The sequence below is a fragment of the Pristiophorus japonicus genome, chromosome 10 (genome assembly GCF_044704955.1).
Source record: "Pristiophorus japonicus isolate sPriJap1 chromosome 10, sPriJap1.hap1, whole genome shotgun sequence".
Classification (NCBI taxonomy): domain Eukaryota; kingdom Metazoa; phylum Chordata; class Chondrichthyes; family Pristiophoridae; genus Pristiophorus; species Pristiophorus japonicus.
In genome coordinates, this window is record NC_091986.1 from 183,391,701 (window position 1) to 183,680,058 (window position 288,358).

The 288,358-nt window shown below is 44.6% G+C and overlaps 1 protein-coding gene across 1 annotated transcript; it reads right to left on the reverse strand.

Moving 5' to 3' along the window:
• Positions 1–112,946: 112,946 nt before the first annotated feature.
• On the reverse strand, positions 112,947–228,807 carry foxo1a (forkhead box O1 a). Its single transcript, XM_070892387.1, has 3 exons — positions 227,902–228,807; positions 121,310–122,645; positions 112,947–118,600 (listed from the first exon to the last, which is right to left on the reverse strand). The coding sequence occupies exons 1-2, from the start codon at positions 228,466–228,468 to the stop codon at positions 121,323–121,325; spliced, it is 1,890 nt and encodes a 629-aa protein (XP_070748488.1). The 5' UTR covers positions 228,469–228,807; the 3' UTR covers positions 112,947–118,600; positions 121,310–121,322.
• Between the last annotated feature and the right edge of the window lie 59,551 nt (positions 228,808–288,358).

A 288,358-nucleotide genomic window follows, 5' to 3' on the forward strand; every position in this document is an offset into this window, starting at 1 on the left:
CATTTCATATTTTCTTCCTAATTGCCTTTTTTAAACCTTTTTCTGAAGCTAATAGCACTTGATGGAGTCGAGCCAGATCTGATGGTGGAAGGCTAAACTAGTCGTGCACCAGGTGCGCTCACGTCTGTATCCCTTGGACTTGACAGAGTGCAGGTGGGGGCCATACCAAGCCTTTGTCATCTTCTTCTTTATTGATTATTCAAATAGCAATGTCTATTTTTATAAGGTTATTGCAATTATTCAGAAAATCAAAAAAGCTGATCCATGGGAGCAATTCTTTAACCACTAAATTTGTACTTGAGTTCTTGTTACTCAATATAGGCAAGCTCATTGGCTTTTTAAATGGTATTCCTGCTACCAATATCTACATTAATTGGGGTCCCTTGGTACTTAACCTATCAGTACTGCGTGAACACATAAAAAGCAGAATAATGCAGAACCTGCATAGGGAAATGTAATCGTCACGCCACTAGTATAGTGGAAAGGTCAATTCTCCCAGATGAAGCGATTTATGATAGGTTTAATTGAGAGTCAAAATTTTAAAATATCAAATTTAGATTACAGTAACACAATTCCACAGAATTGCCAAGATATGCCAGCTATTAAGGAGTTTAGCACAAAATCCTTTGCTCTTAACTTCCATGGTCACGATCATAGACAAGGCCATTTCTGAACACTTCCTTGTATCCCTCACTACCCACATTCCCCTACCCCATTCCAAACAGACTTCCTTCAGTGTCCACCCCAGTAAAACTCTATCCCAAGGCACTTATAATTGCATTTTCAAACTCCCAATCGTCTTGCCTTTGGCTTTCCATTTTCCATGATAATTCTGCAGCCGCGAATCTGCTCAACTACTCCTTCACCTCCACTTTTGATGGCCTTGTCCCCAGTAAAACCTTTACTCTCTCCCCTTGGTCAGTCCCTTTGGTATGGCCCCAACCTGTACTCCGTCAAGTCCAAGGGGCACAGACCTGAGCGGCTAGTTTAGCCTTCTGGCTGTACCGCATCAAGTGATGTGCTATCAGGCTTCACTCCCCTCTTCCAAAACGAATCACTACTCTTGGAGAGCAAATATAATCCCTGGATTTTTTTTCCCCACTCATGGACTTCTTTGTCACTAAGAGTGAGAGCATCTGTATAGTGTGCAGCTGACCTTACTGTTTCCCACTCTTCGCCATACCTACCAAGTCAATCTTCCCCTAGGCTTCTTTGTGCCCTAGTCCTGACCCAGCTTCTTTCTCTAGTTTCTCTCCTATCTCCTCACCTTATGCCCGCTCTGAGGTCATCTCATCCATGAGACCTACCTCCTGCTCCCTTGACCCCATTCCCACTAAACTGCTGATCATCCAACTTCCGTTCCTGTCCCATGCTAACTGACATTGTAAATGGTTTTCTTTCCTCAGACACTATCTCCCTCACTTTTGAAACCACCTTAATGACCCCCCTCCTCAAAAATCCACCCTCCACCCCTCTGTCCTCGAAAACTACTTTTCATCACTCCACCTTCAACCTCCCTTTCCTCTCCAAAGACCTGGAACCTGTTGTCATCTCCCAAATCCGTGACCATCTTTCCTGCAACTCCATGTTTCAATCTCTCTAATCAGGTTTCTGTCCTACCACAGCACAGAAACAATTGTAATCAAAGTCAGCAATGATATACTCTGTGACTGTGACCATGGTATATTTTTACTCTTTGTCCTGCTCGACCTCTTGGCAACTTTTGAAGAAGTTGATCGTACTATCCTCCTCCAACGCCGTTCCTCCATTATCCAGCTCAATGGTACTTCCCTTGCTTTGTTAACTCTTACGTATCAAATTGCAGCAAAATCATCTCCAGCAATGGCTTCTCTTTCTAGCCCTGCACTATTACTTCAAGGATCTATCTATCCATGGCTTCCTCCTTTTTATCAATTACTTGCTGCTTATTAGCAACATCATTCGTAGACATGGGGTCAGCTTCCATATGCATGCTGATGACACCCAGCTCTAACTTTCCACACCCTCTCTCATCACCTCCACTGCTTCTCTGCTGTCAGATTAATTATCCGGCATCCAATCTTGGATGAGATGCAATTTCTTCCAATTAAATATTGGGAAGTCCAAAGTCATCATGTTCGGCCCCATCACAAACCCACCACCCTTGGCACAAGTTCCATTCCCTTCCCCAGCCAGATTGAACAAGTCTGTTCGCAACCTCAGTGTCCTATTCAATCCTGACCTCAGTTTCCAATCCCATATCCTCTCCATCAAGAAGTCTGGTGCTCCATAACATCACCTGCCAAAAGCAAGTTGCTGTTGCCCTGCCTCAGCCCATCTGCTGCGCAAACACTCGTCCAAGCTTTTGTCATCTCCAGACTCAATTACTGCCCCCTCGCTTCCTTCACCTCTCTGTAACATAAGTACATAAGAAATAGGAGCAGGAGTAGGCCATACGGCCCCTCCAGCCTGCTCTGCCATTTAATACGATCATGGCTGATCTGATCATGGACTCAGCTCCACTTCCCCGGCCCCTCCCCATAACCCCTTATCCCCTTATCGGTTAAGAAACTGTCTATCTCTGTCTTAAATTTATTCAATGTCCCAGCTTCCACAGCTCTCTGAGGCAGCGAATTCCACAGATTTACAACCGTCTGAGAGAAGAGATTCCTCCTCATCTCAGTTTTAAATGGGCGGCCCCTTATTCTAAGATCATGCCCCCTAGTTCTAGTCCCCCCCATCAGTGGAAACATCCTCTCTGCATACAACTTGTCAATCCCCCTCATAATCTTATATGTTTTGATAAGATCACCTCTCATTCTTCTGAATTCCAATGAGTAGAGGCCCAACCTACTCAATCTTTCCTCAAGTCAACCCCCTCAACTCTGGAATCAACCTAGTGAACCTTCTCTGAACTATCTCGAAAGCAAGTATAATCTTTCTTAAATATGGAAACCAAAATTGTATGCAGTATTCCAGGTGTGGTCTCACCAATACCCTGTATAACTGTAGCAAGACTTCGCTGCTTTTATACTCCATCCCCTTTGCAATAAAGGCTAAGATTCCATTGGCCTTCCTGATCACATGCTGTACCTGCATACTAACCTTTTGTGTTTCATGCACCAGGATCCCAGGTCCCTCTGTACTGCAGCACTTTGCAATTTTTCTCCATTTAACTAATAACTTGCTCTTTGATTTGTTTTTCTGCCAAAGTGCATAACCTCACACTTTCCAACATTATACTCCATCTGCCAAATTTTTGCCCACTCACTTAGCCTGTCTATGTCATTTTGCAGGTTTTTTGTGTCCTCACACATTGCTTTTGCTCCCATCTTTGTATCGTCAGCGAAATTGGCTACATTACACTTGGTCCCTTTATCCAAGTCGTTAATAGAGATTGTAAATAGTTGGGGTCCCAGCACTGATCCCTGCGGCACCCCACTAGTTACTGATTGCCAACCCGAGAATGAACCATTTATCCCGACTCTCTGTTTTCTGTTAGTTAGCCAATCCTCTACCCATGCTAATATATTACCCCCAAACCCGTGAACTTTTATCTTGTGCAGTAACCTTTTATATGGCACCTTGTCAAATGCCTACTGGATGTCCAGATACACTACATCCACTGGTTCCCCTTTATCCTCCCTGTTCGTTACATCCTCAAAGAATTTCAGCAAATTTGTCAAACATGACTTCTCCTTCATAAATTCATGCTGACTCTGCCTGACTGAATTATGCTTTTCCAAATATCCTGCTACTGCTTCTTTAATAATGGACTCCAACATTTTCCCAACCACAGATGTTAGGCTAACTGGTCTATAGTTTCCTGCTTTTTGTCTGCCTCCTTTTTTAAATAGGGGCATTACATTTGCAGTTTCCCAATCTGCTGGGACCTCCCCAGAATTTTGGTAAATTACAACCAATACATCCACTATCCCTGCCGCTACTTCTCTTAAAACCCTAAGATGCAATCCAGCAAGTCCAAGGGATTTATCCATCTTTAGTCCCATTATCTTACTGAGTACCACCGCCTTAGTGATTGTGATTGTGTTAAGTTCCTCTGTCCCCTATAGCCCCTTGACTATCCACTGTTGGGATATTTTTAGTGTCTTCTATCATAAAGACTGATACAAAATATTTGTTCAGAGTTTCTGCCATCTCCATGTTCCCCACTAATTCCCCGGTCTCATCCTCTAAGGAACCAACATTTACTTTAGCCACTCTTTTTCTTTTTATATACCTGTAGAAACTCTTGCTATCTAGTTTTATATTTTGTGCTCGTTTACTTTCATAGTCTATCTTCCCTTTCTTAATCATTTTTGTAGTCATTCTATGCTGGCATTTAAAAGCTTCCCAATCAGCTGTCCTCCCACTAGTTTTGGCCACTTTGTACGCCCTTGTTTTTAATTGGATACCATCCTTTATTTCTTTAGTTAGCCATGGATGGCTATCTTTTCTTTTACACCCTTTCCTCCTCACTGGAATATATTTTTCTTGAGAGTTGTGAAACATATCCTTAAATGTACACCACTGTTCATCAACTGTCCTACACTTTAATCTATTTTCCCAGTCCACTTTAGCCAACTCTGCCCTCATACCTTTGTAGTCTCCTTTATTTAAGCTTAGAACGCTGGTTTGAGATCCAACTTTCTCGTCCTCCATCTGAATTTGAAATTCAACCATGCTGTGATCACTTTGCAATGAGGGTGGTTAAATTAGAAATCTCAAAAACCTGCAGGGCAAATGTGCAACAGTGCAAGCTTTGGACCATGTTGACATATTCTAGCCAAAAAAATCACATCGGCTATTAAAGAGGGAGGCGAGGCCAACATTTGATAGTGGCATATTATATGCATGCCAAAATGATCATTGTCAAATAATTTCCGACATTATGCTCCCAAAATACTTCAAAAGAACCCAGTATAATTGTCACTTGTTAAGAAGTTACTTACAAATTTACAAAAGGTCTTCAACGAGTACTGTGGCACGGAGCATTGGAACCATACAGTGGTTCAACACGAGTTCACATCTACATCTACAAACAACCACATTCCGGAGATTCCAATCAGCATCTCTTATGGGACAGTGGCCAGCAGAATTCAGAAATCAATGGAAATGTGAAGGGGGGGCGGTTTCTATAATGGGCATTTCTATTACAGTGAGGGTTGTGGGGTATATCCACAACGCCAGTTTTACATTCGGGCAGCAAATTCAAAATCTACCCCCTAGCGTGCCAGTAATATCACAAATACAAAATAATGATGATAGATGGATCCAGGGATCTCAGTTTGAAAAGCTACAGATTGGAGAAAGCCTTACTCAGCTGAGTATTGCAGTATTTGGGTTGAAATTACTTGACGCTCAGACTAGGTGCTTAAAGTAAGAAAGTTCTGTGGCTGAGCACTGACATCCCTCACACTGATCAGCATAAAATCATCCCAAACTTTTTCAAAGGCAGCAATTTTTAGCATGTTGTGGAAGGTTAGAGTGAAACTCGCTTTACACGCTGTACAAAAGGGAAATAATTCATTCCCAGAAATGCAAATCACTCACTGCTAAGACAAGCTACAAGTCTGAATAGCAGACGTATGGAATAAGTAAGAACAAAACTCTCCACATGGAACTGTACTGACTCGGAGCCAGTTAAAACAAAGAACAGCTCTTAAGAGTTACATTCTTGGAGAAAAGACATCTGACTCCAAACAAGTAGACCAAAGTTCACATCTGCAATGGTAATGCAATGTGAGCGCACAGCATCTTTTGACTAGTCATAGATTTGAAAATAAGATTAAAACTGAAATGATTTGAGTACCGTATGATTAGCACCATTGATTTCCATTTTTATCACATTGGATTACGGGATTTTTGACAACATTTTTGGGAACCAGGGCTTGATATTAACTCCCCCTGTTTGACAGAAACCAGACGGGAGTGTAGTTAAAATGGAGCAGGTGACCTCTTTTTCATTCCAATCTGGCCGACTGCGATTATAAATTGCAGGTGGGAAGGACACCCATCCCAAGCCAGCAGGGTCCTCTTTAAATATGATGTCATCGAGGCCCGATCTGCCATTTTAACCTGAGGCCTGAGTCATCATAGGCAGTCCCTCGGAATCGAGGAAGACTTGCTTCCACTCCTAAAGTGAGTTCTTTGGTGGCTGAACAGTCCACTACGAGAGCCACAGACCCTGTCACAGGTGGGACAGACCTTCGTCGGGGGAAGGGTGTGGGGGTGTGGGACTGATTTGCCGCACGCTCCTTCCGCTGCCTGCGCCTGACTTCTTCATGCTCACGCCGTTGAGATTCGAAGAGCTCAACGCTCTCCCGGATGCATTTTCTCCACCTAGGGCAGTCCTCGGCCAGGGACTCCCACATGTCAGTGATGATGTCGCACTTTTCCAGAGAGGCTTTGAGGGCGTCTTTCTAACATTTCCGTTGCCCACCTTTGGCTCATTTGCCGTGAAGGAGCTCCGCATAGAGCAATTGCTTAGGGAGTCTCGTGTCTGGCATGCGAACTATGTGGCCTGTCCAGCAAAGCTGATGGAGTGTGGTCAGTGCTTCAATGCTGGGGATGTTAGCCTGGGCAAGGACACTGATGTTGATGTGCCTGTCCTCCAAGGGGATTTGCAGGATCTTACGGAGATATCGTTGGTGATGTATTTCCAGCGACTTGAGGTGTCTTCTGTACATCGTCCATGCCTCTGATCCATACAGGAGGGTGGGTATTACTACAGCTTTGTAGACCATGAGCTTGGTGGTAGATTTGAGGGCCTGGTCTTCGAGCACTCTTTTCCTCAGGCGGCCGAAAGCTGCACTGGCGCACTGGAGGCGATGTTGAATCTCCACATCAACGTCAGCCTTTGTTGATAAGAGGCTCCCGAGATATGGAAAGTGGTCCACGTTGTCGAGGGCTGCGCCGTGAATCTTGGTTCACGGGGGACAGTGCTGTGCGGCGAGGACAGGCTGGTGGAGGACCTTTGTCTTACGGATGTTAAGCATAAGGCCTATGCTTTCATATGCCTCAGTGAATACATCGACTATATCCTAGATTTCAGCCTCAGAATGTGCGCAGACGCAGGCATCGTCCGCGTACTGTAGCTCAACGGCAGAGGTTGGGGTGATCTTGGACCTAGCCTGGAGGCAGCTTAGGTTAAACAGCTTCCCACTGGTTCTGTAGTTTAGTTCCACTCCAGCGGGGAGATTGTTGACTGTGAGGTGGAGCATGGCAGTGAGGAAGATTGAAAAGAGGGTTGGAGCAATGACGCAGCTCTTTTTGACCCAGATGTGGATTAGGTCTGTAATGGATCCGCTGGCAAGGATCACGGCCTGCATGTCATCGTGGATGTTGACAAACTTTTGGGGGCATACAACATGGAGGAGGAAGCTCCTTAAGCCCTCACGATTGACAGTGTCGAAGGCCTTTGTAAGATTGAAAAAGGCCATGTATAAGGGCTGGCGCTGCTCCCTGCATTTTTCCTGCAGCTGTCGCGCTGCAAAGATCATGTCCGTTGTGCCGCCTAGGAGGCAAAATCCACATTGCGATTACGGGAGGAGCTCCTCAGTCACAGGGAGGAGACGGTTGAGGAGGACTCTAGCGACAACCTTTCCCAGTGGCTGATAGCAGGAAGATTCCTCTGTAGTTGCCGCAGTCGGACATGTCCCCCTTTTTAAAGATTGTCATGGTCACTGCATCTCTGAGATCTCCCGGCATGATCTCCTCCCGCCAAATGAGAGAGATAGGGTCATGTAGCCACGCCAACAGCGCCTCTCCGCCATACTTTAGTGCCTCAGCAGGGATTCCATCCGCACCCATAGCTTTGTTATTCTTGAGCTGTTTTATGGCTTTGCCTACCTCGTGCAGCGTTAGGGTTTCACTGAGGTGATGGCGGGTCGCATACTGCGGGATGGAGTTGAGAACACTCGAGTCAAAGGCAGAGTCTCAATTCAGGAGATCTTCAAAGTGCTCCTTCCATTGGGCCCTGACAGCCTCGGTGTCCTTGATTAGTGTTTGCCCGTTCTTGGCCAGGAGTGAGGTGGGGTCTTGGAAGTTTGGACCGTAGGTGGCCTTGACTGCAATGAAGCATCCTCGCATATTGTGGCTGGTGGCTACTTGTTGTATCTCCTGTGCTTTCTCCATCCACCACCTGTTCTTTAGGTCCCGGGTTATTTGTTAGACCTCAGCCTTGAGCCGTCTGTACCGTTGCTTTTCAGCACCCGAGTTGGGTTGTTGCTTGAGGCTCAGAAATGCTCTGCGCTTACGATCTATTAGTTCTTGGATCTCCTGATCATTTTCATCAAACCAGTCCTGGTGTTTTCTGGTTGAGTAAACAAGTGTCTCTTCACAGGCACTGGTTATACAGGCCTGGAGGGAGGACCAAGCACTGTGGGTATTCAGCATCTCAGGGTCATCAAGGCACATCAGATTAGCTGTGAGGCACTGACTGTATAGGGCTCTCTTAACTGGGTCTTTTAGTGCCCCGGCATTAACTTTTTTGCAGCACTGCTTCTGCTGTCCCCTCTGCTTTGGGGCTATGTTAATATCGATGATGGATCGGATTAGGCGGTGGTCCATCCAGCAGTCGTCTGCTCCTGTAATGGCGCGGGTGATGCGCACATCCTTGCGATCCCTAGCTCGGATGATGACATAGTCGAGCAGGTGCCAGTGTTTGGAGCGAGGGTGTTGCCACGATGTCTTATATTTGTCCCTCTGGCGGAACAGGGTGTTGGTGATGAGGTGTTTGCGTTCTAGACATTTTATCAGGAGTAGGGTACTGCTGGAGTTGGCTTTTGCTACCCCCTCTCTGCCAATCACGCCTCCCCAGAGGGCTGTGTCTTTGCCGACCCTGGCATTAAAGTGACCTAGGAGGATCAATTTGTCGCCCGTGAGGACGCGGGACAGGGATGTCTCGAGGTTGGAAATAAAAACCCTCTTTATCCTCATCCGTTGCATCGAATGTTGGGGCGTATGCACTGATGACTGTGGTGCTTTGGTTCTGGGAATAGGGTGAGTCAAAGAGTCATGAGGCGTTCATTAACCCCACAGCGGGAGTCTTTGAGGTGGTCGACCAGTTCATTTTTGACGGCGAAGCCGACTCCATGAAGGCGGCATTCTTCCTCTGGTTTTCCTTTCCAGAAAAAGGTGTAACCTCCCCCATGTTCCTTGAGCTGGCATTCCCCTACCCTCCGGGTCTCGCTTAGGGCGGCGATGTCGATGTCAAAACGTCTAAGTTCCCAGGCAACTATGGCAGTGCGGCGATCCGGCCTGTTGCTGTTGGAATTGTCCATGAGGGTCCTGACACTCCAGGTCCCGAACTTCATATTAACAAAGTGGAAGATGCCTGTGCGTGAGTTCTTTTAACGTGGGGTGGCCGCTGCACACCAGGATCAGTAGGGGCCTCACTTCTAGTCAAAACCTGCCAGGAATAAGAGCCAGGGCTAGAAGAGGCTAAGGGAAGTTTTTAAATGTTTGTTTAGTTTCCTTGTGGACCAAGACGAGCAGGAGTGCCCTGCCCTGGGCTTCCCATTCCTCGCCTGATGAGGATTTCCCTCCCAGAGCACTTATCTTGTGCTGGAGATCGTACCCCTAGGTTTCCAGCGGCGGCCTCCGGCCATCTGATATTAACGGCCGGGCAGCGTGCTTCCCACCAACTTCCCAGCCATTTTGGTCATATAGTAAGCAAGTGACATACTAATGGAGCCCAGCTGTTACAAGCAGCCGAGTCCGCCTGCTGTCGCTCGCTTTGCCACATTCCCATCCCAGAGTTAAAATCGAGTCTCACATTTCACCATTCCCTGCATTTTTCCAAGAAAGCCCTAAATCAGTGGCCATGATTCCCAATTATAACCGTTCATAATTAGCGCCACTAGTCAATGATGACTTTCAAGTTCAGTTTTTATTATAGGATTTTCCAAGAATTTTACCAGGGATTACATTAAGTATATAAGAATATAAGAATGTAAGAAATAGGAGAAGGAGTAGGCCATGCTGCCCATCGAGCCTGCTCTACCATTCAATAAGATCATCGCTAATCATCGACCTCAATTCTACTTTCCCGCCCAATCTCCATATCCCTTGATTCCCCTAGTCTCCAAAATCTATTTATCTCAGCTTTGAATATATTGAGAGACTCAGCATCCACAGCCCTCTGGGGCAGAGAATTCAAAGATTCACAACCCTGTGAGTGAGGAAATTTCTCCTCATCTCTGTCTTAAATGGCCTTCCCCTTATCCTGAGACTGACCCCTAGTTCTAGATACTTCAGGCAGGGGAAACAACCTCTCAGCATCTACCCTGTCAATCCCCTTCAGAATCTTGTATGTTTCAATGAGCATCTCTCATTCTTCTAAACTCCAGAGAGTATAGACCCATTCTACACAATCTATCATCATAAGAGCCCTCTCATCCCAGGAATCAATCTAGTGAACCTCCATTGTATCCTTCCTTAGATAAGGAGACCAAAACTATGCACAGTACTCCAGGTGTGGTCTCATCAAGACCCTTTACAACTATAGCAAGACTTCCTTACTCATACTCCATCCCCCTTGCAATAAAGGACAACATGCCCTTTGCCTTCCTTATTGCTTGCGGTACCTGCATACTAGCTTTCTGTGTTTCTTGCACAAGGTCACCCAAATCTCTCTGAACAACATTTAAAAGTTTCTCCCCATTTAAAAAATATTCTGTTTTTCTATTCTTTTTACCAAAGTGAATAACCTCACATTTCCCTACATTGTACTCCATCTGCCACCTTACTGCCCACTCACTTCGTCTATCTATATCCCTTTGCAGACTCTTTGTGTTCTGCTCACAGCTTACTGTTCCACCTAGCTTTGCATTGTCAGCAAACTTGGATACATTACACTTGGTCCTTTCATCAAGGTCATTAATATAGACTCATCATAGGCAGTCCTTCGGAATCGAGGAAGACTTGATGATTTGGGAGAAGTTTTGAGGGCCTGGTCTTCAAACACTCTTTTCCTCAGGCGGCGGAAGGCTGCACTGGCGCACTGGAGGAGGTGTTGAATCTCGTCATCAATGCCTGCTCTTGTTGATAAGAGGTGTCCTCCTGTATGGCTCAGAGACATGGACCATATACAGCAGACACCTCAAGTCGCTGGAGCGATACCACCAATGATGTCTCCGCAAGATCCTACAAATCCCCTGGGAGGACAGACACACCAACATCAGTGTCCTCGGCCAACATCCCCAGCATTGAAGCACTGACCACACTTGATCAGCTCCGCTGGGCAGGCCACATAGTTTGCATGCCTGACACAAGACTCCCAAAGCAAGCGGTCTACTTGGAACTTGCAAATGAGCCAAAGGTGGGCAGAGGAAACATTACAAGGACACCCTCAAAGCCTCCCTAATAAAGTGCAACATCCGCACTGACACCTGGGATTCCCTGGCCAAATACCGCCCTAAGTGGAGGAAGTGCATCCGGGAGAGCGTTGAGCGCCTCGAGTCTCAACGGCGAGAGCATGCAGAAATCAAGCGCAGGCAGTGGAAAGAGCATGCGGTAAACTAATCCCACCCACCCCTTCCCTCAACGACTATCTGTCCCACCTGTGACAGAGACTGTGGTTGTTGTATTGGACTGTTCAGCCACCAAAGAACTAATTTTAAGAGTGGAAGCAATTCTTCCTCAATTCCAAGGGATTGCCTATGATGATGATGGTAATAATATAGATTGTAAATAGCTGAGGCCCCAGCACTGACCCTTGCAGCACCCACTAGTTACAGCCTACCAAACTGAAAAACCACTTATCCCAATTCTCTGTTTTCTGTATTCTGTCACTGCATCACGGCAAACCAGTTCCTTGTGAGATTGTTCTTCAGTTCTACCACAACTGTTCAAAACTAGAGTAAATTTGCTATTATTGTACGTAAATAAAATTGCCACGTTTGTTGAAAGTTAAATAATGCACCCAAAAAGTTTAATGTGAACAAGACTGTGTCTGTTAGATGACAGCCTTCCCTTAATTTGATACTAATATTGATGGCTCATTAGTATGAGATCTCACTCTATAAGATGACAATTTATACAATCATAAAATATTAACGCTTAACTTTCTGAATAAACTGGAACTCCATTAGCTCCTGAAACATGTGATTAACCAATTAAAATTATCACAGCTAGAGACTGATGTACTTTATAAATAGTGTGGACAGTATTTTTCTAATAGCTTTCTAACTGAATACGTGTTAGGAGACTGAGCTGTGCCTAGACTCTACAATACCAAATATGAATAAAAATGAATAGCTTGGTCACGATAGGAAAGCTAACTTTAGTTTAGTTTGAAGGCACCACTATTAATGTAATGCTGTGTGTGGCTTCAGTTAACATCAGTGTGAGGTGTACTGCTCTCAGAATGGCTTCTTTCTGTCAATCCGTGTAAGTGGTACATTTCCATTTCCCAGCCTTGACTTGTCCCCTTTAACCACTGTTGTTCACGTGGCGTTATCGCACAATTTGTACTTGTTGACTTAAAAAGATAAGGGAGCTGGGTGGGTTAATAAGCTAACAGTAGCAACTTGTAGAAGTGTGAAAGGTCAGACATTGTTAAACAAAGCAAATATCATTTAGCAGTGCGGTAAGAAAAAATCAAAAGGAACTGTAATTAACAGCTGGTTTCTTTTACCCTGCTCGTTCTCAATAAGATCTCTGTGAATTAAAATGGACTATTGCCATGGGATCAAACAAAACTGAAAATGCAACTTGCATTTTAGAGTGAGGTTAAAAGTCGTCGTCTGGGAGACTAATTCATCATTGTCACTTCACTTTTACATAGAGTACCTACAATCAGCTTCTGTCTAATATCTCTTCCTTGGCAGACAGCCTAAGTCTCATAAATTCTACAGGAATGCTCTGGCTTGGGATACAGTTCTCCAGTGTCCAAGAAAAAACCCTTAATCTCCTGAAACAAGCCTTTTTAAACATCACTCTGTCTCCCAGAATGCAGGTGAAGAATGCTACACAAGCAAATGAAATGATACATGTGCCAACCCAGCAGTAAATAAAGCCATTCTACCAAAGCACCCCCTGCAGTTGGCTCCCACATTTCAAATGATCTGGCTGCTTGCTTTTGGCTCCTGAAGATGGTGTTGTGTGCCAGACCAACAACATTCGTTTCTGCACCACCAAAACTGGTCAGAATGATTTTTTTAATACTTTGTGACGTGAAGTGAATAGGTTCTTGCCTAATATCTTATTGCTAATATTCTCTGGGCCTATATTCTCAAGTTTAAAAGAATGAGAGGTGATCTCATTAAAACATACAAACTTCTTACAGGGTTTGACAGGGTAGTTGCGGGGAGGATGTTTCCCCTGGCTGAGGAGTCTAGAACCAGGAGTCACAGACTCAGAATAAGAAGTTGGCCATTTCGGACTGAGATGAGGAGAAACTTCTTCACTCAGCGGGTGGTGAATCTCTGGAATTCTCTACCCCAGAGGGCTGTGGAGGCTCAGTCGTTGAGTATATTCAAGACAGAGATCGATAGAGTTTGGGATATAAAGGGAATCAAGGGATATGGGGATAGTGCAGGAAAGTGGAGTTGAGGTAGAAGATCAGCCATGATATTGAATAGTGGAGCAGGCTCAAGGGGCCAAATGGCCCACATCTGCTCCTAATTCTTATGTTCTTAAACACCTTGGGATGGACTAGGAAGAGATTGAGGAATAGGCCAGTTTCTTCGGGGGACAAAAGAGAATATTGGTTGGTTGTGTAGACTAAGATTTCAACTGTTATGCAAGAATTCTGTTTCCTCTCATTGAATTTCTAGATACCACAGGAATTCCTGTGTCCACAGTACACTGGAAAAGCCTGGGGAGGGGAACTGAGAGGGGGCAACAGCCACAATCAGGCCCTCCAGCAACTACTCCCCCAACCCCACCCATATAATCCAGCAGAGTCTTGCTTCGGCAAGAACTGTAACTCAAGAAGGAATGGACTGTGCATGGTGGTGTTTTCTTTCCAGTGTAATTTAACCGTGAATAAGCCCAGTGAGGGGAGCCGGGATGAAGAGAGGAGCGAGATCAGTACCCGCCACTGACATCGCCCGCCTCACTCTTGCCTTGGGAGGCGAAATCATGGCCAACGTTCCCATACCTTTATTAGGGTGTATTTAATGTTGCACAGTGGACAGGAAAAGGACAAAGGAGGATGTTTAAAGACATAAAAAAACAACCTGGTAAAGGACTAAACAAAAACTAGAGCTGCTATGCTCTATATAATAAAGGATGAAGCTGAATACTGTGTACAATGAGCAACTGTGAACTTAGCTCCTTTAATAAGTCTCCAGAATGCAGGTACTTCGTGGGTGGCCTGCTTGTATACTGTGCTCCCAAGGGATGCTGGGATCCCTTGGGACTCCAACAGGTAGGCCCTCTGGTGGTAGTGTAATACAGGTTACAAGGGGTTAAATACATAACAAGAGCCATGCCTCTATATAGCAAACGTGTTTACAGAACTCATCAGAGTTCAAGGATATAAAGCTAAGTATGTGTCTGCAAGATTGTTACAAAATCAAACATAAACTATTGCGAAAATGTGTTGTGGATTGTTGAGGATTTAGAACAGATTATCTGGTCATTTGCCTCATTGTTGTTTGTGGGAGGTTGCTGTGCTGTGTTTCCCTACATGACAACAGTGACTACACTTCAAAAGTACTCAATTGTCTGTGAATCGCTTTAGAACATCCTGAGGTAGTGACAGGCGCTATATAAATGAACGTTCTTCTTTCATTTCTGTGGTGGGCCTGGTAGCCCATATAACTAAATGAGTGGATCACACTCTACACAATCTTGGCTGGAATGATTCCAGCCATTCTGTAACCATCCTGTAGAAAGTGTTCAAGAATACCCTACGGGGAGGCTTCCTCGGACTTATTGGCCCGGATTTTGCAGTGGTTAATGACGGGGAACTATCAGAGTTCGTAGTCATTGCCTCTCTGAAACTGTCCGTAACTTCAGGATTTAGAGCATGCGCATCTAAACGCGGAAATCCTGAAGTTGCGGTCAGTCATTCATTGCTTCGATAATGCCTGAGCTGTGGACCATCTTCGCTCCACCCCCACCGCCCCCGCCAACATAGCCGGCAATCAGTGAAATCAGGAGAATTGAACAAAACTTGAGGTTTTTCATGCTAATATTGCTGTTAAATACCCCATTAAATGTTAAGCTTTGTTGGAATAGGTGTAACGGGGGTTTAACAGCGTATTTACTGGTAAGCAACCATTCCGGCCCTGTAAAACTAATTTTTATATTTGTGGAATGTCAAATTTCTCCATTGTTATAAAAATTAGTTCATTGATTTCAATTTCTACCTTAACCCATGTGTATGTCCCAAATCTTATTTCACTCTCTGTAATGTTCTTAAAAAGTACAGATAATCAGTACTTTTCATTTTCTGGTTTGCTGTCTGTGAGAATTTTTCAATGCTTAAGATAGCTTCATGACGACACGTCTGCATCGCACTAGGAATCCCCTATTGACACAATCGCGCCAATCAATTACATGTCAAGAAACCTAACGTTTTCACCACAGAGATCGCAATATCTCTGTGGGCAGTTTTCTTCGAGGTCAGCGTCAATCGCTGTCACGCCATCACATCGCCGCTGACCGCAAATTAAGGACCAATTTCTTGGCCTTTGTGAAGCAACATTCCCACAATGATATAACTGAGACCAGGAACCTATACCACTTGTAGGGAATTATGGGCATAAAACTGTGTTAATATAAGAACATAAGAATTAGGAGCAGGAGTAGGCCATGCGGCCCCTCGAGCCTGCACCACCATTCAATAGGATCATGGCTGATCATTGTCCTCAACTCCACTTTCCTGCCCGATTTCCGTATCCCTGGGTTCCCCTAGAGTCCAAAAATCTATCTATCTCAGCCTTGAATATATTCAAAGACTCAGCATCCATAGCCCTCTGGGACAGTGAATTTCAAAGATTCACAACCCTCTGAGTGTAGAAATTCCTTCTCATCTCGATCTTAAATAACATACCCCTTATCCTGGGACTATGCCCCCTACTTCTACACACCCCATCCAAGGGAAACAACCTCTCAGCATCAACCTGTCAATCCCCTTCAGAATCTTGTATGTTTCAATATCATCTCTCATAGAAACATAGAAACATAGAAAATAGGTGCAGGAGTAGGCCATTCGGCCCTTCGAGCCTGCACCGCCATTCAATAAGATCATGGCTGATCATGCAACTTCACTCTCATTTTCTAAACTCCAGAGAGTATAGGCCCATTCTACACAATCTCTCCTCGTAGGACAGCCCTCTCATCTGAGGAATCAATCTAGTGAACCTTCGTTGCACATTTCCAAGGCAAGTATATCCTTCCTTAGATAATGAGTCCAACACTGTGCACAGTACTCCACTTGTGGTCTCACCAAGGCCCTGTACAATCATAGCAACACATCCTTACTCTTATACTCCAACCCCTTTGCAATAAAGGTCAACATGCCATTTGCCTTCCTTATTGCTTGCTGCACCTGCATGCTCGCTTTCTGCGTTTCTTGCACAAGGACACCCAAATCTCTCTGAACACCAACATTTAAAAGTTTCTCACCATTTAAAAAATATTCTGATTTTCTATTCTTCCTACCAAAGTGAATAACTTCACATTTCCTTACATTATACTCCATCTGCCACCTTACTGCCCACTCATTAGTCTATCCAGACCCCCTTGTAGGATCTTTGCGTTAGAAACATAGAAACATGTAAATCTACAGAGCCGAGGGAGCCCATTTCGGCCCATCGTGTCCGCGCCAGCCGACAAAGAGCCGCACTGCCCTCGGTCAGCAGCACTGAAGGTTACATATAAACCTGTGAAAAATGAACAATGGCAGAAAGGTAAAGAGCATCCGGCCCAACCAGCCGCCCTACACAAGGTTAGTAAAGACAAACGTAGGTCCCCTGCAGTCAGAATCAGGGGAAGTCATAACGGGGAACAAAGAAATGGCAGACCAATTGAACAAGTACTTTGGTTCGGTATTCACGAAGAAGGACACAAACAACCTTCCGGATATAAAAGGGGTCAGAGGGTCTAATAAGGAGGAGGAACTGAAGGAAATCCTTATTAGTCGGGAAATTGTGTTGGGGAAATTGATGGGATTGAAGGCCGATAAATCCCCAGGGCCTGATGGACTGCATCCCAGAGTACTTAAGGAGGTGGCCTTGGAAATAGCGGATGCACTGACAGTCATTTTACAACATTCCATAGACTCTGGATCAGTTCCTATGGAGTGGAGGGTAGCCAATGTAACCCCACTTTTTAAAAATGGAGGGAGAGAGAAAACCGGGAATTATAGACCAGTCAGCCTGACATCGGCAGTGGGTAAAATGATGGAATCAATTATTAAGGATGTCATAGCAACGCATTTGGAAAGAGGTGACATGATCGGTCCAAGTCAGCATGGATTTGTGAAAGGGAAACCATGCTTGGCAAATCTTCTGGAATTTTTTGAGGATGTTTCCAGTAGAGTGGACAAGGGAGAACCAGTTGATGTGGTGTATTTGGACTTTCAGAAGGCTTTCGACAAGGTCCCACACAAGAGATTAATGTGCAAAGTTAAAGCACATGGGATTGGGGGTAGTGTGCTGACGTGGATTGAGAACTGGTTAGCAGACAGGAAGCAAAGAGTAGGAGTAAATGGGTACTTTTCAGAATGGCAGGCAGTGACTAGTGGGGTACCGCAAGGTACTGTGCTGGGGCCCCTGCTGTTTACATTGCACATTAATGATTTAGACGAGGGGATTAAATGTAGTATCTCCAAATTTGCGGATGACACTAAGTTGGGTGGCAGTGTGAGCTGCGAGGAGGATGCTATGAGGCTGCAGAGTGACTTGGATAGGTTAGGTGAGTGGGCAAATGCATGGCAGATGAAGTATAATGTGGATAAATGTGAGGTTATCCACTTTGGTGGTAAAAACAGAGAGACAGACTATTATCTGAATGGTGACAGATTCGGAAAAGGGGAGGTGCAACGAGACTTGGGTGTCATGGTACATCAGTCATTGAAGGTTGACATGCAGGTACAGCAGGCGGTTAAGAAAGCAAATGGCATGTTGGCCTTCATAGCAAGGGGATTTGAGTACAGGGCAGGGAGGTGTTACTCCAGTTGTACAGAGCCTTGGTGAGGCCACACCTGGAGTATTGTGTACAGTTTTGGTCTCCTAACTTGAGGAAGGACATTCTTGCTATTGAGGAAGTGCAGCGAAGGTTCACCAGACTGATTCCCAGGATGGCAGGACTGACCTATCAAGAAAGACTGGATCAACTGGGCTTGTATTCACTGGAGTTCAGAAGAATGAGAGGGGATCTCATAGAAACGTTTAAAATTCTGACGGGTTTAGACAGGTTGGATGCAGGAAGAATGTTCCCAATGTTGGGGAAGTCCAGAACCAGGGGTCACAGTCGAAGGATCAGGGTTAAGCCATTTAGGACCGAGATGAGGAGAAACTTCTTCACCCAGAGAGTGGTGAACCTGTGGAATTCTCTACCACAGAAGGTTGTTGAGGCCAATTCACTAAATATATTCAAAAAGGAGTTAGATGTAGTCCTTACTACTAGGGGGATCAAGGGGTATGGCGAGAAAGCAGGAATGGGGTACTGAAGTTGCATGTTCAGCCATGAACTCATTGAATGGTGGTGCAGGCTCGAAGGGCCGAATGGCCTACTCCTGCACCTATTTTCTAAGTTTCTATGTCTAACTGCGACACCCCTTGCACCGCAACATTCTATACTCCACCCCAAACGGAGCCATGCGATCTCCTAGGAGAGGCAAAAAAACAGATAAAAACTCAGGCTAATTGAGGGAAAAAATCTGGGAAAATTCCTCTCCGACCCATCCAGGCAATCGAAACTAGTCCAGGAGATCACCCTGGACGTATTTGATTCCCTGCAGTACTTACCATCGTATCTGCGCCAGCCAACAAGAGGTTATCCAGTCTAATCCCATTTACCAGCTCTAGGTCCGTAACACTGCAGGTTATTGCATTTCAAAGTGCCCATTCCAAGCACCTTTTAAATGTGGTGAGGGTTTCTGCATCCATCACCCTTCCAGGCAGTGAGTTCCAGACCCCCACACCCCTCTGCATGAAGAAGCTTCCCCTCAAATCCCCTCTGAACCTTCCATCAACCATCTTAAAACTATGCCCCCTCGTAATTGACACCACCACCAAGGGAAATAGGCCCTTGCTATCCACTATATCCAGGCCCCTCAAAATGTTATAGACCTCAATGAGGTCTCCGCTCAGCCTCCTCTGTTCCAATGAGAACAAACCCAGCCTATCCAATCTATCCTCATAGCTAAGATTCTCCATTCCAGGCAGCATTCTAGTAAGTCTCCTCTGCACCCTCTCTAGTGCAATCATGTCCTTCCTATAATACGGCGACCAGAACTGCACGCAGTATTCTAGCTGTAGCCTAACCAGAGTATTATATAATTTAAGCATAACCTCCCTGCTCTTGTATTCTATGCCTCGGCCAATAAAGGCAAGCATTCCATATGCCTTCTTAACCATCTTATCCACCTGGCCTGCAACTTTCAGAGATCTGTGGACAAGCACTCCAAGGTCCCTTTGTTCATCTACACTGCTAAGTGGCCTACCGTTTAATGTGTAGTATACCCTTTCCTTATTAGCCCTCCCCAAGTGCATTACCTCACACTTCTCCAAATTAAATTCCATTTGCCATTGTTCTTCCCACCTGACCAGTAGATTGATATCCTCCTGCAGTCCATGACTTTCCTCTTCATTATCAACCACACAGCCAATTTTAGTGTCATCTGCAAACTTCTTAATCATACTCCCTATATTCAAATCTAGATCATTGCTATATATCACAAATAGCAAGAAACCCAGTACTAAGCCCTGCGGAACCCCACTGGAAACATCTTTGCTTCCTTACTCTAAGCCAATTTTGGATCCAACTTGTCACTTTGCCCTGGATCCCATGGACTTTAACCTTCATGACCAGTCTGCCATGCGCAACCTTATCAAAAATTTTGTTAAAGTCCATATACACTACATTGTATGCACTACCCTTATCAACTCTCCTGGTTACCTCCTTGAAAAATTCAATCAGTTTAGTCAAACACGATCTTCCCTTAACAAATCCATGCTGACTGTCCCTAATTAATCCTTGCCTTTTTAAATGTAGATTTATCCTGTCCTTCAGGATTTTTTCCAATAATTTTCCCACCACTGAGGTTAGGCTGACAGGCCTGTAATTACTCGGCCTATCCCTTTCTCCCTTCTTAAACAAGGGTACTACATTAGCAGTCCTCCAACACCATGCCCAGATCCAAAGAGGACTGGAAAATGATGGTCAAGGCCTCTGCTATTTCCTCTTTTACTTCCTCACAACTTACTGTCCCACCTCAACATCATCATAGGCAGTCCCTCGGAATCGAGGAAGACTTGCTTCCACTCTTAAAATGAGTCCTTAGGTGGGACAGATAGGCGTTAAGGGAAAGGGTGGATAGGACAGGTTTGCCGCACGCTCTTTCCGCTGCCTGCGCTTGATTTCTGCATGCTCTTAGCGATGAGACTTGAGGTGCTCAGCGCCCTCCCGGATGCACTTCCTCCACTTAGGGCGATCTTTGGCCCTGTCCCACCTAGCCTCGCATCATTAACAAACTTGGATACATTACATTCAGTCCCTTCATCTAGGTCATTAATATAGATTGTAAATAGCTGAGGCCCCAGCACAGATCCTTGCAGCACTCCACTAGTTACAGCCTGCCAACCTGAAAATGACCCGTTTATCCCTACTCTCTGTTTTCTGTCCATTAACTAATCCTCTATCCCTGTTAATACATTACCTCCAATCCCATGTGCCCCTATTCTTGTATAGTAACCTTTTATGTGGCACCTTGTTGAATGCCTTTTGGAAATCCAAATATACTACATCCAGTGGTTCCCCTTTATCTACCCTGCGAGTTACATCCTCAAAAAACTCTAATAAATTTGTCAAACACAATTTCCCTTTCATAAAACCATGTTGACTCTGCCTAATCATGTTATGATTTTCCAAGTTCCCTGATACCATTTCCTTAACAATGGTGTCCAGTATTTTCCCGATGACTGATGTCAGGCTAACTGGCCTGTAGATCCCCGTTTTCTCTCTCCCTCCTTTCTTGAATAGCGGTGCTACATTTGCTTCCTTCCAATCCACTGGGAATGTTCTAGAATCTAGGGAATTTTTGGAAGATCAAATCTAATGCATCCACTATCTCTGCAGCCACCTCTTTTAGAACTCTAGGATGTAGGATGTCAGGTTCATGGGATTTGTCAGTTTTTAGTTCCATTAGTTTCTCTAGTACTTTTTCTCTACTTCTATTAATTATGTTAAGTTCCTCAGCCTCATTAGACCCTTGGTTCCCCACCATTTATGATATGCATTTTGTGTCTTCTACTGTGAAGACAGATACAAAATATTTGTTTAATGTTTCTGCCATTTCCTTATTCCCCCATATTAATTTCTCCTGCCTCAGCCTCTAAGGGACCAACATTTACTTTTGCTACTTTCTTCCTTTTTACAAACTTGTAGAAACTCTTACAATTTGTTTCTGTATTTCTTGCTAGTTTTCTATCATATTCTATTTTTTTTCTTTTTATCAATTTTTTGGTTATCCTTTGCTGGTTTCCGAAACTGTTCCAATCCTCAGGCTTACTACTATACTTTGCAAAATGATAAGCTTCTTCTTTCAATCTAATGCTATCCTTAACTTCTTTAGTTAGCCACGGATGGATCACTTTTCCCGTGGAGTTTTTGTTTCTCAATGGAATGGAATTTTGTTGAGAATTATGAAATATTTCTTTAAATGCTATCCACTGCTTATCTACCGCCACACCTTTTAATCTATTTTTCTAATCTACCTTTGCCAACTCACCCTTTATACCCATGTAATTGGTTTATTTAAGTTTAAGTCTCTAGTTTCGGACTTAGGCAAGTCACTCTCAAACTTAATGTGAAATTCTATCATCATCATCATAGGCAGTCCCTCGGAATCGAGGAGGACTTGCTTCCACTCCCAAAGTGAGTTCTTTGATGGCTGAACAGTCCAATACGAGAGCCTGACAGACCCTGTTACAGGTGGGACAGACATTCATCGAGGGAAGGGGTCGGTAGGGCTGGTTTGCCATGCGTTCCTTCCACTGCCTGTGCCTGGCCTCTTCATGCTCCTTGCATCGAGACTCAAAGAGCTCAACGCCCATCCGGATGGACTTTCTCCACCTCGGGCGGTCTGCGGCCAGGGTCTCCCAGGTGTCAGTGGTGATGTCGCACTTTACCAGGGAGGCTTTGAGGATGCCCTTATAATGTTTCCGCTGACCTCCTTTGGCTCGTTTATCATGAAGGAGCTCCGCATAAAGCATTTGCTTAGGGAGTCTCGTATCTGGCATGTGAACTATGTGGCCTGCCCAGCGAAGCTGATCGAGTGTGGTTAGTGCTTCAATCCTGGGGATGTTAGTCTAGTCGAGGACACTGATGTTGGTGCGCCTGTCCTCCCAGGGGATTTGCAGGATCTTGGAGAGACATCGTTGGTGATATATCTCCAGCGACTTGAGGTGCCTTCTGTACATTGTCCATGCCTCAGACCCATACAGAAGGGCGGGTATTACTACAGCCCTGTAGACCATGAGTTTGGTGGTAGATTTGAGGGCCTGATCTTCAAACACTCTTTTCCGCAGGCGGCCGAAGGCCACGCTGGCACACTGGAGGCGATGCTGAATCTCCGCATCAATGGCTCCCGAGATATGGGAAATGGCCCACATTGTCCAGGGCCACACCATGGATCTTGATGATTGGAGGGCAGTGCTGTGCGGCGATGACAGGCTGGTGAAGGACCTTTGTCTTATGGATGTTAAGCATAAGGTCCATGCTTTCATATGTCTCAGTGAATACTTTGACTATATCCTGGAGTTCAGCCTCTGAATGTGCACAGACGCAGGCATTGTCCGCATACGGCAGCTCAATGACTGAGGTTGGGGTGATCTTGGACCTGGCCTGGAGGCAGCCTAGGTTAAACAGCTTCCCACTGGTTCTGTAGTTTAATTCCACTCCAGCAGGGAGCTTGCTGATTGTGAGGTGGAGCACGGCGACAAGGAAGATTGAGAAGAGGGTTGGAGCGATGACGCAGCCCTGTTTGACCCCGGTCCGGACGTGGATTGGGTCTGTAATGGATCCGTTGATAAGGACCGCGGCCTGCATGTCATTGTGAAGCAGGCAAAGGACGTTGACAAACTTTTGGGGGCATCCGAAACAGAGGAGGATGCTCCATAGACCCTCACGGTTGACAGTGTCAAAGGCCTTTGTAAGGTCAAAAAAGGCCATGTATAAGGGCTGGCGCTGCTCCCTGCATTTTTCCTACAGCTGTCGCGCTGCAAAGATCATGTCTGTTGTGCCCCGTAGGGGACGAAATCTGCATTGTGATTCTGGGAGGAGCTCCTCAGCCACAGGGAGAAGACGATTGAGGAGAACTCGAGCGACAACTTTCCCAGTGGCTGAAAGCAGGGAGATTCCCCTGTAGTTGCCGTAGTCGGTCACTCTGCCCTAGAGGACCCTATACTATGAGATTGATAATTAATCCTGTCTCATTACACAATACAATATTTAAAATAGCCTGTTCCCTGATTGGTTCCATGATATATTGACCCAGGAACCTGTCCCGAATACATTCCATGAACTCGTTCTCCAGACTACCTTCGGCAATTTGATTTGATTAAACTACCCCATGATTATTGCATTATCTTTGTTACAAGCTCCTACTATTTCTTGATTATTATTCTGCCCAATGGTATAGCTACTGTTAGGTGTTCTATCTACTAATCCCACCAGTGATTTCTGCCTTGTTATTCCTTATCTCCACCCATACTGATTCTACCTTCCGATCTTCTAAGCCGAGATCCTTTCGCTCTAATGTCCTTATGTCATCCTTTATTATCAGGGCTCCCTCCCCCCTCCCCTCCCCTCCCCCTCCCATTCTTTTCCATTCTGCCTGACTTTTCAAAACATTAAGTACCTGGAACATTTAGTTCCCAACCTTGGTCACCTTGCAACCATGTCACTGTAATGGCTATTAGATCAAACACACTTATCTCTATTTGTGCCGTTTTTTCATCTATCTTGTTATGAATGCATCGTGCATTGAGATACCTTTAATTTAAGATTTTTACCATTATTCCCTACTTTGATCTTATTCCCTGTGGCACTGCTACCGTTAAACTCTCTGTCCCTCCTGTCACACTACTTATTTTTACCCAAATCGCTAAACTGCTCTATTGCCTTGACCTTTCTCTTTAGATTTCTAAATTTCCCCTCACTTGACCCCTCCTCCCACTTTTTTTAGTTTAAAGCCCTACCTACAGCCCTTGTTATTTGATTCGCCAGGATGTTGGTCCCAGTCCGGTTTAAGTGGCGCCCGTCCCATCGGAACAGTTCCCTGTTTCCCCAGTACTGTTGCCAGCGCTCCATGAACTGGAACCCCTTCCTCTCACACCACTCTTTGAGCCACGCATTTAAACTATTAATCTGTTTTTCCCTATGCCAATTTGCATGTGGCTCAGGTAACAATCCAGAGATTATTACCTTTGAGGTTCCGCTTTTTAATTTCGATCCTAGCTCCTCAAACTCCCTCAGCAGAATCTCATTCCTGGTTCTACCTATGTCATTGGTTCCTACGTGGACCATGACAATTGGATCCTACGCCTCTCACTCCAAGTTCTTCTCCAGCCGCAAGGAGATATCGTGAACCCTGACACTGGGCAACACAGCCTTTGGAACTCCCTGTTGCGGCTGCAGAGAACAGTATCCCCCTGACTATACTGTTGCCTGCTACTATCACATTCCTTTTTACTCCCCCCACTTGAATGGCCTCCTGTGCCATGGTGCCGTGGTCAGTTTTCCCATCCTTCCTGCAGTCCTTTTCCTCATCCATACAGGCAACAAGTACCTCGTACCTCTTGGAGAGCATCAAGGGCTGAGGCTCCTCCATCACTATATCTTGGGTCCTCATACCTTCCTGACTCACAGTCACACCCTCCTGTCCCTGAATATTGACAAACCCTAAAGTACTACTTAACCTAAGGGGTGTGACTGCCTCCTGGAACAAAGTGTACAGGTAACTCTCCCTCTCCCTGATGCCCCGCAATGTCTGCACCTCGTACTCCAGCTCAACAACTATGAGACGAATTTCCTCGAGTTGTAGATACATACCACAGGTGTGGTTGCTTGGGATTTCACTGGTCTCCACAAATTCCGACATGCTGCAGTTATGGCACACACCTGCCCTGCCATGCCTATCTAACCTTCTTTATTTATTTGATTAGTGAATTAATGTTTTTTTAATCACTCCCAGCCCCAAGCCAGCCAGCCCCGATATCCCCTTGCTCAGTACCTGTACCATCCAATTAACGTGACCATCCCTTGTCCAGAAAAATCTCTTATCCAGAACGGCCAGGTCCCGAGGGTTCTGGATAAGGGAGGTTCAACCTGTATCTAATTTAGTCACTAATTTAACAAATTAAAGTTAAAGCAATTTACAGTTTCTTAGCAAGCTTAGAGACTAAGAAAAATGGTAGTACTCAGCAACCGATCACCTACCTGCTGCCCAGTAATGTCGCTCCTTAATCTTTCTGTTTGAAGGATCTCTCTATCACCGCTGATCCTGTTCCCCTCGCTCTCTATCACCGCTGATCCCATTCCCCTCGCTCTCCATCACCGCTGATCCCATTCCCCTCGCTCTCTATCACCACTGATCCTGTTCCCCTCGCTCTCTATCACCGCTGATCCCATTCCCCTCGCTCTCTATCACCGCTGATCCTGTTCCCCTCACTCTCTATCACCGCTGATCCTGTTCCCCTCGCTCTCCATCACCGCTGATCCTGTTCCCTCGCTCTCTATCACCGATGATCCTGTTCCCCTTGCTCTCTATCACCGATGATCCTGCTCCTCCCTCGCTCTCTATCACCGCTGATCCCGCTTTTCTCGCGCTCTTTGTTCGACCACTCAATGGCACAGCACAGGGACGCCATTGTAATCCATCATAGGAACAGCATTTATATTCACTGTACTGTTTGTACAGAGTTAGAATATGCTAATTGGTATCAGTGGTTTTATTTGTTTGTACCAGGTCCTTTGTACAGGCACCTTCTGGCACAGTTAGAGTACTTTTATTTAGAATAGTAATGATTACAGGGCCCTTATCATTCGTGCATCTGAATTCCTTTACTTTGAGGCTGGTGAATGAGATTTCACAATGGAGAGTTGTGATCTGCAATGAGGAAAGATTTCTGTCTAAAGTTCCATTGTTATAAGCAGTACTTTTTCTATTCTAACCAAAGCACTTTAACCTATAAAGTAGCCAGAGTGCTGATTGTGATTGATTAGATAACTATCTAATTAGATGGTTGTATTTTTAATACACCCACTACCAGGTTACGAAGAAAAGTAAAGAGTCTTGTAACATATGCAGTGCAGTAAAAGTGGTAGAATTGCTAACAGATCAATGTCTACCACTGTCACATTCATTAGTTTCAAATTATTTTTCCAAAGCTTTAGTTTGCATTCAGAATTTTTTTCTTTCCCTCCAATTTTCTCCCCTCCACCCGTGAAGACTCTGACTAATATTGATGTGCCAGTAACCCTCTCATACTTTATCCAAATGTTCATTTTTTAGATATAAGCCGAGGCAAGAGGGGGCAGGAGTGTATATAGCGCAGGCAAACCTGATGGAGTCCTCACCTGATATTCACACACACTCACTTTCCAGAAGTAGTGAACGGATATTGATCAGGGGGCAGGAGCCCTGATTTTGACTCCACACCACCCCATTCGTCAGCCACCCCACACTACTGAGCCCTGGGAGCTGAGGGGAGTTGTAGCAGTCAGGTTGTCACAACAAGTGAGATAAGTAATTCAGCAGAGACCAGGGCGGCGAAATTAAGTAGCGCCCCTTTTGGGGGCAGTAACTGAGGCGAGGCTGGACTTCCTTCGCCCGGCGTGGAGGTCCCGCCCGGCTGCGAAATTGCGGTTACCGCACCTGAGATGAAGTGGAGCACAATGTCGGGCGCTCCACTCCCTCTTTAGGGCAGGATCGGGGTGGTAAGCACGTGAATTTTCCAGCGCTACATGGTCTCTCTGCATAGCACTGGCGCAAGCACAGGACCTCCCCTTCTGTTAAAGGGGAGGGCATGCTGTGAGCTCTGCAGTGGGGAGAGGGGCCTCCACTAGGCCACTGGGGATGCAGGGTGCCATGGCCGCAGTCCGGCACAGAAGCACCTCCCCTTTAATTTTCGCCCCGCGAGCGGAGTGCGGCCCGGTTCACGACCCGCGAGGCTGGTATTGACATCGCCTGTGGTGGCCTCACGGGGTGCTGCCAATTTCCACTCTAGGGTGAAAACGGGTTGCTAACTGCCGCACAATTTCGCAGGAGGCGGTAGCGACCCCACCCACCCTGGGGGCACTAACGGGAGGAGCAAACTATGCAAATTTCTCCCCCCAGGATCAAACATGGGACCCTCCTGGTCGGCATAGCTCAGTACCACCAGTGGGTACTTGGTTATCAGCTGAGCCACCAAGGGACATCTTCTACATTCTTCTTCTAAAAAGTGTAACCGTTTCCTAACTTAAGATACAGCATCATTTGGAAAAAGTGAAAGTCTTTGTATATTTTCCACTAAGCATATTATTTATGCCCTAAATATCAACTTAAGTCAGCCCCAAATGAATCACTCAGGCTTGAAATTCAATGATGACCTGAACATAGTTCCAAACTCCAGTGACCAAAAATAGCAGCCTAATGGATACTTTACTGTAAAATTTCTCTCTGCCAACTAAACCACCACCCTACAGTTGGGATCACAGTTTAACCAGAGTGTAATTGTGCGTGAAGTCAGCAGCATCTGTGAAGCAGTTAATTAGGCACAGTGAGCCAAAATTTGCTGCAAAGGACCAGCTGTCATCAACATTTTGTTCGTAGCACTCTTGCACACCTGTGGCTCACTGGGTCAGCATAAACCTATTTGAATAAATCCGTTTTGGAAAGTAAAAGCAAAAAGTTGGGATTGCACAGTTCTGTGTGTGTATTCCCTGTTTTGATTTTGTCAGTTTCAGCATAATTGTGTCATGTCACTCTCAGAATTCACTCAAAATGAACCTAGCTCACCAAGGCCTCCATGAAGCTGAGACAATTTTAAAACAACACAATGCAACATGCTTTACTGCAGCTACTTTTTGTTGTGTATCTGTAAAGCATGCACTCCCATGTTCCGCCACCAGGGAGCTCATCCCCTGAAGTCAAAAGGGATCCCAGCATTCCTTGGGAGCACTGTATATAAGCCGGCCCCTAAGGCCTGTTCCTCACTCTGGAATGTCTTATTAAAGACTGAGGTCACTGTTACTTTAACCTCCCTGTGTGCAGTCTCACATGTGTTAGGAACACAATAACTGGCGACGAGAATACGAATCCAACGCAAAGATGCAGCAAACTGTGGGCATCCTGGAGAAGTTCTCGGAGGGTGAGGACTGGGAAGCCTATGTCGAACGGTTAGACCAGTACTTTGTAGCCAACGAGCTGGACGGAGAAGGAAGCGCTGCAAAAAGGAGAGCAGTCCTCCTCATGGTCTGCGGGGCACCGACCTACAGCCTCATGAAGAATTTTCTGGCTCGGGTGAAACCCACAGATAAGTCATATGAGGAGCTGTGTACACTGGTTCGGGAGCATCTTAACCCGAGGGAGAGCGTGCTGATGGCGAGGTATCGGTTCTACACGTGCCAGCGATCTGAAGGTCAGGAAGTGGCGAGCTACGTCGCCGAGCTAAGGCGACTTGCAGGACAATGTGAGTTTGATGACTACCAAATGCTCAGAGACTTTTCCGTACTGGACATTGGCCACGAGACCATCCTACGAAAACTTTCGACTGTAGAGACACCAACCCTCAGTAAGGCCATTGCGATATCAAAGGCGTTTATGTCCACCAGTGATAACACCAAATAAATCTCTCAGCACACAAGTGCTAGCAATGTTCATAAATTAACTGGAACTGTGTTTGCGAGCAGAAATGTACCAGGCAGAACCCATGAGTCTGTAACTGCCAGTAGGCCTCAGGTGACCCAGATGACTCAGAGTCCTCAACAAAGGATGAATGCAAGGCATTTCACACCTTGTTGGCGTTGTGGAGGCTTCCATTCAGCCTATTCATGCCGCTTCAAAGGGTATGTTTGCAAGAGCTGTGGAACAATGGGGCACCTCCAACGAGCTTGCAAATGAGCTGCAAGCTCTGCAAAACCTGCTAACCACCACGTGGCAGAGGAAGATCAGTCCATGGTGGATCAAAGCAATTTCAAGCCTCAGAGAGAGGAGGCAGATGCTGAAGTGCACGGGATGCACATATTTTCGACGAAATGTCCACCTATAATGCTAAACGTAAAATTGAATGGCTTACCCGTAGCCATGGAACTGGACACTGGCGCTAGCCAATCCATCATGAATAAAAAGATGTGTGAGAGACTGTGGTGCAACAAGGCACTCAGACCAGCCTTGAGCCCCATCCACACGAAACTGAGAACATACACCAAAGAGCTTATCACTGTCCTGGGCAGCGCCATGGTCAAGGTCACCTAAAAGGGCACGGTGCACGAACTGCCACTCTGGATTGTCCCGGGCGATGGCCCCACACTGCTTGGAAGGAGCTGGCTTGGCAAAATCCGCTGGCATTGCGATGACATCCGAGCGCTATCACATGTCGATGAGGCCTCATGAACCCAGGTTCTTAACAAATTTCCTTCCCTTTTTGAGCCAGGCATTGGAAAGATTTCCGGGACGAAGGTGCGGATCCACTTGATCCCAGAGGCACGACCCATTCACCACAAGTCGCGAGCGGTACCTCACATGATGAGGGAGAGAGTGGAAAGCGAACTGGACTGGCTGCAACTCGAGGGCATCATCTCCCCAGTGGAATTCAGTGAGTGGGCCAGCCCGATTGTTCCAGTACTCAAAAGTGATGGCACGGTCAGGATTTGCGGCGATTATAAAGTAACTATTAATCGTTTCTCGCTACAGGACCAATACCCGCTACCGAAGGCAGACGACCTATTTGCGACGCTGGCAGGAGGCAGGACGGTCACCAAGCTCAACCTGACTTCGGCCTACATGACACAGGAGCTGGAGGAATCTTCGAAATGCCTCACCTGCATCAACAAAAAGGGCCATTGTACAGCAAAATTCTAAAAGGACAGAGGGTGTTAAAAAAACAAGCCTAAAGGCTTTGTATCTTAATGCAAGGAGTATCCGCAATAAGGTGGATGAATTAACTGTGCAAATAGATGTTAACAAATATGATGTGATTGGGATTACGGAGACGTGGCTCCAGGATGAGCAGGGCTGGGAACTCAACATCCAGGGGTATTCAACATTCAGGAAGGATAGAATAAAAGGAAAAGGAGGTGGGGTAGCATTGCTGGTTAAGGAGGAGATCAAGGCAATAGTTAGGAAGGACATTAGCTTGGATGATGTGGAATCTATATGGGTAGAGCTGCAGAACACCAAAGGGCAAAAAACGTTAGTGGGAGTTGTGTACAGACCTCCAAACAGTAGTAGTGATGTTGGGGAGGGCATCAAACAGGAAATAAGGGGTGCGTGCAATAAAGGTGCAGCAGTTATAATGGGTGACTTTAATATGCACATAGATTGGGCTAACCAAACTGGAAGCAATACGGTGGAGGAGGATTTTCTGGAGTGCATAAGGGATGGTTTTTTAGACCAATATGTCGAGGAACCAACTAGGGGGGAGGCCATCTTAGACTGGGTGTTATGTAATGAGAAAGGATTAATTAGCAATCTCGTTGTGCGAGGCCCCTTGGGGAAGAGTGACCATAATATGGTGGAATTCTGTATTAGGATGGAGAATGAAACAGTTAATTCAGAGACCATGGTCCAGAACTTAAAGAAGGCTAACTTTGAAGGTATGAGGCGTGAATTGGCTGAGATGGATTGGCGAATGATACTTAAGGGGTTGACTGTGGATGGGCAATGGCAGACATTTAGAGACCGCATGGATGAACTACAACAATTGTACATTCCTGTCTGGCATAGAAATAAAAAAGGGAAGGTGGCTCAACCGTGGCTATCAAGGGAAATCAGGGATAGTATTAAAGCCAAGGAAGTGGCATACAAATTGGCCAGAAATAGCAGCGAACCTGGGGACTGGGAGAAATTTAGAACTCAGCAGAGGAGGACAAAGGGTTTGATTAGGGCAGGGAAAATGGAGTATGAGAAGAAGCTTGCAGGGAACATTAAGACGGATTGCAAAAGTTTCTATAGATATGTAAAGAGAAAAAGGTTAGTAAAGACAAATGTAGGTCCCCTGCAGTCAGAATCAGGGGAAGTCATAACGGGGAACAAAGAAATGGCGGACCAATTGAACAAGTACTTTGGTTCGGTATTCACGAAGGAGGACACGAACAACCTTCCGGTTATAAAAGGGGTCGGGGGGTCTAGTAAGGAGGAGGAACTGAGGGAAATCCTTATTAGCCGGGAAATTGTGTTGGGGAAATTGATGGGATTGAAGGCCGATAAATCCCCAGGGCCTGATGGACTGCATCCCAGAGTACTTAAGGAGGTGGCCTTGGAAATAGTGGATGCGTTGACAGTCATTTTCCAACATTCCATTGACTCTGGATCAGTTCCTATGGAGTGGAGGGTAGCCAATGTAACCCCACTTTTTAAAAAAGGAGGGAGAGAGAAAACAGGGAATTATAGACCGGTCAGCCTGACATCGGTAGTGGGTAAAATGATGGAATCAATTATTAAGGATGTCATAGCAGTGCATTTGGAAAGAGGTGACATGATAGGTCCAAGTCAGCATGGATTTGTGAAAGGGAAATCATGCTTGACAAATCTTCTGGAATTTTTTGAGGATGTTTCCAGTAGAGTGGATAAGGGAGAACCAGTTGATGTGGTATATTTGGACTTTCAGAAGGCGTTCGACAAGGTCCCACACAAGAGATTGATGTGCAAAGTTAGAGCACATGGGATTGGGGGTAGTGTACTGACATGGATTGAGAACTGGTTGTCAGACAGGAAGCAAAGAGTAGGAGTAAATGGGTACTTTTCAGAATGGCAGGCAGTGACTAGTGGGGTACCGCAAGGTTCTGTGCTGGGGCCCCAGCTGTTTACACTGTACATTAATGATTTAGATGAGGGGATTAAATGTAGTATCTCCAAATTTGCGGATGACACTAAGTTGGGTGGCAGTGTGAGCTGCGAGGAGGATGCTGTGAAGCTGCAGAGCGACTTGGATAGGTGAGGTGAGTGGGCAAATGCATGGCAGATGAAGTATAATGTGGATAAATGTGAGGTTATCCACTTTGGTGGTAAAAACAGAGAGACAGACTATTATCTGAATGGTGACAGATTAGGAAAAGGGGAGGTGCAAAGAGACCTGGGTGTCATGGTACATCAGTCATTGAAGGTTGGCATGCAGGTGCAGCAGGCGGTTAAGAAAGCAAATGGCATGTTGGCCTTCATAGCAAGGGGATTTGAGTACAGGGGCAGGGAGGTGTTGCTACAGTTGTACAGGGCATTGGTGAGGCCACACCTGGAGTATTGTGTACAGTTTTGGTCTCCTAACTTGAGGAAGGACATTCTTGCTATTGAGGGAGTGCAGCGAAGGTTCACCAGACTGATTCCCGGGATGGCGGGACTGACCTATCAAGAAAGACTGGATCAACTGGGCTTGTATTCACTGGAGTTCAGAAGAATGAGAGGGGACCTCATAGAAACATATAAAATTCTGACGGGGTTAGACAGGTTAGATGCAGGAAGAATGTTCCCAATGTTGGGGAAGTCCAGAACCAGGGGTCACAGTCTAAGGATAAGGGGTAAGCCATTTAGGACCGAGATGCGGAGGAACTTCTTCACCCAGAGAGTGGTGAACCTGTGGAATTCTCTACCACAGAAAGTTGTTGAGGCCAATTCACTAAATATATTCAAAAAGGAGTTAGATGAGGTCCTTACTGCTAGGGGGATCAAGGGGTATGGCGAGAAAGCAGGAATGGGGTACTGAAGTTGAATGTTCAGCCATGAACTCATTGAATGGCGGTGCAGGCTAGAAGGGCCGAATGGCCTACTCCTGCACCTATTTTCTATGTTTCTATGTTTCTATGTAACACGCACAAGGGACTGTTCATCTACAACAGATGCCCGTTTGGAATTCGGTCGGCTGCAGTGATCTTCCAGAGAAACATGGAGAGCCTACTCAAGTCGGTACCATGCATGGTGGTCTTTTAGGATGACATATTGGTCACGGGTTGGGACACCGCCGAGCACCTACAAAACCTGGAGGAGGTCCTCCAGCGACTGGATAACGTAGGGCTGTGGCTGAAGAGGTTGAAATGCGTCTTCATGGCAACAGAAGTGGAGTTTTTGGGGAGAAAAATCACAGCCGACGGCATTCGGCCCACAGACGCCAAGACAGAGGCTATCAGGAACGCGCCCAGGCCACAGAACGTCATGGAGCTGCGGTCGTTCCTGGGACTCCTCAACTATTTTGATAACTTCCTACTGGGGTTAAGCACCCTCTTAGAGCCCCTACATGTGTTATTGCGTAAAGGTGAGAACTGCATATGGGGAAAAAACCAAGTAATTGCTTTTGAGAAAGCCAGAAACATTTTATGCTCCAACAGGCTGCTTGTATTGTATAACCCGTGCAAAAGACTTGTGCTAGCATGTGACGCGTTGTCGTATGGCTAACTTTGCGGAGAAGTTGCAACCAGTCGCCTATGCCTCCAGGAGCTTGTCTAAAGCTGAGAGGGCCTACAGCATGATTGAGAAAGAGGCATTAGGATGTGTGTTCGGGGTAAAGAAAATGTATCAGTACCTGTTTGGCCTCAAATTTGAGCTGGAAACCGATCACAAGCCCCTCATATCCCTGTTCGCTGAAAACAAGGGGATAAATACTAATGCCTCAGCCCACATACAAAGGTGGGCACTCACGCTATCAGCGTATACCTCTCCATGCACCACAGGCCAGGCACCGAGAACTGTGCGGATGCTCTCAGTCGGCTACCATTGCCCACCACAGCGGTGGAAATAGCGCAGCCTGCAAACTTGTTGATGGTGGCGCAGCTCGCAGACTTGTTGATGGTCATGGAAGCGATTGAAAATGATAAATCACCTGTCACGGCCCGCCAGATTAGGACTTGGACCAGCCAAGGTCCTCTGCTGTCCCTAGTAAACAACTGTGTACTGCATGGGAGCTGGGTCAGCATCCCCATTGAAATGCAAGAGCTAATCAAGCCGTTCGAGCAGCGAAAGGACGAGCTGTCCATTCAGGCAGACTGCCTGTTGTGGGATAACCGCATAGTGCTACCAAAAAAGCGCAGGGAGACATTCATCTCGGATCTCCACAGCACACACCCGGGTACAGTAATGATGAAAGCGATAGCCAGATTCCACGTCTGGTGGCCCGATATCAATTCTGACTTAGAGTCCTGTGTACGGCAATGCAGCATGTATGCTCAGTTGAGCAACGCGCCCAGAGAGGCACCACTAAGTTTGTCATCCTGGCCCTCCAGACCACATCACCATGTCGATCCATGTCGACTATGATGGCCCGTTTCTCAGTAAAATGTTCCTGGTGGTGGTGGATGCTTTTTCAAAATGGATTGAATGTGAAATAATATCGGGAAGCACCGCCACCGCCATCATTGAAAGTCTGAAGGCCATGTTTGCCACCCACGGCCTGCCTGACATACTGGTCAGTGACAACGGGCCATGTTTCACCAGTGCCGAATTTAAAGAATTCATGACCCGCAATGGGATCAAACATGTCACCTCGACCCTGTTTAAACCAGCCTCCAATGGGCAGGCAGAGCGGGCAGTACAAACCATCAAACAGAGCCTTAAATGAGTCACAGAAGGCTCACTCCAAACCCGCCTGTCCCGAGTACTGCTCAGCTACTGCACGAGACCCCACTCGCTCACAGGGGTACCCCCGGCTGAGTTACTCATGAAAAGGACACTTAAAACCAGACTCTCGCTGGTTCACCCCAACCTGCATGATCAGGTAGAGAGCATGCGGCAGCAACTAAATGTAAACGATGGTCGCGCCACTGTGTCACGGGAAATTGATCTGAATGACCCTGTGTATGTGCTAAACTATGGACATGGTCCCAAGTGGATCACGGGCACTGTGATAGCTAAAGAAAGGAATAGGGTGTTTGTAGTCAAACCAGACAATGGACCAATTTGCAGAAAGCACCTGGACCAAACGAGGCTGTGGTTCACAGACTGCCCTGAACAACCCACAGCAGACATCACCTTTTTCGAGCCCACAACACACACCCAAAGGATCAACGACACCACGCCGGACCAGGAAATCAAACCCATCACGCCCAACAGCCCAGCAAGGCCAGGCTCACCCAGCAGCTCTGCAGGGCCAACAACACGCCAGCTCAGCGAGGGCGCAGCCAACACACCAGAACAGACATTTGTACCGAGGCAGTCCACCAGGGAAAGAAAGGCTCTCGACCGCTTCACCTTGTAAATAGTTTTCACTTTGACTTTGGCGGGGAGTGATGTTGTGTATCCGTAAAGCATGCACTCCCATGTTCCGCCACCAGGGAGTGCATACCCTGAAGTCCCAAGGGATCCCAGCATCCCTTTGGAGCACTGTATAAAAGCCGACCCCTAAGGTCTGTTCCTCACTCTGGAGTGTCTTATTAAAGACTGAGGTCACTGTTACTTTAACCTCCCTGTGTGCAGCCTCATCTGTGTTAGGAACACAATACTTTTGTTCTCTAATTGCTGTTTTTTCAAGTGCATGTTATACAATTCTCCGACTAGATATTGGACCTAAAGAAAACAAGATATTTTAAAGGTGAATTCACCGCTACGTAACAGATAGTACAATTTCAATATTTTACTCAAAAAGACCTCTGTCAGATGCTGCAAACCATTTATTGTGGAGAAATCCAACTTGTAATATTATACCTGAGGAATACCAGTGTTTTCCTTTACCCATTGTACTCTGAATAATACCAGTATTCAATAATATTAGGGTTTGAACTAAAAAGTCATTTTGATACTCAATGTTCTGCAGAATTTTGGCTCAAAATATGCATAGCATTTCTTTAAATAAAGCCAGTTATTAGACACTAACTTCATGAAGACTTCATGAAGTATTCAAGTTTATTGAAATTTTGTGTGTCAAAAATTATGCTTTTTTTAAATTAAGTTTCTTCTTGACATTGACTTCTCTCATCTTTTATCTCATTCAGTTTGTGAGACATTTTTGTGCACTAATTGGTTGTCGCATTTGTCTACATAACAATTACTTCAAAAGTAATTCATTGGCTGTGCAGAATTTTGTGGTGTCCAAGGGATGTGACAAGGTGCTTCATAAATGCAAGTTATTTCTTTTAATTTAAAATTTCAGTATTTACTTGCATTTTTAAGGAAACTGCCTTTTTTCTCTTTTGTGTTGGAATGTTCTGTGATTCCCTTCCTAAACCCCACCGCCACTCCATCTCCCTCGCCTCCTTTAAGACCCACCTTAAAACCCACCTCTTGGGTCTATACTCATTGGAGTTTAGAAGAATGAGAGGTGATCTTATTGAAACATATAAGATTCTGAGGGGGCTTGACAAGGTAGATGCTGAGAGGATGTTTCCCCTCGTGGGGGAATCTAAAACTAGGGGACATAGTTTTAGAATAAGGGTTCGCCCATTTAAGATGGAGTTGCGGAGGAATTTCTTCTCTCAGAGGGTCGTGAATCTGTGGAATTCTCTACCCCAGAGAGCTGTGGAGTTTGGTCATTGAATACATTCAAGGCTGAGATAGATAAATCTTTGAACTATAAGGGAGTCAAAGGTTATGGGGAACAGGCAGGAAAGTGGAATTGAGGCCAAGATCAGATCAGCCTTGATCTTATTGAATGGCGGAGCAGGCTCGAGGGGCTGTATAGCCTACTCCTGCTCCTATTCCTTATTTTCTTATGTTCTCTTCGACTAAGCTTTTGGCATACCTCCCAATATCTCCTTCTTGGCTCAGCCGCCTTTTTTGTTACCACCCTTCCCTGAAGTGCTTTGGGATAGTTTTCTACCTTAAAGGCACTATATAAATCTAACTTGTCGTTGAAAACATTTTCTGACGTGTAAACCTATAATTAGAGTCAATTAAATTTGGTGAGGTTACAAGTGGTCTCCAAACTATTTCAGGGATATTTTTCATTTATATCAGTCCTATTGCAGAAGGACTGTATACCTTTATTTCAAATCTAAAAAGAAAAAACATTTGGATAGTTTATTAAGAAATGTATAAGTATTTTCTTAAACATCACCTCAATAGTATACATATGCGATAAACAGATTACAAATATCTATACTTCTCAAAGTTAACACTTTAGGGAATGTTTCTTTATATTTGGGGCTTACCTAGACATATTTTGTAAATTTTAAATACATAATTTTGAACAACTTATATTTATCTGCTTCAGTATAAAGCTTGCCTTTACCAATGATCTTCTATTCTATATTATAACTCATGTAGCAATATAGATAATTATGATTGTTTAATTTTTACCATGATCATATAATTGTTTCACATTATAAGATTCCTATCCCTGACTGCGAAACAGTGTGATTAGCCCTACTATAAAGAAGAAAATAAAAAGATTCACATTATTATAGAACCTTATCACTTCTTTCGGTAAAATCTCAAAGCACTTGACATGCAATGAACTACTTTGAAGGGCAGTTGTTGGTGTTATGTAGGCAACTGCAGCAGACAAAAGGGGTTGATTGCAACCCTACTCGCTCAGCAGAAACCTGGCGGGTGGGCAATTAAAATTGTTTTGGCTCTGAGCTTTCCAAAAGCCACCATGATTGCAACATCTGCAATTGTAATCTGCTCTCCTGTGCAGGCAGCAAGGACACATGCTCGGAACCACAGGGTCCTTCTTTCCACATGCACGTTGCATTCCAATGACATAATTGAGACCCAACTGTAATTTTAACTCAGGCCTGAGCGGGGAATCCACTTGGAGTTAAAATTGGGGCCAAATTGAGCACATCAAGTTCCCACAAAGAGCAAGAAGACCAATGACAAGTTCATCTGTTTTTTTGTGGCATAGAGTAAAGGAGGAACATTGGCCAAGACACAGTGAAAACTTCCTGCTCTACTTCAAATAGTGCCGTGAGATCGTTAATGTCCACATGAGTGACTAGGACAGGCATCTAGGGCCTCAGTTCACTGTTCCATCATAAGTATGGCCCTTTTTGCCATGTAGTACTGCACTGAAGTGACTGTTTAGATTATGAGCCCAAACTTGTCATTATATTCAGCTCCAGCCTGGTTACAAAATCAAACTTCAAAGAAGTTGGATGTGTTGCTTTTACTAAACAAATAATAACTTAGAGCTGGATGTTACGAACCTTGGCGGGTCTGTGAAGGGCGGCGTTGGTGGTGGGCCCTGGCATCACTGCCAGCTCCAGCCCGGCTGTGTAGACTGATTTTACCATGATTGGGCTTGTTAAGCCCGCCCAGCGAGTTTCCCGGCCAATTGAAGGAAGTGGGCCTGATGACTTCATTTAATGACGCGCCATCAGCCGGTTTCCTTAAAGGGACCATGGGCACAATGGTTTTGACAGTTGCGCTATCAGTGTTCTACAGCATTGAGCTGTTGCAAACACTGACAAACATTGCACAAAGGTGCAGGGCTGCATCCAGGCTCTCCCATGACTCCCTCCATATGATTATGGAGGGAGTCACAGTATGTTCTCTTCCCTTCCAATGGGCAGAAGAGACCTCCCCAGGACACCAACGCAGCCTGGTTGTACATTGCACAGGAGGGTACAAGCAGGGATATCGTCAGGAGGACCTGGCTGCTGTGGCGTAAATCTTTCAATGATCTTGGTGTGCCACTCATCACATCCCCATCACTCTGCCTTCCCTATTCTACTTCTGCACATCCTTATTAATACCAACTTACCTTGTACCTCCACCCATCCCTCTCAATCTACATTATCACATCCCTATTACACACTCACCCTCATCCTAGTCCAAACATATGAATTAACAACACACAAGGGTAAGCACTTGTGTGTTTTAGCCATTGTTCATGTAAAGTTTCTGTTAATGTAGTGTCAAACATTGAAATCTTTATTTTCAACACTTTGGGCTAGAATTTCCCCTGGGAGCGCTGCCACCGGATTCTTAGTGGTATTCCAGCAGTCGTGTATTTTGAACCGCCACAATACCAATGCTACACGCTCCCACAATTTTCGGTGGTTGAGTCTCAGCGGTGGCGATGCGTTGCGGTAGCGGGCCGGAGCGGGCGGTGGCGAAGGGCCTAAAAGTCGCCGATCTTGCTTGATGACTAAAGGCAAGCAGCACCCCTGGAAAATGCGCGTTTTTTTCTTCTGTGCACATGCGCGGGCATTCTTCTGTGATTTCGGGGTCAAAGGTGACCCTGCGCATGCGCAGGAAACATAAAGAGTGCTGAACATTTTCAAAGTGCAGAGGTGGGTCAATCTGAGAGAGAGAGAAGTTGTTGAATCAGATCTGTGTATAGAGGGGAGTGCATGGTAGTAACTCATCTTTATTAGGGGAAGATTTTTAAAATGGAATAAAATTTAGTCAGCCGAACCCTTGCAAATTCGGGGGAAGTATTTTGAAGCAATAACATTTTACTGATTGAGACACTAATGTTATCTGAATTGTGAGTGAATGGCAACAGTTGGGAACCTGCAAAAGCAAGGGAGGGTTTCTGTACGATTTCAAGGTAATAATACTTGTTTGAAAGCACTGCAAAATAAAACAAGAGACAGAAAACAATTTGACAAAGCCAGAAATTTAAACCTCAGTTTCAATATATTCTATGAGACCTCGAGATTGCTGGGCTGACTGATTGTTTGTTTCTCATCAAATGCTCCTGTTTCTTCTTGTCCTCCTTCAGTATACATTGGGAGTGAAAGATAAACTAAAAATGCAAACACAAAAGCAAAATACCGCGCATACTGGAATCTGGAATAAAAACAGATTTCCAGCATTTTCTGTTTTTAAACTAAAAATGAAGCCGTTTCCCCACAGAGAAAGAAAAAACAAAATGGAGGCATAATGCTGGGCCCAAATAAGGCAAGTACCTAAAAAAAATAGGCGGTTTCGATCCTGAGCGATAACGGGCGGTAGCGGGCGGTAAAAAGAATATTTTTGTGGAAATTTGCGCTGCAGGGGAATTTTGATCGATTTTTGGGCAAGAAACATGGGCGGGCAATACCATCGCTGGTAGGCCCAAATTGCCGCCGATGCTAATCAGGAGGTGAAACGGGCGAGACCAGGCGGTATTTTCCATTTTTCTCCAAAACGGGCAGTAACTAGGCGGTAACTGGGCAATGTGAGAGGAAATTCTAGCCCTTTGTGTTCTTGGACAGATGTGTGTGCACCTTTGGAAGTGGCTTAGTGAGTTGCAGTGAGTGGTAAGACATAACGGTACCCTCCACAATGGTGATAAGTGTGAAAGGAATGGCATTGTAGGGATGCTTTATGGTGCTGGTGTGGGGTGGTGCCAACCTGGCGCATCATGTGGCAGCCAGGGTGTCAAGTGAAGAAAATCTGGCCATGGTGAGGCCAACCCTGGTATCCCGGGCAGCAATGTGGTCATGCTGATGCCCTCTGTCCTGTACAGCAACAGTTGATTGCGGAGGAGGTTGGTGTTGTTGTGGTGCTGGTATGCCTGTTGCTGCTGGTGTGCCTGTTGATGCTGGTGTTAGGGCTGATTGTGTTGGGAATCTGAGGACAAAGGTGAAAGAGTATAAAGTGCACCGGTGTTGATGGAATAGATGGCAGACGAAGTGGAGATGACAGAAGCGATCTGTCAATGGTGGGAGAGGTAATGTCAGACTGGATGGAGACTTGTGTAAAGACTTGCAGCATTCTGAATCTGTAGTGGAAATGCAGTTTAGAGGAGCTAATGGCTAAGGGAACATTTCTTAATCAGTTGGGAGCTTTGACTTGACATTTGAAGCTGTCAACTCATCAGCTGAAACAATGGCCAATGACCTCCCACTTCAGCTTCACAGACGAGGTCTCGGCACAGCAGGAAACCAGTGGGTGACCTGTCAAATTCAAAAAGCCAAGGAAAAGGCAGTGTAAAATAGAATCATAGAAACATAGGGGCCGAAATTGGTGACCTTAGCGCCCATTGCCGCTGGCTGCCACCGAGTTTTTTTGCTGCTCTCCCCTCGGTAACAGATTCCTCCAGGTCTGTATCCGGCAGGAGGGGCGTACCGTCAGGAACCGCCCGCTGATGCCCGCTGACGGCCAAGTCACGTAAGTGACCTCCCGCCCACCATGCTGGCATATCGGTGCGGGCAGGAGTTGGCAGGAGTCGGCGGCAGCAGGAGGAAGGACCGTCGCGGGGAGGCAGGTCTAACCCCGGCGGTAAGTAAGAAGACCTGCAAAAAAAGGTTAGTGATCATTTTTTAATTTTATTTTTTTCAGCGTTTCACCTGTATGGGGTTCCCTGATGGTGTTATGTTGTTTTTTTGTGTGAATATTTTTATTTTTCAGTGTTCCCCTCTCCCTGGGCCCGACTCAATCCTCGGCGGCACTTTGCGGGGATTGCATTTGCCGCCGGGATTGAGAGCTTCCGCCCGCTGCTGCCCAGCTTGACGGCATAAACCATTATTTGGCCACCAGACGGTACTACCATCTCTTTTAGAGGGATCTTTCTGGAAGAGTACCACCCGGTCTCTCGGCGGCCATCGGATGTTGTTTGGGCGGCACTTGGGTGGGCCTTGGCTCCCACCAAGTTCGGGCCCTTAGAAGCATAGAACAATTACGACACAGAAGGAGGCCATTCGGCCCATCGAGTCTGTGCTGGTCGAAAGAGCTAAGCAGCCTAATCCCACCTTCCAGCACTCAGTCCATAGCCCTGTAGGTTACGGCTCTTTACGTGCACATCCAAGTACCTTTTAAATGCGATGAGGGTTTCTGCCTCTACCACCCTTTCAGGCCGTGAGTTCCAGACTCCCACCACCCTCCGGGTGAAGAAAGGTTTCCTCATCTCCCCTCTAATCCTTCTACCAACTACTTTAAATCTCTGCCCCCTGGTTATTGACCCCCTCTGCTAAGGGAAATAGATTCTTCCTATCCACTCTATCTAGGCCCCTCCTAATTTTATACACCTCATTTAAATCTCCCTTCAGCCTCCTCTGTTCCAAGGAAAACTGTTGTGTATTTAACCCTTTTATAACCTGCATGACACCTGGCCAACAGAGGGCCCACCTGTTGGAGTCCCAAGTGATCCCAGCATCCCTTGGGAGCACAGTATATAAGCAGGCCACTCACGAGGTACCTGCACTCTGGAATCTTATTAAAGCTCACATTTGCTCATTGCACACAGTACTCAGTCTCACCCTTTATTATGAGTGTAATAGTTGGCGACGAGGTAACGAACAACCGCGCGAAAATGCAAAGAACAGTTGGCATCCTGGAGAAGTTCTCAGAAGAGGACGATTGGGCGATCCTCCTAAATGTCTGTGGGGCAATAACCTATGACCTCATGAAGAATTTTCTGGCCCCGGCAAAACCAACAGAGAAATCTTACGAAGCATTGTGTAGGCGGGTCCAGGAGCACCTAAATCCTAAGGAAAGCGTGTTGATGGCGAGATATCGGTTCTACACGTGTCAACAATTGGAGGGCCAGGAAGTGGCGAGCTACGTCGCCGAACTAAGGCGCCTCGCAGGACATTGTGAGTTTGAGGGATTCCTAGAACAAATGCTCAGAGACTTTTTTGTATTGGGCATTAGACATGAAACAATCCTTCGCAAACTGTTGACTGTAAAAACTCCGAATCTAAGTAAAGCCAAAACGATAGCCCAGGCATTTATGTCCACCAGCGACAACACCAAGCAGATTTCGCAGAACAAAGAAATTTCGGCTAGTTCTATGCATAAAGTAACGTCGGTATTGAGCAGAAATGTACATGGCAGAACATACACGCCGGCTGCTGTGGCCCGATCTCAATTGACCCAGAGTCCACCATTAATCATTAATGCGAGGCAGTTAACACCTTGTTGGCGCTGCGAAGGAGATCATCGGCCCCATCAATGCCGCTTTAAGCACTATGCATGCAATGGTTGCAGAACAATGGGACACCTTCAACGAATGTGCAGGCGAGCTGCAAACCCTGCAAACCACCACTTTGCAGAGGAAGATCGATCTACAGAGGATAACGCTGAATTGGAGACTCGTACTGAGAAGGCAGAAGTGTACGGGGTACACAGGTTCACTACAAAATGTCGACCAATAATGTTGAAAGTTGAACTGAACGACATTCCAGTATCTATGGAGCTAGACACGGGGGCAAGTCAGTCCATAATGAGTAAAAAGGCCTTCGACATGCTGTGGGGTAAAAAGGCACACTGGCCCAAGCTCAGCCCCATTCACACCAAACTAAGGACTTACACCAAGGAACTAATCCCTGTAATTGGTAGTGCAGAAGTCAAAGTCTCCTACGACGGAGAAGTACACGAACTCCCACTGTGGATTGTACCAGGGGATGGCCCCATGTTGTTTGGCAGAAGCTGGCTGTGAAAAATATGCTGGAACTGGAACGACATCCGAGCGCTTTCATCCGTCAACGACACCTCATGTACCCAGGTTCTAAGCAAGTTCCCATCGTTGCTCAAGCCAGGCATTGGGAGCTTCTCGGGGGTGAAAGTGCAGATCCATTTGGTTCCCAGTATGCGACCCATCCACTACAAGGCTCAGGCGATGCCGTACATGATGCGTGAAAAAGTGGAAATTGAGTTGGACAGGCTGCAATGTGAAGGCATCATCGCGCCGGTGGAATTCAACAACTGGGCCAGTCCGATTGTTCTGGTATTCAAAGAGTGTGGCACGGTTGGAATTTGTGGGGACTATAAAGTAATGATTAACCGTTTTTCGCTGCAGGACCAGTACCCGCTACCCAAGGCAGACGACCTATTTGCAACCCTGGCTGGAGGGAAGACATTCACCAAGCTGGACCTGACCTCGGCCTACATGACGCAGGAGCTGGAGGAGTCTTCGAAAGACCTCACCTGCATCAACACGCACAAAGGTCTGTTTATCTACAACCGGTGGCTGTTCGGGATTCGGTCGGCCGCGGCAATCTTCCAGCGGGACATGGAGAGCCTGCTAAAGTCAGTTCCTTGTACAGTGATCTTCCAGGACGAAACTCGGGACACCATGGAGCACTTGAAGAATCTGGAAGAGGTTCTTAGTCGGTTGGATCACGTGGGGCTCAGGTTGAAACGCTCGAAGTGTGTTTTCCTGGCGCAGGAGGTCGAATTCTTGGGAAAAAGAATCGCAGCAGACCCACCGCCGCCAAGATGGAGGCCATCAAGAACGCACCGCAACCACAGAACTATTTCGGTAATTTCTTACCTGGGTTAAGCAGCCTGCTTGAACCCCTACATGTGCTACTGCGCAAGGGAGACGACTGGGTATGGGGGAATTCACAAGAGGCTGCCTTTAAGAAAGCCAGAAATCTGTTGTGTTCTAACAAACTGCTTGTCCTGTATAACCCTTGTAAACGATTAGTGTTAGCTTGCGATGTGTCTTCATACGGGTCGGGTGTGTGTTACAATAGGCTAATGAATCGGGGATTTTGCAACCGGTCGCCTATGCGTCCAGGAGTTTATTCAAGACTGAAAGGGCCTACAGCATGATTGAAAAAGAGGCTCTGGCGTGTGTTTACGGGGTAAAAAAAATGCACCAGTACTTATTTGGCTTCAAGTTTGAGCTTGAAACTGACCACAAGCCGCTCATGCTGAGAGCATCTGCGCTGTTCTCTGAGAGCAAAGGGATTAATACCAATGCCTCTGCCCGCATCCAAAGATGGGCGCTCACGCTGTCGGCATACAACTATGTAATCTGCCACAGACCGGGCACAGAGAACTGCGCAGATGCTCTCAGTCGGCTGCCTTTGCCCACCACCAGGGTGGAAATGACACAGCCAGCGGACTTGCTCATGGTCATGGAGGCATTTGAGAATGAGAAGTCCCCCATTACGGCCCACCAGATCAGGACCTGGACCAGCCAGGATCCTTTACTGTCCTTGGTAAAAAAACTGTGTCCTCCATGGGAGCTGGTCCGGTGTCCCAGTGGAGATGCAGGAGGCGATTAAACCATTACACAGACGCAAAGAAAAGTTGTCCCTGCAGGCGGACTGTCCATTGTGGGGCGATTGCGTGGTCTTGCCCAAGAAAGGCAGAGACACATTCATATGTGAACTACACAGCACCCACCCAGGCATTGTAATGATGAAAGCCATAGCCAGATCCCATGTGTGGTGGCCCGGCATCGACTCAGATTTAGAGTCATGCATGCGCCAGTGCAACACTTGCTTTCAGCTGAGCAATGCACCCACAGAAGCACTGCTAAGTTTGTGGTCGTGGCCCTCCAAACCGTGATCGAGGATCCATGTAGACTATGCGGGCCCATTTCTAGGCAAAATGTTTTTGGTTGTCGTGGATGCTTACTCAAAATGGATTGAATGTGGAATAATGTCTGTAAGCACGTCCACGGCCACCATTGAAAACCTACGAGCCACGTTTGCCACGCATGGCCATCCTGATGTCCTAGTCAGCGACAATGGGCCGTGCTTCACCAGTGCTGAATTCAAGGAATTCATGACCCGCAACGGGATTAAACATGTCACATCTGCCCCGTTCAAGCCCGCATCCAACGACCAGGCAGAACAGGCAGTTCAGACTATTAAGCTAAGCTTGAAACGTGTGTCGGAAGGCTCCCTGCGGACCCGGTTGCCCCGAGTCCTGTTCAGCTATGCACCAGACCCCACTCACTCACTGGGGATCCCCCAGCCGAGCTGCTCATGAAAAGGGCGCTTAAAACAAGGCTCTTTCTTGTCCACCCTGATCTCCATGGTCACATTGAGGGCAAGCAGCATCAACAAAATGTGTACCATGACCGCGCAAATTTGTCACGCGATATTGAGATCAATGATCCTGTGTTGTGCTCAATTGCCCTCAATGTGACCATGGAGATCAGGGTGGACAAGAAAGAGCCTTGTTTTAAGCGCCCTTTTCATGAGCAGCTCAGCTGGGGGATCCCCAGTGAGTGAGTGGGGTCATGGTCCCAAATGGCTCGCTGGCATGATCACCGCCAAAGAGGGGAATAGGGTGTTTCAGGTCAATTTGGCCAATGGACAAATGCACAGAAAACTTTTGGACCAAATCAAATTGCGGTTCACCAACAGTTACGAACAACCCGAAGAAGACACCACCAATTTTGACCCTCCAATACACACACAAGTGGCAACTGACATCATGGTTGACCACGAAGCCGAACTCACCATCCTCAGCAGCCCGGCAAGGCCAGCTGCCCAGCAGCCCAGTGAAGAACGAACCAACTCACCCACACCCGCATTTGTACCTGGACAATCGACAAGGGAGCGTAAAGCTCCAGATCGTCTCATCTTGTAAATAAGTGTACTGTTGACTTCACAAGGGAGTGATGTTCTGTATTTAACCCTTTGTAACCTGCATGACACCTGACCACCAGAGGGCCCACCTGTTGGAGTCCCAAGGGATCCCAGCATCCCTTGGGAGCACAGTATATAAGCAGGCCACCCACGAGGTACCTGCACTCGGGAATCTTGTTAAAGGAGCTAAGGTCACACTTGCTCATTACACACAGTACTCAGTTTCACCCTTTATTATGAGTGTAATAAAAACAACCCCAGCATATCCAATCTTTCCTCATAGCTAAAGTTTTCCACTCCTGGCAACATCCCCGTAAATCTCCTCTGCACCCTTTCTAGAGCAATCACATCCTTCCTGTAATGTGGTGATCAGAACTGCATGCAGTACTCAGGCTGTGGCCTAACTAATGTTTTATATAGTTCTAGCATAACTTCTTTGCTCTTATATTCTATGCTTCAGCTAATAAAGGAAAGCATTCCGTATGCCTTTTTAACTACTTTATCGACCTGTCCTGCTATCTTTAAGGATCCGTGGACATATACTCCCAAGGTCCCTCTGTTCCTCCACATCTCTCAGTACCCTCCCATTTATTGTGTATTCCTTTGCCTTGTTTCTCCTCCCCAAATGCATTACCTCACACTTTTCCGGATTGAATTCCATTTGCCACTTTTCTGCCCAACTGACCAGTTCATCGATAGCTTCCTGTAGTCTAGAGCTTTCCTGCTTACTATCAACTACATGGCCAATTTTTGTATTATCTGCAAATTTCTTTATCATGCCCCCTACATTCAAGTCTAAATCATTAATATATACAGTACTACAAAAAGTAAAGAACCAAGGCCCCGATATCGGTGGCCTTACTGCCCAATGCCGCTGACTGCCACCGGGTTTTGCCTCCGGTCTCCCCTCTTTGCCAGATTCCATTTGGGCTGGAGCGGGTTGGACGGAATACCACCGGGAACTGCCCACTGACGGCTGCTGATGGCCAAGTAGCGTAAGTGACCTCATGCCCGCTGAACTGCCAGATTTGTGCAGCATGAGTTGGCGGGCGTCAACACCAGCAGCGGGCAGGATCGCTGCGTGGAGGCTGGTCTAACCCCGCCGGTAAGTACGAAGACCTGCAATAACAGGTTAGTGAACATCTTTAAAAAACATCTTTTACAGCAACTTACCTGCATGGGGTCCCCGGTGTTTTTTTTCTTTGTAATGATTTTTATTTTCAGCTCTTCCACCCTCCCTGGGCCCAACTCCATCCTTAGCGGCACTTGGGTGGCAAGAGCCTTTGCCGCCTAGATTGAGAGCTCCCGCCCGCTGCCACCCAGACTGGCGACGTAAGCCGTTATTTTGCCGCCAGGCGGTACTGCCACCACTTTTAGTGGAATCTTCCTGGCAAAGTACCGCCCAGTCTCTTGGCGGCCATCAGCAGTCCTTTGGGCAGCACTTGGGTGGGTCTTGTTCGGGCCCTAAGTACTGAGTCCTGTGGAACCCCACCGGAAACAGCCTTCCAGTAACAAAAGCTCCCCTCAACCATTACCCTTTGCTTCCTGCCACTGAGCCAATTTTGGATCCAATTTGCTGTAAACAAGCCACTAATGATCTGAATTGCTTCCCCCCCAGCGTAGTGTGTCAGGTTTGCTCAATGACATTTCGTAAAGGCACGTGGTGGAAGATTGACAGTGGGGTCCTGACCTGCTGTAAAAAAAACCTCTTTCCCACCCAGCCCACCACCGTTAGCGCCTGCTGCCCACCTCCCGGGAAATTGCCTCCTTAATGTTTACTTGCAAAGTTTTTAGTATTAGTATTAAAAATAAGAGCAATGCACATATAATGATACATCCTCTTCCTTTCTTGAACAGATTTCACAGATCAATCACAACTGAAGTATTGATGTTGGGAGAATAAAGTGGTAAACACATTTCTACAGATTCTGGATGCAAATCTGGATTTTTTAAAAGAACACACAGACACACCCAACAACAGCAAATCCATTTTAATAATTCAACATACCGAGTCATTTTCCAGAGATTCTTCCAATTTTCCAGATGGCTGGTCAGCTGTATTTTATCACGGTTAAAGCAAATGTGCGTTAAATGCAACTTTTAATAACCATTAGCTATAATCAGGGGACTGCAGCAATCAGTATCATGAGCCATATGGCCATATTTTAAAATCAATGTATTTTAATCGTGCAACAACTTTGAGCAATGTACTGTTTCAGGAAAGAATTAGAAATGCGGGAGCCGAGAATATATAGAAAATGGTGTCAGTGATCTTGTTTAACTGGTAATAATGAGACACAGTCCCTTCTGTGAAGTCAAAAGATTCAGACTGTGAAAAATTCAGTAGACAATTTGAATTACTTGCACTAAGCTCACTGATTATCATAGCTCTGTTGCCCTCACTACACTGCATAAGCTGACACATGACAATCAGCAGGATGCAATTAGGAGGGTAATGAGGCCTTGCAGCTCCAATGTTCATCTTCATAGGGTTTTCAAGCTGAAAATGTCATTTCAAAGCTCCATTTCTATTTTATGTAAACCCAGTCTAATATCTTTCTGTCTTGAACCTGTTTCTCTGTCTCTCTGTTCCCATTCCCTCTGCCCAGTCCTCACTCCCCTGGCCCAATTTCACCCTGCAAATCCTAATTTAACTCAGTCCCAGACACAATTTTACTCCCCTTGTCTCCAGCCATCCGTTCTATTGACGCTTTGAAGCTTTTCTGTCTGGTGCCAGCTTTTAATCTTAAAGATTTAAAGAAATGAACCCCAATCGAATTGGCACACCAAGGCAGAACCATAAATATTGAGATTTAATTAATCAATTCACCCTATCATCATACGTCTTTTATCTTCATCTGCTATTTATAATTTCAATGAGCAAGGATGCAAAGTTTTCACACACATATAAATAAATAATGTTTATACCTTTGATTTATACCAACATCACAATTTTTAAATTGAACATTTTTTTTTTCAAATGTTAGTCTTTCACTTAAAAGTGGATTGTAAACAATGTTATACCAACATGCCTAACAACAGCAACCATTTAATTTTTATTATATTATGCCTGTCTCTCTTTCACTGCTACACTGACATCTGATTTCATTCTCTTTCCTTACAAAAAATCTGTGTCTCCAAATTTGGTACAAATTGCTGCTACATGCACTTTGATAATGGGAGGCCTGGGGGTAGAGTGTATGTAAAGTGCAGGTGTAGTGCAAGATGTTCTTTTGAGGTTAAGATTTTGCAGCACAGTCTTAAGCACAATCAGAGTATCTATGTGGGATATAGGGCCTTGTATATTTTTCAGCTGTGTTATACCTGACCTAGTTTGATTCTATCACAGTGTAAAGTTGAGGCATATTGCCCTCTTAAGCCCAGTCAGACCTCATTTTGATGGACATACATTTAAGTTCCTACATGTCTTGCGGCACACCCCATATTCTTAGTAAGAAATCCCATGCTATACATTACCACTGGATTTTCCACATAATCTCTCTCGCAGGGAAGTGGAGCTGAGTCCATGATCAGATCAGCCATGACCTTATTAAATGGCGGAGCAGGCTCAAGGGGCCAGGTGGTCTACTCCTGCTCCTATTTCTTATGTTCCTATGTTCTCAGCCAAGTTCTTTTTAAAGATTGTTATTTTTCAAAACTAGTGATAATCAATTAATCATTCTATTTTTTTTCATGCACGACCCTTTAAAGTGGTCACATATGCACAGTATCTTTACCAGCAGCAACAACTGGTGAACGGCTAGCACAGCACACCCAGATCGGCCATGCACCTTAGGGGAAATGTTGGTGGTGATAGTTTCTTCATTAAGTCATAATCGGTGTATTGACAGGCTTCAAAGAAAGGCAGGAGAGTTGGTAACTAGAAGACATATATTTAAGATAATTGGCAAAAGAACCAGAGGGACGGTGAGGAGAATTTTTTTTTAATACGCAGCAAGCTATTATGATCTGGAATTCGCTACCTGAAAGGGTGGTGGAAGCAGATTCAATAGTACCTTCCAAAAGGGAATTGGATATATATGTAAAAAGAAAATACTTGCAGGGCTATGGGTAAAGAGCAGGGAAGTGAGACTAATTGGATAGCTCTTTCAAAGAGCTGGCACAGGCACGTCTCTGCTGTATGATTCTATGAGAATACCTCTTTGGGGGGAGTTTCTTTCTTTTTCTGTCATCACATGCTATTGAGTTCCAGCAAAAAAAAAACCTTCATTTTACACACATTAACATCACAGTCAATCTGGACATCATGCGTTGTGAAAAATATGTGCTACATTGAATTACATAATGCACCAACCATAGTGTTTTAGTAGGCAATAAGACTGCACAACCACTGCAAATGTGGTGTCAGCATATTCATCCTTATCAGGTTATAGGGAGACGGTAGTGAGCAGCACAGAGAACTGTCCGCTGGCAAAGCTTCCTTCCAAATACTACAACGGTCTTGGTCACATGGAACCTAACTTCACCAAACCAATCAAAAAGAGTAGAAGATACCTAACTAACTAGCAACCAAGTGAGTGAACCATGGTGTTCACAAAATCTTGCACAGCTATTTCCCCCTGTTTGTCCAGAACAACGTGTGCCAAAAATAGCAGAAATCAGTAATCAAAGCCAGGCTCCAACTTAGATCTGGAGCCAGACACAAATCTATAGTGATTCAAATTGAGAAAAATCTAAGTATTTTAGAATGAATTTAAAATTTCTCAATTTGGGCTGCTTCCAGTTTTCAGTTTAGTTTGGATGAAATCCCTAGCATACAGTAGGTCTTCTTAGCAGGGATTGCAGCCTGTTTCCCATTAACTGTGATCTCTCTATCTATGGCTCTATTCCAGTATTCTCAGATACATTTGACTTCACTGACATTTAACAAGTCAGATGAAAGAGATGATACTGTGTTTATAGACCATGGCTGATAATTGTATCAACTGTCAGCTCAATCAGCCCTGTAAAGACATTATAGTTACTGCTGTGTGTTTGTATGCTTAATATTTAATATTTCTCCATCTCATTCATGCAATGTGGGTCAGGAGGATTTACTATTTTATTTCCTTGCGCAAATCACCACAGTACGAAGAGTTAGCCAGTGTTGCAATAAAGCCATTAGTCATTTAAAATCGCTATGGCTGTGTTCATATCACATTGTTGTACAATTTTACTTTAGAGGGAATTAGATTTGGAAAAGTAATGAAACATCCATACAAACATAGAAATTTACAACATGGAACGAGGCCATTTGGATCATCACATCTTGCCAGCTCTTTGCAAGAGCAATCCGACACTAACCTGACTGTCCTCTTGCCTTGTATCTTCCTCTGCTTCAAATACTTATCCAATTCCCTTTATAAGATGCAATAGTCTCTGCCTCAACCATTCACTATGGCAAAATGTTCCAAGCTACAACAAGCCTGTGTAAATAATTTCTTTCCTAAACTTCCTCCTCACTCCTCTAGTGATCATTTGAAATTGATGACCCCCTCATCAATTTCGAACTAGAGGAAATAGTCTTTCCCAATTTACTCTTATCAAAACCCTTCATAATTTTAAAAGCTTCGATTAAATCAGCTCTTAGCCTTCTCTGCTTCAATGGAAATAGTTCCAGTGTCTCAGGCCTCTACTCATAACTATAGTTTTCCATCCCTGGTACCATCCTGCTCAACCTATGTTGCACACTCCCTATGACTTTATTGCCTTTTCTATAATGGGGTACCCAAAACTCCAACAGTTAACAAACAAATGTTTTGTGTAAGTTCATCATTACTTCTTTACTCCTGTACTCTATGCCCCTATATATAAAACCCCAAATTCTATTCATTTTTTTATGGCTTTATCTACCTGTGTTCACACATTCAGGGAATTATGGAACTGAACTCCTATGTCTGTCTGTTCATCCACATCCCTTCATTACTTTTCCACAAAGTAAATACTTCCATTCTTTCTTTTTCTCTCAAACGGTATCACCTCGTGCTTATCCACCATAAACTGCATCTGTCGCCTGTTTGCCAAGCCTTCCTGAGATGTTTTACAGTTTTCATGATTGTTTGCCAAACCTCCTACTTCTGTTCCTTTTTTCATTGCAGGGTAAACTCCCCATTGCCTGGTATCCCAGAGCAATGCATCAAAGGCAGTTGAGAGGATGGACAGACTACCCGCTCTCAGCTGTTAGATGGTAACTGTGCTGTGATGCATTGCATTATCACCTGATTGCTGTCTTAATCTTGTTAAAATCAATGCAACCACCACGACTTGATTAAAAAAAAATGTTTTAAGTTATGTCACAAATAAGGCACATTTAGAACAGTGCAGAAATGATCATCTATTGTATTTTACAAAGCTTAATCACAATTCTGTAATTTTACTGAACATTTTAACATTCCTTGAACTTTCACAATGTCTTTATTAACACTTTGTATTACAGTTGTGTTTCTGGACAATGTGGTTTTTAATCAGAAGATTGAACCTTTACTGAGAAGCAGGGGAGGGAAGGCTTGAGAAATCTTGGGCTACAAGTGATGCAGGGCTAAGCAGAGAGCAAGAGAGATGGGAGTAGGAGTCTTACCTTAGCTTCTCTGGTCAATCAATTAATGTTTTCCTACATTGCAGCCAGGTCCTGGGCACAATGCTGCTTGCATTCACCTGTCAGCCACCTCTGCCCATTGTTACCAGGGTATTTGCCTTGGCACCTGTCTCCCATCAGCCAGAAACAGAACCGTCCTCCTGCTGATCTCCTTCACAAGGAATTCCACAGCACTGACCGGAAATCTTAGGGCTCTTGTAGTGCTCATTCTAACTGTATTCTCCACTTACAAGCACAAAAACATGCAGCACAAGCAAAGTGCACTTCCCCTTTAAGAGGTGCAAACTGCCTTTAAATGAAGTTACTGCTGCCCGAATTTCCACTTCCCCCCACCCCCATCCCATGGTGGAGCTGCCAATAACCAGCCAGTATCGCTGACAGCTCACCCATCAAAGTGAAATAAGGCAGGGGGGAGTGGGGGGGGTGCCCTGCCCCGGCCACTTTACACACGTTTAGGGTACAAGTTGAATTTCTCCCCCAGCACGTGAAAGTTCACTTTGTGCAAAATTTGAAACGTGTGTTTTATTTCTGCGCAATGTCCGTTCTGTCCTGCTCCCATATGCAACTTCTGAATGACTATTGTTAGATATTGGGTCCAGTTTACTCCTTCCCCAATATATATGTATAAAAGACAAATAAACACATGCAGTAGTTTCCCCTTCATTTTCCTGCGGATAATTCTCCATTGCACGCTATGTGAATCCCTGTAAGCAGTTAGGCCACAGAATAGCTGAGCAAATCACAGGAAGTGCTAAATTATCCAGGAGAAGACTAGAAGTTAATGAAGCATTTAGAGACCCAAAAGGAAAAGGGAGAGAGAGAGAGAGCTGGGGCGGATTTTCGGTTTGTTGCTGCCCCTGTTTTCACCCCGGAGGGGCGGTAATGGCAGCGGAAAGAATTTCCAGCGCCCCATCAGGACATGTGGTGCCGGGTTTACGGGGGTGTGGAGCAGTACCGCCCGGGAGAGGCGAGCCAGTGTGCAACATCCCTGTTTACGATACCAGCTCGAAATTTAAAACTCACACGATCCATAGCACCCCGCAGCGCGCCCTATTGGGACCGCCTGTGAAAGCTGATGGTTCCGCCTGTAGCGGCTGCATTGAGGGAAAGAATGTGTACCTGAGGGAAGTGTGATTGTTTTTCATTTTTTTATTTTTACGATTCATGTAAATATGGGGGAAAATAGAGTATGAGAGGAAGCTTGCTGGAAACATAAAAACTGACTGCAAAAGCTTCTATAGATATGTGAAGAGAAAAAGATTAGTGAAGACAAACGTAGGTCCTTTGCAGTCAGATTCAGGTGAATTTATAATGGGGAACAAAGAAATGGCGGACCAGTTAAACAAATACTTTGGTTCTGTTTTCACGAAGGAAGACACAAATAATCTTCCGGAAATAGTCAGGGACTGAGGGTCTAGTGAGAAGGAGGAACTGAAGGATACCCTTATAAAGCGGGAAATTATGTGGGAAAATTGATGGGATTGAAGGCCGATAAATTCCCGGGGCCTGATAGTCTGCATCCCAGAGTACTTAAGGAAGTGGCCATAGAAATAATGGATGCATTGGTGATCATTTTCCAACAGTCTATCGACTCTGGATCAGTTCCTATGGACTGGAGGGTAGCTAATGTAACACCACTGTTTAAAAAAGGAGGGAGAGAGAAAACGGGAAATTATAGACTGGTTAGCCTGATATCAGTAGTGGGGAGAATGTTGGAATCAATGATTAAAGATGAAATAGCAGCGCATTTGGAAAGCAATGACAGGATCGGTCCAAGTCAGCATGGATTTATGAAAGGGAAATCATGCTTGACAAATCTTCTGGAATTTGTTGAAGATGCAACTAGTAGAGTGGACAAGGGAGAACCAGTGGATGTGGTGTATTTGGACTTTCAAAAGGCTTTTGACAAGGTCCAACACAAGAGATTGGTGTGCAAAATCAAAGCACGTGGTATTGGGGGTAATGTACTGACGTGGATAGAGAGCTGGTTGGCAGACAGGAAGCAGAGAGTCGGGATAAATGGATCCTTTTAAGAATGGCAAGCAGTGACTAGTGGGGTGCCGCAGGGTTTAGTGCTGGGACCCTACCTCTTTCCAATATACATTAATGATTTAGATGAAGGAATTGAGTGTAATATCTCCAAGTTTGCAGATGACACTAAACTGGGTGGCAGTGAGGGCTGTGAGGAGGATGCTAAGAGGCTGCAGGGTGACTTGGACAGGTTAGATGAGTGGGCAAATGCATGGCAGATGCAGTATAATGTGGATAAATGTGAGGTTATCCACTTTGGGGGCAAAAACACGAAGGCAGAATATTATCTGAATGGCGGCAGATTAAGAAATGGGGAGGTGCAACGAGACCTGGGTGTCATGATTCATCAGTCATTGAAAGTTGGCATGCAGGTACAGCAGGCGGTGAAGAAGGCAAATGGTATGATGGCCTTCATAGCTAGGGGATTTAAGTATAGGAGCAGGGAGGTCTTACTGCAGTTGTACAGGGCCTTGGTGAGGCCTCACCTGGAATATTATGCTCAGTTTTGGTCTCCTAATCTGAGGAAGGACATTCTTGCTATTGAGGGAGTGCAGCGAAGGTTCACGAGACTGATTCCCCGGATGGCGAGACTGACATATGAGGAGAGACTGGATCAACTGGGCCTTTATACACTGGAGTTTAGAAGGATAAGAGGGGATCTCATAGAATCATATAAGAATCTGACGGGATTGGACAGGTTAGATGCGGGAAGAATGTTCCCGATGTTGGGGAAGTCCAGAACCAGGGGACACAGTCTTAGGATAAGGGGTAGACCATTTAGGACTGAGATGAGGTGAAACTTCTTCACTCAGAGAGTTGTTAACCTGTGGAATTCCCTACCGCAGAGAGTTGTTGATGCCAGTTCATTGGATATATTCAAAAGGGAGTTAGATATGGCCCTTACGGCTAAAGGGATCAAGGGGTATGGAGAGAAAGCAGGAAAGGGATACTGAGGGAATGATCAGCCATGATCTTATTGAATGGTGGTGCAGGCTGGAAGGGCCGAATGGCCTACTCCTGCATCTATTTTCTATGTTTCTATGTGTGGATGTGGCATCAGGAAAGTATTGGGAATGTCTTTGGTGTTTTTTTTTGCAGGTTTTTTTTTCACAGAAACCTCTCTTAGGGCGCGTGGAGGCCAGCTGTTTACCTCGGGATTTTCATTTGCTGAGCCGGCCTAGTGCCCTAAAGGAGGTGTGGAACGCTTCACTTAGCGTTCCGCTCCACACTCAGGACTGGTGAATTTTGTGGCTGGAGACGCAAACCTTTTCCCGGTGCAAAATTTACCGCTCCGCCCGGGTTAACGCCGCAACAGAGGCATGACCGGATTTCCACCCCAAAGAGTTTAATTATAACAAATGGTTTTTTTTAAAATTGTTTTTCATTTGCAATTATGAACACCGTGTCCCATTTATTGTGAAACTTGACTGGTAAAACTCCTTGGATTGAAATCATTCCGTGGATGGTTGTTGAACAAAAGTGCAAACTAGATGTATTCGATGTGAGCTACACTTGGAGCTGACTGGGTAGAGAAGAAGCATTGTGCAGGTGCAGTGTTACAGGGGAGATTGCTCCACAGTACAGCAGCACTAGGGTTGCCAACCCTCCAGGGTTTCCCTGGAGTCTCCATGGATTAAAAACTAATCTCCAGGACACTGCTGTGAGCAACCCTGGAGAAACATCGTAGGAGCATTCAAAATACCATGTTTTTTTTTTAAATTCCTTTGAACACTAGTTATTAGCAACAAAATTTCCTGAGATGGGAGGCAAAAAGGGCTGTTTGACAATCAAAAACCATCCAATCGGGTAGCAAAGAGCCTGTCCTCTTTACGATCGGTGTAGGAAGTTAGTGCGCCACATGTATGAACGTGTTGGGCGACCAATGCCGGGAGTGTGTGGGCGGGGTGGTTGGAAGCAGGGGGTCATGTGATGAAATCTCCAGGAACATGTCCAACCAGAGTTGGCAACCTTACTCAGAGCACTTGCCACAAGATTTTGTTTGGGATGGTACTTCTGGCAGTAAAAACAACAAAAAGGGCTTCCCTTTGAGGATTATATGATGTGAGGTAGACTGGAGAAACTGGGGTTGTTCTCCTTAGAGCAGAAGGTTGAGAAGAAATTTGATAGAGGTGTTCAAAATCATGAGGAGTACAGACAGAGTAGATAGAGAGAATCTGTTCCCATTGGCAGAAGGGTCGAAAACCAGAGGACACAGATTTAAGGTGATAGAAACATAGAAACATAGAAAATAGGTGCAGGAGCAGGCCATTCGGCCTTTCGAGCCTGCACCACCATTCAATATGATCGTGGCTGATCATACAACTTCAGTACCCCATTCCTGCTTTCTCTCCATACCCCTTGATCCCTTTAGCTGTAAGGGCCACATCTAACTCCCTTTTGAATATATCTAAAGAACTGGCCTCAACACACTTTCTGTGGTAGAGAATTCCATAGGTTCACAACTCTCTGAGTGAAGAAGTTTCTCCTCATCTCGGTCCTAAATGGCTTACCCCTTATCGTTAGACTGTGGCCCCTGGTTCTGGACTTCCCCAACATCGGGAACATTCTTCCTGCATCTAACCTGTCCAATCCCATCAGAATTTTATATGTTTCTATGAGATCCCCTCTCATTCTTCTAAATTCCAGTGAATATAAGCCTAGTCAATGGCAGAAAAAAACAAATGCGACATGAGGAAAAAAATGTTTACACAACGAGTGGTTAGGATCTGGAACGCACTGACTGAAAGGGTGGTGGAGGAAAATTCAATCGTGGCTTTCAAAAGGGAACTGGATAAATACCTGAAGGAAAAGAATTTGCAGGGCTACAGGGAAAGGGTGGGGGAATGGGACTTGCTGGTGCTTTTGCAGAGAACCGGCATGGGCTCAACGGGCCAAATGGCCTCCTCCTGTGCTGTAACCATTCTATGATTCTATGATTCGAAGAAGAAACTGATTTGACAGGTTGACTGCAATACATCGAGGAATAGTTTGCCGTAAGCAAGGCATCGGCCAACTTCTTTCTTGACAGGCAGTGGTTTTACAAAACCGTTGTCACAATGGCCAAACATTTGATTCCTACATATCACAGTGGCAAACTAATACTGTTAATGTTCATGTTAGTGCAGTTTGTATCTTCCTAATAACATCTGAAGTCTTCAATGAATATAAGCATAAACACTAGCCTGGGCCAGTTGGACCGAATGGCCTGTTTCTGAGCTGTAAATTCTATGTAATGACAATGACAGCATTCCACACCAAATTTGAAATGTATTTTTCAGTCTTTTTCAATCAATTCTTTTTAGAGAATAAACACTTTTATAATAATGTCGGCAACATTGCAAGCCAACCCGACCGTGTTTTTTGTTATTTTAAGATTTAACTGGTGTTATGAATGCTGTGCTGCTGTTTTGTGGAGAAATTCAACTTGTCATATTGTGCCTGAGGGATGCTATTACCAAGGGATAGCGTGCCCAGGATTCTCCAGAGGACGAGTTCCTCACTTCAGCTGGGCTATCTCAAGGTGATGAAGCGCACAGGTGAGGCAGATCCCCAAAGGGAAACAGGGAATACTTGAGGCTGACACGACTTGAGCTTTTCTCACGCACCTCTTACCAACCACTCACCGAGCAGCACAAGCAGAGTCCTGAGCACAGGCTGCGGGCCTGCCTCCTCAGCTGGAATACGTCAGATTGTGGGGGAGGGGGGAAGAGACAGCGAGAGGACGGGAGAGGGAAAAATGTAGCCTGCTTCTATATGTTTTTTCTGTTGAAAATGAACCCAACTCTTAATGTGTTTTGATGAATGGATCATTCATCTATCTCAGTTATCGCTGCAAAAATTATATATTCAACGCTATAGAACGTCCGCAGGTAATTCCCTCAGCCTATTTTATGGGGGACTTTCCTGCCTTGTCCATTTTTGCCTGCTACCTGGGAAGCGGCTTTGTCACTTGGAGTGAATGGTGAGACATAACTTAACCTTGAGCAATGGGGGTTTAGGTGGCAGGAATGGTTTGGTCATTGTAGGACTGCTTTGTGGTGTTGATGGCAGAGGAGGGAGGGGGGGGGTGTGGGGGTGGAAGTTGGTACAGCATCTGGGAACCATATGGGTGCACCGGTGCAAGTTAAGTAAAATCGGGCTATTATGAGGCTATTCCGTGCCTCCCGGGCAGCAACGTACACCGATGCTGGTGTCATCTCCACCTCAGGTTCTTCCTCCTCCTTTGAAGAGGCTGTGCGCCCTGTGCCTTGCTCCTCCTGCAGCCCCAATCCTCGCTGCTGTACTATGTTGTGCAGCGCGCAGCATACATTGATTCTGGAGACCCTGGCTGGTGCATACTGAAGGGCTCCTCCAGATGTCAAGGCATCTGAAGTGCATCTTCATCATGTCAATTGCTTGCTCTATGATACATCTAGTGGACATATGACTATCATTATAGTGCTCCTCAGCCTCATTGCTTGGATTTCTCAATGGTGTCATCAACCATGTCGTCAATGGATAGTACTGGTCTCTAAGCAGTCAGCTGGTAAGTGTGCTTGGAGGTGTGAAGAGCTGAGGGAACGTGGTCTGGCACAGCATGAAAAAGTCATGACAGCTGGCAGGGAATCTGGCGCACACATGCATGATAATCTTTTTATGGTTGCAGATGAGCTGTCCATTGAGGGAGTGGAAGCCCTTGCGGTTCACAAAAACTCCTGGATGATCTGGGGCTGCCTTCATGGCCACATGTGTGCAGTCGATGATGCCCTGCACCCGTGGGAAGCCAACCAGAGCCACAATGCTGAGCGCCCCGCTCAGTAACACTGGCTTCATCAGTGGCAAAGTTCACATAATTGGCTGACTTGTGAAACAGGGCATCGGTCATCTAGGTGACGCACCCATGGGCGGCCGACTGCGAGATCCTGCTGCCTGAGATGAAGAAGTTGAGGGCGGTGGTGACTTTGGCAGCTACTGGTAAGGTATGTCCAGCAGGACGTCGGTGCAGCAGGTTTGGTCCAGCAAGTTACAAATGTCTGTGATGACCTGGAGTGATAGTCTGAGCCTTCTCTGGCACTGCTGCTCAGTCATGCCCAGGAAGCTCATCCTCTGCCTGTATACCCTGTTGGGGTTATTGCCTCTGGCACAGTGCACCCCTGTGCTGATCCCCTCTCTCCTGTGGAGCATCATGTCATTGAGGGGAAGACTGGCGTTGTGGTTACTGCTGCTGCTCATGTTGTGGCTGGTGCTGTTGATGCTGGGGCTCATCTTGGTCCGATTCTGATCCAAGGTGAGACAGCTTAAGCAGCACCCATGCTGATCTAATAGATGCCAGGTAAAGTGGAGATCAGAGATGCAATCCTTCAATGTACTGAGAGTGGCTTCAGAGGTTGCAGAAATCACCTGCAAACTCCTGAAAGTGAAATCGCTGCACGAAATGGAGTCAGCAACAGCCTTTCCATTAGGAAAGGAAGCAGGTGTAATGTGGGAGTATTTATGTGTTTTTTCCAGCTGTCACTCGCACAATGGCCACTGAGGTTGCACCTCCTCATCACAGGCGAGGCTCCCAAGGTGCGTGAATCCCGTGCACAACCCTGATGTTGAAAAGGCAGTTAGGGATCTGTAAACAAACAGTTAAGTACCTCAATGAAGTCGCCCGCCTCTCACAAGCGGGCACGTGTCGCTCCTCGAAACGCGCCCCAGTGAAAGGCGGAAGTCGGCAGAATAACGGCGGGTTCCCGATGTGCTGTCAATTTCTGCAAATTCAGCCGCCAACCCATCCTCAAATTCACAGGCTCTCCAATGTGAAAATTCTGGCCAATGTTCAAATGCCGTCCTGTATGGTAAACTTCTACCATTCTGTGATTCTCCTGGATAAACTCAGTGCCAACTACATCATCTTAGTCCTTTGAATACTCAATGGCAAGCTATGTGTACTTCCTCCTTGTGTGAGTCATAAATAGAACTGGAATTTAACATTAACATTTTGGCAAATGTTCAAGTGCATACCCTTGTGCACCTAGGATTGTGTCTTTATTTTTTTCCGCGTGTTTCTACGAGGTGCAACCCCTGTGGCTTCAGCAGAGGTAGAGTCAGACGGCTCATCTCCCTGCTGCGACTGTGCAGACACTTTTGGCGGATGTCCTCTGGGTTTTGGAGCCTGTGAGGGCCCCGCCAAAGACTGCTCCTCCTGCAACTGTGCAGGGGCAGACTTGGCCATCGGGATCCAAGGCAGCATGTGGGGCTCTGACTGAGGGGAGGCAACAAGGGAGAAGTGAGAGCATTTTAGGCAGGGCACCCACTTCCATGTCCCCTCTCACCATCATCCCTCTCATGGGCCACCCTCACTTCCCTGCTAGGAAGAAGCTGGGGAGCACCTTACTGCACATCACTGGGGGCATGAATGCCCAAGTCGAAGTAGGTATCCCTCCTCAAGATGAGGTCAATGAGACTCTGCAATCTGTTGTTCATAGCTAGCATGTTCTCGTTCGATTGGCACATTTACTGCTCCATGCAGTGGCCACCCTTCCATGGAACAGCATATCATCGTCATCGCCTGTGAGATGCTGGTGCTCATGTTGGAGATGGACTCCTCCATTCTCTGTACATCGTGGCTGTAAAAGCTGCCAGAATCTCATGCAACTGTTGCTATTCCTCCAAGATCACCCTCTTTCTTGGTTCAGCCTTGGCATGCAGTTGAGCAGAGCTAGGAGCATCCTGTGCCCTCTGGCGAGGACTCTCCACTGTTGTCCCTGTCTCTACCATTTGCTCTTGCTCACTTGTGATTTGTGAAATACCAGGTAACAACACTACTCTATGCCTCGCTGGGTGCGCATGGATCTGGAGACGGTGCACTCTCAGAGAGTGAAGTTTCTCTGAGGAGTCCTCTTCCTCCTCCGGCTCGACAGTGGGGCAGGGGCACTTGGTGCACCTGTGAAAGAGTAAAGAAATGAATTAGAAGTCTTATGATAAGAATGTGTAACGTTTCCATGATGCACACGATGACATTTCACTGACTGCTGACATCAAGTCAACATGAGTGACTGTTGTATGACATGAAGCTGTATGATATTTACTTCTGTCACCAGGTTGCTGGGAGGTTTCCCTCTCTCTGTCTCCCATTGCCAGCAGTTCTGCAACTCCAGTGATTTGCAGAGCCTCCTCCTCTGCTAGAGTCAAGTTGGTGAACATTGGAGGGCCAGCAACAGTTCATTACCTCGCCCTGTTGTTCTGGGCTCTCTTCTCCTGCAAGGAGGTAAAGGAGAGACCTTTGAGTGAGAGTGATGGAATAAGTTTAAGGAATAGATGGGCTACTTCTGTAGAGGGCGACAATGAGGGAATGCTGCGACATTGCCAAATGGCCTCCTTCTGTGACATTACTTTCTATGTTTGCATTAGGATGAGGGCGAGTGCAAGTAGTGGTTAGTCAGATGGGGATGTGAGTAGGTGCATAGACAGAGAGGGATGGATGCACCTTGCAAGGTAGGTTGGTGTGAGGATTGATGTGCAGGAGTAGGCTTGGGAAGGCTGAGTGATGGGGTTGGGATGACAGGCACATCAGGATGTCATTGAATGTGGCAAAGCATTCACCTTTCTTGATCTCATGAGCTCATTCAATCTTTTCCAGCACTGGATCCAGGAGCGCCTTACTACACCTCTGCTGCTAATATCCTCTGCGATCTCCAGTCTCTGGTTTCATCAGACCAGCTCCATTTATTTGGGCCGGGAAATGCACACGACTGTTTCAATTGATGTAATTGAGTTAAACGTGCAGTGCAAACACGCTGTTAAAAATCTCGGGATGGTGACCCACTATGCAGCTCACATACACCCTTCCCGACCCTCAGGTAAAGATTTCAACCATTGTGTCTGTGCTGGCTCTTTGCAAAACTAATCTCAATGTTCCATTCTCTCCCCATAGCCTATATGCTCTTCTGCTTCAAATAGTTATCCACTTTTTCACTTAATACATGCAATGAATTTTGTTTCAACCACTCCATGTGGCAAAGAATTCCATACTCTAACAATCCTCTGCTTAAAGTCTTTTTTCCTAAACTCTCTCCTCATTCTCTTAGTGTCAATTTTAAAATGATCGCCCCTCATAACTGAATTCCCAAATACCCTTTCTCTATTCACTATCAAAATCCTTTAGAATTAAATCTCCTCTTAGCCTTTTCTGTTCCTATAGATATGGTCCCAGTACCTCAAGTTTCTCTTTACAACTGTAGTTTCCCATCCCTAGCATCATCCTGGTGAATGTACTCTGTACTCTCTCTATGGGCCCCAAGTTTCGTCCCGCGGTGAAAACGGCGCACCTCCAAGCTGGGCGCCTGTTTTTCGCGCCGAAAACTGCGCCTAAAAAAAAGTCCGATATTCTCGAGCTCCTTGGAGCTCGATGTCTGCTTGGCGCGGCGCGCTCTTCGCAGCAGGGGGGCGGAGCCTAACACTCGCGCCGATTTTCTAAGTAGCAGGGGGCGGGTACAATTTAAATTAGCCTTCGTGGTGCCGGCAACCCTGCGTGTGCGCGTTGGAGCGTGCGCGCACGCGCAGTCTCACACAAACATTGGCACTCGGCCATTTTTTAAAATACTGCAGAAAAAGTGAAGATTTGTTTCTTGGACCCCTGCAAAGGCTTGTAATTTAATTTTTTTTGATATTTCTGTGTGTGAGGGAGTGCTTTTAGCAGCACTGCTGAATAAATCACCTGCTGAAATCAGTGAGTTAAGCTTTTCACTGCTAAACTTGCAGAACCGGTGCTGCATTGGTGCATGCAAATTAAGGACTGTGTGTTTGGAGAAATAAGAGTGCCAATTCAACTTTGCAATGGATCAATGTCCACCAAGAACAAAGATGGCAAACCATTGCATAATACGTGGTGTTGACTGCAGCACCCATTCTGCAAATTTAAATATAAAACTGTCGATGTGGCTGCCTCTCCCTGTCCAAATGGCCTCAGTCCCCCTCACAGCTCGAAGGCTGCTGCTGTATCTTCGGCTGTCGTTGAGCTACTGACGCTGCCCCTAAAGCGTGGCCGAATGGCCTCAAGCACCATAAAGAGCTGCGTGTGTCAGATGTTGATTCTTCGGCTGCCGGCCAGCCACTGACGCCGCTGCTATCTCAGGGCCGAATGGCCTTGGGTCTGTCCAGTGCTGCTTCTTCGCAGCCAACCACGAAGAGAATGAAGGCCTCCCTCAAGCACTGCAGCTCAGCTCAAAGCTTGCTGCCGCTGCTGTCGAGACACTTGATGCCACACCCCTGCCTGTCTCCAACATGAAAGACCTGCCTGAAGCACAGCAGCTCGAAGGCTGATGCTATTTCACACAGGTAGGAACATGGTTTATTTAATCTTTTCTTTGCTTATAAATTTTTATTCAGTTTGGATTTATTTGTATAATATTTGTATAAGTATAACTAAGGATTGATTGTAGAATTTAATGACTTCCCTTCCACCCCCCCCCCCCCCCGCCACCTCGTTCCCTACGCCTAATTTGTAACCTACGCCTGATTTTCTAAAGTGTAGACAAGGTTTTTTCGAGCATACAAAAATCTTCACTTACTCCATTCTAAGTTAGTTTGGAGTAAGTTTTCACTCACGAAACTTTGAAATCAGGCGTAAGTGGCCGGACACGCCCCCTTTTGAAAAAAAATTCTGTTCCATAGTGAAACTGTTCTAACTGACTTGAACTGGAGCAAACTAAATGACGAGAATTCCGATTTCTAAGATACTCCGTTCTACACCAGTTGCTCCTAAAAATCAGGAGCAAATCATGTGGAAACTTGGGGCCTATGACTCTAGTGTTCTTTCTATAATGGAGTGTCCAAAATTGTGCACAGAACTCTAACCAGTGTTTTGTACAATTGTTTATAAATATCTCTTTGATGATCACTATAAGGGGCACTTTAACCCCCCAAAATGGTGGGTTTGGGTCAGGTGGGTTGTAAACATTTTTTAAATCTCAAACCCATACCCAAACCACCTCGAACGCACTGCTGATTTTAATGGAGGCGGAACTGGGGGCAGACAACCAACCTGCTCCCAGGAGGCAAAATGCTCATTTAAATATTTGAATGAGACTGCATGCCTCAGATTTTATCTCTCTTTTAGGTATTACTCTAGCTAGTTATGTTTCCTGGGCCTCAGGAAACGCAGCAGTTCAAGGGAGGTGAAGACGGCTGTGTGGAAGAGGTCAGTGTCTTTCCAGCACTGCTTGTGGGCCATGTGAAGCAGGAATGCTTCCTCCCAGCCACCCTAGCTAACCTGCTTCCCTCCCTGTGATCGGACAGCCTCCCATACAATCGGGCCCCCCCTCCCCGATCACCAACCCAATCCCCACACTCTGTCGCTGTAACCAACAACCATCCCCCCCCCCACTCCAGCCCCACAACCATGTCCTTGGATCCAGCCTCTTCTGCAGCATTCCTCACCCAACTGGGAGCCAAACCTGTCAATCATGCTGACTTCCAGATAGGGACCTGTTGGAAAAAAACACATGCCGCTAAAGCTCCACAGCATTTGGGGTAACCAGAACACCCCCCCCCCCCCAGATTGCAGTGTTCAGTTCCATTCGCAACTCCTCAGGTAACGCATGCAGCAAGATCTGGACAACATTGAGACTTGGGCTGATAGGTGGCAAGTAACATTCGCGCCACACAAGTGCCAGGCAATGACCATCTCCAACAAGAGAGAGTCTAATCACCTCCCCATGACATTCAATGGCATTACCATCGCCGAATCCCCCACCATCAACATCCTGGAGGTCACCACTGACCAGAAAAGTAACTGGACTAGCCACATAAATATTGTGGCTATAAGAGCAGGTCAGAGGCTGGGTATTCTGTGGCAAGTGACTCCCCAAAGTCTTTCCACCATCTACAAGCACAGGTTGGGAGTGTAATGTAATATTATCCACTTGCCTGGATGATTGGGATGAGTGCAATTCCAACAACACTCAAAAGGCTCAACAGAATCCAAGACAAAGCAGTCCGCTTGATTGGCATCCCATTCATCACCTTAAACATTCACCCTCTCCACCATCGGCGCACTGTGGCTGCAGTGTGTACCATCTACATGATGCACTGCAGCAACTCGTCAAGGCTTCTTTGACAGCACCTTCTAAACCCACAACCTCTACCACCTAGAAGGACAAGGGCAGCAGACACATGGGAACACCACCATCTGCAAGTTCCCCTCCAAGTCATACACCATTCAGACTTAGAAATATATCGCTGTTCCTTCATTGTCGCTAGGTCAAAATCCTGGAACTCCCTACCTAACAGCACTGTGGGAGTACCTTCACCACAAGGACTGCAGCGGTTCAAGAAGGTGGCTCACCACCACCTTCTCAAGGGCAATTAGGGATGGGCAATAAATGCTGGTCTAGCCAGCAACGCCCACATCCCATAAATGAATAAAAAATCCTCAAATAACACAGTGGTTTGAACCAGTTTATGAAGAAGCTCAACAGACAAACTAGTCAACTAAGGTACAATTTGGATCTCTGTGGACCGGCACCCTCAGGACCGGTGCCGAAACAGAGAATTTTCCGAACCACGGCAGGTCAGTAGTATTGTCATAGCGAATGCTCCCTCAGGGAAGTTTGAAATTATTTCAGAGTAGGAACAAGGTTAACAATCCTTGTTGCACAGTCATAAATAAAGATGTTGATAGAATAAATCTCCCCACGCACCAAATTCAGCTCCCGTCATTCAGAACGTACTATGACAGCACTCAATCCCCCCCGGACTCCAGATCAAGAAAGCACAGACGGCTCTCAGGAGTCGCAAAGAGCATAATGACAAAAGATGCCCACAAAATGCAATACAAGACATAGAAAAGAAGTAAGCTTGTGAGGACCCTGCATTTCACCAACAGTGCAGAAACCGGGATACCACCCACGCAAACTAATGCCGAACCACGGATGTTTCTGGACCAGAGATTCCTGGACCAGAGAGGTTCAACCTGTACTTTGAATATTTGAAAGATCTGCAAAGAAAGCCAAACAATGGGATAACACTTCCCGAAGGGATTTGCTGCACAATTCTTATTGGTTGCTACGGAGTAATATCTTGCCTCAATGTGTGTTGCTAATGCCAAGTCAAAACTGTACCAAACTAGTATGTCAACAAAGGTGTTGAAATTGGCTTTTGTCACGGTTGGGGGCGGTAACATCTCTGGGGCCAGACATTCTGCGCCTGGAGCAGATGTCCCGTCCCAGAAGCCCCTCCTAGGAAGTGGAGCGCAATGTTGCACGCTCCACTTCCTTTCGGGGCAGAATCGTGGGCACCACCTGGGCACGCTAAGGGGATGTGCATAACAGGGGCATTTCGGCCCCAAAGCATCCAATACCCCTCAAGCCCTTTGAAATATAGTCTGACATTTGAGAAGTCAATCTGAACTTTATTTGAACAATAAGCAGCCAGCTCCATAACACATAGACAAGGGCATGCCAATGGTCACCTTTGGTGCCAGACAAGTGCTTTCTATGCTGAGAACTATTCTAATTGTATACTGAAGTCTATATTATATAGTGAAAAAGACCAAATCTGGGAACAGAACATAGACCTTGCTTAAAATGTTGAATGATAATAGAGTTTCCAATTGTTGGGCTTTTAAAGGGGTGAAATACCATTGCAAGTGTTAATTAACCTGGAATTTCTGAATATAACCAGTGAAACTTTATAGTCATACCAAAAAACAAAAGCAATTATTCTATATTATTTGCAGTTTCCTGTGAGTAAAAAGCACGACGCAGTATACTACTGAGCTATACAAATTTGTCTCTACTGTCTAAGCTGAACTGAGCCAAGACACCAGTCGGAGTGTTTTTATTGGCCAGAGTATCCTGGGTTAGGGCGGGGGAAATAAATGAGCCAGGGGCCACATTGCTCATTGTTATCAGTGCTGGAAAGTGTATGTGTGCACATGTGTGTGAACAGTGAGTGAGAACAGGGTTAAATTTCACATCTCAGGAGTAAGGTACCAGACAGTTGCCATCAATGTTCCCTGCAGGCTGCACTATGTTCTGCATGGCCTGTTTCTTTCAATATGTGGACCCTTTAAATTTCTGTGCGTGTGTGGTATTTCCAACATAAAAACTTGCAGATTACTGCTTCGTCGCATACGCACGCAGCCTAGAGGAAATATTTGTTGCCACCGGCTATGAGAACTTAGCAAAAGTTTGGAGAGTAAAGGGATAAAATGGAGAAAAACGTACAATAAATCAGATCTACGTCCTGTACTACTGATAGAAAAGCAAAATAATGCAGATGCTGGAATCTGAAATAAAAACAGAAAATGCTGGAAATCTCAGCGGGTCAGGCAGCATCTGTGGAGAGAGAAACAGAGTTAACGTTTCAGGTCGATGACCCTTCGTCAGAACTAGCAATAGTTCGAAATGTAACAGATTCTTCTGGAAGTGCTGGGGCCCTGAAAGGGGAGCAGGTGAGGGGGGGGGGGGTGTGGAAAGAACAAAAGGGAAGGTCTGTGATAGGGTGGAAGGCAGAAGAGATTTGAGAGACCATGGGGATAATGGGCCGAATTGAGATGGTAATGGCACAAGTTAGGAAACAAAAGGTGAGTCTAGACAGGGTGTGAATGGCAGAATGATTACAAGCTGCCATGGGAAACAGAGAGAAACAAAATAAAAATAAAAAAGAATGGGGGAGTTGGTTCTTAAAAAAAAAGGCAAGGAATGGGAACAAAATGTGGGGAGAGATTATGGTCTGAAATTGTTGAATTCGATGTTGAGTCCTGTACTTCGATGCTGCGTGTTATTCTCTCTTCCCCTCCCTGACAATAGGAGAGATTATTCTACCTCCTTGGATCCTGTTCAATCTTTCTTTCACAAAGTCAGAAATAACACTGTATCACAAATGCAAGACACACATTAAGATGATTTCTTTATAATGCTGCTCCCAAACGAGATAGAAAAATGATTCCTGTTAGTGACTTTATATCGATAGTCACAAAGAGTTAACAGATACTAAACATATGGATCATTTGCGGTTTCCAAATGGAATCAAATCTGTTGACCTTGCAAAAGCTTCTTTTCACTCTGAGTGAAATAAGTGCTGTCACAGCCATTAATAACCAGCCATTACAAACTAATAACTCAGTCACACGCACCATGTGTGATTTTCGCAGTGCTTTAAATGGACACAGCAGTGGGTTTTCTATGAGCTGTCAAGTTTCAGTTATAAATAGTTCTGGAAATCTCTAAATGTTCCCAATTGCTAGATTAAGATGGATTATACAAATTGCAGATCAGCTGACTTCAGCTAACAATATGGACTCTTTTTTAATAGGTTACAGTTGCCTCTTGTCATTGTTCAATTTTAATGCACTGAAAACAAGAATTACAATTTAAAAGAAAATAGTTTCCATATCTTTCGATACACATACATGCATAGCTATTGTAACTCCAAGGGGGTTAGTATGTATTAAAGAACATATGTTGCATAGAAATAAATAAAACTGCTCGTAAAACCATTTGGCGTCACTATGGGCTTCTGCAGCATCTGCAGATTTATAACCGGTTATTGTGCAACAGAAGATCCTCGTCAACAAGATAGGTAGGCAGTGAAGTGAGATTTATCAACTGGTCAGACATTACATGGATTCGGTGATTAGTTCAGTATCCTGTTGTCAATGGAGGGCATGTTTTAACAGCCATTACACCATGCATGTGAATGATTCTGGCATTGATCTATGACAGATCCTGCTGGGACTATTTTATGTCAGATTATTGGCAAATAAAACATGGAATTTTGATTGACTGATATGCAGTGTATAAACTGTGCTCCCGCCACCACCCCCCAGTAAATACAACTTTTTTTCAGATCTGAAATCTTGTTATTCTCTTGCTGATTCAAAGAATCTCACATATCAACCAAAAACAATTGTGACATAGATAAAAAGAACACTAAATCCTGGAGATCTGAAACTAAAAACAAAACAATACTGGCAATGCACAGCAGGTCAGTTAGCACCTGAGACAGAAAGATAGGTTCATATTCTACATAGAATGTACTACACGGAAATAGGCCGTTCGGCCCAACTGGTTTATGCCAGTGTTTATGCTCCACACGAGCCTTCTGCCATTCCTCTTCATCTAATCCCATTGGCATAACCTTCTATTCCTTTCTCCCTCATATGCTTATTTAACTTACCCTTAAAGGCTTGTTGCCTCAAGTACTCCTTGTGGTAACAAGTACCATATTCTAACCATTCTCCGGGTCAAAATGTTTCTCCTGAATTCCCTATTGGATTTATTAGGGACTATCTTATATTTTTGGCCCCTAGTTTTAGTCTCCCCCACAGGTGGAAACCATTCTGGTGGAACTCTTTCAGATGTTAATTGGTCTTCCAGCATTTTTTGTTTTGATCATAAATAGTTACACTTGCTTTAAAATAGTTATACCTACTCGTGATCTAAGGGCAGTAATGAAGCCAGTGCATGTTCATCTGGACTTATTTTAAGAAACCAGTCCTGGGTGAGTGGCCAGACTTTCTCTACTGGTTTTGATACCTGCTGCTTCCATACTCAGTCCCCGTTGTTCCAGTGCTTATAGTATCAAGTCACAAAAGTTATGTCAGAGACAAAAAGTGCGACAAACGAAACATGATACTATAGGAAACAGATAAATTATCTGCGTACAGGAGTACTGTGTTCAGTTCTGGTCAGTGCACCTCAGGAAGGATATATTGGCCTTGGAGGGGGTGCAGTGCAGATTCACCAGAATGATAACAGGGCTTAGAGGTTTAAAATTACGAAGACAGGTTGCATAAAGTTGGCTTGTAGTCCCCTGAGTATAGGAGATCTAGGAGTGTTCTGATCGAGGTGTTAAAATGTCAAAAGCACATGATAGGGTAGATACGGAGAAACTATTTCATCTGGTGGAGAAATCTAGAACAAGGTGACATAATCTCAAAATGAGGGCTGAGCTATTCAGGAGCGAAATCAGGAAGCACTTTATCCACACAAAGGGTAGTGGAAATTTGGAACGCTCTCTCCTAAAATGCTGTGGGTGCTAGGATAATTGTAGATTTCAAGACTGAGATAAACAGATTTTTGTTAGGTATGTATATCAGGAGATATGGAGCAAAGGCGGGAAAGTGGAGATGAGGTGCAGACCAACCATGACCTAATTGAAAGGCGGAGCAGGATCAAGGAGCAGAATGCCCTACTCCTGTTCCTAATGTTCCTATGATCGAAACTTTATATTAAAACAATTAGGTTTCTGTGTACTAACTGTTTTTCCTCTCTTATGAGCCTTTTAAACAGTACATGGTGGATGTACTGAAGGTAGTGGAATGGTATGATCAAAGTGAAATGGTGATGAAAATGTTAGATCTAGAAATTCGGGCGTGCCCCGTTTGGGACCTGTAACACTCGCTAGGTGCAAGACTTTGCGGCAGGTGTACAAGTCTCGCCTCTCACGATAAATTAGGGTTACCGCCCCCGAAAGGAAGTGGAGCGCTAAATCAAGTGCTCCACTTCCTTTCTGGGGTAGTAGCGGGGCAGACGCCTCGGGAGCGGGACGCACGGCGTAGCAGCGCTATGCACTGGACCATGTAGCACTGCCACGTACGAGAGACACTTCCTTGAATTTAAGGGAAGGGTCCAAGCCACATACTCTGCAAAATAAAAGGGGTCCTACTTGGACCACCAGAGAGCGGGGATGCCATGCGATCAACCCGCCACTCAAGCAGAGTTCCGAAAAGCAAAGTAGACATTTATTTCATGAACAGCCGGCCATCTCCCCTTTAAATTTCACCCCGCTAGTGGCCGGCCGGCCAGTACAAGTCCCCTGAAGCTGTCGCGGTCGCTGTCATCGCCCAGCACAGCTACAGGAGGTGATACCCATGTTAGGGTCCGGGGTGCTAACCGGGTGCTGTGCATGGTGATGGCACACAATCTGCGGGCGCAGGAGATCAACGCATAACGCCATAGCGCCGCCGCTAAACTCCCACCGAATCTAGCGGGGGTCGTTAGTGGTGCTGCACCTGGTCGCAAAATCCTTTGCACCCATTAGCGACCCCTCACGGGAGATGCAAATGACCCCAATTTCGCCCCCTTAATGCTTTAAAAGGATATTCTCTAGTCAGATTAATCAGAAAACCAAGACTAAGCATACTATATACAACTGAATATAGAATAAGGGGTGTGGGGGTACCCATTAATCTGTCTGTGTTGCCCAGGTAAAACTTGATTTTAGAAATTTTGTTCTCAGAATAACAGACAATAGTGTTCACATCTTAATAGCTGAAAAGCTTTGTCTTTTTAAATGTCAGCAATATTCACCAGCACCACAAACCAATGGCTGAAGACTTGCGGGTTACTGAGAAAAACTTGCTCAATGCACTAAAAACCAAAATCAGCAAGGCTGCCTAAATGTAAAATGTCAGTGAAGGTACATTTGGCATTTCAAACGTGTCTGCATAAAACTGACATTTAAAGAATGAACTTGAGTTAGATGGGTTCTGTAAATACAGGAAAGCTTTCCAAAACGAGTCAATCTGCATGATGTTATAAGTAATGCTTTTAAAGGATTTTTAGAAGTCTTTGGAGACCATGCCAAATTGGCTTAAATTTTCCTCCATGTTTTGATATTCATTTTTAGAATTTGACATTTTCAAGTTTAAAAGACTTCTCAGAAAATGCTGAAAATATATAGCAGATCAGTCAGCTCGTGAAAGAGAACGTGACAGTTTAACATTTACAGTGAGACCATTTATTAAAATCCCATTTCTAATAAAGGGTCTCACCTGAAATATTCAGATGGTGGCAGATCTGCCTTGTGTTTCAGGCAATTTCTGTTTTTATTTCAGATTTCCAGCATTTGCAGTTTTTGTTTATAAATTAGAAATTAATGCTGCTATGTTAGTGGGCAGATGCTTAACATGTTTGCATGTTTGTATGACAGTCCATTGTTCACTATTCCAACAGAAAAGAACCAAAACTTGGTAAATGCTCTTGCAGTGGTCAGTTCAAAAAATTTAAGGATTGCCTAAAGATCGGTCTAAAAAAATGTGGCATCTCATTTACAGTAACATGAGAACCCAGAACCTGCATTAACTGAAGAGGAATCAAAGGCTGTCATCAGTGACAACAATGGACAAAGCCACCAGCATCTTCATTTCAACAAGACATTAACATCTCTGCTAAAATAACGGACATGAAATGTCTTTAAGCAGTTGTCTGCTAATATTACAGTAACTTCTATGTTGCATAAACCTGGCTTGTATTCCCTTGAGTATAGACGGATCTGCACCTGATGCATAAATGTATCTGCTCTTTCCGCAGATGCGGACTGACCTGTTATGTGTTTCCAGCATTTTTTGTTTTTGCTGTAACCTATGACTACATTTTAATGAACCAAATATCAACAATTCACAAGTGACTTGCAGACCTCTCGGTATCATTGTTAATTAGATACCTTTGACTGAGCAAACGCCCATCAGATTTTGCAAGAAATTGTAAAAATGTTAATAGGAAACACCCATCCATCTTAAAAAGCTTAAACTACAAGATCGAGTTCCCTCTGCTTTCCACATTCACAGCTGAAGCATTTTCCCGTGGAGCTGAAGAATTTGGAAGGGGGAGGAGATATGTATGGCTCATTAGTACAGTGAACGGAATCTCTACACATCTACGCATCAAAATTATAACTTCTAGTTAGCATTCTAAGTTGTTATTTAGCACACTCGATTGATGTGCTAGATTCTTATTCAAATACTTTTCATTTTAGCTCTTGTTACAAATTAAATAATTGATACTAATAATAACAAGAACTTGCATTTATAGACACTAGCGCATTCATATAGCGCTTTAAATGTAGTAAAACGTCCCAAGGCGCTTCACAGGACTGTTATAAGACCAAAGCAAATAAATTTGACACTGAGCCACACTTGGAAGAAATTACGGCAGATGACCAAAAAGCTTGGTCAAAGAGGTAGGTTTTAAGGAGTGTCTTAAAGGGGAGAAAGAGGTAGAGGGGTGGAGATGTTTAGGAAGGGAGTTCAAGAGCTTTAGGCCTAGGCAGTTGAAAGCATGGCCACCGATGATAAGAACCTTTATTGTGGAGAAGGTGATTTACGAAGGAGAAACCCATCCACACACACAAGTTTGGGAGGAGGATTGGGGAACTGCAGTTCAAAAGGTAGATTTTGAGGTGGCTTTTGAAAATGGGGTATGCCATGACTTTGGGATGGGAATTCCAGTTCAGGGTGTGATAACTGAAGACCCTGCACGAATAGTGGATCAGAAGGAATGGAGTTTGGGGGTTGGGGATGCACAGAAGGCAAAGGGTGTAATCCGGACATAGGGCTGGAGAAGGTTGCAGAGGTAAACTGAGGCAAAGACATGGAGGAATTTATAAATAGAAGTTTGAAATAAATGCACTAGTGGGTGGGAGCTATTGGAGGACAGAGATGATAGTGGAATGGAAGTGTGGGATGGGGTTCAGGTGATGGATTTCTGGATGAATTGAAGCTTTCGTTGGTTAACGCTTGAGCAGCTGGCAAGGAGAGCACTAGAGAAGTGGGGGTAATTTTTATGCGATAATGTAAAACTGGTGACTGTGAATCAGCAGCCTGTTTTACATCTCTCCCTATTTTTATTTCCATTGAAGTCATGAATGAGGTGCGAATGAAGATTTAAGCATTAAGGGCTGACGGTGGGAATTATTGTGGTAGTGGGAATGAGTGGTCAAGTTGATGGATCAGATGTGAGATTGGAAGCTCAGCTCAAGGTTGAACAGGACACGAAGGCTACACTCTGTCAGGTTCACCCTGAACAAGCAGCGGGACAGAGATGGATTCAGAGGCTAAGGAGAAATACGTCTGGCAAGGACCAAAATTAATTGGTGTGTTTTGCCAATGTTGAACTGGAGAAAGCTCGGGCTCATCCATAATTTAATGTTTGACAGGCAGTGCATCAAAAGTTGTGGAGTCATGGTTGGCAATGGAGAAGTTATCATGGATGGGTATCAACAGCGTACATTTAGAAGCTGCCCCCCCCCGCTTACAGGCAATGTTGCTGACAGGCAGCATATGTTCGTAGAACAGGAGGGTTCAAGGATGGGACCTTCAAGCACGGGAGGAGAAGTCATTGCAGAAGATGCGCTAGCTTAATTTGGATAGAAAAAATTAAACCACAATAGGGCAGTGCTACGGGTGTGAACCACAAAAGAGGCAATGGAGAAAAATTACAGAGTGAGCATCTATGATGAGGAAGATGAATAGCAATAAAGCACCACAGTCACAGTCTCACACAATGGGCTCAAGATTTGTTGGTACAACGCCTATGTTACAGTCCTAAATCGGACACCTAAGTACTTCACGCCCGGGTGTGTGTCGCCCACTATATTGAGAAAGGCTCCAGTCCAGGACCCACACCTGAAACAGGCGGTTAGCCCTTTACACGTTTAATAGGGGGCCTGAGGCCTGTTTTAGGGCTCCTTCATGAAATTGGGCTGCCATGAATGCAGCCAGCGCTGGGCCAGCTATATTCAGGATACCCAGGTCTACATGCGGCCTAACCAGCAGTCCATAAAGGGGCCACTGGAAGCTGCCACTAAAAAGGTAAGTTTTGTTAAAAAATATTTACTTTGCTGTGGAACCGGGAGAAGCACTCCTGCTCCTCCTGGATTCCGCTTCTTCTTCTTCTTCTTAGGTAGTCCCCCGGATTCGAGGATAACTTGCTTCCACACTAATATGAGTTCTAAGGTGACTGATGAGACCAATGTGGGATCTACAGTCTCTGTCACAGGTGGGGCAAATGGTGGTTGAAGGGACGGGTGGGTGGGGTGCTTGGGTTGTCGTACGCTCCTCCAGCTGTTTATGTTTGGCTTTCGCATGCTCCCGACAAAGAGACTCGAAGTGTTCGGCGCCTTCTCGGATGATTCTCCTCCACTTTGAACAGTCTTGGGCCAGGGATTCCCAAGAGTCAGTGGGGATGTTCCTTTTTTTCAACAAGGCTTTGAGGGTGTCCTTGAAGCATTTTCTCTGCCCTCCTGGGTCTCACTTGCCGTGACGGAGCTCAGAGTAGAGTGCTTATTTCGGGAGTCTAGCATCGGACGTGTGAACAATGTGGCCTGTCCATCGGAGCTGATTGAGCGTGGTCTATGTTTCGATGCTGGGGATTTTGGCCTGAGAGAGAACACTGATGTTGGTGCGCCTATCCTGCCAGTGGATTTGCATGATTTTGCGGAGGCAGCATTGGTGGTACCTCTCCAGTACTTTGAGGTGCCTACTGTACATAATCCATGTCTCTGAAGCATTTAGGAGGGCGGGTATCACTACTGCTCTGTAGACCATGAGCTAGGTGTCGGATTTGAGATCCTGGTTTTCGAAAACTCTTTTCCTCAGGCGACTAAAGGCTGCACTGGCACACTGAAGGCAGTGTTGGACTTCGTCATTGATGTCTGTTCTTGCTGATAGTAGGCTCCCGAGGTATGGAAAATCGTCCACATTGTCCAAGGTCTCGTCATGGATTTTGATAATCGGGGGGCAGTACTGTATGGCGGGGGCAGGTTGGTAGAGAACCTTTATCTTATGGATGTTTAAAGTAAGGCTCAGACTCTCGTATGCTTCGGTGAAGGTGTCAATGATGGTTTGGAGTTTGACCTCCTAGTGTGGACAAATGCAAGCATCGTCTGCATACTGTAATTCAATGACAGAGGTTGAATCAACCTTGGATCTGGACTGGAGGTGACGGAGGTTGAACAGTTTCCCCTTTGGCTAGTAGATTAGCTCCACTCCAGCAGGGAGCTTGTTAGAGGTGAGATGGAGCATTGTAGCGAGGGAGATTGAGAAGAGTGTTGGTGCGATAGAAACATAGAAACATAGAAAATAGGTGCAGGAGTAGGCCATTCGGCCCTTCTAGCCTGCACCGCCATTCAATGAGTTCATGGCTGAACATTCAACTTCAGTACCCCATTCCTGCTTTCTCGCCATACCCCTTGATCCCCCTAGTAGTAAGGACCTCATCTAACTCCTTTTTGAATATATTTAGTGAATTGGCCTCAACAACTTTCTGTGGTAGAGAATTCCACAGGTTCACCACTCTCTGGGTGAAGAAGTTCCTCCGCATCTCGGTCCTAAATGGCTTACCCCTTATCCTTAGACTGTGACCTCTGGTTCTGGACTTCCCCAACATTGGGAACATTCTTCCTGCATCTAACCTGCCTAACCCCGTCAGAATTTTAAATGTTTCTATGAGGTCCCCTCTCATTCTTCTGAACTCCAGTGAATACAAGCCCAGTTGATCCAGTCTTTCACATCCTTGCTTGACCCCGGTCTGCACTTGTACTGGGTCTGTGGTGGATCCGTTGGTTGGGATCATGGCTTGCATGTCGTCGTGAAACAGGCGGAGGATGGTAACAAATTTTTGAGGACAGCCTAATTTGAGAAGGACACTCCATAATCCCTCACAGTTGACAGAGTGAGGCCTTTCTCACAGCAGTATTGAAGGCAATTCTCTGCCTCTGGATCGTACCCTGTGCCCAATTCGTGGCAGCAGGCTGGCACAATCTAATTTCTCCCTCAATATCTTCAGTAAATTTAACAAAAGTAGTCATACCGCAGTGGGCACTTCAGAGCTGGGTTTGAAGCAAGGTGGTAATGACGTGTTCGGGAGCTGGAAGGTAGAGGTGGGGAAGTAGTTGAAGGTCCAGAGAGCACTTTTTAAGGAGGAAATGACAGCAGCAGTTTTATGGGGCAGAGGAGAATGCTCGAGGAGAAGGGCAGGTTAATGATGAAGACAAGCACTGGGCCAACAATAGGTAGTTGAATGACTAGGGACTTAGCTAGGAGGGGGACAAAAGAGCATCTGTTTGACAGATGGAGCTCTGCCAAGTGAGAGTTGGAAGTGGAACGTATCTATGTAAAATAATGGAATTGAGACAAAACTGGAAGACACACGCAGTATATGGGGTGTTTGGCTGTTTCCCCTTCAGTCACAATCCATTTAAGTCTGTAGCTTACACACACAACACTCTGGGGCTGTTTTCCCGCCATTCATTTGCGACTGCTTAGCCTTGCCATTACGTCCTAACCTTTGTCTCTTTGCCTATCTTCTAGATCCTCACATTGGGATTTCCAGCTGCGCAGACGGACAGGAGAGTCACCTTTCCGAAGATGTGCCATCTTATAATTTCCCAAGCACCAGCATAGAGATCGGCACCCCCCGATAGTATAGATAGTGAGTAGGGTGATTCACTCAGCACACATGTGAAAGGACAGCTCAGGAAACAAGCTCACATCCTAGCTCTGCTGAAGAGGACAGAGATCCAGATACTCCAGGGGCCTAGCCTTCAAAAGAACAATGCTTTCTGTGGACCAGTAATTGCTCAATGTATTGAACAGAATGCCAGAGAGATACCAGAACATGTCAGAGATGGGGAGGAAGCCTCTTCTAACTTTGTGCATGGCGTCGACACTCAACAGTCAATTATGAAGCAGGTGGATGCTGCAGCCGGGGTCTTTGGATGGTAGACGGTTAAAAATGCCCCCCCCCCCCTCTCCCCCCCATGCTTTATAAACTTTACAAGGTTGCATTCTTTCCACCTTTCCAAGTTTAGGGTCAGCACTTTAGGAAAAATGCTTTTATACTCACGTATAATGGAGCTTTCTTTTTTTCAGAAAAGATTACAAAATGTGAGATTGTCATACTTAGAGAAAATGCCCGAAACGGGGCGCACCTTTCGTCTTTTGAAGTTTTTCTCCGCCGCATGGGTCGCGACGGAGATGCCGTCGATATTCAGCACTGGGACGGTTTTATTTGCATGGGGCGGATGTAATCGCGGCTGAGGGGCAGAAGTGCCCTTGCAGCGGGTCGACCATCCCGATCACTCATCGGCACCGCGCTAATGACGCCAGCACGACGCGGGCATGCCACCACGCGCTGATGCATCACAACGTCCCTCCCCTTCAGTTAAAGGGGAGAGCCGCTGCGAGCTCTGCATATTTTTATGTTAGCTACGCTGGCCCACCAGGGAGGGTTTTGGCCGGGCCAGCAGCCTGGCATCCAAGCGTGGGTGCCAGGCTGCCTGTTGGTGGCCCAGCCAAACCCGGGGGCATAATTGTCGGGCCGACCTGGCAGTCAGCCAAAAATAAAACATAAAATGGTGTCGCCGGCAGCACCACCTCCCCTTTAAGGGCGGCCGCGCCATTGACCAACAAGGAGCGCACCGGCACAAAAAGCTGTCGAGGGCACCGGCCGTTGGCGGTGTCGCTCCCGCGGGGCAATTCCGCAAAAGGGATATTTCCCGCAGGGCAATTTCAAGAGGGGGTCACCGCCGGTCGGTAAGGGGTCGGCGTGTGAACGCCGCGGCGGTAAAACGGGTGGAGCGGTCCCCTACACCGCTCCGACCCTAAGGAAGTGCAATTTAAAAAATGGCGGCCCCTCCGAGGAGAGTCAGCGGCCATTCTGCGTTCCCCCCCCCCCACCCCCCTCCCCCCGGGGCCGCTGCTTTCAGGCGGCCATAGGCCTTATCAGGAGAGACAATATTTGATTGGTGCTGAGTTACCTGCTCTCAGCTGTGTTATCAGTGGAGTGCTGATGAGACTACCAAAAGTGCATGTATGTGAGGACATGATCAGTTGTAATTGTCCAATTTAGGTCATACTCTTTATCTTATCTACATAATAAGAGAAGGCACCTGGCAGAATATATGTTCATTCTCAGATTGAACAGGTACTGGAAAGAAAAGCAACAGCAGTTCTTGAGTCAGGTAAAACTCTGAGGCTAGTTTAACTCAGCATTCAGCACATGAGGAGGATGCATTAACTTAGAATATAAAGCAGCAGGATTTAGATCCCCCTTGGGACTAAGGGGAAATTATGGGAAGTAAACCTTACACACAAAACTGAAAGCCGAGAGCGGGAGTCCCGAATGCTGTGTTGCCTGCCCGGTGCCAGGGTGAAGGACATCTCCTCCGGGCTGGAGAGGAACTTGGAATTGGAGGGGCAAAATCCAGTTGTCGTGGTCCACGTGGATAGTGGATTACTACCTGAGCCATGAGCAAATTTGCATAGGCGAAATAAGATCAGAGAGTTAAACACGTGGCTCAAAGACTGGTGTGGGAGAAATGGGTTTTGGTTCGCGGGATACTGGCACCAGTACTGGGGTAAGAGGAACCTGTTCCACTGGGACAGGCTCCACTCAGACCGTGCTGGGACTAGGGTCCTGGCGAATCAAATAACTAGGGCTGTCGAGAGGGCTTTAAACTAATTAGTGGGGGGGGGAGGATTCAGGTGAGTGAAACTTTAAAAAGTCAAAGAATAAGGAGAAGGCAATAGAGCAGGGTAGCACTGGGGGAAATGAAAACTAGAGCATGCCAGGAAGGGACAGAATGTATAAACATAAAGGTGAAATAGAAAGTGGGGTCAAAACAGGAAAAAATGCTTAAAAAAACAAGTTTAAAAGCTCTTTATTTGAATGCACGTAACATTCGTAACAAAATAGATGAGTTGATGGCATATATAGATACAAATGGGTATGATCTGATAGCCATTATAGAGACGTGCAAGGTGACCAGGACTGAGAACTAAATATTCAGGGGTATTTGACAATTCGGAAGGACAGACAGAAAGGAAAAGGAGGTGGGGTAGCACCGTTAATAAAGGATGAGATCAGTGCGTTAGTGAAAAACGACTGACTCAGAAGATCAAGATGTTGAATCAGTTTGGGTGGAGATAAGAAATAATAAGGGGAAAAAGTCGCTGTTGGGCGTAGTCTATAGGCACCCTAACAGTAGCTACACTGTTGGACGGAGTATAAATCAAGAAATAATGGAGGCTTGTAATAAAGGAACGACAATAATCATGGGCGATTTTAACCTTCATATTGATTGGACAAAGCAAATTGGCCAGGGAAGTCTTGAGGAAGAGTTCATAGAGTGTATCTGGGATAGCTTCCTTGAACAGTACATTATGGAACAAACCAGGGAGCAGCCTATCTTAAATCTGGTACTGTGTAATGAGACAGGATTAATAAATAATCTCGTAGTAAAAGACCCTCTAGGAATGAGTGACCATAACATGGTTGAATTTCAAATTCAGTTGGAGGGTGAGAAGGGTGGATCTCAAACCAGTGTCCTAAGCTTAAATAAAGGAGACTACAAAGGTATGAGGGCAGAGTTGACTAAAGTGGACTGGGAAACTAGATTAAAGTGTGGGACGGTTGATGAGCAGTGGCAGACATTTAAGGAGATATTTCATAACTCGCAATAAAAATATATCACAATGAGAAGGAAAGACTATAAGAGAAAGGATAACCATCATGGCTAACTAGGGAAATAAGGGATGGTATTAATTGAAAACAAGGGCATACAATGTGGCCTAGACTAGTGGGAGGCCGTAGGATTGGGAAACTTTTAAAAGCCAGCAAAGAATGGCAAAAAAAAATGATAAAGAGAGGGAAGATAGATTATGAAAGTAAAAACAGATAGTAAGAGTTTCTACAGGTACATAAAAAGTAAAAGAGTGGCTAAAGTAAATGTTGGTCCCCTAGAGGATGAGACTGGGGAATTAATAATGGAGAACAGGGAACTGGCAGAGACGCCACAAGGCACTTTACAGCCTTCTGCACTCAACATCGTGTTCAACAATTTCAGACCATAACCTCTGCCCACATTTTGTTCCCTTCGCTCTCTTTATTTTTTTATAAAACCCCTCCCCCGACTTTTAATTTTTATTTTTTCTCTCTGTTTCCCATGGCAGCTGATAATTATTCCGCCATTCACACCCTATTTAGACTCATCTTGTGTCTCCTAACTTGTGCCATTACCATCTCAATTTGGTCCATCATCCCTTTTGTCTCTCAAATCTCTCCTGCCTTCCATCCTATCGCAGACCTTCCCTTTTGTTCTTTCCTCCCCTCCCCCTTTCAGTGGCCTTTGCATTACTTTAAGAATCTGTTACATTTTGACCTTTTGCCAGTTCTGATGAAGGGTCATCGACCTGAAATGATAACTCTGCTTCTCTCCACAGATGCTGCCTGACCCGCTGAGATTTCCAGCATTTTCTGATTTTATTTCAGATTCCAGCATCGGCAGTATTTTGCTTTTGCATCAAAGAGTCTTGGTCCCTATGACCAACATCTTTACTTCCCTTCCCAGTGAATACCACAGCTCTCTTGCCCAATGTTAACACATTGGTGCAATTCCCAAAGTAGAGAAGGTCACCAATTTCTCCTATGAATCCAGCTTGTGTATAGCAAGGGTTTCAATTGAACGTGATGAACTCGACTGAGCCTCACTGAGGTACAGGTATGTATGAGAGTGCAATAAAAGTGCTGTAAGGTTGCTTGAGTCTCCCACTTAGGGAGGGCGGTCAGGCTGCGACTTTTCATATTCAGTCCTTGCGGAGATAGCTGTACATTGAGGAACCTCCCAGATGGTGTGCGCTGGTGACCTATTTCTTCCACCAGCTACACGGCCTCAATTGCGACATGCAGCTCCTGCTTATAAAACTGGGGTGCAGGAGCTGCCTTTCTTTTACCAGGAACTGATCAGAATCTGAAACACGGTTGCCTCCCGCCGGAGTTTCCCCCCCGTCAGGAGTGGTGGATATCCTCCGAGAGCCGCTGCTCAGAAATCCGTACCTCCACAATCACAGTTTCAGGTGGCTGGCGGAGGGGTGGGCCGTGGCTGGCAAGGTGACCAGAGTCAGGGATGTACTGGATGGTGGAGGAGCGGGCTGGATGTCGCCAGAGGAGCTGGCGTAGCGCATGTCCTGGCAATGGCATCCAGTCCATGGCCAAAGCCATCAAGATGCTAAAAGAGGCACTCGGTCCGGACTCCACTAGGTGTGTTGAGGAGGCTCAAGCATGTGGAGCGATCCCATCCGAGCTGACCCCTGTTTGGACGGAATTTCTCATCGGTGTCAGGCCCTGAAACCTTCCTCGGGAGCCGGCGCCTCACTGCTTCAGCCATCTCTCAGAGATCCCTTCCGTGCCTTTCCACTCCGCATTGAGGGGTTTCCTCTATGGGCTGCTCTTGCACACCCTCCACATTGTCTTCCTCATCTGCCATCTGGGTGTGCCATCTTGCCATCCGGAGAGGCGGTGGTCCCCAGTGGAGGACTCCCTATGCGGGAGTCCTCCCTTTTCCTGCAATTGCTGCAGCCTGAAGGAATCCGTGTTCCATGTATACGTTGAGTGTGACCAAGGATCTGGAGCGTGGGATTGAAGTACAAAAATTGAGGAGCATCCCCTTCAAAAATTGGAAGAGTGACGCTCCGGTGCGGAGGAGAACAGGCAGATCGGAGGACCTCCTTGGTGGGCTGCTCCTGGGCTTGGCCAACGTAGCCATCAACAGGTCCAGGCAGCGGGTGCTCAAGGGGATTGTTCGGCCCGTATGCCTGCCTCTCTTCCGATGTCCTGTTTCGGTGCCCTGAATTGTCAAACAGGGCAGACCTCCACCTTATTCAGCAGAAGATCCATTTTGCCATCCATCAAACAGGATGTGGGGAGCCCTGCCTTTTGCTCACAGACTCGGTTGTGATATTGTGCTGTCTGTCCTTTTGATCTCGCTGAACAGTTCTCCCAACACCCATATTGCCTTTGCAAAAGCTAAAGTCCACTTTAACATTGTTGAACCTTCAAACAGCCTCCAACAATCTTTTCCCTATAGCAAGCCATTTACCTATAAGTGGGCACATCCTTTAATTTTGGGATTGAAGGGCATGTTCCAAATTCTTTCATAAACACTCCTTGTGCATGGTTCAAGCTGAGCAGGGAGCATATTTAAATAATTTAAATAATCTGACCTTGCTGCATCTGGTGAGATCAGCTCCGCACTCCACTAGCAAGAGTGCATTCAAGCAAGCAATAACCCTGTGACAGTTTTCTATGGGGTTGTGGAAACAGCCCTCGATGTAAATGTGGAAAACTATTTATGTCGACAAGAATTCCATTATAACCTTGCATTTTCTTGTACAAAAGTCAACCTTTTTTCACAGGAACCTTGAACATCCCGGAATTAAGATAAGCTTTTCCTCACTCTTGAGCTCTGCAGGCAGCATATTTTCTTTCAATCTACAAATTAACTCTAACACTCAGAAAACAGGACCCGCATTGTATTATAATGTGCAGGCAAATGGATTAAATTTTGCAGTCTCCACAAACATCATACATATGAACAACAGTAGTTGTATGGGTGCTGAAACACAAATGAATTCAAGTCTCTTCCAATGGGAACAGAAGAGTTTAATTTGTTTTTTGAAAGTTTGTGAAGCAAGAAGTTAACAGCTATTTGTTATGTGGTGTTTTAAATATCTTCCACAGTGCAGCTCTTGCATTCCAAGTCCACGTTCCAATCGTTCTTTGCCCTTTGAGCATTTATTCAAACTCTTGAAAATCCTGCAATTTCCCATTTTTGGTCCCTAGGTTTGAATTACAGAAATTGTCATAAACGATATATATATATGAGCCATTGTGAAAATATCATATTACTCACAATTTATAAAAAAAGTTTTGCATAATGGATAATTCATCCTCCGTGGGAGACAGAGGAAGGTAAGCACGGCCTCCTTGGGGTTGAAATGGCTCCAAGATGGCATGGCTGGCAATGGAAGTTCAGAACCAAGCCAAATCTCTTTGACAGTCTTGGCATTTTAGTGCCTGAGCCAGGCAGCTTTGGAGTACTCGAGGGCATTGTTGATGACTGGTCAGTCAACCTGGCTCACTAATGGAAGCTGAAGTCGATCGGTCACATGCCATGAAATAAAGCAGCTAATAAAGAATGTCTAGCCCCGTCTTACCAATTGTTTGCTTGGATCACCTTCAAAAAGATTGGAAAAGTGTACATGGGGGTATGTTACTGTATAGTTAGCTATTAAGTACAGGAACACCACCAGACGTTAGAGGGCTTACAGAAGTGACTAGCACCACTGTACCTAAGACAAAGGGCTGAATTTGCGGTCGGAGTACACCTCCGATCCAAAACAAAATACAAAAGTACTGTCTGGCTCCCGGACTTTGGAATCTTCAGGTCCTGGGCCTGCAGGCGCACTCCTGCATAAAGGCCCACGGATCCCAGGGACGCAGGTGGTTCGGAAGAGTCCCTGGGATCACGTGGGCCAGTTCAACCAGAATCCCCATAAGCTTATGAGAAATCCCCCAAATGAATAAATAATTAACACAACTGAAATAAAAATAACGTTCCCATGTTCAAAATTAATTAAAAGTCCCTTTAATTAAGCATTTAAAATAAAAATTACATTTTTTGAAAAATAATTTTAAGCATTTTAATCCAGGCCAAAATTTATATAAACTAATGTTAAATGTTTTTGTATGTTTTAACCATTTTAGAACTTTTAATTTAACATTTATTTTAACCCTTACGCTGGTTAAAAACAGGCCCTATGCCTGGTTTTACCAGGTGTAAGGGTTTCGTGGGCATGTGCTGGGCATAGTTGGGCAAATAGCCCAACTCTGCTCCAGCGAAAGTGTTTTTGGGGTGCATGTGGACGATCTGTCAAGGCGAACTTTGACAGACCGCAAGTTCCGGATTGTCGCGCCTGCGGAAACCAGAACATGCGGGCTCCATTCTAAGGGCTTACGATCGCATAGGTTGTGCATACACTGTCATTGGTCCCGCAAAATCTGGACCCTTATCTATGCTAAATTGGTAACAGTCAGGGAAAAAGGCATAGACTTGTTACGCAGGGTCTGTAGCCCTATACATTACCCCAGGGTTTCCAGGGCTGCAGAAGTTATTCCCCTCAGACTGAAGAGTCTGCAGCCTTTGGTATGCTGCTGACACGAGGGCAACTATTGCTTTTGTATTTAACAATCTCCGCACCAGATGTTTTCAAGTACTTCGGGCCAACTATAAAATTCCAAGGCTGGTGGCCAGGAATACATCTGGAAGCCTCTGAAGCTTGCAGCTGCTCTAGAGCTTCCTCCCCGAAGCCCTTGAAGGGATAGGCCTACACAGGGTTGTCCCCCACCCACTGCCCCCAGGCCAGGTTAATGGAGTGGGACGCAAATAGGGTGGGGGTGGGAGGACAATCAGCCCCCATTATCTCTTTCTTCTGTCTTTGGCTTGTAGTGCCAGCTGCGGCTCAGTGGGTAGCACACTCGCCTCGGAGTCAGAAGGTTGTAGGTTCAAGTCCCACTCCAGGAACATGAGCACAAAAATCCAAGCTAGCACTCCAGTGCAGTGCTGAGGGAGCACTGTACTGTCGGAAGTGCTGTCTTTCGGATGAGATGTTAAACTGAGGCCCCGTCTACTCTCTCAGGTGGATGTAAATAAAATTCCATGGCACTATTTCGAAGGCGAGCAGGGGAGTTATCCCCGGTGTCCTGGCCACTATTTATCCCTCAATCAACATAACAAAAAACAGATTATCTGGTCATTATCACATTGCTGTTTGCGGGAGCTTGCTGTGCGCAAATTGGCTCCCACGTTTCCCACATTACAACAGTGACTACACTCCAAAAGTACTTCATTGGCTGTAAAGCGCTTTGAGATGGCTGCTGGTCCTGAAAGATGCTATATAAATGCAAGTTTTTCTTTCTTTAAACAGTAAATATTGAAGACAGGGATATTGGGTCAACTACAGCAAGGCTGCAGTTGTTGCTGTTAAAGTAATAGCAAATAGTAACATATAGCTGAAAAAAACCGCAAAACGAAGATTTTTAGTTCTCATTAGGTTTTAGTTGATGCTTTAAAACCTTTAACTTAACTCTAATCAGAATCATAGTGAATGTAATTTAATTGAAACCAAGTTGCAGATTATGTAACAGCATTAAAACAGTAATACATTTTTATTTTTATCTTTTTATCTCCAATACATATTTTTCTTTATAGGGAGTTATGGGCAGTTGCCAATGTCCTGGTCAGCATCTATCCTTTGAACAACATCACTAAAACGGATTATCTGGTCACTTAGCTCGTTGCTGTTTGTGGGAGCTTGCTGTGCGCAAATCAGCTGCCGCATTTCCAACAGTGACGACACTTCAAAAAGTATTTAATTGACTGAAGCATTCTGGGATGTCCTGAGGTTCTGAAAGGCACTATATAAATGCTCTTTCTTGTTTCGTGGTCACAGTTGCAGTACAGAATTTATTTTTAAATTTGCCTAAATCATCTTTTTCATACAGTTCTAAATGGGATCTTTTTACAACCTTGAAAGTAACTATTCCTTTTATAAAGAAAACTTTTTTTCCACCATTTGTGCCAATCCATAAAAGTACTTCATGCAGTACATCTGGGTTTTAAATGGCATCAGTGTACAGCATATCAAAAGTGCTTTGAAAAATAAAAATGTGCTCAACCAGCAGAGAGTACAGAGTCATTATCACCTCCTAGGATTTGTGCTATATCCCACTAGCTACAGTTTGCTTTTCGCAAGACTGGTAAACATCGCTTTGATACATTACAGAAACCCTCTCTAATGTTCCTAAGCACTTTACAACACATCTGCAGAAATCACTAACACTGACCTTTCACCATCATCTTCATAGAAATGCCCTTGGATACTGGCAGTGTACTTTTGTTCCAGATTAATATGCGTGAAGCACTGCATTAGCTGATACAGCTCCACACTGCACAACTCAGTTCAGACCATAGTGATAAAGCAAACACAGCATTGCACAAGGGAGCTCTATAAACGGAACATAATTAAGCTGGACAAGTAAGCTACCATTAGATCCACAATCCCAGTTGTTTATGATGACCTGCTAGCTTCCATCAGTGTCAGCAGCGGACCATATGGACTGCAGCCGGTAACAAAGTTGACATAGTGGTGAGTTGAACAATATCTTACTGCAAGAAGCTAATGATATCCAATGCCATGTATTGGAGGAAGTCCTTCAGGAGCTTTCCGGAGAGAAATCTTTTCTGTCAGTAGCTTATGCACAGCACTGACTGATGCAGGATTTACCTGTTAAAGATAGTTACATGCTGTTAGCCAGAATCGGAACCATCCCAGAGACAGCTGGTTTGGATTATGCTAAAGTCTACACTTGCAAGAGTGGCAACCATCTATGCAATTCTCCATCATAATTATTTTTGTTCCACACTTTCTGCCACCACTGTCTCTCTTGACAGTCTGTTCTACAATCCTCCGGTATCGCAGCCAATTCTGGCCTTTTGCACAGCCCCAATTTTCATCACTCCACCATTGGTGGCCGTGCCTTCAGCTGCCTAGGCTCTAAGCACTGGAATTCCCTCCCTAAACTCTCCGCCTCTCTCTCCTCCTTTAAGATGCTCCTTCAAATCTACCTCTTTGACCGAGTTTTTGGTCACCTGTCCTAAAATCTCCTCATGTAGCTTGGTATCAAATTTTGTTTGCTAACACTCCTGGGATGTTTTACTGCATTAAAGACGCTATAACTTGCTATTGTTTACACTTTCTGTATAAAGTAGGTCATTCTAAACTGTACGTGCACCTTCTCTCTTCTAAGCTTGTGCACGTGTCCTCGGTGTACTGGGGTTGGGCCGAATGGCCTGTTTCTGAGTCGTATATCCTATGTAATCCTATGTTAAGTACATGTGTTTGTGACAATCTCAAACATATCATCAGAGTTCAATTTTTTCAATTTCTTCTGAACCTCCACTATTTGAATAATAACTCCTGAGCCTATTCGTCTCCAGATTAACGACCTCATGCTCGTCAACTCTCCACATAACCCAAGTGCCTTACGCTAGGTATCAGTTTGGTTACTTGTTTCTGCATTACTTCAAGTGCCTGGATATCCTTTTTCTACCACAGCAACTAGATGTATACCTAGCACTCCAGATGTGGTTCTACCAGTGTCCAGTACAGAGTCATTATCACCTCCTAGGATTTGTGCTATATCCTACTAGCTACAGTTTTCTTTTCTTGTTATTGCCATATGCTGCATGTTGGTTTCAGGGAGCAGATCTTTCTCCTGTGTTGTGTCCTTCAGTTGATAACAATTAAGTTTATATTCCCACGGGTTATTTTCTTTCCTTCGTTTTATTGGGGTAGAAATTTGGGCGCACCCATTTCTGGCCATGCGGGGGGTGCAGAGTGATATTGTTCCGCATGAACAGTGAGGCCCGAGGCAGCCCAATATTGGGCCTCAGGCCACGTTTCTATCAAACCAGTGTGGGACGAACAAGCAGCTGCTAAAGAGTCAACAGGTAAGTGAGGGCTGGGAAATGGAGATTAGAGGGTTAGGGTTAGGGAGTGGAATGGTGGTGTTCAAGGTGGGGGTTTGGAAAGGCAGCCCACCTTCATTAAATGTGAGGTCAGGAAGAGCACTCCTGTCCCATTCAACTCCACATTCGAATAAGTATATTACAAAAATTTACCTTATAACAGGAGATCTCAAAATATGGTTTTCCCCAGAGCAAACCTATCATTCACTGGGAGCTTCAAACAGGCATTAGGCCCCTTATTTGTATATGCAAAGGGCCTAACGCCTGTTTCCAGTGTGGCCACTGCACAACAATTTTTAGTCTTTTCCCAATATGGCAGGTGACATATTGTGGCTTTAGTAGGCCCGTTAGCACCTGAAAAACTAACTGAATTCATCGGCACTATCTTATATTTACCCAGATTAAATATGATCTTTCACTCATCAGCTCACTTTCCCAATCTACCCAGATCCATTTGGTTTGTCATTCTCTATTGTTTGAAATCTCCTCCTCCATTTGGTTTCTCCAATCTTTCCTCATGAGCCAGACCTCTAACACTGGTAATCAGCATTGTGTCATTGACCATAGCTGTGCACAGTACTCAGTGTGGTATGGCAGAAGCATCATTCAAATTTAGCATGACTTTCTCTGACTGGTTTGACTATATCGTTTAGCATTCTCTCAGTAAACTATTTGAATCCATAATTTGAGATAAAATTAGAAAGCATTTTGAAATGCATAGGTTAATCAGGGACAGACAGCACAGATTTGTTAAAAGCAAGTCATGTTTGATAAATGTAATCATTTTGAAGAAATGACTGATTATCCAGATACACTGTATATGGAATTTCAGAAGGCATTCGATAAGATGTCTCCCAAGAGGTTTGTTAGAAAAATTCAGACACATGGTAAAGAGGAAATATAGCAGCACGCATAAAAAGTTGATTGATGGGCAGGTAACAAGGAGGGAAAGTGAATGATGCTTAGACTGGGGAAGAGACAGAAATGGTGTATCCCAAAGATCAGTGCTTGGATACTGCTGTTCCCAGTATGGATGGTTAGGACTTGAGTAAAATAGGTTTGGCAAAGTTAAGAGGTTCATAAACGACTCCAGGAAAACTTACACAGGTTAGCAGAATGGGCAGACAAATGGTAGATTCAGTTTAATATGGATAAGTGTGAGGTAATACATTTTGGTAGAAAAGCAAGGAATGGGAGTATCTATTTAATGGAAAAACTCTGAAGGATGTGGATGGAGAAACAAAAGGATTCCATTACATAATTTCCTGAAACTGCAAGTTCAGGTAGATAAAGCCTTAAAAAAAGGTCAACAGCATTTTGATTTTTATAAAATGGGCATGAAGTATAAGAATAAAGAAGTAATATTGAATTTACACAAAACATTGGGTCAGGTCACAGTTAAAGAGCACTTTTTATTTATTTGTTCATGGGATGTGAGCGTCGCTGGCAAGGCCGGCATTTATTGCCCATTCCTAATTGCCCTAGAGAAGGTGATGGTGAGCTGCCTTCTTGAAGTGCAGAGGACAGTTAAGAGTCAACCACATTTCTGTGGGTCTGGAGTCACATATAAACCAGACCAGGTAAAGACAGCAGATTTCCTTCCCTAAAGGACATTAGTGAACCAGATACGTTTTTATGACAATCCGGTGGTTTCATGGTCACCATTATTGATACTAGTTTTTTTTTATTCCAGATTTATTTAGCTGAATTTAAATTCCCCAGCTGCTATGGTGGGAGTTGAACTCACATCTCTGGATTATTAGTCCAGGCCTCTGGATTACTAGTCCAGTAACATAACCACTATGCTACCATACCCCGTACTGCGTGCAGTTTTGGATGTACCAAATAGAAATTAAAACTATAAGAGCATAAAGCATAGATTCAACAGGATGATGCCGGGGTCAGGAAACTATAGTTATGCGGAGAGACTTGTGATACTGGTACATATTCATTAAAGCAGAGGAGGCTAAGTGGAGATCTAATAATGATTGTTTTAAATGTATTGAGTTTTTCATAGAGTGAATAGGGAAAACTGGATAAATATCTGAAGCAGAGAAAAATACAGGGCTATACAGAAAGAATGGGATGGTGGAATAGTTTCGAACTGCTTTAGCATAGAGCCATCACAGATCACGATGATCCAAATAGTCTTCTTCTGTCCTGTAAACTTCAATGGTTCTACTGGACTTGTTAATTGCTGCTCTGTATTGGTTGTACTTGTTGAGCCTCAGGTCAACTAAGACTCCAAGGCCATTTTTAACTTTATCCTTAACTATTTCACCACCATTAAATGAAGTACATGTATGGACCATTTTTCCTCTTGTGCAATCATCATCATAGGCAGTCCCTCGGAATCGAGGAAGACTTGCTTCCACTCTTAACATGAGTTCTTAGGTGGCTGAACAGTCCAATACGAGAACCAAAGTCTGTCACAGGTGAGGCATGATACGTACTTACTATACAGTATAAATGCACACGAGGCCCATGCTTGAGAGAAGGTCAGTCTGTGACCTGTCCTTTATTCCTTAGCACTCAAGTGATGAAGGTGGGTGGAGCTTCCACTTTTATACCTGAAGGTCCAGGTTAGGAGTGTCTCCCAAAAGTTCACCACCTAGTGGTCATTGTTCTCACAGTGTACAACTTATCAGTTTATACATGGGTTACAATGCTGGTTGAATACATGATATCACCTCCCCCCCCAAAGTCTTATTGGGATCACAGGTTGAGTCTCTCTGGTAGTTTACGCTCCCTTGTAGAGCACCTGAGTTGGTGCTCCGGTTGTTGGGCGCTGGCCTGAGTGTCTGCTGTTTGTGGGGCCTCAGGCCTGTCCGGACTGTCCACAGTGACTGCGCTCTCCTCCCTTTGGTTTCGGTGTTCGGTCACCTGTGGTGGAGTGAACTCTATATCGTGTTCTTCCTCTGCTTCTTCTATGGGGTTGCTGAACCTCCTTTTTGTTTGATCCACGTGTTTGCGGCAGATTTGTCCATTGGCAAGTTTAACTATAGAATCCTATTCCCCTCTTTTGCAATCACAGTGTCTGCGAGCCATTTGGGCCCTGCAGCGTAGTTGAGGACAAAAAACAGGGTCATTTACATCAATACATCGCGCCCTTGCATTCCTGTCATGGTTGTCACATTGTGACTGGTGCCTGCTCTCGACAATTTCTTTCATGGTGGGGTGTATAAGGGATAACCTGGTTTTGAGCGTCCTTTTCATTAGCAGCTCTGCGGCTGGAACCCCTGTGAGCGAGTGTGGTCGCGATCTGTAGGCCAATAGGAAGCGTGATAAGCGGCTTTGCAGGGAATCCCCCTTGGATTCTGAGCAACCCCTGTTTGATTATCTGCACTGCTCGTTCTGCCTGGCCGTTTGAGGCCGGCTTGAACGGTTACGTTCTGACATGGTTAATTCCATTGCCTGCCATGAAGTCCTGGAATTCAGTGCTTGTGAAGCATGAGCCATTGTCGCTGACCAAGATATCCGGTAGACCGTGGGCGGCGAACATTGCCCGTAGACTTTCTACCGTGGCAAAGGATGTGCTTGAATTTAAAATGTCACACTCGATCCATTTGGAGTAGTCGTCTGCTACAACCAAAAACATTTTTCCCATGAAAGGACCTGCATAGTCCACATGGATGCGTGGCCAAGGCTTGGCAGGCCAGGACCAGGGGCTAAGGGGGGCTTTCCTGGACGTATTGCCCAGCTGGGCACACGTGTTGCACCTGCGAACACAAAGTTCCAGATCTGCGTCTATCCCTGGCCACCAAAAGTGTGGCCTGGCAATTGCCTTCATCATGACAATGCCCGGGTGCTCATTGTGGAGTTCTCTGATGAACACCTCTCTGCCCATCTGGGGCATGACTACGCGGTTTCCCCACAGTAGGCAATTGGCCTGAATCGAGAGTTCATCCCTGCGCCTGTGAAATGGTTTAAATTCCTCAGGGCATGCCCTGTACGTGGCTGCCCAGTCCCTATTCAGGACACATTTCTTGACTAGAGACAATAGCGGGACTCTATTTGTCCAGACTTTGATCTGACGGGCTGTCACGGGTGAGCCATCGCTTCCGAAAGCTTCAACAGCCATGACCATCTCAGCAGCATGCTCGGTAGCCCCCTCAGTAGTGGCTAGTGGGAGCCTGCTGAGTGCATCGGCGCAGTTTTCGGTGCCCGGTCTGTGCCGAATTGTGCAGTCATAGGCGGCTAACGTGAGTGCCCACCTCTGTATGCGGGCCGATGCGTTTGCATTTATGGCCTTGTTGTCAGCCAAAAGGGACGTTAGGGGTTTGTGATCTGTCTCCAGCTCAAATTTCTTGCCAAACAGGTACTGGTGCATTTTGTTTACCGCATATACACATGCAAGCGCCTCTTTTTCTACCATCCCATAGCCCCTTTCTGCCTGGGACAGACTTCTGGAGACATACGCTACCGGGTGTAACTGACCCTTGGCATTGACATGCTGCAACACACACCCGACACCATAGGACGACGCATCGCACGTTAACACAAGTTTCTTACATGGGTCATATAGCGTTAACAGATTGTTGGAACATAACAAATTGGGTACTCTATTAAAAGCCCTTTCCTGGCTGTCCCCCCAGACACATTCGCGACCTTTGCGTAGGAGCACGTGTAGCGGCTCTAGCAGCGTGCTCAATTTCGGAAGAAAGTTGTCAAAAGAGTTCAGGAGCCCCAGGAACGAACGCAGCTCCATTGTGTTATGGGGTCTGGGTGCTCTCTGGATCGCTTCCGTCTTGGACACAGTAGGGCTGATCCCGTCTGCTGCTACCCTCATCCCCAGGAATTCTACCTCTGGAGCTAGGAAGACGCACTTCGCCTTTTTCAGTCGCAGCTCTACCCGGTCCAGTCTGCGTAGCACCTCCTCCAGGTTGTGGAGGTGTTCTTCAGTATCGCAACCCGTGATGAGGATGTCGTCTTGAAAAACCATCGTCCCTGGAATCGACTTGAGGAGGCTTTCCATATTTTGTTGGAAGATCGCGGCGGCCGAGCAAATCCCGGATGGACATCAGTTGTACTCAAATAACCCCTTGTGTGTTGTGATGGTGGTCAGCTTCTTCGACTCACTCGCCAGCTCCTGGGTCATGTAAGCTGAGGTCAGGTCCAATTTTGAAAAAAGTTTGCCACCGGATAGCGTCGCAAAGAGGTCCTCCGCTCTCGGTAGCAGGTACTGGTCTTGGAGTGACACCCGATTGATGGTGGCCTTGTATTCAACCCATATCCTGACCGACCCATCCGCCTTGAGCACCGGCACAATCGGGCTCGCCCAGTCACTGAATTCGACTGGCGAGATGATGCCTTCCCTCAGCAGGCGGTCCAATTCGCCTTCTATCTTTTCCCGCATCACGTATGGCACCGCTCTGGCCTTGTGGTGTACTGGCCTGGCGTCCGGGTTTATGTGAATCACTACCTTGGTCCCCATGAAAGTGCCAATGCCGGGTTGAAACAGTGAGTCAAATTTGTCCAGGATCTGTAAGCATGATACTCACTCCACAGAGGAAATTGCATTGACATCGCCTCATTTCCAGTTCATGACAGCTAGCCAACTCCTCCCCAGTAGTGTGGGACCGTCCCCCGGGACAATCCAGAGTGGCAACCTGTTCTCCGAATCTTTGTGGGTCACGACTACCGTGGCGCTGCCTAGCACCAGAATGATCTCCTTTGTGTAAGTCCGTAGCTGTGTGTCAATCGGCGATAATTTTGGCCTCCTGGCCTTGGACGCCCACAACTTTTCGAACTGTTTGATACCCATCAGGGACTGGCTGGCCCCTGTGTCTAGCTCCATTGATACTGGGATGCCATTGAGGAGCACTTTCATCATTATCAGTGGCGTCCTGGTGTATGAACTGTATACGTGCTCCACATAAACTCGCTGAACTTCAGCTTCCAATGATTTCCCCCAGCTTTCATTTCTGCAATTTCTGCAGGTATTTTGCTCATCTCTGCAAACTCCGGCTGATTGTGTGCCTCCACGCCTCCAACATGAGCTGTTGTTGGAAACAAAAGGTCCCTTGCTAGTCGATCGTCTCTGACTGCCTCTGTGACTGTCCTTAAGTGCGCCATTAACAGGTGTTGATGGCCCCATTACTGGCCGCATTGTCCCTTGCAATGGCGTGAATTGCCATTCAGCTAGCCATTGTCTCTGTCGAACTCCCCCTCTGGGCTTGACTACATGTTGGAGCATGCTCAATTGCCCTTGTCTGCCTGGAGAACTGCGTGCTGCTTTAACAATGTTGATTCTCTGTCCCAACCATTCCTTAACACAATACCTCTCGTCTGTTCTGCTAGTGGCCATGCTCATGTGGTTTAAATCCCAGTTTCTCGTCGCCATTGATACGTCCTTACTATACAGTATAAATGCACACGAGGCCCATGCTTGAGAGAAGGTCAATCTGTGACCTGTCCTTTATTCCATAGCACTCAAGTGATGAAGGTGGGTGGAGCTTCCCCTTTTATACCTGAAGGTCCAGGTTAGGAGTGTCTCCCAAAATGTCACCACCTAGTGGTCATTGTTCTCACGGTGTACAACTTGTCAGTTTATACATGGGTTACAATGCTGGTTGAATACATGACAGGGCAGATAGTCGTTCAGGGAAAGGGTGAATGGGACTGGTTTGCCGCATGCTCTTTCCGCTGCCTGCGCTTGATTTCTGCACGCTCTCGGCGATGAGACTCGAGGTGCTCAGCGCCCTCACGGATGCGCTTCCTCCACTTAGGGTGGTCTTTGGCCAGGGTCTGCCAAGTGTCAGTGGGGATGTTGCACGTTATCCTTTGAGGGTGTCCTTGTAACGTTTCTGCTGCCCACCTTTGGCTCGTTTGCCGTGAAGGAGTTCCGAGTAGAGCGCTTGATTTGGGAATCTCGTGTCTGGCATGCGAACTATGTGGCCTGCCCAGTGGAGCTGATCAAGTGTGGTCAGTGCTTTGATGCTGGGGGTGTTGGCCTGGTCAAGGACGCTAATGTTGGTGCATCTGTCCTACCAGGGGATTTGTAGGATCTTGCGGAGACATCGTTGGTGGTATTTCTCCAGCGACTTGAGGTGTCTACTGTTCATGGTCCATGTTTCTGAGCTATACAGGAGGGCGGGTATTACTACAGCCCTGTAGACCATGAGTTTGGTGGCAGTTTTGAGGGCCTGGTCTTCAAACACTCTTTTCCTCAGGTGACTGAAGGCTGCACTGGAGGCGGTGTTGAAACTTGTTGTCAATGCCTGCTCTTGTTGATAGGAGGCTCCCGAGATATGGGAAGTGGTCCACATTGTCCAGGGCCGCACTGTGGATCTTGATGACTGTGGACACTGCTGTGCAGTAAGGACAGGCTGGTGGAGGACCTTTGTCTTGCTGATGTTTAGCGTAAGGCCTATGCTTTCGTACACCTCAATAAATATGTCGATTATATCCTGGAGTTCAGTCTCCGAATGTGCACAGATGCAGGCGTCGTCCGCGTACTGTAGCTCGATGACAGAGGTTGTGGTGGTCTTGGACCTGGCCTGGAGACGGCGTAGGTTGAACAGCTTCCCACTGGTTCTGTAGTTTAATTCCACTCCAGCGGGGAGCTTGTCGACTGTGAGGTGGAGCATGGCAACGAGGAAGATTGAGAAGAGGGTTGGGGCGATGACGCAGCCCTCTTTGATCCCAATCCAGACATGGATTGGGCTTGTAATGGATCCGTTGGTAAGGATCATGGCCTGCATGTTGTCATGGAGCAGACGGAGAATGGTGACGAACTTTTGGGGGCATCCGAAGGAGCAGGATGCTCCATAGACCCTCGCGGTTGACAGTGTCAAAGGCCTTTGTAAGGTCGAAGAAGGCCATGTATAAGGGCTGGTGTTGTTCCTTGCATTTTTCCTGCAGTTGTCGCACTGCAAAAATCATGTCCGTTGTGTCCCATAGGGGATGAAATCCGCACTGTGACTCCGGGAGAAGCTCCTCAGCCACAGGAAGAAGACAGTCAAGAAAGACTCTAGCGACGACCTTCCCAGTGGCTGATAACAGGGAGATTCCTCTGTAGTTGCCGCAGTCGGACTTGTCCCCTTTTTTAAAGATGGTCACGATCACTGCATCTCTGAGATCTCCCGGCATGCTCTCCTCCCTCCAGATGAGAGAGATGAGGTCATGTATTCGGTGATGAGAGAGATGAGGTCATGTGCAATATTTTGTACCTGTCTTCATTAAATTTAATCTGCCACTGCTATGCCTACTTATATATTTTATTCAAAGTCAAAATACTGCGGAAGCTGGAAATCTGAAATAAAAACAGAAAATGCTGGTAATACTCAATAGGTCAGGTAGCATCTGTGGAGAGAGAAACTGAGTTAACATTTCAGGTCGATGGCCTTTCATCTGAACTGGAAAAAGTTAGAGATGTAATAGGTTTTAGGCAAGTATAGAGACAGGGAAAGTGGGGAGTGGAAGAACAAAAGGGAAGGCTTGTTAAAGGGTGGAAGGCAGAAGAGATTAAATGGCAAAAGGGATGATTGTGCAAGGCAAAAGGAGATGGTAATAGGACAAGTAAAGAAACAAAAGATGGGTCTAGAGGAGGTGTAAATGGAAATAGTAGAATCATCACCTTCCGAGAAAATAGGGGCAGTGGTTGAGTCCAGAAGGCTGTAAAGTGCCTAATTGAAAGATGAGGTGCTGTTCCTCGAGCTTATGTTGAGCTTCATTGGAACAGTGTTGGAGGCCGAGGACAGAGTGGGAGTGGGAGTGGAATGAAGAATTAAAATGGCAAGTGACCGGAAGCTCGGGGTCGCGCTTGCAGACTGAACGAAGGTGTTCCACAAAGCAGCCGCCCAATCTACTTTTGGTCTCCCCAGTGTAGAGGAGATGCATCGTGAGCAGTGAATACATTATACTAAATTGAAAGTAGTACAAGTAAATCGCTGTTTCACCTGGAAGGAGTCCAACTCATTTTGTACTTTCTGACTAGTTCTATTATTTCCTAGTCATTACTTAAATATTGTGGCTACAAGAGCAGGTCAGAGACTGGGTATTCTGTGGCAAGTGACTCACCTCCCAACTCCTTAAAGCCTTTCCACCATCTACAAGGCACAAATCAGGCATGTGATGGAATATTCTCCACTTGCCTGGGTGAGTGCAGCTCCAACAAAACTCAAGAAGCTCGACATCTTCCAGGACAAAACAGCCCGGTTGATTGGCATGCCATCCATCATTTGAAACATTCACTCCCTCCAATCTAATTTCAGAGTCAAATATGACACCAAGGTTGCGAACAGTCTGGTTCAGCCTCAGACAGATACTTGCCCTGTTCACTCAGGTCCCAGATTCCTGGTTTCCCTTACTGTAACATTATCAGCTCACACTTGCCAGGCAAAATGTTTAAAAGCCTAAACGTGCAAGGGCAAGTCTAACTAAGGGAAGATGCCATTAGATGCCCTGCCACAACAAATTATGGGCCAACGTTTCCAGTGTGGTCATAGGTTTAAGACTCCACAAACTTATCTGCTGTATTAGTATCTGCACAAACCATCATCTACCATCTTCTGCTCTGTACGATAACATATAACTTTTCTACCTCCGTTAATCTTTATATTTCTTTCTTTTTTGGTCTGTCGTATTTACCATTCCCACCCTATTAATCTAGATCCTCCATCATTGCTTTATTGGTACTAGTCTTATTCAGGTGAAACTTGTTCTTTCTGTAAAATTTCCTCCGGTCTCATAACTTATCCCAATATCCTAGGAAATTGAAACACTTCTTTCTACACCACCTTTTAAACCATGCCTTGACGTGTCTAATTTGTCCCTCCCGAACAGCAAGTAACACCACAAATAATCCCCAGATTACTAGCCTAATGTTTTTACACTTTAATTTGAAACCTACTTCCTGAAGCATTCTCTGCAAGACCTCCTACTCTTTCCTACATCATTGAGTCAGAGCTCGAAGACATGAGCTCTTCAGTCATTTGCTTGACATTAACGTTTGCCAGTTGGATCATCCCTACTGCCACTTCGGCTGACATCGGCCAGCAGCATAAACTGATAATTGAACTGCAGAAGTGCTCCATGTGTCTGGCTAAGGTGCTCCTTGGCATATCCCACTGAGCTGTTGAGGAGCTAAATGTACATAACCATGACTGGTAGCATAGTGGTTATATTACTGGACTAGTAAGACAGAGGCCTGGACTAATGTGAGATGTGAGTACAAATCCCACCACGGCAGCTGGGGAATTTAAATTCACTCAATTAAATAAATCTGGAATAAAAAGTTAGTATCAGTAATGGTGACCATGAAACTATTGGATTGTCATAAAAACCCATCTGGTTCACTAATGTCCTTTAGGGAGGGAAATGTGGTTGACTCTTAATTGCCCTCTGAATTGGCCTAGCAAGCAACTCAGTTGTAACAAACCGCTACGAGAAACAGCAATAAAAATAAAACCGGTCAGACCACCCGGCACCGGCTTTAGACACGTTAATGGCATACCCACCCAGTCGACCTTGCAAAGTTCTCTTCATTAACATCTGGGGGACTTGTGCCAAAATTGGGAGGGCCTTCCCACAGACTAGTTAAGCAATTGGCTGACAGAATCATACTTTTCAGCCAATGTCCCTGACTCCTCCATCACCATCCCTGGGTATGTCCTGTGCAGAGATGGTGGTACAGTGGTATACAGTCGAGATGGAGTGGCCTTGGGAGTCCTCAACATTGACTCCAGACCCAATGAAGTCTCATGGCATCAGGTCAAGCATGGGCAAGGAAACCTCATGCGGATTACCATCTACTGCCCTCCCTCAGCTGATGAATCACTTGGAAGGAGCACTGAGAATAGCAGGCACAGGATGTACTCTGAGTGGGGGACTTCAATGTCCATCACCAGGAGTGGCTTGGCAGCACCATTACTGACCAAGCTGGGCCAGTCCTGAAGGAAATAGCTGTTAGACTGAGCCTGCGGCAGGTGGTGAGAGAACCAACATGACGGAAAAACCTACTTGACCTCGTCCTCACCAATCTATCAGTCCATGACAGCATTGTTAGCTGTGACCACCGCACAGTCCTTGTGGAGACGAAGTCCCATCTTTACACTGAGGACACCCTCCATCGTGTTGTTTGGCACTACCACAGTGCTAAATGAGATAGATTCAGAACCGATCTAGCATCTCAAAACTGGGCATCCATGAGGTGCTGTGGGTCATCAGCAGCAGCAGAATTGTATTCCACCACAATCTGTAACCTCATGGCCCAGCATATCCCTCACTCTACCATTACCATCAAACCAGGGCACCAACCCTGTTTCAATGAGGAGTGCAGAAGAGCATGCCAGGAGCAGCACCAGGTGTACCTAAAAATGAGGTGCCAACCTGGGGAAGCTGCAACACATGACTACATGCATGCTAAACTGCAGAAGTAGCATGCTATTGACAGAGCTAAGCGATTCCACAATTAACAGATTAGATCAAAGCTCTGCAGTCCTGCTATATCTAGTTGTGAATGGTGGTGGACAATTAAACAACTAACAGGAGGAGGAGGCTACATGAATGATGATGGAACCCAGAACATGAGTGCAAAAGACAAGGCTGAAGCGTTTGCAACCATCTTCAGCCAGAAGTGCCAAGTGGATGACCCATATCGGCCTCCTTTTGAGGTCTCCACCATCACAAAAGCCAATCTTCAGCCAATTCAATTCACTCCACGTGATATCAAAAAATGGCTGAGTGTACTGGATACAGCAAAGGCTATGGGCCCCGGCAATATCCTGGCTGTCATGCTAAAGAACTAACCGTGCCTCTACCAAAGCTGTTCCAGTACAGCTACAACACTGGTATCTACCCGACAATGTGGAAAACTGCCCAGGTATGTCCGTCCACAAAAAGCAGGACAAATCCAATCTAGCCAATTACCGCCCCATCAGTCTACTCCCAATAATAAGCAAAGTGATGGAAGGTGTCGACAACAGTGCTATCAAGCGGCAATTACTCACCAAAAACCAGCTCATTGCTCAGTTTGGGTTCCAGCAGGACGACTCGGCTCCAGACCTTATTGCAGCTTTGATCCAAACATGGAAAGAAGAGCTGAATTCCAAAGAGACATGAGAGTGACTGCCCTTGACATCAAGGCAGCATTTGACCCAGTGTGGCATCAAGGAGCCCTAGTAAAATTGAAGTCAATGAGAATCAGGGGGGAAACTCACCACTGGCTAAATTCCAGTGAATATAAGCCTTGTCAATCCAGTCTTTCTTCATATGTCAGTCCTGCCAGCAGGAACTTTGTGTGAACTTTGATAATTAGGCTATTCAACTCCAGGGGTGGTGGTCAGCATTATGAGGTCCTGACTTCAGACAAGTAGCAGTTATTGATAGCAATCAAGAGAAGGACACATCGTCAATGTTCACCTCCCTAACTCAGGAGTATTGTCGTATCCCTACGGCCACACCATTTGAAATCGCTAACACAACATAAATCGAGGATTGAAAAGTTAAATCTTCATCTGGATGGGTCGTGTTACTATCTGTACTGGCTGGACTATTGGCAAACTAACTGTGCATGAAAATCTTAAAAGAACAATATCCTCAATCTGATTCTTCTTATGCCCCAAGAGGACTGAATATGAAGACTGGCAAAGGATGAAGAATTACAATTAGCAGCAAGCACAGTTCTTATTGCATTGAGTATTAACTTGTCATGGATCAATTTACATCTTCAATTCCTTAGTCAGTTACTATTTATAATACATATAAAGATGGAAATTACAGGGTTAAGTTGGACAATATTGTGAATTTGCTCTTAATTAAGTCCAAGGAGTAGAAAGAAAAAAGACTTGCATCTCTATAGCATCTTTCACAACCTCAAGACCTCCTATAGTGCTTTACAGACAATGAAATGCTTTTACATACGAACATAAATAAGAGCAGTTGTAGGCAACCTGGCCCCTCGAGCCTACTCCGCCATTTAATAAGATCATGGCTGATCTGATCATGGACTCAGCTCCACTTCCCTGCCAGCTCCCCACAACCCTTTATTCCCTTATCGCTCAAAAATCTGTCTATCTCCACCTTAAATATATTCAATGACCCAGCCTCCATAGCTCTCTGGGGCAGAGAATTCCATAGATTTATAAACCTGAGAAGAAATTCCTCCTCATCTCAGTTTTAAATGGGCGGCCCCTTATTCTGAGACTAGTTTTAGTTTCTCCTATGAGTGAAACATCCTCTCTGCATCCACCTTTTGAAATGTAGTCACTGTTGTAACGTAGGATGTTGTAATGATGAATAATCTGATTGGTGTTCGTGGTCACAGATTAATTTTCATTTCTAGCTCTGCAACTTGCTCTATAACTTTTAAAATGCCTCACCATACAGTAGGTAATTTCCCAATCAGGGTCACATCTTCTCCAAGCTTGTACCTAGCCTCAGAAATTTGGAGAATATGGTTCCCTTGATCGGAGGCCATGCACTAGAGGCTGAATGTTTTTTTCCATTAAAAAAAACATTTGATTTTATAAGGATGAGTCAAAAGTCAGGCCTAATCCTGCAGTATTGATTCAAAATTTACAGTTCACATCCTTACTGATAACTTTTGATGTTCCAGTTTAGTACCTCAGGAAAGGGACGCTGTGATGAAAAGACTTGCATTTATATAGCATGTTTCACGACCACCAGATGTCCCAAAGTGCTTTACAGCCAACTAAATACTTTTGAAGTGTAGTCACTGTTGTAATGTGGGACACACAGTAGCCAATTTGCACACAGCAAGCTCCCACAAACAGCAATGTGATAATGATATCACAACCTTCTGACTCAGAGACGAGGGTGCTACCAACTCAGCAACGGCTCACATCAGTTGTTCTTTTATGTGGGATATCTCAGTGAGAGACAAAGCTGGAGAAGAGAAAAGCAAACACTGACGTAATGCTAAAATCCTGAGCTTTAACGCCACTTTCAGCTCCATAATTCTCTCCAAATACAAGAAAGCTGTAAAGGCCATTAGACCCGAAGGAAATGAAGCAACACTCCAAAATATTTATTCACACATATCTTCACATTTCTACAGCTTGCAACCCTTCCCCCAAAAAGGTAGCAGCACAGGAAGCATCGTGTTCCAAAGATTATTTCTATAGTTATCTCTATAATCTCCAAACCCTTTTTGGTCCTTTTTGAATAAGCCTACTGGCAAAGCATTCTGGGGTGGGCGAGAAAGCTTTTGTCTCATTTGAAGCTTGTTCATGTTAAACCTATATCCTCTAGCTATATATTCAGCCGAAGTCAAACAGCTTGCTTACATTTTCACCAACTATAAACTTTCAACTGAATTAAGATTTGGCTCGAAGTTCTTCCTCACAACTTAGATTCAATATCTTTAAGTTATTCTTGTTGCTGTTTTACAGATACTCACTAATACATCAATGTTATTTTAAAGATAGGGTGCACAAAATATTCTAAATAAGACCTCCTTGTAGTGATAAATAGTGAGAATAAACATATATAATATATGGAAATACTCAGCAGGTCAGGCAGCATCTATGGAGAAAGAAACAGAACTGGAAAAAGTTAGAGATGCTACAGGTTTTTAAGCAAGTGTAGGGTCAGGGAAAGGGGGCAGGGGGCAGGGGAGGAAAGAACAAAAGGGAAGGTCTGTGATAGGGTGTAAGGCAGGAGAGATTAAGAGACAAAAGGGATGATGGTGCAAGGCAAAAGGGGATGGTAATGGGACAAGTTAAGAAACAAAAGATGAGTCTGGATCGGGTGTGAATGGAAACTGCCATGGGAGAGAGAAAAATAAAACAAAAAAAAAGAAAAAAATTGGGGCAGGGTTTACGGTGTTGAGTCCAGAAGGCTACAAAGTGCCTAAACAAAAGACGAGGTGCTGTTCTTCGAGTTTACGTTGAGCTTTGTTGAAACAGTGCAAGAGGCTGAGGACAGAGAGATCAGAGTTGGAGTGGAGCAGAGAATTAAAGTGACAGGCGACCGGAAGCTCGGGGTCACGCTTACATAGAAACATAGAAAATAGGTGCAGGAGTAGGCCATTCGGCCCTTCGAGCCTGCACCACCATTCAATAAGATCATGGCTGATCATTCCTTCAGTACCCCTTTCCTGCTTTCTCGCCATACCCCTTGATCCCCTTAACCGTAAGGGCCATATCTAACTCCCTCTTGAATATATCCAATGAACTGGCATCAACAACTCTCTGAGGCAGGGAATTCCACAGGTTAACAACTCTCTGAGTGAAGAAGTTTCTCCTCATCTCAGTCCTAAATGGCCTACCCCTTATCCTAAGACTATGTCCCCTGGTTCTGGACTTTCCCAACATCGAGAACATTCTTCCCACATCTAACCTGTCCAGTCCCGGCAGAATCTTATATGGTTCTATGAGATCCCCTCTCATCCTTCTAAATGCTAGTGAATAAAGGCCCAGTTGATCCAGTCTCTCCTCATATGACAGTCCAGCCATCCCTGGAATCAGTCTGGTGAACCTTCGCTGCACTCCCTCAATAGCAAGAACGTCCTTCCTCAGACTAGGAGACCAAAACTGAACATAATATTCCAGGTGAGGCCCCACTAAGGCCCTGTACAACTGCAGTAAGACCTCCCTGCTCCTATACTCAAATCCCCTAGCTATGAAGGCCAACATACCATTTGCCTTCTTTACTGCCTGCTGTACCTGCGTGCCCACTTTCAGTGACTGATGAACCATGACACCCAGGTCTCATTGCACCTCCCCTTTTTCTAGTCTGCCGCCATTCAGATAATATTCTGTCTTCGTGTTTTTGCCCCCAAAATGGATAACCTCATATTTATCCACATTATACTGCATCTGCCATATATTTGCACACTCACCTAATCTGTCCAAGTCACCCTGCAGCCTCTTAGCGTCCTCCTCACAGCTCACACCACCATCCAGTTTAGTGTCATCCGCAAACTTGGAGATATTACACTCTATTCCTTCATCCAAATCGTTAATGTAAATTATAAAGAGCTGGGGTCCCAGCACTGAGCCCTGCGGCACTCCACTAGTCACTGCCTGCCATTCTGAAAAGGACCAGTTTATCTCGACTCTCTGCTTCCTGTCTGCCAACCAGTTCTCTATCCACGTCAGTACATTACCCCCTATACCATGCGCTTTGATTTTGTACACCAATCTCTTGTGCGGGACCTTGTCAAAAGCCTTTTGAAAGTCCAAATACACCACATCCACTGGTTCTCCCTTGTCCACTCTACTAGTTACATCCTCAAAAAATTCCAGAAGATTTTTCAAGAATGATTTCCCTTTCATAAATCCATGCTGACTCGGTTCGATCCTGTCACTGCTTTCCAAATGGGCTGCTATTTCATCCTTAATGATTGATTCCAACATTTTCCCCACTACTGATGTCAGGCTAACCGGTCTATAATTACCTGCTTTCTCTCTCCCTCCTTTTTAAAAAAAGTGGCGTTACATTAGCTACCCTCCAGTCCATAGGAACTGATCCAGAGTCAATAGATTGTTGGAAAATGATCACCAATGCATCCACCAATTCTAGGGCCACTTCCTTAAGTACTCTGGGATACAGACTATCAGGACCCGGGGATTTATCGGCCTTTAATCCCATCAATTTCCCTAACACAATTTCCTGACTAATAAGGATATCTTTCAGTTCCGCATTCTCACTAGACCCACTGTCTCCTAGTACATTCGGAAGGGTATTTGTATCTTCCTTTGTGAAGACAGAACCGAAGTATTGGTTCAATTGGTCTGCTATTTCTTTGTTCCCCATTATAAATTCACCTGAATCCGACTGCAAGGGACCTACGTTTGTCTTCACTAATCTTTTTCTCTTCACATATCTATAGAAGCTTTTGCAGTCAGTTTTTATGTTCCCTGCAAGTTTCCTCTCGTACTCTATTTTCCCCTTCTTAATTAAACCCTTAGTCCTCCTCTGTTGAATTCTAAATTTCTCCCAGTCCTCAGGTTTGTTGCTTTTTCTAGCCAATTTATATGCCTCTTCCTTGGTTTTAACACTATCCTTAATTTACCTTGTTAGCCATGGTTGAGCCACCTTCCCAGTTTTATTTTTACTCCAGACAGGGATGTACAATTGCTGAAGTTCATCCATGTGATCTTTAAATGTTTGCCATTGCTTATCCACTGTCAACCCTTTAAGTATCCTCTGCCAATCTATTCTAGCCAATTCACACCTCATACTGTCAAAGTTACCTTTCCTTAAGTTCAGAACCCTAGTTTCCGAATTAACTTTGTCACTCTCCATCTTAATAAGGAATTCTACCATATTATGGTCACTTTTCCCCAAAGGGCCTCGCACAACAATATTGCTAATTAGTCCCTTCTCATTATACATCACCCAGTCTAGGATGGCCAGCTCCCTGGTTGGTTCCTCGACATATTGGTTGAGAAAACCATCTCTAATACACTCCAGGAAATCCTCCTCCACCGCTTTGCTACCAGTTAGGTTAGCCCAATCTATATGTAGATTAAAGTTGCCCATGATTACTGCTGTATCTTTATTGCACACATCCCTTATTTCTTGTTTGATGCTGTCCCGAACCTCACTACTATTATTTGGTGGTCTATACACAACTCCCACTAGCATTTTCTGCCCTTTGGAATTCCACCCATACCGATTCCACATCATCCAGGCTAATGTCCTTCCTTAAAATTGCATTGATTTCCTCTTTAACCAGCAACGCCACCCCGCCTTTTCCTTTCTGTCTATCCTTCCTAAATGCTGAATACCCTTGGATGTTGCATTCCCAGCCTTGGTCACCCTGGAGCCATGTCTCCGTGATGCCAATCACATCGTATCCGTTAACTGCCATCTGCGCAGTTAATTCATCCACTTTATTCCGAATACTCCTCGCATTGAGGCACAGAGCCTTCAGGCTTGTCTTTTTAACACCTTTTGAATCTTGCTGTAATTACAAACTGAATGGAGGTGTTCTGCAAAACATAGAAACATAGAAACATAGAAAATAGGTGCAGGAGCAGGCCATTCAGCCCTTCTAGCCTGCACCGCCATTCAATGAGTTCATGGCTGAACATGAAACTTCAGTACCCACTTCCTGCTTTCATGCCATACCCCTTGATCCCCCGAGTAGTAAGGACTTCATCTAACTCCCTTTTGAATATATTTAGTGAATTGGCCTCAACTACTTTCTGTGGTAGAGAATTCCACAGGTTTACCACTCTCTGGGTGAAGAAGTTTCTCCTTATCTCGGTCCTAAATGGCTTACCCCTTATCCTTAGACTGTGACCCCTGGTTCTGGACTTCCCCAACATTGGGAACATTCTTCCTTCATCCAACCTGTCCAAACCCGTCAGAATTTTAAACGTTTCTATGAGGTCCCCTCTCACTCTTCTGAACTCCAGTGAATACAAGCCCAGTTGATCCAGTCTTTCTTGATAGGTCAGTCCCACCATCCCGGGAATCAGTCTGGTGAATCTTCGCTGCTCAATAGCAAGAATGTCCTTCCTCAAGTTAGGAGACCAAAACTGTACACAATACTCCAGGTGTGGCCTCACCAAGGCCCTGTACAACTGTAGCAACACCTCCCTGCCCCTGTACTCAAATCCCCTCGCTATGAAGGCCAACATGCCATTTGCTTTCTTAACCGCCTGCTGTACCTGCATGCCAACCTTCAATGACTGATGTACCATGACACCCAGGTCTCGTTGCACCTTCCCTTTTCCTAATCTGTCACCATTCAGATAATATTCTGTCTTCCTGTTTTTGCCACCAAAGTGGATAACCTCACATTTATCCACATTATACTTCATCTGCCACGCATTTGCCCACTCACCTAACCTATCCAAGTCACTCTGCAGCCTCATAGCATCCTCCTCGCAGCTCACACTGCCACGCAACTTAGTGTCATCCGCAAATTTGGAGATACTACATTTAATCCCCTCGTCTAAATCATTAATGTACAATGTAAACAGCTGGGGCCCCAGCACAGAACCCTGCGGTACCCCACTAGTCACTGCCTGCCATTCTGAAAAGTACCCATTTACTCCTACTCTTTGCTTCCTGTCTGACAACCAGTTCTCAATCCACGTCAGCACACTACCCCCAATCCCATGTGCTTTAACTTTGCACATTAATCTCCTGTGTGGTACCTTGTCGAAAGCCTTCTGAAAGTCCAAATATACCACATCAACTGGTACTCCTTTGTCCACTTTATTGGAAACATCCTCAAAAAATTCCAGAAGATTTGTCAAGCATGATCTCCCTTTCACAAATCCATGCTGACTTGGACCTATCATGTCACCATTTTCCAAATGCGCTGCTATGACATCCTTAATAATTGATTCCATCATTTTACCCACTACTGAGGTCAGGCTGACCGGTCTATAATTCCGTGCTTTCTCTCTCCCTCCTTTTTTAAAAAGTGGGGTTACATTGGCTACCCTCCACTCGATAGGAACTGATCCAGAGTCAATGGAATGTTGGAAAATGACTGTCAATGCATCCGCTATTTCCAAGGCCACCTTCTTAAGTACTCTGGGATGCAGTCCATCAGGCCCTGGGGATTTATCGGCCTTCAATCCCATCAATTGCCCCAACACAATTTCCCGACTAATAAAGATTTCCCTCAGTTCCTCCTCCTTACTAGACCCTCTGACCCCTTTTATATCCGGAAGGTTGTTTGTGTCCTCCTTAGTGAATACTGAACCAAAGTACTTGTTCAATTGGTCTGCCATTTCTTTGTTCCTAATTATGACTTCCCCTGATTCTGACTGCAGGGGACCTACGTTTGTCTTTACTAACCTTTTTCTCTTTACATACCTATAGAAACTTTTGCAATCCGCCTTAATGTTCCCTGCAAGCTTCTTCTCGTACTCCATTTTCCCTGCCCTAATCAAACCCTTTGTCCTCCTCTGCTGAGTTCTAAATTTCTCCCAGTCCCCAGGTTCGCTGCTATTTCTGGCCAATTTGTATGCCATTTCCTTGGCTTTAATACTATCCCTGATTTCCCTAGATAGCCACGGTTGAGCCACCTTCCCTTTTTTATTTTTACGCCAGACAGGAATGTACAATTGTTGTAATTCATCCATGCGGTCTCTAAATGTCTGCCATTGCCCATCCACAGTCAACCCCTTAAGTATCATTAACCAATCTATCTTAGCCAATTCATGCCTCATACCTTCAAAGTTACCCTTCTTTAAGTTCTGGACCATGGCCTCTGAATTAACTGTTTCATTCTCCATCCTAATGCAGAATTCCACCATATTATGGTCACTCTTCCCCAAGGGGCCTCGCACAATGAGATTGCTAATTAATCCTCTCATTACACAACACCCAGTCTAAGATGGCCTCCCCCCTAGTTGGTTCCTCGACATATTGGTCTAGAAAACCATCCCTTATGCACTCCAGGAAATCCTCCTCCACCGTATTGCTTCCAGTTTGGCTAGCCCAATCTATGTGCATATTAAAGTCACCCATTATAACTGCTGCACCTTTATTGCATGCACTCCTAATTTCCTGTTTGATGCCCTCCCCAACATCACTACTACTGTTTGGAGGTCTGTACACAACTCCCACTAACGATTTTTGCCCTTTAGTGTTCTGCAGCTCTACCCATATAGATTCCACATCATCCAAGCTAATGTCTTTCCTAACTATTGCATTAATCTCCTCTTTAACCAGCAATGCTACCCCACCTCCTTTTCCTTTTATTCTATCCTTCCTGAATGTTGAATACCCCTGGATGTTGAGTTCCCAGCCCTGATCATCCTGGAGCCACGTCTCCGTAATCCCAATCACATCATATTTGTTAACAAAACGGTCACCCAATCTGCGTTTGGTCTCCCCAATGTAGAAGAGACCACATCATGAGCAGCGAATACAGTATACTAAATTGAAAGAAGTACAAGTCAATCGCTGTTTCACCTGGAAGGAGTGTTTGGGGCCCTGGACAGTAGGGAGGAGGTAAAAGGGCAGGTGTTGCATCTCATGCGTTTGCACGGGAAGGTGGCGTGGGAAAGAGAGTTGGTGCTGGGAGTGATTGAGGAGTAGACCGAGGTTTTGCGGAGGGAGCAGTCCCTTCGGAATACTGAGGGGGAGGAGAAAGAAGATGTGATTGGTGATGGGATCAGACTGGAGATGGCAGAAATGGCAGAGAGTGATCCGTTGAATGTGGAGACTGGTGGGGTGAAAGGTGAGGATAAGGGGAACCATATCGTGGTTTTGGGAGAGAGGGGAAGGGGTGAGAGCAGAAGTGCGGGAAATAGAACGGATACGGTCGATGGCCATGGCAATTGCGGCGATGGGGAATCCTCGGTTGAGGAAAAAGACATATTGGAAGCACTAGTAAGGAAGGTGGCATCGTCAGAGCAGATGCGACGGAGACGGAGAAACCGGGAGAATTGAATGGAGTCCTTACATGAAGTGGGGTGAAAGTGAAGTCCAGGTAACTGTGGGAGTCAGTGGGCTTATAGTGAATGTTTGTCAGTCTCCATTCCCATCTTATCTAGACTCCTCTTTTGTTTCTTAACTTGTCCCATTACCATCTCCTTTTGCCTTGCACCATCATTCCTTTTGTCTCTTAATTTGTCCTGCCTTCCACCCTATCACGGACCTTCCCTTTTGTTCTTTCCTCCCCTCCCCTCCCCTCTTTCCCTGCCCCAACACTTACTTAAAAACCTGTTACAGCTCTAACTTTTTCCAGTTCTGATGAAGGGTCATCGAGCTGAAACGTTAACTCCGTTTCTCTTCCCACAGATGCAGCCTGACCTGCTGAGTATTTTCAGCATTTTGTGTTTTTATTTCGAATTCCAACATTCGCAGTATTTTGCTTTTTTAGAATAAACAGCTCGGTTGACTTGCATTCAAATTCTTTAAAATTTACCTGGAAATTTGCAGTGAGCAGTCAATAATAAAACCCAAATCCTTTCCCATCTTTGCTGATTGGCATCCTTTCAATGTTTGTCGTTTCCTGTCCCAATATGAGTAACTTTACACGAGTCTAAAATAAAAACCACTTGCTATCCCATCTACTTAATTGTTCTATCACACTTCGAATATTGTCCATTTGATTATCAAATTTTATATTGCACTAGTCAATCCTCAGTGGTGCAACGAGGTGCCAAGGTCAAATGTAGTCTTCTAGTGAAGAGGAGGATTCGTTGGACCCAGGTACACACAAGTAATTCAGTCCCCATTTTAAAGTCACACATTCTGCACTTATTTTTTATACATACATCTATTATAAATTCCTATGTCCACATTTATGAAGAAACTGCCTATATAAACTTGTCACACTAATTCCACTCTCCCTCCTCAATCACCAAATGCAGACTGAGAACAAGAGTCTGCAGATCACTGCTTATTCCTGTCCTCCAGCAGTGCCTCTTCCATTGATCACAACCTTCTTTCTGCACATCGGTGGCTGGGCAGTTTTCAACTCAATTATTTGCTATGAGTTGTGAGTTTTACTTTGGAGAAGCCTCATGTGAATCTTTATCAACTTGTTTTTAAAATCCAAATAGCCTCTGGCTAATCTCTCATCCACTTACTTAATTTGAACTCTATTGCAAGTACTCCTTATGACCTCCGTCCACTTTCAATGAGCTTCAATATCATCTCAAACATCACAGATATTAGACCAAGTGGCCTATCATTTTTCAGTTCATGTCTCATCGTTTTTTTTGAACAACAGGACCATTTTGGTGGAGGACCATGGACATCTGGTCAGATTCATTTGTGGATGTATTGATCTCATCATTGACCAGAAAACATACTTCATACATGGGGAATGTCCATTGCTTCTAAAACTTAGCAAATAAATGCAAAAACAAAAGAATCATTCTGCAGACAAATGTGTCATTAGGTATCAAAAAATAAATAAATGCTCTTGCCAGTGTTATATTGAAGGATATAAATGCAGGATGTTGTTAACAGCCAGTCTACTCCCACTTTATGCACAATGCACCAAAGCCACATTAGGCAAAACAGACGTAAAATTAATTTTTCTTTGTGACAATGGGGTAAAAATTCATTATTATGGTCAGTCTTCGGGTGCATAACTGGTGGCATGCTTCCAATGCACACCTGCAGCAGGAGGCTCGAGGCTTGACTGTAATTGGGCCTCATGTCTTACTGTAACATCAGTGGCAAGCTATCAGCACCTATCACACCTAATGAGGCAGTCACCAGTTTTCCTGGATCCAAGTTGGGCTTGCTACCTCACCAGCAGCAACCCTCCAGTAAGTCCTGGGGGGGGGGGGGGGGGGGGGGGGGGGAGAAGAATGGGTGCAGGCCGAGCACGTGCAGCATCAGTCCACAGAAATCCACATCAAGTTAAGTATGAAAAAAAAATGTTGGTGGCCTACTCCAGCTGGCCCTTTAATGACCAATGGTTAGGCCACATGTAGACCAGATAGTACTGAGCGAAGAAACTCCGGTGCCTGCTTTGCTCTATGCTGTCGAAATTCCCGGTGGGGTCCTGAAACAGGAGTTTGGCCCCTCATTTGCATATTTAAGAAGCCCAACCCCTGTTTCAATGGACGCCACGCATGCCTGGGAAGCCGCCTTCACCATTAAGGTGGTGTCCATACCCCAGGCGCAGATCGGGCGTGGACTGTTGCATCTTGAAATTTTTCTTGTTGCCCCCATTTTCTGCCCACAAAACGGGTACAACAAAGACACAATCTCCTTTCCCCTCCTCCCATTGTAAGGGGGATAATGCAGTTCAAATCAATGAAGCTTTTTACCCCTTAATCAAAAAAAGATAGCAATAACACAGTTCAGATTGTGTAACAGAATTTATATACATTTATTATGGCTCCATACAATAACAGCAAAGATTGTTCTTGTGTCTTTTAATGTACACTATCAGGCACTTGTCTATGAAACAGTATATTTAGTTACAGCCTACATTATTGAAAGAATATAAAGTGGTGAAACTTTCAAGTACTGCTACAGTCTGTATTACTGGAGCAAGCATTATTTACATGCCAGTTTCAGGTTACTGTTGGTCTGCGGAACATCCGTCAAAAAGGGTCAGTTTTGTGCAAATTGATCATTTTCTTTTTTTTTTAAAAACCTATTCTTATTGCAACTTTTATTTATAAACTGGATGCAATAGATAAGTCACATTTAACTCGATTATAAGTTAATAAATGCATGTACTTAAATTTCATTAATGATTCATAAAAGTATGTTTATTGAAACATTTTTTTTTAAAAAGCTTAAGTGCAATTAATTTTCTATGTTGAAAAACAATTGGTCCAATGATGCTTTCTTCCCTCGTCCTAGGGCTGCTCTGCTGACTCTGATCTGCCATTTACATCAAGCAGTACATAACACCCATTAAGTTGTACTGAAAAAAAATAGTATTGGTTTATCAAAAGCAGTATGATTTTCTTCACTAACTTCTAAATAAACTTTATATACCACGTATGGTTACATATAGCTATATCTGAAACAATACATCTTTGTTACATTTAAAATATCTGAATAACTCTTTTATAATATACTTTTAACAGTACAAATCTGCAAAAAATTCAAAGTTAAGACTTTGTCTGCATAGGTAAGATCTGCACATTTCACAGAGCAATCAATCATTTACAATTAAGGTAGTTCTACTTAAAGCTTTCCGAGCTTCTATATTATGACCACTGAAATACAGTTATGAAACCATACAAGCATCTAACTGAGAATGCGTAACACTTTGTGGTACTTGAAATTTAATATAACGTTAAGCAGAATGAAAACTTGTATAAGAAATCTGATTGTTAAATAACTGATCAAAAAAAATGTAACACAAAAAATAAACTTACAACTTTACATTAGTCCCTGCGCAAAAATCCATATCAGGCAAAAAATGATTACATTTAGAAAACTCTTGCACTTTTGAGTTTTGTTGTATATTTACAAAAACAGCAAATACCATCACTTAGTAGCACCCTCTAGGATGTAAAAATCTAACAGCGTACATACAAAAATCTTATTTTAATCCAGTTAATATAAAAAAAATCTGAAGGTGCAAGATGCCCCTAAGTTTTTTTCTGTGATTCTGTAAACTCATGATGGGAGGAAAAAAGACACAATCTTCTATGACCTGCAGTACTTGTTTTCTTTAAACATAATGCAAAACAAAATGTCAATGTAAATGCAGATCTTTGTAATTTTTCATTCTTAAACTATTTACTCATCAAACATGTCAGTTTATATTCAAATAAAACCCCATTATAACACTGAATGCCATCTGATCTAGCCGTCAATAGCACGCTGTAACAAATTTAATGAGTTGAACAGATATTTTGGTTGTTTGCATTGCCAAAAAATTGTGCAAATCAGGGCATTTTATATTGAATATTTTCAAGAGTCTGACTTTTTCTGCCATTCCTTGTGGCCTTGGGACCCTGCGTCATCTGGGATTTACCCATTTATGGGCCTCCATCAATACGGATGTGAAAACCAACTGCTAGGTGTGCCAGTGATTACGGTGACTCTCCCTCCCCATCAGCAAAGTGACTAGACTTTGCTCAAGGTTATCTCCATAGCAGCTCAGCTGAGAATGAAAACACAACAATTTTTGGGAGGGGAGAAGGGAATGGAATGTGGACCTTGGTATTCCAACATGATGCCAGGGGATCAAGGGGTATGGCAAGAAAGCAGGAAGGGGATACTGAAGTTGCATGTTCAGCCATGAACTCATTGAATGGCGGTGCAGGCTAGAAGGGCTGAATGGCCTACTCCTGCACCTATTTTCTATGTTTCTATGCGCCAAGGCACTTGAGTACTGCAGCTACCACCACAGCGAGAGAGAGAGAGAGAGAGAGAGAGAGAGAGAGAGAGAGAGAGAGAGAGAGAGAGAGAGAGATAGCAAGCATCCAATGGATTACATTTTAAATGTAATCACTGTTATGTAGGTGAACACAGCAGCCAATTTCTGCATAGCAATGTCCCACAAACAGCAAATGAATGAATGACCATATAATCTTGTTTGGGTGGTGTTGGTTGAGGGAGGAATGCTGGTCAGGGGAACTCGCTGCTTTTCTTTGTATAGTGCCTTGAGATCTGTTACAGCAGATGGGGCCCTGACTCAATATCTCATTTAAAATGTAACACCTGCAACAATGCAACACTCCCCCCTTGCTACATCGAAACATCAGCCGAAATGATGTAGTCATATCCATAGTGGGGGTTGAACCCACAAACGTCTGACTCAGAGGTGAGTGGGTCATCACTGATCTAAGCCGATACCTTAGATACTGTGCGGCCTTTAAAGTGGGCGTTAGACAGAGAATCCAGATCTGCCCTCACAACTTAATGCATGCTTCAATAAACTGGGATTAGCAAGCAATGGTTTGAAACTCTACATCTTGGGACACCATCCCTTGCAGCCAGAGCATCTGAAAAAAATCAATCTCCTACTCAATGCCATGCTATACAGATGCCCTTTCTCCCCAACCATCTGAATTTTACAGGTCTTGTGTAGCTGCGAGGTTAAAGTAAGTGAGAAGGCTGCACCCCCTGGTATATTTGAAGAATGTACATACGAAGACGAGGTGTGAATAACTTGCAGATACCATCCAAGTAATTGGTGGTGAGTTGAGCACAAGATGGTGCCATTCCTTTAGTTGAATGGTCTTCTATAGGTGGGTAGCTAGTGTGTAACAAGAATCATAATCATCATCATAGGCAGTACCTCGGAATCGAGGAAGACTTGCTTCCACTCCTAAAATGAGTTCTTTGGTGGCTGAACAGTCCAACACGAGAGCCACACACTCTGTCACAGGTGGGACAGATATTAGTCGGGGGAAGGAGGGGCTGGCATTGATTTACCACATGCCCCTTCCGCTGCCTGACCTCTTCATGTTCGCAGCGTGAGATTCGAAGAGATCAACGCCCTCCCGGATGCACTCTCTCCATCTAGGGCGGTCTTCGGCCAGGGTCTCCCAGGAGTCAGCAGGAATGTCACACTCCACCAGGGAGGCTTTGAGGGTGTCCTTGTAACGTTTCCGCTGCCCACCTTTGGCTCGTTTGCCATGAAGGATAAAATTCACTCCACTATCCATTTGGAGAGCTAGAGTTTCAAACTACTTGTGGACTAGCAGGTTAAAACGCCAGCATTCACGTTTGATCAGAATGAATTGAATACCCTTTGCGAGTAAAGCTGAATAGTATGAGGAGGCTGGAGGTTGGTACATGTCAAATAAACCTCCTGCACTAGAAGCACATTGGCACTGAACCATAAGAAGTGCAACTATAATACTTGCACATTTCAAAACAACTAGTGACTCAAAAGAAGGGTGCTGATCCATCACAAAACTATCCACCATGTGAAGAGTCTAGAGTTTCTCCAGCTGAGGCTCAAGTCCCTAGCACTGGGCCAAGATCAGGCTTGTGGAGATGTGAGTTTAGAAACTCAAAACATATTACTTTTGAAATCCATATATATAGGTCGAGTGCTGGTTTACATGTGTTTGAGCCATAGCCAGAAACATTTTAGCAAGATCATCGCCTATAGCCATATAGTGCAAAACAAAACATCTGCACTTGGTTGAAAATATTGTTGCATAGGCCATCAAGGTCAACTTCCTCAATGACAAGATGTTTCTCAACATCAAGGCAGATTGTGATATTGCAACACTAATGTTTACATCTAAAACTGAAGAACTAGGTGGAGATCTAGTATGTCAGAATTAGTTTTAGCAGAGATGATGAACAGAAGCCCTTTCCCGTGTACTGAGGTGATCAAGTGGAATCTTCATGCCAGAATTTTGCTGGGTCCTTATGTTTGGGAGAACAAATGACAGATTGAAGACTGTAGCCTTATAATGGCAACATTCCTCCACGTGGTATTCCTCAGACTTCAGAGGTAGCTGCCATGGTGATCAATCTATGGATACTTGGAACTATGAGTACCACAAATAAAACATGAAATGCCAGCTTAGAGATAAAAGCCATTCTATATAAATTAAAAGTCAGTCTTAAGTTACAAAAAACTAACTTTTTTCTGAAATATTTAAACTAAGAACCTCAATGTTAAAAACCAAATCACTAGTTTACAATTTTGCAAAGTCACAATAACCAGGGAGAGTAGGGGCAAGGAGAGAACCTTGGACTACTCTGAAATAGTCTGGTAATTTATATAGGATGGACAGGATGGCATATGCCACATTCTCATGTTTGCAGAGTTGCTGTGGAGATGGTGAAGGCCCAATCGAAAAGGATGGCATAGCCGTCTACAAACTATGTAATCATGTCTTGAAAATATAAAAACTCACTGCAAACGCTCACACTGTGCTTCAAAAAGCAAAATTTTACATCACCAGAGCTCAAGCATATTAGAAGGGTTTGTTTACATTTTGAACTATATTGCATGAGATACATTTCAACTCTCCTAAAATAAAAGTAATTATCTGAATATTAAACACTGGAGGGTCATTGGAACCTAACCTACCCGATAGGAAACTGATGGTTCAGATCGGCCGACGTTTTACACCCTGCCTGATTTTATTTTCCATTGACTTCACCGGGCGGGGTGTTAAATGGGCGGCCAATCCAATCCACTTCCCCACTGGATGAGTTTGGTTAAAACTCCCCTCTTTGCAATCCAAAGAGCAGTCTTTAGTTGATTTCTAAAAATTCCTGTTGTTTGCGTATTAGCAAAAGGTCATGTACATACAAACTTCTGCATGTTAGAGCATGTCTTCATTGTTGTGAGTATTTTGAAATGGGCCCCATCATCTAAAGTCAGTCGCTAAAATCAGCATCCCACTTAGATACTCAAAAATCAAATTTCTAGCGTTACAAGCCCAGTTGGTATTAACACGAGCCAGTCAGCAACAGATTAGATATGCAAGCAGTCTGTCTGAAGGATTAATGGCAGAATATCATCAATACAATGTCATTACAACAGACAAGTTTGGAAGTTGAACCCAACCTTAACTGCTGGTCAGTCCTATTTCCCCAGAGGTGAAGGACTTGCCACCATCATATAATGATGCCTTTTTAAAATCAAATGGCAAGTGTGTTATTTGCATTGAGATTTTCACAATACACCACTGGAATTCATTGATGAGGGTTAGGGACTCAGCAGCAGAGTTTGTTACAGCCATAGTTAACAGCCAGATCAGGCCCATGTAATGCTCATAATTAAAAAGAAAATTGTAAATTAAGCACACAATGCACATTTGTTTGAAAATGACATTCTGTAGTGAGTTTGGCACTTTGTAACCAAACAGTTCCAAATTCCAGAGGCCTTATCTCGAGCAGCACATAACCTGCAAACATTGGGCAAACATCCTGTGCAGGAAAATGTTCCATGCTGCCAAGTATGATGAAAGGGAAAAGGGAGCATTTATCAAGAGAATTCAGTGAGGGTGAAGGACATCTTTGGACTGCTTTTCCCAATTCCTGATGTCAATCCAGTCTGGGTGCCTTCAGAGAAATCTAGTTTAACGAGAAAAAGAGAAACAGTGTTAAACACAAAAAGGCACAAACCTATTCAAATGTTGCAGATTAAGCCAGCTGAGACTAATACTTGTAATAATTCAGAAATAGGGCATTGTCCTCACACTTAATCTTAAATTTTCAACAACAGTTCAGAGACATTGTTTTGGAAAAAAAAAATCAGAACTCAGATGAACTCTCAGTTGTTGGGCAGAAGAAAACAAACTAAACTCCTTACTCGCGAGAATTTCAGAACTGTTCTATTTCGCTGAGAACTCTCCGGCCAGATTTGGCTTGCAGTTATATTTTTAAAAAATCAATTCAATTTAAATGAATACCAGCTCTTATTTACGACCATGATATCCCCACTACAGTAAATCCTAGTAATCAGGGATTGAGTACAAGACTGTAATCTAATCTCAAGGATTCAATCGACTGTTAAAACTGCGAGAGCAAAGCTCAAGTCATTTATAAGTCATCTGAAACTCTCAATTAGATTACAACCTTGTAAAATGGACTCAGGTATCAGTTGTTTTGTAAATCTCAAAAAAGCACTATTGCCAAATACGAACACTTCATTATTTTAGCAACTTCTATGTTACACTCCCATACACCATGTGCTCAAATATATCTAGGCATAATATATATATACATATATCTTAATTTAAAATATTTATTAAGTCATATTTGACAGGAATTGTTTAGTTGCAGTAAACTTAATATATACATTCTATTAATGTTTAATTTCTTAGTACTTAAATAAGGAATTAATTTGGACATACATATAGTATTACATGTCATCTGTGACATGAAGATGCAACACTTCAATACTTTTTAATTGAAATGTACCCACAAATATTCCCATTGAACAAGCTTTTTATTCATTTTTTGAAGACACAAGGTATGGATATATTAAGTAGAAAGGAGGTACTACCATGTCCCATTGTTTAAAAAAATGTCAATAAACCCAAAATAAATTGAAGTGCTGTATGTATAAAAATACAGAGCAGACTTCACAGGACGTGGGCACAAACTCATGTCCCAATCCTCTGTGGTTGCACCATCCAAATAAATGTGGTCATCCTGTCTGAAGGAGGAACTGAGCAGTTTTCTTCCCTACATGTGGTTGAGGGAAGGATGTTACATATAAGGAAAAAAAGACTAAAAGATCAAACTTGTAGTTATATTGGTGCTTTTCATATCCTCAGGATGTCCCAAAACACTTCATAGTCAAGTGAATTACTTTTGAAGTGGTTGTTTTTGTAGGCAAATGTGGCAGTCAATTTGCACACAGCAAAGTCCCACAAAGATCAAATGAGGTAAGTGACCAGCTAAACTGTTTTAGTGGTGCCGTTTGAGAGAGAAATGACACCATCAGAACTCCTTACTCTAACTGTGTCAAGAGATTTTTCAGGGCCAGTTGAACAGGAGATGGGACCTTGATTTAGAGTCCAATCTAAAAGGCAGCGTCTTCGACAATGCAGCACTCCCTCAGTACTGGTCTTAAGTTTCAACTTAGATTAGTTGCTCAAGTGTGCAGTGGCGCTTGAACTCAACCTTCAGAGCCAAGCTGACACCAGCATAAAGCGGGGCAGTTTGCCTGTCCATTGAACAAATACAGAATAATGTACTGTGACCACAAAAACAAGAGAAACAAAAGTGATTTGTGGAGCGGGGAAGTTAACGTAATGCCAGCCTGGATAATAGCTGGTGTTTTATGTTCAGTAATTTTTCACAAGTATGGACGGGATGCAAAGCCTAGTTTTGCAGGTAGATTTTATCTTCTGTCGAAGCTCTGAAATTCTGTTGCTTCAGTCTTGCACTGAGCAAGGCATGAACTGATAAACTTTAAGACTGAAACAGCACCCACTCAAAAAACAAGAGATTCTCAGTTTCCACTACTTATATGAGATGCCGTGTGCCATTATGATATGCATTACAAAACCACCTTTAATTCACAGAATTACAAATTCAGAAGCTGCAGTAATCAGTTTTTTACAAAAATTCTGGGGGTTTATTTTAACCCTACTCGCCCAATGGAAACCAGGCAGTTAAAATTGGCCAGGTGACATCTGCCAATGTCCTCAGCCACCTTTGATCTTAATCTGGTCTTCAGAGCGGCCGGCAAGCCGGTGGAGTTCTTCTTTTAATACGCAGGTCAAGGCCCGATGACATCATCAAGCTCCGACTGCTATTTTAACTCTGATGTGAGTGGGGCAGTCGTGGCGGTTTTCATGTCAGGTGAACTCGGGTCAAAAGAGGATCGGAAACATTAGAGGTAACGTTCTTTTTACTTTCTATTTTGAGGCCAAGAAGAGCACCCCTGCTCCTCCAGGCCTCAAGTGAAGTTTAAAGCTTCCCCTTACCTGAATCCCGGTGGGCAGACAACGGACTCCCAATTTCCACCGACCGACAGGCACGAATTTAACTGCAATCAGCAGGTTCCCACCAGCTAGATTCCCCCTCCAATCCCCCGAAATGATATTTATTTTCCACAAATGTCAAATTTACCCAAGATTGTGTCCTTTGTGTAGTCCCAGGATGGTATATTACAGGGATACTGTGTACAGTATCACGTTACCGCTTACTTTTATTCTTCCAGTTTATAGTATCACTAAAGGGACAGTGACACTTTAGAATTTTAATTTCATTAACGTTAATAAACCCAAAGCGAGAGCATGCAGCTTTGGTCTGAAGTCTAATACCCACCTCTCAGTAAAACTTAGCCAGATACCCAGCTGTGTGTGGATGCCTTTGAACTGTTTGAATAGCAGTCAAAGTTAAAATCTAGAGTATCGCCATCCATAAGGTCATTACGAATAATGGAATCAACATCACAGTCCAATCTTTCAATGAACATATCGTCCAAATCACTAGGGAGCTTCTCCTGATTCACAGCAGCAAAATTCATTCTTCCGTAACCACCATTACTGTGAATAGAGTATGGATCCATTGCATTGAGTTGCAAAGACACAGGCACTTGTAGCTGGCTTTTTGGTGTGGACAGATGTCTGATATTTGAAGGATGAGTCATGATGCTCACTGTATGAGGTAAGGCACGGCCATTCATTGCGATCGAATGCGGACTATGTACTGGATGTTGCTGGATGCTGGGGTTCATCATTTTGGTGTGAACCGCCTGATTAGCATACGAGGACATCACCATATTTTGACTTGCCATCCGACTACTAGCTTGTGATACCACAGTATCTACTTGTGGTAACATATCACTATGTGGTGGCGAGTCAGAAGTTAGTAACTCTTTAAGGAGTCCTGTTGGACAGTTATATTGGGTGATCGATACAAAGCCCTGTTTTTTTTCTTGAAAGGTCTGCATAGGAATTTGCTGTAGGGAATTCATACTGCTTTGAGGATACAGGCATTTTCTGTAATCTGGGGTCTGTGAACCAATGGCTGTGTTCTGGGGTGCAAAAGAATAGCCAGTGCTTTGCTGCATTAGTGACGCTGATGAAGGCTGGGTAGAAGCTACCAATGATGAATTTGGGGACAAAAGATTCAAGTTATCCAAAAGATCCTCCATCACATTTTCAGTCATGGAACTGTTCATTGAACTAGTCATCTCACTTAGACTTGGCAGCGTTGATGCCATTTTACTGGAGGTACCAGGGTAGACCAAGGGTGACATTTGATGAACCTCACTATCCACAATATCTTCCTGTTCTGGCATAATAGGTGACAGCCTTCCACTTAATGTGCTAGCATTTGAACCAGTTCTAGTTCTGAAAGTAGTCCAGGCATCAAAATCATCATTACTGTGGGAGTTAGCACTTCCAGGCCATTTTGAGAACTGTGCCCCGGGACTGTCGGCACTGCCATCTGGCTGAAGTGCTGCCTTTTTCTTAGCTGCTCTCCCTCGACTTTTTGCAAACTTGCTGTTGTTATCCATGGACGCTGCTCTTCTTCTTGGAGACTTTCCACTCTTTCCACCTTCGGGATTCAGCATCCACCAAGAACTTTTGCCAGTTCCTTCATTCTGAACTCTTACAAACTTGCTGTGCAGTGACAGATTGTGACGGATTGAATTCTACAAAAGAAAATACAAATCATGGAGTCAGAACCACTTTTTCAATGCATGGCTTTAATAGTTTGTCACATAGCCAATTCCCATTGAGCTTTGCGGCCGCGCGGTGCTCTGGAGGTCCCGGCCAGGCCGGCTCACCCGCTTTTCAGTAGAAATAACCGTGAATGCATGGACAATTGAATGGGCCATGCAGCCTGTTAAAGAGCCTTGCATTCCTAAAAAATGTAATTGCACATAACTCCACAATTTTTTTGCTGTTCCTTCTTAAATGGCCCTAAATTGGTGGGGTGGAATGGGGGGGGGGGGGGGGAAAGAGTGAAGGAAGGAGAAGAAAATTCCAAGTTAACTGTTAAATCATTAGGCTACAATAATGTATAGGTTTGTGCTCATTCAGCTTATAAATCTAGTCAACCAAGCAGGCATGACTAGAAATGGAAACTCTAGGTTGTGTGCCCAATTACACTACATGGCTGTCGACAAGTGCAAAACTTTACATTAGTCATAATATAGATAAGTGATTCAAAGAGCATGAAGACTTAGCTTTCCAGGCCAGTTATTTTGCAGGAGGTATTTTGGAACTTAAATTGTGAGGTCATGGAGCATTTATTTTAAAAACTGCGTGCATCTTTAATAAACACTCAAGCACCTTCATAACATACACTTTCCTACAAGTCAGCCCCCTTATGCATTTTGCTAATCAGTGCAAGAATTAAAAATCATCTTATTCTAGTTAAAGGTGTGGACTAATTTTCTTCATTATTTCTATGATTTTAACAGTTCTAATAATGGGCTGCCATGACGGTGGAACTAGCATTCATTACAACAGGGAAATCCACAACCCCAAAAACTGAAGCTCTGGTTCAGCTTTTACAATTAGTAACCCAAGATTCACAGTCTGTTTTGCTTCCTCCACCACCATAAATATAGGTTTAAGCAACATGTTGCTAGTGTCTGGAATGCAGATCAATACAAATATTGCGGGGGGTGGGGGGGGGGGAAGCACAGAGAGAGAGAGAAAAGGTTGGTAGTAAGCTAGCATTAGCTTTAATCGCTCGGTCAATTCAACTAAAAATGGTCCTAGTTAGATTTCTCAGTTTGTAGCTCATTATATTTATACACACTAACTTTCAGATGTGCCATAATTGTGTAAAATGGACTTCAGGTATAATATATAGGAATAACGTTAAAACTAGTATGATGATATCGCATCCCAACTGAAAAGATACTACACGTTTTTCAATGTACAGCAGAATAAAGTAATTCATGTTCTGATATCTTCTCCGTAAAACAAGATTAAAAATGCTTTAACGATATTGCAGCACGTCTCCATGAACAATGAAATGCTTGCATTTTGTGTTATAAATTAGAATTTTTGGTCAAATGTCCTTTATCAAGACACTAATGGCAGGCAAGCAAGGCGATTTTGTGAAGAATTATGCATATAGAGAATCAACATATGTTTTAACTGCTGGCCCATGTAGAAATCTGGCAATATCCATTCAGCTCCGAAATATAACTGATCACCTATCCGGTAATATCTGGCATGTCTACAACAATCTGTAAATTTTCAGTCAATATCTCATTTGGTTTGCTTAGCATCATCAGATCTAGTCCCCAATATTTAACAAGGATCCAAAGATTGAAGCGTCTGATCACAACTGATGTACACTACCATTCTGTGGAACTTTTATTGCATAATTTTACCCCCCTTCTTATAGATAAGCACAGACCGACCACTGAAAACAGTTGAGTCAGTATGTGGAAAAAGGCTGGTTTTGGCCTTTTAAGAACATTTTAGACAGCTCTGAGCCCTAAGGTTTTCTCTTTGTTCCACTGAATGCAAAAACATTAGCAGCAGGACCAAGGACATTAAATTAATCACTTATGGAATGAAATCCATTGAGGTCACAACAACATTGCCTTATCTACACACAGTTAGCTGTTGATGTGGGCCTCCCCTCGTTTTTTAGTAAAAACAATTAGACACCTACAGCTCAGTCTGCAACGGGTAGATCAATGGGTGAGTTTTCAGGTCATACTTCCAGCTAACAGTGCTGTCTCCTGGTGCTGCCAAACAATAAAGTCTCTTTTTCCTAACAGGAAAAGGTCTGCAGGGTTGCTACATAAATTTCTGTTTTTCATACAAAGCGCAGACCATAAATGAAGTTGTACTTTACCAACTTGGGGGGAAAAAAATGATTAAGAGGTAATCTTATGAAAATATGTCCTGCTGTTAATGATGTTGTGTCTGCCGACAACTCCAGACACAAATACAAACCCATGAATGTCTTGCTTCTCCAAAGGAACTTGGCAAGAGAGATAATCTGGCTGACAGATTTTTGCATTTTTTCACACTTTTCTGGGCACTGTGCACCGAATAATCTTTCCACGCTGCATTCTGCCTCAGATACACAACCTGCCGTGAACTTCCACATGGGACACTTGGGACTTAAAAAAAAATCTAATTATAGATGTTTCCACTTGCCTAGCTTTTTCACAACAACATTGGGATAATATGTTGCTCTTAATGGCTTAACTAGATGTAGAATCAATTAATTTTATGGGGAATGCCAAAACGTCCTTGATGGATGCCAGAATATGATTCAGGGCCCTACCTGAGCAAAAACAAAAACACAAAATGTCTTTCAAACCATGTGTAGCACAACTGGCATGCAAGGATACACTAAATATAAGCATCAGCATACTGTACTACAGTATTTACAACAAAAGCAGCATTGTTCATGATCATGGTAGAGATAAAAGTGGTGAAGAAGTGCAGCGAATAAAATACATTGGTGCTGACTGCTGGCCTTGTTTCAGGGACACATTCTTTGTATATTTTCATTCGATTCTGTTACTGAGATAATGCATACTACCCACAGACAAAATTCAAGTCTGTACTGGATGTTTTTGAGAATGGCATGCAAAATTGAGGTCACAGTTAAAATCCTTCATGGATGAACTTCAATGACTCAGGAACTATCCACAATAACAAGAAAGTTTTTGCTACTGAACAGAACTACCATTGAAATCTTTTATAGGTCCATTCAAGTTTGCTAGAGATTAGCACCAATCCGGACATTCTTATATACATAATTCTTATATACACTGTGCCCATCAACATACATCCTACCAAGGTGGACTTAAGCATGTACTAAGGCAGAAATCTTCATGCAGTATGAAAAGGTTAGTGCACTGTTATAGATAGTCTTTCAGTGATGTTGTTATAGGACCACCTGAACACCAACCATTCTGGTAGTCGATCAAGATTCCACCCTACTAATCACAAAAAGGGTAGCTCTAGTGTCCTAGTTGCTATACATAAATAGCACTCAGTTTCCCCCAAGACCCTAATACAAATGAGACTCATTACCTTAATGGATCAAAGCAAATATGTAGCACTGTGAAACACAGCCCAGAGTCAAAAGCACATACTGTATATTTCACAGACATGAAAATGCCAGTGTGTTCCTTTAAAGCAAATGCTAAAAAAGAAAAAGAAATAAAGACTTGGATTTATACAATGCCTTTCATGACCACCGGACGGCTCAAAGTGGCTTTGGCTCACAGCCAAGAAAATTCAATCAGCATTTCTAAAATTTAGCTCCATCTCCTAACATTGTCTCTCTCTCTCCTCCACTGAAAGCAATAAGCCAGAAGTGGAGATGGTGATGCTGAGGCACAAAGTTAAACTTGACAGCATGTTTTATCAACCCACCTCAGGAGCGACAAAATATGGCAACCCAATTAAAAGCCCACAAAACTTCTAAATAAATTCTCATTACAAATGTTTTTTTAAAAAAGCTGTTTTTCTCATGGCCACTACAGGATAAGGTTATTGTCGGGCCTTACTGCGGAGTATTTTTGCATAATGTGTACAAAAAGTGCAACAAATCACAAACAAAAATCACCACCTAGCATTTAAGTGTTTACATTCTAATGCCTTCAGATCAGACTATCAAAAATAGTCACAAGCATGTTGTTACGTCAACTTGACAGTTCTCTTTTCCGTTGCCTTTATATTTACCTCAGTTAGTTACCAAATAATTCACATTGCTATTTTTATTCAAGAGGTTTTCGCATTGTTATGTGAAGAACAGCTGTAAACTCCAATTTGTCAGTTATTTTCTCATTATTTCTGCTGCGTAATTTTTCTGCTTGTACAAGATTGGTAATATATTTATCATCATCATCGGCAGTCCCTCGGAATCGAGGAAGGCTTGCTTCCACTCCCACAATGAGTTCTTTGATGGCTGAACAGTCCGATACGAGAGCCACAGACCCTGTTACAGGTGGGCCAGACACTTGTCGAGGGAAGGGATCGGTGGGGCTGGTTTGCCGCGCGCTCCTTCCGCTGCCTGCGCTTGGCCTCTTCATGCTCTTTGCGTTGGGACTCGAAGAGCTCGACGCCCTCCCGGATGTACTTTCTCCACCTCGGGTGGTCTTCGGCCAGGGTCTCCCAGGTGTCAGTGGTGATGTCGCACTTTACCAGGGAGGCTTTGAGGGTGTCCTTGTAATGTTTCCGCTGTCCTCCTTTGGCTCGTTTAGCATGAAGGAGCTCTGCGTAAAGCATTTGCTTAGGGAGTCTTGTAAGATTTATTTTAAAACTATTTTATTAAAGTTCATCAGCAGTAAGATTTTATATCAATCTAGCTGTTCTCAGCAAAAAACAATTACCCTGAATAAAGACTTTAATACATGTTATAAATCACAAAAATCATTTTAATTAGCAATGCTTATTACACCAAGTACATCATTGCTAATTACACAATGTCATTATTAAATCTAGTGCCATTATAAGCTGGAAAGCAAAAACCTTGACAGGAACTACAGCAAGTTATTGTCTAATTAACTGGAGCTTAGTTAATGTTAATGCACTTTGCTTGATGACTGACATGGAGACAAGTTTAGACAGAAAGCCAGTGCTTGCATTTTGCTACGGAAATATTTTTTTCAAAGCTCAAAACACAAAAAACTAAATCAGAAGACTAAAAGGGTAGATGTTGCATAACCTTACTCCAGCAGTCAGTATTGGCAGCTAGATATTATTATCACCCTTAGGACAATGCCAGAGGACTCATTGATCAGAATTACAGAGATATTAATTCTCCACAGCTAATGCATCAATCAGCTCATTTAGAAATTGCATTCGGAAACTTACTATATTTTTTTTTTTTACAGGCCAAGACTTACAAATAACAGAGGAAGGTACTGCCAATGATACAAATTACTTAGGCACCAATTAAGCAGATAAGCTAAGTAGTGGCAGATTGGTTTTAAAATGCAATGCTTTTCATAAGATAACAGTGTTGTACAACTCTGGATAGAGCCAGTATACAAGAGAATGAGTGACCCAGCGTGACATTTCAGCCAAGAAATTGCTGGAAAAATAATGGCGAATTCACGACGCTTGCCATTATTAATGCATAAAACCGCCCCCCCCCCCAGCAATTTGTGGTGAAGAAGATATGCCGCGAGTTCCGATTCAACACAAGTTGCTGGACGATATGCGCTGACTGTGCGCCTCGCCTAAACTGAAAAAAATGACCATCTCGCCGAGAGTTTCCCCATCGTGTGCCATGAAATTGCTGGATTTGTGCCGTTATTATGATTTAATCTTGCCACAGCCATTTAGGGCTGATAATTCATGTCATAAGGACCCTGATAATGAATGATGTGATTTCTTGATATGTCACCCAACCTTGGCGGCCCAGAAAGGGAACAATGAAACTGTGGAGTATCAGTCCCACAGGTAGTAAATAGTTCCTAGAGGGTTTTAACACATTTTAATTTTAAATTTTTCTTGCTGTTCCTTTTGTCTCTTTTTTTCTCTCTCTTAATCCACTCCCTTTCCCTCTCTTTATTTATCTTTCTATATCTAATTTGACTCTAATTCACCCTTTTTCCTTCTCTGCCATTCAGTCGGTTTCTTTCTCTATGCTTAAAAGTTTCCTTGGTTAAGGAGATAGACCACTGGACCCGACATTCAGGAGGTCCCAGATGCCCCACTGATTTGCATTTACAGCGATTTGCAACGCACAAAGTAATACAATCTGAAGGGCGAGGTTAAAAAGTCCAATTCACGACGCTCGCTGAGAGATGTACCACTCCCGCAATTTCTAGGCCATTATGTTTAAAATGATCTTTAATGATAATCCACAAGTGTGGCACAAAAATCTTCGGGGACAGCTTCACCAAGTGACCTTTGTGAGAAGAAAATAAAAGATTGGCACCTCTGGATTATGGAAACACTGCCATTTTTTAAAAGCTGCAGTTCTGTTTACATTCTATGTGACATTTCCTATTCATAGAACATTATAACCAAAAGTAGTGAACAAAGACGGCATACTCAAATATGGTCATTATTGGTGCCAACGATTAGTTGTGTTATGTAACATGGGTTGAATCTTCAGGACAGAAAGAGTTTAAGACTGGAGAAATATATTTTCAATTAATGATTTTCCTCCTAAGACAGTATTTTATGAAACCCAATGCTGATTACTGAACACTTGTTTACATCTCTTTACCATCTTGACAACTTTTCCTGAAATGATTTTGCCGTGCCTAGATACAGAGCAAAACATTTGCAATATAGGGTGGAGTCATCATCATAGGCAGTCCCTCAGGATCGAAGAAGACTTGCTTCCACTCTTAGCATGAATACTTAGGTGGCTGTACAGTCCAATACGAGAACCACAGTCTCTGTCACAGGTGGGACAGACAGTGGTTGAAGGGAAGGGTGGGCGGGAGCCTGGTTTGCCACACGCTCCTTCTGCTGCCTGCGCTTGATTTCTGCATGCTCTGGGCGATGAGACTCGAGGAGCTCAGCGCCCTCCCAGATACACTTCCTCCACTTAGGGCAGTCTTTATCCAGGGACTCCCAGGTATCAGTGGGGATATTGCACTTCATCAGGGAGGCTTTGAGGGTGTCCTTGTAATGTTTCCTCTGCCCACCTTTGGCTCGTTTGTCGTGGACGAGTTCAGAGTAGAGCGCTTGCTTTGAGAGTCTCGTGTCTGGCATGCGAACTATGTGGCCTGCCCAGCGGAGCTGATCAAGTGTGGTCAGTGCTTAAATGCTGGGGATGTTGGCCTGGATGAGGACACTAATATTGGTGAGTCTGTCCTCCCAGGATATTTGTAGGATCTTGCGGAGACATCGTTAGTAGCATTTCTCCAGTGACTTGAGGTGTCTGCTATACATGATCCACATCTCTGAGCCATATTGGAGGGCGGGTATTACTACAGCCCTGTAGACCATGAGCTTGAAGACAGCTTTGAAGGCCTGGTTTTGACTCTTTTCCTCAGGCGGCCGAAGGCTGCACTGGCGCACTGGAGGCAGTGTTGGATCTCGTCGTCAATGCCTGCTCTTGTTGCTAGGAGGCTCCCGAGATAAGGGAAATGGTCCACGTTGTCCAGGGCCTCGCCGTGGATCTTGATGTTTGGAGGGGCAGTGCTGTGCGGTGAGGACAGGTTGATGGAGGACCTTTGTCTTACTGATGTTTAGCGTGAGGCCCATGCTTTTATACGCTTCGGTAAATACATCGACTATGTCCTGGAGTTCAGCCTCTCTGTGTGTGCACAGACGCAGGTACCAACACATTCACGCAAAATGCACGCAAACGTGGGGTCTAGGTAGCTAAAGGCATGGCCAGCGACTGGGGCAAAGTGAGGGGGCGATGCACAAAATGCCAGAGTCAGAAGAATGGTGTTCATAGGGCGGGGAGGAGGTGGTGGAGAAATTTTAGGGCTGGAAGACGTTAGAGATAGAGTGGGGCAAGGCCATGAAGGGAATTAAACATGATGATGACAATTTTAAATTGGAGTGGAAGCAAGATTTGATGCTAGATAAGATACAGGCAACAATGTTTTGGATGAGCTGAAGGTTACAGAGAGTGGAGTATGGGAAATCAATTAGGAGAGCATTGGAATAGTCAAGTCTGGTGGTGACAAAAACACGGATGTTTAGTTGGAGGAAATCGCAGTTTATCGAAAACTGGATGTCAAACAAAGCATGTGATAGTACAGAAGCAGTGGAGAAATCAAAAAGAGATGGTGGAATGGTAATATTGGGCGTCAGCAAAGGGGCAGGTTGCAAATGAGGAAATGGAGGGGACTCTGGAGTCAGTGATATGTGGGAGGGAAGAGAAGCCATTCTTAGAGATACACTAGCTATGCTCAGAGAGTGGAACTAAGCCAAGACAAACCCAATGAGCTGGACAACAGAGACAAGTCATTGGAGGAAGATTGCATGGACGACTATGTCAAAGACCACGGGGATGTCAAAGAGGAGGAGAAGAAGTATTGCACCATGGTCAGTCACAGAGAATGTCATTTTTGGATCCAACCTGGTAATGGTCCTTCCTTATGGACTCACACCCCTCCTGGAAGAAGAATTTTGCCTGTGCTTCTGTTTATATTGTTTTAAGTATATAAGAATTGATTAAATCTTCCTTACGATCTGTGTTGCTGTACAAGAAATGGAGCAATAATTCTCAGTTTATAAGACTATACCACGGTGCTCCTGTCATGAAAAACATTACTGTCAGTGGAGGTCCTTTAATAGTGCCTAAATAAGGATCATACAGGTTACTGAGAAAGAATATTTTTTAAATAAAAATTTGGCATCTCAGATTTTCCTAGCTGGAAAAACTTTCCCATTAAAAAGACCTGGTCGATTTGAAGTCAATATTTATTTCAATGAAGATCTTCTAAAATGTAATTCAAATGAAATCTAAAGTCCTTGGAAGTTAGCTATTATGGTAATGGTGACTAGTAAGTCTATTACATTGGACAAAGATCAAGCATTGGCATGGGAAATGAACTTCAAACTGTAGTTTAACAATTAATGACAGAAAATTAGTCTCAAACTACAGACAAGTACTTTTTCTGAATAGTACAATACTGTATAACAATTCTTTCTGTAATGAGATTTAATGTCAAAGACAACAATTAGAAACTAAACCCTTTAATGGCACAAATTAAGATCTGGAAAACATCTGTATTTCAGTTAACATCACTAAGTTGAAGAACTGACTGTCATAAATGAATAAATTACAAACTCTCGGCCATTCAAAAGAACACAATAGTGTAGAGTAGTGCTTTGGGATTTAGTGTGCACAGTTTAAAAGACACTCAATTAGGCTTGCCAACTCTGGTTGGGTATATTCCCGGGGGTTTCAACACTTGACCTGCCACCGCGAACCGCCCCTCCCCTACACTCCCGCCATTGGTCCATCCTCCAAACACACTGCCTTCCCACCACCAATTGGAAAGCAAACAAACTCTTGACTGATCTCCTAATCTGAGGAAGGACGTTCTTGCTATTGAGGGTGTGCAGCGAAGGTTCACCAGACTGATTCCCGGGATGGCAGGACTGACATATGAAGAAAGACTGGATCGACTAGGCTTATATTCACTGGAATTTAGAAGAATGAGTGGGGATCTCATAGAAGCATATAAAATTGACGGGATTGGACAGGTTAGATGTAGGAAGAATGTTTTCGATGTTGGGGAAGTCCAAAACCTCGGGTCACAGTCTAAGGATAAGGGGTAATCCATATAGGATCGAGATGAGAAGAAACGTTTTCACCCAGAGAATTGTGAACCTGTGGAATTCTCTACCACAGAAAGTTGTTGAGTCCAATTTGTTGGATACATTCAAAAGGGAGTTAGATGTGGCCCTTATGGCTAAAGGGATCAGGGGGTATGGAGAGAAGGCAGGAGTGGGGTACTGAAGTTGCATGCTCAGCCATGATCATATTGAATGGTGGTGCAGGCTCGAAGGGCCGAATGGTCTGCTCCTGCACCTATTTTCTATGTTTCTATGTTTGACTGTTACTGAAACAGCTTTTTATCCTCATCCCCAATAGTTTTATAAATTAAAGTGTTCAAAGAAAATGAAAAGATAGTTTTGTTTATTTCCCCTAGGGTTTTTCTCCCAGGGTTGCTCATAGCAGTGTCTTGAAGATTAATCTTCAATTCCTGAGACGCTAGGACAATCCTGGAAGGTTTGGCAAAGCTACCCTCAATTAATCTGCATGTCTTTCCTATCTGAGCTTCCAAATTCCCTTTCGTTATTGAAAGGCCACACCCAACCTTTGAGTGTGGGTGGAGGAGGTGTGGTTGTTTTTCTCATACTTAGGTCAGTAGTAATTGCACATCATCATGACAGAATTTTTCCTTTTGTTAGCTTCTTGGCGGTTTTAAAACAAAAATGTAAATGAGTATTTGTACCAAATATAATATCCAACTGAATTAGAAAAAATGTTATTTCAGAGAAATACACAATCTGTGTTCAGGTCTCCAAAAGGTGGGAATTGCAAGGTGCGGAAATAAAAGAAAGAGTGATTCTCAGTAACTCAATAAACTGCCTTACTCCTTCTGAAGAAACAGATCTGCAGCATAAAAGGTGTAGTGTGAATTTATACAAGTAAAACAAAAAATCCTCATGCACGTCACTGGATTTCAACATCACCGGTCATATGGATGGGAATTATTCCAAACCATTTTCAGTTTAGGATGTTTCCTAAACTCTGTTGCTCCAATGTAACAATTTTCAGACTTTAGCATGTTTATTGTAAGGTTTACCAAATTTTCAGTTTATATCCGACCACAAATTACTCAACAAACCTGCAGCAATTACATCACAATTATTAAGGTTCTTGTGTGATCACACATCAAGAACAAGAGATGCAGCCAGTTACTTTGCTATAAGAACAAAGTCCCAGCCCCTGTCTGCCTTCTCCTTCCAACCATCAACGGCTCTCTGCAGACCTCAGCTTCCAGGACTAACCTTATATCGGGGACCATTCCATTGACAATGGTCTCCCGCCTGCCGACCCATGCATCATTCCCGGTGGCTGGGAGCCAAAATGGCCTGAGCTCCATGCTGAGCAGTTCGTGGGTTTTCCCTCCTACCCCTCTAGCCAAATACGGCCAAAGTTAAAATTAGGGCTCTAGTCAACATTTTATAACAGGATGTTTGCAGGAAACTGGCCAAATATCTCTTAAGACATAGATTCATTCTCCTGACCAATCATACTGTACAATAATTGTACTAGATTGGAATACAGTAGTAGATGCCAAAATACTCACTGTTTCAAATTATTCCTTTATGCTTGCTTTTGCATCTGCTAAATATACTGAAGGACATATCGTGGGTCGTCCATTTAAAACGGAGATGGAGGAGGAATTTCTTCTCAGTGGGTCATTAATCTGAAATTCTTGACCCCAGAGAGCTGTGGGGGCTGGGTCATTCAATATATTTAAGGTGGAGATAGACAGATTTTTGAATAAGGGAGTCAAGGGTTATGGGGAGCAGGCAGGGAAGTGGAGTTGAGGCCAAGATCAGATCAGCCATGATCTTATTGAATGGCGGAGCAGGATCGTGGGGCCAAATGGCCTACTCCTGCTCCTATTTCTTATTGTATTATATAGCAAGGTTTGAGTTTTCATGCAAATGGCTACTATAAAGGAAAAAGGGATTTCCCGAAAGTCTCTGAAAAAGAGAGACCACACAGGCCATGCACTTCCAAACAAATCTGATCAGGAAACAAATCCATCAGTATCTGCAGGGCTGTCTTATATAGTATAGAACAAGCATTGCTATTAGCAAGCTCCATCTTTGATTATGTTTTTTGACTTTTAATAAGATTTTTCTCCTCAGTTAAATAAACTGAATTCTTTACTGTGGAAGTTTTGATTTTTTATGAATATTGTTTTCATGACCAAAGTATTTTTCTAAATACTATGATATTAAAATTGTCATCCACAAAACCATCACCATCAGAGTTTCTTTTATATACATACACCATTTGCAAGTGACCAAGATTTTGCCAATGCTTACTCTTGATCTGGCCACTGCAAATTTTGGAAAAATTACCTGCCTCATGATTTTCCCCTACCTATTGCATCATCATCATAGGCAGTCCCTCAAAATCGAGGAAGACTTGCTTTCACTCTAAAAGTGAGTTCTCAGTATCTGTACAGTCCAATACGGGAATTACAGTCTCTGCAACAGGCACATATAGGATAGTAACAGCAACAATTTCAGGCAGGAATACGCAATTGATCCATCAAAAACAATGACTACCCTCAAGGTAGGCTTTGGGAAACCCAACAGGTAAAAGTAGGTGAGAAGGGCTGAATCCATGGGGTCAAATTTCAGCCCGAGTTGCAACTATCTTTTTGGAGCAACTAGTTTAGAATGGAGTATCTTAGAAATTGCAATTCTCGGCCTTTAGTTTGCTCCAGTTCTAGTGAGTTAGAACAGTTTCATTTTAGAACAGATTTTTTTTTCCAAAAGGGGGCGTGTCCGGTCACGTACACCTGTTTTGCAAGTTTAGGCAGCGAAAACTTACTTCAAACTAACTTAGAATGGAGTAAGTGTAGATTTTTGTACGCTCAGAAAAACCTGGCCTACACTTTACAAATCAGGGGTAGGGATGCAGCCGACTCTTCAGGCAGGGCCCGCCCCAGTGAGATGCAGGGCGGGTGGGCCCCACCGCCGACAAAGAAGCCGGGCCCCGCCGAGGACTTCAGCTGATGCCGGACTGCCGACTCTTCGAGCGGAGCCCGCCCCAGCGAGAGGCCGTGCCCCGCCGCTGAGGTAAGATGCGCAGGCCACTCGGCCTGGGATGGGGTCGTTGCCCCAGAGACAGGACGCCGGCAGCTACTGCGCACGCCCGCAGCTGCCGGCACTGTTTTCGGCGCAGGGCTGTAGCTCCGCCCGCAGCAGCTCCTGCTGCGCAGCGCAGAGGTGGAATTGGGCCTACAGCTATCGGAGATTCGCGAGGCAGGTATTCGGCGCAATTTTTGTTCTATAAATTAGGCGGGCCTTTCCGATGTGCGCCGTTCTAGCGGGCGGCCAAAACTTGACCCCCATAAGACAAGTGCCTTTATTGCACAGCTTGTGGCCGAGTGTTTCCTCCAGGCCCAACAAGCTTACTTCCGTAACTACCGACCACCCCGCCCCACACCTGTCTACTCCTACCACCCGTCCGTGATTGGACCATCCCCAACCACCACCAGCTTCCCCCCACCACTCCGCGATCAGCCGACCACCATCTGCTCCAAACCCCACTGCAATCAGGCTCCAAAACCCGCTCCCCCCCCAACCCCGATCTGTCTGCTCCCACCACCCCGCTATCCGTCACCACCTGCTCCCCCCGCCCTGTGATCAGATCCCCCCCCCCGGCCACCATCTGCTCTAAACCCCACCCACCCCCTCCCACCATCCCCAAACTTATTTGCTCTCAGCTTGGCTGCAGCCTTGTGCTGAAGGCCTTTCTGCCTGCTAGCCTGTTAAAACTGCAGGACGTTCTGGAAACCTGTCCTTCCAGGAAAAAGGTTTCAATTCTGGCGAGGGCTCTCCTAATCGTGCGCTGAAACTCTGCTGCGAAACTCTGCTGCAAAATCTGCGCGAGCCCCTGAGAAACAATGCAAAAGCCCACTAATCCTACAGAGCTGCAAAAACCAAAGTCCCCAACAGAAGAGTCTGGTACTAAATTATGGAGTCTCAAAATGGATATATTGTGAAATGCTTTCCAAGTGTTATCTTCCTCAGAGGGCCGATGTTATTCACCTTTAAAGCAGGGTCTGTACAGAGTCTAACTTTGGCTTTATGTTGAATTCAGAATATTGTCACATACAAATGGGTAAATTCACCACTCCCATGCTCTCGACGTGGAGTTTCCCATTGCAGTTCGGACTATAGTTGAGCTGATGTGCCGACTTACATTCCCTTCAAGCACAGCTCCCCGTTGGGAGTACAGCAACATTGAATTTACTTTGCAGGGCCATCTTACACCACGTGTGGAGTTTTGTAACTGAATGTCAGTGGAATACATCATTGGATACGCTGCGATTACAACATAAACAGACACACTTACAACTAGTTTACGTCATTTCTCTGGGATTTCCTTGTATCGTGTGCCAAAGTTAAGGCAGATGATCAGGAGAACCCTGACAGAAATTCTGCCTCAATCTGTTTATCAGCTGAAATATCACAGTAAATGGTTTGAGTGATTCTGTAGGTTGAATTCATAACATATAGAAACTGTACATACACACGAGTTAATAGCAATGGTAGGTTATATTTAGTAACTGATATTGGGAGGGATTAGCTTCTATATAATAAGATAACATGTTCATTTACTCAAGATGGCCTGAACAGCTTTACACTGGGATCAATTGGTTAGCCAGATGTCTGCGTTTCTAAGCAATTTGAAGAAAGTACTTTTCTAAGCAGTTCAAGAAAAGGACAGCTAGTACATCAAGTGGGAAAGGAAATAAATCAATCAGGACACAGGTTTTCAATGTGACTGGAGATGCAATTGAAGAAATCTGAAAAAAGCTGTCCTACGAAGACCTTTTCAGAACAGCATGCAACTAAAAAGCCACACATTTCCTTTAGAATAGGGCTTAACTACATCCCACAGGAAACCCCTACATAGGAGGAAGCTGTCGTCCTGTGAAAGGAAGGGCAAAGCCCACTATTCCTACAGAACTGCAAAAACAAAAGTCCCCAATGGAGGAGTCTGGTATGCCTGTTTTGTCCTATATTATGGAGTATCAATATGGTTATACTGTTTAACTTTCCAAGTGTTATCTTTCTCAGAGGGCCTATGTTCTTCATCTTTAAAGCAGGGTCTGTAAAGAGTCCAACTTTGGCTTGGCTTTATGTTGCATTCAGAATGCTGTTATGTACAAAAGGGTAAATTCACGCTGCCATGCTCTTAGCAAGCAGTTACGCATTGCAGATAGGGTACTTCAGTAAATTTGCGACAAATTTACCCTACAACGCGGTCTTACACTACAGGTCTGTGTGGAGTTTTGTAACTGAACATCAGTGGGATACATCACTTGATATGCTGTGATTATGACTTAAACAGACACACTCACCACCAGTGGTGTACCTAATATCAGTCCTCTCTGTTGTGTATCTGTAAAGCATGCACTCCCATGTTCTGCCAACAGGGAGCTCATCCCCTGAAGTCCCAAGGGATCCCAGCATCCCTTGGGAGCACTGTATATAAGCCAGCCCCCAAGGCCTGTTACTCACTCTGGAGTATCTTAATAAAGACTGAGGTCACTGTTACTTTAACCTCCCTGTGTGCAGCCTCATCTGTGTTAGGAACACAATAACTGGCGACGAATACACAAATCCAACGCAAAGATGCAGCAAACTGTGAGCAATCTGGAGAAGTTCTCGGAGGGTGAGGACTATGTCAAACAGTTAGACCAGTACTTTGTAGCCAACGAGCTGGACGGAGAATGAAGCACTGCAAAAAGGAGAGCGGTCCTCCTCACGGTCTGCGGAGCACCGAACTACAGCCTCATGAAGAATCTTCTGGCTCCGGTGAAGCCCACAGATAAAGTCATATGAGGAGCTGTGTACACTGGTTCGGAAGCATCTTAACCCGAGGGAGAGCGTGCTGATGGCAAGGTATCGGTTCTACACGTACCAGCGATCTGAAGGTCAGGAAGTGGCGAGCTACGTCGCCGAGCTAAGGTGACTTTCAGGACAATGCGAGTTTGATGACTACCTGGAGCAAAGGCTGAGAGACTTTTTTGTACTGGGCATTGGCCACGAGACCATCCTACGAAAACTTTTGACTGTAGAGACACCGACCCTCAATAAGGCCATTGCGATAGCACAGGCGTTTATGTCCACCAGTGATAACACCAAACAAATCTCTCAGCACACAAGTGCTAGCAATGTTCATAAATTAACTGGAACCGTGTTTGCGAGCAGAAATGTACAGAGCAGAAATCAAGAGTCTGCAACTGCCAGCAGGCCTCAGGTGACGCAGATGACTGAGTCCGCAACAAAGGATGAGTGCAAGGCAATTCACATCTTGTTGGCATTGTGGAGGCTTCCATTCAGCCTATTCATGACACTTCAAAGGTTATATTTGCAACAGCTGTGGAACAATGGGACACCTCCAACGAGCTTGCAAACGAGCTGCAAGCTCTGCAAAACCTGCTAACCACCACGTGGCAGAGGAAGATTGGTCCATGGTGGACCAAAGCAATTTCGAGCCTGAGAGAGGAGGCAGATGCTGAAGTACACGGGGTGCACATATTTTTGACAAAATGTCCACCTATAATGCTAAACGTAAAATTGAACGGCTTACCCATAGCCATGGAACTGGACACTGGCGCGAGCCAATCCATCATGAGTAAAAAGATGTTTGGGAGACTGTGGTGCAACAAGGCACTCAGACCAGCCCTGAAACCCATCCATACGAAACTGAGAACGTACACCAAAGAGCTTATCACTGTCCTGGGCAGCGCCATGGTCAAGGTCACCTACGAGGCCACGGTGCACGAACTGCCACTCTGGATTGTCCTGGGTGATGGCCCCACACTGCTTGGAAGGAGCTGGCTGGGCAAAATCAGCTGGAACTGCGATGACATCCGAGCGCTATTACATGTCGATGAGGCCTCATGTATCCAGGTTCTTAACAAATTTCCTTCCCTTTTTGAGCCAGGCATTGGAAACTTTTCCAGGGCAAAGGTGCGGATCCACTTGGTCCCAGAGGCGCGAGCGGTACCTCACATGATGAGGGAGAGAGTGGAAATCGAGCTGGACAGGCTGCAACTCGAGGGCATCATCTCCCCAGTGGAATTCAGCGAGTGGGCCAGCCCAATTGTTCCAGTACTCAAAAGTGATGGCACGGTCATGATTTGTGTCGATTATAAAGTAACTAATCATCGTTTCTCGCAAGAGCTAATCAAGGCAAAAGGACGAGCTGTCCATTCAGGCAGAATGTCTGTTGTGGGGTAACGGCGTAGTGCTACCCAAAAAGGGCAGGGAGACGTTCATCTCGGATCTCCACAGCAGACATTCAGGTATAGCAATGATGAAAGCGATAGCCAGATCCCACGTGTGGTGGCCCGGCATCGACTCTGACTTAAGAGTCCTATGTATGGCAATACAGCGTGTGCTCAGTTGAGCAACGCGCCCAGAGAGGCACCACTAAGTTTCTGGTCCTGGCCCTCCAAGACAATGGTCGAGGATCCATGTCGACTATGCGGGCTCGTTTCTCGGTAAAATGTTCCTAGTTATGGTGGATGCTGTAAAGTCCTTACTTACAGTATGAAACCACACGAGGCACATTCTGGGGACAAGGTCACTCTGTGACCTGCTGTCTTTATTTACAGGACTCCAAAGACGATGACCCTACATGGGACCTCCTTTTTTATACCTGTGTGATCAGGTAATGAGGGTCTCCCACAAGTTCACCCCTTATGGTCAAGGTGTGCATCTGGTTTGAGTTTATACAGTAATACAGTGGTGTTACATTGTGGTTACATACATGACATCACCTCCCCCCCCCCCCCCCCCAAAGTCTTATTGGGATCATAGATTTAGTCTTTCAGGTGGTCTACACTCCCTCGTGGAACGCCGCAGTTGGAGCTCTGATTGTTGGACACTGATGTGAGTGTCTGTCACCTGTGGTGATTCCGGGCTGACCGCAGGGACTGTGCATTCTTTTGATTGCTCTTGTTGCTCATTCACTGGCGGTGGTGTGAGCTCCATCTTATGGTCTTCTTCAGGTTCCTCCATGTCGATACTGAACCTTTTTTTACTTGGTCCAGATGCTTACGGCACATCTGACCATTGTTGAGTTTTACCACGATGACCCTATTCCCCTCTTTGGCAATTACAGTGCCTTCAAGCCATTTGGTCCCCATGGTGTGGTTGAGGATGAATACAGGATCATTTATTTCGATACATCTCCCCCTCGAATTTCGGTCATGGTACTCGTTTTGTGACTTGTGCTTTCCCTCAACTATGCCGGTCAGGACTGGGTGAATGAGGGACAACCGAGTTTTGAGTGTCCGTTTCATTAGTAGCTCTGCGGGCGGGACCCCCGTGAGCGAGTGCGGCCGGGATATATAGGCCAGCAGGAGGCGTGACAGGCGGCATTGTAGGGAGGGTCCTTGAATCCTGAGCATCCCTTGCTTAATGATTTGGACCACGCGTTCCGCCTGGCCATTGGAGGCCGGCTTGAACAGCGCAGTCCTGACGTGGTTGATGCCATTGCCCGACATAAACTCTCGGAATTCGTAGCTTGTGAAACATGGGCCGTTATCACGAACCAGGATGTCCGGCAAGCCATGGGTTGCAAAGATCGCACGTAGGCTTTCCACAGTGGTGGATGACGTGCATGAATTCAGAATGATGCACTCGGTCCATTTCGAGTACGCATCTACCACAATAAGGAACATCTTGCCCATGAACGGGCCCGCGTAGTCAACATGAATGCGTGACCATGGCCTGGTGGGCAAGGGCTACGGGCTGAGCGGGGTCTCCCTTGGGGCATTGCCCAGCTGGGCACACATCGTGACACTGCGAACACAGTGTTCCAGGTCTGAATCAATTCCAGGCCACCAAACGTGTGACCGGGCAATGGCCTTCATCAGCACAATGCCTGGGTGCTCGCTGTGGAGTTCCCTGATGAATGCCTCCCTGCCCTTCTGGGGCATAACTACCCGGCTGCCCCATAGTAGGCAGTCGGCTTGGATGGAGAGCTCATCCATCCGTCTGTGGAACGGTCTGACCTCCTCGGGGCATGCTCCGTGTGCGGGCGCCCAATCCCCAGTCAGGGCACATTTCTTAATCAGGAATAACAGGGGATCTACGTTTGTCCAGATTTTGATCTGGCGGGCTGCGATAGGGGAGCCTGCGCTGTCAAAGGCATCGACAGCCATGACCATCTCGGCGCTTTGCTCCACTGTCCCCTCAGTGGTGGCCAGCGGAAGCCTGCTGAGCACGTCAGCGCAATTTTCAGTGCCGGGCCGGTGCCGGATGGAGTAGTCATAAGCAGCCAGCGTGAGAGCCCATCGCTGTATGCGAGCTGATGCGTTGGCATTGACAGCCTTGCTGTCTGACAACAGGGATATTAATGGCTTGTGGTCCGTCTCTAATTCAAACTTCCTACCAAAAAGAGGTACTGATGCATTTTTTTTTTATACCATAGACACATGCAAGCGCTTCATTCTTGACCATCCCATATCCCCGTTCTGCTTGAGCGCACAACCTGGGGGCATAAGCCACAAGTTGTAGTTGACCCTCAGCATTGCTCTGCTGCAACACACACCCAACCCCATAGGACAATGCATCACATGTCAGAACCAATTTTTTACAGGGGTCGTACAGGGTCAACAACTTGTTTGAACAAAGTAGGTTTCGCGCCCGATCAAAAGCCCGTTCCTGACAGTCCCCCCAAAACCAATCGCAACCCTTATGCAGGAGCACGTGTAGCGGCTCCAACAACGTGCTCAAGTTCAGCAGAAAGTTCCCGAAATAGTTCAACAGTCCCAGGAATGAACTCAACTCCGATGCGTTTGCAGGGCCTGGGTGCTCGTCAAATCACCTGTGTTTTGGATTCGGTGGGCCGAATCTCATCTGCAGCAACCCTCCTGCCCAGAAACTCAACCTCAGGAGCTAAGAACACACATTTAGACTTCTTGAGTCGCAGGCCTACCGGGTTCAGTCGGCGTAGCACCTCCTCCAGGTTGTGGAGGTGCTCCTCAGTGTCTCGACTAGTGATGAGGAGGTCATCCTGGAAATACGATCGTTCCAGGAATGGATTTAAGCAGGTTTTCCATGTTTCGTTGAAAAATTGCGGCTGCTGATCGAATGCCAAACGGGCACCTATTATAAACGAACAGTCCTTTGTGCGTGGTAATGGTGGTCAGTAGTTTGGAATCGGCGGCCAGTTCCTGAGTCATATAGGCTGGTGAGGTCCAACTTAGTGAACAGCTTGCCGCCTGCCAGCGTGGCGAAGAGTTACCTTTGCTCTCGGGAGCGGGTATTGATCTTGTAGGGACACCCGATTGATGGTGGCCTTGTAGTCGCCACAGATCCTGACAGAGCCATCCTCTTTTAGGACGGGAACGATGGGGCTCGCCCAGTCGCTGAATTCAACAGGCGAGATGATGCCCTCTCTCAACAGCCGGTCCAATTAGCTCGATCTTTTCCCACATCACATACGGCACCGTTCTGGCTTTGTGGTGCACTGGCCTGGCATCCGGGGTGATGTACTTTAGTGCCTTTGAAAGTCCCGACGCCAGGTTGGAATAGTGAATCGAATTGTTGTAGGACTTGTGAGCATGAACTTTGCTCCACAGATGACATTGCGTGAACATCCCCCCATTTCCAGTTCATCTCGGCTAACCAGCTCCTCCCAAACAGTGCAGGACCATTGCCTGGGACAATCAACAACGGCAGCCGATTCACTACCCCATTGTGTGTGACAGCCAGCATTGCACTGCCTAGCACCAGAATGATTTCTTTAGTGTAAGTCTGTAATTGAGTCTCGATATGTGCTAATTTGGGTCTACTGGCTTTAAGTGGCCATAGCTTCTCAAATTGCTGAACTCCCATGAGTGACTGGCTGACCCAAGTGTCCAGCTCCATGCGTACAGGGATATCGTTTAATAAAACCCTCATCATCATTGGTGGCATTCTGGTGTATGAACTCTGAATATTTGGCACATGGACCCGCTGAACCTCAGCGTCCATCGATTTGCCCCAAAAGTCATACTGCCTCAAAGAACCCTCTTCTGGTCAGTCCGCCTCATATTAGTCTGGTTGCAGACTTCCTGCACATTCGAGCTAAATGGCCACTGAGATTGCAGTTCCAGCAGACAAACTGTTGAAATCTGCACGATCTGGCTGGGTGTTTTCCCTCACACCTCCAGCATGAGTTAAAATTTCCATTGTTGGGAACAAAGGGACTATGGCCAGGCATTCCGCGCTGACTGTCCCTTTAGTACCCTATTAGTGGGCGTCAATGGCCCCATCCCGGGCTGCATTGTCCACTGTGATGGCGTGAATGTCCGTTCAGCCTGCCATTGTCTCTGTTGGAGTCCTACTCTGGGGTCTATTGCTGCCTAGGGAATGTCGAACTGCCCCTGCCAGCCTGTGGGGCTCTGATTCGCATTGATGATGTTGACTTCCTGATCCATCGCAGTGTTAGAGGCAGAATTGCACGCATTATTTTCGTCTCTTCCTCCCCCGCCATGAAAGTTTGAGCCATCAACGCCACTGCTTCCAAGGTCAAATCCTTGCTCTCAATTAATTTGCGGAAAATTCCTGCATGACCGATGCCCTCAATAAAGAAGTCCCTTAGCATCTCCCGTCTGCAGGCGTCTGTGAACTTAGAGGCTGGCCAAACGCCGGAGGTCCGCTACGAAGTCCGGTATGCTCTGTCCTTCACAACGTCGGTGGGTGTAGAATCTGTGTCGGGCCATATGTATGCTACTCGCCGGTTTGAAGTGCTCCCCGATCAATTTGGTAACTTCTTCAAAGGTTTTGTCCACCGGCTTTTCGGGTGCTAGTAAGTTCTTCATGAGCACATAAGTCTTTGGTCCGCAGCTGGTCAAACGATGAGCCCTTCGCTTGTCGGCCGCTGCATCCCCCAGTCATTCTTTCGTAACAAAGCTTTGCTGAAGCCTCTCGATAAAATCGTCCCAGTCTTCCCCAACACAGTACCGTTCCTCTGTGCTACCGGTGGTCATTCTCGTGGGCCGTGAATTCCCGTTACTTGTCGCCAATGTAAAGTCCTTATTCTACAGCATGAAACCACACGAGGCATATTCTGGGGACAAGGTCACTCTGTGACCTGCTGTCTTTATTTACAGGACTCCAATGATGATGACCTTGCGTGGGACCTCCCTTTTTGTACCTGTGAGATCAGGTAAGGAGGGTTTCCCACAAGTTCACCCCTTGTGGTGAAGGTGTGCATCTGGTTTGAGTGTATACAGTAATACAGTGGTGTTACATTGTGGTTACATACATGACAGATGCTTTTTCAAAATGGATTGAATATGAAATAATGTCGGGAAGCACCGCCACCGCCACCATTGAAAGTCTGAGGGCCATGTTTGTCACCCACGGCCTGCCTGACACACTGGTCAGTGACAACGGGCCATGTTTCACCAGTGCCGAATTTAAAGAATTCATGACCCGGAATGGGATCAAACATGTCACCTCGGCCCTGTTTAAACCAGCCTCCAATGGGCAGGCAGAGCGGGCAGTACAAACAATCAAACAGAGCCTTAAATGAGTCACAGAAGGCTCACTCCAAACCCGCCTGTCCCGAGTACTGCTCAGCTACCGCACGAGACCCCACTCGCTCACAGGGGTGCCCCGGCTGAGCTACTCATGAAAAGGACACTTAAAACCAGACTCTCGCTGGTTCACCCCAACCTGCATGATCAGGTAGAGAGCAGGTGGCAGCAACTAAATGTAAACGATGGTCGCGCCACTGTGTCACGGGAAATTGATCTGAATGACCCTGTGTATGTGCTAAACTATGGACATGGTCTCAAGTGGATCGCGGGCATGGTGATAGCTAAAGAAGGGAATAAGATGTTTGTAGTCAAACTAGACAATGGAAAAATCTGCAGAAAGCACCTGGACCAAACGAGGCTGCGGTTCATAGACTGCCCTGAACAACCCACAGCAGACACCACCTTTTGAGCCCACAACACACATCTAAAGGATCAACGACACCACGCCGGACCAGGAAATCGAACCCATCATGCTCAACAGCCCAGCAAGGCCAGGCTCACCCAGCAGCCCTGCAGGGCCAACAACACACCAGCCCAGCGAGGGCACAGCCAATACACCAGAACAGACATTTGTACCGAGGCAGTCCACTAGGGAAAGAAAGGCTCCCGACCGCCTCACCTTGCAAATAGTTTTCACTTTGACTTTGCGGGGGGGGGGGGGGGGGAATGATGTTTTGTATCTATAAAGCATGTGGAAAACCCTCCTTACCTGATCACACAGGTACAAAAAGGGAGGTCCCACGCAGGGTCATCATCTTTGGAGTCCTGTAAATAAAGAGAGCAGGTCACAGAGTGACCTTGTCCCCAGAATGTGCCTCATATGGTTTCATGCTGTAGAGTAAGGACTTTACATTGGCGACGAGTAACGGGAATACACGCCACCAGGGAGCGCATCCCTTGAAGTCCCAAGGGATCCCAGCATCCCTTGGGAGCACTGTATATAAGCCGGCCTCTAAGGCCTGTTACTCACTCTGGAGTGTCTTAATAAAGACTGAGGTCACTGTTACTTTAACCTCCCTGTGTGCAGTCTCATCTGTGTTAGCAACACAACACTATCAACGATGCACTAATCATAAAACACAGAAATTGCAATACAGAAGGCAGCTATTTGAATGATCGTGTTGGTGCTAGCTTCTCATCAGAATTATCGACACTAATACCATTTCTCTGGTCTCTCCCATACCTGTGCATACATTTATTTTCTAATGGGGTGAATTCATGTCAATAGCATACAATTGTTTGTATGCCAGCTGTGCATTGTGCTTTCACTGTACAAATCTTTGATATAAAATGTATATATTTTAATAATTCTTTCCTTTCTGCACAAATGTGGCTTTTCAAAATTTTAACACATGCAAACATTTCCATCGAACTATAGAGTGCACTGTGGTTTTAGCAGTAACATACGTGTGGCACAGAGTAGTTAAAAGAAATGTGGCTGTGCAAATGTAATCAAAAAGCTGCAAACCTGCAGCAAAGGAAAGGATGAGATTTTTTGTAAAAGCTCATCTTGGACTTGTATCAAAATTATGCTGAAAATATGCTTCACAAAAATGTGACTTCCATATCTGGATGTTTTTTCTTTACAGTAGTCCTACACTGGTTAATGAAAGTTAGTTAAATTGCTTCTAAAAGTTAAGAACCTACAATAAACTTGATCAATTAGTGATGGGCGGGAGAGTGGAAGAGTAGTTCCAAGTCCATAATCTTATGTTCTAGATGTCAACAGCATTAGTAGACCAGGGAGAGGAGTGACCAAAATGATCCACTGAGTTTAACCCAAGTTAATTCAGTTAAAGAGGGAACTTGCATTTATATAGCACTTATCAAGACATCAGGACATCACAAAGTAGTACTTTGAAATGCAGTCACTGACAAAATGTAAGCCACTGTGGCAGCTAATTAGAGCTCAACAGCAATGAGACCAGATAATCCATTTTTTTGTAATGATGTTGGTTGTGGGATGAATGTTGAACAGAACACCTGGAGAAGAATGTTCCCTTTAAACCACAGTGCAATGGAGCTCCCATGCAGCCAGCTCACCAGCTTTTCAATGGGAAATAAACACGCATGTACAGTATTTTGAAGGGCTGCACAACTAAGAAAAAATTAACAGGAACATGCTGGAGAATCTCTCTGTTCTTCTTTAAATAGTATCGCCTCTAGCCAAGCTGTTCCGGTACAGCTACAGCACTGGCATCTAACCAACAATGTGGAAAATTGCCCAGGTATGTCCTGTCCACAAAAAGCAGGACAAATCCAATCCGGCCAATTACTGCCCCATCAGTCTACTCTCAATCATCAGCAAAGTGGTGGAAGGTGTCGTCGACAGTGATATCAAAAGGCATTTACTCATCAGTAACCTGTTCATCGATGCCCAGTTTGGGTTCCGCCAGGACCACTCGGCTCCAGACCTCATTACAGCCTTGGTCCAAATTTGGGCAAAAGAGCTGAATTCCAGAGGTGAAGTGAGAGTGACTGCCCTTGCCATCAAGGCAGCATTTGACTGAGTGTGGCATCAGGGAGCCCTGGTTAAAACTGAAGAATGGGAATCAGGGGGAAAACTCTCCACTGGCTGGAGTCATACCTAGCACAAAGGAAGATGGTTGTGGTGGTTGGAGGTCAATCATCACAGCCCTAGGACATCGCTGCAGGAGTTCCTCAGGGCAGTGTCCCAGGCCCAACCATCTTCAGTTGCTTCATCAATGACCTTTCCTCCATCATAAGGTCAGAAGTGAGGATGTCCGTTGATGATTGCACAGTGTACAGTGCCATTCGCAACTCCTCAGATAATGAAGCAGTCCATGCCCGCATGCAGCAAGACCTGGACGACATTCAGGCTTGGACTGATAATTGGCAAGCAACATTCGCGTCACACAAATGCCAACAAGTGAGTCTAACCACCACCCCTTGACATTCAACAGCATTATCATCACCAAATCCCCCACCATCAACATCCTGGGGTCACTATTGACCAGATACTTAACTGGACCAGTCACATAAATACTGTGGGAACAATAGCAGGTCAGAGGCTGGGTATTCTGCGGAGAGTGTCTCACCTTTTGACTCTCCAAAGCCTTTCCACTATCTATAAAGGCACAAGTCAGGAGTGTGATGGAATACTCTCCACTTGCCTGGATGAGTACAGCTCCAACACCACAAGTAGCTCAACACCATCCAGGACAAATCAGCCCGCTTGCACCCCATCTACCACCTTAATCATTCACTCCCTCCACTACCGGCACACCGTGGCTGCAGTGTGTACCATCTATACGATGCACTGCAGCAACTTGCCAAGGCTTCTTCAACAGCATCTCCCAAACCCACGACCTTTACCACCTTGAAGGACAAGGGCAGCAGGCGCATGGGAACACCATCATCTGCAGGTTCCCCTTCAAGTCACTCACCATTCTGACTTGGAAGTATATCGCCGTTCCTTCATCGTCGATGGGTCAAAATCCTGGAACTCCCTCCCTAACAGCTCTGTGGGAGTACCTTCGCTACACAGACTGCAGCGGTTCAAGACTGCTCACCACCACCTTCTCAAGGGCACTTAGGGATGGGCAATAAATGCTGACCTTGCCAGCAATGCCCACATCCCAGCAACAAATAAATTTAAAAAAAACTATCATGGAATCATTTGCGTCCATCCAAGAGTGCAGATGGAGCTTAGGTTAACCATCTCATCCAAAAGACGGCACCTCCAACAATGCAGCACTCCCACAATACTGCACTGAAGTCTCAAGCTAGATTACGTGCTCAAGTCTCTGGAGTGGGACTTGAACCCTTGAACTTCTGACTCAGAGGTGAAGGTGCTATATAAGAATGAGTAATTCACTGGGGGAGAAACAGAGGGTGCTTAGGTAGAGTACAGCAAATCCATGGAGGGTTTTGAACACAAGGAGAAACTTGGGCACAAGGAGCCAGTGTAGCTTGGCAAGGATGGGGGTGACAGGCGTGTGGGAGAGTCTGTGAGCCAGAGTTCTCAATAAACGTCGCCATTTATGGAGGGTGGAAAGAGAGAGTGAGGTCAGCAAGGAAAACAGTGGGAAAGATCAAGCCTCCAGGTGACAAAGGCAAGGATTAATGTTTCAGCAGTGATGAGGAACACACAAGGGTGTTGACAGATAATGTTCAAGTGAAAGAAAGAGCTCTTGGCACCCAGCACAGCTACAGATCCAACAGGATGCCAAAATTTTGCTCCTTCAGGATCAGTTTGAGGTGCCCGCCACTGAAGTTAATGCAGTGAAGGCATGAAACACGTAATTGCTGGCAGGAGACCAAGAAGATGGTTTCAGTTTTATTAACATGGAACTGGAGGAAATTTCTCCTCATCCAGGAGTTGTTGGTAGACAGTTGGAGAGTGCAGAAAAAGCGTTGGAGTTGATGGTAGAGGCAGATAGCTTTAGTGAGTGTCATCAGCATATATGAGGGTGCTGGCTGCATACTTCTAGATAATGTATAAAGGTATTATATAAATTCCACATGCTACATTACCCTAAGTTCAATAGCTCCATATTAGATTATACTAAATGTTGTGGTTTCACAAAGATTGACAACTTCCTGCATCTCCACACTTCTAAATAAAAACGAACCACCAGTGAAGTAATTCACTTGCTTATTCTCCTGAACTGTGGCTGTTTCACAGCTAATTCTTATTCCTGTGGTCAGAATGATCCATGCTTATTTTTACAAGTTTAGTTGCTATGCCAAGAATGACAATCAGATGCTGTAATTAAGGACTCCGGTTCAAGTGGGAAGCATACAATCCTACTGAACTACAAGCAACTTTACAGTGGAATAGCTAAAAAATTTTTTTACCTAAAACCTTCAGAAGTCAAAGATCAATCATGTCAAGTTTCAAAGTCTGATAAAATTAATATTCCACCAGGGTCATAAGTAAAAAGTAGAATACATTTCTTTTCCTGAAACACAACACTCAACTCACTAAGGAATGAATATATCTTCTCTGATGACTGTATGTAAAATGAGTTGTCTTAATCAAGCTCCTCTTAAGTGAATTATTATTTTCATAAGATTAAAGTGAAGACAGGTGCAGAGACAGATGAAGATTTTCACCTCTCCCTTTGTAAAAGCAAGTTACAAATGGACAACTTGATAATTGGAAGACAAAGAGACAATTTTCAAATGCAACACAAAGTTGGACAACAAGAGAAACTGTGATGACAGAGTGTGGCAAAAGAAGTATCAATGGCGTAGTTGGGGGTAGGTAGGAGCTACCTGCCATGTCCAAGATTTTTCTTTACTGACCTCCAAGTCCTTTAAATAAAGCACCATGACCTCTCCTGATCTGGACAAGCATTTAACAAGGGCTGTACTTTGCTTTTTTGGTCACCATGTCAACTGTGTTTGAGTGTGCATGTAAGTGACCTTTGTTACCACATCAACAGCCACTCGAAGGTGCACAAGTGCAGGCTCAACACCACTCTCCTTCCCTCTTAATGAGGAAAGGGCCAGGCTTTCAATGGACATCCATCATCAGCAAAATGCCTGAGAACAGCATCTCAATGATATGGGTAGGGAGGGGGAAAAAGTCCTAGATGGAGTGTATATTGATGTTTAATCCACTGACCACAAAAGCCTTTAAAAAGTTACTCAATCTGGAGCATGCATGCCAGCAAAATCGAATAACAGAACAGACTTGGCCTATTCAAGCTTTATTACTCAGAAAATATTTTCCCACTCGTGCATCAGCAGACAAATAACATTCAACCCCAAAAGCATGGAATCAGTATGAACGCGACGTCGTTAACAGCCGATGATGTGACTACAGGCAGAACCTTTAAGGATCAGAATACTTTCCTGATCACAGAAGCACTGCTGACTCACAAATGAGCACATCATTGCAAAAACTAGTCCAAGAGAACACAAGGGTACATTGTTAATATTCTGCAGTTTATTTTAGTTGCATAATAATGCCTTCTGCAGCTAAAAAGCTGTAATTTTTACATTCCTGCGCGCACCACACGGAGTTTAAAAACACACGAAAAACAGTGTGCTGAAGTTAAAGCACTGAATGCCAGATTGAGACCTGATCCACCTAATAAGCACTGTGCACATTTTAGTCCGGTAATAGCTTCAGCGGGCTGTACTTACAAAAGATATTTGTTTTATAATAAAGACATAGTGGAGCCATCTTCTGTGTAATAAATCAGCCTAAAAACTAAAAAGATTGAGACATGTATATGAGGGGCATGATTATTGGTTACTGTGACAGACCAGAACGGAAGAAAATTTCAACCATCAGTTGCACTTAAATGGGCCTCAGTGTATATAAAAATCCTGATCATCTTTGAAAAACAAAGATTACATTTCTGTTTCAAAATCCCAAAGAGAGTGTGTGTGTGTGGAGGAAACACCAACACAAATTGCTTGGGCTAAATGGCCTGTTTCCATGTTGTAATTTCTATTTCATTTTTATTGAAGATATGTGCAAAATAATTTAAACAAAACAATCTGTGGGTGCCATGCAAAGAAAAAAAAGGAATTTAGGGAAAACCTATGTAAATAAAGGAGATATTTATGGTCACGGTTTAGTGTATTACAATAGAACCAATATACACAGACCACTGCTCTATAAATCAATAGTTTGCTTTCATATGTTTTATGCTGTTGAAGTCTAAATCATAATGGAACTACCCAATCTAAGAGCAGTCATCAGACCCTGGTTATACTGCAGATTGATCGTCATCTGAGCATAGTGACAACAGAGCTCTGCGCACATGTGCATCAATGCACACACTAAGTTCAGTTTCCTCAAGTTTTAATGTTAATCTACTTTGCCCCTAAATTAAGAGACTTTCAAAATTTTAGAAGTTCTCGTGCAGTCCAATGGACCAGCCAGGTAGTTTTATAACATGGCTGTGTATTGGACTGGTGTCACACTGCAGCCAGTGCAAAATAAAAGCACTCCAAGATGGTGTCTCCGTGGGAGTTTTACACTTCTCGGTCAGACATGAATGTAACAGAGAAAGGTTCAGGTGCCTGAATTATACTACCTCTTCAGGTATTGATGTCAAGCAGTTTCAGATACAGTATAACTATATACTTAAACAGTGGACAGAACTATCTTCCTCATGAAGGTAAATGTATAAATCAACAGTCAAGTGCTGGGAGGGAAAGGGAGGACAATAGACTATCTCAAACACTTCTCAATGTTTGACATACACTCATCAAGATAAGCAAGCACTCCAGAAATAAAACTACTCCAATTCTAGAAATTGGTAATAAAAAGCAGAAATAGCAAAACCACAAGTATTTCCAGCCTCAAAATACACACATTTATCATTACCCTGAAGTTACATAGAAATGTGTTATCCTGATCATCATTGTGCTAATTTCTATTACCTGTTCTACATTGTTGGTTACTCCAAGGAGGAAACTTGAAATGTCAGCAGTAATATAGACTTTCTGTACAACAACGTTTGGATTAACGTTTCAATGGGACACCTTGTCCTGCAGAACTCCTGATGCTTCATTTTGCACAATTAAAGCCTTGTGTAAAGCATGTGTCACATTTTAGAAGTGTCTGCCGCACAAAATAAATCTGGTCATTTTGTCTTGGATTGGTTCAAATTTCCCAGGAACCAATGAAAAAAAAATCTTACCAATATCCACCTAGAACATAAGAAATAGGAAAAGGAGTAGGCCATACGGCCCCTCGAGCCTGCTCCGCCAATCAATCAGATCATGGCTGATCTGATCATGGATTCAGCTCCACTTCATTGCCCGCTCCCCATAACCCCTTATTGCTCAAGAAACTGTCTATTTCTGTCTTAAATTTATTCAATGTCCCAGCTTCCACAGCTCCCCGAGCCAGCGAATTCCACAGATTTACAACCCTCTGAGAGAAGAAATTTCTCCTCATCTCTGTTTTAAATGGCCGGTCCCTTATTCTAAGATAATGCCCTCTAGTTCTAGTCTCCCCTATCAGTGGAAACATCCTCTCTGCATCCACCTTGTCAAACCCCCTCATAATCTTCTACATTTTGATAAGATCACCTCTCATTCTTCTAAATTCCAATGAGTAGAGGCCCAACCTACTCAACCTTTCCTCATAAGTCAACCCCCTCATCCCCAGAATCAACCTAGTGAACCTTCTCTGAACTGCCTCCAAAGCAAGTATATCCTTTCGTAAATATGGAAAGCAAAACTGCACGCAGTATTCCAGGTGTGGCCTCACCAAAACCTTGTATAGCTATAGCAAGACTTCCCTGCTTTTATACTCCATCCCCTTTGCAATAGAGGCCAAGATACCATTGGCCTTCCTGATCACTTGCTGTATCTGCATACTATCCTTTTGTGTTTCATGCACAAGTACCCTCAGGTCCTGCTGTACTGCAGCACGTTGCAATTTTTCTCCATTTAAATAATAACTTGCTCTTTGATTTTTTTTCTGCCAAAGTACATGACCTCACACTTTCCATATTATACTCCATCTGCCAAATTTTTGCCCACTCACTTAGCCTGTCTATGTCCTTCTGCAGATTTTTTGTGTCCACCTCACACATTGCTTTTCCTCCCATCTTTGTATCATCAGCAAACTTGGCTACGTTACACTCAGTCCCTTCTTCCAAGTCATTAATATAGATTGTAAATAGTTGGGGTCCCAGCACTGATCCCTGCGGCATCCCACTAGTTACTGGTTGCCAACCAGAGGATGAACCATTTATCCTGACTCTTTGTTTTCTGTTAGTTAGCCAATCCTCTATCCATGCTAATATATTACCCCCAAACCTGTGAACTTTTATCTTGTGCAGCAACCTTTTATGTGGCACCTTGTCAAATGCCTTCTGGAAGTCCAAATACACCACATCCACTGGTTCCCCTTTATCCACCCTGTTCATTACATCCTCAAAGAACTCCAGCAAATTTGTCAAACATGACTTCCCCTTCATAAATCCATGCAGACTCTGCTTGACCAAATTTTGCTTATCCAAATGTCCTGCTACTGCTTCTTTAATAATGGACTCCAACGTTTTCCCAACCACAGATGTTAGGCTAACTGATCTATAGTTTCCTGCTTTTTTGTCTGCCTCCTTTTTTCCGTGTCTTTCACCACAATTTTCATAATCTTCTATTGTATTCCGTACTCAGTGCGAACAATAACACCGTTAATCTTGGTACAGAAAGTTTAAATTTGAACTACAAGCCCATTACAATAAATATTTTTGTAAAACAGATGATTGAAATGAAAAAATGAATCCAATCTACCAACCGTTCTTGTTCCATGACACAGAGAATGTTTTTTTAATAAACAGTGCGATCAGCTAAACCAGGCAGCGAGCTGCAGAAGGGAGACAAAACCATAACATGCAATTCCAAGCTAACAGTTATTATATCATGGCAGTGTTCACTAATGATCGGTAGAAGTAAATTAAACTAAAATGCATGACAAGCACGTTGTTTTAAAAAAAAATTTATATGTGAATAAACATTTTTTTTTAAAGTATGGTGGAAAGCCTAGTTCAGTTAGTCATTTCTTCTTAAGTCCTTATAATTTCTAGTTTGCATGCAACAGAATTCCCCTTGTATTATGCAGTCCAATTCCCTGCCTCTATCATTATTATTTGACAAATTTAAATCAGAATATACTGAAGTAGCAACCAGAAGTACTTGCAAATCTGTAGGAAAACTTACAGCTTTTGCTTGCTTCCTCCTCCTCTTGATCAGGAAGCCAAGATCAGAAATCAATTACAAGCATAAACCCTCTTTTTAATTGTCTTTGAAACAGTGCGTTACTAGTCCACAAAACAATGCACTGACACAGGAGCACATTGTGTCATCATTGGACTGATTAGCTACCTGTAACAAATGTGAATATTATCAGCACCATGAATATATAATTGACTGTTATGCTGTGCATGGGGTGCTTTGATTTCATGGAAAATGATTTACAACATAATACATAATAAAGTCTTCTAACAACAAACAGCTGAAAATAGCTGCAAACTGCTTTGTGTAGATTTGTAAAAACGGATACTGTGGGATTTAACAAGAGACATGTGTCGCAACACATCTGAAAGTGTTTCCCATCCTGCCTCCTACGATGGATGCAACAAATCAATCGTATTAAAATTCACTTCAGCTGACTGCTGGATAAACCATGATTTCTAACTTATGCACAAAACATATGTAATATTTATAAACAAATATTTTCTGTTCCAGATCACAAATTAGCAACTGAAAGTATCTGGGAAATAAGTCATTTTGATTCAATACAGGAACATTCATTTGCTCTAAGTTTAACAAGTTTCTTTATTTAAACTTCTTCGTTTGTAGCAAGAGAAGCACTTAAAATTTACCATGAGAAACTGCTCAAAGACCAATTGCACCTCGCCTTTTTAAATCCCCACATATCCCATACTGTTAGTGGTTTCCTTCTATAATTTATAAACTTAGTGTTAGAGGTTCCCCACATTAGCTTTCACCTGCAGCCACTGCAAACTAAGAGGAAATTGTTGGGACTCAATGGGGCCAAGTTTCAGCCTGAGTTGCTCCTGTTTTTTTGGAGCAACTGGTTTAGAATGGAGTATCTTAGAAATTGCAATTCTCGGCATTTAGTTTGCTCCAGTTCTAGTCAGTTAGAACAGTTTCAGTTTGGAACAGATTTTTTTTTTTGGAAAAGGGGGTGTGCCCGGCCACTTACGCCCGTTTTGAAAGTTTAGGCCGTGAAAACTTACTCCAAACTAACTTAGAATGGAGTAAGTGTAGATTTTTGTACGCTCAGAAAAACCTTGCCTACACTTAGAAAATCAGGCGTGGGTTACAAATCAGGCGTAGGGAATTGGGGGGGGGGGGGGGTTTAAAGGGAAGTTTACAAACATTAAACACTTCAGTTTTACTAAATAAAGAACCATCAATAATAAATGATAAATACATCAATAAATCAACCAATAAATCAATCAAAAAAATTAATAAAAAAGTAAATTAAAAAAATCAAATAAAAAAAAGATTTTCTCCTCACTGACTGCAGCACCGGGAGCCCCCCCCCCCCCCCCCACACACAGTGTGTCTCTCTCTCACTCTCTGTCTGTCAGTGTCAGTGTCTCTGACAGCGAGGGGAGGGGGAAGAGGAGAGGGGAGAGGGGAGGGGGAAGAGGAGAGGGGGAAGAGGAGAGGGGAGGGGGAAGAGGAGAGGGGAGAGGGGAGGGGGAAGAGGAGAGGGGAGAGGGGAGGGGGAAGAGGAGAGGGGAGAGGGGAGGGGGAAGAGGAGAGGGGAGAGGGGAGGGGGAAGAGGAGAGGGGAGAGGGGAGAGGGGAGGGGGAAGAGGAGAGGGGAGAGGGGAGGGGGAAGAGGAGAGGGGAGAGGGGAGGGGGAAGAGGAGAGGGGAGAGGGGAGGGGGAAGAGGAGAGGGGAGAGGGGAGGGGGAGGGGGAAGAGGAGAGGGGAGAGGGAGGGGGAAGAGGAGAGGGAGAGGGAGAGGGGGAGAGGAGAGGGAGGAGGCTGAACGGGCCCGGCTGACGTGAAGAAGCCGGGCCCAAGACTTCGGGCGGGGCCCGCCCCCAGCAAGATGCCGGGCGAGTGGGCCCCGAAGGAGTTAAAGGTAGGTGGCCAGGGAAGCGGGAGCTGGAGGGGGGGGATCGTTGGAGCGGGGGCTGGGGGGTGGGGGGGGGGGGGGGTGAGAGCCAGCTGGAGCTGGGTGTGGGAGGTGCAGCCTGATCCTCGCAGCCCCAGTGAGGCCATTCGGCCAGGGCTAGGGGCTGCCTGCTTCAGGCCCCGCCCACACAGTTTCAGCGCCTGGAGCTACTGCACATGCGCGCCCACTGTAGCGTGCCTGTGCAGAGGTCCCGGCACTGATTTCAGCGCAGGGACCTGGCTCTGCCCCCCACAGCTCGTGCTGCACTGCGCCGAGCTGCAAAGGACCTGCATGGAGCCGGAGAATCTGCAGGTATTTTTTAGGCGCACTTTCGGGCGCGAAAAATGGCGTCAGGGCCGCGCCGTTCTAGGCGCGGCCCGAAACTTGGGCCCTAAATGTTGAGTGAGTACTTAGTTTCATGCAGCAGTGTCTTCTAGAAAAAAAATTACATAAACAAAAAGGGACATTAATACACGAAGTGCACCGTTGGCCTCCTCTACATAAGAATTAGGAGCAGGAGTAGGCCACACTGCCCCTCAAGCCTGCTCCGCCATTCAATAAGATCATGGCTGATCTTTGGCCTCAACTCCACTTCACACCCGATCCCCTTATCCCTCGATTCCCTTTGAGTCCAAAAATCTATCTGTCTCAGCCTTGAATATACTCAATGACTGAGCATCCACATCACTAACACCAGCAGCATTTTAAATCTTCAACTGCCAGATTGGTAAAGAATTAATATTTTTAAAATGACATCAAACCCTATGCAATTGACCACCCTGTGACTGGCTGCAAGGCTTTCCGCACTGTAAATTCACCTTTCAGCACTATAACAATACTGAATGTTAAGGGGTTCCTGGCATCCAGAACGGCTATGGTGCTAATAACTGAATATACATAAGGTATATGGGGTATGGTAGCATAGTGGTTAGGTTACTGGACTAGTAATCCAGAATCCTGGCCGAATGATCTGGTGACATGCGTTCAACTCCTGCCACAGCAGTTGGGGAGTTTAAATTCAATTAAATAAATCTGGAATTAAAAAGCTAGCATCAGTAATGATGACCAGGAAACTATTGAATTGTCGGGAAAACGCAACTGGTTCACTAATTTAGGGAAATAAATCTGCCGTCTTTACCCGGTCTGGCCTATATGTGACCCCAGGCCCACAGCATATGGCCTAGCAAGCCGCTCAGTTGTATCAAACCGCTACAACAAAGTCAGCTCTGTGGGAGTACCTTCACCACACGCTCTGCAGCAGTTCAAGGCGGTAGCTCACCACCACCTTCCCGAGAGTAATTCGGGATGGGCAATAAATGCCGGCCTTGCCAGTGGCGTCCACAGTGCATGAAAGAATTAAAAAAAAATATTGCCATAATTTGAATACCATTACAGTGTAACTGCCCATATATGGGCGGATGCATTGAGCATCACCTGTCAGTTCTGGTGGGAAATTAAAAGGCTACTGAAATTGCAACATACGACAGAGCGTGTCCCTGATCTGCTGAAGAATCAGTGGTGGGAGGATGGGAAATTCTGGCCAGTGTCCAGATCAAGCATTCCCAAGTCAGGTCTAATGCGACGTGTAGGCTCCGAATATCTTTCCTTATTCCTACTTTATAATGTATCAGCATAAACTTTTCAGTTCCCCACACAAGCTATCATCATGGCCCTGTCTGTCCAAGTCTGCTGTCAATTTTCGCTGTGTAGCCATTCACACTAGAAACTGCCAAATGTAGTTTGAATGGATATTGGTGCAAGACAAAAATAGATAAGGTGTGTATGTCACAGTCTGACCTGGGTACTAACCATCAACTGGACCCCATATCGAGAAAACTTTAGACATTTGCAGGGCTATGGGGAAAGAGCAGGCAGAGGCACGATGGGCCGAATGGCTTCCTTCTATGTTGTATCATTCTATCTATGATTTTAAATTTAAGTAACAGGAGATTAGGGGGCCGAAATTCAGGCACGCCAGAAACCTGGCGCACCTACGATTTTTTAAACTGTTCTTACCACCGTATGGGAAGAGGTCAACTCCTGATCGATATTCAGGACTTTGTCACTTTTTTCCGACAAGACTGGAAGTCGGTCATAATAGGGGCGGAAATGCGGCGGTAAGTGTTGAAGGGCGGAAGATGGGGCGGGACAAGCCTCCGCCATGGTCACTCAGCGGTGGAGCAGTGGTGACGTCAGTGCAAGTGTGCGTCACCACGTCTCTCCCCTCATATAAAGGGGAGAGAAGCAGTGATTTTGTAGGTTCGGCCGGGCCAGCGGCCTGGTACCGAACAGGGGGTGCCAGACTGCCTGTTGGCGGCCCGGCCGAACCCAGGACCATAACTGTCCAGCTGATCGGGAAGTCGTCCGGTCAAAAAAAAATGGTGGCCGCGGCAGTGCGCCCTCCCCTTGAAGGGCCTCCGTGCTGCACACACATAAAACAAGGTGCCCTGACAGAAAAAGCTGTCGTGGGCACCGTGCAGCGGATCAACGATTTTGGCAGGTAAATTTCGCGCGGAGTGGGATGGAGGTGTGGGAGATCGGCAGTCGGCAGCAGCAGGGCAGAAGTGGAGACAGGCCAAAAACTGCCCGAGGTGAATTTGGGCCGTGGTGGACAATCGACTGCAATGCAGCGGCCATTTGATTCCGCTGCATGGCCGCTGCAAAACGGCAGTAGCGGGCCTTATCCCGACCCTGAATTTCAACACCCAAGACTATTCCCATTTCTTATATCTTACAGAATTTCTATACTTTATTTGAAGCATTCAGATTTCCATGGTTTGACCCCATAAAGTTTGATATTTAACTGTTGACAAAAATCAGGGAGGAGACGATGACAGGTAGCAGAATGTTGGTTGATGGACACGATGGGTTAGGGTTAATGGGCGTTTCAAACATTATCTGATATACAGCACTGAGTGGGTTTGATTCAGACACCAAAAGAATAGGTGGCATGGGAAATGTTAATGTTATACTGGTGTCTTAGTGGGTGGTCCAAGTCGACTGTTCGGGTTATGTAAGAAAACGGCTACTCTACATTTAATTTAAGTTATTCAAGCTTGGTGCAAAGCAGAAAAAATCGTGTTCTAGCTTCCTCCAGCGCCGGCATCCTTCAACTCTGATGAGCACAAAATGCACAAAGAAAGTATATAATCACATTCATGTAACTTAGTCACTGCTCTGAATGCATTCAGAGAAAAACCAGATTTGGAACCATGTGAACTTAACTCCATTTGTAGAGGAGTCCATGATCAGATCAGCCATAATCTTATTGAATGGCGGAGTAGGCTCAAGGGGCCAAATGGCCTACTCCTGCTCCTATTTCTTATGATCTTATGTAAAATGCAGCAAATACTAATCACCAAAGCAATTTAAAACAGACTCACAAATGTTATTAATTTATAATTTTCTATATTATTCTACAACCTGACTTTTTGGTGGAGGACAAAAAGGCAAAATAAGTATGGAACATCCACATCCATATTTGTAGCACAGAAACAGTTAACAAAATAAGCACCCCTCATACATGCCTATTTACCTCAAGGCAAAATATAAAATTCAGCAATAAGGTTCAAGAAGACTGAAACTTTTATTCTTGGCTTTTAACCACACAGGTGTTGGCATCACAGATGGACCTAACATGCAAATGTCATTAGTGAAAGGCAAGAGTGAAGGAACGTAAATTGCAACGACGTCATGAAATGATTTCTACAGGTTTAGGTAATGTCTATACTGAAAGTAGATACTTTCGGAAATTTTCAATGCCAAACCAGTATAAAGCCATGGCCTCACAAGTAGGGTAAAATCTGGAAGTAATTCCTTCCGTAATTTTAGGATCATTCTTAGAATTTGAGCTAAACCAAATCCAGGAGAGACTTTGCGAGAGTGTGAAACACATTGACCCCAGAGGGCCATTGAAGCAAAATCAATTGGTGTGTTTAAAAGGGAGGCAGATAAGTAGGAAGTGCAGGTATTAGGGATACATGGGAAAAGGCAGGATATTGGGATTAAAAAGAAAACTGCCATGGCCAACGTTAAGCAACTTCAACTGCGAAACATTCTACTCCTGTACCTATGCTCCTAAAGGGCATTAACTCTAAGATTTCCTTTCCATTGAAACCGCTTCTTTACTTCTCCGCAAGGCACTGAGATAGATGTGGCAAAGGTTACCTACAAAAATTGTCAAGTTAATCTGCAATTCAGATAAAACCACACAAACAAGGTTTTTCTGATCATTATTCTGTCCAGCTTCCAACATATGTATTTAATACATGAACACTCCAATTCATTCTTTCCCAGAGCACTAACTCTTAACTATTCTATAGCAGGGGTTTATATTAGTTAGTTAATCAGAGCAGTGCGGCAGCCAGTACCGCTTGTTAACGCCATGAGTTGGCAACGACAGACACACTCCCCAAAAACTGCTAATGGCTGCCATCTGAAAAGTGTAAACATGTTCCTTTAAAAAACTTTTGTTTTCCTCGGTGTAGAACTATAAAATTGAAATAATGCTGGGAAGTAAATATCTGAGGATTGTTCTGTGCTTTAAATACAAGTTGCCTGAAGCCTGGAGTTTTACTTGGCGCCTGACCTATCAAAGTTAGTTGGTTAAGAGTGAAGACGCAAGTGACAGAAAAATCATTGGAATAAAAAATATATTTTTGTAACGTATTCATTATGATTATCAAGGTTTGCACACATACAGAAATAACTTTTGTTTTGAAATAAAACTAGGTTGACTTAATAACCACACAACTAAAAGAGCAGGTTTTAATGAGAAACTATTGTTAATTCGCTATTAGTCTTTTCCACAGGAATCAGGTCAAAAGAGAGCCATTTTCGAGAGATTGTACTTCCAAGTCAAATGATGTAAATTATAGGCAACACCTGCCTCTTTTCTAGATATCCTGAAAACATTTCTAGACCTTTGGGCATCATTATTACACTACGGTGTGTAGGAGAGAGTATTCAGTCCAGTGTAAGCCTCTATCTTGTGCTGCCATAAGGCAACAATAAGATGGAAAGGGAGGTTAGAGATGGGGGTAACAGTTTACAGATGGGTTAAGAGTTAGGGTTAGGGGGCGGAGAGGTTGATGATGGCAGTTTAAAAAGAGAGGGGGAAAGTACTTGAGGAGGGGGAACCATTTAAAATGTCAATTAGCATGGGGGGGGGGGGCGGGGTCAGAAAGGGAATTTGGAAATGGGAAAGAATCTAGAGGGGACCATGTTAGGGCAGGAGAAACCCAAGCTTGGTGGGAAATGGTAGCAGGAGGAGGGAGGGAATAATAGTGACAGCTCAACAGATGGTCTCAATCTTAATGACAAAGAAGTCAGTGAGCTTCTTGCTGGAGGCAAGGTTGGTAGAAGCAAGGGAGAGGCTTTACAGGAGATAGTTGGCAGTGGGGGAAAGAAATTGTACTTGTTCTCCAGGATGATCCTGAAGTAGTGCACAGTTTTGGTAGAAGGGAGTGAGGCCCAACAGCTCTTGATGTGGTCAACCCAGATATGGTGCTGGATCGTTAAAACAGTCGTGTGCCAGATACGCTCATGTTTGCACTTCTTGGACTTGAGCAAAAATGAACATAAGAACATAAGAAATAGGAACAGGAGTAGGCCATAAGGCTCCTTGAGCCTGCCCCGCCATTCATTAAGATCTTGGCTGATCTGATCATGGACTCAGCTCCACTTCCCCGCCTGCTCCCCATAACCCCTTATCGTTTAAGAAACTGTCTATTTCTGTCTTAAATTTATTCAATGTCCCAGCTTCCACAGCTCTCTGAGGCAGCAAATGCCACAGATTTACAACCCTCAGAAGAAATTCCTCCTCATTTTTGTTTTAAATGGGCGACCCCTTATTCTAAGATCATGCCCTCTAGTTCTAGTCTTCCCCATCAGTGGAAACATCCTCTCTGCATCCACCTTGTCAAGTCCCCTCATAATCTTATACGTTTCGATAAGATCACCTCTCATTCTTCTAAATTCCAATGAGTAGAGGCCCAACCTACTCAACCTTTCCTCATAAGTCAACCCCCTCATCCCCGGAATCAACCTAGTGAACCTTCTCCTGAACTGCCTGCAAAGCAAGTATATCCTTTCGTAAATACAGAAACCAAAACTGCACGCTGTATTCCAGATGTGGCCTCACCAATACCTTATATAGCTGTAGCAAGACTTTTATATTCCATCCCTTTTGCAATAAAGGCCAAGATACCATTGGTCTTCCTGATCACTTGCTGTACCTGCATACTATCCTTTTGTCTTTCATTAACAAATACTCCCAGGTCCCGCTGTACTGCGGCACTTTGCAATCTTTCTCCATTTAAATAATAACTTGCTCTTTGATTTTTTTTCTGCCAAAGTGCATGACCTCACACTTTCCAACATTATACTCCATCTGCCAAATTCTTGCCCATTCACTGAGCCTGTCTATGTCCTTTTGCAGAATTTTTGTGTCCTCCTCACACATTGCTTTTCCTCCCATCTTTATATCATCAGCAAACTTGGCTACGTTACACCCAGTCCCTTTTTTCCAAGTTGTTAATATAGATTGTTAATAGATGGAGACCATTGCAGGGGAATGACTGGGTTGGGTCACCATAATGTACTCCTAATATGCTGGGGAGTGGAATAATGACTTCATTTTGAGAACTCAATGTTAATGTTAAGTTTCCCAGGTCACATGTAACCTGGTTAGATTTCCGCCACTCTGCCCCAGTAAAGATCCTTGGCCCTATTCTATAAGCATATTTTCACTTGCTATACTGACCGTTCTTATTGCCCAAAAAACTTACAACTTGGGCTAAATTCTGGGTCATTATGTGTTGTACACTCACCCAGCAGGAATGGGCAATAAATGCCAGCCTTGCCAGCAACGTCCACTTCCATGGGGGTGAAGCGTTCGTAGTGATTATGATACAAGTGGCTTGCTAAGCCACTTCAGAGGGCGGTTGAGGGTCAACTGCGTTAGTGTGGGATTGGAGACACAAATTGGCCCAACTGGCAGGTTTCCTTCTGCAAAGGACACTAGTGAACCAGTTAAGTTTTTACAACAATCCGACAGCTTTCATGGTCACTTTTATTAATGCCAGCTTTATATTTCCAGTTTTTTTTTAAACTGAATTAAATTTTTAACACTGCATGGTCTGATTTGAACTCATGTTCAAATGGATGATTAAAGAGGTGCTGGTGATTAGTCGCTGATGTTCAAATGGATTACTAGTTCAGTAACATTACTACACTACCACACCTGTAATTGTGGCCTCACATTACACGTCTTTCCTTATAGTTTTCAATAATTAAAGAGAGGTGTTGGTGATTATTTACATATTGAAGTATGGTTTGTGATAACAAAAAGTGGACAATTACAGGTGACAATACAATGAGAGTTGGCAGATTGCAAATTTTGAATCTTTAAAATAAACGCAAACTGTAAGAGGGGTTCCGGGGTGCTGACTGCAGCAGCTACCCAGCAAACATACCACATACACCAATCCATGACCGCAAATATCCGATCACCAAGACATACCAGGAGCATCACGCTCGAGTCAGATCACACAGTCTCCTGCAATACCTGGTCTGGCTATAAAACCACAACCACTTATAATTCAAGCAGTAGCTGGTGGACAATACAAAAGAGGCTATATTGGGGGGATGGTCATAACTCCTAGCTACTGCTGCAGATATTTATTTTCTTCAGGATCATCCTTTACACTGAGGTTGTAGATTTGGGTCATTAAGTGGCTAGAGTTTTAATTTTAAAAAGTGAACTTTCTTATCTGGAATTGGGGCCACACCCTGAACTGAGGTTGTGATCTGTGCAGCTCATCAACCCACTAAGTAAGCCACCACAACAGAACATTAAATGAATCAGGACCACACCCTAGACTTTGCAAATCTGGGTTATCCTCCACCCATTAATTTACCATCAGTAAAAGGTGTGTGTGTGCATGTGTTGTTTTTAAATGAATTAGGACAACGCCTCAAACTGAAATTTATAACTGAGTCTTCCATCAGCAACAAATGCAATGTAACACAAATGCACACGAACAAAGTTTCTAGGCAGAAGTTTTTTCACCTCTATCCCTCTTATTTATTTGCTTGTTTCTCTTGCTTGTATTCCCTCATTGATTCATTTATTACTTTCCCTCTCCTCCACAAGTATATCTTTAACAAACGCTCCATTTCAGCAGCGCTCTGACTGGTATATGCGATCTTCCATTTGGTTATCTTTCTTTCTGCATAGTGCCTTTTCTTTTTTCCACTGATCTCTTGCACTACAGTCAACTTCTCACACCAATTCTTGCTGGACAACAGAATCATTTCATTTACTAGCACTCTACAAGCACCTCCCATACACCACAACAGGGACTGTTCAGATACTATAGGGGTTATGTACAGGGCCAGGTCTCATTACTCCTTTGTCTTAGTGAATTTATTTTCTTTCCTATATTTTGTGGCTTTCAAACTTATTCAAACCTCTGGCTTGTGGAGATTTCTGGGGAAGCGATTAACTACAAAGTGAATTATACTCATGGTGATATAGTTCCACATTTACTCCACCATTGCTTCATTTCTGTTCATTCCAATAATGCTCAAAGCAACTCTTCAATCCACAAAGAATGCAAGAAAGCACAGAATTGGACATCAAGCCCACTTTTTCCACAATCTACCTTATAATGCATTCTACCCAAAGGAAAACTCTGCATAAATATTCTCCAGTCTCCAAAAGTAAGTCAAGCAGAACTCCAGATCTAACCCCACATCAGAAATCATGACCATTTTACCAGTGTTTTCTGATGAAAGCAGCAGATGAAAGATTCACCTGCAATGCTTTGAAGTAATTCCTGACCATCAATGTGTGAAAGCGATTGATGGCAATCACAGAAACTCACAGGCATCTTACTTAGAACAGTTTGAAAAGGAGGAAACTACTAAGCAACTTGCGTTTCAATACAGATTTAAACTAAAAATGGACAGTAACAGCTACTCTGAAGTGGTCTCGGTTCCAAGGAAACCTCTATAGACTGGAAAGCACATTTTAATGGAAACCTCAACAGGTCAAAGAGTTAACAACATGATAGATCAAACCTATGAGTAGCAGGAGGCTTGTGGTTTACAATAGATATAGAGAAACAAAATATTGTGTTGCTAGTGAGAAGGAAACGAGTTCCTCATGGAAATATTTTGCCCTAGGAATTTACCAAACCCAGCGCGATCCAGTGGCTGGACCTGGGTGCACGCTAACCATCCAACCCAATACCTAAATAGTACAATACTCGGCTATAGAAACATACCTTTAACCAGAATATTGTCTTATAGACAAATTAGTTTTCAAAAATGTGGAGTTCAGATGCAGAGTCCTGGGGGCCAAGTTTCGGACCGTGCCTAGAACGGCGCAGCCCCGACCTGGACGCCCGTTTTTCGCGCCTAAAAGTGCGACAGAAAAATACCTCTTAATTCTCCGGCTCCTTGCTGGTCCCTGGGAGCTTGGCACAGCGCGCACACAGCAGCGGGGGGCGGAGCCACAGAGTCGCGCTGATTCTGCAAGTGGAGGGGGGCGGGGCCAAGTTAAATGAGGCAAAGTCGTGCCGGTAGCCCTGCGCGTGCGCGTTGCAGCACACGCACAAACGCAGTAGCCCAGAAACATTGGCACTCGGCCATTTTTAAAGGGATTTAAAGAAAACTGTTGATTTGTCTCGTGGACTCCTGGAAAGGCTTGGGATTGAATTGGTGATTTTTTTTGTGTCTGAAGGAGTGCTTTTAGCAGCATTGTTGAATAAATCACCTACTGAAATCAGTGAGTGCTGTTTTTCGCTGCTAAACTTCCAGAACAGGTGCTGCATTGGTGCATGCAAATTAAGGACTGTGTGTTTTGAAAAATAAGAGTGTCAATTCAATACAGCAATGGAACACCCACCAAAAACAAAGAATTTCTTGCATGAGGAAGTGGAGATATTAGTCAACGTCATTGAGCAGAGATGGCAGGAGCTAGATACCAGCAACAGAGGTCGCATAAAAGTGCCACCTAAAGAAATGGAAAAAACACTGGAACCAAGTTGCAGAAGATTACTGCGCAGTGGTGCATACCATGAGATCTGGAAGCCAGTGTAAAAAGAAATGGCACGACCTTGGTCAAGTAGTTAGTGTAAGTAATATTTTCCATTTTTAATGTAATCGTAATTGTAATGTGACTATCTGTATGTCCCACCCTGCAGAAAGATGCACTCTGTAAAAAGTTATATTTTACTCTTTGCAGAAGAAATTGGCCTAAAACAAAAGGGAAGCAACTCGGACAGAAGGAGGCATGCCCAATCTGCATCCACTGACACCCTTGGAACAGAGGGTAGCTGCTATGATGAGTCGTACATGGAGAAAAGCAATCAGTACAGCACAAGCTGGGCCTGCACGCGAGGAAGAGGGCAAGTCCTGAAAATGCATCGTGGCCCTTCAAATCAACCTGCTGCCTGGCCTGCTATGTGTGAGAGTACTCATGCCACCCATCCTGCCCCCTCTCTTGCTGTTAAACATTTGACTGTTCTGATGTATTTTGCAGAACATGATGATGATGATGCTGCTGCTGCTGCTGCCAACCCTGAGGATCCTGAAGATACAGAACAAGAACCAATACAACCAGATGTAGACGATCCAGACTGGGTGATGGCGGCGATAACTGAAATGTCTACAGGGGAGAGCTTCCAAATTAATGTTTATGAGCCCCCATTAAGGGGCATCAGAGTTTCAACCCCTTGCATAGGTTCTGGTTCCACCTTCCACGGTTTTGATTCGATGTTGCGGGTCCCAGTGGTGCTGCTGGTGTAATGCAGCAGTTTACAGCCAGTGCCCCACCGTCTGAGCCTGCACTTCCCACTTGCATAGGTTCTGGTTCCACCTTCCATGGTTTTGATTCCGACATTGCGGGTCCCAGTGGTGCTGGAGATATAATGGAGCAGTTTACACCCATTCACCCGCCATCCCAGCCCACGGCTCGCATTCGAATGCTGTCGTCTGGAACACAGAGCGTCCCACCGTCCCAGCCCACGCCTTTCTCTCTAGTACTGCTGTCTGGAGCAGAGCGTCCCACCATTTCAGCCCGTGCCTCCCTGTGTAGTGGTGCCGTTTGGAACACCGAGCGTCCCACCGTCCATGCCTGCGCCTCCCAGTGTAGTGGTGCCACAAGGCAGGCGAGAAGGAAACTGGAGACACGCTCTCCTGAGATGCAGCGTGCAACAGATGCGGCTCAGGTTGTGGCATTGGGTATGGAGACCAATGAGCTTACCCGATCACTCATCGGTAGCATCAGTGCAGTGGGTGGAGAGGTGACGGTCCTGATGGGAGAAATAGCAGTAATGACACGGGAACTTACGAGGGAGTGCAATCAACGGCACAGGCCGTCATGGTGATAGCTGTTGCAATAAGGGCACACAGCCCCGCCAATCAAATGACACCTCCATGAAGAAGTGAACATTCACTGAGATGTGGATGAGACATGGTTGCAGCCTTTCTTTGTGGCTTTGGTTCTTGTTCTTGATGTAGCTGTAGTAGCATTTTTCAAATTGAAATGGTTTTGTAAGTTTTGTAACTTTACAACTTATAAGTGATCTTAAGGGTTTTTAAGTGATCGTATAGTGTAAATGCTCTCACATTTTGTATCTTATTTAATTTTGCACCTAAAAAGTGATCCTAAAGTCTAAGTGATCCTAAGAGTGTAAGATTTTTCACATTGAAATTGTTTTGTAACTTTACAAGTTTTTAAAAGTAATTTTCAAGAGTCATATTAAAAAGTATAGTTTGATACAACAAATATTTTATTACAGTGACGTTAACTTTTCAATAAAATATTTTTTCATTAAAACTGATTCATCTTCCATTAACACAACACAACGTAGGAACTGCAAAGAATAAACATGTCCATGCGCAACAGTGGTCGCAGAGCCCTCAGGCATCAGTAGTTGAAGCGTTCATGGATGAGCTGCTGGCGCAAGGCTCGAGCAATCGTTAAAGGGACACGATGGACGGCCCTCCTCCGACCTCTTGCTCCAGCATCAGTCACTTGCATGCTTTCCTGATCGTCGTCATCATCCACATCCTGCTGTTCCATAATACTATCATCATGCACTTGACCCTCACGTGGGTCTTCTGGTTCCACTACCAGCTCCTGCTGCCTCATGATGGCTAAGTTATGGAGCATGCAGCACACAATAGTGAAGTGACCACAATCTGAGGAGAGTATTGCAAGTGGCCTCCGGAATGGTCCAGGCATCGGAAACGCTGTTTCAATATGTCAATGGTCCTCTCAATGATGCTGCGCATCGCAATGTGCGCCATGTTGTATTGACAGTCAGCTTCTGTCCGTGTCACGCGGAGGGGCGTCATGAGCCAGGTGGTCAGGCCGTACCCTTTGTCTCCCAGTAACCAGCTCTGCCCTTCTGGCTGCTGCTCAAACATGTCAGATAGAACGCTGTCACGTAAGATGGACGCATCGTGGGTGCTGCCAGAGTATCTCGCATCGACTGACATGATGCGCTGCTTGTCGTCACACACGAGCTGCACATTGATGGAGTGGAAACCTTTTCTATTCCTGTACTGCTCAGAATCCTCCACAGGTGCTCACAAGGCTATGTGGGTACAATCAATGCAGCCCTGTACCGCTGGGAAGCCGGCAATCCTGAAGAAGCCCACAGCCCTCTCATGGATCGCTTGTGCGGTCATTGGGAAATTGATGAAGTCATTCCTCCACGCATACAGTGCAGCCGTGACCTGGTAAATGCAGCCATGTATTGCACGTTGAGAGATGGCGCACACATCTCCAGTTGTAGCCTGAAACGATCCCGAGGCATAGAAGGCAAGTGCAACTGTTACCTTCACTTCAACAGACAAGGCAGTTGGCGTTCTGTTTCTGGGCTGCAAATGTGCTCTCAGCATATCACAGATCTCAGCGACAACTTCTCTGTGGAAACGCAGCCTTTTGACACAATCAGCCTCGCTCATGTCCAGGTACGAGCACCTGGCTCGATATTGCCGACGTGGGTAAGGTCTCCTGCCCATCAGCCTACGGGCTATGACGTTCCTGGTGCGGTGAGCTCTAATCAATTTTCTCCTATGCACTGAATTGCTGGTGAACCATTGCATAATACGTGGTGTTGACAATGCAGCACCCATTCTGCAAATTTAAGTTTCAAACTGGCTATCTGGCTGCCTCTCCCTGTCCCTGGCCGAATGGCCTCAGCCTCCCTCACAGCTCGAAGGCTGCTTGCTGTGTCTTGGGCCGCCATCAGCCACTGCCGACGCCCCTATCCTGTGGCCGAATGGCCTCAGCTTCCCTCGCAGCTCGAAGGCTGCTTGCTTGCTGTGTCTTCGGCTGCCGTCGAGCCACTGACACCGCCCCCGTCTCCTACATGGAAGGAAGGCCTGCCTGAAGCACCGCCGCTCGAAGGCTGCTTGCTGCCGTTGTTGTTGGGCTGCCATCGAGTCACTGGCGCCGCCCCTGTCTCCAACATGGAAGGCCTGCCTGAAGCACCGCCGCTCGAAGGCTGCTTGCTGCCGTTGTTGTTGGGCTGCCATCGAGTCACTGGCGCCGCCCTGTCTCCAACATGGAAGGCCTGCCTGAAGCACCGCAGCTCGAAGGCTGCTGCTGCTTCACACAGGTAGGAAGAGTCAATATTTTGTATTTGCTTTGTTTATAATTTTTTATTCAGGATGGTTCTTTATTTGTATAAGTAAGACTGTTGAATACTTGTAGAATTTAATTACTTCCCTTCCCCCCCCCCACCCGCTCGTTCCCTACGCCTGATTTGTAACCTACACCTGATTTGTAAAGTGTAGGCAATATTTTTCTGAGCGGACAAAAATCTACACTTACTCCATTCTAAGTTAATTTGGAGTAAGTTTTCACTGTCTAAACTTTCAAAACAGGCGTAAATGGCCGGACACGCCCCCTTTTGGAAAAAAAAATCTGTTCCGAAATGAAACTGGTCGAACTGGAGCAAACTAAATGCCGAGAATTGCAATTTCTAAGATACTCAAAAAAAATAGGAGCAACTCAGGCTGAAACTTGACCCCTAAGAGACTGATTTTCCTATCCTTCGTGGCAGTTCACCAAGTGTCACAGAACAGAAGAAACAGATGGAGACCCATAATACTAGGTCTTTACCCCTTTTGTGTATGACACGCCTCTGTGGTGGGCAGGGGTGTAGGCTGAGGAAGCTTGTACCGGAATGGGAGTGCGGTTATATGTTGCATATTTTTCTGACTTAAGATTGGCTCATGATGCTTCCAAAAGACACCCAAACAAATCTGGGTCCAATGTTGCTAGGAACTGAGCAGTACACAAAGGAAAGTTTAAAGGACAAAAAGATTAATTCAGCAGTTTTTACACCATTTTTGTCCTAATTTATGAGCCAATTGTTTTGAATTTCTTTTCCTGTCTCCAACACCATTAGTCATTAATGGGTTCCCTAATGGAAATCCCGCATGTCAGTTGCTTGCAAGAAAAGGTGGACCACTGAAAGACAAATCAGGATGCCTAACATGTGTCTATGCATACGCTCGAACACCCACAAACAGAGGTGACCATACCGTGCTTTGGTAGATGATGAGTGCGGTTGTAGGTCGGTTGTGACAGCACACGAGATGACACAGATACATGTGAAGGCCTGACTAATCGATATGCTTATATGTGTTACTGCATAAAATCAGGATGCCAGGATGATCATCAGCTCGCAAAGCATGATTGGCTGCACCCACAAAGAAGCTGTCGATTATATTTGCAGTCATTGTAATGTCTAACTGTGGGAAACGGTCTTCAGAGTCCAGGAAAGTGAGTATACCGGCTGCTGACATGCACCAAAGGGCTGGCACAGCCAGTGACAGTATACTGGTCCACTGTAGTCACAAGCCTGCCTCCACCACTTTCCTGGCATGCTGCAGTGTGAACTTATGGGAATGGTGCTGTGGAGTAGCACAGAGGGTGATCCTTTTTGCAAACATCGCGTGCAGCATCACCTCAAAATCAGCATCCATCAACCAGAGTTTCAAGTGTTGGATTGCTCTGTCATACACTTGCAGACACATGGGGGGGGCGGGGGGGGGGCGGGTTCTTTCCCTTTCATTTTCTTGTGTAACTTCTTAATCCCCTGCCCTTGCACCCTGTCTAACTAAATTTCACTTGCACACAAGTTTCCACTCCCACCATTGGTGTTTTTCCTATAATTGCCCAAATCGGCACCCGGATCAGTGAACCGTTATGCAACCCAGCAGATTTGAGCGTAATGAAAACTTAACCATTCTGCAGAGGTTAATGCCATAGGAACAGGAGTAGGCCATTTATCCCCTCAAGCCTGTTCTGCAAATTCAATGAGATCATGGCTGATCTGTGACCTAACTCCCTATACCCGCCTTAGTCCCATATGCCACTTCTTAACCATCTATTTAGTCTTTCGGATGAGATGTTTAACGGAAGCCCCGTCTGCCCTCAGATAGATGTAAAAGATCCTATAGCGCTATTTCGAAGAAGAACAGGGGAGTTATCCCTGGTGTACCGGCCAATACTTATCCCTCAATCAACATTTTTAAAAAACTGATTATCTGGTCATTATCACATTGCTGTTTGTGGGAGTTTGCTGTGTGCATGTTGGCTGCCACATTTCCCACATTACAACAGTACCTACACTCCAAAGAGTACTTCATTGGCTATAGAGTGCTTTGAGACATCCAGTGGTCGTGAAAGGCGCTGTATAAAAGCAGGTCTTTCTTTTGTTTCTATTTTACACCAGTAGACAAAAATCAGGCCCTAGCTTAGAAGGCATCAAAACTGTGTTTGAAAGAAGCAGGTTGCATTCTGAACTGACAACCAATAGGGGTCTACCTTTAATCCACCGATTGTGGTCATTGTGCCTCCACAGTTAGAGGCTGTGATGAAACTGAAACGTATATTTTGAGATTCTGATCTTCTGCGCTGCTAAAAGCCTGTTTAACATTTCACTATGATTAGTCCTACAAGATCTGTTGCAGAACATTATTAACATGGCATCAGTGTCTAAGATGGGGTTTGTTCTGTATTACTCATTATACAAAATATGAATGAGTGAATTGCACTACACCTTGACCAGCATAAAACTAAGTGGCAGCTTTCAACACAATGCTTGCACTACAACAATCAGCCTACTTCTAGATTTGTGTTGCTCTTTTTCTTTTATGTGCAAACAACCAAGATTTCATGTCTGCAGGCTTAAGCAGTCAAAAACTGAACACTTTCACCAAAGTCAGACAAATCTGATCAGATCTTCCATCATGAAGAGTAGCACTAAGGGCTAAATGACACTCGACATGGGTTAGAGGGGAAATAAAGGTGCAGAAAGTTCAATGTTTCACCCCACAAGAGATATTTGATTAGCTACTTGGTAATCAAAAGATGCATCAAGCCCTTCTGCAGCTGTCAATGTCAGTAACACTGCCAGTAATACGACAGCCAGATACTTTGTAAATGACAGCTTGAATACCAAAGTGTGAGAATGAGGCAGCGCTTGCAATAAGATGCCAGGGGAAAAATATAATGCTTCAAAATTGAGGCATAAATCAATCAAAAATTTAAATTTTCAGCAACAAGTTTAACTCCACAGGTTGAACATTTTTTCCCATAAAGAATTGTTCTCCTGTACGACTTGCCTTGCCGTTATGCACATCAAGTTAAAATGACAGGCTGTATAGGCCAGCCACATCCCGCCACAGATTTCCTGTTCTGCTTTTTCCTCATTCATCACTCCATTTCTCAATAAAAAAGACAACTTCTTGGCACGGTTTGGGTGACAATAATGCCACTGGACCAAAAATAGAATTGAGATTTACTCTTTAGCTTTGTAAAAGAAGGACAAGGATAGATTTTACAAATCAATCACTAGATGTGTAAAATCTTTTGCTGAAGTACCGAATTTCTGAGCATTCACAGAATGTAAAGATATCACTAAAGGGAGAAAAAAATTACTTTGGTTATGAACTCAGTGTTTATTCCATGCTCAATTTTGAAGAGAGAAGAAAAATGTTCAATTGTGTCCACTGAAATGACTGGACCAGAGTTGAGCACAACAAAAATCCATTGGCATGCAATGTCACTCAGTATTAAAACCTCAAATTGTAGCTTCGCACTTTATAGCAATATTTTTAATTGCATCCTCTCAATGGACGTCGAGTAAATCCATCCCAATAATATCGGTGTTGGCGCGTGTTCAATGAGAACTTAATTTAGATTTGTAAAGTTACAAAGGAAATTTTTGAGAACATCCAACTCACTTTCCTCCACACTCTCATGCATGCAAATTGTAATATCTTGAAGTTGAATAAAAAGATTCAAGAATGAAGGTTAACTTTTTTTGCGAAAACCCTAACCAAAAAAAAAATGATTACATTCTTTATTTTGTACAGATGCACTGAATTAAATAAACAGCCATAAAAATAACTTTCCAAAATGGACCCAGTTGCACCAACTCAATGCTGCCAAATGAATAGTACATTATTGATATTATACTGAGGTAGACCCAACGTAAACATCTCACAACTTGATGATTTTCACCAATTGTTTCCTCCAGCCCAACTGAAGAAAACTGATGGTTTTGCTGATACCACTAAAATTTCATTAAACCTTTAGACCAAATCAATCCCCAAATAGTAAAAAAAAATTACTTAATATAAAACACATTTGTCAAGACCTGCTGTTCATAATGGCTTCTGAACTTTTAGCTGCAAGTCTTATTCATATTTATATCAAAAGTCACAATAAAGTTTTCTCCATTTTGTAGGTTTGAAAATCTCCAAATTACAAAGTTACAAGGGCTCTAGTCTTAAAAGGATTGTGCCCTTGTGGTGAGGTAAATGGTAGGATACAGTTGATGGCAAGTATTGAATGTGGAAATCTTTGTCTATTATTCCTGAATCAAATGCTATCTTGTGCTTACTCCTAACCATGTAGTAATGGAACAGCCCATTTTGTAGGACGGTCACTGCCAAATAGTACAGAATGTACTACTTTGCTAAGCCAATTCCTGCTGCTGTTCCAGTTTAAAATTGGTCATAAAATCCCTGGCTTGTTTAATTCAATTCTGTCATCTTTGCAACACCTGCCATTTACACTGAAGCTCAGTCCATGTAACAAACTCAACACTTCTACTCCTCTTGGCCAGGGGAAAGAAACATGTTGGACCTCCTGGTACCACAATCTTCACAAGTGTATAGTCACAGTCATATGGTATAACAGAATGCCTGATACAAAATAATGTGGTGCATTACACTGCGATGCTAGTTGCAAAAGGCTACAGTTGCATCATCTGGCATCCTATCTACCTTTAGAAGTTCAACCACTTACTTGCAGAAGTGCATCAGATCTGAAAGAGTGTAACTGTGTAGTGCAGACGAGCAGTGAGAGATCGTGACAGTGGTGCAAATGTTTGTGATGGAGGAGCGGCGAGAGATCGTGGCGGAGGTGCGGCAAATGAGTCTAAGGGGGCCAGAAGAGCCGAGGGCCCAGGGGCAGCACGGGCCAGCCCACACTGCGATATGTGTGCGCACTCGGTCTGTGCAGCAGAGCAGGTTTCCAGTCGTCCTCGTTAACTCATGCCACTGGATAAAGGCCTAGTTCTGTCAAGTTCGTGTGGTGACTGATGTGCAACGGCCACCATGTTAAAAACAATCCACGCACAGGCATCTTCCACCCCTTCAATTGGAGTTCAGGACTGGAATATCGGTCCTTCATTGAAACATCTGTGAACTCATCCCTTTTGGTGTTGAAGCAAGTCATCCTCGTTCAATGATACAAAGATGGGTGGGAAAGCAAACTGTGAGGAGGACAAGAAATCTGCAAAGGGAGATAGACAGGCTAAGTGAGTGGGCAAAAATTTGGTAGATGGAGTCTAATGTGGGAAAATGTATGGTTATCGGCAGAAAAAATAGAAAAGCAAATTATAATTTAAATGGAGAAAAATTGCAAAGTGCTGCAGTACAGAGGGACCTGGGGGTCCTTGTGCATGAAATACAAAAAGTTAGTATGCGGGTACAGCAAGTGATCAGGAAGGCAAATGGAATGTTGGCCTTTATTGCAAGGAGGATAGAGTATAAAAGCAGAGAAGTCCTGCTACAATTGTACAGGGTATTGGTGAAGCCACACCTAGAGTACTGCGTACAGTTTTGGTCTCCGTATTTAAGGAAGGATATACTTGCACTGAAGGCTGTTCAGAGAAGGTTAGCTAGGTTGATTCCGAGATGAGGGGGTTGACTTATGAAGATAGGTTGAGCCTATACTCATTGGAGTTCAGAAGAATGAGAGATGATCTTATTGAAACATATCAGATAATGAGGGGGCTCGACAAGATGGATGCAGAGAGGATATTTCCACTCAGGGGAAACAAAAACTAGGGACATAGACTCAGAATAAGGGGCGGCCCATTTAAAACTGAGGTGAGGAGGAATTTCTTCTGAGGGTTGTAAATCTGTGGAACTCTCTGCCCCAGAGAGCTGTGGAGGCTGGGTCATTGAATATATTTAAGGCAGAGATAGACATATTTTTGAGCAATAAGGGAATGAAGGGTTGTGGGGAACGGGCAGGGAAGTGAAGCTGAGTCCATGATCAGATCAGCCATGATCTTATTGAATGGCCTACTCCTCCACCTATTTCTTATGCTCTTGTGTAAGCAGGAAAGCCAATGAATTTAACAGATGTGTTGGGAGCCTACAATGCAATCATAATTTGACAAAACTCCCCAAACAACTGCACCAAATTGTCCTGTGACTAACTAAGGCAGCAAGATTCATGTTTAATCCCTGCTCCAGGTAAATTAGTTGATTTGATTGTGATGGTGGTAGGAATACCTCAGTGCTGCCAGATTGAGGAGAATAAAATTAGTCTGGGTTGCCACTTTTTATTGAAATGCAGCAATCCCTGTGGGAATTGTACATGTGGCTATCAGGGAGGATAGGATCAGGATTGGCGCTGATGCTTCCTTTAGTCAAATAGTTTGGCAAAACTCACCATCAAGACTCATACATGAATAATGGTCATGTGGGCGAGATACCAAAGAGTGCCAGATGCCCACAGAGCCATGTTCATTCAAGAAGTGGAAGAAACTGTTCTTGCTATTTCTCTAGCTCACTTGAGGCCCCAGTGGTTCGAAACCCCACACTAACACTGGGCACTTGCAAAATGCTGGAGATCCTGAATGTTTTAGCAGGTCAAGTCTTGGACCAAAATATTCATGCAGGCACACTGTGGCTGTAGAAAGTACTTTCTGCAGGATGCACCACAACTTATCAATTTTACTTTGACAAAAATTTCCAGCCACACAACCTCTACCATTAAGGTGGTCAAGAACCCCAATATCATGGGAATACCATTACCTCACAGCTCCCCTCCACATCACACAGCATTTTGACTTGGATATAAATCACTGTTTCTTCATTGTCAACAGGTTAAAATCCTCAAATTGCCTGAATTTTTGTGGGAGTACCATCACCAGAACGATTGCAGTAGTTCAATTTCTCAGGGCAACCAAGGGCCGCAGGTATGGCCATGCTAGAATCACACACATTCCACAAACAAATTAGAAAACAACTAGTAAATACTACTGCAAAATCTTCCACTCAGTAGAAGGAATTTCAGTCTGTGTTTGTACCACTGAACTATATGTTAGGAAAATTTGATGCAGACACCGGATGCCAAAAGAAAAAAGGAAAAAAAAAAATCACTTCCTAATGCTGATATCAATCAATTAGATGTGCATAAAAATCCAAAAAAACAAGATTTAAAAAAAAACAGCATTAGTATTTTAGGTAACTATCACTTCAGCCAAATGTAGTCATTTATCAGTGTATGGTGTCTCCCAGGGATCTGTACTGGGGGTCTCAGTTTTTCACTATATTTATCAATGACTTAGATGAAGGAATAGATAGCCATATGTCCAAGTTTACTTACAAAACTAAGTTAGGTGGCACAGTAATTGGGGTAGATGGGAGCAGAAATGTGCAAGGGGGCACTAATAGATTAGGTGATTGGACAAAACTGGTAGATGGAGTTCAATGTGGGAAAGTGTGAGGTCATCCACTTTAGCTAAGAAAGCTAGCTCAGAGTATTTTCTAAATGGTAAGAAGCTAGAAACTGTGGAGGAGCAAAGAGATTTAGGGATGCATGTATAGAAATCACTAAAAAAGCTAGTGGACTGGTACAAAAATAATGTAAACAGCTAATGGAATATTAGCCATTATCTTAAGAGGGCTAGAATACAAAGTGGTGCTCCAGTTGTATAAAGCTCTAGTTAGACTGCATCAAGTTCTGCGGCACTGCATCTCAGGAAGGATATACTGGTCTTGGAGTGGATGCACCTCAGATTCACCAGAATGATACCAGGAATAAAAGGGGTAAATTGAGGACCGGTGCATAGACTAGGCTTCTATTCCCTTGAGTAAAGATTAAGGGGTGATCTAATGAAGGCATTTAAGATGATGGAAGGATCTGATAGAGTAGCTAGTGAGAAAATATTTCCTTTAATGGCAGAGTCCAGAATAAGGAGACATATCCTTAAAATGAGAGCTAGGCCATTCAGGGGAGATACCAGGAAGTACCTTCTCACACAAAGGGTAGTGGAGATCTGAAACTCTCGACCTCAAAAAGCTGTCAAGGCTAGGTCAGTTGAAAATGTTTAAAACAGAGATAGTTAGGTAAGGGTATTAAGTGATATGGAGGAAAGGTAGGTAAATGGAATGAGGTACAGATCAGCCATGATCTAATTCCATGGCTGAATGCCCTACACCTGTTCCTATGTTTTCCTCCCCATTCTATGGTGCTGTCCTCGCAACTATTCCCAGACGGTCAACTCTAACCATCGCCAAAGCTGACCTCTGAGAAAAGCCAGGTATCTACTTCGGAGACTGAAACGATTGCAAAGAATTATCCTTATCTTACTGCCTCACTGTGCAAAACGTTGGTAGCTGGACGACAGCATCTTTCAAACAATTTGCAAAACAAACTGATTTTAACATCCAGAAACTTTGGGCCCAAGTTTCCACACGATAAAAAACGGGCGCCCCTCCGAGCTGGGCGCCCGTTTTTGATCCTAAAAAAAAAAAGCGCTATTCTCGAGCGCCCTGCAGCTCCTTGTCTGCCTGGCGCGGCGCCCAGAGGGGCGGAGCCTACACTCGCGCCGATTTTGTAAGTGGGAGGGGGCGGGTACCATTTAAATTAGTTTTTTTCCTGCTGGCAACGCTGCGCGTGTGCGTTGGAGCGTTCGCGCACGCGCAATGTGAAGGAAACATTGGCACTCGCCCATTTTTGTAGTTCTTTGTAGCTGTTTAATTTTTGAACATTTTTAATAAAAGCACATTGCCATCAGCACATCAACACTGAGGCTTCTTGCAGCAGTGAGAAGGTGCAGGAAGTCTCAGAAAGTTGAGGCAGCCCTTTCCCTCCCCAACCCCACCCGCCGTCGGGAACGAATGGAACAGCTCCCCCCCCCCCGCGGGAACGAACGGAACGGCTCCCCCCCCCCCGCGGGAACGAACCGAACGGAACGGCTCCCCCTCCTCTCCTCCCCCCCCCTCTCCCCCCCCCCCTCTCTCTCTTCCCCCCCCCCTCTCTCTCTCTCCCCCCCCCCTCTCTCTCTCTCCCCCCCCCCTCTCTCTCTCTCCCCCCCCCCTCTCTCTCTCTCCCCCCCCCCTCTCTCTCTCTCTCCCCCCCCCCCCTCTCTCTCTCTCTCTCCCCCCCCCCTCTCTCTCTCTCTCCCCCCCCCCCCTCTCCCCCCCTCTCCCCCCCCCCTCTCTCTCTCTCCCCCCCCCCTCTCCCCCCCTCTCTCTCCCCCTCTCTCTCCCCCTCTTCCCCCTCTCTCCCCGCGGGAACGAACGATGGCTGAAGCACTTTCACACAGGTAGGAAGATGGTTTATTTAATCTTTTCTGTGCTTAGAAATGTTTATTCAGATTGGATTTATTTGTATAATATTTGTAGAAGTATAAATAAGGATTTATTATAGAATTTAATGACTTCCCTTCCCCCCCTCCCTCATTCTGGACGACTAATTTGTAACCTGCGCCTGATTTTTTTAATGTGTAGAACAGGTTTTTTCAGTTCCACAAAAATCTTCACTTGCTCCATTCTAAGTTAGTTTGGAGTACGTTTTCACTGTGGAAACTTTGAAATCAGGCGTCAGTGGCCAGACACGCCCCCTTTTGAAGAAAAAATTCTGTTCCAAAGTGGAACTGTTCTACCTGACTAGAACTGCAGAAAAAAAACTCCTAAAAAAACCAGGCGCAAATCATGTGGAAACTTAGGCCCTTTAAGTGGTTTATAAAACCAATGCGGATACAAGACGATGCAAGATATTTTGTCAGTTAGCACAGGTTCCGTCACTTGTTCAAAAATGACAGATTTTAATACATCAAAGCACATCGTATTATTAGATTATTCAACACAAAACCTGAGCATGTCTAACTTATTTCACTCATGGGGAAGTGCTGAACACTAAATACAAAGTTGTACAGCTAAAGAAATACAGCCAGTACAGTATTTCTAAAGGATATACGTGGCCATTGGTTGATCACAATTCCAATCAAGGGGTTTAAGCTATGTAAAGTCACAGAAACAAAGCTCAAATAAACTGCTCATCAATGGACTCTTGAGATGGAATTACTGCTGTGCAATTGCTACCAAGGAAGGGTTTTTATTATACATAGTTAAAATGTTTTATTGCCACTACTTCTCTTGATGGCTCAGTCATGGGATAACTGGCATTGAAGTAGGACCCCTCAGGATATACAATTATCTTGTATGATGAGTTCTAAAGGAATTCACCACCTTCCACAGAAACAGAATGTAGAATGATGCTCAATAGTGAATTGTGGAGTACTACATTTATTCCACAAATAGATTTTAACAAACCTTTCACAAATCTTAGAAACAGCAATTTACTTGTACTTCTTTCAATTTAGTTTACTGTATTCGCTGCTCACGATGTGGTCTCCTCTACACTGGGGAGACCAAGCATAGCTTTACGGAGCACCTCCATTCAGTCCGCAAGTGTGACCGTGAGCTTCCGGTCGCCTGTCACTTTAATTCTCCACTCCACTCCCACTCTGACCTCTCTGTCCTCGGTCTCCTACACTGATCCAACGAAGCTCAACACAAGCTCGAGGAACAGCACCTCATCTTTCGTTTAGGCACTTTACAGCTTTCTGGACTCAACATCGAGTTCACAAATTTCAGAGCGTAACCTCTGCCAATCTTTGGCTGCCTTCTTCTTGGCCACCTCCCCCCCCTGCAGAGCCTGTTTCTTTCTTTTTCTCTCCTTGTCTCTAATAGCAGTTGGTCATTATCCCACCATTCACACCCTATCTTTACTAATGTTTTTCTAACTCCTGGCCTTACCATTTGAATTTGGGCCATCATCCCTTTTGTCTCTCTAATCCCTCTCGTCTTCCAACCTATCACTGACCCCTTTTGTTCCTTCTCCCCCTTTCAGTGCTTGTTAAGAATCTTTTCTTTCCGAACAATCTCTAGTTCTGACAAAGATCATCGACCCGAAACATTTACTCTGCTTCCTCTCCACAGATGCTGCCTGACCCGTTGAGATTTCCAGCATTTTCTGTTTTTATTCCAGATTCCAGCATCCGCCGTATTTTGCTTTTGTATTAGGGCTGCTTGAGCAGTTTATATTTGAGAGATGTTTGTGTGTTTACCAATATCAATTTTAATAAGGGATTACTAAATTCAGCAATATCTTAATGTTGATATTTTCCCCTCACAAGGATGAAACTGCCTCTTTAAAATGTATTTTGCCCCCTTTCTTTTTTTAGTTCTCCCAAATTTACATCAATTCACAAGATTATTATACATAATGAAACCCCATTTTAGTTCATCTATCCACTTTGTACGGAGTTTCTAAATCCTGGTCATTTATGTAAATTAGAAAAATCAGCGGGTCCCAGCATCGAGCCACTCAGTACTTTCCCCCTACTTCAAATCCTGCTTTCACAAAAAGGTGGTTAACCTGCTTCCAGACCTCTGCCAATGCAGCTTTACGCTGTTGTAAAAACTTCGACTGTTGCCATTTCTTTGTGAAGTCACATTTAAGGAAAATGGGGACTGAAGTAGGACCTCACAGAATCTCAACTTATTTGCAGTGGTGAATTAAAGAAAAATATAATGTGCTAGCTTGTTCCTTTGATGGCTCAGCAAGTTCAAGCACTGAACCACAAAGCCATATAGATCAGCAAGGTTCATAGTGAATCCACAGTCTTTGCCAAGTTATCCATTCTAAGCCACAGCCTCTGGTTCCAGAACTGACCTAATCACATAGGGACATAAGAGGAGCAGGAGTAGGCCACCTGACCCCTCGAGCCTGCTCCGCCATTTAATAAGATCATGGACTCAGCTGCACGTCCCTGCGCGCTCCCCATAACCCTTATCGCTCAAAAATTTCCGTCTCCATCTTAAGTATATTCAATGACCCAGCCTCCACAGCTCTGAGGCAGTGAATGCCATAGATTTACAACCCTCAGAAGAAATTCCTCCTCATCTCAGTTTTAAATGGGTGGCCCCTTATTCTGAGACTGTGTCTCCTAATGAGTGGAAATATCCTCTCTGCATCCACCTTGTCGAGCCCTCTCATTGGGCTCAAAATTGGCCAGTAGTTGCTCCGTTCTTTTTGGAGCAACTTGATTTTTCTGGAGTATCTTAAAAATCGCCATTTTGCACATTTAATCTGCGCCAGTGTAAGTGAGTTAGTTAGGATTTTTTTTCTTCGTTTTTTTCAAAAAGGGGGCGTTACTAGCCACCTACGCCCATTCTGGCCACTTTGGACAGCTAATAGTTGCTCCAAACTAAATTAGACCAGCGTATATGGCCACTTGTGGTCACACAGAAAACCCGCGGAGAGTTAAGAAATCTGCGCAGGTAGGTACATCTGAGAGCATTCGGCCAGAGATAGGGGCAGGAAGGGAAGCAGAGAGGACCTTGCAAAGCATTAAACAAAGCACAACATTCAAGAAGCACAAAAACATTCAAGAAGAAGTAAAAAATAAAGCTAAGTCCTACCTTTCTATCAAAACACGGCCCGGGAAGTCAGCGTGTCGGGCGGTGCGGGAGGCCATTCGGCCGGGGATTACGGAGAGAGCACTGGCCGCCGACATCCAAGCAGAAAATGACTTCTAAGATAAACTGCCAACCTGCCAAAGGAGACATAGAACCTCTACTTCCATTGGGTATTTCACTGATTGACTCTCTCTCTCTCTCCCTCTCTGACTCTCTGACTGACTGACTCTCTCTCTCTCTGACTATTCCAGTGAATGTAGTTCTAGCCCGGCGCGTGTCGTGAGGCCACTTGGCCTGGGATAGGAACGGGATGCATCAGGTCCCACGCTGCAGCACGCACACAGAGGCTGGGGGCAGGAGCTACTGCGCATGCGCGAAGCCTCCAGTGTGCATGCGGAGAGCTGCCGGCACTATTTTACGCGCAGGGCCCTAGCTCCGTCCCCTAAATCGACAGACCACGCCGCGCCAAGCCATGGGAGAGGCTACAAAGTGGCCAGAATCCGGAGACTTCTTTTCGACGCCGTTTTCAGCCCACAAGGTCGGCGCATCTCTGCCGAAAAAACGGGTGGGCCAATTTTGAGCCCTTAATCTTATATGTTTCGATAAGATAACCGCTCATTCTTCGGAAATCCAATGAGTATAGGCCCAACCTATCTTTATAAGTCAACCCCCTCATCTCCAGAATCAACCTAGCGATCCTTCTCTGAACTGCCGCCAATGCAGGAATATCCTTCCTTAAATACGGAGACCAAAACTGTACGCAGTACTCTAGGTGTGATCTCACCAACACCCTGTACAGTTCTAGCAGGACTTTCCTGCTTTTATACTCGATCCCCCTTGCAATAAAGGTCAACATTCCATATGACTTCCTGATTACTTGCTGTACCTGCATACTAACTTTGCGTTTCATGCACAAGGACCCCCAGGTCCCTCTGTACTGTAGCACTTTGCAATTTTTCTTCACTTAAATTATAATTTGCTTTTCTATTTTTTCTGCCAAAGTGGATAACCTCATCTTTTCCCACATTATACTCCATCTACCAAATTTTTGCTCACTCACTTAGCGTGTCTATATCCCTTTGCAGATTTCTTGTGACCTCCTCACAATTTGCTTTCCCACCCATCTTTGTATCATCAGCAAACTTGGCCACATTACACTCAGTCCTTTCATCCAAGTCATTAATATAGATTGTAAATAGTTGAGGCCCCAGCACTGATCTTTGCTGCATCCCACTAGTTACTGTTTACCAACTGGAAAATTACCCATTTATCCCAACTCTCTGTTTTCTGTTAGCCATTCCTCTATCCATGCTTAGGTGTGTGGGCAAATGCATGGCAGATAAATGTGAGGTTATCCACTTTGGTGACAAAAACATGAAGGCAGATTATTATCTGAATGGTGGCAGATTAGGAAAAGGGGCGGTGCAACTAGACCTGGGTGTCATGGTGCATCAGTCATTGAAGGTCGGCATGCAGGTACAGCAGGCGGTGAAGGCAGCAATTGATATGTTGGCCTTCATAGCTAGTGGATTTGAGTATAGGAACAGGGAGGTCTTACTGCAGTTGTACAGGGCTTTGGTGAGGCTTCACCTGGAATATTGTGTTCAGTTTTGGTCTCCTAATCTGAGGAAGGACGTTCTTGCTATTGAGGGAGTGCAGTGAGGGTTCACCAGACTGATTCCCGGGATGGCTGGACTGACATATGAGGAGAGACTGGATTGACTGGGCCTGTATTCACTGGACTTTAGAAGAATGAGAGGGGATCTCATAGAAACATAAAATTCTGATGGGACTGGACAGGTTAGATGCAGGAAGAATGTTCCCGATGTAGGGGAAGTCCAGAACCAGGGATCACAGTCTAAGGCATAAGGGGTAAGCCATTTAGGACCGAGATGAAGAGAAATTTCTTCACTCAGAATTGTGAACCTGTGGAATTCTCTACCACAGAAAGTTGTTGATGCCAGTTCGTTAGATTATATTCAAGAGGGAGTTAGATATGGCCCTACGGCTAAAGGGGTCAAGGGGTATGGAGAGAACGCAGGAAAGGGATACTGAGGTGAATGATCAGCCATGATCTTATTGAATGGTGATGCAGGCTCGAAGGGCCGAATGGCCTACTCCTGCACCTATTTTCTATGTTTCTATGTTTCTAATATATTAACCCGAACCCTGTGAACCTTTATCTTGTGCAGTAACCTCTTATGTGGCACCTTATTGAATGCCTTCTGGAAATCCAAATACACCACATCCACTGGTTCCCCCTTATCCACCCTACATGTTACATCCTCAAAGAACTCCAGCAAATTTGTCAAACAAGATTTCCCTTTCAGAAAACCATGCTGACTTTACTTGATTGAATTCTGCTTATCCAAATGTCCTGCTACTGCTTATTTAATAATGGACTCCAACATTTTCCCAACCACAGATGTTAGGCTAACTGGTCTATAGTTTCCTGCTTTTTGTCGGTCTCCTTTTTTTTTTTAAAAATAGGGGCGTTACATTTGCGATTTTCCAATCAGCTGGTACCGTCCCAGAATCCAGGGTATTTTGGTAGATTACAACCAATGCATCCACTATCTCTGCAGCCACTTCTTTTAAGACCCTAGGATGTAATCCATCAGGTCCAGTTGGCTTGTCCCCCTTTAGTCCCATTATTTTACAAGAGTACTATTTCACTAGTGATAGTGATTGTATTAAGTTCCTGCCTCCCTATAGCCCCTTGATTATCCACTAGTGGGATGTTTTTAGTGTCTTCTACCGTGAAGACCGATACAAAATATTTGTTCCACGTCTCTGCCATTTCCCGGTTCTCCATTATTAATTCCCCAGTCTCATTTACTTTAGCCACTCTTTTCCTTTTTATGTACCTGTAGAAATTCTTACTATCTGTTTTTATATTTTGTGCTAGTTTACTTTCATAATCTATCTTCCGTCTCTATCATTTTTTTTTTTTTAAATCGGTCTTTGCTGGCTTTTAAAAGTTTCCCAATCCTTTGGCCACATTGTATGCCCTTGTTTTCAATTTGATACCATCCCTTATTTCCTTAGTTAGCCACGGATGGTTATCCCTTCTCTTAGGAATATAGTTTTGTTGCGAGTTATTAAATATCACCTTAAATGTCTGCCACTGCTCATCAACCGTCCCATACGTTAATCTATTTTCCCAATCCACTTTAGCCAACTCTGCCCTCATACCTTTGTAGTCTCTCTGGGTTAGAGAAAACAGGCCAGGATTGCTGCTCCGGAGCACCATCCAACAACTCCTGCTGGAGGTATACGTGTGTGCAGAGGGAGAGGACAAGATTGCTACTCCTCCAACTATAGTTCCCCACTCCCATCAGAGAGTCAAATAAACTCTTATGCTCACTGTAGTAATGGCACACAACATCTTTAAAAGAGTATTCCAGGAAAGAGGCAATGTCTCAAGGGGGTGATAGAGCAGAAGAGGGATGAAAATTGGGAGTCAGACAAAATTGTTACATGCTTGGGAGCATAGAAAAGCAGGACAGGGTAATATGACCAAAACACATACAAGTTCAATGGACAGCTCACTTTCATACGCTGCAGGGAAATGCCCAACATCCAACTCTCCACTTTCCCTACAGTGACAGGGCTAATGTAAAGACCTCAACAGGTGAGGGACTGGACACAAACACGTAGCCTTTTCACACCATGGGGCCCAAATTCAGGGTCCCAGAGACCCGTTAATGCCCAATTGCGGCGGCGATTCCTAAAAATCGAATGGCCGTCGCTCTGGGGTCAACAGGCCAACCCGATCTGAACTCAGATCGGGGATTTTTCAGCCTGGACCCCATTCCACCCAAGTAAATGAACCGCCATATTAAAATAAAATACTTAGCTATCCATTTTCTGCTCCATCCGTCGATCCCCGGCAGGATTTTCTGCCGGTGCACCCTCTGAAGACTGGCCGGCAGTGCGACCGCCCTTAAAGGGGAGGACCCACTGCTGCGGCCGCAATGCAAACATTTTTGCCAGCCGACTTGAGGATCGGCCGACAAAATACTGCCCCCGGGTTCGGCCGGGCCACTAACAGGCAGCCTGGCACCCTCTCTTTGGTGCCAGGCCGCTGGCCCGGCCGAAACCCTCCCTGGTGGCCAAAGTTAAAAAATAATCGAATCTCTCCCCTTTAACAGAGGAGAGAGAGCGTGGTGACGCACATGCCCTGTGACATCACCACGTTGCTTGACATCGGCGGACAGCCCAACCGACCCATTTTCAGGCAGTCAGCCTAACTTTGAGTCTAAGGCCCGCCCCCCATTATGATCCACTTCCTGTAGGACTTTGGAAAAAAAATTTCAAAGTCCTGAAAATAGATCTACTCACCGCACCAAGAGTTCCAGCGGTGAGCACCAGCTAAAAACTCATGGGTGCGCCAGCTTTCTGGTGCACCTGAATTTCGGCCCCCACGACTCCAACACAGGCAGGGGTCAAAATTCAGGTGCACCAGAAAGCTGATTTTTGAACTGGTACTTACCGCTGGAACTCCTGGTACAGCAAGGAGATCCATTTTCAAGACTTTGAAATTTTTTCAAAGTCCTACAGGAAATGTATCATAATGGGGCCGGCCTTAGACTCAAAACCAGGCTGACTGTCTGAAAATGACTCGATCCGGGCCTCCGCCGCTGTCAACCAGCGGTGGAGAGTGGTGACGTCACAGTGCCTATGTGTCACCACGCTCTCTCCCCTTTGTTAAAGGGGAGAGAATGCATCATTTTTTTTTTAAAACATGGGCCACCAGGGAGGGTTTCAGCCACGCCAGCGGCCTGGCACCCAAGAGGCGTGCAGTATTTTGCTAGCCAATCAGCAAGTCGTCCGGCAAAAATTTCTCCATTGCGACTGTGGCAGTGGGCCCTCCCCTTTAAGGACAGCCATGCTGCCGGCCGCACTCAGTTCAGAGATGGTGCACCGGCAGGGAATCAACGGATGGAGCTGAAAATCGCTGGTAAGTATTTTTAAAATTTCTTTAAATTGGCAGTGCAACTACTTGGGCGGAATAGGGTCCAGGCCATGGGGACAACCAGCTGACCCAAATTTAGGTCAGGTCGGCCAGTTGGCCCCAAAGCAGCGACCATTCGATTTTTAGGAATGGCCGCCGCAAACAGGCATTAACGGGTCTTTGAGACCCTAAATTTCTGCCCTACGTAGCCTTTCCACACCAGGGCTCCAAACACATCAACTATTGAGGTACTCCATAACTATGCAAGATGGTTTTCACTTCTCTCCAGATGTATTTCACCACCATATTGGAAATCCCCTAAATGAGGAACAAGCATGCACTACTTTAATAATCAATGAACCACTTTGTACACTGGAGGCTTAAAATCTGACAAAGCAACTTGTATTTAACTCTTTACAGCGTTGGTGAACTGCTAGCTAAAGATCTGTCATACAGCTCATTTAGTTGTGAGGAACAAGGCAGAGATAGGGAAGGAGTTTAGATTTCACAGTTGAATTGATTATGCAAATCAGAGACCGTTGAAATATATTCAACTGTCTTTCACCACAAGTGTGGGGGTACAATAGGTTAAAACAGTAAAAACTAGAATGAACAATTCTGACAAAAAGTACTCCCAAAATGCTCCATTACCGTGGTGAAAAATTACTATACAAGGACAAACAATTTACAGACATGATCTAATATATAAAGAATCTAAGACAATGTAAAACTAAAATACAAAAGTGATTAAGAAGTGTTCGACTGGATTTCTATTTTCTGGGCCCTTCCCCCCGCCCCCATTCCTTTCGTCAAACCGCACCAAGGGCACGCCTGCGGCACAATTAGCTAGTAAGAGAATTTAAGAACAGTCCAGAACAATTCTTACTTCCCTCAACTTTGGTCACCCTTGTATTATTTTGGAAATGAATTAGTCTCAGCTCAGTATATTCTTTTACAAGATAGATTCAGGACTCAATTTACAGGGAACCACAGGCATGGCACGATGCTTTGATATTCATTCCCTAATGCACATTGGAACAATTCACTGCATATCACAACATAAGTTTAATCAAAATCTAATGAAGCAGTTTGAGTTGCTGATATTTAATGTGACATATGTATAAATAGTATGTAAACAGTTGCCAGAATGGCCATTTTAGAAAGAACCAGATCACATATGATTATGAGACAGCTGACAGTTAAAATAAGTTAAGATCTTATAATTGCTTAAAGAATATAAAAGCTAGTTACCCAGACCAACTGATAATTGTATTTATTTATTTTTTTTTTTGCAGAGGAAATATTTAAAAGCCGGCTCACAGGCTGCGCGGCCACGCAGCTTAAAAGGAACACTGGTCAGGGGTGGTCACTGAGGTGGGGGTGGGGGGTCAGTGATCACAGGTGATTAACAGGTTTGCTTGGAGGCCAGGTGGGAAGCACTCCAGCTCCTCCTTGCCACAAGCAGTGCTGGAAGGCACTTACTGCTTCCAAGCAGTAATTTCACCTCCCTTTAGCTGCCAGGTTTCCCGAGTTGGCAGTTGACAACATTGGTTTCCCCTATTGCCTCACTCCCACTATAACTCCAAGTCACACCTTCATTATCTCCATGCTCAATTACTCCATGCTTTAATTGCCAGCCTTCCAACTGCCAATCTCCAAAAACAGCAACACATCCAGAACTCCACTGAACACATCCTATCCTGACCCAAGTCCCATTTCTCCCAATACCCTTGCATTCGTCAAGTCCCAATGGCTCCCCAGCCCCCAAAGCATTTAGTTAAGTCCAGGATGAGCAAGGCCGATTGGCGGGATCACTCTGGCTGCCTGCCTCTTTTCTGAGATTTTGTCAGTGCCTAGATGGTCCCTGGAGATGGTGGACATCTTCTGCGACCGATGGGCACCGCCGAGCATAGAGTGTCTTACAGACATTGATAACATGATTTAGTTGGAAAAGTTCTCTTTGCTTTGTTGGGACTTCGTTGCTTATTTTAGTTTGAATGCACCATATGTTTCTTTCCTCAAAAGAGGCACCGGTGGTGATTCTTGTTTAGTGACTTCGGGGCAACTCAGTGTCACCCTTAAATGGTCCATCAAAAAAAGGCTCATAGCATTTAGTTTAGAATCCTGGATCTCTGTTTTGCCCCTCCCTACTTTTCCGACATCCAACAGCCTTATCGCAGTCTGTTCTTCGAACTCTGACCTCTTTTGCATTTCCTCACTGTGGTGCGCTGTCACTAAATCTTTCCTCCTCATTACCTTCCACTCCTTCAAAAACACTGTCAAAACCTAGCTCTCTAACCATGTCTACAGTCATCTTCTCCAATCTTTTTTCTACCACTGCTTAGTGGCTGTCACTTCTGTGAAGTGCTTTGGGACATTGCAAGTTGTTAATGCTGCGACAGTAACAATATTCTTTTGCTTTGTTTTTCCGAATTAATTATATAAATGCATTTATCTCTGCTCTCTGAAAAGGAGAAGACAAAGAGGAGCCCTGATAGAAATATTTAAAATTATGAAGGGGTTCAATAGGGGAGATATGAAGAGACTGTTTCCACTTGCAGCGGGGGGGGAAATGGAAAGAAAGGGTAAATATAAGATAGCCATTAACAGATCAAATAAAGAATTCAGGAGGAATTTTGGGAGGAATTTTGAGAGAATGTGGAACTGGCTGCCAAATGGAATGGTTGAAGCAAATAGCATTGGCACATTTGAGGGGATGCTTGATGCATGCATGAAGGAGAAGGAAAGAGATAATGGGGAGAACATGGAAAGGGGCAATTACAGTGAGAGGAGGCTTGTGTGCAGGATAAACAGCAGCTTAGATCAGTTGGGACAAATGGCCTGTTTCTGTGCTGTAGATTCTATCTCATTCTATGAAATTAGGAGAGAATATCTAATCTTAATTTCTACAGCAGACACATGGTTTTTGTGTTTTGTCTCCAGCAAAACCATTTTCTCCCATTGTCCTGCACGCCATTCTTCATTTCTGGCCAGAATAAACCTAGCCGGATGATTTCCCTGGCGCCTCTCTGGAACCCACCATGAGGAGGCGCTTGAGAGCAGCCTGTGGCACTCTCCATCCTGTTATCACTGTCCTCTGCTTGTGCTTCCCCTACAGTAGCACAGTTGAGATCAGCAACTCAGCAAGCAGACGATTGCAAGCATGCATTTTTCTCCTACAAGGTACAGATACTGGAATTCTGGCTGGCTTAAAAGCATGACTTTAGAATGGAGCCATTTTGATTCGTAAAAAAGCCAAAGTTTGTCTTCCTCAGAACAGTTAATACAACTGAATGGACAAACCTCAGTCTTAATGCACGCAACAAAACTCCAAGTGTTTACAATATACAAAACATCAAAGTCAGTCTAAATTACAGTCAGCACAACAATAATTAGACGTTGAAGAAGAAATAAACAGCAAACTCCATTCGAATAAACCACAACCACCCTCCCATATAACTACAAAAACCACTATAAACCCAAGCACAATTTGAAGAATTTTTCCCACCATAAGACTGAAATGACAGGCACAGCTAGGAGGTTATTTAAGGTCTGCTTTCTTTGGGTTCAACTGGCTCAGAAGCGCTGTTCAACCACAGCAAGAGTCATCAAATGTTTGAATTATGCATAGTCCCTGCACTTTCCAGATGTGCGAATTGAAGAAATCTACATCTGATTTCAGCATTGATCCGCCATAAAGGAATCTCTAATGTGTAGAAAAGGATCATGAAATCCAACACACCGAAGAAGGCATCGATAAGTCTTTGTTACTGCACATTTTTCCTGTGCCAGGCTCCTCCTGCAACTTGTAGCTTTGCATTTTAAAATACATATGGATATTGTTTGAACAATAATGAACAAGTTGCCAAGTTACAGACCATTATTCATCTGAATGGGAATTACCTGCTGCTCCAGTATTTGCTGGCTTCATGTGTGTGACATCATTGTCTATCTGTCATTTATTGAATCAGAAACTACCCACATTGCACAGTTGTGCACTTTTCTTATTCCTCCATCCCGGAAGCTACTGCTACTTAGCATTAACCTCTGGTAAATGCATGAAAAAAACTTGTGGATTTACTTTTGAAGCAATTACACACCAAAGACATTGCTTTCATCTAATTTTCCCAACTTCTGCATACATCCAATAGCACCGTGTCAAAGAGAAATAAAACCAGGTCAGAAATAATGAATAGTAATCTGCACAGAGATATAGGGGGAATTTTAACCTAAAAAAAAAAAAAGGTGGGTTGGGGTTGTGTGGGACGTTAGTGTTAAAAATCTGAATCACAACCAGAACCCACCTCCAACCTGCCCACATTCAGTTTTAATGGAGGCAGGACAGGGGGCAGGAAGGCAACCGGCTCCCAGGGGACAGGCAGTCTATTTAATTATTATAATGAAGCTGGAAGCCTCTGCTTTAACCTCCATTTTGATTTGAACTTTAGCTGTTTGGGTTTTGCAGGCCTCGCAAGGCAAGGACTGCTGGATCCAGGAGGAAAGAGTAAGGGCACTTACCCTTACCCTCCTGAATCCAGGGTCCATGACTAACACCCGCCCCCCACCTCCGACACCCCTCACCCCCACTCCTCCAGCCCCTGATATTCAGCTGACCTCCTCCTGCCCTCTCCCCCTCCACGCCCTGATCCCGGCCCCAGATTGCTTCTGACGCCGCCCCCCCCCCCTCCCCCCACGCGATCTCGCCCACCCTCCTCTCTGCAGCCGAATGCCGCAGGACTACCAGCCCACACAGCCAGCCAGCCTCTCAATCTGGCGTTCTGCTGGTAGGAAACAGAAGTTTTCCAAAACTAGTTTAAACATGGATGTAGATTTTCAACTTACTGTCTGGGTGTAGAACTGGTGTCGTGGCTGGACACCCATTACAGAAACCAACCAATTTTGGAAAGGAAAATGAAAATTCTGCCCACGTGAGACTCCAAGCTCCCAGTCGCTTGTCATTTCAACTCTCCGTCCCACTTTTACTTTTGAGATGTCTGACTTTAGTCTTTTACACTGTTCCAATGAAACTGAAGGAGTAACACTTCATCTTTCTCCTCTTTGGCCTTGTCCATGGCTTCCAGTATTGGGGCGTACGCACTGATGACCGTAGCATACTGGTTCCAGGTTAGATTGGGCCGAAGGGTTATGAGGTGTTCTCTAAGACACCAAACCAGCTCATTTTTGATGGCGAAGCCAACCCCAAGGAGACAGCGTTCTTCTTCTAGTTTGCCTTTCAAGAAGGTGTTGTATCCACCACCTTGTTCCTTGAACTGATCTTCTCCTGCCCGCCGTGTCTCACTCCGGGTGGCGATGTCGATGTCGCAGTGTCTGAGTTCCCAGGCAATGATAGCATTACGATGTTCCGGCTGTCACTGGGGATTATCCAGGAGGGTCCTGATGTTCCAGGTCCTGAACTTCATTTTAAAGGGTGGAAGATGCCTGTGTGTCAATTTTTTTTTAACGTGGGGCGGGCTCACCAGCTACCACACAAACTTGACAGGGAAAGGTCTTGGTCCAATGGCAAGGGGATCCAAGACGATTGGAGACCAGACTCTGCTGCATGGACCTAGTACACACACACACACATTCCTACTGACCCCCTCCTTCAGGTCCTCTCTCCTGGCTTTTTGTAGCGCTCTGTCCAATCATCGACTTTAACAAATTTTCTCTCTGATCCCATTTTCTCTGACGGTAGGTGCTGTCAATGTGGGATGAGTGTGCCAGCATTTCCAGGAATGGGCCAAGGGAGTGGGTTGATATTTAAGATGGAAAACCTAGTCAAAACATGACTGACAGGGTGATCTGCACCATTGGGTGTCAACCTGCTTCGCTTTGACAGTTTTTCCCTTTCTTTTTCTCTCCCTTTAACTATTCATATACTCTGTCTCATATATGTCTTTTATTTCTTTGAGTTCTCTCATTGTACCTCTTGTCTCCTGCCAATATAACTTCTGCCATGTAACCATCTCCTGTTCTCCACTTTCCCCCTTTCCCTTATTATATTGCTTTTTAAATGCTATTCATCTGTAATGTCTTCAGTCCTGAGGAAGGATCTTAAGCTGAAACAGTGACTGCCTGCCTTTGTTTCCCCTGCCCACAGATGCTGCCTGGCCCTACTGGGTATTTCCAGCTTTTTTCTGGCTTGTTTTCAGATTTTCAGCATCTGCATTTATTTTGCTTTCTGTTTAGAAAACTTTCATTTTTATTTTCACATCCATGTCAACTTATGAACAAAAAACATCTGTGGACAAAACAGAAGTGGTTATTTAGAAAAAAAATCAAACATCCTCACAGTTACTTTGGATGTCTTCTGTTCTGTATGTATGCTTCTAAACCTGTAGCTGGGAGTCTCAAGTCACCCAAATCATCGGAAAGCGCCAAAATGGCTTCAGACACAGGACAAGGCAAGACATTAGTTATACTTGCCAGCTCAGAGCTAAATAATCTGTGATACTGCACACAAAGAGCCTTTAACTAGAAGACCAACCTCGAACATGTATTCTATTATTTGCTAAATATCAAACATTTAAAATCAATAAACTACAAAAGTAATATATAAACATAAGTCAAGTTATCTGTTTATTTGAAGCTGGGATATAATAGTTACACACATGCACACAAGATACATATTGGGGAGAATTTTCTATAAATAAGTTGTTTTTATTTGGGCGCTACATTTAACTACCATGTGACCAACACATTTTATGACCCACTGCTCTTCAGAACACATGCAGTTAAACAGTAAAACGGCAGTTTCACTGCTTCATATTTTAAAAAACTCAGTTGTATTTAGGCTCCGCCTACTTTCTTACATGAATAGGAACGTATGAACAAGTCACATATTATTTTGCACATACTATTGTTGCCGCAGAACATCCTCAGGAAATAAGAACTTAATCGTCAAGAAATGTGCAAAAATAATGACCCCACAATGGCCATTTAGTGTTCCTTGGCTCAAATTGTATACAATAGATGCAGCACTTGTAGATAGTAACAAAAACCAAAGTATTAATCACTTAAATCTAAAAACTTCTACTCAGCCAGTATTATAGAATTCTATGTTGTGTTTTGCTATTAATCTTGCACCCTCCACTATTTTACACATTTTTACCCTAGCCCTCCTAAAATCAGCTCACAGAGCAGAGACTGATCCCAGAGTGAACTTTCCCAGTCTGTATAGTTCCAGACTGCAGCAGCCCACGCCTTTTAATTATGTTCTGTACCTCTGAAACTAGCTGTGTGTGTACAGCTTCATAGGGCCTGAAATTCCTCAGTTCTGCATCTGTTAGTGCCAATGGGGGTGCTAACGGAGCGTGGAACTGCTTTCGCCCCGGGGGGGGGCCGCAGCGGCACTATCGGTTCCTGTAAAAAGACCCTTCAGCTCATCGTCATGAGCAGTGGCCACTTTCTGCCCCGTGACGAAAATTGGCTAGTGCCCATGATGCTGCCATGGGCAATACCCACGCCAGCATTGCAGGTCACGAATTAGACCGGCCACCCATCGTAAGGCAAACCTTACCTCCATCCTTACCAGTCAGGCCGCTCACCGCTCCTTTCTCATCGTGCAGCCCGGCACTCCATCTCGGTGCCAGACTGAGTACACAGCACCCCTTAGCCCTGGTGGCCCAGTGGAGGCCTTCAAATGGCCTGCAGAGTTCACAGCGTACCTCCTCTAACGGAAGGGGAGGGGCGTCAAATCGCTTCAGCGCTACATGGAGCTCCCGAACCTGCCCTCGATCCCACCCCAAAGGGAAGTGGAGCTCGCGACATTGCGCTCCACTTCCTGTGAGGGGCAGTAACCAGAATTTTGCGGCGGTGCAGGACTTCTTGTGCCCGGGGACAGGACTTCCGCGCCGGGAACAGAAGTCCTGCCTCACCTCGGTTACCACCCCCATAGAATATTACAGCACTAAACAGCCCATTTATAGGTTACCCAAAAGCAATATTTTTAGGACTATATCCAGGGGGTTATTTTTGTACAGCAGTCGAGAGGTATAATAAAAAAGGAACTTAACAGTTAAAGATGATGAAGTCCCTCCAAAGTGTTAACTAAAATCATCTTTGGGAGTTTTGTCCCAGTAGCTGCTAATATCTTAAGGAATGAAGGCCAATAAAACACCACTTTTTGATTTCAGTTTTTAATCTGCAAATACCTGTCCCAATCCGGTGCACGGAGTCAGCACTGTCAACTTCAATGCTGAGTAAGCCACTGTGAAATTAAATCAAAATTGTAACAGTACTTACAGTGCAGCCTTCTCTACTAATTCTATTTCACAAAGACAAATCTTAAATCATTGCTCTCGGAAAGAGCAATATACCATTAAAACTTTACTTCAATTCGGCTCCATGGTCAGAGAAAGGACGGGTGAGATATGGAGTACTTTTCAGCTATCGGGCATCTGCAGGTGTGACGGAACCTAAACAGGGGTACAGTTCAATGACCACAATTATCCCAATATAAGGATAACCATTGGTGGATTAGAAAGTAAAAATCACGTGCATTTAAGATCTACCTTCAACACCAAGATCTTATTGAATCAGAGCTCAATACGGTACCAGTTTTGCACTATATCATGAGCATATCAGCACACTCCAAGCAGCGATCCCAGCAGCGAATAAAACCATGCACCCATTTGAGCTCAACTCTGGCAAGATGACCCCAATTAAAGTAACTGGTGTAAATGCAACATACACGCAACGCAATTCTTAAATGTTGCCTAACAGCAGAAGAGTTACTATTTGAGGGACAGAGACGTTAAACAGTTAAGTTACGATATCACCATAGTCCTTGAAATTCAAAACTGTGACTAGATTGATTTCATTGTTGATTTTTTTTTCTAAATAGGATACAAAATCTTGGGGCAGTACTTGAATATATGTGTCCATAGTATGCAGAGGTACCTAAAGTAGAATAATCACTTTGGGCTCTGCTCACTTAATTGACAGCAGGTATACAGAGGAAGCACAATGGGATTCTGCTCAAGGGAAAAAAATAAAGCCACTGGTTAACTTCGGTTAAGTGCATTATACAGGCTCAACTCACTGGTGGTTTACTTTTCCATAAGCCATGAAATCCCATTGCGCAGCTTGTAAAATTAGCCAGCGTATAGTATAAACAAGTTTAAGACCTTAATTTTAACAGGGATTTTATTACGTGGCAGAGTGTTACCTCCATGAAAAACTGATGTATGAGCCAAGACCAAGTTGCTACACTTCTTCCTATCCCCCTCTCCCCCAGATTTTATGCCTCCACTCTGTGGAACCTCATCCATCTGTCCATACTTCACAGGTGAGCACAGGGAATCAGTGCTGACAGGTTATTCAATTGGGCAGTTCCACAACCAATTTTTTCATTGCCCATCACCTATACATGGGCATTCCAATAATGGCTGCTAGAGACTAGTCTGCAGCAGCAACTTTGTTTTTTTCCCTTATTCCGGTGGTCTGAGAACATGGGAGACCAATTTTATCACCCCACCCAAGATCAACTAAATCAGCGTGAACCAGGGATCAAACGTGGGACTTGTATTAACTTACATGCCAGAGCACTACACCAGTTATTAATAACAAAATAATCAATACAACATTTGTACAATATAACCAGCTGGCACACTCTCAGTTAGGTTCCAATGCTTCTATAAAAATGGTGAAGGATAACAAAATAATTAGCTTCACCAATAAAATGACCAGATTCCAAATGAGAAAAATTAAGACAGACTAAAAGAGCATTATGAACAGGGCGCTTGTATATTCTGCAAAATTAATTTGAACATAAAAAAGGGCAGGAACAGTACAGATAGGGAAAGGGAGTGTCAAAATTTGCTTCTATTTACTAAACCACAAAAATGCATTGCCATTCATTTTCTGGCTCTTTGGAATGAGTGAGATAACCACATCATACAGAATAAAAATATTCTCACAATAAATAGAGAAATGAAAATTAAAATTGAGTGACATTGTTAAAAATAAGTTAAAATTCACAGAATAAATATAAATATAGAGGTTGAACCTCTCTTATCCGGGACTCCCTTATCCAGCACCATCCCACGTCCGGGACCATTCCCGGCCGCCGGGTGGCGCATGCGTAGAACGTGACCGTCAAAATCCTATTCACCAATATAATCTTTCTCCTCAAATCGGCTGCCTCCTCCTCGTCGCCCTGTTGGAACTCCTGCAGCCCACAATCCTCGGGCCATTTGCTCCTCCCCACAGTGCTCCTTCCAGGGGGTGGGGGGGGGGATCGGGCCGACTTGTCGGGGCACACCGGCTCTTCTGGGCCCCCCTCCACACTGATTGGCTGACTGACTGACGGTCCAGCCAATCAGCGCACACACACACTTACCCCAGTAACAGCACTTAAAGGCGCAGTCCACCCAAACACGTGACCTTCCCTCATCCAGCAAAATCCCTCATTCGGACAGGCCAGGTCCCAAGGGCGCCGGTTAAGGGAGGTTCAACCTGTACCAGGTTACAACATTTCAAGTAGGTTTTTTTTATTAAGGGTACAGCAAAGTTGTAGACATGCTCTTGAGAAACCTTTATTTTTCAAAAATATAACCAATTAAAATACTGTATTCGATCCCATCATGAGGCCACAGGGTGCCAAAAGCAAAAAAAATTGCTATTTCATTAAGTGCCATTATAATCATGCCTGAACAACTCTTCCCAGTGAAAACTGAAAGACTTGCTGCAATCAAACAATCTGGACAGAATATCTTTTAGGTGAGTTTACTATACTTATTACATAAAATAATGGATTTTTACACAGGCCTCTGCCTTAGAGAAAAACAACAACCAGTTGTTGAAGAGACCTGGCTTTTAACTTTATTAGGTGGAAGGAAAGGAAAGGATAATAAATGCACACAAAAGAATAAAGCAGAGCATGAGAGAAAGAGCAAAAGAGAGTGAAAAAAGAGGAAGTGCAAGAAAAAAAAAAAAAAGAGTGCGAGAAAGAAAGAGATAAAAGTGAGGGGTGAGAGGGGAGCGAGGGAGCAGGGAGGAAAGAGTGCGCTCTCATGCACTAGCGAGGAGAGAGAACACTCGCAGGAGGGTGAACGAGTACTCCATGTGGAGAGAAAAAAAAAGGAGAAACAAGCAAGAATATAAAGAGCCACAACAATTTAGGGCTCAATTTTTCCCAGTTATCTGCGCCGTTATTTTGGCATAAATTAAAATATCCAAGTTTCCCCAAAGTTTCTGAGCCAGCGTAACACAGTTAGTTCTGATTTTTTTCTCGTTTTTTTTTTTGCGTCACCTGATGTCTGCGCCAGTTTTTCACATTTAAGCAAGTTTGGCCAACTTACATTTTTCCTACGACAGCGTATGTGACCACTCCCAAAAAACCTTCTGGGCACTTAAGAAAAACCAGCACACATGAAAAAAAAAAATCGGCGTTGAATAGTTTTGGATGGAGTCAAGAAGACAAAGAATATGCATCATGATGCTTAATTTTTCAAACTTAAAAGAGAGAAAATGGAAGTCTAATGCAATTCTTTAATTTTTGATTTTTCTCCCCCCAAAGTGCCAGACCACCACCGAACGTCTCCTCACCGGGCTCGAGGGTCAGCCGGCAGAATCGCTCCCTCGCCCGGACAAAGGAGCTCATCTTCAAAAGAAGCCACGGGGGGGAGGGGGGACGCCGAACCTCTCTGTCCGGGTGAGGGAGCGATTCTGCCGGTCAACCCTCGAGCCCGGTGAGGAGACGTTCGGTCGGTGGTGGGATGGTACTTTGGGAAAAAAAATCAAAAAATTAAAAGAAATGTATTAGAATTTGTTGCCCCAAATATCACTGAATGCCTAGCTTCCCGTTCTAAGCAAGCATATTGCACATGCACAGACCATGGTGTGGTCCAAACTAAGGCGTTGACCTTGGGAAGAGAGAGAGGAAAGAAGCTTTAAGTCCTTTGGCCTGCTGTTTTGAGCTTCTTACATAGCTACAATTTAATTATGGGGCAATATTGACCATGCCATACCTCATGCAAGCCTTCTGCATGATGGTGCTCAGGAGGAGACAATTGATTCAACATCATCACATGAGGAACCTCAGAGGATGTAGGATGATGGGCAGGAGGCCTTACCCACATCGGGTATAGAGACAAGCGTTCATACCTGCACCCGAGTGATGCAGACTGTGCGAGAAGGTTGAGTTTCGCAAAGAAGTCGCAACGAGATCTGTGAGTTGGTATGTTGCCTCCCTGGTGCAAGGGTCAAGGATGTCTCGGAGCGGGTGCAGGACATTCTAAAAAGGGAGGGTGAACAGCCAGTTGTTGTGGTGCATATAGGTACCGACAATATAGGTAAAAAAATTGGATGAGGTCCTACGAAACGAATTTAGGGAGCTAGGAGTTAAATTAAATAGTAGGACCTCAAAAGTAGTAATCTCGGGATTGCTACCAGTGCCACATGCTAGTCAGAGTAGGAATCGCAGGATAGCTCAGATGAATACATTGGAACCGGTTCTGGGGGAGGTGGGACCAGTACAAACCGGACGGTCTGCACCTGGGCAGGACTGGAACCAATGACCAAGGGGGAGTGTTTGCCAGTGCTGTTGGGGAGGAGTTAAACTAATATGGCAGGAGGATGGCAACCTATGCAGGGAGACAGAGGGAAATAAAATGGAGACAGAAGCAAAAGATAGAAAGGAGAATAGTAAAAGTGGAGGACAGAAAAACCCAAGGTAAAAAACAAAAAGGGCCACATTACAGCAAAATTCTAAAGGGACAAAGTGTGTTAAAAAGACAAGCCTGAAGGCTCTGTGCCTCAATGCGAGGAGTATTTGGAATAAGGTGGACGAATTAACTGCGCAGATAGCAGTTAATGGATACGATGTGATTGGCATCACGGAGGCATGGCTCCAGGGTGACCAAGGCTGGGAATGCAACATTCAAGGGTATTTCAGTATTTAGGAAGGATAGACAGAGAGGAAAAGGAGGCAGGGGTGGCGTTGCTGGTTAAAGAGGAAATTAATGCAATTGGAAGAAAGGACATTAGCTTGGATGATGTGGAATCGATATGGATTGATCTACGGAATACCAAAGGGCAGAAAACGCTAGTGGGAGTTGTGTACAGGCCACCAAATAGTAGTAGTGAGGTTGGGGACAGCATCAAAGAAGAAATAAGGGTTGTGTGCAATAAAGGTACAGCAGTAATCATGGGCGACTTTAATCTACATATTGATTGGGCTAACCTAACTGGTGGCAATGCGGTGGAGGAGGATTTCCTGGAGTGTATTAGGGATGGTTTTCTAGACCAATATGTCGAGGAACCAACCAGAGAGCTGGCCATCCTCGACTGGGTGATGTGTAATGAGAAGGGACTAATTAGCAATCTTGTTATGCGAGACCCCTTGGAGAAGAGTGACCATAATATGGTAGAATTCTTTATTAAGATGGAGAGTGACAAAGTTAAATCAGAAACTAGGGTCCTGAACTTAAGGAAAGGTAACTTTGACGGTATGAGGCGCGAATTGGCTAGATTAGACTGGCAAATGATACTTAAAGGGTTGACGGTGGATAGGCAATGGCAAACCTTTAAAGATCACATGGATGAACTTCAACAATTGTACATCCCTGTCTGGAGTAAAAATAAAACGGGGAACAAGGGAAATTAAGGATGATGTTAAATCCAAGGAAGAGGCATACAAATTAGCCAGAAAAAGCAGCAAACTGGAGGACTGGGAGAAATTTAGAATTCAACAGAAGAGGACAAAAGGTTTAATTAAGAAGGGGAAAATAGAGTATGAGGGGAAGCTTGCCAGAAACATAAAAACTGACTGCAAAAGCTTCTATAGATGTGTGAAGAGAAAAAGATTAGTGAAAACAAATGTAGGTCCCTTGCAGTCGCATTCGGGTGAATTTATAATGGGGAACAAAGAAATGGCAGGCCAATTGAACAAGTACTTCGATTCTGTCTTCACAAAGGAAGACACAAATAACCTTCTGGATGTACTAGGGGACCGAGGGTCTAGTGCGAAGGAGGAACTGAAGGATATCCTTATTAGGCGGGAAATTGTGTTGGGGAAATTGACGGGAATGAAGGCCGATAAATCCCCAGGGCCTGATAGTCTATATCCCAGAGTATTTAAGGAAGTGGCCCGAGAAATAGTGGATGCATTGGTGATAATTTTACAACAGTCTATCGATTCTGGATCAGTTCCTATGGACTGGAGGGTTGCTAATGTAACACCACTTTTTAAAAAAGGAGGGAGAGAGAAAACAGGGAATTATAGACCGGTTAGCCTGACATCAGTAGTGGGGAAAATGTTGGAATCAATCATTAAAGATGAAATAGCAACGCATTTGGAAAGCAGTGATAGGATTGGTCCAAGTCAGCATGGATTTATGAAAGGGAAATCATGCTTGACAAATCTTCTGGAATTTTTTGAGGATGTAACTAGTAGATTGGACAAGGGAGAACCAGTGGATGTGGTGTATTTGGACTTTCAAAAGGCTTTTGACAAGGTCCCACACAAGAGATTGGTGTTCAAAATCAAAGCACATGGTATTGGGGATAATGTACTGATGTGGATAGAGAACTGGTTGGCAGACACGAAGCAGATAGTCGGGATAAACGGGTCCTTTTCAGAATGGCAGGCAGTGACTAGTGGAGTGCCGCAGGGCTCAGTGCTGGGACCCTAGCTCTTTACAATATATATTAATGATTTAGATGATGGAATTGAGTGTAATATCTCCAAGTTTGCAGATGACACTAAACTGGGTGGCGGTGTGAGCTGTGAAGAGGATGCTAAGAGGCTGCAGGGTGGCTTGGATAGGTTAGGGGAGTGGACAAATACATGGCAGATGCAGTATAATGTGGATAAATGTGAGGTTATCCACTTTGGGGGCAAAGACACAAAGGCAGAATATTATCTGAATGGCGGCAGATTAGGAAAGGGGGAGGTGCAGCGAGACCTGGGTGTCATGGTTCATCAGTCATTGAAAGGTGGCATGCAGGTACAGCAGGCGGTGAAGAAGGCAATGGTATGTTGGCCTTCATAGCAAGGGGATTTGAGTATAGGAGCTGGGAAGTCTTACTGCAGTTGTACAGGGCCTTGGTGAGGCCTCACCTGGAATATTGTGTTCAGTTTTGGTCTCCTAATCTGAGGAAGGACATTCTAGCTATTGAGGGAGTGCAGCGAAGGTTCACCAGACTGATTCCAGGGATGGCTGGACTGACATATGAGGAGACTGGATCAGCTGGGCCTTTATACACTGGAATTTAGAAGGATGAGAGGGGATCTCATGGAAACATAAGATTCTGACAGGACTGGGCAGGTTAGATGCGGGAAGAATGTTCCCGATGTTGGGGAAGTCCAGAACCAGGGGACATAGTTTTAGGATAAGGGGCAGGCCATTTAGGACTGAGATGAGGAGAAACTTCTTCACTCAGAGTTGTTAACCTGTGGAATTCCCTGCCGCAGAGAGTTGTTGATGCCAGTTCACTGGATACATTCAAGAGGGAGTTAGATATGGCCCTTACAGCTAAGGGGATCAAGGGGTATGGAGAGAAAGCAGGAAAGGGGTACTGAAGGAATGATCAGCCATGATCTTATTGAATGGTGGTGCAGGCTCGAAGGGCCAAATGGCCTACTCCTGCACCTATTTTCTATGTTTCTATGAGATACCCTGGGAGCATCCATGATTTGTTCATCTTATGCGAGAGTGCTCATTCTGCCATATTTCAGCAGCAGCCAAAAGGGCAGAGCTGATTGCTGGGAGATAACAGGTACGGCCTCGCCTCCTGACACCCCTACGCATAACCCGGACGGAAGCTGACCGGGAATACATGTCACACATTGCGACGCGCAGCATAATAGAGGACCATTGGCATCTTGAAACAGCATTTCCAATGCCTGGACCATTCTAGAGGCTACTTGCAATACTCCCCTGAGACTGTCAGTCAGCTCACTGTTGTGTGCTGCATGCTGCATAACTTAGCCATCATGAGGCAGCAACAGCTGGTAGCAGAAGACCCACCGGAGGGGAGAGTGGCTGATGATGAGGAGGAAGATGCAGATGACGAGGAGCAGGAGCAGAAGGAGGACAAGGAAGCCATGCAACTACCTGAACCTGCAGCATGATGGTGGAGGAGGGCAGGCCGTCATGCCCCTTTAACGATTGCTCAAGCCTTGTGCCAGCAGCTCATCCTTGAATGCTTTGCTGCCTGAAGGCTCAGTGACAACTATTCCAAATGTTTACTGTTTGGACCATAATGTTGTTGCAAAGATGAAAATATAACTTTTCTGTTGGGTGGGACATATACAGATGGTCACATTTACAATTGCAATTCCAATGAATAAATGAAAATATTACTTGCATTAACTACTTGACCAAGGTCCTGCCACTTCTTTTTGCACTGGCCTCCAGACCTCGGGGTGGTCACCATTGCATGTTGGTTCCAGCATTTCTTCATTTCTTTTGATGAAACTTTTATGCGACCTCTGCTGGTGTCCAGCTCTTGCCACCTGGCCTCAATTACAGTAACCAGTGCCTCCACTTCATCCTGAGAGAAATGTTGGGTCTTTGAGCAGAGTTGCATCTTGTATTGCAATTCCGATTTTTCCACGGAGAATTAAAATTCTCACACACAACTGGCTCTTTAAAAATGGCCAAATGCAGACGAGGAGCTGCACTGGGCATGCGCGCCCATCGCAGTCATGTAAAAAACATTTTTTTTTCCCCGCGCGTGTGCAGAAGGGGGGCACCATTTTATCGGCATAGACATTAGACTCCACCCCCCGAAGCTGCAGGACAGACTGCGCGGCACCAATTTCAAAAATTAGAACGGTGAAACTTGCAAGTTATTTTTTTGGTGTAGTTGGGGCCAAAACAAATGGCCATAAATAACTCTTGCAATATGCCAATGAACGGCATTGGGGGAAATTGAGCCCTTAGCCTTTTAAGCTAGTTCTTTTAACGACATTCATCAAAAGCAGCTTGGCAGAAACCTCGATGATCGGATCATAGGACTATGCAGCTCAAAGTACAAATAGCTGAAAAACTGACTCTCTTAGCCGGAAGTCTTTCTGACGGACTCAAGTTCAGCTAGCTCACATGCAAATTAAATAATTAACTCTATTCACTGGCATGGGGTTGAACAAGGGATTGCACGCACTCAGGCCAGCAGACAATATTAAATATGCATTAAAACATAAGGATAAAAAGCTTGCTTTCAAAGTTGAGATGTGGGACATCTATGTCTCCTCTACAATATATTATGAAGTCATTTTTTTTAATCTTTGCAATTTGTATTTCTCAGTCAAATGGCTTTTCATTCATGCTTTTACATTCAAAACAAAAAAAAACTTACAAGAAAACTACTTGGTACACTTATTCAAACTGTTGGCTGCTATAGAATTCACAACCATTAAAACCACTTGATTACATAGGATATACAGCACAGAAACTAGCATTTACTTCATTGTAGCTACTCACAGTCAAGAGAGAAAATATCAATGGATTCTATTATAAGCAAAGCAAAGATGAAGGGCATCATAAACATGTAGTGGAGTATGGGGAAAATGGAGAGGAAAAAGAGTTTGTCCTCTGAATTGCCAGCAACTTTTGCTGAAAAATATGCATATGCAGACTTTGGGTGAGGACTAAATAGTATAATTTTAACGGTGGTGCAGGAACAGGGAGACCTGAGGGTGCACACACAAACCTTTGAAGGTGGCAAGACAAGTTGAGGAAGCTATTAAAAAAAAAATCATACTGGATCCTTGGCTTTCGTAACAGAGGCATAGAGTACAAAAGCACGGACGTTATGCTAAACATTTATAAATCACTGGTTAGGCCTCAGCTGGAGTATTGTGTCCAATTCTGGGCACCACACTTTAGGAAGGATGTCAAAAGGAGATTTACTAGAATGGTGCCAGGGATAAAGGAGTTCAGTTATAAGCAGAGGCTAGAGAAGCTAGGGTTGTTTTCCTTTGAGCGGAGAGGATTAAGGGGAGATTTAACAGGGGTGTTAAAAGTTAGGAAATGTTTTGATAAGAGTAAACAAGATGACTAATACACGTTTCAATTGATAGAAAGCCTTTAAATTGGTCCTTGGGAGTAAATATTTTCACAGGTTTCCACTGGCTGGCATTAGAAGCTGGCAGTGCTTCAGTTTTTGTACTACATAGAAACATAGAAATTTACAGCGCAGAAGGAAGCCATTTCGGTCCATCGTGTCCGCGCTGGCCGATAAAGAGCCACACAGCCCTCGGTCAGCAGCCCTGAAGGTTACATATAAACCTATGAGCAATGAATAACGGCTGACAGGTAAAGAACATCCAGCCCAACCAGTCCACCCCACACAACTGCGATACCCCATGTATCGCAACATTTTACACTCCACCCCATCCGGAGCCATGCAATCTCCTGGGAGAGGCAAAAAACCCCAGAAAACCCAGGCCAATTGAGGAAAGAAATCTGGGCAAATTCCTCTCCAACCCATCCAGGCAATCAAAACTAGTCCAGGAGATCACTCTGGCCGTATTAGATTCCATGATGTACTTGCCATCATGTCTGCGCCAGCCAACAAGAGGTTATCCAGTCTAATCCCACTTACCAGCTGTAGGTCGTAAACCCTCCCACTGTTCCAACACTGATTTACCCACAAGTAGCTGTTTCTAGTCCACTGTGGCCAAATCACTCCTCAACTTAGCAAAGTTAGCTTTTCCCCAATTGGGGACTTTTAGTCCTGGTCTATCCTTGTCCTTATCCATAACTAACTTGGTTCTGACTGAATTATGGTCACTGGCACCCAAGTGCTGATAGGCAATGATTTCTGACAGACTTTTAAAGCTACCATAATGCACTTAATTTATATAAATATTCTCTTTATTAAAATTGACCATTTATTATTACTTTTCAACTAAGGGGCGGGGTGATGGAATACTGTTACAAAATTGTAGAACATAATCTTCCAATTTTCCAGCAATCAAAGCAAGATTTTACCTTACACATTGGGAACAATGTTACTGGTCCACATAACCAGCGGGTGAAACTCCTCCCTGGCATCATAAACATATAAAATTACCCAAAATAGTAACTGTGAAAATATAGTGTTCTCATATTCCCCATGTACTCTCATAAGGCCCAATTTAAAGACTTTCTATCAAATGAAATGTGCATTAGTCATCTCCCTCATAAAGTTTGCCAGCCATATACTCATAAAAAATTTTCCATTGTAAGAAAGAATGGCTTGGCGAATCTTGTCAGAATTAAAGTCAGGGATGGTGAATGAATGACTCACTGCATTGGTAATAGTAGACTTCCACCATCAACACATCTGAACAGGAAGTTCTGGCTTACACTGATAGAGCTGCCAGCACTTCAAGCAAGACCTTCAACTGTAAAGTATTAATATTCAGATTGCTTCAATAGGGACTAAAAACTTGAATGAGAAAACAAACTACGCAGCTGTTCCCATGTAACACCACCCCCCCCCCCACCCCGCCCCCCCAGATAACTGTTCCAGTGCCCAGCTTTCCCCTTAAAATAATTTAGACATTTTATGCAGAGGCAAGAATTGAATACTTCTTCCAAAATCCTAGAGTCGATTAAATTATGACCATTTTTTGATGATTTTTTCAAAATCCCTTTCACCATTATTCATACTGTTCAAAATGAACTGCGTTCAATCCATCGCAGCCTACACAGAATGGGCAAATGCATGGCAGATGAAGTATAATGTGGATAAATGTGAGGTTATCCACTTTGGTGGTAAAAACAGAGACAGACTATTATCTGAATGGTGACAGATTAAGAAAAGGGGAGGTGCAACGAGACCTGGGTGTCATGGTACATCAGTCATTGAAGGTTGGCATGTAGGTACAGCAGGCGGTTAAGAAAGCAAATGGCATGTTGGCCTTCATAGCGAGGGGATTCGAGTACAGGGGCAGGGAGGTGTTGCTACAGTTGTACAGGGCCTTGGTGAGGCCACACCTGGAGTATTGTGTACAGTTTTGGTCTCCTAACTTGAGGAAGGACATTCTTGCTATTGAGGGAGTGCAGCGAAGGTTCACCAGACTGATTCCCGGGATGGCGGGACTGACATATCAAGAAAGACTGGATCAACTGGGCTTGTATTCACTGGAGTTCAGAAGAATGAGAGGGGATCTCATAGAAACATTTAAAATTCTGACGGGTTTAGACAGGTTAGATGCAGGAAGAATGTTCCCAATGTTGGGGATGTCCAGAACCAGGGGTCACAGTCTAAGGATAAGGGGTAAGCCATTTAGAACCGAGATGAGGAGAAACTTCTTCACCCAGAGAGTGGTGAACCTGTGGAATTCTCTACCACAGAAAGTTGTTGAGGCCAATTCACTAAATATATTCAAAAAGAAGTTAGATGAAGTCCTTACTACTAGGGGGAATCAAGGGGTATGGCGAGAAAGCAGGAATGGGGTACTGAAGTTGCATGTTCAGCCATAAACTCATTGAATGGCAGTGCAGGCTCGAAGGGCCGAATGGCCTACTCCTGCACCTATTTTCTATGTTTCTATGTCTAATATACAGTAGATGGACAGCTGGGGACATGAAACTGGAATTGCGGATTGGCTGACCAATTTTCATTTCCATTAACTTCAATGCAAACAAAGATCGGGCACTTTCTATAAAGGGCAACTGATCCGGAACACCCAGGCAGCAAGTTGAAAATCTACCACATTGATGGATGGAATGGCACACGCGTGCACTTCCTGTCTGTTACACTGTCATCACATTTTTTAAATGTGTAATGCAGAAATTTGCATAAATAAGTATGAAGAAAAACCGTCTGTAGTCTACAGAGAAATTCTTGACTGCTCTCAGTGAGTCTTTGCGCTTACCACCATTTTTGAGACACTTATTCAGAACATCTTTTGTAAGATTGATGACACCTGCTGGAATCAACTAATGTTCAGAAACATTTTATGGCACAACCGGCTTCTTATGAAGCAGCACTGACCATCATTTTTGGTTTCAATTAAATCATGTCCTCTGTAATAATATCTTATGAAAATTACACTAAATGAATACATAACCTCACGCTAAGGGGGAATCTACATTTAAAATTGATATTGTTCACATGACTGAGGTCTAAGAAAGAAAATACTTGTGTTTGTATAGCACCTTTCACAAACGGAGAATGTCCGACAGTGCTTCACAGTCAATGAAGCACTTTTGAAGTGTAGTCACTGTTGTAATGCAGGAAAAACAGAACCCAATTTGTACCCAGCAAGGTCTCACTAACAGCAGTGAGATAAATGGCCAGATAATCTGTTTTAATGGTATTGGTTGAGGAGTAAATATTAGTTAGGATACCAGAAAAACTTGCCATGTGATCTTTTATGTCAACCTGAGCGGGAAGATGGGATCTCAGTTCAACGTCTCATCTGAAAGAATGCACCTCTTACAATACAATGCTCCCTCAGCCTATTTTATATGCTCAAGTTTCTGGAGTGAAACTAGAACCAACGATCCTCTGACTCAGATACGAAAGTGCTACCATTGAGACACGGCTGGCACCTCAATGACCAAAATGCGTTAAACTGGAGCTGCCTTACTGAATTTTCCCAATAGGCGTGTCTATCATATATCTCCTGTACTTCCTTTGGGGAGAAAAAAAAACATGACTTTTTTTGGCTGGGGAGACGCAATGTGCACGTGAAATGGACATTTGATTGGCAAAGCTAAAAGGAGAACTGAAACAAAAACAGTGTAAAATAGACCCAGGAGATATATGATCACAAATCACCAAACCCTCTTGCTGACTAACTAAGCAAGTTTTGTAATTCAATGAAATATTAGGTAGACAACACCCACATTAGTCTTCTCAGTCACACTGTACTTCACTGGCTGCATTGTAACTGTAAAATGTCTGAAGTGAGTACTGACAAGCACCGTAGCCAGAAACTCTGGAATCTAAATTCTGAAGCCATGTGCTTGGGTAACCAGTGTTGCAAGATACGAGTGCACCAGGCTGCTCGCCCAAAACCTTCAAAATATGATCATTTTAAACATTTTTTTTTACAAATTCAACAGCTTTACAACATACATAAGATTAACAAAGTCTAAACAGCTACCATATTTAGTAGTCTCCTTTCACATCTCAACTTCCTTATGTGCACATTTGAAAATTTACAGTTCAGCATATTGCTCTTCATCTTTAAAGCACGAGGCTCCTTTGCCTTATGTGCAAGTATCATTTTCTATGATTTGCACTATATAAAACTTTTTATTTTGAATATTCTTACTTCCCCTTTCCTTCCACTCTTAAACTTTTTAAAAAGAGCTCCCCAGTGGATAGCAGCAACACAATGTATGGTACAGTACTGAATCAGACAGACCAGGAAGACCAATGGCTGAATTCAGCTTATTTTGCATAGGCTCTGATCACATCCAGGTCAGCAGTGGAGACTCTACAGTTGGTTCCTATTCCTTAAGATGTTAAATGGGGAAAGGATCAGGATAGGCTGCGATAGTGGTCAGCAGCGGAGCAAAGGTGCTCGGCGCTGGCCCCAAAGAAAGCTGCCCACAGAGATTGCCTTTTTTGAAGTTCAAGTGATTTGAGCACACTATACTGGGAATCCCTAGTGCGATGCTGCTGTGATGACAACAAGCAGTCTAAGCAGCCAATCACATTGCAGAATTCTCAGAGAGGAAACCAAGAAATGAGAAGCTGCTTTTATCCAGACTTTTTTTTAATGTTAGAGAGAATGAAACAAAGATTGGGACTCTCACATAGCGATAAGGTAGAACCTGAAATATCATGAACAAACTTAACAAAAGAAAAATATGGGGTATTTAACAGCGATATTACCACGGAAAAGCCAAGTTTGTGTCATTTTCACTCATTGACGATTGTTGGGTGGGGGGGTGTCATAGCGTAGCTTGTGTCGGAGCAGTGAATGACTGACCACAATTCAGGATTTCTGTGTTTAGATGTGCATGCACTAAATCCTGAAGTTCGGTCAGTTTCAAAGGGGTAATAATGACAAACACAATTTGTTCACCATTATTACCCACTGCAAATTCCGGGCCAATGTTTACCATCCAAGCTCACACACAAAGAATAGAGAATTGAGAATTGGATGAGCTGCTGGAGGGCTGTCAACATCCATGGAAACATATTCCAATAGAAGTCACCACCTTCAGGAGAGGAGGGAAGAAAAGAGGACTGAAGTGTCATTCCCTTCTGCATTTAAACTTTTGCACCCCTCTCCTATTTCACAAAATGTTGATAGATGTACTCCGTTCATTTTCTTGAAATTCGATTTTCCAACCACACTATGAAACACATCCACCCTCTCTTTAAAATCAACCCGCTCTGAAACTTGTTAACAGAACAAAATTGATCCTTAGACAAGATGAACAAGTGTGTGTACAAGGTACAGTGACTTAAGAGTAACGCAGAACTCATATTAGAATACATTTATGTAACTATGTTCCCCCTTCAGCCTTGGCAGTAGAATAAAAGCTTTGAGTTTTTTCAGAGGCAGCAGGGATCTTTGTACTTATGTCGTTTTCTAACCCTTACATTTTTAGAAGTCTGAGATATGTATTTGACCTTAAAGATTAATTTCTGTTAAAATTTCCTCTTCTGACAAAATTACAGATCGACTCGCTGCATCGCAGATAGTATAGAGCATCACATCCACAACTTGCAATGGAGAAAATTTCCACAAGAAAAAAAAAATCATGCCAAGCTGCTCTCTCCTAGTGTCCATTCAAGAGCAGCATTAGCAGAGGACTGGAAGGACATCAGCTACCTTCCCTTGTGGGGCAAGAGAGACAAAGCTGCTCTATTGCTACTAAATCATCCATGCAACAATACTTTGTGTAACGCATGCTGCTTGTGACATCTTCTCAAGTACAAGAACCATACTGAGAACATAATTTTTAATACTGTCTCCAAAGATAATTCTGTATTATGTTAGAGGTAATGTGATATTTCTATCACCCATCACCCGTGCTTGCTGTCCTATATTGGCTCCCTGTTAAGCAATGCCTCGATTTCAAAATTCTCATCCTTCTTTTCAACTCCCTCCATGGCCTCGCCCTCCCAATCTCCATTATCTCTTCCAGCCCCCACAACCCTCACCCCCGAGATATCTGCGCTCCTCTAATTCTGCCTTTTTGAGCATCCCTGATTATAAGCGCACAACCATTGGTGGCCGTGCCTTATGTTGCCTAGGCCCGAAGCTTTAGAATTCTCTGCCTAAACTGCTCCACCTCTCCATCCTTCTTTAAGACGCTCCTTAAAACCTACCTCTTTGGCCAAGCTTTAGGTCATCAGCCCTAATTTCTCCCTATGTGGTTGGGTGTCAAATTTGTGTGTCTTATACTACTCCTCCGACGTGCCTTCGCACGTTTTGCTACATTAAAGGCGCTACATAAATACAATTGGTTATTGTTATTAGCTCATTTTTTTCTTTGAGGGGGTGCAGCTAAAAATTGTTTCAAAAAAAGGAGCACCAACACTAATTAGTTGAATAGGAAAAGTGAAGATACAGGGGCTCAGGAATTGAGCATGGACTATAACGCAGCTATACCACAACGTTTGTCATTTTCCGAAGTCACCATGGTCACAGTAATCTCCACTGAACTCATATTACATAGATATTAACATGAAAACTATTGTGTTCCTAACACAGATCAGACTGCACACAGGGAGGTTAAAGTAACAGTGACCTCAGTCTTTAGTAAGACACTCCAGAGTGAGGAACAGGCGTTAGGGGCCGGCTTATATACAGGGGATGCGCTCCCTGGTGGCAGAACATGGGAGTGCATGCTTTACAGATACACAACATCACTCCCCCGCCGCAAAGTGAAAACTATTTACAAGGTGAGGCAGTGGGGAGCCTTTCTTTCCCTGGTGGACCACCTCGGTACAAATGTCTGTTCTGGTGTGTTGGCTGTGCCCGTGCTGGGCTGGCATGTTGTTGGCCCTGCAGGGCTGCTGGGTGAGCTTGGCCTTGCTGGGCTGTTGGGCGTGATGGGTTCGATTTCCTGGTCCAGCGTAGTGTCGTTGATCCTTTAGGTGTGTGTTGTGGGCTCGAAAAAGGTGGTGTCTGCAGTGGGTTGCTCAGGGCAGTCTGTGAACCGCAGCCTCGTTTGGTCCAGGTGCTTTCTGCAAATTTGCCCATTATCTAGTTTGTAGTCAAACACCCTACTCCTTTCTTTAGCCATCACTGTGCCCGCGATCCACTTGGGACCATGTCCATAGTTTAGCACATACACAGTGTCATTCAGATCAATTTTCCGTGACACAGTGGCACGACCATCGTTTACATTTTGTTGCTGTCGCCTGCTCTATACCTGATCATGCAGGTTGGGGTGAACCAGCGAGAGTCTGGTTTTAAGTGTCCTTTTCATGAGTAGCTTAGCTGGGGGCACCCCTGTGAGCGAGTGGGGTCTCGTGCGGTTTGGAGCCTTCTGTGACTCGTTTAAGGCTGTTTGATTGTTTGTACTGCCCGCTCTGCCTGCCCATCGGAGGCTGGTTTAAACGGGGCCGAGGTGACATGTTTGATCCCATTGCGGGTCATGAATTCTTTAAATTCGGCATTGGTGAAACATGGCCCGTTGTCACTGACCAGTATGTCAGGCAGGCCGTGGATGGCAAACATGACCCTCAGGCTTTCAATGGTGGCGGTGGCGGTGCTCCCCGACATTATTTCACATTCAATCCATTTTGAAAAAGCATCCACCACCACCAGGAACATTTTACCGAGAAACGGGCCCCCATAATCGACATGGATCCTTGACCATGGTCTGGAGGGCCAGGACCACAAACTTAGTGGTGCCTCTCTGGGCGCGTTGCTCAACTGAGCACACAGGCTGCATTGCCGTACACAGGACTCTAAGTCAGAGTCGATACCGGACCACCACACGTGGGATCTGGCTATCGCTTTCATCATTACTATACTTGGGTGTGTGCTGTGGAGATCCGAGATGAACATCTGCCTCCCCTTTTTGGTAGCACTACGCAGTTACCCAACAGGCAGTCTGCCTGAATGGACAGCTCGCCCTTTCGCCGCTGGAACGGCTTGATTGGATCTTGCATTTCAATGGGGATGCTTGCCTAGCTCCCATGCAGTACACAGTTTTTTACTAGGGACAGCAGAGGATCTTGGCTGGTCCAAGTCCTAATCTGGCAGGCCGTGACAGGTGATTTATCATTTTCAAACGCTTCCATGACCATCAACAAGTCTGCAGACTGCACTACCATCAACAAGTTTGCAGGCTGCGCCATTTCCACCGCCGTGGTGGGCAATGGTAGCCGACAGAGCATCCGCACAGTTCTCAGTGCCTGGTCTGTGACGGATGGTAGAGTTATACGCTGATAGCGCAAGTGCCCACCTTTGTATGCAGGCTGAGGCATTAGTATTTATCCCCTTGTTTTCAGCGAACAGGGATATAAAGGGCTTGTGATCGGTTTCCAGCTCAAATTTGAGGCCAAACAGGTACTGATGCATTTTCTTTACCCCGAACACACACGCTAATGCCTCTTTCTCAATCATGTTGCAGGCCCTCTCTGCCTTCGACAAGCTCCTGGAGGCATAGGCGACAGGTTGCAACTTCCCCGCAACGTTAGTGTGTTGTAATACACACCCGACTCCGTACGACGACGCATCACATGCTAGCACAACGGGTTATACAATACAAGCAGCTTGTTGGAGCATAAAATGTTTCTGGCTTTCTCAAAAGCAATTACTTGTTTTTTTTTTCCCCCCCATACCCAGTTCTCACCTTTATGCCGCAATAACTGGGGCTCTAAAAGGGTGCTTAATCCCGGTAGGAAGTTACCAAAATAGTTGAGGAGTCCCAGGAATGACCGCAGTTCCGTGACGTTCTGTGGCCTAGGTGCGTTCCTGATAGCCTCTGTCTTGGCGTCTGTGGGCCGAATGCTGTCTGCCGCGATCTTTCTCCCCAAAAACTCCACTTCTGTTGCCACGAAGACGCATTTCGACCTCTTCAGCCGCAGTTCTACGCGATCCAGTCACTGGGTGCTCGACGGTGTCCCGACCCGTGACCAATATGTCGTCCTGAAAAACCACCTTCCGTGGTACTGACTTGAGTAGGCTCGCCATGTTTCTCTGGAAGAATGCTGCACCGACCGAATTCCAAACGGGCATCTGTTGTAGATGAACAGTCCCTTGCGCGTGTTGATGCAGGTGAGGCCCTTCAAAGACTCCTCCAGCTCTTGCGTCATGTAGGCCGAAGTCAGGTCGAGCTTGGTGAACGTCTTGCCTCCTGCCAGCGTCGTAAATAGGTCGTCTGCCTTAGGTAGCGGGTATTGGTCCTGTAGCAAGCAACGATTAATAGTTACTTTATATTCACCTCAAATACTGACCGTGCCATCACTTTTGAGTACTGGAACAATCGGGCTGGCCCACTCGCTGAATTCCACTGGGGAGATGATGCCTTCGATTTCCACTCTCTTCCCTCATCATGTGAGGTACCGCTCACGCCTTGTGGTGAATGGGTCGCGCCTCTGGGACCAAGTGGATCCGCACCTTCAACCCGGAAAAGTTTCCAATGCCTGGCTCAAAATGGGAAGGAAATTTGTTAAGAACCTGGGTACATGAGGCCTCATCGACATGTGATAGCGCTCGGATGTCATCCCAGTTCCAGCGGATTTTGCCGAACCAGCTCCTTCCAAGCAGTGTGGGGCCATCGCCCGGGACAATCCACAGTGGCAGTTCACGCACCATGCCCTCGTAGGTAACCTTGACCATGGAGCAGCCCAAGACAGTGATGATCTCTTTGGTGTACGTTCTCAGTTTCTTGTGGATGGGGCTCAGGGCTGGTCTGAGTACCTTGTTGCACTGCACCAGAGTTTCTCAAACATCTTTTTACTCATGATGGATTGGCTAGCGTCAGTGTCCAGTTCCATGGCTACGAGTAAGCCATTCAATTTTACATTTAGCATTATAGGTGGACATTTTGTCGAAAATGTGTGCACCCAGTGTACTTCAGCATCTGCCTCCTCTCTGAGGCTCGAAATTGCTTTGATCCACCATGGACCGATCTTCCTCTGCCACGTGGTGGTTAGCAGGTTTTGCAGAGCTTGCAGCTCGTCTGTAAGCTCGTTGGAGGTGCCCAATTGTTCCACAGGTCTTGCAAACATACTCTTTGAAGCGTCATTAATAGGCTGAATGGAAGCTTCCACAACGCCAACAAGGTGTGAATTGCCTTGCATTCATCCTTTGTTGGGGATTCGGAGTCATCTGGGTCACCTGAGGCCTGCTGGCAGTTGCAGACTCGTGGGTTCTGCCCTGTACATTTCTGCTCGCAAACACAGTTCCAGTTAATTTATGAACATTGCTAGCACTTGTGTGTTGAGAGATTTGTTTGCTGTTATCACTGGTGGACATAAACGCCTGTGCTATCACAATGGCCTTATTGATGGTCGGTGTCTCTACAGTCAAAAGTTTTCATAGGATGGTCTTGTGGCCAATGCCCAGTACAAAACAGTCTCTGAGCATCTGCTCTTGGTCGCCTACAAACTCACGTTGTCCTGCAAGTCACCTTAGCTCGGCGACGTAGCTCGTCACTTCCTGACCTTCAGATCGCTGGCACGTGTAGAACCGATACCTCGCCATCAGCACGCTCTCCCTCGGGTTAAGATGCTCCCGAACCAGTGTACACAGCTCCTCATACGACTTGTCTGTGGGTTTCACCAGAGCCAGAAGATTCTTTATGAGGCTGTAGATCAGTACCCTGCAGACTGTGAGGAGGACCGCTCTCCTTTTTGCAGCGCTTCCTTCTGCGTCCAGCTCGTTGGCTACAAAGTACTGGTCTAGCCATTCGACATAGGTTTCCCAGTCCTCACCCTCCGAGAACTTCTCCAGGATGCCCACAGTTTGCTGCATCTTTAGTTTGGATTCGTATTCTCGTCGCCAGTTATTGTGTTCCTAACACAGATGAGACTGCACACAGGGAGGTTAAAGTAACAGTGACCTCAGTCTTTATTAAGACACTCCAGAGTGAGTAACAGGCCTTGGGGGCTGGCTTATATACAGTGCTCCCAAGGGATGCTGGGATTCCTTGGGACTTCAGGTGATGCGCTCCCTGATGGAGGAAAATGGGAGTGCATGCTTTACAGATACACAACAAAAACGATCTGATCAACTGTTAATGTAAAGTAATTCCTGTGGTATGTTAATGTTGTAATAGATCACGTTTGTGCTGTTCTAATCAGGTAATAAAAACATAATCTACTTAGCCAATTCAAATAGCTCCTTTTGGTGAATACCTACAAATGTAATCAAACCTAAAATCCAAATTTTCTGAAATGCAGACTTGGATTAGTTTGACTAAAATTTTCATATTTCATCCATTCAGTAAAAATATTACAATTACGATAAATACCAATGGAGCTCTCATGATTTTGCACACAGAATGTCAGCACAAAGCGAATTTCCCTCAGAGTTTGCTGATGATGCTGTAACTATAGAAATGGGTATCTATTTGTAATTTGTAAGTATTCATCTTTACAAGCTGTATGAACTGGCTAAACGAAGTGTGTTTTTATTCTGGAGCCTTTGAAGCTCCATGTAGTGGTACAAGTGTGCAGCTCCAAGCATGACTGTGACAGGTAGCTTTAAATTGGGAAAATCCTATTGCGACAGATATAACAGAACGGTAATGCCCAAATAAGGAGTGTATGACATGCCTAGCAAATCTAATGCAGATATTACTAACTACAGGTATCAGCCGTGGGCCATAACTCCACTTGTGAATTGCTCGTGGGCTAGTCCCAAACCCATCAGAAGGCGGTGTGGCATCTGGTCTGGCAGATTAAGCGAAACGACCAAATCCAAAACCTGACAAGGAGCACAGCTTAGGAATGCAACTGATCGCAGCAAAATAACCTTTGAGTGATCACAGAAAGACAGATAATAGTAAGTTTTTTACTGTTCAAATATCCTTCCATTAAGTTGTGTGGTACAAAATTCTATATGAACTTGTCTTTACCTAGCTGCAATGATGCCTTGAGTTCCATGCGTGTCTCTGTGCCTTATTGCAAGCTCAGTGCTCAATTTGTGTTGGTGGATGGAGTGAACTGCCTAGGTTTGCACTGCTGCATCTCAGTATGATAATTCCATGATGGTCATTTTTTTTTTTTAAATTGTGGATATGCTCAGATATTGGGGTAACTTTTTTCCACAGATGGGAGAAAAGAGCTTTGCAGATGATAGGTACAGTACATAAAGTCAGCACCAGTTTGCTGCACGCCCCATTTTGCAAAGAGTGATTATGGGGGCACAGTGAGGCCCCACTACAAGCAAACATGGGCATCATTTAAAATTATTTTATATTAGTGAGATCCCATGCCAAAACTTGCGACTTCAGGACAATAGAATGCACATCGGGGATCATGGAACCTTAAAAGAGACATCACAGTTTTAGTGATTATCTCCCTACCTTTTCAAAGTCATCATCATAACGCTCCTACTCAGAGTCAATGCTATGCTATATCATTTAGATATGAAAGATGAGCTAATGAATAGGCATATACAAGGGAACAACACCGGAGGCACTTTATCTACACCTGGGACCCATGTTTATAGACTTCTCCCCCTTCACATGTATCTCAATATGCAAGAACAGTTTTCACTGCCTCCACTTGAGAACAAGGGTGGCACTTATAGTAAAAGTCAAGGTAACCATATCATGAAGCATTCATGGATCTTTTCAAGCCATCGCAGGAAACATCTGCCACATCAGGCAATCGACAGTGCACACGTTATCAAATACTATATTTGCAAGGGGCAGCACCTTCAACATTGTCCCCATGATAAGAAGGCATCAGCTGGAAAGAGTGCAAAGCTTTGATCAGATGGTAGGATTCCCTCGACTGCAAGACACCAAACATGGCATCCAAGTGAACATCAGGTCTCCTCCCATCAATCACGTGGTCTACATGAACAGAAAGGGTTTACATTCAATTATTAGGGAGGCAGCTGGCCATAGAAACATCATTATGCATGTCAGTGGCTTTTATCCAGAGAGCAGCCATAATGACTTTATTATGCAGCAGTCCACATTGTCTGCACTTTTTAAAGACAAGAAACGCTGAGGGGATGGCTCTAAGGATAACAGGACTGATCTCTGTATCCATGTTTACTCCACAAATCTCAAACAGCAGAGAAGTAGCTCAGGCTAAAAGTTTATGTTTGCTGTTTCTCAGATACCATTTCCAGCTACAAAAAAGGTGTGCTCTCCATCTTTGGCACAAATGAAAGATTATATGCAAAGTACAATGGCATTTTCCAGAATGTGTAAGAATTTCTAGCTTAAATTTATGCCATGCCTCATGGCCCCAACAAGAAATGTGTGCAAAAGTGAGGAGCACATTCTCCTTTCTCTCATTCATGCTAGCAGAAATCCTGTTCCTCATTTGCAGTCAGGTACGAAGGATGTAGATTATTGTATTAAATTGGTTGGCACCTCCCTCCACGGAACTGACTCTTTTACTGGCAACTGGTTTTCAGCCCCAAATGGGGTCACGCTCCTTTGGTGCAAGGTGAGCCTTCAACTTTTCACATAGCTCTACTGTGCCTGTCTGAATAATTAGTCCACTACTACCACCACAAATATCTTTCCAATGGCAAGCTGCAGCTTTTTAAGAGCTATTGCCTGATCAGACTATATGCTACTAAGTCAACTGTGTTATAGATTAGACTCTCCATGTACAAAATGCTCTTCTTCCCCTCCTCCTCCCCCCCCCCCCCCCAAATGATACAAGAAGTGGATGTGACCAGTAAATGTTCCCATCCTTTATAACAAGTGATTTATTTCATAGTGAGATCAATTTGTAATGCCAAATTTGATGAGTTTACTCTGGCAACTCAAGGTCAGGTTTAAGCAGATATGGGTGATTACTGCTGGCTGACCTCCAATTGCTAAAGTATACAAACTGCAACATGTCCCTTTGTCCAAAATTAAAATTTGAAATAAGAAAACAAAAATGATTTGGAGCATCCATGTTGGTGTGTAGCTTACTATCATTAGAGCCATCTCTAAAGATGCTGATTGTATGTCACAAATTTCAAAGATCTGCATACGCGTAATATAATTCTTGCCAATATTCACACAAAACTTGCCTATTATTTCCAATACTCAAAAACATTATTTGGGCCACTTTGATACATGAACATTTGTAATTATTGTTGGTAATATTTACACAATACAGACTTTCATATTGGTGCTATTACTCATAGAAATATTTGCACAGTGTAGATACTTGTAATTACTGGTAACATTGCACAGTGTGCATGAATGGTAGCACAGCCAAACCGTCTGGGCTGGACTCCCAGGAGCTTGGCAGTGTAAAGTCACACTGTTTATTGACCAATCATCATAACAGAAAAATCTGTGTATGTGCCCTCAACTAAACCGAACTGCGTTGAACATCAGTCTAAAGATGGAGCGTGCAAGCTTCCCTAGCTTCTTCCTCCTGAGCAACCCTAGTCTTAGCTCCTTAAGAAAAGAATGAACTTGCTTTACAGCCAATTAACTATTTTAAAATATACCACTTTTGTAATTGTAGGGAAGCACGAAAGCCAATTGCACACAAGCTCCCACAAACTGTAATGAGATAAATGACCAGATAATTTGTTTGGGAGGTGTTGGTTGAAGGATAATGTTAGTCAGAACAATGTTCTTCTTCAAATAATGCCATGGTGCCTTTTACGTCCACCTCAGGAGGAGTAATGGGCCTCATTTAACGACTCATCTGAAAGAAAGCACCTCTGACAGTTTAGCACTCCCGCAGTACTGCACTGAAGTATCAACCTATATTATGAGCTCAAGTCGCTTGAACCCATGGCCTTCTGACCCAGAGGTGAGAGTGCTATCACGGAGCCAAGCTGACACCATACACATGGTGTGGAGAAACTAAAAAGAGATCATGTACAGAGAGACAACTTCCATTGCACATATAGATCATTATTTTTTTCACAGCCATTTGAAAATCAGACTTTTTCCATTACAAAAATTATCAAGTAGCCATCCCAAAATCAGTAGTGTGATCACACTAACTTAATCAAGACTAGTGTTGGGAAGTGAGGAGGACTCTGCTTGGGGTTGAAACAGAGGCTCACAGGGGCTTCAGTTGGACCGTGGTCCATACAAGTACTCAGATCTTTATCATGTGAACACAGGTACTCAAAGTATGATTTGAATTAATTAACCTCCCATGCATGTGATGATTGCAAAAGATGAGTCAATTGTCAGTAAGTATGTTACTCTGCTGGTGTTGAGTGGGTGGAACTGCCAATGGGATGAAACTGGCTCAAATCAGATCATCTGACCTGATTACAGATGAACAGAAACAGGTTTTGAAACTAGTATTAAACCAGAAATTCCAATTTTGGGTAAGTCAAGTTAACAGGATTATTTTCAAATTAAACCTATTTTGGATAACTGAGTTAGCCAAAGAGTCTCATTGAAAATGAGATAATAACACATACTAGATAATGAGGTGTTAAAAATGTGTAATTAAAATGTTCACAGCAAGTTAACTATTCAACATGTTTTTTACAACCCAAACCTATAAACTGTAGAGTCACTGAATTAGCAGCATGCATATCACCACTTAATTCCAATAAAAACTGTCAACGGTGTAGACATGGGTGTGCCTAGAACCACAGGGTGCTGTCAGACTGAAGCCTGATATATCTACAGTTGTTAACCAATGCTGTGTTATGTCTCTGCAATTAGAATGGCAGCTGATCACTTTCCACTTTAACCACAACCTGGAAAAAAAATGTGACGGCTTCAACCGCGTTTATACTGCAGCCTTTAATTTGCAAGTAGGAAATTAGGGCTCCTGATCAGCACCAGTGCTTGGACTTCCCCAGGAGAGGGAAGAACTTGGCTGGCATTTGAAGGGGGGGTGAAAAGAATGAAGGGAAGATAAAATAGATTTCTCCCTAAATCGTTCAAACCCACATCCTGCTGAGTCAACTGAGCTGTAGCACAACTGTCTGGGCCGGCCACCCAATCCGTCTGGCTGAAGATAATATGAATGCGAGGATGATGAGAAATTCACTGCGAAGGCAGAGCTACTGAGAAGTAAATCGCCATCTCCCAAAACTGCAACTGTGAACGGTTAATCACAGGAACAGAGTTACAACCACAATTACCTGAGTAATTGAACTATTGCTCATCCGTTCAGGCAAGACAAGACAACTTTCATGCTCATTTAAGCCAGTGAAACTGAAATGTGTAGGTACTATGATTCATAGTAGCCAACACTCTTCATCCTGCCCTCATGATTGCTGCTAACACTTCTGGTTCCATCATCATGATTGACACAACACAACAAATTTGTATCAATTGCATTTTTTCTCCCCCTCTTGCATGTGGCCTGTATTTGACAAGTGTTACTGGATTTTATTGCATAGTAAGTAACTAAGTGACACTTTTAGGCAAAAGACCACTGTTGGCCCATCTAGCCCACTTTGCCAAAGTACTCCCCTGGTGCACTTCTAATAACTGGGTCCCATTTCTGATGTCATTTTTAAAGTCACTAGGAACATTTCTGAAGAGCTAAAATACCGTCAACTTAAATATATTGTGATCCAATAGCAAGTCTTTAACCACACTTCTGATGACTAACAGGTCCAGCCATGCTACCAGTGACACCATTCCCACCACACAGCATTGCCCCCAGTCATCAAAATCCATGGCGCGGCATTGGGCAAAGTGGACCATTTTCCATACCTCGGGAGCCTACTATCAGCAAGGGCAGACATCGATGACTCGGTCCAACACCACCAGCGCAGCCTTGGGTCGCCTGAGGAAGAGAGTGTTTGAGGACCAGGTCCTCAAATCTGACACCAAGCTTATAGTCTACAGGGCAGTAGTGATACCCGCCCTCCTATATGGCTCAGAGACGTGGACCATATATAGTAGACACTGGTGAGAAGTACCACCAAAGATGCCCCCGCATGATCCTGCAAATCCACTGGGAGGACAGAGGCACCAACGTCAGTGTTCTCAATCAGGCCAACATCCCCAGCATCGAAGCACTAACCACACTCGACCAGCTCCATTGGGCGGGCCACATCGTCCGTATGCCCGACACGAGACTCCCAAAGCAAGCGCTCTACTCGGAACTCCTACACAGCAAGCGAGCTTCAGGTGGGCAGAACGCATGCTTCAAGGACACCCTCCTTGATAAAGTGCAACATCCCCACCGGACCTAGGAATCCCTGGCCCAAGACTGCCCTAAGTGGAGGAAGAACATCCGGGAGGGCGTTGAGCACCTCGAGTCTCGTCGCCGAGAGCACACAGAAATCAAGTGGACAGCGGAAGGAGCATGCGGCAAACCAGACTCCCCACCCACCCTTTCCTTCGACCACTGTCTGCCCCACGTGTAACAGAGACCGTAATTCCCATATTGGACTGTACAGTCACCTGAGAACTCACTTTAAAAGTGGAACCAATTCTTCCTCGATTTCGAGGGACTGCCTATGATGACACCATTCAGCGCTATGATCCTGTTGCCAGATACAAAAATAAGAGGCCTGCGCACGATATTTTAGTGGTCCTAAATTTATCAGTAAGCAACCGTATTACTAAACTTGGGGTGAAGCAGACACTACAACGAACAGTTTCAGACAGAGACTGCAATCATAGGTAGTACTAATATATCACTTCATTAGAAGTAATAAAGTTGTCTGGAAGGGCGATATTTGAAAGTGAAAAAAGCATATTGCATCAAATAAAAATGAAAATACATTTACACTCCTGATATGTGTCATCTGTAGTGCTTAAACATTTTAAAGTATGTCTGCTCGTTTTTAGCATATTAGCCAATGATGCCAATATCCTACAATAGCCAATTCTTGGCTGGTTGATTTTTGGCCAGCAATCACTGGGATCAATTACATTAATTATTTTTTCATGAAGTAGAGAAAATAACCTGAAAGTACAAACATATACCTACAAATAGAATATTTAAACATTAGATACTTTAGTTAAACTTGGACTATAATTAATTAGGAATCATTTTTAGTTTACATTTAGCTATCACAAGGTTTGATTCCTGTGTAACTATACTTTTTTGTTCATTCCCACGTATGACCACACAAGCTGAATTTTTCCACCAGCTAATGCAAAATCTGACAATTATGTTTTCTGTAAGTTTTTTATCCTAACATATTTTTGTAATTAACCACTGAAAATAATCTGCAGTTTTCGGAACAGGGTATAAATTCATTCGGCAAACATCTTCTCGTCGGACTTCGGATAAATTTCTAATTAAAAAAAATTCTAGGAAATGTTCTCAACTCGCGATACCGTGGAGGGGAAAGGAGGGAATAACTATTTTTATGCTTCTCCAAGACATAAAGGTATCCCACGATTACATTAGTAGGAATATGTTTCTTCATGTACTCAATCTAATAACACAAAACTCTTTTTTAAAAAGCCTTAAGAGCCGTAGGGGAGAGGCCATAGGTCTAAACTACGAACTCAAATAACAGGAGGCTGATCAGCACACCTGACCTTTTCCAAGCTCAGACAAAACTGATCAAGAGCCATTTGGGGAAGCGGGAAGAACAGAGGGAGAGAGATAAAAGAAATGGGTTTCTTTACATCTGCTTGCACCTGTTCACTCAATGTGGTACAGTTCTACTTTGTATAGTAGCCCTGGTATAATGCAGCTTATATTTGTAAATATTTGCTGCAACAAACCCTGTATTTATGCTCGACTGATGTGCTAGAATAACAAGTTTTCAGTTGCTCTGCTTTGCAGTTAAATCTTTCTCTTGAATCAGATTCTAAATATAGAACATTGGAAATAAAATACAAAATTAAACAATACTTTTCCCAACAACAAGGTGTCGTATAGTACAGATAAATTGACTTTTTTTAGTTATTCGCTCATGGGATGTATGTGTTGCTGGCAAGGCTGTCATTTATTGCCCATCTTTATTTGTCCTTGAGAAGATGGTGGTGAGCCGCCTTCTTGAATCATTGCAGTCCTTGTGGTGAAGGTGCAACTGAGTGGCAGTTAAGAGTCAACCACATTGCTGTGGGTCTGGAGTCACATATAGGCCAGACAGCAGATTTCCAGTTGGGTTTTTAACAACAATCCAGTAGTTACATGGTCACCATTACTGATACTAGCTTTTTAATTTCAGATTCCAGGACTGAATATAAATTCCCCCAGCTGCCTTGGTGGGATTTGAACTCACATCTCTGAATTACAAGTCCAGTAACATAACCACTATGCTACCATACCCAGTGTGTGTGAGATACACATATACGTGTGTATATATTTTACACATAATCACTACTGTAGGTTTATTGAGTTCACTTAATAAGGTTGGTCATTCATTTTTCAACATTCTCTGAAACTTTTATAGGTAAAGTTTTGTTTTGTCTTTTTCTATGAGGTTGAAATACAGATTCTGATTAAAGTAGAGTCTGAAAGCACAGATTGTGTTTTCCCCTGTAGATCTACAAGGTTAAGAAGATCAAGGATCAGTATACAAGACATTACCACAGTGTCAAAAGGAAAACAAAGATGAAAAAGTAGATTCAAAGAATAGCACAGTAATCTGTTCAGAGACCCCTGCCAACCTTCAGCACCTCTATAACAACATGAGTAATCAGGTAAAAATCAATACAGTATTAATCCTCTTGACAAGATATGGCAATAACATAAAATTGAAGTTATCAGAACAAATATACCATAGTCACAGTGATTACTGAATGTAATCAGGTGGTATTTAATATCCCACCATATTTAAAATAGCAGCTTTTTAAAAAGAACTACACTTCACAGGTGCAATTATAAGTACAGCTGGAGCCACCCAATATCTGCACCTGCCATAGTTGCAAAATAAGCATAAGTAGAGGGGCATTTTGCAAAAAGTCCCAGGTATAAACTTCTATCGGTATTGCAGTTTACAAGACAGGTAATTCCCATCTTTAAAATGTAATTTATATTCCAAGCTGACAATAACGTAAACATTGAACAGTTCAAATGAGTCAATTCAGAAAAATGTGTTATTTTCCAACCTATAAGGAAATGCATCACGGCTTATTGTGGCTGTTTTGCCGGAAGATGTAAAAATAACGAACCGTTCCGCTAGCTGCTGCTGTTTTTTCTGCTCAACAAAGGGTATAGCACAATTCATTTGACAGAAACGTCAAATCCATTTCCATTCTGATATCAAAAACAACACTGCGACACATACATAGAAAACTACAAAAACACATGAAACTGTTCCAAGTTGTTGCAAGTCACGAGAGAAAACGGAAAGCTGACAAAGGAACAGGTCACAATCTGATTCGGAGTGATTCTTATTAATCGAAGCCTTTTCCTTGGCTGTGTTCCCCCTAAACAAACAATGTAACCCCTCTCCAACAGATGTGTGGAGAGAAAAAAAGAAATTAGCGATGGCTTTGTATCCAGATGCGAGATGATTAATAAATTACAAGGTAACTTTCAACTATTGCAGATCTTTGCGTAACTTGGTCTCGGTCAATGAGTCACGCTCTCTGCCTGTCACTGGAGGCACCGCTCCCAAAACAGCAAGCTTGCCTTCCCGGGATGATCGACAGCGGGCTCCGTCCAATCGCAGCTGCAGGAGCCGTTGAAAGTCCTGCCAGAGGTGACACAGCGCAGCCAATCAGATCGTGGCAGGGGCGGGGACAAGCGGTGACAGCAGGTTTGGGTGCGGCGTGAGTGACAGACGCGTGCGATCGCGATCGAGACAAAAACATTACGGGGCAGACTTGCAGATGCGCTGGGCGGTGGGTGATTCATCGGGCAACTATGGACTTCCATTATTGACATCACATACAATTCCCCCAATCAGGCCAGGTAATACACGCCAGACGACTTGTTTCCGCTTAAAATTAAAATAAAAAACAAAAGATGTCCTGCTTGAGTATTGTAATAATCGGCAGAGATATCTGCCCAAGATCTGCAGTCCACGGACAGGCACTGGGGCAGAGCACGACATGATTTCGCTCCAGACTATCGAGCGGTGCGGGTTGCAAACTTTAACGTGAACGCGGGGGTCATTTAAAATCACGTCAGTGAAACGCCAACCAATCGCACTTTTTGAACCGGGACGTATACAGTTAGGTATTTTGGCAGCATTTTTTCCAATTGCGCACATGCTTTTATCAAGCTTAAACTTACTTAGTCCTGTTAAAATAGTTCAGCTACACTCTACAGATTTGTCTTTATCTTTAGGGGGTGCTGACTGATCTGCACTTTTCCAGTAATTTCTGTTTTTATTTTATTTTTTAAATAAGGTCCTTCCTTAACAACCTTTAGAAACACTGCCTATTGCGTCGGGACCTGCCTATATTACATTGCCATGCTGATCTGGGTTGAACTAATATTTCATGGGAAAAGCAACAGAACAATTAGCATTTACTCCAGAGATTTCCGATATTCTCCAACTCCTCGTCCTCTTCTTCACATAAACCGGCGACAAATTAAGAATGTAAATAGATGTTATTTATGGGGAGGGAAGTTATAACCCTAGTGCCGGTCCATAGTATTACCCCCTCCCCTACAAGAACATGTTTGGAAAGCGGTACAGAATATCTACCGCTAACCCATCTGTTAGCACAAAATGCTTTATTTGGTTTAGGGAACTCAGACGTACGTCAAGCAATATCGATTTATTTACAAGTCACTTGTTTGCCTTTGCTACTATACATGTTTTGACAATAATGCAAAGTATAATGGCAGCGCATATTTAACAGTACGGTATTGCCTGTCTTTATTGCCAGTTGGTTAGATATATGCAAGAGGGAGTTAGATATGGCTCTTATGGCTAAAGGGATCAAGGAGTATGGAGAGAAAGCAGGAAAGGGGTACTGAGGTGAATGATCAGCCATGATCTTATTGAATGGTGGTGCAAGGGCCGAATGGCCTAATCCTGCACCTAGTTTCTGTTTCTATGTTTATAACTTTACTTTGTATTTGTGGGATATGACAGATGCTATCTTTTTTTTCCAGTTTGCATTTGGAAATCTATCGTCAAACTGTCCATGTCTGGACGAGCGCAGCGCGATCTCATCCGTTGGGTAATGGACAATTCCTTGATTACTTAAGTAGCGTACAATGGAACTGTATTAGTCGCACATGTGGTATTCTATTGAGCACAACATTATCCCACTCTTTAAAACAGGTGGTAAAATATGACGACATTATCATTTCTTATCTCTGGACTGCACAATCTTTGGTTAGTATTAAAATCTTACTAAAAGTTTAGGGTTTTTTTACAAATATATTTTACCTTCCTGAAAGCGGAATTATTTAAACATTGTCAGATCTTTGAGAGTCACTCCTATCATCCCCATCAGACTTCCTTCCTCCTGGACAACAATTGGCGCTAAGTGGACGTGGAAAGTATAATAATCTTACAATATGCACAAATGGGAATGTGGAAATTTTACAAAAAACATCTTGATTTTTAAATATTAAAAACACTCAATTCAGCGGTTATGTTCGCATGCACACTGACCTCAACATAAGTTTTTTTTTTAAAAGACAAGTTTGTGATTTTCTTTTAAAATAAGCTAAATAATATTCTGTTCCCACCTTCCATCCGGCAGAGCTGTTGCTGTCTCCTTTATCCTTGAAGTAGGGCACGCTCCTGACCATCCAGTCGTAAATCTGGGACAGGGTGAGCCTCTTTTCCGGGGAGCTCTCGATGGCTTTGGTGATGAGGTCGGCGTATGACAGGTTCCCCCAAGCGTTTCTCCGGGACGAGCTGCTCTTCCTCAGGGCTGCAGACGCGGCTCCGGCCGAGGGAACCTGTTGCTGCTGCTGCTGCTGTTGGTGCTGATGTTGGTGGTGACAACCATCCTGCTGCTGACACTGGAAGTCGCCGCAGCACTCGGAGGCTCCGAGAAGGGCGGGTTTCTGCTCGAAATTCTCGTCCTGCTCCTCCAGCACCAGGGCCGGCGACACCGAAGCACTCACCCGGCCGGCCCCTTCCGGGGTCAGGTTGAACTCGCTCTGCCCTTCTTGCTTCACCGAAGCCGGCGATGAGGCGCAACTGAAATCCGGCCGGGGTAGAGGCCAGGTGCACGACCGGGGCCGGGGTTGCGGCTCGAAATCGGGGTCGATCTCCACGACCTGTTGCAATTGCGCTGCCTCAGCCATGACTGGTGAGTTTGTTCTCTCTCTCTCTCTCTCTCTCCCCCCCCCCCTACTCCCTCCCCACTTGGCACGACACACGAGGAGGGAAAAAGTACAGAGAGAAAAGTTAATTCGTCACTTCATAAATAGGCTGCCAAAAAAGTCACTTCTGACACCAAAATAAACAAAACAAGTCACAAGTCGTCGAAGCTCCAAAAAAAATTGTGATTTTCTTTTCTCCTCTTCTCCCCTCCAAAAAAAGTAGGAACCGAGCAAAGAGCTGCGATACGTTGGTAAAGCACTAATAATAATGCTCATAAACCTTCATGACCCTGTCGTACCATTTGTCCCACTTTCCTCCCCTCGCACAGACAAGCACTGTATTGTACTACACCGAACTCCGGCCCAGCCACCTACCCTGATGGCCCTACGTACAAAGGGCAGGCGGAGACACGGCTTGATGAGCAGGCGCCTGCTCCAATCACCACCGCCGGTTGCCGCCCCCCCGGAGACGCTCGGCCAATAGCGCAGCGCTGTCTTTTTTTTAACCTCGCTCTCTTTTCCCCGTTTCAAAGTTAGGTTGGTGAGGAGGAGCTTGTTGCTCACAAAGTCCGCCCACTAACACGAGAGTTACGTTGAGTAAACACATGGCGGGGAGCTTACTCACATAAAAACAAACACACACACACACTGCCATTTTGACAACTAAATTGGACTTTATTCCAGCAAAATACAGCGATACAGAGGGAGGGGGATATGTTGTAAGTGCCCATGAACTGCGAGAAACGTGTTTACACCTATTGCTCGGCGGGCACAGCGGAAAAGCTGGTGCTGCAAATTGCAATCGGCGGCGCTGTTTATTCAGTCACGAAATTAAAGTCGACAGCTGTACGAAATCTAATTTGTTTTTTAATCTTTCTATATAGTATTTGAAGCTCTGTATCGTAAATTTAACATCGATTTGGAGAGTGCGTGATCGTCCCCAAGACTGAACGCCCTGTTCTTTTGCAGACCTGTTGTATTTCTGGAACAGTGGTTAACCGACCTCAAATATTGACAGATTTTGCCCCCCCCAAAAAAAACTTGAGTCACTTCCACACCAACAAACGGACCAGACACTCGACTGCAGTTCTGAAATTAATTCAATCTGGGGTTTTGTATACTTGGAATGTATTCTGCATTTGTGGATTGTAACTGGATCTATGAGTTCAATCTGAGTTCACTCTAAATTTGTCACTCATATCAATATGGTTTGTGCTCCGCCCTCTCCCTCTGCATCAGATGCTACCTGTTGGAAGGAGAGAGATATAAAGTTACCTGTAAACTCGAGAGATTTGAGCGCACTGACTAAAACAACCATGCTATTTCATTTTTAATAATAGGCATTCGCAGTGATTTGGGACTTCAAAAGGAGGTTGGAAGAGCCACAACAGATTTAATCAGTTTGCAGATTTTGGCTGCGTTTAGAAACTTATTCTAAAATAAGGCGCTGAAATTCAACACGAGTTTGGGAATTGCTTAAATGCTGCGGTTTTAAAAAAAACTTCTTCTTCGAAGGAACTACCTTGTCAGACTAATGCATATTTTCTTCGGCTAACAGTATGTCAATCAAACGATTATATGTTAGTAATCTTTCGCAAACGTCATCAATCCTACTACAGTATTTTCAATCTGTGTTGATGCGGGGGCCTGTTGCTCGCTGCACCTTTTCGCAAGCCATTACCATGCCCATTTTCCTGACAGCCAGCAGCGGCTTACTTTTACATCCAACATCTGATTCTGATGACTACAGAGATCAGGGAGACTAACTGAATTAAATGAGAACACATTTTTAAAGGATATTCATACCAGAGGATGAGATAAAGGGGCTAAAACATGATACCAAATAATCCCACACATGAAACCAATTTGACACTATCCACATAATTTGTGTAATAATGATGCTAAATATTTCCGAAACTATTATTTAATTAAGCAAACACCCCAATTAAAATAGAGAATAAAACAATGTGTGACATCTGGGGTATGTGAAAAGTGTGATAAATGCCAGAGAGAGAATTCATTGCAGTATCGTTTTCACTTTTTTGCTAGCCGCACGTGTTGGATTGATGTAGCTAATGCCTGGTAGCATTCACACTGATGGATTAATAACATTGACAATATTAAAAATTTATTAAATTAAAATTTAATTCAGAGTTTATGGCCATGAAATAACAGTACACACAGTATTATAGTAAGATATGATATTTAAAGCTGCAGGCCCCACAGCGTTATTTAAAAATACTAGGCATGTTATTTATCACTGCCAAATGAGTACATCCCTATGTTTCTACAATTAACTACCAGTTATCTTTGTTGGTGTCATCTCTACTTCTCCACCCTTTCTGTCTGTCTGCAGTAATAAAAAGTAATTTTGTCACCTGAATGGTTCTCTCCCTCTTCTGCAGGTAGCGACTCTTCCACAGGTGTAAGCAACACTCTGACTCCTTGCCAAAGTCGCCATTCTTCACATATAGTCTAGGTAGTGAATGTTCATAGACTGTTCGACCTTGAGAGCTTCACAACCAGAGTCAGTCCAATCCTGCCATGATGTACACATACCCAATCTTCCCAGCAGGGATCAATGCATAGCTGAATATCAGCTTCCCTACCAACATGACAGTTGAGCCGATTGTAGTGACTTGTTTTTAAAGTCCTTTTCATCAACAGTTGCACGGGGGGGATCCCAGTCAGTGAATGCGGACGAGATCTGTATGCAGCAACAGTCGCGACAGGCGACCCTGCAGCGTGGGACCTTGGATTTTAAGCATGCCTTGTTTAATGATTTGCGCTGCTCTCTCCGCCTGGCCGTCGGAGGCCGGCTTGAACGGTGCCATCTTGACGTGATTTATGCCGTGGTCAATTATAAAGTCTTGGAATTCTGCGCTGGTGAAGCACGGACCATTGTCACTGACCAATATGTCAGGGATTCCGTGCGTTGCAAATATGGTTGCGAGGCTCTCCACAGTGATGGAGGTTGTGCTCGAGTTTAAAATGGTGCGTTCGATCCACTTTGAAAATGCATCTACAACTATGAGGAACATTTTGCCCATGAATGGGCCCGCATAGTCTACGTGCACCCGCGACCACGGTTTGGTAGGCGAGGGCCAGGGGCTCAGTGGAGCCTCCCTGGGGGCATTGCTGAGTTGGGCACAAATGGTGCACCTTCGGACGCAGAGCTCCAAGTCCGCGTCAATACCAGGCCACCAGATGTGGGATCTGGCTATGGCCTTCATGAGAACGATCCCCGGGTGCTCGCGGTGGAGCTCCCGGACAAATGCCTCTCTGCCTCACAGAGGCATGACTACTCGGCTGCCCCACATCAGGCAGTCTGCTTGTAGTGATAGCTCATGCATGCGCCTGTGAAAGGGTTTTAATTCCTCGGGGCAGGCATCGTGAGCATCTGCCCAGTCATCGGTTAGGACACATCTTTTTACTAAGGATAACGTGGGGTCGCTGGCCGTCCAGGCTCTGATTTGGCGAGCCGTCATGGGCGAACCTGTGGACGCAAAGGAATTGATTGCCATGACTATCTCACAGTCCTGTTCGTCAGACCCTTCCGTGGTCGCCAGGGGTAGCCTGCTGAGCGCGTCAGCACAGTTGTCTGTGCCTGGTCTGTGCCTTATGGTATAGTCGTAGGACGCCAGCATGAGTGCCCACCGTTGAATTCGCGCCAAGGCATTGGCATTTATTGCTTTGCTCTCGGATAGGAGGGACGTGAGGGGCTTGTGGTCAGTTTCTAACGCGAACTTGGCCCCGAAAAGGTATTGGTGCATCTTTTTGACACCGTACACGCACGCGAGCGCCTCCTTCTCTACCATTCCGTACCCGCGCTCCGCCCGTGAAAGTGACCTGGAAGCATAAGCTATGGGTTGTAATTTGCCCGCACTATTGACATGTTGCAAAACACACCTGAACCCATACGCTGACGCATCGCATGTGAGAACTAGCTTTTTACCTGGTCAAAGAAAGTCAAAACACTGTTGGAACACAGAAGGTTGTGTGCCTTATTGAAGGCGCGTTCCTGGGTGTCCCCCCAAAACCAATCGCACCCCTTCCTGAGTAGCACGTGGAGAGGCTCCAGCAGCGTGCTTAAGTTCTGCATAAAGTTCCCAAAGTAATTGAGTAGCCCGAGAAAGGCGCGCAGTTCTGAGACATTCCGGGGCCTGGGTGCCAGGCGAATTGCTTCTGTTTTGGACTCTGTTGGGCGGATTCCATCAGCGGCAATCCTTCTGCCCAAAAATTCAACCTCGGGTGCGAGAAACAGTCACTTGGATTTCTTGACTCGTAGGCCTACCCGATCCAACCGCTTTAGTACTTCCTCCAAATTACAGAGATGGGAGTCGGTGTCCCTGCCCGTGATAAGTATGTCATCTTGAAATACAACCGTCCCCGGGATGGACTTGAGCAGACTCTCCATGTTGCGCTGGAATATGGCAGCTGCTGACCTGATGCCGAATGGGCATCGATTGTACATGAAAAGGCCTCGATGTGTGTTGATGATGGTGAGTAGCTTGGATTCCTTGGTCAATTCTTGTGTCATATACGCAGATGTGAGGTCTAATTTTGAGAAAAGTTTACCTCCAGCCAATGTGGCAAATAAGTCCTCCGCTCTGGGCAGCGGGTACTGGTCCTGTAGGGAGACTCTGTTTATGGTAGATTTGTAGTCTCCACAGATTCGTACGGATCCATCAGGCTTCATGACTGGGACGATGGGACTTGCCCAGTTGCTAAAATCCACAGGTGATATAATGCCTTCCTGCAGAAGCCTGTCTAGTTCATGTTCAATCTTTTCCCTCATCACATAGGGTACAGCTCTGGCCTTGTGATGGACCGGTCTAGCATCCTGTGTGATGTAGATTTTGACTTTGGCCCCTTTGAAAGTGCCCACACCTGGCTGAAAGAGATGTTCAAATCGCTTTATAACTGTTGAGCAGAAGGTCCGTTCCTCTAATGACATGGCATGGACATCATCCCATTTCCAGTTTAGTTTTGCCAGCCAGCTTCTCCCCAGCAATGCTGGGGGGTCTCCGGGGACAATCCACAGGGGAAGTCGGTTCACTGTCCCTTTGTGTGTGACAGAGAGCATGGCGCTGCCGAGGACTGGTACGATTTCTTTGGTATAGGTCCTTAGTTTGGTGTCGACCCTTGTGAGTTTTGGTCTGTCTCTTTTATGCGGCCACAGTTGTTCAAATTGTTGAGCGCCCATGAGAGATTGACTCGCTCCCGTATCCAGTGCCATGTTGACAGATATCCCATTGATTATAGGAGGCGTCCTGTTGTAGGAGCAGCGGCCATTGATCGTGTTGACCCGCTGTACATCGGAGTCCTGGGTACTGTCCCCACCATCTTCTGGTCCGCTTTCCAACCCATCCGATTCGTATACCAGCCGAACTGCCGTTTTTTTGTACATGCGGGCCAAATGCCCTGTATATTCACAATTTCTGCAAACAGCCTGCTGAAATTGACATCCCCTTGATGAGTGCCCACCTCCACACCTCCAGCACAGACCTGTTCCATTGTTCAAAGTGTTCCCAAAGAATGAGCTGCGTCTGGCTGATCTCTCTTGAGCTTCTCTCAGTTTGTAGTTGATTGCTCGCATTGTGGGTTGATGAGGTGTGAACAGCCGTTCCTGTGGCCCTTGATGGCTTCTGCCTGCTGTCGAGAGCCTGTTCTCCCCGTTTTGTCTGTGTGTGGGGGTAGCAGCTTGTTTAGTGCTGTGAACTTCTTGTTCCGATATTTCGCTAGTTGTCGTACCTGCATCATAAATCAACCTCGTTTCTTCTTCCCCTACCAAGAATGTCTGTGCAACCAGTGCTGCTGCCTCTAAGGTCAGGTTCTTGGTCTCTATGAGCTTTCGGAATATGCCTGCGTGGCCTATTCCTTCAATGAAAAAGTCTCTCAGCATTTCTCTCCTCAGTTCATCGGAGAACTCACATAAACTAGCCAACCTCCGAAGTTCCGCCACAAAGTCGGGTATGCTCTGGCCCACACAGCGTCAGTAGTTGTAGAACCTGTGTCTGGCTATGTGTAGGCTGCTCGCTGACTTCAGGTGGTCTCTTACCAGTTTGCTCAATTCTTCAAACGACTTGCTTGCTGGTTTCTCGGGTGCCAACAGATCCTTCATTAAAGCATATGTTTTCGAGCCACAGCTGGTCAAGAGATGGGCTCTTCTCTTGTCTGCCTTATCATCGCCTAACCAGTCTTTGGTTACAAAGCTTTGCTGGAGTCTTTCTATAAAGTCCTCCCAATTGTCTCCCGCATTGTACTTTTCATCTGATCTGTTGTTCGCCTTTCTGTGGATTCTGTAATCCCATAACTCGTCGCCACTGTCAAGTCCTGTCCCCTCAGTACAAATTCACACGAGGCATGTAATGAAGTCAAGGTCACTCTGGACCTGCACCTTTATTTCACAGCTCTGGAATGCTGCACTTGCCTGAGACCTGTCCTTATATATCTGTCTCTTGGAAGTGCACCCCTGGTGGTAAGGTATGCTGGTGGTTACAGCTCATATCTTATTTCAGTCATGTATAGCATGTTAGGATACAGTTATATATAATAATATAAGATACATGACAGTAGGGCTGGAGGAGGTTACAGAGATGGGGAGGGACGAGGCCATAATGGGATTTGAATACAAAGATGAGAATTTTAAAATCGAGATGTGCCGAACAGGAGTCAAGGTAGGTTAGCGGGCACAGGGATGATGGGTGAACAAGACTTGGTGCAAAAGCAAAATGCTGCGGATGCTGGAATCTGGAATAAAAACAGAAAATGCTGAAATGCAGGAAAGACTTGGTGCGAGTTAGGATATGAGCAGCAGAGCTCTAGTTTATGGAGGGTGGAAGATGGGAGGCCAGCCAAGAGAGCACTGAAAAAGTCGAGTCTGGAGGTAACAAAGGCATGGATGAGGGTTTCAGCAGCAGAAAGTGGGGGACATTAATCCACTAATTTTCATATAGACTGGACAAATCAAATTGGTTAAGGTAATCTGGAGGAATGCATTCGGTACAGTTTCCTAGAACAATACATAATGGAACCAACCAGGGAACAGGTTATTTTAGATCTTGTATAATGAGACAGTGTTAATTAGCAATCTCATAGTAAAGGATCCTCTGGGGCAGAGTGATCATAATATGATAGAATTTCAGGTTATGTTTGACTTGCCTAAGTCCAAAATTAGAGTCTTAAACTTAAATAAAGCCAATTACATAGGTATGAAGGGCGAGTTGGCTAAGGTAGATTGGAAAAATAGATTAAAAGTATGGCAGTAGATAATTAATGGCTAGCATTTAAAGAAATATTTAATAATTCTCAATAAAAAAACATTCCATTGAGAAACAACAACTTCACAGGAAAAGGGATCCATCTGTGGCTAACTAAAGAAGTTAAGGATAGGATTAGATTGAAAGAAGAAGCTTATAATGTTGCGAAGAATAGTATAAGCCTGAGGATTGGGAGAGTTTCAGAAACCAGCAAAGGATGACCAAAAAATTGATCAAAAGGGGAAAAAAAATAGACTGAGAGAAAACGAGCAAGAAACATAAAAACAGATTGTAAGAGCTTCTACAAGTATATAAAAAGGAAGAGAGTAGCAAAAGTAAACATTGGTCCCTTAGAGACTGAGGCAGGAGAAATTATTATGGGGAATAAGGAAATGGCAGAACCGTTAAACAAATATTTTGTATCTGTCTTCACAGTAGAAGACGCAAAAAGCATACCGAATATAGTGGGGAACCAAGGGTCTAATGAGGGCGAGGAACTTAATGTAATTAATATAAGTAGAGAAAAAATACTAGAGAAACTATTGGGACTAAAAGCTGACAAGTCCCCTGGGCCTGACAGCCTACATCCTAGAGTTGTAAAAGAGGTGGCTGCAGAGATAGTGGATGCATTGGTTTTGATCTTTCAAAATCCCTAGATTCTAGAACAGTCCCAGCGGATTGGAAGGTAGCAAATGTAGCACAGTGATTCAAGAAAGGAGGGAGAGAGAAAACAGGGAAAATACAGACCAGTTAGCCTGACATCAGTCGTCGGGAAAATGCTGGAATCCATTGTTAAGGAAGTGGTGTCAGGGCACTTAGAAAATCATAATATGATTAGGCAGAGTCAACATAGTTTTATGAAAGGGAAATTGTGTTTGACAAATTTATTTGAGTTTTTTGAGGATGCAACTAGCAGAGTAGATAAAGGGGAACCAGTGGATGAAGTATATTTGAATTTCCAAAAGACATTCGATAAGGTGCCACATAAAAGGTTATTATACAAGATAAGGACTCATGGAATTGGAGGTAATGCTTTAGCATGGATTGGTTAATGGACAAAAAACAGACAGTAGGAATAAACGGGTCTTTTTCAGATTGGCAGGCTGTAACTAGTGGGGTGCCGCAAGGATCAGTGCTGGGGCCTCAGCTATTTACAATCTATATTAATGACCTAAATGAAGGGACCGAGGGTAACGTATCCAATTTTGCTGGCGATACAAAGCTAGGTGGAACAGTAAGCTGGGAGGAGAACACAAAGTGTCTGCAAAGGGATATAGATCGACTAAGTGAACATGAACATAAGAAATAAAAGCAGGAGTGGGCCATACGGCCCCTCGAACCTGCTCCGCCATTCAATAAGATCATGGCTGATCTGATCTTGGACTCAGCTCCACTTCCCTGCCCGCTCCCCATAAGAAACTGTCTATTTCTGTCTTAAATTTAATCAATGTCCCAGCTTCCACAGCTCTCTGAGGCAGCAAAGTCCACAGATTTACAACCCTCTGAGAGAAGAAATTTCTCATCTCTGTTTTAAATGGATGGTCCATTATTCTAAGATCATGCCCTCTGGTTCTAGTCTCCCCCATCAGTGGAAACATCCTCTCTGCATCCACCTTGGCAAGCCCCCTCATAATCTTATACGTTTCGATAATATCACCTCTAATTGTTCTGAATTCCAATGAGTAGAGGCCCAACCTACTCAACCCTTCCTCATAAGTCAACCCCCTCATCCCCAGAATCAACCTAGTGAACCTTCTCTGAACTGCCTCCAAAGCAAGTATATCCTTTCGTAAATATGGAAACCAAAACTGCACGCAGTATTCCAGATGTGGCCTCACCAATACCCTGTATAGCTATAGCAAGACCTCCCTGCTTTTATACTCCATTCTCTTTGCAATAAAGGCCAAGATTCCATTGGCCTTCCTGATCACTTGCTGTGTCTGCATACTATCCTTTTGTGTTTCAGTGAGTGGGCAGTAAGATAGCAGATGGAGTATAATGTAAGGAAATGTGAGGTTATTCACTTTGGTAGGAAACATAGAAAAACAGAATATTTTTTAAATGGTCAGAAACTTTTAAATATTGGTGTTCAGAGAGATTTGAGTGTCCTTGTGCAAGAAACACAGAAAGCTAGCATGCAGGTACTGCAAGCAATAAGGAAGGCGAGTTGCATGTTGTCCTTTATTGCAAGGAGGTTGGAGTATAAGAGTAAGGAAGTATTGCTACAAATTGTACAGGGCGTTGGTGAGACCACATCTGGAGTACTGTGCACAGCTTTGGTCTCTTTATCTAAAGAAGGATTTACTTGCCTTGGAGGCGGTACAACAGGGGTTCACTAGTTTGATTCCTGGGTGAGAGGGCTATCTTATGATGAAAGATTGTGTAGAATGGACCTATACAGGATTCTGAAGAGGATTGACAGGGTAGATGCTGAGAGGTTGATTCCTCTGGCTGCAGTGTATAGAACAATGGGGCACAGTCTCAGGATAAGGGGTAGGCCATTTAAGACAGAGATGAGGAGGAATTTCTTCACTCAGAGGGTTGTGAATCTTTGGGATTCTCTGCCCCAGATGGCTGTGGATGCTGACTCTCTGATTATATTCAAGGCTGAGATAGATAGATTTTTGAAGTTTAGGGAAATCAAGGAATATGGAAATCGGGCAGGAAAGTGGTGTGGAGGTCAATGATCAGCCATGATCTTATGGAATGGCGGAGCAGGCTCGAGGGACCATAGAGCCTACTCATGCTCCTATTTCTTATGGTTCTTATCTTAAAGAGGTGGAAGTAGATGGTCTTTTATATGGCGAGGTGATGGAATTAAAAGCTCAGTTCAGGATCAATAGGTTGGTAAGAATGCGAACAGTCGGATTCAATCTCAGACAGTGGCCAGTGAGGGGAATGGAATCGGTGGCTAAGGAACAGAGTTTGTGGCATGGCTTTGGTCTTCTCAATATTTAATTGGTGAAAATCTCCTTGTAAACCAAGTGTAAAGTTAGGCTTTCTTGCCTGAGACAGCATATATTTATTCAATTAGCATTTGAATAAATACAATTACATTCTTACATTTGAAAGTATTATATTTTCAATCATCATTATATCAGGTGCTCAATATTTTAATGAGTACCCAAGGTCTAGGTACGATCCCTGCTCTCGGCTGCAGAAGCTAATCTCAGGTGGAACAGCAAAGTAGCACTATGTTTTGTGCTTAGTGCCCTGAACAAAGGGTTCCAAATCCTGTTTGCTATCCAGCCAAACCTGCTGGAAACATCCGTGCATATGATGTAGGTTAAGGGAATGATGCTCCCATGGTAAAGTTGCTTGATGACACTCACTGTCAAGACTTGCACATGTATAATGGGGTTTCGGGTGAGGTAGTCATGAGCAACCGTAACCCAGCAAAAAGTCAACGCCCTTCAGGACAGAAGATCAGAAAATGGCCAGGAATTCAACCAACCAACAAATAAATTAAATTAGTTTTGAAATGCTAAATTAACCTCATGGTTTCCTTTCCAACAGGGATGAAAGACTTCTCATCTCTGCTGGAGTGGTAGTGGGTGTGCTACAATTAGCTTCAATTACTTTGATTATGAATCACACTCCTGATCATTGTCTAGTGACCCCTACTGGAAAGTGTCTATATGTGAATGCTCATCACAATAAAATATCTTGTTGACATTTACTGTTTTGGTTTGCATATAAAGAATAACCACTTGGGTAAGTTATTGGTGGACTGCCAGCTCTGAAGCAACTGCGTCCCCAAATCGAGTCTTCACCTTGCAAGAAAGCAAGAAAATAGGAGAACATTGGAGGAAAAAGTAAAAATAAAAATATTACAGATGGGCAAAGTAAAAAGCAGCATCAATATTATTCAGCGTTCATGAAGCAGGTACTTCACCAATGATGTGATATAAGATATTAGAAAGACCATCACTATAAGGACAAACACCAAAAGTAGAAGTGAAGCTAATGCAAAGCTTGACATGTTCATACAAGAGCCTAGAAATGATTAAAAGAAGCCAATGAGATTTGATACTTGCCTTAGGGCTGCAGGAAGTTATTGCCATTTCACCACACCATTGTAGTACTGAGTGTACAGTATGAACATTCACAATGTGTCATCAGTCAGTCTGACTTAGTCACAAAAGACATAAAGATTACAGACACTTGAAAGACTGGAATTGTGGTGTTCTGAAGAGAGGAAAAGGAAGGACCAGCCTTTGGTCTGAAGTCCTTTAGCTGGATCTAGCTTCTAAGTTGTATCTATGATCTCAAGTGGCAATGCCAGAGGTAGAGGACAATGGGATAGGCCTCATCCATGTAATCTCTTGGAGCATGAAATGTTTTACCACAGAGTATGGTTTAGGCAGAGACCATTGCATTTTAAGAGAAAATTGGATAACTGCTTGAAGCAGAAAATATGGATCTATGGGGATGGGGGCGCAATTAGTTTTGGCTTACTCGAGCAAAGACACGATGGACCAAATAGACTCGTCCTATACTGTAAACATATATAGCTATGAAATTGGCATGAGACTCTTCACGTTCTTGCATTTTCTGTTGTGTAGTCTGAGAGAATGTACATACAAAGAAACAGTACTCCTTAATGCTTATTTAATAAAACTCTTATCCTCAAATGTTTGAATCTTTTCTGAAATAAAAACATTTTTTATTATAAAAAACTTGTTTAGACCTATGGTCACCAAAGCTCTTCACCATTGGAGTTTTCCTCATGTCATATCTTTGTCTGTTGTAGACTACTTGATAGAGATTGATTGCTATGATTAGTCAACAACTCCATTCTTGTATCATATGGCAACCAGGATGGCAGAAATTGAACCAGATGGACCCTAATCTTCCTTCGTCTAGAAATTCCTATGTTCCTAAGAGAGAATAATGATGACATCATTAGTGATTTGGCCTGGAAAAGTTACTGCATTTCACAGCAGGCAGTAGGTGTTCAAAGTTATAATTTCAAGCTCCCATAATGGCTCTGTTGGTAAATGCACTGGAACTAGCCACATACACCAGGAAGGTTCCATACTTTCTAAGTTTACTGTTCACAGCTAGGGTAGTGGAGGGTTGCTACAATTGCCTCACTGTGCCCAGGCAAATGAGGAAAATCAATGGCATAAGCTCCTGATCACCATCCAGTGGACTGGAGGAAAGTAAGCATTTTCTAAGTTCACACATGAAGAATGGCCATTTTGACTGGATACCAGCGGAACTGTACCCAGGAAATCAATGCCTTCAGGAAAGGGGGAAAAATTGGATAGAAGAAATTTATTGGGCTGAGTAACTGTAGCCACTTCATCTGAGGTGCGACCAATTTAAATTTTAAAAAATCGGTACATATAAGCAGAAAAATAAAACATGAAACTTTTTCCAAATTCTTTGTGAATAACTTTTGTTTTAAATGGTAAGCCTCTTTCCTCAAAGCTTTAATGTCATTCAGAGAATAACAATCATCACAGCCCCAGTACATCGCTCAGGGCAGTGCCCTAGGCCTAGCCATCTTCAGCTGCTTCATCAATGACCTTCATTCCATCATAAGGTCAGAAGTAGGGATGTTCGCTGATGACTGCATACTGTTCCGTTCCATTCGTAACTCTTCAGATAATGAAGCAGTATGTGCTTACGTGCAGCAAGACCTGGATGATATTCAGGCTTGGTCTGACAAGTGGCAAGTAACATTCGCGCCACACAAGTGCCAGCCAATGACTATCTCCCACAAGCGAGAGTCTAACCACCGCCCCTTGACATTCATTGGCATTACCATCGCCGAATCTCCCACCATCAACATCCTGGGGTCACCATTGACCAGAAACTTAACTGGACCAGCCACATAAATACTGTGGCAACAAGAATAGGTCAGAGGCTGGGTATTCTATGGTGAGTGTCTCACCTCCTGACTCCCCAAAGTCTTTCCACCATCTACAAGACACAAGTCAGGAGTGTGATGGAACACTCTCCACTTGCCTGGATGAGTGCAGCTCCAACAACACTCAAGAAATTCAACACCATCTAAGACAAAACAGCCTGTTTGATTGGCGGCCCATCCACCACCTTCAACATTCATCCCTCCACCACCGGCATACCATGGCTACAGTTTGTACCATCTACCAGATGCACTGCAGAAACTCGCCAAGGTTTCTTTGGCAGCGCCTCCCAAACCCACAATCTCTTCCACCTAGGAGAACACAGGCAGCAGGTGCATGGGAACACCATCACTGCAAGTTCCTCTCCAAGTTACACACCATCCTGACTTAGATGCATATCGCCGTTCCTTCATCGTCGCTAGATCAAAATCCTGGAACTCCCTCCCTAACAGCACTGTGGGAGTACCTTCAGCACACGGACTGCAGTGGTTCAAGAAGACGGCTCACCACCACCTTCTCAAGGGCAAATAGGGGTGGGCAATAAGTGCTGGCCTTACCAGCGACACCCACCTGCCATGAACAAATTTTTAAAAAATGAACAATAAACAAATAATTCTTTTAAAAATATTCATTTTGGCAGACTGTCTAGTGGCGTAGTAAACTGATATATCAACATGTTGTGATAAAAGTGGGAGAATGCCAGTGTGGCCATGACTCCTTGCGCAAAGTGTTTCTGCCCTCGGCTGCACTCGGGTTGACTCAAGTTGAGGCAAGTCATTTTGCACATGTAGGAAGTAGCACATGGCCCCTTTCATCTACTGACTAAAGGCTTGTCACAAAGCAGAGCAAGTATCTGCCTATCCTCAGCCATTGAGACCACATGGTGATCCAAAGATGGCAGAATATATTTCAATTTATGGTGGGGGGGATGGGGTGCAAATTTGTTTTGCTCACCCCAGTTTTTAATATTAGCCATTTACCTGTCCTCTTGGTCCAGGGAAATTAGACGAATGAGGGTAAAAAGTTAAAAAAATTAAGACAAGAAATAATAATGAAAAATTCTTATATTTATTTTGCACTTCTTATCTTTCATCGCAATTTCTCCTTTTGATCATTTAAGTACTACAGTTTAGGGTTTTAACTGCTACTTAGCTTACAATTCTTTTGATGTTATGCAGCTGCAGAATCTTGCTGAAATCATTCCAACAGAGAGCAACAAAATGCATCCAATTTAGTTCAACAGTGACTGCACTTCAAAAGTCCTTCATTGGCTGTAAAGCACTTTAAGACGTCTGGTGGTCGTGAAAGTCGTGATATAAATGTAACTCTTTCTTTCAAAGTAAATATTCAAGAGAACATGGAAGAACTGACGTGGAGAAGGAGGGGGCAATTTTCTCCGGATATTTTAGGCACTAAAGAGCACCTGAGGTGGCCAAGGTGGAGTCTGAAGCAGCAACGCCAGTTCAGCCCGCATTTAGTGCAAGATGCCATCTTTATAAAGGAGTTGAAGCTTGCGGAGGATCGTTAAGGGACAGATTGACAATAAATTGCTTGCTAGCACGCATTAATGAGGCTGCACGGCATTTTGGTGGCTAGCGCTTGACCTATCGCAATCTCCTAACAGCGACCATCTGATTGGGAGTAAACTAGTCATTGCAGAGGATTTTGAGCGCTACTTAAAGGTATATTACCTTTTACATAGAACCATAGAAAAGAGGTGCAGGAGTAGGCCATTCTGCCCTTCGAGCCTGCACCACCATTCAATAAGATCATGGCTGATCATTCCCTCAGTACCCCTTTCCTGCTTTCTCTCCATACCCCTTGATCCCTTTAGCCGTAAGGGCCATATCTAACTCCCTCTTGAATATATCCAATGAACTGGCATCAACAACTCTCGGCGGTAGGGAATTCCACAGGTTAACAACTCTCTGAGTTACTGTTCACTTGCTGCTGGAGGTTTGAAACACATTGGAAGACTTTTTGGGACACTTTGTCAAGACTTCATCAACACTCTTATCAACATTTAATCTGGAAATATTCCAATTACTTCACCTAAAAAGATTGAGTGCTGTGCTACTCTACCTTATAGGAATCAGCAGGAGAAAGGGAGTGCTTGGTTATGGGCACCTTGCTAGGGGTCCCCTTGGTTTGCAGGAGAAATTGGGGGAGGCCATAAGAACATAAGAAATAGGCGCAGGGGTAGGCTACCTAGCCCGTCAAGCCTGCTCTGCCATTTAATAAGATCATGGCTGATCTGATCATGGATTCAGCTCCACTTCCCTGCCCACTCTCCATAACCCTTTATTCCCTTATCGCTCAAAAATCTGTGTATCTCCACCTCAAATATATTCAATGACCCAGCCTCCACAGCTCTCTGGGGCAGGGAATTCCATAGATTTACAACCTCTCAGAGAAGAAATTCCTCCTCATCTCAGTTTTAAATGGGCGGCCCCTTATTCTGAGACTATTTCCTCCAATTTTAGTTTCCCCTATGATTGGAAACATTCTCCCTGCATCCATCTTGTCGAGCCCCCTCATTAACTTATATGTTTCGATAAGATCATCTCTCATTCTTCTGAACTCCAATGTATATAGGCCCAACCTATTCAACCTATCTTCATAAGTCAACCCCCCCTCATCTCCGAAATCAACCAAGTGAACCTTCTCTGAACTGCCTCCAATGCAAGTCTCATCGCCGAGAGCATGCAGAAATCAAGCGCAGGCAGCGGAAAGAGCATGCGGCAAACCAGTCCCACCCACCCTTTCCCTCAATGACTGTCTGTCCCACTGTGGTTCTTGTATTGGACTGTTCAGTCACCTAAGAACTCACTTTGAGTGGAAGCAAGTCTTCCTCGATTCCGAGGGACTGCCTATGATGAATAATGGACTCCAGCATTTTCCCAACGACAGATGTTGGGCTAACTGGTCTATAGTTTCCTGCTTTCTGTCCGCCTCCTTTTTTAAATAGGGGTGTTACATTTGCGATTTTCCAATCCTTTGGGACTGCCTCAGAATCCAGGGAAATTTGGTCGATTACAACCAATTACAACTATCTCTGCAGCCACCTCTCTCAAGACCCTAGGATGTAAGCCATCAGGTCGAGGGGACTTGTCCGTCTTTAGTCCCATTATTTTACCGAGTACTACTTCATTAATGATAGTGATTGTACAAAGTGTCTCCCTCCCGATAGCCACTTGATTATTGGGATGTTTTTAGTGTCTTCTACCATGAAGACCGATACAAATTATTTGTTCAACATCTCTGCCATTACCCTGTCTTCCATTATTAATTCCCCAGTCTCATCCTCTAGGGGACCAACATTTACTTTAGCCACTCTTTTCCTTCTTATGTAGCTGGAGAAACTCTCAGTATCTGTTTTTATATTTCATGCTAGTTTACTTTCATAATCTATCTTCCCTCTCTATCAATTTTTAGTCATTCTTTGCTGGCTTTTAAAAGTTTCCCAATCCTCTGGCTTCCCAGTAGTCTTGGCCACAATGTTTTCAATTTGATACTATCCCTTATTTCCTTAGTTATCCCTTCTCTTACAGTCTTTCCTTCTCATTGTAATATATTTTTGTTGAGAGTTATGATCATAGGCAGTCCCTCGGAATTGAGGAAGACTTGCTTCCACTCCCAAAGTGAGTTCTTTGATGGCTGAACAGTCTGATACGAGAGCCACAGACCCTGTTACAGGTGGGACAGACATTCGTCGAGCGAAGGGGTGGGTGGGGCTGGTTTGCCACGCGCTCCTTCTGCTGCCTGCGCGTGACCTCTTCACCCTCTTTGCGTTGAGACTCGAATGCATTTTCTCCACCTCGGGCGGGGTCTCCCAGGTGTCGGTGGTGATGTTGCACTTTACCAGGGAGGCGTTGAGGGTGTCCTTATAATGTTTCTGCTGCCCACCTTTGGCTCGTTTATCATGAAGGAGCTCCACATAAAGCATTTGCTTAGGGAGTCTCGTATCTGGCATGCAAACTATGTGGCCTGCCCAGCGAAGCTGATCGAGTGTGGTCAATGCTTCAATATTGGGGATGTTAGCCTGGATGAGGACACTGATGTTGGTGTGCCTGCCCACCCAGAGGATTTGCAGGATCTTGCGGAGACATCATTGGTGATACATCTCCAGCGACTTGAGGCGCCTTCTATACATCGCCCATGCCTCAGATCCATACAGGAGGGAGGGTATTACAACAGCCCTGTAGACCATGAGCTTGCTGGTAGATTTGAGGGCCTGTTCTTCAAACATTCTTTTCCTCAGACGGCTGAAGGCTGCACTGGCGCACTGGAGGCGATGTTGAATCTCCGCATCAATGTCTGCCTTTGTTAATAAGAGGCTCCCGAGATATGGGAAATGGTCCACGTTGTCAAGGGCTGCGCCGTGAATCTTGATGATTGGAGGGCAGTGCTGTGTGGTGGGGACAGCCTGGTAGAGGACCTTTGTCTTACAGATGTTAAACATAAGGCCTATGCTTTCATATGCCTCAGTGAATACATTGACTATATCCTGGAGTTCAGCCTCAAAATGTGCGCAGGAGGCGGCGTAGGTTAAACAGCTTCCCACTGGTTCTGTAGTTTGGTTCTACTCCAGCAGGGAGCTTGCTGATTGTGAGGTGGAGCATGGCGGCGAGGAAGATTGAGAAGAGGGTTGGAGCGATGACGCAGCCCTGTTTGACCCCGGTCCGGAAGTGAGTAGGGTCTGTAATGAATCCATTGGTAAATATCACAGCCTGCATGTCATTGTGAAGCAGGCGAAGGATGTTGACAAACTTTTGGGGGCATCCGAAATGGAGGAGGACGCTCCATAGAGCCTCATGGTTGACAGTTAAAGGCCTTTGTAAGATCGAAAAAGGCCATGTATAAAGGCTGGCGCTGCTCCCTACATTTTTCCTGCAGCTGTTGCGCTGCAAAGATCATGTCCGTTGTGCCCCGTAGGGGACAAAATCTGCATTGTGATTCCGGGAGGAGCTCCTCGGTCACAGGGAGAAGATAATTGAGAACTCTAGCGACAACTTTCCCAGTGGCTGATAGCAGGGAGATTCCCCTGTAGTTGCCCCAGACGGACTTGTCGCCTTTTTAAAAAATGGTCACAATCACTGCATCTCTGAGATCTGCCGGCATGCTCTCCTCCCTCCAGATGAGAGAGCTGAGGTCATGTATCCGCGCCAACAGCGCCTCTCCGCCATACTTTAGCGCCTCAGCAGGGATTCCATCCGCACCCGTAGCCTTGTTATTCTTGAGCTGTTTTATGGCTTTGTTTACCTCGTGCAACGTTGGAGTTTCACTGAGTTGGTGGCGGGTCGCATGCTGCGGGATGGAGTTAAGAACACTCGAGTCAAAGGCAGAGTCTCGATTGAGGAGATCTTCAAAGTGCTCCTTCCATCGGGCCCTGACAGCCTCGATGTCCTTGATGAGAGTTTCCCCGTTCTTGGCCAGGAGTGGGGTGGGGCCTTGGGAGTTTGGACCGTAAGTGGCCTTGACTCCAGTGAAGAATCCTCGCACATCATGGCTGTCGGCCAGTTGTTGTATCTCCTGTGCTTTCTCCATCTACCACCTGTTCTTTAGGTCCCGGGTTTTTTGTTGGACCTGAGCCTTGAGCCGCCTGTAATGTTGTTTTGCAGCTCTCGAGTTGGGTTGTTGCTTTATGCTCAGAAATGTTTTGCACTTGCGATCTATTAGTTCTTCGATCTCCTGATCATTTTATCAAACCAGTCCTGATGTTTTCTGGTTAAGTGACCAAGTGTCTCTTCACAGGCACTGGTTATAGGGGCCTGGAGGGAGGACCAAGCGCTGTGGACATTCAGCATCTCAGGGTCATCAAGGCATGCCAGATCGGCTGTGAGGCGCTGGCTGTATAGGGCTCTCTTAGCTGGGTCTCTAAGTGCCCCAGCATTAACTTTTTTGCGGAACTGCTTCTGCTGGCCCCTCTGCTTGGGGCAATGTTAATGTTGATAATGGATTGGATTAGGCGGTGGTCCGTCCAGCAGTCATCAGTTCCTGTCATGGCGCGGGTGATGCGCACATCCTTGCGATCCCTGGCTCGGATGATGACATAGTCAAGCAGGTGCCAGTGTTTGGGCGAGGGTGTTGCCACGATGCCTTGTATTTGTCCCTCTGGTGGAATAGGTGATGAGAAGTTCATGTTCTAGACATTTTGTCAGGAGTAGAGTACCGCTGGATTTGGCTTTCCCTACCCCTTCTCTGCCAATCACGCCTCCCCAGAGGGCTGTGTCTTTGCCGACCCTGGTATTGAAGTCACCCAGGAGGATCAATTTGTCGCCCGTGGGGACGTGGGACAAGGATATCTCGAGGTTGGAATAAAAACCCTCTTTAGCCTCAACCGTTGCATCGAGTGTAGGGGCGTACGCACTGATGACTGTGGCGCATTGGTTCCGGGAAAGGGTAAGATGAAGAGTCACGAGGCATTCGTTAACCCCATAGGGGGAGTCTTTGAGGCGGTCGACCAGCTCATTCTTGACGGCAAAGCCGAATCCATGAAGGAGGCATTCTGCCTCTGATTTTCCTTTCCAGAAGAAGCTGTAACCTCCACCATGTTCCTTCAACTGGCCTTCCCTTGCCCGCTGGGTCTCGCTTAGGGTGTCAATGTCGAAGCGTCTGAGTTCCCGGGAAACTATAGTGGTGCGGCATTCCAACCTGTTGCTGTTGGAATTGTCCATGAGGGTCCTGACGTTACAGGTCCCGAACTTCATACTGACGAAGTGGAAGATGCCTGTGCGTGAGTTCTTTTAACGTATGGTGGCCGCTGCACACCGGCAACCACATGGGCTTAGCTGAGCAAGGTCTTGGTTTAGTGGCAAGGGGGTCTAAGACAACTGGGGACCAGGCACAGTTCGATAAGCCTAATTGCCTACGGCGAAGTGTTAGCCGCAAAATCGGCGCCGAGTAGCGCCATTGATGGTAGAGTTATGAAATATCTCTTTAATTGTCTGCCACTGCTCATCAACTGTTCCATACTTTAATCTATTTTCCCAGTCCGCTTTAGCCATCTCTCCCTTCATACCTTTGTAGTCTCCTTTATTTAAGCTTCGGACACTGGTTTGAGATCCAACTTTCTCACCCTCCAACTCAATTTGATATTCAACCATGTTATGGTCACTCATTCCTAGAGGATCCTTTACTCCGAGATCATTTAATGATCCTGTCTCATTACACAATACCAGATCGGAGATAGCCTGCTCCCTGGTTGGTTCTGCAACGTACTGTTCAAGGAAACTATCCCGGATATACTCTATGAACTCTTCCTCAAGGCTACCTGGCCAATCAATTTGAAGGTTAAAATCACCCATGATTATTGCCATTCCTTTATTACTTGATTTATACTCCGTCCAACAGTGTAGCTATTGTTAGGGGATCTATAGACTACACCCACCAGTGACTTTTTCCCCTTATTATTTCTCATCTCCACCCAAACTGATTCAACATCCTGATCTTCTGAGCCAATATCGTTTCTCACTAATGCACTGATCTCATCCTTTATTAACAGTGCTACCCCACATCCTTTTCCTTTCTGTCCGCTCTTCTGAATTGTCAAATATCCCTGAATATTTAGTTCCCAGTCCTGGTCATCTCGCAACCACGAAATGGCTATCAGATCATACCCATTTGTATCTATTTGTGCTGTCAACTCATCTATTTTGTTACGAATGCTAAGTGCATTCAGATAAAGAGGTTTTAAATTAGTTTTTTTACAATTTTTTTCTGCTTTGACCCCACTTTCTGAATCACCTTTATGTTTATAAATTCTGTTCCTTCCTGGCACGCTCTGTTTTTCATTTCCCCAGTGCTACCCTGATCTATTGCCTTCTCCTTATTCTTTGACTTTTTAAGCCAGGCAGAGCAGTACCAGCTGCTGCAGGAGAGAGGGACAAGAGGGCAAGGTGGACTCCTTCCCCCTGCGAACATAGAACATCCCCTCCTCTTCTGGACCTCTTCCACCAGGATCTCCAGTGCCACGTCCAAGAACCTGTGTGCCTCTCCTTCGGTCACTGAGCCATCCTGACACCGGCCGCAGTGTGTCAGCCAGCCCATTCCACACCTTCAGTAGAAGCGGTTGCGTGGAGCCCACATACATTGCTCCACAAAAAATCATCTAATCAGCTCTTGAATGTTAAACCTACAGTTGTCTGATTTTGCACCTCCAAGCAAGTTCAAATTATGGTAATCAGCAATTAGGCCCAAAATTGCATGCCAAAACCGGACTTTCAATAAGGTGTGTCTTATTAGCACAGCACCCATTTAACACCTGCTTTCACCCTTTCATCAAAATCCTCCCCAGAATGAGGGATATTTTCAGTGTAGACACCGAGAACAGATTTAAACAAAAGGATACGATTGAGAGAAGCAGAAATTAAGAAACAGTAAAATACATGTTTCGAAAAGTGCACGTGGAAAATGTGTCCCAAGTTATTATTTAATAAGGAAAGCATTGGTTCTACGGTCTGCAGACATGGTCAAAATCACAGAATCAAACTATGCGGATAAAACTGAAGGCCATCAAGGCTGTGGGAAATAGAAGGGGAAACCATGATAAAGAGCAATTAAAAATAAAACACTGACAAATAGAATCAACACTACGATAAGAAAACCAGAAACCATAGACATGAACCAGGAGAAATATAAAACAGAAATAGAAAATAGAGGACATGGTTCAGTTCCCACTGTGCCTAAAAATAAATACAGCAATAATTTAAATTTAAAACATTCTAAGGATGTATCATTGGTACCAGTTACTTTTTTTTATATCAATAAATCACTGTTCATCTAAGCTCAAATTTAGTAAAAAATATTATTGCATTTTTACAGCTTCCTATTTTTGGTGTATTTTATTTCCTCTTACTTTTAAGGCAACTCGAAGCTGTGCACCATTCCCTGGCCAAGAATTGCTTCCAAGTTTTTGCCAATGTCACTTTTGAGCCAATAGTTATGAGATGTGCAGGAGGGTATGAAGTGATTTACCCTCCACCCGAGAAGTGCCTATTTGTCACTTGGTATTTACTGGAAAATTTGAGATTGGGAATTCATCATGCAAAGAACTGCAGATGCAAATCCGCTCTATGGCGCATCAAATTGGGCTATTAATACACTGCACAGCTCTGAGGTCTAGCAACTGTTAGGCATTGGCCATCAGACTTAGAATCTGATTCAGTTATTTTAATAGTTATTTTATTATAATGTTTCCTACATTGCAACAGTGACTACACTTCAAAAAAGTACTTCATTGGCTGTAAAGCGCTTTGGGATGTCCGGTGGTTGTAAAAGGCACTATATAAATGCAAGTCTTTCTTTTCTTTTAGCCTAAATGCAGTGTAAATCATTGTAAACATGTGTGGATGTTTGTGTTATATAATAAAGATTGAGAGTATGATTTCTTTTCAAAAATTGCTAATCTTTTGACAGGTCTGGTAGTCAGTACATTTGTGAAGAAGAATCAGAGGCCAAATCAATCCACCCACATTCCAGAAGTCAGTTTACAACAGCACCATCAAAGGCCTAAGAATGGGCCTGCCTGTGTCTCAGTCAGGGAACGGTCCAGGACTTAGGGGAAACATAATTTCCAAAAAATTAGGGAAATAACAAAAGTAATCTATTACACAATACTGTACGGACATGATGTTGAGCACTAGGAATGCTAAGGCATGCTATATGTATGTGAAGTAATACCCTTTTTATTATCTGATTGGCTTGTCATATTGCCAAATATGTATCTGTCATAGATGTTTAAGCTCAGGTGCAGGTATTTGCAGAGAGACTCGAATACTACACTAGGTTTAGGTTGTCACAATCTGGAGTCATTTGAGCTGAATTAAAGTACAATTGTTAATCACCACTGTTTAAAAGCCTGAGTTGCACACAGTTTTCAACCGGACACTTGTAATCAGAGTATAACACTGCAAAATTACACTTGATCACTTTGGTCAATGGTAAGTCAATTGAAGTATGGGGAGATTATTCACAGAATAAAATACATTTAATTCTTTCCATCATTGCTTTATTTTATGATGGGCAGTAAAGTTCACTTTCTACTGGCCCAAAGCCCACAGTACGTCACCAATTTGTTTAACTCATTTCAGTTTTGTTTTTAAGTTCAGAGATCGACACTCCCACCTGTAGGGATAAGAATCCAACTTTACAACACAAACATTTGAGGAACTGTATACAAGAATAACTTTCAAAAAATTAGATCTGGCAAGCAAATTAATTTCTTGCTTATCAACATCTTTAATAATAATTTCTTCTGAATAGGCAAGAGCAAAAATGACAGCGTAATTAGATGCCCTGAAAGATGCATCAAATATAATTTCATCAGACAGATTTCAGTTCAATGTAAAAGAAAGAACTTGCACTTGTATAGTGCCCTTCATGTTCTCAGTGTATCCTGAATATCACTGTTGTTTTGTAGGTAAACATGATAACTAATTTTCACACAGCATGATCCCACAAACAGCAAGTGAGATAACTGACCAGTTAATCTGTTCAGTTGAGAGATAAATGTTTGCCAGGACACTTATCGATCACCCCTGCTCTCTGAATAGAAAATGGGATTAGTTACAACCGCCTGAAGAGAGTTTAACATCTCATTTGAAAGACAGCATTTCTGACAGTGTAGCACTCCTTTAGCACTACATTGAAGACTCAGCCTACATTGTGGGATTATGCTCTAAAATGGAGCTTGAGCTGGCAACATTCTGACACAGAAGGGGAGTGTAACCACTGAGACAAGCTGACACTTGTACTGTGGCACTTAATTAAGGCAAGTAGCATGATGTGGCATCCCATAACTTTCCATACTTAATGAATGTAGTACAATTTACTTCAAAGGTACCACAATTTTACACAAGAAGCCCAGAGCTGGTGAAAAAAAAACAACTTGCATTTATATACCTTAACTCAAAAAAACATCGCAAGGTGCTTCACAGTGGAATGAGGAAAAACAGACAAAACAAGCAATGAGAGATTAGGAGTGGTCACCAAAAGCTTGGTGAAAGAGGCCAGTTTTAAGGAAGGGCTTAAATAAGAAGGTGGAGAGGTAACGCAGTTTAAGGAGGGAATTCCAAAGAGTGGGACCTAGGTGGCTGAAGGTATGGCCACCAGTGCTGGTGCAAAGGGAGGGGGTTGCACAGTGGAAGGAAGGTAGTGCAGGGGTCCGCTACGGTTATCCCCCGACAAAACAGATACACCACTTTGGGTACTGTTGAGGGGGATGACTTATTGTGTTCCTAACACAGATGAGGCTGCACACAGGGAGGTTAAAGTAACAGTGACCTCAGTCTTTAATAAGACACTCCAGTGAGGAACAGGCCTTCGGAGCCGGCTTATATACAGTGCTCCCAAGGGATGCTGGGATCCCTTGGGACTTGAGGGGATGAGTTCTCTGGTGGCGGAACATGGGAGTGCATGCTTTACAGATACACAACATCACTTCCCCACCCCCGCACAGTCAACGTGAAAACTATTTACAAGGTGAGGCGGTTGGGAGCCTTTCTTTCCCTGGTGGACCTCGGTACAAATGCCTGTTCTGGTGTGTTGGCTGTGCCCTCGCTGGGCTGGCGTGTTGTTGGCCCTGCAGGGCTGCTAAGTGAGCCTCGCCTTGCTGGGCTGTTGGATGTGATGGGTTCAATTTCCTGGTCCGGCGTGGTGTTGTTGATCCTTTGGGTGTTTGTTGTGGGCTCGAAAAAGGTGGTGTCTGCTGTGGGTTGTTCAGGGCAGTCTGTGAACCACAGTCTCGTTTGGTCCAGGTGCTTTCTGCAAATTTGTCCATTGTCTAGTTTGACTACAAACACCCTATTCCCTTCTTTAGCTATCACCGTGCCCGTGATCCACTTGGGACCATGTCCATAGTTTAGTACATACACAGAATCATTCAGATCAATTTCCCGTGACAGTGGCGCGACCATCGTTTACATTTTGTTGCTGCCGCCTGTTCTCTACCTGATCATGCAGGTTGGGGTGAACCAGCGAGAGTCTGGTTTTAAGTGTCCTTTTCATGAGTAGCTCAGCCGGGGGCACCCCTGTGAGTGAGTGGGGACTCGTGCGGTAGCTGAGCAGTACTCAGGACAGGCGGGTTTGGAGTGAGCCTTGTGTGACTTGTTTAAGACTCTGTTTGATGGTTTGTACTGCCCGCTCTGCCTGCCCATTGGAGACTTGCTTAAATGGGGCCGAGGTGACATGTTTGATACCATTGCGGATCATGAATTCTTTAAATTCGGCATTGGTGAAACATGGCCCATTGTCACTGACCAGTATGTCAGGCAGGCCGTGGGTGGCAAACATGGCCCTCAGGCTTTCAATGGTGGCGGTGGTGGTGCTTCCTGACATTATTTCACATTCAATCCATTTTGAAAAAGCATCCACCACCACCAGGAACATTTTACCGAGAAAGAGGCCCGCATAGTCGACAAGGATCCTCGACCATGCTCTGGACGGCCAGGACCATAAAGTTAATGGTGCCTCTCTGGGCGCGTTGCTCAACTGAGCGCATACGCTGCATTGCCATACACAAGACTCTAAGTCAGAGTCGATACCGGGCCACCACACGTGGGATCTGGCTATCGTTACTATACCCGGGTGTGTGCTGTGGAGATCCGAGATGAACGTCTCCCTGCCCTTTTTTGGTAGCACTACGCGGTTACCCCACAACAGGCAGTCTGCCTGAATGGGCAGCTCGTCCTTTTGCCGCTGGAACGGCTTGATTGGCTCTTGCATTTCAACGGGGATGCTGGCCCAGCTCCCATGCAGTACACAGTTTAATTACTAGGGACAGCAGAGGATCTTGGCTGGTCCAAGTCCTAATCTGGCGGGCAGTGACAGGTGATTTATCATTTCCAAACGCTTCCATGACCATCAACAAGTTTGCAGGCTGCGCCATTTCCACCCCCGTGGTGGGCAATGGTAGCCGACTGAGAGCATCCGCACAGTACTCGGCGCCAGGCCTGTGGCGGATGGTATAGGTATACGCTGATAACGCGAGTGTCCCCCTTTGTATGCGGGAAGAGGCATTAGTATTTATCCCCTTGTTTTCAGCGAACAGGGATATGAGGGGCTTGTGATCGGTTTCACATTTGAGGCCAAACAACTACTGATGCATTTTCTTTACCCCGAACACACACGCTAATGCCTCTTTCTCAATCATGATGTAGGCCCTCTCGGCCTTAGACAAGCTCCTGGAAGCATAGGCGACAGGTTGCAACTTCCCCGCAACGTTAGCTTGTTGTAATACACACCCGACTCCGTATGATGACGTGTCACATGCTAGCACAAGTCTTTTACATGGGTTATACAATACAAGCAGCTTGTTGCAGCATAAAATGTTTCTGGCTTTCTCAAAAGCAATTACTTGTTTTTTTCCCCATACCCAGTTCTCACCTTTACACAATAACACATGTAGGGGCTCTAAGAGGGTGCTTAACCCCGGTAGGAAGTTACCAAAATAGTTGAGGAGTCCCAGGAACGACCGCAGCTTCATGGCATTCTGTGGCCTGGGCGTGTTCCTGATAGCCTCTGTCTTGGCATCTGTGGGCCGAATGCCGTCCGCCGCGATCTTTCTTCCCAAAAACTCCACTTCTGTTGCCATGAAGACGCATTTCGACCTCTTCAGCCGCAGCCCTACGCGATCCAGTCGCTGGATGACCTCCTCCAGGTTTTGTAGGTGCTCGGCGATGTCCCGACCTGTGACCAATATGTCGTCCTGAAAGACCACCGTGCGTGGTACCGACTTGAGTAGGCTCTCCATGTTTCTCTGGCAGATCGCTGCAGCCGACCGAATTCCAAACGGGCATCTGTTGTAGATGAACAGTCCCTTGTGCGTGTTGATGCACGTGAGGCCCTTCGAAGACTCCTTCAGGTCCTGCATCATGTAGGCCGAAGTCAGGTCAAGCTTGGTGAACATCTTGCCTCCTGCCAGCGTCGCTAATATGTCGTCTGTCTTAGGTAGTGGGTATTGGTCCTTAGCAAGAAACGATTAATAGTTACTTTATAATCGCCGCAAATCCTGACTGTGCCATCACTTTTGAGTACTGGAACAATCGGGCTGGCCCACTCGCTGAATTCCACTGGGGAGATGATGCCCTCGTGTTGCAGCCTGTCCAGCTCGATTTCCACTCTCTCCCTCATCTTGTGAGGTACCGCTCGCGCCTTGTGGTGAATGGGTCGTGCCTCTGGGACCAAGTGGATCCGCACCTTCGCCCCGGAAATGCCTGGCTCAAAAAGGGAAGGAAATTTGTTAAGAACCTGGGTACATGAGGCCTCATCAACATGTGATAGCGCTCGGATGTCATCCCAGTCCAGCGGATTTTGCCCAGCCAGCTCCTTCCAAGCAGTGTGGGGCCATCGCCCGGGACAATCCAGAGTGGCAGTTCGTGCACAGTGCCCTCATAGGTGACCTTGACCATGGCGATGCCCAGGACAGTGATAAGTTCTTTGGTGTATGTTCTCAGTTTCGTGTGGATGGGACTCAGGGCTGGTCTGAGTGCCTTGTTGCACCACAGTCTCTCAAACATCTTTTTACTCATGATGGATTGGCTAGTGCCAGTGTCCAGTTCCATGGCTACGGGTAAGTCATTCAATTTTACCTTTAGCATTATAGGTGGACATTTCGTCGAAAATGTGTGCACCCCGTGTACTTCAGCATCTGCCTCCTCTCTCTGAGGCTCAAAATTGCTTTAATCCACCGATCTTCCTCAGCCACGTGGTGGTTAGCAGGTTTTGCAGAGCTTGCAGCTCATTTGCAAGCTCGTTGGAGGTGCCCGATTGTTCCACAGCTCTTGCAAACATACCCTTTGAAGCGGCATGAATAGGCTGAATGGAAGCCTCCACAACGCCAACAAGGTGTGAAATGCCTTGCATTCATCCTTTGTTGGGGACTCAGTCATCTGGGTCACCTGAGGCCTGCTGGCAGTTGCAGACTCGTGGTTTCTGTCCTGTACATTTCTGCTCGCAAACACGGTTCCAGTTAATTTATGAACATTGCTAGTACTTGTGTGCTGAGAGATTTGTTTAGTGGACATAAAGGCCTGTGCTATCGCAATGGCCTTACTGAGGGTCGGTGTCATTACAGTCAAAAGTTTTGTAGGATGGTCTCATGGCCAATGCCCAGTACAAAAACGTCTCTGAGCATTTGCTCCAGGTAGCCATCAAACTCACATTGTCCTGCAAGTCACCTTAGCTCAGCAACGTAGCTCACCACTTCCTGACCTTCAGATCGCCGGCATGTGTACAACCGTTACCTCGCCATCAGCATGCTCTCCCTCGGATTAAGATGCCCCCGAACCAGTGTACACAGCTCCTCATACGACTTATCTGTGGGTTTCACCGGAGCCAGAAGATTCTTCATGAGGCTGTAGGTCGGTGTCCCATGGACAGTGAGGAGGACCACTTTCCTTTTTGCAGCATTTCCTTCTCCGTCCAACTCATTGGCTACAAAGTACTGGTCTAGCCGTTCGACATAGGCTTCCCAGTCCTCACCCTCCGAGAGCTTCTCCAGGATGCCCAAAGTTTACTGCATCTTTGCGTTGGATTCGTATTCTCGTCGCCCATTATTGTGTTCCGAACACAGATGACTAAATACGATCACTAAATGATACGTCCTTACTATACAGTATAAATGCACACGAGGCCCATGCTTGAGAGAAGGTCTGTGACCTGTCCTTTATTTCATAGCACTCAAGTGATGGAAGTGGGTGGAGCTTCCCCTTTTATATCTGAAGGTCTAGGTTAGGAGTGTCTCGCACAAGTTCACCACCTAGTGGTCAGTATTCTCACAGTGTACAACATAGGTCAGATTATACATGGGTTACAATGCTGGTTGAATACATGACATCACCTTCCCCCCCCCCCCCCCCAAAGTCTTATTGGGATCACAGGTTGAGTCTCTCTGGTGGTTTACGCTCCCTTTTAGAGCGCCTGAGTTGGGGCTTCGGTTGTTGGGCGCTGGCCTGAGTGTCTGCTGTTTGCGGTGCCTCAGGCCTGTCCGGACTGCCCACAGTGACTGGGCTCTCCTCCCTTTGGTTCCTGTGTTCGGTCACCTGTGGTGGAGTGAACTTTACATCGTGTTCTTCCTCTGCTTCTTCTATGAGGTTGCTGAACCTCTTTTTTTTTTGATCCACATGTTTGCGGCAGATTTGTCCATTTGTAAGCTTAACTACCAGAATCCTATTTCCCTCTTTGGCAACCACAGTGCCTGCGAGCCATTTGGGCCCTGCAGCGTAGTTGAGGACAAAAAACAGGGTCATTTACATCAATACATCGCGCCCTCGCATTTCTGTCATGGTAGTCATATTGTGACTGGCGCCTGCTCTCGACAATTTCTTTCATGGTGAGGTGTATAAGGGATAACCGGGTTTTGAGCGTCCTTTTCATTAGCAGCTCTGCAGGTGGAACCCCTGTGAGCGAGTGTGATTGGGATCTGTAGGCCAACAGGAGGCGTGATAAGCAGCATTGTAGGGAACCCCCTTGGATTCTGAGCATCCCCTGTTTGATTATCTGCACTGCTCGTTCTGCCTGGCCGTTTGAGGCCGGCTTGAACGGTGCCGTTCTAACATGGTTAATTCCATTGCCTGCCATGAAGTCCTGGAATTCAGTGCTTGTAAAGCACGGGCCATTGTCGCTGACCAAGATGTCCGGTAGACCGTAGGTGGCGAACATTGCCCGTAGACTTTCTACCGTGGCAGAGGATGTGCTTGAATTTAAAATGTCACACTCGATCCATTTGGATTAGGCGTCTACTACAACCAAAAACATTTTTCCCATGAAAGGACCTGCATAGTCCACATGGATGCGTGACCAAGGCTTGGCGGGCCATGGCCAGGAGCTAAAGGGGGCTTCCCTGGGCGCATGGCCCAGCTGGGCACACGTGTTGCACCTGCGAACATAAAGTTCCAGATCTGCGTCTATCCCTGGCCACCAAACATGTGACCTGGCAATTGCCTTCATCGTGACAATGCCCGGGTGCTCATTGTGGAGTTCTCTGATGAACACCTCTCTGCCCATCTGAGCATGACTACGCGGTTTCCCCACAGTAGGCAATCGGCCTGAATCGAGAGTTCATCCCTGCGCCTGTGAAATGGTTTAAATTCCTCAGGGCATGCCCTGTACGTGGCTGCCAAGTCCCCATTCAGGACACATTTCTTGACTAGAGACAATAGCGGGTCTCTATTTGTCCAGACTTTAATCTGACGGGCTGTCACGGGTGAGCCTTCGCTTCCGAAAGCTTCAACAGCCATGACCATCTCAGCAGCATGCTCGGTAGCCCCCTCAGTGGTGGCTAGTGGGAGCCTGCTGAGTGCATCGGCGCAGTTTTCAGTACCCGGTCTGTGCCGAATTGTGTAGTCATAGGCGGCTAACGTGAGTGCCCACCTCTGTATGCGGGCCGATGCATTTTGCATTTATGGCCTTGTTGTCAGCCAAAAGGGACGTTAGGGGTTTGTGATCGGTCTCCAGCTCAAATTTCCTGCCAAACAGGTACTGGTGCATTTTCTTTACCGCATATACACATGCGAGCGCCTCCTTTTCTACCATCCCGTAGCCCCTTTCTGCCTGGGACAGACTTCTGGAGGCATAAGATACCGGCTGTAACTGACCCTTGGCATTGACATGCTGCAACACACACCCGACACCATAGGACGATGCATCGCACGTTAACACAAGTTTCTGACATGGGTCATATAGCGTTAACAGATTGTTGGAACATAACAAATTGCGTGCTCTATTAAAAGCTCTTTCCTGGCTGTCCCCCCAGACCCATTCGTGACCTTTGCGTAGGAGCATGTAGCGGCTCTAGCAGCGTGCTCAATTTGGGAAGTAAGTTACCAAAATAGTTCAGGAGCCCCAGTAATGAACGCAGCTCCGTCGTGTTATGGGGTCTGGGTGCTCTCTGGATCGCTTCAGTCTTGGACGCAGTAGGGCTGATCCCGTCTGCTGCTACCCTCATCCCCAGGAATTCTACCTCTAGAGCTAGGAAGACGCACTTCGCCTTTTTCAGTCGCAGACCTACCCGGTCCAGTCTGCATAGTACCTCCTCCACGTTGTGAAAGTGTTCTTCAGTATCGTAACTCATAATGAGGATGTCGCCCTGAAAAACCACTGTCCCTGGAATCGACTTGAGGAGGCTTTCCATATTTCGTTGGAAGATCGTGGCGGCCGAGCGAATCCCGAACGGACATCTGTTGTACTCAAACAACCCCTTGTGTGTCGTGATGGTGGTCAGCTTCTTCGACTCACTCACCAGCTCCTGGGTCATGTAAGCTGAGGTCAGGTCCAATTTTGAAAAAAGTTTGCCACCGGATAGCGTCGCAAAGAGGTCCTCCGCTCTCAGTAGCGGGTACTGGTCTTAGAGTGACACCCGATTGATGGTGGCTTTGTAATCGCCACATATCCTGACCGACCCATCCGCCTTGAGCACCGGCACAATCGGGCTCGCCCAGTCACTGAATTCGACTGGCGAGATGATGCCTTCCTCAGCAGGCGGTCCAATTCGCCTTCTATCTTTTCCCGCATCACGTACGGCACCGCTCTGGCCTTGTGGTGTACTGGCCTGGCGTCCGGGTTTATGTGAATCACTACCTTGGCCCCCATGAAAGTGCCAATGCCGGGTTGAAATAATGAGTCAAATTTGTCCAGGATCTGTGAGCATAATACTCGCTCCACAGAGGAAATTGCATTGACATCGCCCCATTTCCAGTTCATGACAGAAAGCCAACTCCTCCCCAGTAGTGCGGGACCGTCCCCTGAGACAATCCAGAGTGGCAGACTGTTTTCCGAATCTTTGTGGATTACGACTACCATGGCGATGCCTAGCACTGGAATGATCTGCTTTGTGTAAGTCCGTAGCTGTGCGCCAATCGGCGATAATTTTGGCCTCCTCGCTTTGGACGCCCACAACTTTTTGAACTGTTTGATACCCATCAGGGACTGGCTGGCCCCCGTGTCTAGCTCCATTGATACTGGGAAGCCATTGAGGAGCACTTTCATCATTATCTGTGGCGTCCTGGCGTATGAACTGTATACGTGCTCCACATGAACTCACTGAACTTCAGCTTCCAGCGATTTCCCCCAGCGTTCATTTCTGCAATTTCTGCAGGTATTTTGCTCACCTCTGCAAACTCCAGCTGAGTGTGTGCCTCCACGCCTCCAGTATGAGCTGTTGTTTGAAACAAAAGATCCCTTGCCAGTCGATCGTCCCTGACTGCCCCTGTTATTGCCCTTGCCTGGAGAACTGTGTGCTGCTTTAACAATGTTGAATCTCTGTCCCAACCATTCCTTAACACAGTACCTCTCGTCTGTTCTGCTCGTGGCCATGCTCGCGTGATTTAAATCCCAGTTTCTTGTCGCCATTGATATGTCCTTACTCTACAGTATAAATGCACACGAGGCCCATGCTTGAGAGAAGGTCAGTCTGTGACCTGTCCTTTATTTCATAGCACTCAAGTGATGGAAGTGGGTGGAGCTTCCCCTTTTATATCTGAAGGTCTAGGTTAGGAGTGTCTCCCACAAGTTCACCACCTAGTGGTCAGTGTTCTCACAGTGTACAACTTAGGTCAGATTATGCATGGGTTACAATGCTCGTTGGATACATGACACTAAATATATTCAAAAAGGAGTTAGATGTAGTCCTTACTACTAGGGGGATCAAGGGGTATTGCGAGAAAGCAGGAATGGGGTACTGAAGTTGCATGTTCAACCATGAGCTCATTGAATGGCGGTGTAGGCTCGAAGGGCTGAATGGCCTACTCCTGCACCTATTTTCTATGTTTCCATGTCTCTATGTTTCTGTGAGGCAGCACACAGCGAGGTTAAAGTAACAGTGACCTCAGTCTTTAATAAGACACTCCAGAGTGAGGAACAGGCCTTTGGAGCCAGCTTATATACAGTGCTCCCAAGGGATGCTGGGATCCCTTGGGACTTCAGGGGATGAGCTCCCTGGTGGCGGAACATGGGAGTGAATGCTTTAAAGATACACAAAATGACTCATCAGGGAAGGGCAGAAGCAGCAAGTCCATGGCACCGTGGGTGACTCTGCTGCACAGGAGGGCAGGAAAAAGAGTGGGAGAGCTATAATGATAGGGGATTCTATGTGAGGGAAATAGACAGACGTTTCTGCGGCCGCAATCGAGACTCCAGGATGGTATGTTGCCTCTTTGGTGCAAGGGTCAAGATGTCTCGGAGCGGGTGCAGGACATTTTGAAGGGGGAGGGTAAACAGCCAGTTGTCGTGGGGCATATAGGTACCGATATAGGTAAAAAATGGGATGAGGTCCTACAAGACGAATTTAGGGAGCTAGAAGCTAAATTAAAAAGTAGGACCTCAAAAGTAGCAATCTCAGGATTGCCACCAGTGCCACGTGCTAATCAGAGTAGGAATCGCAAGATAGCTCAGATGAATACGTGGCTTGCAGAGTGGTGCGAAAGGGAGGGATTCAAATTCCCGTGACATTGGAATCGCTTCTGGGGAGGTGGGACCAGTGCAAACCGGACGGTCTGGACCTGGGCAGGACCGGAACCAATGTCCTAGGAGGAGTGTTTTCTCGTGCTGTTGGGGAGGGATTCAACTAATATGGCAGGGGGATGGGAACCTATGCAGGGAGACAGAGGGAAGTAGAATCGGGGCAGAAGCAAAAGATAGAAAGAAGAAAAGTAAAAGCGGAGAGCAGAGAAACCCAAGGCAAAGAGCAAAAAGGGCCACAATACAGCAAAGTTCTAAAAGGGCAAAGGGTGTTAAAAAGACAAGCCTGAAGGCTCTGTGCCTCAATGCGAGGAGTATTCAGAATAAGGTGGACAAATTAACTGCGCAGATAGCAGTTAACGGGTATAATGTAATTGGCATCATGGAGACATGGCTCCAGGGTGACCAAGGGTGGGAACTCAACATCCAGGGGTATTCAACATTTAGGAAGGATAGAAACATAGAAACATAGAAAATAGGTGCAGGAGCAGGCCATTCAGCCCTTCTAGCCTGCACCGCCATTCAATGAGTTCATGGCTGAACATGAAACTTCAGTACCCCCTTCCTGCTTTCTCGCCATAACCCTTGATCCCCCGAGTAGTAAGGACTTCATCTAACTCCCTTTTGAATATATTTAGTGAATTGGCCTCAACTACTTTCTGTGGTAGAGAATTCCACAGGTTCACCACTCTCTGAGTGAAGAAGTTTCTCCTCATCTCGGTCCTAAATGGCTTACCCCTTATCCTCAGACTGTGACCCCTGGTTCTGGACTTCCCCAACATTGGGAACATTCTTTCTGCATCTAACCTGTCTAAACCCGTCAGAATTTTAAACGTTTCTATGAGGTCCCCTCTCATTCTTCTGAACTCCAGTGAATACAAGCCCAGTTGATCCAATCTTTCTTGATAGGTCAGTCCCACCATCCCGGGAATCAGTCTGGTGAACCTTCGCTGCACTCCCTCAATAGCAAGAATGTCCTTCCTCAAGTTAGGAGACCAAAACTGTACACAATACTCCAGGTGTGGCCTCACCAAGGCCCTGTACAACTGTAGCAACACCTCCCTGTCCCTGTATTCAAATCCCCTCGCTATGAAGGCCAACATGCCATTTGCTTTCTTAACCGCCTGCTGTACCTGCATGCTAACCTTCAATGACTGATGTACCATGACACCCAGGTCTCGTTGCACCTTCCCTTTTCCTAATCTGTCACCATTCAGATAATAGTCTGTCTCTCTGTTTTTACCACCAAAGTGGATAACCTCACATTTATCCACATTATACTTCATCTGCCATGCATTTGCCCACTCACCTAACCTATCCAAGTCACTCTGCAGCCTAATAGCATCCTCCTCGCAGCTCACACTGCCACCCAACTTAGTATCATCCGCAAATTTGGAGATACTACATTTAATCCCCTCGTCTAAATCATTAATGTACAATGTAAACAGCTGGGGCCCCAGCACAGAACCTTGCGGCACTCCACTAGTCACTGCCTGCCATTCTGAAAAGTACCCTTTTACTCCTACTCTTTGCTTCCTGTCTGACAACCAGTTCTCAATCCACGTCAGCACACTACCCCCAATCCCATGTGCTTTAACTTTGCACATTAATCTCTTGTGTGGGACCTTGTCGAAAGCCTTCTGAAAGTCCAAATATACCACATCAACTGGTTCTCCTTTGTCCACTTTACTGGAAACATCCTCAAAAAATTCCAGAAGATTTGTCAAGCATGATTTCCCTTTCACAAATCCATGCTGACTTGGACCTATCATGTCACCATTTTCCAGATGCACTGCTATGACATCCTTAATAATTGATTCCATCATTTTACCCACTACTGAGGTCAGGCTGACCGGTCTATAATTCCCTGTTTTCTCTCTCCCTCCTTTTTTAAAAAGTGGGGTTACATTGGCTACCCTCCACTCCATAGGAACTGATCCAGAGTCAATGGAATGTTGGAAAATGACTGTCAATGCATCCGCTATTTCCAAGGCCACCTCCTTAAGTACTCTAGGATGCAGTCCATCAGGCCCTGGGGATTTATCGGCCTTCAATCCCATCAATTTCCCGAACACAATTTCCCGACTAATAAAGATTTCCCTCAGTTCCCCCTCCTTACTAGACCCTCTGACCCCTTTTATATCCGGAAGGTTGTTTGTATCCTCCTTAGTGAATACCGAACCAAAGTACTTGTTCAATTGGTCTGCCATTTCTTTGTTCCCCGTTATGACTTCCCCTGATTCTGACTGCAGGGGACCAACGTTTGTCTTCACCAACCTTTTTCTCTTTACATACCTATAGAAACTTTTGCAATCCGCCTTAATGTTCCCTGGAAGCTTCTTCTCGTACTCCATTTTCCCTGCCCTAATCAAACCCTTTGTCCTCCTCTGCTGAGTTCTAAATTTCTCCCAGTCCCCAGGTTCGCTGCTATTTCTGGCCAATTTGTATGCCACTTCCTTGGCTTTAATACTATCCCTGATTTCCCTAGATAGCCACGGTTGAGCCACTTTCCCTTTTTTATTTTTACGCCAGACAGGAATGTACAATTGTTGTAATTCATCCATGCGGTCTCTAAATGTCTGCCATTGCCCATCCACAGTCAACCCCCTAAGTATCATTCGCCAATCTATCCTAGCCAATTCACGCCTCATACCTTCAAAGTTACCCTTCTTTAAGTTCTGGACCATGGTCTCTGAAATTACTGTTTCATTCTCCATCCTAATGCAGAATTCCACCATATTATGGTCACTCTTCCCCAAGGGGCCTCGCACAATGAGATTGCTAATTAATCCTCTCTCATTACACAACACCCAGTCTAAGATGGCCTCCCCCCTAGTTGGTTCCTCAACATATTGGTCTAGAAAACCATCCCTTATGCACTCCAGGAAATCCTCCTCCACCGTATTGCTTCCAGTTTGGCTAGCCCAATCTATGTGCATATTAAAGTCACCCATTATAACTGCTACACCTTTATTGCATGCACCCCTAATTTCCTGTTTGATGCCCTCCCCAACATCCCTATTACTGTTTGGAGGTCTGTACACAACTCCTACTAACGTTTTTTGCCCTTTGGTGTTCTGCAGCTCTACCCATATAGATTCCACATCATCCAAGCTAATGTCTTTCCTAACTATTGCATTAATCTCCTCTTTAACCAGCAATGCTACCCCACCTCCTTTTCCTTTTATTCTATCCTTCCTGAATGTTGAATACCCCTGAATGTTGAGTTCCCAGCCCTGATCATCCTGGAGCCACGTCTCCGTAATCCCAATCACATCATATTTGTTAACATCTATTTGCACAATTAATTCATCCACCTTATTGTGGATACTCCTTGCATTAAGACACAAAGCCTTCAGGCTTGTTTTATTAACACCCTTTGTCCTTTTAGAATTTTGCTGTACAGTGGCCCTTTTTGTTCTTTGCCTTGGGTTTCTCTGCCCTCCACTTTTCCTCATCTCCTTTCTGTCTTTTGCTTTTGTCTCCTTTTTGTTTCCCTCTGTCTCCCTGCATTGGTTCCCATCCCCCTGCCATATTAGTTTAAATCCTCCCCAACAGCACTAGCAAACACTCCCCCTAGGACATTGGTTCCGGTCCTGCCCAGGTGCAGACCGTCCGGTTTGTACTGGTCCCACCTCCCCCAGAACCGGTCCCAATGCCCCAGGAATTTGAATCCCTCCCTGCTGCACCACTGCTCAAGCCACGTATTCATCTGCGCTATCCTGCGATTCCTACTCTGACTATCACGTGGCACTGGTAGCAATCCCGAGATTACTACTTTTGAGGTCCTACTTTTTAATTTAGCTCCTAGCTCCTTAAATTCGTTTCGTAGGACCTCATCCCTTTTTTTACCTATGTCGTTGGTACCAATGTGCACCACGACAACTGGCTGTTCTCCCTCCCATTTCAGAATAGACAGAAAGCAAAAGGAGATGGGGTGGCGTTGCTGGTTAAAGAGGAAATTAATGCAATAGTAAGGAAGGACATTAGCTTGGATGATGTGGAATCTATTTGAGTGGAGCTACAGAATACCAAAGTGCTGAAAACGCTAGTGGGAGTTGTGTACAGACCACCAAACAGTAGTAATGAGGATGGGGACAGCATCAAACAAGAAATTAGGGATGCGAGCAATAAAGGTACAGCAGTTATCTACATATTGACTGGGCTATGCAGTGGAGGAGGATTTCCTGGAGTGCATTAGGGATAGATTTCTAGACCAATATGTCGAGGAACCAACTAGAGGGCTGGCCATCCTAGACTGGGTGATGTGTAATGAGAAAGGACTAATTAACAATCTTGTTGTGCGAGGCCCCTTGGGGGAAGAGTGACCATAATATGGTAGAATTCTTTATTAAGATGGAAAATGACACAGTTAATTCAGAGACTTGGCGAAAGGTAACTTCGATGGTATGAGACATGAATTGGCTAGAGTAGACTGGCGAGTGATACTTAAAGGGTTGATGGTGGATAGGCAATGGCAAACATTTAAAGATCACATGGATGAATTTCAACAATTGTACATCCCTGTCTGGAGTAAAAATAAAACGGGGAAGGTGGTGAACAAGGGAAATTAAGGATAGTGTTAAATCCAAGGAAGAGGCATATAAATTGGTCAGAAAAAGCAGCAAACCTGAGGACTGGGAGAATTTTGTAATACAGCAGAGGAGGACAAAGGGTTTAATTAGGAGGGGGAAAATAGAGTATGAGAGGAAGCTTTCTGGGAACATAAAAACTGACTGCAAAAGCTTCTATAGATATGTGAAGAGAAAAAGATTAGTAAAAACAAACGTAGGTTCCTTGCAGTCAGATTCAGGTGAATTAATAATTGGGAACAAAGAAATAGCGGACCAGTTAAACAAATACTTTGGTTCTGTTTTCATGAAGGAAGGCACAAATAACCTTCCGGATGTACGAGGGGACCGAGGGTCTAGTGAGAAGGAGGAACTGAAGGATATCCTTATAAAGCGAGAAATTGTGTTAGGGAAATTGATGGGATTGAAGGCCGATAAATCCCCGGGGCCTGATAGTCTGCATCCCAGAGTACTTAAGGAAGTGGCCATAGAAATAGTGGATGCATTGGTGATCATTTTCCAACAGTCTATCAACTCTGGATCAGTTCCTATGGACTGGAGGGTAGCTAATGTAACACCACTGTTTAAAAGAGGAGGGAGAGAAAATGGGTAATTATAGACCAGTTAGCCTGACATCAGTAGTGGGGAAAATGTTGGAATCAATCATAATAGCAGCACATTTAGAAAGCAGTGACAGGATCGGTCTAAGTCAGCATGGATTTATGAAAGGGAAATCATGCTTGACAAATCTTCTGGAATTTTTTGATGATGTAACTAGTAGAGTGGACAAGGGAGAACCAGTGGATGTGGTGTATTTGGACTTTCAAAAGGCTTTTACAAAGTCCCACACAAGAGATTGGTGTGCAAAATCAAAGCACATGGTATTGGGGGTAATGTACTGACGTGGATAGAGAACTGGTTGGCAGACAGGAAGAAGAGAGTCGGGTTAAACGGGTCCTTTTCAGAATGGCAGGCAGTGACTCGTGGAGTGCCGCAAGGTTCAGTGCTGGGACCCCAGCTCTTTACAATATAGATTTAGATGAAGGAATTGAGTGTAATATCTCCAAGTTTGCAGATGACACTAAACTGGGTGGCGGTGTGAGCCGTGAGAAGGACGCTAAGAGGCTGCAGGGTGACTTGGACAGGTTAGGCGAGTAGGCAAATACATGGCAGATGCAGTATAATGTGAATAAATGTGAGGTTATCCACTTTGGGGGCAAAGACACAAAGGCAGAATATTATCTGAATGGCGGCAGATTAGGAAAGGGGGAGGTGCAACAAGATCTGGGTGTCATGGTACATCAGTCATTGAAAGTTGGCATGCAGGTACAGCAAGGGTGAAGAAGGCAAATGGTATGTTAGCCTTCATAGCTAGAGGATTTGAGTATAGGAGCAGGGAGTTCTTATTGCAGTTGTACAGGGCCTTGGTGAGGCCTCACCTGGAATATTGTGTTCAGTTTTGGTCTCCTAATCTGAGGAAGGACGTTCTTGCTATTGAGGGAGTGCAGCGAAAGTTCACTAGACTGATTCCCGGGATGGCGGGACTGACATATGATGAGAGACTGGATCAACTGGGCCTTTATTCACTGGAGTTTAGAAGGATGAGAGGGGATTTCATAGAAACTTACAAGATTCCGACGGGACTGGACAGGTTAGTTGCTGGAAGAATGTTGCCAATGATGAGGAAGTCCAGAACCAGGGGACACAGTCTTAGGATAAGGGGTAGGCCATTTAGGACTGAGATGAGGAGAAACCTCTTCACTCAGAGAGTTGTTAACCTCTGGAATTCCCTACTGCAGAGAGTTGTTGATGCCAGTTCATTGGATGTATTCAAGAGGGAGTTAGATATGGCCCTTACGGCTAAAGGGATCAAGGGATATGGAGAGAAAGCAGGAAAGCAGTATTGAGGGAATGATCAGCCATGATCCTATTGAATGGTGGTGCAGGCTCGAAGGGCCGAATGGCCTACTCCTGCACCTATTTTCTATGTTTCTATGCACATGAGGCTGGCGTCAGAGGAATGGAGACTGCGTGGGCCAAGAGAGTGGCAGGGCTGGAGGAGATTACAAAGATAGAGAAGGGTGCGGCTATGAAAAGATTTAAACACAAGGATAAGAATTTTATGTTTGAGAGATTGGAGTCAGGAAGCCTATCCAAGTCAGTGAGGATAATGTAATGGGCAAGCAGGGCATGATACAAGAGTTTTGGATGAGCTGACATTTATGGAGGGTGAAGGAGAGCATTAGAGTAGTTGAGTTTGGAGATGACAATGGCATTTCTGAGGATTTCAGCAGAAAATGGGCTGAGACAGATGCTATTAGAGATTGAAGTTGGCAGTCTTTGGGATAAATAGGTTATGAGGTTGAATAAGTCATTGAGTTAATAACCATCTAGTTCTGTCTAGTGACCAGGAAAGGAATAAAGTCAGTGGCGAGGGTACGGAGTTTATAGCAGGGACCGAAAACAGCAGCTTTGGTGCTCTCAACGTTTAGATGGAGTATGTTGCAGCTCAACCAAGCTCTTGCTAGAGATTCTGTGTTTATGAACAGATAGGTAAGCATGTAAGCAAGCAACACCAGTTCCCATGAGCTGAACAACAGAGGAGAGGCATTGAAGGAAAATGTATGTGTTTTCTTTTGGTCAGCTGGGTGTCTGACATGCACGGAAACCTGTCACAATGTTTCAGTCTCCAAACTGAGCTGCAAAGAAATCCAGACATGTAGAATTTCTGTTTGTCCAATATGGAGTGGACACTTTCTCTACATATCCTACTTAAATAAGCCAAAAATGTCAGGCACAATTTGACAGAGCCAAAGCAAAGGGACCCCCAATCTATGCAGGAGTACTACTGGAATTTAACCATCTTAAACTACAAAGCCTACTAGAACTGAGCACTGATAAACTCCCAGTTGCTGGTCCAATTATGACTACCCTATCTGTTACAGTACTGGGTTTCAGGGTTATCTGGAGCAGAGATGGAAGAATCCCAGATCCTGGTAAAAGTCAATCTCACCAAGTTCCATTGGAAAGTCAGGTTGGCTGTTCAATCATTAACAGGGCCTTGGAATACTGCAGACCTACCTGGCTAAGGCAACGAATTGCCAAGTCTGCCAGAGTGTTGACTTGGTTCCGAATTGGTCGGCATCTCATCTTGGAGCCATTTCAACCCCCAAAAAGATCCTTCTTACCTCCTCCCGAGGGGGATAGAAACTAGCTGGTCATTAGACAAATGATGAGCACACATTTGGTACTGAGGGTATGAGCATACAGGGGTACTGAGGGAGTGATCAGCCATGATCTTATTGAATGGCGGTGCAGGCTCGAAGGGCTGAATGGCCTACTCCTGCACCTTTTTTCTATGTTTCTATTTGATTCCCCACTAGGCAGACAGCAAGTAGCAGAGCTTCTCATGAGTGAAATGGTGAGCAGCATAACTCATCACAAAATGAGTCAGCACGTTGCCATTATCTTCCTGAATACAGCATGAACAGACCCTGTAACCTACTGCGCAACAGTCTACTATCTGCCTCTGCAACCCAGTCATGATAGCACTAAACCCTGGATATGTGAATACATGCTCTCACACCCAGCCTCCAAGTGATACCTTCCAGCAGCTGTCAGCCCAAGTCTTGAGTTTCATCAGCTATATAAAATATCTGCCTGCAGTGTGGTGAAAAGACATACACAGGGTAGTTTGCAACATGCCAGCTACCTTGATCTTTTAGACATCCAAGTCCCATGCCACATACTAGGCTTACTTGGCACCAACAGCCTAATCCAGGTTCTCATGTGAGGAGCTTTGCTAAAGGTATTTGCCTACTTTGGGGCAGAATCCTCCTCCAGTGTATTCAGTGACAGGTCGATGTAGACTGGAACCTTCTTTCCCTGCAACCATTTCCTCTTTTTGTCACAAGTTCACCTCATTGCTTGATATATTGATGGCTCTGAGGTTGTTTGGAGAGCCAAGTCTTCATAAGGGAAAAATCCTAAAATAAATATGAAAAAGAGAGTGTCAAAATATATAAACAAGAACTTTTCTGTGAATAAGTATAACATTTCTGACGAAGCAGATTCCAGCAGTCCTGAAAAGTATAACAAAATGGCAAAACTTTTTATATTCGACAGACAATAAAAAAATCATTAAGTGGGAACCAAAAAACTTTAAATTAAACTGATTAAAAAATGTCTAAAGAGGGTAGATAAATACCGACAAAATTATACCAAATTAGTCTCAGAAAGAAATACTAATCCACGCAAATAGTTGATTAGTCATGATTCTCTATTTCGTACAAAAAATACATTTTAAACCAGGATCTGTACAATATAACTTAATGTCATGCCATGAGCAGAACTTCCCATCAGTAGTTTCCACCCACAGTACAGCAATCTTTATAAGTCAAATTAGTTCCCACTAGATAATATCAAATATATTTTTTTAGAAACTATCCATTTTATAGTCAGTTGTAGCGAGTTACATTCAAGCAGCAATTCTAGATGTGCATGACATTTTATCAGGTGACTTTCAACCACAGTATAAAGAACATCTTACTCATGATGGAGAGTTTCAAGCATTCTTTTACTCATGTGAAAAACAGATCTTTCACTCAAGATCAAAAACAACCTCACACAAGCCTCACTGTAAGCAATCATGTTCTGTATCGCAGAATGGAGGATAGGCTATTGAAGGGTATTTGAGTTTTTCAATGGCCACCTTAAATTCACAATAGACTGAGAACCATGCAGCAGATCAACCCAGCTTGCAATAACACCCTCAGCTGAGTTTGAAAGGAATGCATTGTCTCTAAATATAAAGCATTAGAAGTCAACTTATTAATTATGTTGTGGCACTTCGAGTTTATATAATACAACACATATTTTAGCAACAATACTAAGGACTGTCATCAAAGGTTCATCTATAAACAGTTGTGGTAACTTATTATTTACCCATTAAATATAACAGCAAGTTGAAATGTAATTACACCTGTATTGTAATTTTTCTTTTACAGAAAATTGAACTATGCTTATCTTTTTTTCGCAAACTTTCAAGCACCAGTGTTAAAGTGGTATGTGGAGGTTCCATGTTGTGCTATGCAGTGGTATTATTCAATTCCACACAAGGAAGAAAAAAAATTACAAGGAGAGTCACCCAGGATGTTCTCGTGGACCTTGGTCAATATAGAAGCTGGTCATACTGCAGCCTATGCAGAGCTTATGGACAGGTTAACCTTTTTAGCCAGGATAGTCGTAGGAATAATATTTGAAAAGGGAAGGAGAATGCCCAAAAATAATTAGAGTTGAACCGAACAAAGTTTGGCTTGATTCCTGAGCTCTGCTGGGGCAGCTGTGGCGTGCTATGATTGGCTTGTGTCCCTTGTTTCGACTGGCTCCTGCTCCTGATCATTATCCAATGGCACTTGCTGAACATGTGGCTGTGCAGACATCTGGCAAGGACAAGCATGTGATGCCCCCACACTAATATAAAGAATGATAATTTGGGCATTAACTGACAATCATATTCTACCAGGAGCCACCGTCTTGAAGAGGAGAACAAATTAAGGGGGAAAAATCTGCAAAAAGTAAAATAGAAAATACCAACACTTTTCTGTCATGAATAATGTTTGGAGGAACCTTGATGCTAAGAGGAGATTGTCACCTGCCTCCTTGTTTTGGAGCATGGCCAGGAGCAGTCCTTCTGACATTTGAAATCAAGGCAAATCACAACCATTGATGAAATAAGAAGCAACCTGACTGATGCAAAGTATTTTCCGGCCTCCTCACTTAGGTTTATGACCTCCTCTCTGCATTATTTCTCTTTTAGATCATCCTTGAGCTGCTTCTGTTTTGTAAATACTAACTTGTAGATGACCCTGCAGCACCTCCGAGTGAAACTACTAATCCTCAGTGCATCATAAAACAAGATGGTACAAAGACCCACGAATAGCAAGTAGGAGTCTCTCATCACATTGTGTAATTTTCAAACTGTACAATTCTCTCCCCCGCAACCGCGCCCCCTCGCCCCCCCCTCCACCCATCCCCTTCCTCTGTCTATTACTTGCTTTAAAACTTACATCTCTAACATTTTCCAATTCTGATGAAAGGTCAGCAACTTGAAACGTTAACTCTATTTCTCTCTCCTTTCCAGCATTTTCTGTTTATATTTCAGTTTTCCAGCATCTGCAGTATTTTGCCTTTGTCCAATTCTATTGTTTTATTTCACTTCTCCACCATGTGAGCAGTAGTATGGTGACCAGATAGCCAGGGAATTACTTTATCATTCGGCATCTCATAGATATCCTTCATCATTGTTCACTCAGGTGCTACCTCTAACAGCGGGGCCTTTCTGAACTGAAAAGAACAAATTTATATTCATTAACCCTTTAAGCTTTTCAGCATCTTTTCTAAAAGTACATAAAGCATTGTGCTATGATTTTAGAAAATGCACGTAACAAAGAGCATCATCATCATCATAGGCAGTCCCTCGGAATCGAGGAAGACTTGCTTCCACTCCTGAAGTGAGTTCTTTGGTGGCTGAACAGTCCAATACGAGAGCCACAGATTCTACATAACATAATAAGAACATAAGAATTAGGAACAGGAGTAGGCCATCTAGCCCCTCGAGCATGCTCCGCCATTCAACAAGATCATGGCTGATCTGGCCGTGGACTCAGCTCCACTTACCCGCCCTCTCCCCGTAACCCTTAATTCCCTTATTGGTTAAAAATCTATCTATCTGTGATTTGAATACATTCAATGAGCTAGCCTCAACTGCTTCCTTGGGCAGAGAATTCCACAGATTCACAACCCTCTGGGAGAAGAAATTCCTTCTCAACTCGGTTTTAAATTGGCTCCCCCGTATTTTGAGGCTGTGCCCCCGAGTTCTAGTCTCCCCGACCAGTGAAAACAACCTCTCTGCCTCTATCTTGTCTATCCCTTTCATTATTTTAAATGTTTCTATAAGATCACCCCTCATCCTTCTGAACTCCAACGAGTAAAGACCCAGTCTACTCAATCTATCATCATAAGGTAACCCCCTCATCTCTGGAATCAGCCTAGTGAATCGTCTCTGTACCCCCTCCAAAGCTAGTATATCCTTCCTTAAGTAAGGTGACCAAAACTGCACGCAGTACTCCAGGTGCGGCCTCACCAATACCCTATACAGTTGCAGCAGGACTTCCCTGCTTTTGTACTCCATCCCTCTCGCAATGAAGGCCAACATTCCATTCACCTTCATGATTACCTGCTGCACCTGCAAATTAACTTTTTTGAGATTCATCGACAAGGACCCCCAGGTCCCTCTGCACTGCAGCATGTTGTAATTTCTCCCCATTCAAATAATATTCCCTTTTACTGTTTTTTTCCCCCAAGGTGGATGACTTCACACTTTCCGACATTGTATTCCATCTGCCAAACCTTAGCCCATTCGTGTAACCTATCTAAATCTCTTTGCAGCCTCTCTGTGTCCTCAACACAACCCACTTTCCCACTAATCTTTGTGTTATCTGCAAATTTTGTTGCACTACACTCTGTCCCCTCTTCCAGGTCATCTATGTATATTGTAAACAGTTGTGGTCCCAGCACCGATCCCTGTGGCACACCACTAACCACCGATTTCCAACCCGAAAAGGACCCATTTATCCCAACTCTCAGCTTTCTGTTAGCCAGCCAATTCTCGATCCATGCTAATACATTTCCTCTGACTCCGCGTATCTTTATCTTCTGCAGTAACCTTTTGTGTGGCACCTTATCGAATGCCTTTTGGAAATCTAAATACACCACATCCATCGGTACACCCCTATCCACCATGCTCATTATATCCTCAAAGAATTCCAGTAAATTAGTTAAACATGAGTTCCCCTTCATGAATCCATGTTGCGTCTGCTTGATTGCGCTATTCCTATCTAGATGTCATGCTATTTCTTCCTTAATGATAGCTTCGAGCATTTTCCCCACTACAGATGTTAAACTAACCGGCCTATAGTTACCTGCCTTTTGTCTGCCCCCTTTTTTAAACAGAGGCGTTACATTAGCTGCTTTCCAATCCACTGGTACCTCCCCAGAGTCCAGAGAATTTTCATAGATTAAAACGAATGCATCTGCTATAACTTCCGCCATCTCTTTTAATACCCTGGGATGCATTTCATCAGGACCAGGGGACTTGTCTACCTTGAGTCCCATTAGTCTGTCCAGCACTACCCCCCTAGTGATAGTGATTGTCTCAAGGTCCTCCCTTCCCACATTCCTGTGACCAGCAATTTTTGGCATGGTTTTTGTGTCTTCCACTGTGAAGACCGAAGCAAAATAATTGTTTAAGGTCTCAGCCATTTCCACATTTCCCATTATTAAATCCCCCTTCTCATCTTCTAAGGGACCAACATTTACTTTGGTCACTCTTTTCCGTTTTATATATCTGTAAAAGCTTTTACTATCTGTTTTTATGTTTTGCGCAAGTTTACTTTCGTAATCTATCTTTCCTTTCTTTATTTCTTTCTTAGTCATTCTTTGCTGTCGTTTAAAATTTTCCCAATCTTCGAGTTTCCCACTAACCTTGGCCACCTTATACGCATTGGCTTTTAATTTGATACTCTCCTTTATTTCCTTGGTTATCCATAGCTGGTTATCCCTTCTCTTACCGCCCTTCTTTTTCACTGGAATATATTTTTGTTGAACACTATGAAAGAGCTCCTTAAAAGTCCTCCACTGTTCCTCAATTGTGCCACCGTTTAGTCTGTGTTTCCAGTCTACTTTAGTCAACTCTGCCCTCATCCCACTGTAGTCCCCTTTGTTTAAGATTAGTACGCTCGTTTGAGACACTACTTCCTTACCCTCAATCTGTATTACAAATTCAACCATACTGTGATCACTCATTCCGAGAGAATCTTTTACTAGGAGATCGTTTATTATTCCTGTCCCATTACACAGTTGGGACAGACAGTCATTGAGGGAAGGGGTGGGTGGGACTGGTTTGCCGCACGCTCTTTCCATTGTCTGCGCTTGATTTCTGCATGCTCTCGGCGTTGAGACTCGAAGTGCTCATCACTCTCTCAGATGCACTTCCCCCACTTTGACCGGTCTTGGGCCAGGGACTCCCAGGTGTCAGTGAGGATGTCGCACTTTATCAGGGAGGCTTTGAGGGTGTCCTTGTAGCATTTCCGCTGCTCACCTTTGGCTCGTTTGCGTGAGGGAGCTCCGAGTAGAGCACTTGCTTTGTGAGTCTCGTGTCTGACATGCAAACTATGTGGTCTGCCCAGTAGAGCTGATCGAGTGTGGTCAGTGCTTCAATGCCTGAATGAGGCCGCTGATGTTCATGCGCCTGTCCTCCCAGAGGATTTGTAGGATCTTGCGGAGACATCGTTGGTGATATTTCTCCAGCAACGAGGTGTCTACGGTACAAGGGCCTTGTGGCTGGTTACGGACAAAGACTGGTAGTAGCTTGGGAGCAGGTTGCCTGCTTGGCTTTGAAGCTGGTGAAAGGAGCATATCACAAGGAGACTAAATGGAAGTGGTGGGTTCTTTTAGAAAATAAAGTCTGTTAATAATAACTGTTAGGTGAGAAAATGTTCTCCATTCAAAATGTCAATAAAGTTCCATACTTATACAATACACTCAGGAAAATCATCCGATCAATTTTATGTAGAAAGAACCTCCTCTTTTTGACTTAAATAAAATCTACATTTATTGAGTTCAATTACATGTGCAAATACAAGCTATCCTCGTTTGTAGCAAGTAGATGACCAATTTCCCCTGTGGTACAAATACAAGGGATCTTTATGTGTGACCTACATATTCAATTGATTTGCATGTAAAGACAAAGGGTCATATGTTACAAATTATCTTAACAAATAAATCTGTAAATTCGATCCAGGCCAAACAGCAGTTTTTAACATGTGTATAAGACACGCAATTAAACTTGGGTCACATACTCACAAAAGGTTAAATGCTTGACTTATAATGAGCCTTTTTAAAAAAAAACAAAAATGACTGCATAACTTGCTGAAGCTCGAGCCCTATAGTTGCTTGGCTAAGATCAGCTGACTCAACGAAGACCAGAGATTAAGCCTGGGTTCTTCATAAAATCACATGATAGTTTTGGATGACAGCGACTCATTTGCCATTTTATTTAATTCTTCCAAGATACCATCATCATCATAGGCAGCCCCTCGAAATCGAGGAAGACTTGCTTCCACTCTAAAAGTGAGTTCTCAGGTGATTGAACAGTCCATTGCAGGAATTACAGTCTCTGTCACAGGTGGGACAGACAGTGATTGAAGGAAAGGGTAGTTGGGGAGTCTGGTTTGCCGCACGCTCCTTCCGCTGTCTACGCTTGATTTCTGCATGCTCTCGGCGACGAGACTCGAGATACTCAGCGCCCTCCCGGATGCTCTTCCTCCACTTTGGGCGGTCTTGGGCCAGGGATTCCCAGGTGTCGGTGGGGATGTTGCACTTTATCAAGGAGGCTTTGAGGGTGTCCTTAAAACGTTTCCTCTGCCCACCTGGGGCTCGCTTGCCGTGTAGGAGTTCCGAGTAGAGCGCTTGCTTATGGAGCCTCGTGTCGGGCATGTGGACGATGTGGCCCGCCCAACGGAGCTGGTCGAGTGTGGTCAGTGCTTCGTGCCAATACTACGGTCTCCCCATTTCAGTGTTTAGGAAACAGTGGTCCACTATATTGACATGTTCAGAGTCCTTTCTACTTCAGTATTTTCAGTGTGCTGTTTTAAGCCTCCATCTGCACTACCTTCCTTTTCTTAGTCATCCCTCTACTCTCATCATGCATCATTCTCCTTATTTTGTCTGAGTGATCTGTGATCAACCCTAAATGTTGCCCTAGGCCTTTTATTTTTACAATCAAATAATTTTATATTATAGCTTACCCCGTTAAGTTATTTTGACTACCTTAATCATAGAATCACAGGCACAATAGCACAGGAGGTGGCCATTTGGCCCATCATCCCTGTGCTGGCGCTAGCTCCACATGATAGCTATCTAATTTAATGTCCCTTTCACTTCAGGTTTTAACACTTTCCTTCAAGAAATTTAGCTAATTCCTTAGTAAATATCACAACTAACTGTTGTAACTGCCGCTTGTAACAATTTAAAGCCACCTTCCAATCTTTCTAGTTTTTTCAAAATTCCCTGTACCCATTCAAAATTATATTAGACATTGTTAACTCAGGATGATGGAAACTATCATTTCTACAGCATCATAATTACCAGTTTGCCACGTGTGCCTCTAATTCAGTCCCTTTATTTTGACAGTCATTGTATATACATCTAGTTTTAGTATTTGCCCCTTTAATCTTGTATCCAGTGGTCTGGTTTTGCTATCGAGGTCGTCTGTGATTCTATATTCTGGCACTGTCCGGACTTCAATCATCCTCTGTCTGCTCTCCCCTCATCCCCATCCTCCCGGACTGTATGGCTTGGCTATTCAGCAATATATACAATTTTTCTCTCACCAATTTTATCTCCTTTCCTCCCTCCTGATAAGATCAACCCTGCTGGGGTAGTTTCATAGGCACAGATTGTCCGGAAGCTCCTAAGTGACCTGGCGAAGATCAGATAATTTCTTTGTCTATATGACTCATTCAATCACTGGAAGAACTTGCTGAGAAAATGGGGGAGCCATCAAAGTATCCACTTGCTCAGGTTGCATTTGTGGAGAGTCTAATTTCCCAACATTAATAATTGCAGCTCTAAGCAATGTCACATTCAGGGCAGACTTTCTCTTTGGGAAATTGGGAGATTTCCTGAGTGCTCCACTGAATGATTGGATACCACTGTATTATTGGCACCACCTTTGTCCAACAGAATCCCGTGCACTTTTAGGGAAATCAGTCCGTCACTCGTCATTCGCACTAGAATCTTTCAGCACATTAAAGTATCAAACATCTCTTGTGTAAATGACACCACTTAGCTTTGTTTTCTTATTTTAAGAAAATGTTTATAATTCAAAGGCCAAAGGATTTATTTCCTTCTGAATGAGCACAAGCTGTAAACGTAGCAGAAAATAAAAGGGCCTCCACTTGGGCAATTTCCCTCTATTTAAAAAATCAACAAGAATTGGGTATTTAGTGGCTAAAACCTGCTTCTCTTGGCAGTGAAAACTAGCAGAGACAGCTAGGTCAGTAAGTTTGAGTCAGAGATATTTTGCAACAAAAAAAACGAGCTCCCCCACTTGCAGCATATATAGCTGGAGTCCTACCCCTGGCAGGACATGACTGCAGCCATTTCTAGAGGGAGAGTTCTTTTTTTAAAAAAAGCTGAAAGCTATGAGAAGCCTTAAAGGCTAGTTCAAATTGGCATCAACACCGTTCCAAAACGTAGTATTTGTAACAAAATAGATGAGTTGACGGCACAAATTGAGACAAATGGATATGATCTGATAGCCATTACAGAGACGTGATTGCAAGGTGACCAGGACTGGGAATTAAATATTCAGGGGTACTTGACAATCCGGAAGGACAGAGAAAAAGGAAAAGGAGGTGGGGTAGCTCTATTGATAAAGGATGGAATCACTGCAATAGTAAGAAACGATATTGGCTCAAATGATAAGGGTGTTGAAACAGTTTAGGTGGAGATAAGGAATAATAAGGGGAAAAAGTCACTGGTGGGCATAGTCTATAGGCCCCCGAACAGTAGCAACTCTGTTGGTCGGAGCATAAACCAGGAAATAGTGGGGGCTTGTAAAAAGGGAACAGCAATAATCATGGGTGATTTTAACCTCCATATTGATTGGACAAATCAAATTGGTCAGCGTAGCCTTGAGGAGGAGTTCATCGAGTGCATAAGGGATGGGTTCCTTGAGCAGTATGTAACGGAACCAACCGGGGGGCAGGCTATCTTAGATCTGGTCCTGTGTAATGAGACAGGATTAATAAACAATCTCTCAGTAAATGATCCCCTCGGAATGAGTGATCATAGGCATAGCATGATTGAATTTCAAATTAAGATGGAGGGTGAGAAAGTTGGATCTCTAACCAACGTACTAAGCTTAAATAAAGGAGACTATGAAGGTATGAGGGCGGAGTTGCGTAAAGTGGACTGGGAAAATAGATTAAAGTGTAGGACGGTTGATGAACAGTGGTGTACATTTAAGGAGATATTTCACAAGAAAAATATATTTCAGTAAGGAGGAAAGGGTGTAAAAGAAAAGATAGCCATCTGTGGCTAACTAAAGAAATAAAGGACGCTATCCAATTAAAAACAAGGGCATACAAAGTGGCCAAAACTAGTGGGGGGACAGAAGACTGGGAAGCTTTTAAAAGCCAGCAAAGAACGACTAAAAAAATGATTAGGAAAGAGAAGATAGACTATGAAAGTAAACTAGCACAAAACATAAAAACAGACAGCAAGAGTTTCTATAGGTATATAAAAAGGAATAGGGTGGCTAAAGTAAATGTTGGTCCCTTAGAGGACGAGACCGGGGAATTAGTAATGGGGAACATGGAGATGGCAGAAACTCTGAACAAATATTTTGTATCAGTCTTTATGGTAGAGGACACTAACAATATTCCAACAGTGGATAGTCAAGGGGCTATAGTGGGGGGGGGGGAGGGGGGGAGGTGCGGGGAGAACTTAACACAATCACAATGGAGGTGGTAAGGTGGTACTCAGTAAGATAATGGGACTAAAGGCAGATAAATCCACTGAACCTGATGGCTTGCATCCTCGGGTCTTAAGAGAAGTAGCAGCAGGGATTGTGGATGCATTGGTTGTAATTTACCAAAATTCTCTGGATTCTGGGGAGGTCCTAGCAGATTGGAAAACTGCAAATGTAAACACCCTATTTAAAAAAGGAGGCAGACAAAAAGCAGGAAACTATAGACCGGTTAGCCTAACATCTGAGGTTGGGAAAATGTTGGAGTCCATTATTAAAGAAGCAATAGCAGGAAATTTGGAAAAGCAAAATTCGGTCAGGCAGAGTCAGCATGGATTTATGAAGGGAAAGTCATGTTTGACAAATTTTCTGGAGTTCTTTGAGGATGTAATGTACAGAGTGGATAAAGGGGAACCAGTGGATGTGTATTTGGACTTCCAGAAGGCATTTGACAAGGTGCCACATAAAAGGTTACTGCACAAGATAAAAGTTCACGGGGTTGGGGGTAATATATTAGCATAGATAGAGGATTGGCTAACGAACAGAAAACAGAGAGTCGGGATAAATGGTTCATTCTCTGGTTGGCAATCAGTAACTAGTGGGGTGCTGCAGGGATCAGTGCTGGGACCCCAACTATTTACAATCTATATTAACGACTTGGAAGAAGGGACTGAGTGTAACGTAGCCAAGTTTGCTGACAATACAAAGATGGGAGAAAAAGCAATGTGTGAGGAGGACACAAAAAAATCTGCAAAAGGACATAGACAGGCTAAGTGAGTGGGCAAAAATTTGGCAGATAGAGTATAATGTTGGAAAGTGTGAGTTCATGCACTTTGGCAGAAAAAAATCAAAGAGCAAGTTATTATTTAGAAACATAGAAACATAGACATAGAAAATAGGTGCAGGAGCAGGCCATTCAGCCCTTCTAGCCTGCACCGCCATTCAATGAGTTCATGGCTGAACATGAAACTTCAGTACCCACTTCCTGCTTTCACGCCATACACCTTGATCCCCCGAGTAGTAAGGACTTCATCTAACTCCCTTTTGAATATATTTAGTGAATTGGCCTCAACTACTTCCTGTGGTAGAGAATTCCACAGGTTCACCACTCTCTGGGTGAAGAAGTTTCTCCTTATCTCGGTCCTAAATGGCTTACCCCTTATCCTTAGACTGTGACCCCTGGTTCTGGACTTCCCCAACATTGGGAACATTCTTCCTGCATCCAACCTGTCCAAACCCGTCAGAATTTTAAACGTTTCTATGAGGTCCCCTCTCACTCTTCTGAACTCCAGTGAATACAAGCCCAGTTGATCCAGTCTTTCTTGATAGGTCAGTCCCACCATCCCGGGAATCAGTCTGGTGAATCTTCGCTGCACTCCCTCAATAGCAAGAATGTCCTTCCTCAAGTTAGGAGACCAAAACTGTACACAGTACTCCAGGTGTGGCCTCACCAATGCCCTGTACAACTGTAGCAACACCTCCCTGCCCCTGTACTCAAATCCCCTCGCTATGAAGGCCAACATGCCATTTGCTTTCTTAACCGCCTGCTGTACCTGCATGCCAACCTTCAATGACTGATGTACCATGACACCCAGGTCTCGTTGCACCTTCCCTTTTCCTAATCTGTCACCATTCAGATAATAGTCTGTCTCTCTGTTTTTACCACCAAAGTGGATAACCTCACATTTATCCACATTATACTTCATCTGCCACGCATTTGCCCACTCACCTAACCTATCCAAGTCACTCTGTAGCCCCATAGCATCCTCCTCGCAGCTCACACTGCCACCCAACTTAGTGTCATCCGCAAATTTGGAGATACTACATTTAATCCCCTCGTTTAAATCATTAATGTACAATGTAAACAGCTGGGGCCCCAGCACAGAACCCTGCGGTACCCCACTAGTCACTGCCTGCCATTCTGAAAAGTACCCATTTACTCCTACTCTTTGCTTCCTGTCTGACAACCAGTTCTCAATCCACGTCAGCACACTACCCCCAATCCCATGTGCTTTAACTTTGCACATTAATCTCCTGTGTGGGACCTTGTCGAAAGCCTTCTGAAAGTCCAAATATACCACATCAACTGGTACTCCTTTGTCCACTTTATTGGAAACATCCTCAAAAAATTCCAGAAGATTTGTCAAGCATGATCTCCCTTTCACAAATCCATGCTGACTTGGACCTATCATGTCACCATTTTCCAAATGCGCTGCTATGACATCCTTAATAATTGATTCCATCATTTTACCCACTACTGAGGTCAGGCTGACCGGTCTATAATTCCCTGCTTTCTCTCTCCCTCCTTTTTTAAAAAGTGGGGTTACATTGGCTACCCTCCACTCGATAGGAACTGATCCAGAGTCAATGGAATGTTGGAAAATGACTGTCAATGCATCCGCTATTTCCAAGGCCACCTCCTTAAGTACTCTGGGATGCAGTCCATCAGGCCCTGGGGATTTATCGGCCTTCAATCCCATCAATTTCCCCAACACAATTTCCCGACTAATAAAGATTTCCCTCAGTTCCTCCTCCTTAATAGACCCTCTGACCACTTTTATATCCGGAAGGTTGTTTGTGTCCTCCTTAGTGAATACTGAACCAAAGTACTTGTTCAATTGGTCTGCCATTTCTTTGTTCCCCGTTATGACTTCCCCTGATTCTGACTGCAGGGGACCTACGTTTGTCTTTACTAACCTTTTTCTCTTTACATACCTATAGAAACTTTTGCAATCCGCCTTAATGTTCCCTGCAAGCTTCTTCTCGTACTCCATTTTCCCTGCCCTAATCAAACCCTTTGTCCTCCTCTGCTGAGTTCTAAATTTCTCCCAGTCCCCAGGTTCGCTGCTATTTCTGGCCAATTTGTATGCCATTTCCTTGGCTTTAATACTATCCCTGATTTCCCTAGATAGCCACGGTTGAGCCACCTTCCCTTTTTTATTTTTACGCCAGACAGGAATGTACAATTGTTGTAATTCATCCATGCGGTTTCTAAATGTCTGCCATTGCCCATCCACAGTCAACCCCTTAAGTATCATTAACCAATCTATCTTAGCCAATTCATGCCTCATACCTTCAAAGTTACCCTTCTTTAAGTTCTGGACCATGGTCTCTGAATTAACTGTTTCATTCTCCATCCTAATGCAGAATTCCACCATATTATGGTCACTCTTCCCCAAGGGGCCTCGCACAATGAGATTGCTAATTAATCCTCTCTCATTACACAACACCCAGTCTAAGATGGCCTCCCCCCTAGTTGGTTCCTCGACATATTGGTCTAGAAAACCATCCCTTATGCATTCCAGGAAATCCTCCTCCACCGTATTGCTTCCAGTTTGGCTAGCCCAATCTATGTGCATATTAAAGTCACCCATTATAACTGCTGCACCTTTATTGCATGCACTCCTAATTTCCTGTTTGATGCCCTCCCCAACATCACTACTACTGTTTGGAGGTCTGTACACAACTCCCACTAACGATTTTTGCCCTTTAGTGTTCTGCAGCTCTACCCATATAGATTCCACATCATCCAAGCTAATGTCTTTCCTAACTATTGCATTAATCTCCTCTTTAACCAGCAATGCTACCCCACCTCCTTTTCCTTTTATTCTATCCTTCCTGAATGTTGAATACCCCTGGATGTTGAGTTCCCAGCCCTGATCATCCTGGAGCCACGTCTCCGTAATCCCAATCACATCATATTTGTTAACATCTATTTGCACAGTTAATTCATCCACCTTATTGCGGATACTCCTTGCATTAAGACACAAAGCCTTCAGGCTTGCTTTTTTAACACCCTTTGTCCTTCTAGAATTTTGCTGTACAGTGGCCCTTTTTGTTCTTTGCCTTGGGTTTCTCTGCCCTCCACTTTTCCTCATCTCCTTTCTGTCTTTTGCTTTTGCCTCATTTTTGTCTCCCTCTGTCTCCCTGCATAGGTTCCCATCCCCCTGCAATATTAGTTTAACTCCTCCCCAACAGCACTAGCAAACACTCCCCCTAGGACATTGGTTCCGGACCTGCCCAGGTGCAGACCGTCCGGTTTGTACTGGTCCCACCTCCCCCAGAACCGGTTCCAATGCCCCAAGAATTTAAATCCCTCCCTGCTGCACTACTGCTCAAGCCATGTATTCATCTGCGCTATCCTGCGATTCCTACTCTGACTAGCACGTGGCACTGGTAGCAATCCCGAGATTACTACTTTTGAGGTCCTACTTTTTAATTTAGCTCCTAGCTCCTTAAATTCTTTTCGTAGGACCTCATCCCTTTTTTTACCTATGTCGTTGGTCCAATGTGCACCACGACAACTGGCTGTTCTCCCTCCCATTTCAGAATGTCCTGCACCGCTCCGAGACATCCTTGACCCTTGCACCAGGGAGGCAACATACCATCCTGGAGTCTTGGTTGCGTCCGCAGAAACGCCTATCTATTCCCCTCACCATCGAATCCCCTATCACTATCGCGCTCCCACTCTTTTAAATGGAGAAAGATGGCAAAGTGCCGCAGTACAGCGAGACCTGGGGGTACTTGTGCATGAAACACAAAAGGATAGTATGTAGGTACAGCAAGTGATTAGGAAGGCCAATGGTATCTTGGCCTTTATTGCAAAGGGGCTGGAGTATAAAAGCAGGGAAATCTTGCTACAGCTATACAAGGTTTTGGTGAGGCCACACCTGGAATATTGCGTGCGGTTTTGGTTTCCATATTTACGAAAGGATATACTTGCTTTGGAGGCAGTTCAGAGAAGGTTCACTCGGTTGATTCCGGGGATGAAGAGGTTGACTTATGAGGAAAAGTTGAGTAGATTAGGCCTCTACTCATTGGAGTTCAGAAGAATGAGAGGTGATCTTATCGAAATGTATAAGATTATGAGGGGGCTTGACAAGGTGGATGCAGAGGGGACGTTTCCACTGATGGGGAAGACTAGAACTAGTGGGCATTATCTTAGAATAATGGGCCACCCATTTAAAACAGAGATGAGGAGAAATTTCTTCTTTCAGAGGGTTGTAAATCTGTGGAATTCGCTGCCTCAGAGAGCTATGGAAGCTGGGACATTGAATAAATTTAAGACAGAAATAGACAGTTTCTTAAACAATAAGAGGATAAGGGGTTATGGAGAGCGGGCAGGGAATTGGAGCTGAGTCCATGATCAGATCAGCCATGATCTTATTGAATGGCGGGGCAGGCTCGAGGGGCCGTATGGCCTACTCCTGTTCCTATTTCTTAGGAAAATCAGGAGCTGGTGCGATTAGCAGCAGCCTCCCTTATTTACATAAAATACCCACAGGAACAAAGAACAGTACCTGTATAGTGGAAACTGCCATGTACTATCTCGCAGCAAGGTGAGCTCACTGCCACTTGGAAGTGCTGTGATACAGAAGCAGTCATGGCAGCAGGACTGAAGCTGAGATGTCTTCGATAACATTAACAAATACTAGAGACAGTAGTTAAACTGCGACAGTTATAACAAATCTATTTTATCAAACCCTTATCCTGGCTCTTCTGTTACAGTTAGTACGAAAGAAAAAAAACTTATATTAATATTAGTACCTTATCACGTCCACAGGTCATCCCAAAGCTCTTTACAGCTAATGGGTTACTTCTGAAGTGTAGCCACTGTTCTTTTGTAGGCAAATACAGCAGCCAATTTGTGCACAGAGAGGTCCCACAAACAGCAAATTATATAAATGATCAGATAATATGTTTTTGGTGGTGTTGGTTGGGGGAGGAATGTTGACTGGGAAAATTCTTGCTGTTCTTCGAATAGTGTCATGCGATGTATACAGGGCCTTGGTTTAATGTCTAATCTAAAAGATAGCACCTCCAACAATGCAGCCTAAACTTTGTACTCAAATCTGTAATGAGGCTTGAACCCACAACCGTCTGACTCAGGTATAAATGCTGCCAAGCGAGCTAAACTCAGGTTTTACTTGAAGGAGAAACCCTGATCACAAGAGCTGGTGTGATCTGTCATCGCACATTTCTAATAAAGGTTTAAGTGCCTAGTCCTCAAGAATATTTTCTTTAAATTGATGTAGCCTTTGCTCCTCAACTTATGATCAGCATTTTAATAGCATTGGCTAAGGTCATGAGATTCAGTAAATTTCTTTAACAAAAACTTGTAGCATATCAAAATATGAGACTAAAGTCTGCTCGTAGGATGGATACAGTGTATCAGTGTTTGCTTGGTTATCTTGGTAGTATGGAGTCTTGTGTAAATACTAGCTAGAATTCTTCAATGTCTATTATTACTGTATCTGGAGTTCATAACATTCCAACTGCACAGCTGTGCATTAGTCTTGCCTTTCAGTTACAAAATGTTCTCTATGCCTGGAACAGAAAATTATACCTTATAAGTGGCGACTAAGCATATGTGAGTTGACAACCATGGTTATGTCAGTGAAATCGCTGTCACACCTGTCATATGTCCGGTTAACATTCTACTTGTTTTCAAATCCCTCGATGGCTTCGCCCCTCCCTTTCTCTGTAATCTCCTTTAGCCCCACAATCCTCCAACATATCTGTGCGCTTCCAACTCTGGCCTCTTGAGCAACCCCAATTTTAACCGCTCCACCATTTCTGGCTGTGCCTTCAGCTGCCAAGGCCTAAGCTCTGGAATTCCCTCCCTAAACCTCTCCACATCTCTTCCTCTCTTTCCTCCTTAGATCCTACCTCTTTGACCAAGCTTTTGGTCATCTGCTTTAATATCTCCTTATGTGACTCGGTGTCAAATTTTGTTTTATAATGCTCCAGTGAAGTGCCTTGGGATGTTTTACAACGCTAAAGGTGCTATATAAATGCAAGTTGTTATTGTTGTTTTCTATTTGTGTAATTCCGCTTCATCTGAAGTACTGGCTCTGTTATGCTTAAAGAGTATAGAAAGTCTCCCGCCCCAAAATATATCCCATTATAGATTCAGAAAAATATTGCCACATTTTTTTTTAAAAAGGGCAAATTTTTACCTTGTACAATTAAGTTCCAGGGACTAGAATTTCCTAACAACCCGCCAACGTCCGATTGCCACCCAAAAGACCGTTAAGATTCCCAAGATTATCGCCGGCGAAAACTTCTCCCCAAAAAAGATAAAAATCCACCCAGCGAAAAAAATGGGCGTTGCACCCCAATTCTCGGTGAAAAAGTAGAATTTAGCGTCGATTGGGCGGTTCTTAAAGAAAAAGGGCGATAAATTAAAAATTCACTAAAAATTTACCCCAAGGCTGTGGGTTGGGCCTAGGAGGAGAAAAACACTAAAAATATTTTTTTTAAAAACAGAACATAAAAAAAAAGCATCAAAACATTCTCAAAACCCTTTTAACCTAAATCGCCACAACAGAATTTTAAAATAATGAGCAAAAAACGAATTACTAACCTTTTGCTTGCAGAGCTATTCACCTACCGCCCAGCTCTGCTGATTCTCGTGGTTTAAAAAAAAATACTTATCTACGGGTCACCACTGAGCCAAATATCACGCCAGGGCGATCTGAGGACAGTGCACGCCGGCGGTCTGCTCCCCAGCGGTACCTCGAAACCACCGGCATAACTCAGCTGGGCAATTTCTCACCGACCTGGTTGTCACCCACAATGGCCAATACCACCTAGAAACCGGGCGGTAAGGCAATGCAATTACTAGCCCGAGGTGTTTTTTTCCTCCTCTGCTTGGCCACTACATGATGTAATCGATTAGGGGTATATTAGGGCTGCTCTGTTGAAAGTAAAAGGACCATGGTTTTGGACTGGCCTAGGAACCATCTAACTTTGGGAAAACACACGACAGGCTGGGTATAAATACAAAGGCAGTAACTTGAACAAAAATAAACTCCTCCTGGACTTTTAAATACATTTAGAAAAGTTTAAGTATATCAATAAGAAATTCATTTTACAGTAGATCGGAAAGAGATCTGCAGCATTTATGACCATTTGACCAGCACTGATCAACACTTTGACAGGTGCCATAAATCTGTCTGTCTGATTTGATTGTGACAAGCGTAAATCGCGTTAGCACAATGCCGTGATTATCCCTTGCCTTGATTGGATTAGACAGAGACTGGCTAAAACTAGGCAGCAATTGACAAACACAATGGAATGGTTACACATTATCAGAACAGGTCTATTATAGAA

Excerpts from the sequence above, each read along its gene's own strand:
- foxo1a (XM_070892387.1), bottom strand. The coding sequence starts at position 228,468 with ATGGCTGAGGCAGCGCAATTGCAACAGGTCGTGGAGATCGACCCCGAT. Across the intron at positions 122,646-227,901 it reads ACAGCTCTGCCGGATGGAAG|AATTCAATCCGTCACAATCT; the intron begins GTGGGAACAGAA and ends TTTCTTTTGTAG.